The sequence below is a fragment of the Chiroxiphia lanceolata genome, chromosome 3, assembly GCF_009829145.1.
Source record: "Chiroxiphia lanceolata isolate bChiLan1 chromosome 3, bChiLan1.pri, whole genome shotgun sequence".
Taxonomy (NCBI): domain Eukaryota; kingdom Metazoa; phylum Chordata; class Aves; order Passeriformes; family Pipridae; genus Chiroxiphia; species Chiroxiphia lanceolata.
The window spans coordinates 17,796,550-18,015,217 of record NC_045639.1 but is presented as its reverse complement, the minus strand read 5'-3'; the positions used below and the strand labels follow the sequence as shown (position 1 = coordinate 18,015,217).

The 218,668-nt window shown below is 39.1% G+C and overlaps 6 protein-coding genes and 2 long non-coding RNA genes across 17 annotated transcripts; 5 read left to right on the top strand and 3 right to left on the bottom strand.

The window, feature by feature from the left end:
• The first annotated feature begins 8,637 nt into the window (after positions 1-8,637).
• Positions 8,638-22,179, top strand: FBXO28 (F-box protein 28). Of its 3 annotated transcripts, none has more exons than XM_032683130.1 (6): positions 8,660-8,977; positions 14,778-14,887; positions 15,814-15,952; positions 18,411-18,606; positions 19,878-19,985; positions 20,485-22,179. In XM_032683130.1, the coding sequence occupies exons 1-6, from the start codon at positions 8,675-8,677 to the stop codon at positions 20,877-20,879; spliced, it is 1,251 nt and encodes a 416-aa protein (XP_032539021.1). In that variant the 5' UTR covers positions 8,660-8,674; the 3' UTR covers positions 20,880-22,179. The 3 variants fall into 3 exon arrangements, with proteins under 3 accessions (XP_032539022.1, XP_032539021.1, XP_032539023.1); XM_032683132.1 differs by lacking the exon at positions 8,660-8,977 and adding an exon at positions 9,161-9,289; XM_032683131.1 differs by lacking the exon at positions 19,878-19,985 and having other exon boundaries at positions 8,638-8,977.
• On the bottom strand, positions 12,848-26,185 carry LOC116784464. Its single transcript, XR_004356081.1, has 2 exons — positions 26,045-26,185; positions 12,848-13,684 (listed from the first exon to the last, which is right to left on the bottom strand). It is a non-coding gene; the product is annotated as an uncharacterized LOC116784464 (long non-coding RNA).
• An 89-nt stretch (positions 26,186-26,274) lies between these two features.
• On the top strand, positions 26,275-32,017 carry DEGS1 (delta 4-desaturase, sphingolipid 1). Its single transcript, XM_032682118.1, has 3 exons — positions 26,275-26,455; positions 27,172-27,914; positions 30,033-32,017. The coding sequence occupies exons 1-3, from the start codon at positions 26,374-26,376 to the stop codon at positions 30,177-30,179; spliced, it is 972 nt and encodes a 323-aa protein (XP_032538009.1). The 5' UTR covers positions 26,275-26,373; the 3' UTR covers positions 30,180-32,017.
• A 4,812-nt stretch (positions 32,018-36,829) lies between these two features.
• Positions 36,830-75,473, bottom strand: NVL (nuclear VCP like). The gene is made up of 23 exons (XM_032682117.1): positions 75,367-75,473; positions 73,338-73,411; positions 72,126-72,178; positions 71,945-72,038; positions 71,011-71,065; positions 70,221-70,487; positions 68,701-68,824; positions 68,312-68,388; positions 67,892-68,026; positions 66,757-66,858; positions 64,836-64,953; positions 64,259-64,403; positions 61,335-61,605; positions 58,882-59,100; positions 58,156-58,260; positions 57,307-57,369; positions 56,000-56,119; positions 55,201-55,300; positions 47,266-47,372; positions 43,563-43,639; positions 41,969-42,057; positions 39,114-39,184; positions 36,830-37,560 (listed from the first exon to the last, which is right to left on the bottom strand). Exons 1-23 carry the CDS (start codon positions 75,445-75,447, stop codon positions 37,516-37,518), a joined length of 2,592 nt encoding a protein of 863 aa, XP_032538008.1. The 5' UTR covers positions 75,448-75,473; the 3' UTR covers positions 36,830-37,515.
• Positions 75,474-75,494: 21 nt separating this feature from the next.
• Positions 75,495-103,582, top strand: CNIH4 (cornichon family AMPA receptor auxiliary protein 4). Of its 2 annotated transcripts, none has more exons than XM_032682114.1 (5): positions 75,495-75,607; positions 76,918-76,986; positions 78,022-78,134; positions 82,665-82,805; positions 83,351-85,465. In XM_032682114.1, the coding sequence occupies exons 1-5, from the start codon at positions 75,539-75,541 to the stop codon at positions 83,376-83,378; spliced, it is 420 nt and encodes a 139-aa protein (XP_032538005.1). In that variant the 5' UTR covers positions 75,495-75,538; the 3' UTR covers positions 83,379-85,465. The 2 variants fall into 2 exon arrangements, with proteins under 2 accessions (XP_032538005.1, XP_032538006.1); XM_032682115.1 differs by lacking the exon at positions 83,351-85,465 and adding an exon at positions 102,193-103,582 and having other exon boundaries at positions 75,502-75,607.
• On the bottom strand, positions 88,290-120,532 carry WDR26 (WD repeat domain 26). The gene is made up of 14 exons (XM_032682113.1): positions 120,076-120,532; positions 118,421-118,520; positions 118,246-118,302; positions 111,528-111,664; positions 110,833-110,930; positions 109,849-110,005; positions 105,133-105,271; positions 101,022-101,162; positions 99,579-99,698; positions 98,663-98,808; positions 98,079-98,157; positions 97,371-97,500; positions 94,532-94,717; positions 88,290-93,069 (listed from the first exon to the last, which is right to left on the bottom strand). Exons 1-14 carry the CDS (start codon positions 120,435-120,437, stop codon positions 93,044-93,046), a joined length of 1,878 nt encoding a protein of 625 aa, XP_032538004.1. The 5' UTR covers positions 120,438-120,532; the 3' UTR covers positions 88,290-93,043.
• A 624-nt stretch (positions 120,533-121,156) lies between these two features.
• Positions 121,157-153,950, top strand: LOC116783986. Of its 7 annotated transcripts, none has more exons than XR_004355912.1 (9): positions 121,158-121,325; positions 122,104-122,342; positions 122,569-122,724; positions 124,401-124,571; positions 126,112-126,368; positions 138,424-138,571; positions 139,664-140,645; positions 142,225-142,450; positions 152,498-153,950. It is a non-coding gene; the product is annotated as an uncharacterized LOC116783986 (long non-coding RNA). The 7 variants fall into 7 exon arrangements; XR_004355910.1 differs by lacking the exon at positions 121,158-121,325 and adding an exon at positions 127,898-128,503 and having other exon boundaries at positions 121,390-122,342; XR_004355914.1 differs by lacking the exon at positions 122,104-122,342 and having other exon boundaries at positions 121,157-121,325.
• A 1,541-nt stretch (positions 153,951-155,491) lies between these two features.
• Positions 155,492-203,320, top strand: CNIH3 (cornichon family AMPA receptor auxiliary protein 3). The gene is made up of 6 exons (XM_032683769.1): positions 155,492-155,685; positions 176,203-176,271; positions 178,819-178,866; positions 194,694-194,806; positions 197,340-197,483; positions 199,410-203,320. Exons 1-6 carry the CDS (start codon positions 155,605-155,607, stop codon positions 199,435-199,437), a joined length of 483 nt encoding a protein of 160 aa, XP_032539660.1. The 5' UTR covers positions 155,492-155,604; the 3' UTR covers positions 199,438-203,320.
• Positions 203,321-218,668: the final 15,348 nt, after the last annotated feature.

Sequence of the window (218,668 nt, the reverse complement as noted above, 5' to 3'; positions counted from 1 at the left end):
AGGTTTGCAGGTAAAGCGGGGTCATAACCACCTGCACCCGTGCCCACCTCAGCAGCGCTGCTCACCTTCCCTACAGCACATCACATCTCTGCCTCTCACAGCAATTCAGACATGATTTCACCAGGTAAGCATGACATGAATTCCCCACGACGGGTTATTAATTACAGGAAAGGTTTTTAGGTTTATGAGCAGGGAGTCAGTGGTTCCCCCCCAGTGGGCAGAAGTACGTGAGGGTTTCTGACTGCGAGTTCAACCTCCAGCGTGCCAACTGTTGGAGATAACTGGGTCAGACACAGGAGAATTGGCAAGGGGCAGCACTTCCCAGTCCTGCATATATGGAGCTATCGCAAAAAGGAAGAGAAGAGGAGATCCACAGGGATCTGGAGCCAACGGCACAGCTGAAGCTCTGCACCTCTTCCCTGGTTCCCACTACTTTTGGCGGCCTGAGAGGAGCATGCTGCAGTTGACTAAGACCACATGCAGTTCCCTAGAAGCAGTCACAGCAAGGGTTCAGGGGAAATTAATACTCATGGAATGGCTTGAAAAGTATCCAAGAAAAGGAGAAGAAACACCACCAAACCACTAAACAAAAATGTAGCAGAATGATTCTTCTTTCCAGGAGAGATCTACTTGACCTGAAACACGGAAACATGCAGTATCAGAAACACATTACAGGCAGAACTGGTAATGATAACCAGTAGAAATCAATAGCATCATCTTTTCTTGCCATTAGTCTTGTCATACAATGGGATCAGTGGGAGGGGGCTGGGAACACACTGCTGTAGTTCATGCCCTCAGCACACTACTCAACCCAAAAACTCCAGTTAATTCCTTCAGCGCTGTATCTAAGCAATTGTAACAGTAACTTCTCATCTTCTGCTCTACCAGACTGCTTGAAACTGCCTCCAGACCAGTAAAGTCCCTTGTTACGGTCCTGATATAATTAGGGGTATTATCAGGTAACATCTCTAATATGTAAAAATTAAAAAAAAAAACCCAAACACCAAAAACCCCAAACAAACAAATCTGTACCTGCTCGTCGTTTTTAACAAACTCTTTGATTCTTTAGAAAAAACATTGTGAATATGATTTTTAGACTGTTTCTAAGTCAGTAATTTCAGAGGTTTGTCAGAAATCAACAGAACAGCATCAATGTTAGAGGAGCAGGAAGGCAGCCGGTTTAGATTTGCAGTCCACTGCCACCTACTGTTAAAACTCCACCAAGTCAGACTTCTGAGCTCTAATTCATAAGGGGATATAATTTAAGAGCTCAGAAAGAAGGGAATTGAGACTGCTGTGGAGAAAAAAAAAAAAAAAAGGAACATGCCAAGAGAATTACTCATCTAAACTCTTCGGGCTGGGCCACAGCAGCCTCACAAGTTTGGATTCTTTCCAGCCACATTGAACTTCTGGCACCTAATTTATATAGCTAGTCTCCAGCTCAAGATAAGGTTTTCCCAGATAGTGATTCAAAGCAAAGGCCTTGACTAGTCCATGCTGTTAAACTTCCTCACAAAAAGTATCTATGGAAAAGAAAACTGATGGTTTTACACCTTCAGCACCTTCATACCATTCTGCTAATCCACCAGCTGCCCTCTAGTTGTTTTTAGATTAATTTTCACTATTTAATGTCACATTTTTACTATTTAATTTGTTTTAAAAATATTAAAAAACAGACCTTACAGAAGAAACAGTTTTGGGGAAAACATGCAACAACAACTGATGTATCTCCCAGCTGGAAAAAAAAAAAAAAAGAAGTTCACTAGTTCATAGAATCATTAAGGCTGAAAAAAACCTCTGATACTGTCAAATCCAACCATTAACCCAAGTCCACCACTAAATCATGTCCCTAAGCACACTCCCAGGGATGGTGATTCCACTACTTCCCTGGGCAGCCCATTCCATGCTTGACCAACTTCCAAAGTCTGCAGGTGAGATTTATGAACTCTTTAAAGAAATCTGCTATCAACATCAGCTAGGACATCCCATGTTACCCCAGTGGCTGCTTCCAAAGCAAAAGCCTTTGGTCTGTGTCACATTAAAAGCAGTACATCAAGAAGCATTTAGCAGGTGTAAATTTTAAATTAAGAAACAGTGGCTTGCCACAACTTGCATCAGTCTAATTCTCTAAGTGTAAAGGACACTGAGGAGCGATACAGGACACACCTTCCTCCTGGTGACAAGCTACTTCTCTCTAAAACATCTGTGTCTGGCAACTGAAATGAGTCTCTTCAGCTCTAATCCCCTTTAGGGAGCTTATCACATCAGTGCATACTTAATGCACAACATCATCAGGCCCCTACTTGGATGGTTTGTGTTTTGTTGAAAAGTATGTTTTGCCGTCAAAGTCCATTTTGACTGTGACATATGCTTCCTTATTCACACAGAGATGATATTGATTCAAAATCTAAACAAATAATCATATTCTGTCACATTCCTATGCCACAGCTCAAACAAAAACTAGACTTTCACAGCAGGAGGAACAGCTGAGTTACATTTACCTCACTCAAAGGCATGAGAGCCAGTCTCTTGCCTTGTGAAAGCACTTACTACTACACAAAGTGAACATAAACTTCATGGTCACTTTATATATAATAAACTGGTAACACATCTAAGCAACTATATGAGACAAGAAGTTCAGACTCTGTAACTTTAAAGTTAGTTAAAAATTATTTCCTGCTTAACTTGCATCCTCTCTATAAACTAATCACATTATCTAAGTTGTGAGTGTCCCACATGCACCCACTGCACAAAGTACATAGTCAACCCTGTTACTCAGTAAATTAATAATTGCACAGAGCCGGCAGCACTTGGAAACCAGCAGCACTGAGAAAATACTTTAGAAATTTGCATCAATTTTGCTGCAACCTATTCAGCCCTTAAGCAGATCATTAAAAAGAGTTTCAAAGGATGATTCTATAAAAGCAGAAAGTGTCACTAATATCACTCTACACAAGCATGACTCACAGTAAACAAAAGTCTTCTCTTTGTTCCAGATCAGCCAGGAATTAATTTCAGTAAACTAAAGCTTCTCCAACTTCTCAAGTTACTTGCTCAAAGAAAATTCTAATTTCCTCACTCAAAATTCTTTTCTATGTAATTTAAATTCAGTGTGGCTTTTTTCCCTCACAGGTAATTTAACAACTAGCCAGCTAAAGCAAGTCTGCACTGTGTCTGAAAAAGAGGAGAAACAAACTTCCTCTTCCATTAGTCCCCAGCATCTTTGAACAAAATGTAGGCTGGCACAAATTAGTGTTTTGTATGCATCACACACAGCTGCCATTCTTCTCAATAACTAAATTATATTCACTAGACACACTCTGGATTCCTGTCAATTTACCTCAGCACAGATCCTGACAGGAGACCCTCTGCAACAAAACGTCTGTTTAAGGCAATTAAGCAATGTGAGAAAGCTGTATCTGCCTGCAGCCGCTCATCCAGCCCCATCAGGGAGCTGGTCAGTGAGCAAGAACAGGGAAGGAACTGAAAAATATGCTCATTAAGCACAAATATATTCAGTTGTTGCAAACAGGAATACTGTGATCAAAATCCCATTCCTTACCAGAAGCTTTAGGACACTGGTTGGCCACAGAGTGACACTGAACCTCCGTCCCAGATGGATGTTTAGAGAATGTGAACAGTTAAATTAATATTGCCATTTTACTGTTGCCTTGTCTCTATTGCTCAGCTGCCAAGAAGCCAGACAGCTTATGCTAGCAGTCCTGGAGGCAAGAGAGAATGAAACCAGAAGGATGCGAGAAAAACCAAAATTATTTCAATATCAGACCCCCCACAATTTCTTTTTCATAAAGTGACTGCGGGACTGAGCACACCACATCTTTGTAAACATGTTCTCCTGGTTAATTTATCTATTTTCTTTGTACCTTCTCACACAGAGCTGTAGTGCCGTGCCTCAGCAAATCAAACTCTGCTTTAGATAACCCTGACAGACATGGGTAAATAGTCTACAAGCAACAATGGACACTTTGGGAGCCGTCTTTGTCTTATACATCAACAATATTGGTGTAGTTTGTCACATCAGTGATGTTTCACTGAGATGAACTGATGAGGCATAGAGAAATTATTGATGTCTTCCCTGAATTATCTTCATTGTAGAGTAAATAGATGGTAATATATAAAAATCAAGGGAATTTCTTGGAACTTACATCAAAATTGAGCCCTTAGTGGTGGAAAGTGACTCTATCGTAGGGCTTGCGAACATCCTGCAAGAGAATAATACAGAGAATTTGCAAAAGTCATGTAATTAAAACCTCCTTTTTGTTTATGTAAGTTTTTTCACCAAGCTTACTTTTGAGTACAGCTGTGTGAGGATGTGTAAACATGACCAAGACAACATGCTATCCACTACCTGATTCTGCAGTCGTCTTTCAGGTATTTTTACTCCTAGAAAATAGAAAGGGGATTTGTCTGAACCCTTACACTTTTTGTCCTCCAAGTACATCAGTCTACCTCATTAATGTATTACACATCTACAAACCCTGATTTTCTTCTGGATTTGAAAATACTTTTAGCTAAATATTTTCTTGAAATTTAAGAGAAAAACATATTTAATGAAAGCTTGGCTGTGCAACGTGCCTGGCCTACAAAAGCTGCTCAAGATTAGTCTAGTCCCCACAATTTTAGTTCAGAAAAATCTACAGAGGCTGTAATTTCTTTCACCCTGTCTTCTACCTGTTTTCCTTTTGCTTCTACCTCTCATTTCTCGTGTAGCATCATATTCTTCTGCCTCTCAGCTTCAGCTTATGATCCCTATCAGAAGCGAAATGTACAGTATTACAAGTAAATTAAGAGGTAGATGTAGATTTTAGAGTCAGTTTCTCAGCCACTTTTGTATTTAACATGTAGCACTCCAGGCCCAAAACTGATTAAACTGCAAAGGATCCAGTTAAATACTGATATTGATTTAATTAAACTGGGATTACATTGATATCTGAAGCTAACGCCACACAACAATATTTATTAATTTACCTATTAATGGAATAAAAGTTTCAGCTGCAAAAGATTACTCTGTTCAAATTTACACTCCTACATTTAATAAAAATATTCTAAAGGGAACTCTAAATATGGCTTTTTTCCATTTATTTTTTAATGCCTGTCAAAAAAAGACCTTTAAGCAAGAAAGACTTTACTCTGCCTCTGTCCAGCAGGCTGAACAAAAATGTGGTTGTTCGAATAGACCAGACTTCTTTCAAAAAAATCCCAAATATCCATAAAGTGAACAAACTGCTGCCGCCACTGCCTTTTCTGTTTTTCTATTGATTACACTAACTTAATAAAACAAATCTGTTCTCCTCCCACCCAACTTCTGCTCTTCCCCTCAGTTTTTGAGCACATTACTCCTCTTTGCTCCAATATTCCTCATTAACATGACAGTTCTTGACCTAGTTACACACTTTCCCTCACCTCCAACCCCTGCTGCTAGATTTCTTCCCGCAACCCTATTTGCCCAGATATCTGCTTGCAAGCTCCTGCTTCTCACTCTCTCTTTCTCCCCTTCCCTGAGTTTCTTCTGCTCTCTCATATTTGATAGTTACAACTTTACTTGTATTTGAGCCAGGCTCCTTCCTCTTCATCACGGTTCTTGGGTTGTTGACTTCCACACAAAGCCCAGAGAAAATATTCTACGTACTTGCAATAAAATTTCACAGTCCCTGCTGACCTCAACAGACCTGACTTGAATCGGTTTGGAGCACAAAATACGTACGGTCTGGTAAGATTGTAGTAAGCTGAGAGGTTGAATCTTTCAATATAGATACATCTGAGAATTTCACTGACAAATTTTAAGCCAAATAATGAGATTTTACAAAGACTTGTGGCACAAAAAATTTTTTGCATATTACCACAAAGAATGCAAACCGGATGTCCTTGGTCCACTCGGCCTTCCTTTTAAACCTCATATATGCAGTCCAAAGTACAGAGACACTCAAATTTCATTCCCCCAAACATAAATAAAAATATTATAAGAATTTTTATGTAAAAGGAGCAAAACAATACGTTTCCCTTAACATCCATCTTGTGAGTTATTGAGACATTTAAAAAAAATTTCAGTCCAGCTATACTTGTAATTCTAACATGGTAGATTCAAAACTGAGGCTATTTGAAGATTTTTAAGGTCTTACTAGCATTGCAGAAATCTAAATGAATGGCAACCCAAATAAGGCAAATGAGGCATGTACCCTGCATGACCTCTAAAATATTGACAAAATGTTTGCATGTTACACGACATACAGTAGACCCTAAATAACTTGATTTCATCCCTTTCAGAAAGTATTATCAAGTTGTCTGGCTTCACACTATCCCAAAAATACCTGAAAAGTGCATCCACTGGAGAGTCTGTAATGGCATTTTCTGAAAGTGCATATGGACTGTGTTTTCGCAAATTAATGCAAAGTCACGCATGCTCAGAAAAATGACACAGGATACACTGGGGAAAGACATGAACCAGAATCTGGGAGGCAGCAGAATTAGCCTACTTACTAAAGTAGACTTATTAACTATTAAGTTATGTATATAGTTGTAGTTAGTATAAAATATATATTGTTTATTGTATCAATTTATTCTGCTTGGTGATATAATAAACACACAGAACATACAATTTATATTTATTAAACATAAAGCTGTATCTTAAAAACTTGCATTGTTCAAATGATATGAAAACCAAAAAAAGCATTCTTAAAACAATCTTAAATTATGCACGCTTAGGTAGGACGAAAAAACCGCTTGCTTTTAAAGCATTAATGGACTGCCAGACCAAACTTCATGTGCCAAGTCACACAAGTTCATAAAGGATTCTCCTGAGTGTGTTTTAAACCGCTGACTGTGCACGTGAAAGGAGATCAGGCCTGAAAAACATGCTCAAGAATAAAACCCTTGTTGCAAGATAGCCGGATCATCTTACAGCGGCATCGATGAGCTGAGGGGCGGGGTCGGGGAGCAAAACACTTCCAGATCCGTACAAGGCACACAGTGTTCTGCTCCCAAAAAGGAAATATTAATTTCAGTGCACATTTTTGGAGTGCCATTCGGATGACACACATAAAAGCTTACCCTTGCATGTGCCCTGCTCCCAAGCTAATTCTTTTCCCGTTGCCTTTTTTTTTTTTTTAAGAAAGAGGTTGCAGATGAGCTTCCGAGGAGAGGGGGGACTTGCAAATGAAAGAAATGGGTTAAGATAAAACTTCAAAGAGGAGCAGCATGACTGAAAGAAAAAAAAAAAAGAATAGGGATGCAGCGGGCAGATAATCCTTTAATCCTGTATTATTTTAAGCTGTACCACCTTGGTGCAGGTACTACAAGCGGCCCCATTCTCCCCAAACATTGCGTGGCATTTTCACATACGCTTTGCTACAGTCACCTCTGGCATTCCTCTACCGATTTTCTTCGGCAAGTCAGTCTTCAGCAGCACCAGTTCCCCAGTCAAGCACACGCCCAACGCTGCTGATGTGAAACAAAGCAGCAGCAGCAGCTGAAGGCAGAGAGGAGGTTGGCACTGTCCTTTTCAGTGGCTGTCACAAGTTCTGTCAGGCTAAAATGGTTGTGAAACTATGGTTTGTCTGTGCTCAGAAACACCAGTAAATGCTCTAGAAACAGCCCTTGGTCCCATCCCTTTGCTGCCCCAGTAATTCGACCAAAGAAACGTCCCTAATATGCAGGATAAAAGTCAAATAGTGGAGCAGAGTTTGCTTTATTCTGGGTGTTGCGCCTGCTCAATAATGTCTGATTTCAAGCTGAGTTTTTTCCCAGCTGGCTCTGACCCCCAAAAGCTGTCAGCAGACCTGCAACCCCCCCCTGCCCACTCCAGCTGCTGGGCTCCTCCTGAAAGGAGAGTAGGGCCAGGCTGGACTCAAAACACAAAACAGGGTGTTCACCCATCCATAGGTAAAATATAAAAGCCTGGATTACATTTGTAATAAAGATGAAGTTACACCTCGTGTAGGCACTACAAAGGTATTTTTCCACCTTGTAGCTGCCTCACATTCTGCTGGGAGGCTACTGTGTCTGTTCAGCCAGAGCTGCTTCCAGAGAGTGGAGTGAGCACTGCCAGACTCCCAGGCAGCAGCAGTGATGGAGTTTTGGGAGGCTCTTCTCACAGAGTTTCCTCAGGAGGGAGCACAGAAAGGGAGATCATCATCTCTCCATTCTCCAACCATAGGAGACGATGGGATGCTGTAAAGCCATCTCAGGGGAAGTTCAGGTTGGCTCTTAGGGAAAAGCTCCTCATGGAGAGGGTGGTCAAGGATGAAAATCACAAAATAATTAGGGTTGGAAGGGACCACTGGAGATCATCCAGTCCAACCCTCCTGCCAAGGCAGGGTCACCTAGAGCAGGTGACGCACGAAAGCATCCAGGCGTGTTTTTAATGTTTCCAGAGAGGAAGACTCCATGATCTCCCTGGGCAGCCTGTTCCAGTGCTCTGCCACCCTCAACGTAAGGAAATTCTTCCTCATGTTGAGGTGGAACCTCTTGCGTTTTAGTTTATGCCCATTGCCCTTCGTCCTGTCGCCGAGAACAACTGAAGAGAGTCTGGCACCGTCCTCTTGGCACGCGCCGGGGAACGGGCTTTCCGGGGAACGGGCTTTCCGTGGAACGAGTCGCCCGCGCCAGCCAGTTGACGCCCAACCGCCGCGGGCGCACCCCCGCATTCCCGGCTGGAATGCCGGGCGGGGCCGTTGGCGGCGGTTGCGGAAGGGACGTCACAGGAGGGCGGCCCGCGCTCCCCCGCGGAGGAAGGACGGGCTGCAAGATGGCGGCGCCGGAGGAGCGGCTCGTGTCGGAGGGCGAAGGCGGCGCCCCGGGCTCGGCGCGGCTCTCCCCGGCCCCCCTCCCGGAGTCCGCCGAGGCCCTGGCGCCCATGGAGCCGCCGCCGCAGAGCAACACGCTCATGGGGCTGCCCATCGTGGCCATCGAGAGCATCCTCAGCTTCCTGTCCTACGATGAGACGAGCCAGTTGCGCCTGGTAGGGGCGGCGGGGGGCGGGGAGCGCCCCTGCGGGACCGGGGTCGGGCCGCCGGGATCCGCCCGCCGGGACAGCGGCAGGTGCCGAGGTGTCGGCGGCACCGGCCGACCCCCGCCGGGGAAGGGGCTGGATGAAAGGGAGTGGGGTGGGGTGGGATGGGATGGGGCTTGATCCCTTCTCCAGGCTCGCTGTGTGCCTCCATACACGCATTCCTAAAGGGCTGTTACCGTCTCTTACTTGTTTCATTCCTTTCGTTCTCTGGGAGAAGACAGTGGGCTGCTGGAGGCTTATTTCTGCTCGTGGCTGCTTGGGGTGGGTAGTCTATTGTGTCTCATGGGTGTGTTTATTTTTACTTATAGAGCTTAAGCCAAGAAGTGTAGGAGATGATGAGCCTGCTGCTCCAAGAGCCAAACCTATCTAGAAATAAATGTAGGGCAAAAAAAGATGTAAAAACCCCCAGCCGTTGTCTGTTTGAAAGGCTGCCTGCTTTTTGCAGTCATTGTGGTAGATCTAATAAAATACATTACCTCTGCCTCTGATCTTGATAATGACAAAAAAAGTGCAGCTGTCGTTGATGAGATCAATGTATATCAATATTTAACTGCCCGCATAAGGAGCTTGATGTAAACTGTGTCATGTTATGATAAGCTGAATCTCCTGCGAGGTTGTAAATGGAATAATAGTGAGGGAATTAATGCACAGCTTATGTAACCCTTAGTAAGCGTGCATGTACTGTACTGTTTCTATTTTAAGAACTCGATTAGCCCAAACTGGCTAATATTTCAAGCATATTTCTGCAGAAAATTGGGCTGCTTGTGTCCTGGATCAGCAACCTCAAGTGTTGCATCCTGACTGTAACTTTAAAAAGCTCTTCAAGCAGAAAATCTGTTCTTATTCACACTGTACAGAGCACACCGGTTTCTAAATATTTCTAGAGCATGCTGTCAGTCCACTGAAGACTTCTGCTTCTTCTGTGAGAGCAGGTGGTGAGTCTGTAAAAGGGATGTAGTACTTTGAGTAGAATATCCTGAGTTGAAAGGGACCCACAAGGATCATCCAAGTCCCACTCCTGGCCCTGCACAGGACAGCCCCAAGGATTTCAGGTGGTACTTACAGTTTGAATTAAGGAAGTACATCATATACCTTTTGGGTATACTTCGTGTTTCATGGTCTGTATTGCAGTGCCAGACACAGCCCTTGGCTGCACCTTTCCCATTCATTTTGTAAATGAATGTACCTGTGGCAGCTCTCACCAGTCAGCAGAAGGCTTTCTCTTTCTCTAGCACCAAGTTAGTGTTTGTAAGCAATGCCATGTTGGCACTGAAGCTGAGAATAGGAAAGGTGATGGTGTAAGGACTAAACCAGGTGTTTAATTCTCAGTGGTACCTGGGAAATAAAATGTAACACTTTTACATTTCCTTATGTAGCACCTCCAAGCTTGCTTTTCCAGAAGATGGCTGCCCCTTTCAGAAATACACAAAATCAGACTGGATAAATGTCAACTCTGAAACATACACAGAACAATGCTGGGCGTAAAATGAAGGAAACTATTAAGTTGGTCTTTCCCTATTTTTAGTTTTTGAGTCAGTGACAGCCAAGAAAATTTATCTCCATCAAATTCCTTACTGTTCCCTTAAGCACATCAGAAGGCATTCACTATGAGCATTCTTCTGAGAAGAAAGTACCCTTTTCTTTGTCAACCAGCAGTAAAGAATCAAAGCTCTTCTGCTTTGACCCCCTAAGCTTAATCAGGTGAGTCTTTCAGGTGGCTGTTCAGAACTGAAGGTCTTCTTTTGGCAGTTCACTGAGAGGCAGACACTGAATGCTTTATGCAACTCTAGGTGTTGTTGGACAGAGAATTAAGGTAGCCTTTAAAAATAACAGTGTCTAGGCATAAACTCATAATGAAATTTCATCATTTTCTGATTTTTAAAGGCAACAAGTAGCCTTGGGAAAGACTTGTATATTCCTGCTCTAAGATGTCTTGTGCAAACAGTAAATTTTTCTTTTCTATGAGAACTGACCTGAGTTGCATATCAAAGATGAATGAGTGTATATTATAATAAGTAGTATTGTGCTAAAGATACATTGCAGGACCACATTAATTGAATGACAGGGATTAAATTGCTTAGGTCTCATGCCTAAGCATAAAAATGTGCCCGAAAGCAGCTTCATTAATCCCTTAGAATGTGGCATCCCATGGGATAAAACACCTTGAGGAAGGCAGGAAGATATGATCTAGGGCATCAAATGACCCAAACAAAATGTGGATTCCCTAAACTTGTCACTCTCATGCATTCTCTGAATCGCAGCATTGAAACAAATGGATGTCCTGATATCTTACTTTGGATCACCTTAGCTCACTGAACCATAAACAAAAATAAATTCCTTGAATTGAACTGGTGTTGGATCTAGAGTATGTACAAGATGACAGACTAAGGAGTTGCCTGGGTGAAACACCAGCACGTTTTCAGATTAAAATGGAGATAGGAACATGCATTGTTTATACAGAGCATAATCTCAGGCTTAAGATCCAGAAGTCTTTTTCTGTCGTCAAAGGATGAGGTAAAGAACATTTCCTGCTTGTGATGATTGCCATCAGGCAAGGCAGGACCCTGGGCCCCTCATTGTGCAAAGAAGCATTTGCTTTCCTGAGCATAATGCTTTTTGCTATTCCTGGTATTACTGCATTTGAAAGCATAAATGAAGCACCTACTGGTTAAGCAGTGAAGTAGATCTAAGTAACAGAGACTAAACAATAGGTATTCAGCGTGCAGTCTTGTCTGATATGTAAATCTTGAGCTCTAAAAATTTTGTTCAGATAAAGTGAATGAGAGGGAAAGCAGCAGCATTTTGCTTTCAGCCCTTTTGAATATTTACTTCATTTACTTTCTCTGATAGTCATCATGACAGAAACACAGAAAACCCAAAAGATGCTTATGTCTGAAACTGTAATGTTCTGGACAAACTGCAGCCTTGCAGCTGCATGCTGATATGGAAACTAGCTATTTTCCAGCTTTTGAAGGCTCCTTCTAAGGGGATATTTTTAATGACTTACAGAAGCTTTGAAATGTTTACCTCAGTGGGATAATAATGAAATTCTTATATTCCAGTTTCTTTTGCAGTCACATGTCTGAGCCTGGAAAGGCACTTCTGTTCAGGTTATGGCTATAGCAGTCGGGATTAAAACCAAGCAATCCACAGCCTCCTTCCACACACACTCTGAGGAGAAGGTTATCTTGGATTCTGACATGTCAGAAGTGACTTAGATTCTGCAGAAAACTTGTGTGTTTGTCTTCTGCACAGCACAAATAAGGACTGATAGCCTTTGGACAGCATGGCTTTAGTATTCCCAGTTTGAGTCCATCTGTATTTACAGGCATTTCTATTTTAAAGATTCTTGCTGAAGTCATCAATGTTTTGCCACTTACTTTACCCCAGAAAGGCATGTTATGAAGTGTGGTGTCTGTGTAATTCCTAAGAAAAAGAATGTATAGTGACTCTAAATACTTTAGGATGTTTTATATCTGTTTTGGACTTGACTGTCTGGTAGTGAAACTTGGAAGAAATAAGACATGCTTGAGGAAACAGCAGCTAGTAGATTGTATTAGTTTGTTTACAAATGAATTGGAAAATTAGTTCATAGGATCACAGAAAGTTGTTATTGCATATAAGTCAGCATGTGAAGAAGCAACCTCTCATCCTGCTTTTCACATGGACATGCAACATCTTTCTAGCCCTGAAATTTGAACATAGGGGCTGGTTGGACTGGTCATTTGAGGAAACTCGGGGTTTTCCAGCTCCCTGACTTGAATAAGAAAATATTCACCAAAATTTGCAAATACAAGTATGAGGAAATTTAACATTTTACTTTCTTACAGTCCATTGAATAGTGAGTATCAGACCATCTTGGACTAATATGGATATTTAAATGTGTAATGATGCTACTTTGCATATGACTGCTGACTGTGCAGTCTAGAAGAGACATATCGTTCCTATAAATACAGGTGCCATACAGTTTACATGGTGAACCAGCTGAGAATTGAGATGATTGGTAAAATAAGTTGCAAACAAACACTTTTTGTTTCTGGTGGTACTTGTTATCTGTTTGGCGTTTGGGTTCTAGGCGTGGTTATTGGCATAAATATGGGTAATGCTGAGAAACTGGAGCAAATAGTTCTTCATGCTGTGTAGCGTCAGCAAATGAGTAAGATTAAAAAAATCCGGCACGGTTCGTGTTACCCATTGCGAGTGCCTTGGCCGTGGGAGGGTCAGCACGCTGGAAGGTCCTTTCTGCCACCAGATGTCAGTGTGCACGTGGTTAAAATCGCTCTCTGCTTCCTCCGAATCCGTAGCCGATCGTGTCTCCGGGGTTGTTTTTCCCTTGTGCCGAGTAACTGCAGAGCTGACGCAGCCCTAGTGCAGGTACTAGCGCCTAGTTCAGGGGTTTGGTAGCATTAGAACTACAAGAAAGCTGTAAAGCCTTGTGCTCAAAAACAGTATCAGATCTGTGCGCTCCTAATACAGCCACTAGCTCAGGAAAAAACCTGCGAGTTTCCTCCTTGCTGTAGTTGAAGGACCAGCATTATTCCTTATACACAGGAGATGACTTAACTGGATCAGTGAATGTGGGGCAGAGTGTGCTGAGACTGTACCTCTGTAGTTTGCTTGTCTGATCTTTCTCCTTTGACTGTTAACAAGGAAGATCTAATAAAAAGGAACACAGACAGATCCACAGTATTTGCTTAATGGTTTGTTAATACAGATCTGTTTGAAAACAGTCAGTTCTCACAGAACTTAAACTAGCAGACTAGAGGAAGACTCAGAAAGCAGAACTTCTTTGTGTAGTGCCTTTTATATAAACAGAAAGTAATGGCAGGCTTTTCTGGGAGAAGTGAGAATCTTCTTCCTCAAGGTATAAACTTACAAAGACTTAAAAGGTATGAGATGAAGTGTATGAAGGAAAGGAGTGTTTATTTAAAAAAAAAAAAAAAGAGAAAATATTTCATTGGAATTTGGGGTCAAAGTGGAAATTGTGCACTTTAGTACTTAAAAAAACCACCCAAAACAGTTTCTAAAACAGTTAGCTCTTGTCTGCAAAACTGAATTGCAATGGCTTTAAACTTTTGTACGAGTTGGCTTTGTCCTGTAACTGGTAACTTTGTGAAGGTTTAACTTTAGCAGTTTATTACGTCTTCTGCAGCTGTTAATGTTCTTTCTCTCTAAATCTCTGGAGGAGACAGGGGAAAGAGACTATTGGTCTGTTAAATGGAGAAGAAAATACTTTTTTATATAAAAAGGAATCTTGTTTCATGTGTACTGTGTTGCATATGTTTTTACATTTAATTGTAGCTGACTTCTAAACATAAGCTTTAAACTCTGGCAGAAAACCCTCACGATTTCTTGGCTTTAAAGGCTTCTTTTTTGAAACTACAAAATTCTAACTTGATCCACTGGAATCACTCTGGTGACCAAGCTAAAAGCCAGACACAGGCATTTACAAACTTCCATTAAAACCAGAGGAAATTGCATCTGCTTATATATGGGTGGCATTCAGCCTACTGTCTCTTGTTAGGCAATATCAGGAGATTAATTTGTGAACATAGCTGCTCCTTTTTGGAGTAGCATGACCACTGTTGGAGATGGTGAGGCCTTAATCTCAGCTGCAGTTTTTGCTCATTGAAATGGAGCAAAAAACAATAACAGAGTCTTTTACTACCCAGCAAGTATGGATGAGGTAATAGTAAAAGTGACTTATAGCCTTAACTGAGCCTTAAGATTTCTTTTTACTTAAATACAGGTTTGTAAGCGAATGGACTTGGTTTGCCAGAGAATGCTAAATCAGGGATTTCTGAAAGTGGAAAGATACCACAACTTGTGTCAAAAGCAAGTTAAAGCTCAACTTCCAAGGTATGTATGAGTTAAAATTGTAATTCAGTTTAATTGTGTTAGATTCTTTTAAGCAGATTATTGAAAAGGAATTTCTTAATGGCTAATTCCATTTATATATCTTGAAAATTTGAGTCATTTGGTTTTAATTTGGTTTTTTTTTCCAAAAGCACCTTGAGCCTAAAATTGAATTGCAGAATAATGGTGTGGAAAGTGTCTCTGACATTTCAAGTAGAGTGTGTTCTGTATTACTCAGCTCTTCTGGCAAGTCAAGCAAGGACTCCTAGGAATGAATAAATGCCATTCCTTTGCATGACCAACTGCCTTCACTCATGATTTATCAAAGACTGCTTTAAAGAAAAGCAGTGACAAGGATTAAACAGGGGGAAGGCAGAGGGGTTCTCACTGAAGCAATGTGTATCTTCCTCTTTCCAGTGAATAAGTGCAGGTGCTGCTGTGTCCTGTGAGATTTCCCAGAGTGAAGAAACTAAATGCTACTTACCACAGAGATCCTTTGTCAAAAGAACTTATATCTCAACCTAAAATTTGTAGCAAGCACTACTAATATATTGCATTTATTGTGTCAATTGCATTGAAGTGCTGACCATAGGAATGGGGGGGGGGGTAAAAATATTCACACTGATTCAGTGTTTACTGCTAGTTAATACTGAAAGCTTGTTCTTAAATAGTCCGAAATTGCATAAAAACTTTATGGATCACATAAGATGCAGAAATTATTTAGAGAACAAATTTTGTCTAAGAAAGTGAAGTATGCTGTTACTAGCTGGTTCTCGGTCTGTATCTCTTACTTCCATGAAGACAAGTGTTAGTGGTTACAATTTCAAACCTCAGAGCACTTTAAGGGGGAAATTAACTTGAGCAATGTTGCAGTTGGATTTTTGTTGACTCCTTGTTAAATCAGTGTCACCTTATGGTCTGTCTTCTAGACGGGAGTCAGAAAGAAGAAATCACTCCTTAGCTCGCCACGCAGACATCCTTGCTGCTGTGGAAACAAGACTCTCTCTGTTGAATATGACTTTCATGAAGTATGTGGATTCCAATCTCTGTTGCTTCATACCTGGAAAGGTAAAATGTAGACTACATTATGTGAATGTGCATCTGTGTTTAAAAAATAAGATTGTGTAACCTAACCTGGCACAGCCGAGGCAAATTAATGTACCTTGTGTGTATATATATGTAAAAACTGTGTTTCAGATACTTGCAAACAAATGTACAAGCCAATACTCTGTTTTACCAGCCAGCCTGAAATGAATGAACCAGATTATATTTAAATATTAATTATTTTAAATTTGATCTCTATTTGCCTTTAGTTTCTCTCTTAATTCTGATGCTTGACTTATGGCATATACATCCTCTACAACCTTTTAGGAAAATCACGTGATCCAGGCTATCAGGAGATGTAGTAATTTAGACAGTGTATGACACTAAGCACTCAATCAGGAATATTTTATGCACATTTCTTAAGGGTTTGAGGACCTCAGATTGATTGAATAAAGATATCTAGTATCTGGAAAGACTGTTCTGTATTACAGTGGGTGGTGTATTTTTGAACAGTAGGTGGAATTAGTTTCAAATGTAAAGTGTGTGAAATGTGAATATTACTGAACAATTCTGATGTTCAGTACCCCAGCATTAAATATACATCATCTGGTGTACACTACCCCAGCATTAAATATGATTTATGCAAGAGAGATGTACATTGGAGATCCCACTGTTTATTAAGCTGTGAAAACAACAGTGCACGGGGCAATTGATGAAATCCTGGTCAGAGGAAGACCAGTACAGCTCAGGGATGAAACGAGATCAGTGAACATCAGCCTGGTGCTCTGCTCATTGATCTTTCCATGTAAGGTTTGGATATGTTGGTACTACATTTTCATGAGCAGATAACTGAATTGCACGGGGATGAATGGAAAAGTTATCTCTTGGATTTGGGAGCAGCATGCAGGCATTTTTGCACTCAGTGTGGTAGGATAGGCTGTGGGCATGTAATGTATTTTTGTCTTGAAGAGGTAACTTTTTCTGTACACTATTGTTGACTTGATATTTAATTCATTTTAAATTAAATAACTACAGTGTAATATATTCTTATTTGACTTTGCATTGCATTTTTATATATACCATGTATTTTTAAAAAAATGAATATAACAAAGTCAAGTGAACTTAAGTCCTTGATACTCACCTAGTAAATTAAATACTTAAAAGAAATGTTGCCATACTATTTTGAAGAGTAGATGGAAAGGCATTACTCAATCTAGACCTGGAGTGTGCAGGAGTTGGGCAAGTGAGCTTGCCAGCCATTTTCCTTATGGGCACTGACTAGTAAGGACCTTGATTGTATTTAGATATAACTGCTAAAAAGTCTGGATTTTTTTTTTTTAGCTATTTACTTAGTGTATGAATTTGCTAAAGCTGCTGCTCTCTAGGCACAGTTATCGGTTCACCAGAGAATAATATTTTCATCAATCAGATTCAAGGCTTAGTGTTCACTTACAGTCTGTGGTTTCTGTTACACCTGCATTGCTTCCCTCAAGAAGTTTTGCCACAGAACTGCCAGGAATTGAATTTGTGTTAGAATATGCAAACCCTGATTTAGGTTTGGCATTCTGTGAGTGTTCCTGGTGATAGCAGAGTCCTGCTGCAGGTTTTATATTGAGGATGTTGTTAACAGGGTATAATGTGGGTGAAATTAGGGAAGTCTTTTGTAACTTTGTTGCTTGGTGAGAAACTTTAGTCTTATCTAGCTTTTGCAACTTTTTAGCTAAGCTTCCTTTATCAAAACACAGCTCTTATGATCTGTGTTCTTCAGGAAACTCTTCAGCCATTCGTAGTCCTGTGAGAAATACCTGTGTAGTTTTGGCTGAGAGACCAGCACTCCTATCTTTACGTGGCTCAGACTATAATTCATAGATTAGTGACACACCTTTCATCTCTCTCTATCTCTCCTAACCAAAGGGCTTGTTTGCCAAACCTGTTAAGGGAGTTATGTTTTCTGTCAGTAGTGGATTGATGTTTTCTAAATTAATGTCTTTTGGACTTAATCTGAATTTGCACTATTTTGGGTGTATGCAAGTGGACTCAAGTAAATATTTACAGCTCTTCAGACTGACATAATGCTGATTTTTGCTACTTCAATTATGTGTTTCATAAGTAGCTGGGGTAGTGACTGCTCTGCATTGGGGCTTAGAGTATCTCGCTTCAGATTCTCTATAAGGAAATTATTGTGCTCTGCTGAGTATAGATTATGTAACTTAGAAGTCAAGTATGGCTATAGTAAAACAAAATTTTGCATAATAAGCATTATTTCATGAGTTTGAAGAGAGCTGTTGTGATAGACTAAGTGAATAGCTTCTCTGATATATCATGAACAGCACTTCATTTCAAAAAGCTGATCTAGAACTAAAGCACACAGTGGTATGCAACTGTTATGTGATAAAAGCCCCTGAATATGCCACAATTTTTAGAATGAACTGAAATAATCTTGCCTTTATCAGAAAATCCTAATTATTCTTAAATGTTTTAGGTAATAGATGAAATTTATCGAGTGTTAAGATATGTAAACTCTACAAGAGCTCCTCAGAGAGCTCATGAAGTTCTTCAAGAACTAAGGGACATTTCCTCCATGGCTATGGAATATTTTGATGAGAAGATTGTTCCAATACTGAAAAGAAAGATGCCTGGGTCAGATGTATCGGGACGTCTGATAGGAACTGCCCCAGGTATTAACTCCAACGTATAGTTAAGTTTTATTTAGTTTTTCTGTAAAAATTCACAGCACTGTATGTTTTTAAAGCTACCTCCCTTAAATATGAGCTTTATTACATAAATACTGATGATACTTGTTTCTTAAGAATGCTAATTGAAATTCATTTGCTTTGAAATTTAAGGAGCCTTTGTACTACCGAAAGAACAGTCACTTCAATGTATGTTAGAATTATGCATAGAGTGTGTGTTCCTTAAACAAACGCTTTTGTGCCACCAATGAATGAGACTTTATCATTGCATTTGGGTGAAATTTGGCACATGAAACGACAACTCGATGCCTTTTATTTTTAGGACAATCAGCAAATGAATTTGCCTAAGCTGTTGTAGTACATAGAGAGCTAGAACATACTTGTATGTACTTTTTTACTTTCTTGGGGCACTGTTGTGTACACTAACAAGTGAAATACTTACAGGTAGTGGTGAAAAGACAATAATTAAAGTAACAGTCTATAAGTAAGCAATTAAACTGGTCCTTCATATAATCTTTCAGACTTTCCAGAACTTTTGTGAACCAAAGTCTAAGGTAGTTGCCTGGATGGCCAAAGGCAAAAGGCTGGTACAAATGTAGCATTTTCCCTGCACAGGACATCTTCACGCTTGAGAAACTGTGAAATTAGCTCCCTAAAAGAATAACTTAATAAAAATTGAAGAAAAAAAATTACATCTTAAAAGAAAAAAAGATGGGTCTAACTGCAGGAGATGCTTGCTCTTTCTTGTATATCCTGTCCACCCTTTTAGCCATGTGTATACCAGCTGTTAATTATATCTTGTTAATTATACTTTCATTTTTTAAATTATATATGGTTTAAGGTTTTTTTTATTATATATGTTAAATATATATGTTAATATATACTGAGCCTCTTGGGTGAGGAAGTATTGCCCCAAACCATAGTTGAGGTCAATTGGCTTTTCAAGGCCAAGGCTTTAAGGTGTATAAAAAGGCCTGTCTCATGTGGAGGGAGGAGCATAACATCTCCAGTGGCAACCCCTTAGTGCCATGTAATGGTAGCTGTGCTGGCATCCTAACTGACAAAAAAGAGGAGGAGGAGGAGGATGACTGTTCTAGGCTGTTCCTGACTGTTCTGTCTGCATAGCACTTAAAAGTTGCATCTTGCTTGCACAGCATTGCTTGAAGAGTAAAATATCAGAAAAAGTGATAGATGTCTTTTATGGCAGAAGAAGTGAAAGAAATTATACAGTAGCTGTTAGTCTCCTTGATTTGCAGGAACTTTATTAGAATCAACAGTTCCAAGCTCAGATTCCAGTATGGCTTTAGTACTTAGGAAGAGTGATTCTAAAGAAGCATGGGAAGTAAATTCTTTTCTTCTAAAATGTAAGTTACACTGAAATATCTTGTTAAGCCCCAAATCAGAACATTTTAGAACTTTAGCTGCCTGCAACTAAGACAGCAGATTTTTGCTGCTGTAATGAAAGATATTTATTTACTCTAACTATTCTGTATTAAGTAGATGTGTTGTGGGTTTTTGACTTAACATCTGTGACATTAAGTCTACAGGACAGTATCTCTATGCAATTTTTGATACAGCAAAAGGAGGGGGGCTTATATACAGGAAATGAATGATGAGCTGTTTTCCGGACTATAAGTCTGGAAAAGCTGAAAAAGCTATGAGTATTTTAAATTAAATTGTGCTCTGAGATTGCCACACATTCTTCTTAGACACATAAATGACTGTAAAGCTGTTTACATGTTCATATAACTTGCAGCCGGTGTCCAGATTCATGTTTGGGGAGTAGGGACAAGCGAAATGTGAAAACTGGGACGCAGTTTTTACCATGAAGTTTTAGAGGACTAATCATACTTCTCTCTGAAGTTCCAGGGCCTTCTGCAGCACTGACAACAATGCAGCTGTTCTCCAAGCAGAGCCCTTCCAGGCAGGAAGTCACCAAACTCCAGCAGCAAGTAAAAGCGAACGGCACGGGCTTGACAGCACTAAAGCGGGAGATCTCCGAGCTCCGCATCAAAGTGCAGGAGCAACAGAAACAGCTCCAGGATCAAGATCAGAAACTGCTTGAGCAAACCCAAATCATAGGTGAACAGAACGCCCGGTTGGCTGAGCTCGAGCGCAAGCTGCGAGAGGTGATGGAGAGCACAGTAGGAAATTCCTCAGGTTCTGGCTCAAATGAACAATCTCCTAGAAAACGGAGGAAGGCGGTGGATTCCACAGACTGTCCTAGGAAATCTAAGCGCCTTCGAAACAGAAAATAACTTGGGAGTAAATGACACCTTCAGGAGGATACACTGCTCTGGTAGCCCAAGCAGGTCTGCTTGTTTGGGTGCTGCGACCAGCTTCATGGTGTCACTTAGCTGCTGGCTCTTCAAAACACCTCTTAGACTTGAACAGTTATTTTCTTTCATTGACTTTTCCCCTGCTTTCTCTATGGGTGGGCCTAATGCACAGAATCTTTAATATTTGCAATAGTTACATACTAACCAGACCTGCTCTGTTATGTTTTGAAGGGTTAACCTTTTTTTTTCCTGTGCAAACGTGTTTAAAGTAAAGTTATTTGTGTTTATGCATATGTTCACAAAAAATCTTAAATAAATTGTCTTAACTGACTAAAAAGTTAAGCGTAAAAACAGATGTCCTGTTCACTTGAAGGAAAGATCCACTTTTAAAATCTTGTTTTTGAGAACTTGACTTTTTTTGTTACAAGTGACCTTGTCTGGAATGTCTGAAAAGTAGTTAATACTTTTTGGGGTTCTCTGTAATGAGTAAAACTGACTTCTTAAGCTACAGTATTGGCTATATATTTTTGTAAACTTACAAGGAAGGGCCTTCTATCCAGTCTTCACATGCACACACCCTGGTTCTAGGTCTTGGGAGCCATATTCTACATTTGCATGGATAGATGCATGTACAGCTTAGTCAGCCTGCCAAAAGCACTTGCCTGAAATTGTTCCAGACTCTGGGAGAGAGCACAGAGACCTGTAAAGCAATTTCTTTGTTCCTCAGCCATAACTTAGCATCTGCTTTCAGCACAGCTGCTGTTTTACAGTGAGATGGTGTTAGGAGGTGAGTGGCAGCAGAGTTTGAACCCTGCCTGTAAGGCAGGTATTGTTGGCCAAAGCTGGAGAGCTGAGAAGAGGCCTTCACTTGGTTCATAGGCCAACATCTAACACGGATCAGACAAATTGTCCCTACGCTCACCAAGCCCGGGGGACAACATTTGAGTGAAATGCTGTATTGTGGGAAAACTGAAACTATTTTGTGTGTCTGTGTTGGGGTTGAGGTGGAAATTTCTCTGTAACACTGATGACAATATTCTAAGCTTTCCTTTTCCTGAAAGGTAAATAACTTCAGACAAAGCTTTAATTTCTTTTGCACTTCTGTTTTGAGCTTGTAACTGGAAAAGCATGTCTTGCACTGTTCAGTCTCTCTGGTCACTTTAACCACCTCAGAGTTGTGTACAGTGATTATTCCCCTCCCCATCTGTATATTTTTGGAAACTTATACAAATACCATTGTCCTTGGTTTTGTTTTAATGTACTAAACTATGTAGCTTTATCATTTGACTTATGTTTTCTTTTTTTAACTAGCTGCTGCTTTGGGTTTAGGTGGTTCTGAATTCAGCTTGGGGTGGCATTGAAGATGCAAATGCTGCATTTGTAGCTGTTCACAATCTCAATGCTATGGGTTGAAGTGCAAGTTTCTCTTTCATTTTGTACAGCTGTCAGCATAACACAGTGGCTGTACTTAAAGCACCAAACAAACAAATCAGAAATTGTCTGGACAAATGTTACATAATCACAGAAAATGGATGTTTTTCCTGAATTTTCAGCTACAGTTTTTACTTCTAAAACATATTGGCTCATAGCAGGAGTAGCTTTGCAAATGCCTAATGTTTTGCAGACATTTAGTATTCAAATAAACTTCTTGAATAGTTTGAGCCTTTTTTAAAAAAGGCTTTTTTTGTTAAGCATCAAGGAAATTATGAAAGGTTATCTGAGGGAAGACTTAAACTGTTAAAGGAGCATTGGCTGGTACTGGTTTTCTACAGCTCAGAATTTTTTTTACCATTAAGGATCTCTTTAAGATAGTTACCTGCTCTTCAGGTTAAAAATACTGGCATATACTTTAAAAAATAATTTTGAATCAAAGGGTCAGCATGATAGCTATAATTACTGTGTGATACAAAATCATTTAATGGTTATTCATGATGAAAAATTCCTGTAATGGACTATTTACCAGCTATTTGTGGTGAATTACTTCCAAACAAGTATAAACCTGTGAATTGCATTTACTGAAAAGGTTTATTCATACATCTCTGAATATCTTTCACCTTAGTTTCTTTATTAATTTCTAGAACATGCAAACAATTTCCCTCCACCCCCTTCACAATATACAAATAGTTTCAGGTTACTCGGGAGTAACATTTATTTATGTGTCGGGGAATCTCTAGCTCTGCGTAAACTGAGCTGGAAACAGCAACAGCTCATTGTTACATGAAATGTTCTCTGTGAATGTGCCAAGTGCCAACTTGGAACCTTCAACTCAAGGAAGTGTCACGTGCTCTGAGTTTGCAGGTGCATCCTGATTATCCACGTGCTGATGAGCACAGTAAATGGAACAAGGCCCGTGAAACGTAACAGATACGTCACAGATGGTTAAAAGGCAGCTCTGGAAATGCCATGGCAAAGGCACACCAGTGTTTTGTGTTTCACTTCCCAGGGAGGGAGGCATCATATGGCTCTCCCTCTGGAATATACACCGCTGGCACAGGCAGAATGGAGAAAACAGGATGAAGTAATAGTTTGGAGAAAATAGCTGCAGCGTTAATTTCTGACACCGTATTGTCCCTTATTAAATAGAAAGTATGCATTTGCAACATGCTGATAAATTGCCTGGAGTAAAAACTAAGTCACTTTTCATTCTAAATGTCTGTGTGCCTTTACATGAGTTGGTGCATTGGCCTGGAGAAGTGTGATGTCTGTAGTGGTTAGTGGCTGTATAATCTGTTAAAGGCAGGTGTAGTTTACAAAATGAAAAATTGTTTTATTTGCAGCCACTGTTCAGCTTTAGTACTTGTATCAAGGGCTGAAACTGAACAGCTCAGGGTTGACAGGGAAAGCAATTGTGTCTTTTATAGTTCGTTTCTTAAAATAACTTAAAACTACTAAGGCCGGTGTTCCTGCTTTTCTAAAAATAGCAGCTTGCCTTGAAAATTTTTTTTGTCACAGTAGGGTTGGAGATTTTTTTTTACAAATTTATGTATCTAGTGAACATGGCAAAAATGGGATCAGAAATGCTTTGTTGAGGGAAAAGCTGTTTGCAACCAGGTCTTGCTTCCCAAATGGAACAGCTTGTATGTGAAAGGAGTGTGCAAGCACCTTCCAAGCAAGGGCTAATGGATGTCATAGGGGGAAGGAGGAAAGACTACCTGCTTAACAAGATAAATTTCACAGAATAAAGAACAGATAGAAACAAATGGAACTTCAATTCCTGATATTTGCTCAGCATTGCACATTAATCACTGAAGTTCATTAATGTTACAAGGATGCCTGTGAATAATTTCTTAACGTAAAAGGTAAGACAGAATTGAACAGAAACTTAGTTGCTTTCACTGAGATCTAAGGGGGAGCACTAAGATTACCTAAAGAATTTTCAACATTAAGAGCTTCTTGGAAACGGGATGACGTAGGATATAGTTGAATGTGTCGTGAGACAGGAGGCAGCTACCTGATTTCTTGGTGTTCCTGATGGTATTAAGAAGGTAACTGGCAAATTACAGTGGTGGATTATTATTTCATTCATAAGTTAATTCAGTTTGGACTATTTTACAGCAACATGTCTGCTAGGTGTCAACTGTTCTGATACTCTCCAGTTGCATTCCTGTGCTGCTTTGCACCATACCTGGACCAGCTTGCTTCTCCATGTGCTCTCTGCTCTTGCAGTTGTCCTTCCTGGATCTCACCTTCCTCATTGGACAGGGATGCACTGCTGGCTTTGGTTTACATGTAACTGAACATTCTAGGATTTTTGTTCTAGCTTTGTGCCAGCTGAAGGCACACTAGATACTGGATGTCTTTGTCTTTGGAAAGGAAAATGTCAGATAGAAAAACTGTTAGCTTGCTGAAGACCTAATAAATCTGGATTTGTTACACGGACTGTTTAAGGCAGAAAGACCCAGTGAGTAAATAGGAAAGACACTACTCTCCAGTACACTTGGGCAATTAAATTTTCCAAAACTTTCCTGTTTAATACTTTTCTTAGTCTTTTAAGCCTTGTTTAGCTGTTCTGGAATGTTTAGTTTATAAACCCAGGCTCTTCTATTTAGTGGCCCTACTGAAATTTGTGACCATTTACCAACCTATATGCGTTTGCAGTGCTGTAAACCTGCCTCCCCCAATGCTCCTGTTGGCCGAGCTGCAACCTCTCTCATCAGCTGACACATTCCTCCTCTTGGCAGGATCCTTCCCAAGGGTGAGAAGGTCTTTAGTGATGGATAGCAGTGCTAATATTTGAACTACAAGAAGGGAACACTTTCAGAAATGTTACTCACAGTGTTTGGAGTGCAGCTGAGTGGAACACTGGTGACCCTGGCAATTCTGCACTCGGCTGCTGCACGGGCAGCTCAAAGGCTCTTCCTGGTTTATTGTGAAACGGTCACTGACCGAGAAGTAAACCTTGCAAGGTCACAGTGCCTGGATCAAATCTGAACATCTGGTTTGCCTCCTATGCTGCACCAGTCCTCACGGAGTCTGCAGAATTCAGATCCTGTGGCTAAGGAGGGAAAAGCTGTGCACGAACTTTTCCACGTCTCATCCACTTGCTCCGTTTTTCCCTTCTAATTCCCGTCCTAATATGCACAGGTTAAAAATGCATGCAAACAAATCTGTTCACAAAGGTGTTATGTTTCTTGGATCCTGTGCTTTGTACATTATTTAGATTGCAAATATTGTCAAGTAGGGATTGTTTTTCCCCTTCGTGAGCCCAGTTGCACATGAGGCTTTTAGCAGCCAGTACGCATTAGCCCTTTTTATTAATTATTACAAATAAATTTTAAGTGATGCAACGTAAACCTTGAGATACTAATAGTACATTAACAGATAAGGTGTAATTTAATTTGTGATAACTTTCTTTGCTGCTTTTGTCACTATTACTCATTTAGAGTACTTTGAGTGAATTTTCGATCTGCTGATTTGGATTATTTTGGGTGGACAAGTAAAATCCCAAGCAAGTAGTCATGCAACTTCTATATTAAATAATCTTTGTAACTGAACTTCCCGAAGTCAACATTAGATGAGAAATACATGCAGGGACGGATTAAATGAAGGTCAGTTCTTACAGCGGAGTTTGTCAGTGAAGTTCTTAGAATATCTTATCACAGAAAGAGACCTTGGCGCAGGCGTTTTGAGTAGTGGTTAAATACTTTTAGGCAGGGGTCTTTAAGCACGGGGTTAAACCACGACAGCAGTACGGATTTTGGACAGATGACGGCTATTCCTTACAACCTCTTTCCCTTCCCGGCGGTGCCGCTGTGAGGGGTCGCTCCCGCGGGCTGAGGGAACCCCTCAGGGCGCCAGCAGGGGGCGCCTCCCCGCCGGGAGCACGCCTGACAGCGGGCGGCGGCCAATGGGGGGCGAGGGCGGGGCGGGGGGCGTGTCCGCGAGCCACCTCCGCGGCGCTATAAAGTGCGGTGCCGGGGGCGTCGCGGAGCGGGCGTGACGGGCGGGTGTGAGGGGGTGCATCGCTGCCGCCATGGGGAACACCGTGGCCAGAGAGGATTTCGAGTGGGTCTACACGGACCAGCCCCACGCCGACCGCCGCAAGGAGATCTTGGGTGAGGAGCCGCGGTGCCGCCGCGTCTTGCCGCCGGCTACGTGGCGGAGCGGGAGGGGGGGGGTACGCACGGGCACCCCACAAAATGGCCGCCCGCGCCGGGGGGCGGCGGGGCCCGCGGGGGGCTCCCGGCGGGAAGAACGGAGCGGCCGGAGCCGGGCCGGGCCCGCGTACGTGGAGGCGGGAGCTGCCGCCTTGGCGGCGCTGGCGGGGGAGGGGAAGGGAAGGAGCGGGGGGAAGGAGGGAGGGGGAGGGCGGCGGCCGGGGTTGTCTCCCGAGGGGCCGCCCCGCGGAGCCCTGCGAGCGGTCAGGCGGTGTCACCGCGGAGGTGACACCCCGCGCTCACGAGGGGGGATAACGGCGTCCTCGAGTGCCGCGCTTAATGCGGGGCTGAGCTCATTGCAGCCCTTCTGAGTCGCGGGTGGGTTATTCGGTTCAGAGCCATTTCCTTCCCGGGTAGGCTGGAGGTGACACTGGTACTTGCCGTGTACGTGTCTAGTTGCTGAGCAACGTGAAAGTGTTAAAATTACTTGATTCCGAGTGATTCATTATAGCAGTAAATATCACAAGTGGGAAGGTCATGCGTTTTCATTACCTTTGCAGACAAATCCTAATTGGGAAGAAGGGAGGGAAAGGCTCTATCTGCTGTTGTAATCTAGTTGGGGTAGTTGGCTGTGAGGAGAGCTTCGAAGTAACTCCTTTTTCTCTCTCATCTAGCTAAACATCCAGAGATAAAAGCATTGATGAAACCAGACTACAACCTAATCTGGGTGGTTGTGCTGATGGTTCTGGCGCAGTTGACTGCATTTTATCTAGTTAAAGACTTGGATTGGAAATGGGTAGTCTTCTGGGCATACGTGTTTGGAAGCTGTATTAGCCACTCCATGACTCTGGCTATTCATGAGATCTCTCACAATAGTGCCTTTGGCAACAGCAAAGCCATGTGGAATCGATGGTTTGGAATATTTGCCAACCTCCCTCTTGGTCTCCCATACTCCATATCCTTCAAGAGATACCACATGGATCATCATCGTTACTTGGGAGGTGATGGAATTGATGTGGACATTCCTACCAACTTTGAAGGCTGGTTTTTCTGCACTCCATTTAGGAAGTTCATGTGGATTGTTCTACAGCCTTTTTTCTATGCGCTTAGACCGCTCTGCATCAATCCCAAACCCATTACTCGACTTGAAGTAATCAATTTGTTGGCTCAACTTTCCTTTGATGTTGTGATATATTATTTATGGGGAGTCAAATCCATTTTTTACATGCTTGCTGGTTCAGTACTTGGACTTGGGTTGCACCCAATTTCAGGACACTTCATAGCTGAACATTACATGTTTTTAAAAGGACATGAGACCTATTCCTACTATGGGCCACTTAATTTGCTCACTTTTAATGTTGGCTATCACAACGAACATCATGACTTCCCCAATATTCCTGGCAAGAGCCTTCCATTGGTAAGTTTACTTCCAAGGTTTTTCTTAAATTAAGCCCTAGTTTAACTTGAAAATTAGGTAGAACACTGACAGAAGAATGGAAGTTGGGAGATAAAAAAAGAAACAACAACAAACAAAACAACAAATAACCAAACAAAAAACACAACGTGAGTGATAAAGGAGGTAATTACTTAGCATTTTAGTGGTATCTTCAATAAGCTTCCAGCGTGCTGACTGCCTCTTCCATAAAAGGAGAGGGGAGGAAAAGCATGTCTTATGCTTTGCACTAACTTTAGCTTCCTGTAATTACAACCTGTCTTCTGATTTCTTTGGTTTGTAAGTATGCAGAAAGCTAGTTAAGAAGTTGCAAATAAGTTTGGATATTTGTTGTCTCTGCAGTCTTAAGGACAGTGTTGTAACGTGTGCTTATCCTTCAGTTTCTCCTATCAGTGACATTCTCTGCTGCGGGAGAGGGTTTGAGATTATGTTAATGTTTGTTGTACTGTTGACAAATGCTTAATAACTTTCCAGTCTGGAGCACCTCAGTTCCCTCTGATAAGAGCCTTTGAACCCTAAATAAGTATCAGCTGATAGAATAATAAGTATCATTGACAGAATTAAGGCTTCTGTGCCATGACTTAGACCTGTCATGTCTGCATGAGTAGCAGAGGTGAAGTTTCTTCTCACTTCAGTCTTTGTTTCTTAAAGGCAGGAGTTTTGTTCTCATTGTATATGTGTTTCCCAATTGGAGCACAAGCTTCAGGGGACATTAAATTTGCAATTGGGCAGCAGCTGTGGTGTTGGCCTTGTAGCTTTGTTATTGCACTTGGCAATAGTAAGACCTTATGAGCTTGCCCCTTTGGTGGAGTCTAAACTTTTTATTTCTGTTGTCAGTGGTGGAACTGTAGGTGAAAGAAGTATGCCAGGACTTTTAGCAGGGCAGGTAGATCATGTAATTGGTTTGAGGTTTTGTGTGTTTCCTGTTTTTAATGACAGATGATTGCTCTTATTCATAGATTTCATCTTTCAAACACAGCAAAAGTTGCTTTAAGTCACCTTTTATACTTAGGTCTGTGCTGGTGAACCAGAATTCCACTTCTTGCAGAGGTACTTCAGCTATAAATAGGCACGAATTTTTTCAAGTATTTAATTCCAGGGGTAAATACCCAGTTCTGCTGCAGGACTTGTAATCCACAGCTCTGATAAGAAAACAAAGCCACCTTTTAGAGCAGTGTAGTGAATCTGATTGGACTGGACTCTGCTATGCTGTGTGCTAAGATCCCTGAAGTCCTGAACACTTGATGAGCTGGTGAGCTGAGGAGTGTTACTGTTGAATAAAAGTATAGATACACTATTCTATAGGTGTGATGATGGATCCAAAGGATCTTTGGCTTCAAACTAGGCATGTAAATACCTTGGGCTTGTTTGTTGCTTACACAGATTAATATTATTGTTCTGACTAAAGCTGTGGAATTTTGTGGGAAATCCTTTTTTTGTTCTGTTCAGGTTTTTAAGGCTTCAGGTGCTTGGCCTTAAATATCAGTAAGGACACCTAACTGAACCTGCTGCTCTCAGTTTAAAATAGTGGTCTAGTCAGCATGTACAGCTGAGAACAGTCTTTGGAAGCAGTTAATATTCATTCTTTACAGTTTGTCTCCATAAAGGTTCCTCTGAAATAGAATGTTGGGTTTTTTTCTTCTGAATGCTGAGGTTTGAAACTATATGTAAGAATAGCTGTGTTAAACATCTCTTCCCAGAACTCATAACATCCTTTTTTACTGGTACTCATATACCTATGAATCAGCACTGAAGTGAGTCATCCCCCTTCAATAGCAACAAAACCACTTGCTTTTGAGAGCTTTATCATCCTGTGAGTAGCACAGTGAACAGACTTTGGAGTGCCAGGGGAATTTGTTCTGGATATCTTCAAAAGCTGCACATGAAGTTTACGTAACAACCAGGGAATTGCTTTTTCCTTCAAGAAACGTTCACACTGTGGCACTTGTGGCCCTTGCTGTATAATCTAACATCTGAAATGAAAGTGCTGTGCATTAGGTTACACACTGAGGTTACAATTAGCGAAGTTGTCACAATTTGTGCTAATATAACTGGTAAATAAACTTCATATCTCTTCTTCAGGTGAAGAAAATAGCGGCTGAATACTATGACAACCTGCCCCAATATAACTCTTGGATAAAAGTACTCTATGACTTCGTGATGGATGACACAATCAGCCCATATTCACGCATGAAAAGGCAATTAAAGGGTGAAGTGAAGCAAGATTAAACTTCTGGCAACCAAAAAACTTTGAAATGTCTGCTTGCTTTAAAGTGGCTGGTATAAAGGTCTCTTGCTAAAGCTGTTCACCTGTGTCCTGAATTAAGATGTACAGCAACACAGCAATGCATCCTTAAGGACTTTGTAGCAGACTCCTACCAGCTGTAACATTCCTCACAGTCCTCAGAATTGTTGGTTTAATGTGTCTCTGTTTGCCTAAGGATCAGTGTTATATGCATAATGCAAAATCACTTTGTTACAGAATTTACTTTGGTAGGTGTTAAATCGATATAAAATATGTCTGACTCATAATATTTTAAAAGTTCCCAATGTAGTATACTGCCCTCAACATGCTATTTAGATGACTGTAGTTTTAAAAGGCTGTACTTATCTGTTAATTCTGAACTAACATAATTTGTTAACTTAAACCTTCTGTTGAAAATGTTTCCAAACTTATGGTTGGAAGAGCTAAATTTGCACAGAAATGTTAAGTCTGCTTTTGTTTAAATATGTAATATGTCATTTGAAGCATTGCTTTAAAGTTTTAGCTTTTCTGCTTAAAGTACCTTAAAGGAGCAATGTATCAGAATGAAACCAGTATCCTCGAGATGGCTTCTGTGACTTCTTTGTTGAAAAAAAAAAAAAAAAGTGGGGAATTCAAGGGTATTGCCAACTCTGTGGTCCCACTTACTGCCTGAGCTGCTTATGTTGGCATATAGTGGGAGCAGGTGGCATTTAGGAAACTTAAAATAACTGATTTGGGTTTTCACACTGGAAAAATCATTACAGTTTGAGGTTTTTCTCACCTTCAAAGAAAAATGATTACCATGTTACCATGGTTTTAAATGCCATAAATATTTACACTCATTTGGAAATCTGGCTTGTATGGAAAATGGAATAGATTGAAACTGATATTGTTCTGGCAAACAAGGCTTGCTACAACCACTGACAATTTTACCTATTGAGCATATTAGTAATTTATGTACGCAGAAAGGTGTTGTTAAATAATCTTGTTTCGTTTTTTCCTCATAAACCTACAGTACCCTTCATAAATACTTGTCTTTCTTACATATTAAAATGTGGTGAGAAGTGGTGATATCAAATTTCCTGCTTAAGAAGTTTTTAATTGGGAACAGAGAATGGATAGCCTTGCTGAAAACTGAAGAATCTCTCCATACCTCAGCACAGTAGATTTGCCTTCTACCACCTAATGCACTGATGATGGCTTTAAGCAGTTAAATGTGGCTACAAATCACCCTTAAATCTCAAATGGTCATTCTGTGGTATGTTCTTCACTAACCTGAAAGGTGGAATCTGAAGAAGGTGGAATCTGTAGCCGCTGGTCTGCTGCAAGTAACTTAATTTTAGATGCCTTCAACTCTTGCATTTTGGTGTGGGTTTTTTAGGGTGCTTGTTTTTTGTCAGGATTTTGTTTGGTTGAGGTTTTTATTTGGTTGGTTGGGTTTTTGTTTGTTTTTGGTTTTTTTGTTGGAGTTTTTTGTGGTTTGGGGGTTTTTTTGTTTGTTTTGGTTTTTTGTGGTTTGTTGTTTTGTTTGCTTTTTTTTTTTTTTAAGAAGGTGAGTGCTTGAAAAGAATGTATTGGTACATCTTAATCTCTGTTCGACTGTGGTCCTGTTCTTAATGTGTGTTTTGTTTATGGGCCCTTGCCTGTGGCTAAGCAATAGAAATGGAATGAAAGTATGCCAACCACTTCCAAAGTGGCTTCATTGTGCCAGAAACACGAGAGATAGCCAGCATATTGCTCAGGGTAGAGTGTAATGTCAAAATATACGTTGTCCGGTATTTTTACATGTAATTAAAAAGCAAAGATTAAAGTAATATTGGGTGAATTTTTGATTGGTCCCCTTAGGCTGAAAGACTTAAGCTTTAGAGAAATTTGGTATTTTTAAAGCAGATTCAAGACCTGGTTTATTGAGTGGTGGTATAGATGAACTATAAAGAATTGCTGCCTTTCCTCTTTCTTCAGGAAAACTGACTTTGGTTGAAATACTTGTATAGGCTTAACAAGTTGCAAACCGGTTTCTTTTAATCTCACTCTTTAATCTCACCCTTTTCTTCTTAAATTATCTCTGTTGAGGAATTATCATAGGTGGATGAAGGATGGAAAGTGTCTCCAAAATTTTTATGGCTAAGAGCTGAAGTTAAGAAATTCAGCTATCCTACATGAATACTTAAGATAACCAGAGTTCAGAGTCAAAATTCTGTAGCTACTTAGTTACCTATGTAGTGGAATCACTGATGTTCCTTTCTGTCCCCCCAATGGGTAGTGCAAGTGTAAATTCCTGCTTTTAATCAGGACTGAAGTTGCCATGTCTCTTGTTTAAAATTGCAAATGTTGCTTTATTCTCTTCCAACTCCCATTATAAACACCCTGGTTTTCACTTCCAGAGGTGCAGAATAGTGGGGAATTCTGAGGGAGATATCTATGCTTGCCATAATCTTTCTGAAACATCTGCCAGTGGCTACCTATTGGAGAACACTTACTGGATTAGGTTAATCTGAGCCAGTAAGACTTAAATTTGGATCTAAAGGATGATCCAATTCTTGCAAGCATTGGTAAATACCATTCTTAGGCATATAATTCCTGTGTTAATATGCAAGAGACCTTGGCATCCAAGTTCAATAATAAGGATTTTGCCAAAAGCAGATCATCTGAAAGTTAACCTACCCGCAGCACAGTTTCATCCCTAAAACACAGTTAGAGGCACTTCTGAACCACTGGTGAAAGTAATTAAGAACAGCTGGGCTACTTGATTTGTGTTTGATATATTCTAAATGTACAACTAGTTTCATCCAGTCACACTTAAATGTGGGGTTTAGTCCAATGCCATGGCACAGAACTAAGAAACACTAAGATTTTCTTAAAAATATACATATATCATTAGTTATTGTTTTTTAAGGAAATAAATAGTCTTCATTAATACAATTAAAATAGATATGGCAGAAACAGGTTAGTGTAATTTTTGAAACATTTTATCTGAAAGTTGGAGGGAGCCTTGACTAACCGATGAAGAACAAATTAAACCTAAAGAGCAGTAAGAACCCTGACAGTTAACCCAATTATGATTTTTTCTAAATCTATTCAGATGGAATGAGTTAACTCTGTTTCTACTTGCCTGTTAGGGTTCGTTCCTTTCTGTGTAACTAAAGCACCTCAGTTTGGCAAACATCTCCTTTATGTGAAATCGGCCAGGAGTTCAACTGTCATCCGAGTGTTTTAGCTGCAGTTAAATTGGGCAGAGCCCTGAATCCCCTTTAGGGCTTTCAGAGTAACTTGCAGTTTTCAGAGTAAACTTCCTTGCATAGCTTTTAACACTCCCTGCCCCCAATTATTTGAAGTTGCTTAAGTGGAATAAGCTGTGCATCCTGGAGTCTAATTGTGCTAGGCATTAGTTTTCCCACAGGACAGGTGTGGGTATATCCCTCTTTCAAAACAACTCTTGCCTCTGGCATTCTTGTTTGGCTGTTGAACCTGTCTGCTCCCTATCAGTGGCCAATTAACATGTGTGAAATGGGTTTCTGGCTGAAGATCTCCGTGCTTTCAGATCCCTGGCAAGACTTCCCACATGGCACTAGAGGTCAGTTGAAAACTAGTTAAGACTTTCAGTCGTGTGTCTCACAATTCTTCTGGTGATGTCTTTAAATGTAGCTGGTGAGCACATCACACACACATGAAAGTTTACAAGTGTTGCAAAATGTAGCTGTTCTAGGTAAGTGGCCACTGTCAGACTATGAGGTCAGTGATTCACCTCTGCCTCCTTGACTTTTACTCCTTGTATCACATGAAGAGGCATGTCGCAGGAGAGCTTAAAGCTGTTCATTCCTTATTTAATGATGAAGTTCAACAACCAATAAACATCAGTGCTGTAGACTGCAGGCTGCCATACTAATCCTGCTGGACAAGCAGGAGAAAAGTCACTTCCCAACAGCAATCTTGTCTAAGTAGTCTGACACAGCTTCTGGAAAGTGTACTCCTCTGTAATTTGAAAGTCTCGAAAGACTTAGGGCAAAGCAAGCTCTGCTGTTTTAGCTCATACTGCAAGGCACAGGAGCCTGTTCTGGGTCTGCCAACATTGCTTTTGTAAGATCCTAGGAAAAATCTGATAAATAGGTGTGGCTAAATCATGTGCCTTTAGCACAGTAACCTGCAACTCAGCACACAGTTCTCTTCTGTAGCAAATCCTCCACTTCACAATGAAGCCTGAAGTGGTATACAAGACTTTAGTCAGAACAAAGATGTGGGAAAAGTTTCCTATCGAGCCAAGAATGAAGGCAGATTTTTTTTTTCTCCTGTTGACAGTTCTCTGCACTACCTCTACCCCCTATCCATGCTTAAGTTAGCACCTACTCTGCTCTGGGACAAGATCATTATTGTGGTTTAGATATGTTGCTAGCCTCAGGAAAAGGGAGGGGAGAGTGGCATGATGAACAATTCCGTGATCTTGTCACAACAGAAACAAGATGACTAGAGGCAAAACCTCTAGGCATGTCTGCTGGGAGGGGTGGTAGCTGCATATGCAGAACAAAATATCTGTCTCTTATTTTCTCAAAAGGCTCAGTTCCTTAAAGCAGCTCCCATTTTCTGTGTACAAAGGATCTCTTCTGTACAAAGGATCATTGTTTTTTAGTAATACATACTATAGCCTAAGCAGAATTTCCCACAAGAAAAAGTAGTGTGGGTGCACTGCTCCTGTGTGAATAAACAGTTCAGTTGCTGTCTCTGCTCGTTGATTTACACACAGCCCAGGCAAGGCAAGCAAACAGGATATGGACACTTGACTGATCTGGCCTTTTCTGGCTTTCAACTTGACTTCAGGTTTTCCTGTAAATTCAAACCCTCCTGTACCCCACTTCCCCTTCCATTATCACCTGTTGAGAAAGAAGAATGATCATGAGACACCTTGAATATTAAATATGTTTTGTGTTGGAACTCTTGACAAGACTAAATTGTTATTATGGTTACTTGAACAGTATTTCCTTCTTTCTTGCTCCATGTATACACAGGAATAATACCATCATGAGAGTAAAGGAAAATTTTTAAGTGAATATGCCAGGGCTTGAGGACTTCATTCCTTCCTAAACTCATCAACTGCAGCTATCCTCAAGTATGGTAGTAGGAATCTTCTCTATATATCCATAAAGGAGAAATCATTCATTCCTTTCTTTGGTCCACTCAAACACTCAAATTAATCGAGTGTATTATTGTATTATTATGAGCAAAGGCTGAGAAAACTGTATTTGTTCATCCTTGAGATAAGAAAGCTTAAGGGAGATCTTACCACTGTGTTCCAGGGGTGGCTACAAATAAGATGGAGATTCTCTTTTTACAAGGAGTCACATGGAAAAGAGGAGGGGTAATGGGTGCAAGTTACCCCTGGGGAGCCTCCAATTGGAAATGAGGAAAACTATTCCAATAGCTGATAGTTCCAGTGTGAAAAATCTCAGGAAAAGTGGCAGATTCCCCAATGTCAGACTTGTAAGATGCAGCTGGACAGGGTGCTGGGCCATCTTGTCTAGAGTGTGCTTTTGCCAAGAAAGGCTGGACCAGATGATCCTGGAGATCCCCTTCCAACCCTGTTACTGAGTGAAAACAATGATTCTCCATCTTGGGTTTCTGGGAATCACGGTAATTCCTGAAGCCCCAAGTCTGATCTACAATTAAAAGCAGACATGTCATCATCTGTTTTATAAACAGGGACTTAATTTGTTAGTCATAGGAGCCAGAATTTGAGTCACTGAGGCTCCAGCTTCCCTAGGAGAGGGAGGGAATGTCGCACCATGTTGAGCAAAAAATCACAGCGCTAAGTTCAAGCTGCCATGAGTGTCAGTATTTTAAAAATGCAAGTCTGTGGGGATGAGTTATGTGTAATAGCCTTCCACATACACCTTTGGGGAAAAATATGCAGCAAGATCTGTTGTTAGATAGCAATTCTGAGAAGAATTTAAGAGGAAAGGCACTATTCCCTCTCAAAAGTAAGGTCAGCCTTAAAGTTAGATCGGGTTGTTCAGGTTATGTGTTTAAATGAATTATGATTTGTGTAGATTAAATTATCTTCTCCCTCTAAATGTTTAAGTAAGTAGGGGGGATGCTTACAGAGCAGATGTTGCTTACAAAAACTATTTCACTGGGTTTTTTACATGTAAATTTCAGGACTTCAAATAATTTTTAAACTTTAGCATTATCAAACTTAAGACTTTCTATGAAATTTAGTAGCAAAAATCACCCATTTCCTTTTCTGATCCTTGACTGGTTGTAGTACTTTTAGGACGAATAGGGCTTATCAGAGGAACTGAGATCAATGATTTAAGAACTTTGTAGAATGATGATGGTGGTAAAAAAAAATCCATTAAGGCTTGTAAATTTCAGAAGTTGGTTGCTCAGTATCTGTCATTTTTCAGTGTTCTGTCTTAACTTGGATACTTCCCAGTTTGCTGAAAGTTAGGACCCTCCTTCCAAGACAGAATTTCTTGTATTTAAAAAATAATAATAAAAAAATTGAGGATCTTGGCCTGCTTTTTAAAACAGTAACATTTTCCTTCCTCTAGAGTATACCCAAACACTTAATAAATTCAAATCTGTAACAGAATTTTTTTGCTGTTGCAGATTTGCCTAAGAAAAATAATTAACAACCACACTGTTAAATAACTCTTAACTGTTTCAAATGTTTCTTAGGTTAAATCACAGCACTTCTCTGATTTCTAAAGTTTACTCTCTCCAAGGTAACTCTGAGACAGGTTGCCATCTGTGGATAGTTTCTTTTGATAAGGCAGAGGGAAGCTGTTAGGAGCTCTGAGAACCTGTGCTGGCACAATCATAACATATCACTGCCGTTGGAAAAGGCAGGATTAATGGTATGACAGCATGCACTGCAGCACTTTCCCACTCTACTTTCACAGCTCTGTCCTCCCAGTGATTATTTCAGAGTCCTTGTTCTGGAAAACAGAGTCCTTGTTCTGGAAAACACAGCAATTTTCACTGATGGTGGGAAACAGCTATTGGAGCAGTGTAAACACTTGGAAGAATTAGCCTCTGCCTCAGAGATTCCAGGGCACTAAATATATCAGAATGGCATTAGCTTTTTAGCACTAAAAGCATTCATTTTAAAAATGTAAATGGTTATAAGCAGGAGATGGGTATTATAACCTTTATTCCGGACGGTTAAATTAAGGATGGTTTAGAGCAGTAGGTTATGATGATCTTCAGGTGCAGTATAAAAGCTGAGACAGTACAGCTTCTTTCCAACTTGTCTCTTGAAACCAGGCGTGGGTATTACAAAACTCTCCGCCAGTGCAGAATAAGTCTCTTGGGAATTGTCCAAATGTATCACCTGCACAGTGACTGATGCAGTTCTTCATACATTATTTGATCCTAACAGTGCCAAGATAAGAGGAAAAAGTACTTCAGACAATGGTAAAAAATTATGCAATATTAAAGTGATTTTATTCTTTAACTAACTGAGGTATTATTTAACTAAGTGAAACAAGCCAGCTCTGAGCCACTAGCTGTATTTTAAAACACTTACAAACGAATACAACAAGGCAAACCCCCACTATCCTGCCTCATAAATTAGGTTTTTCAGTGATAGTCACCAATGATGTGTAATCCACAGAAGCCTCTGGCAGAGTTCTTACACTCCACATTGCCACAGTAGGTGAGATGGCAGCTTCACTGAGAAGGTACTGCCCTCTTTACCATGGGAGCTGCTGAACTGACACTTTGCTCCCCCATCTAGTTCTGCCAAATTGAACAGACAAGATCATCTTTTGCTAGTCTAACTTAAAACTGTAATTGCTCCTTAAACCTTCTTACTAGTCCCTGAAAATGACAGTTTTGAGGAACAGAATACTTCCACTGAAATAACTGGCTTCAGAAGGTGATGTCTGTCCATGGAAGGGACTTACTTTGGTTTGAGAACAACTTTGTCTTCAGTCAGCCAATTAAACCAAGCAAGTTAACCAAACATAGAAATGTGTATGGGATGGAAGAGATAAATACACTAAATCAATGAGAAGTAGCTTTTTTAGCTTTTTTTTTTTTTTAAATTTTTTCAGTGTTCATAGGAAGGTGTGTAGAGTTTTTGTCAGACTGAATTTGTCTAGCAGATAGGAAGTAGCATCTGGAAATGGGAGATAAGTAACTTGTACTGCAAAAGATATTTCAAAATACCCAACTGACAAGTCTTCAGATGGATTTAACCTCTCTGCCTAGTGTTAAAAGTGAATATATTAACGTATTTTGGCTGTAGCACACTCCTGGCAACATACAGAGGCCTATAGACAAGCTCTGCAGCAATAACAATTCCTATATATATTAACTTCTCAGTTATAATAATTAAGATGATTGAACAGCTTTTCTTTCAGTCATTAAAAAGAACAGGTCATGAGGACACATTTATAACAAACTTCCTTGACAAATGCAAACAATTAAAAGACTGATACAAAATGTGATAAAGTGTATTTTATGTCCTATGTCCAAATTATGTCTTTTGCACATCAACAGAAAAGGTTGAGCATCTTCGGGGGTCACATCCATCTAAGGGAAGAAAAGGTGGTGGCAGGGTGTGGTGCAGTCTGAAGGCCTTGACTTCTAACTGAAAATTCAGCAGATGTAAGAGTTTAGGGCCAGGTCAATCACCAGTGTGGGAAGATCAGTGATAAGCCCAAGGCTCCATACTAAAAGATAACCTTGATATCTTGGTAATGCATCTACATGCAATGCATCACCTGCAGCTGCAAAGGGAGGCTTTAATTTCTGACCTTAACACAGATACCAGGTTTGTTTAGTGCAGAAACAGGTAGTGTCAGTTTGAAATACATCTAAGTATGCTGCAACCAAGTAGGCTGGAGGCCTCCAGTCTCCAGCATAAGAACAGTATCCTTTCCAGGGAGAAACAAGTCTTACATACTTGACTCTTATCTTACCTTTTTGGATACTGAAGATTTCACTTTCCTAAAAGCCTCTTCGAAGTGTTTATGGGAAATCTTGATTTCTCCTTAAAGAACAAAGCATAATAAATTATTAAAATTGCAGGCAAGTGACAATCAAGTGACTGTTGCGTGTATTTTAAGGCAGCAATCATGAAATCTAACTGCATGTGCTACTCAACTGGATGAGATCTAATTCTATAGTGTTATGAACACCTGAACTCTTGTATTTTATGTAGACTCCTGTCTCTGATTTTAGGCAAGATCTAAATCCCTCTATCCCTTGCAACTTAAGCCAAAGAATAACTACTTGTTTCAGAAAGTTATTTTAGGTATTGGTGTTTCTACGTGCAGACTGAGAATTTCATTCTCAAAAATGCTGAGTTAAACTGCAGCGTACATCAAATCCAGGTAGAATTCAAGTCTTCTAACCTTTCTGGAATTGAATGTCTCAAATCCTGCTGCTTCCAGTTCTGGACTTTATTTTCTACATATACTTAATAAGCTTCCCTGTTATTTAGAAAGTACCTAGAAAACGTTTTGTTACCGCTCTACTTCTACTAATTTCTAAATAACTGACTTCATATCATTGCCTTCTCTGGCATTACTCAGAAGTGATTAAAAATTTCACTTCTACAACTCCCCGTGTTTAAGTTTATGCAAATTGCTGTTTTGACCTTAATGCAGCTATCCACAGTAATTATTCATAATAATAACCTTTTGAACAGGTTTTTTCAGTATGTAAAAACATAAGCATACATCAAATAGGTCATGGATTCCTCTGCTTTCACAAGCAATCAATCACCTTGTTTAATCTAGAACTAAGCATCCCAAGATACCAATGCTATAAAGATTCATTACAATGCTAACACTATGCACAGGTATCAGATATGATAGAAACACAAATTATACAATTTAGAATCAGTTTGGTGCATTTTTTTCATTATTTCATCAAGATGCTCTTGGCTTTCACTGCCACTACTTTTGCAATGTGAAATGGGATGTGCCAACATGAAAAAACTGTAAAGATTAATATTTTGAGTCCAAGTTTAATGAAAATCTTCTGCTAATATACTAAAAGACTACTTAGCAAATGGAAGGTACTACATTAAAAATGAGAACTTGTCTAAGGCATTGGTGCTGAAATCAGTTTTATGCACCATCTTCAGTGGTTTGGAAAAGGGAGGCAGAAGTGAAACTCCAAGTTTGCATAGGATAGTGAACTCCTCTGGCAGTTGTTAGGAATTTCCCTGAGACAAACTGCAGTTATCTGGCAGCTCATGACATAATCAGCTCACCTAGGCCTGTTCAAGTTGGAAGTAGAATTCATGAATTCTTCTAAGAATTATCACAAAAAGGATACCTTTCCATTTCACTTTTACAAGTACCTTCAAGCAAACCACTGCTGCGTGTTAAAAAAACCACACCCCTGAATTTATTACAGAGGGAAAATATCAGGTATAACGAGAAGTTGCAACAGAGTTTCTCCAGAACAGAAAGGAACAGCTATAATTGCAAAGGCTGAGGACACACAGCACCCATCCACAGTCAAGCACAGGCTGTGGGAGGGGAGTCAGTTGTGTGTGTCCTGTCCTAACAGTGAAGGAAGAAATTCTCCACTCCACACCTTACACACTTTCATACCAGTCAGGGCTGACACCTTGGAAATCCAAGGACATTCCAAACAAGCAGCTGCTACAAACATGCAGATCAAACTGTGCATATCTTATGGACTTGCTGGCTGCCTACACATCCATACCATGAATGCTCAGGCTGCAATCACTGAATTCAAGTGATGAACATCTTTGAATGAAGCCTGTTGTATTCTGTATAATTATCAAAATGAACAGGATAAATTCTCATCTCAAATCAAGAGCTTTGTCCATCTACAGAAAGCAAAATAGGTAACCAAGTCATACAATGGGGAAGATTTTTATAGTTTTTTTTCCTCCCTCTAAATGAACATGGGTTGCCTGAGAACATGGAACACAAACATTCTCCTCTGTTATCCTACTGTTAAAAACCAGACGAGACTGGATATGAACTAGATCAAAAAGAATGATTCAAAGACATTAAAATTCCAGCATGGTTCTTAGAAATCAGGGGCATAATGGAAGCCTAATATATTTTCCAAGGACATAATCTGAAAAGTCACAATTCCATCTTAGCTTTGCATTTTGACTTATAGGTAAAATAACAAAGTTACTGAAACCTAGACAGGCATTTTATATAAAAGTTTCAACCTATAATTTTTAAAAAACCCAAGAAAATAGAACTTAAAAAACAGAAAGTGCAGAGAGATAATGAAAGGGCACACACTGTACTTGAAACAATTTATAACTCCCTGTTAATGTCCTGGCAGGAGCCACTGATGAGCTAAACACCAAAGATCAAAAGTGGCACTCAGATTTTCCAACTAATTTCATCCAGTTACACAGTGCAACTGTGTTCCAAAGGTAGGGAATGAGTATATGGGCAGTTTCCAACTGCCCTCAAATCTGCAAATACATCAGTCTTTGTAGTGATGTGGAAATTTTCAAAGAGGTATTCAGTCTAGTAAATAAATTGTCAGTTTATAACAGAAACATTTCTTTAAGGCTACAAGGTTCACTTCTTTTAGAAAAAAGTTTCTGCTGAACCTCCGGCATAACCACCTTTCCTGTACTCTTCCCTGCCTTTACTTCCAAGATGCTTATGTGTTCTTGTAACAACTCTGACTTAATTTTCATTTGGCTCAGAAGCCATCAATTAGTTACATACATAAATGTCTTTATGCTTGTCTTGAACTACTTTAAATCCTTTACATTCCATTTATCTTGTCACTGTTAAGATTTTTTTTAAAGCTTTCTTACCTTTCTTGCTTTGATTATTCTGCAGGGCCATTTCCTCTCTCAAGGCACAAATTGAAGCCTCGCGCACAAGAGCAGAAAGGTCTGCCCCTCTACAGATACAAACAGAACAGGTGATTTTAGGATAAATTGCTCTTGTCTTTTGCTGATGGCATATAGAAAGGCAAAACACTAAAAATGACAGTAAAAAACCTGGTTGTGCTGTCAAAAAACTTCATCCTAAGAACATTGGAAAGAAGCCTGATGACTACCCGGTCTGCAACCTTCATTATGGAGTGACGTCCTCCAGATATTAGTCACAGATTAAGATCAAACAAATGGGAAGCAAGGGAAGAGGCAAAATCCTACTCAGCATCTTTAAAAATGCCAAGAGATTGATTAATACTGTGCCACTTGGTGGGAACATGACTTTTTTTCTTTAATAAACCTTATGAAAGATTCAAATGAAATCACTCACTATTACAAAAGGGAGTTGTGTTGCTCAAAGCTGCATCAACAATTAACATGTTCCTAAAGTAACAGTATCCACAAAACATGGTCAGATCAGTGTTTTTAAGTATTTACTTCCAGTCTCCTGTAACTGGAACAGCTGGAAAGCTGTTGAACTTCTCACAAGCCTTTAAACTGGTAAAGTCATTGAACCAAAAAAAATTTTCACAATTAACTCCCTATACTTCATTTGGGGGTGATAGGAATACAGCTGTATTTAAAAAAACAAAACCCAACCAGACAAAAAAAAATTCCACAAAAATCCAAACCAAAGAAATTAAATCCCACAACAAACTCCCTCTCAAAAAAAACCCAAAGCCATACCTCAAAATACAAATAAACCTAAACATTAAAAATGACAAACACAAAATCTCCCAAAACCCCACAATAAAAATCCAACCCAAAACCCACACACACTGGACCAAAAAAAGTCCACTGAGTGAAAAAGAAAGAAAGAAAAAGTACTCATCTTTCCCAAGTAATATTGCGACAAGCAGCACGTCATAAACTTTATAGTTTATGAACTACAGAAAATTATTAAGTATTAATAAATTAGTGAATAGCTTAAAGCTTTTTGAAGTTTTACAGACTGTAACTGCAAATTGTTCTGACAGGTATGGCCATCAAGCTTTCCCTGAAACCAAACCTTGCTATTCCAAACCTTGCTATTCCAAAGCACAAGTTGAAATGGGCCCTCATTGCTCTGTCAAACAGATTGCTTTCAGCTGTGTGACAGAACAAGCTGGATATGGCTGTTTGACCAATTGTATATAGGTCCACAACCTAAAGAGAGCTCTTTTATCCTCAGATTATGCAAGAATTATAAAACAAAACCAAGCAAAATCAGGAGGCCTCCACTGATCTGTATTTACAACGTGACGAGGACTATTCCAGATGAGAAAGACTTTAGCATCCATATATTCCTACCAACTCCTTGGAAAAAAAGCACAAGTGAAAAGCAAGAAAAACAGCATCAAGGGCAAAAGTTTATAAAACCTGAAAATTAGGAGATCCACTTAATAATAACAACATAACACACTTTCAAATGCATCAGAAGACCGTTGGCACTGCATATTAAATATTAAAGTGAAAACCAGAAGGAACTCACGTGTAACAATCACAATGCTGACTGTAAGCAATTTCTTCAAGGCTTACATCACTACCTAGTGGAGGCCGGGTGCCATCCTAAAGGAGTGGAGGTAAGAAAAAGAAGACAGGAACACATTTTTATACCTGCCATCCCTAAATTGATTAAATTTCATTAATCAGGAATCATATTGGGGTCTAACAAATTTCCTGAACTATCCACAAATACTAATAAATTTAATCTAAACACTACTAAATTTAATCTCAAACTGACACAAAGGGTAAGCAGGCTTAAAACCATGTAATTATGAAATAATAAGCAATGCTAAATTTTATCTTCCCACCAACAGATTAGATTTTCTCTAAGGAAATGTTGACCAGTCTGTCACAGGGCTTTGGAACATTGACACTGTTCCATAGGGGGATGTGCCTTTAATAACAGCTGGTTGCATCAGTAGTGTTGTTTAGTTGAACTTCCTCCAGTTTTACTATGTGTTGAAATCAAATAGCTAAGCAAGAGGCATGTAAAATTAGTCATCACTTTTAAGACTGAATGAACTGTATATCTTTTATATTCCAGATACAAATTTTCAAACTTTGAAGTTTTGCATTCTAGATGTCGTAGCAATTTACATATACTGTTCTTACTGCTTCCTCCAGAAAGATCCCAGAAGTGGATTTTGTTATTATTTTTGCATCTCCAACAGTAGAAAGTATTGACCAACATTATAAACTGTATTTGAAACTAGCCAACAAAATTCCACACTATAAGCTTGGAGATCTCCCTCTTACCCTTAGACAACAGTAAAGTAGTATCATGAGAGTGCAGGGATTCAAGATGTCTCTCTTATTGAACAATATTTGAGTTTTGACAGTTGAGAACACCTTTTTATACAATTGATAAGTTCGTGTATTTCTGTCAAATAAGTTTCTGGCACAAATTCATATACTTATTTTCTGACTTCTTCAGAGGAACTAATCTATCACAACACCTTCAAGAGGAAAAAACACAGTTTGTAGTAACTGGCAAGTTAAACCCCTTGAATACTTAACAGACACTAGAATAGTCAAGGACTAGGCATAGTAATAAGTCTTCGGTAGAATAACAGTTACAAAGGGAAAAAAAAACAAAACAAACAACAAACCAAAACCCAAACATCCTAAAAGGAGAGACTTTAACCTGGAAACAAGGAAGCCTCATACCATTTCATATGGGACAGTCTAGTAATTGTTGTATGAAACTGCAGGCCAGAGGCACCTTCTCTGCTAAAAAGAAGTGTTTTACCCAGGGCTTTGAGGAGCAACATGCATTGGGCACTTCTTGCTCTGCCTACTCTGTGACAAGCTCAGCAGTCTGTGCACCAGACAAGCTTGATGCAGCTTGCAGGAATGTTACACTGGTAACCCAAACATGTGAAGACAGGCTTCTCTTGCATAACTAACATGCGATTTGAAATGACTGATTTGTACAGGTTAACTGAAACAAAACTCTTTCACAACGAAGCTCCAACCTACATTTAGGCTGTCTTCCTGACGACCTATTCCTCCTCCCAACTCCCTTTTCTGCTCCTCACGCTGCCTTCATAAGCATCCATGTTTTCATTCAGCAACAATTCTCAGTTTCCATATGCTGTGCATGTATTCCTTGGAGATTTCTGGGAATGCATACTGTCATCCAGAAGCCACTCAAACATTTTTTCTCTAGCCTTGCGCAAGCGTGTACTCAACCTTTTCAAATTTCCTTGCCTATAATGCATGAATGAAATCTGACAAAAGTTGAGGTATTTTAACACATTTTCTCCTCTCCCTATTCCACGTTCATCTTTCAGATAACTCCTATACATTTTTAAAGATTTAACACCTCATTCACTACAAAGACTTGTGACCAAAACGTTCAGACTAGCATGAATTCAGTAGGCATGAAAGCATCTTGCATTCCAAAAATAACAAGCCTTGATAACCAGTGACAAGATCCACAGAAACCAAGCTGGTAAACAGTATGCAATTTGTTGCTTATATCACAAGAAGACCCATAAACAGATAAGGCCACATCAAAGATTACTTGTCAGCAGAAGACAAAAATACTCTGGCAATGGGTTAATAACAAGGTTACAACATTCCATGTGCCACTCCTCGTGGTGTTATCCAACAGGAAGATAAGGCTGTAGCCACAAAGATTCCCAGGAGGAGCAAAAGATGTTTTTCAGCAACCTTGCCCAAGATTTATGGCAGCTGAAGTAAGCAGAATTCTGAACTGTTTGACTCTAAAAGGGAAATTGAAAACAGTTCTCTCAAGCCACCAGTTTGTCATCACCGGTCAGGAGGAAGCCAAAAGATCCAGTGAGGACTCAACACAGAGTTCCTTATCCTCCATGTTTCCCACAGGTGATCCTAGCCCTACCAGGTGGATGTGTGCATCCTCTATATGTGGCTGTAAGAGTGAGAGCAGGTGAAATCTGTGAGAGAGAGAAATCAGTTCTGTTTAATACCACCTTTCCCTCCCGTGAAGTCTCACACCAAGCTTTCCTGCCCTATTTCCCCACACACCTAATTATCTTTAAAAATAAATTTTGTAAAATAAAAAATAAAATAAAAATAATAATTCCTTACAGAAAAATGATTCATGGATGTTACACTCAATTTCTCTCAACATCTTGTAAAGGTCAATCATCTTTATGAACACAGTTGTAGAAAGTATTAACTGAAATATTTTTATAAAACTTAGAAACAAACTGATCTACTGCAACTAGCAAATGGGGGAATACTTACTGTTTTTTCATCCCTGAAGCAATGCATGGAACAAATGAAGGGAAGTCTAACATCCTGAATTAGTAATGAGAGTTCATCTTTTGAACAACCATTTTGTCATGAAAGAACATGTTTGAACGAGTTCTCACTCTCTGAATTCTGAATCAACCACTGCCTGCACCACAACTTTAGCTTACACGAGTCCGAATTAACTTTTATTACTAATTTATTAAATAATTTTTGCCACACTTTTCATAATGCAGTGTTATCTTTCCCCTGTAGTGAAAACTCTGTCTCCTTTGCAGCTCAAAAAGATATCTGATAGAACACCTGCTCTTAACAATCAATGTTGAGCTACTGGAAAAGTAGGAAATATCCAAGTAATTCATAATGCTTTGTATGTTCTTTTTTAAGGCCTTGATTACTGCTGTGCCATACGTGGAGAAATACATAGAATTCCATAATCCAAAATGCTGAAGTGGCAGATTGTGCTGTTACCCACAGGGAGGATCCACGAAGGCACGTATTGTACATTTTCACATTTACTTTAACCTACAACCTCTATCACCACAAGCTCCCTTTAATCTCGAATGCAAATAATTGTCACAACTACTGTTGAGCAAATACAGCTGGAGCTTGTGAATCATTCTGCTGAATGCCTGGAACCCTCCAAAAAAAGCTTAAAAACACTTCTAGGCCCATTACTCGCACAGATAGGAATCTTTTAATTAAATCTATTCAAACTGTGACCATAAAGGCAACAGCTTCCATGTTTGACAGGTTTGTTTTACTCAAGATTTACCAACTCCTTGCAGTTTCACAGCAAATTTGGCAGCAAATGGGCTCATGGTTTATTTTTATGACCTCATGTAATACTTGAAAGTGTTTCACGAGACAGGATCCTGCAATTCTTTGTAAAATTTACTTTGTCTTAAATCATTCCACTTCAAGATAAGGATTTATTTCCAAATACTCACTTTGGTGATGGTCTTTAAAATAGCCAGTCGATCTTCAGGTGGTGGCAAACCCACATAGAGTGTTTTATCCAGTCTACCAGGACGCAGGATTGCTGGGTCAATTATATCTTAGGGAGGGGAAAAAAGGAAAAAAATCATCTAGAATTGAGACACACCCTTAGGAAAGTCTACGCATGAGAAGGAGCACATTCATAAGTGTACCAGGATTCAAAGAAGCATTTGTGATATGATGTGAAGCTCTGAGCAGTAAAGTAGCTGACTGAAGTAGTTTCATCTTTGTCAAGTAGAAATCTCTACTACTCAGTACAGTTAAGCTGCATCTGCTCAACGATGGCTCATAAATACCAGTTTCATCTCTTCACAAATGAATACAACTCTATATTTGGCAATACAGAACTAGAACATTTTTTCTGAGGAATTCCACATTAATTCATAACAGTTTGTTCTGTTGGAAGGAACTCTATCTGTATTGCAAATCTGCTTGAAAGGGACAGTGATAAATCAAGAATAACAAGTACACAGGGCCAATCATAACCATCCATATGTAAACTTAATTTTACTGGTCATTTGCATTTCTACTGCACACTAGTTTTCTGAATGCTAAAATAGGAGATCCGTGAAAACACAAAATACAGCTGCCAAGTACAGGATTTGTTTCCCAGGAAGAACTGCAGACTCCAAATTTATTATGTGTGGAGAAGTAAGAAACACTACTGTTTTAATTTATTTTGTGATAAAATTACCACAAATGTTTCTAGACAACCATTCAAAGCTTAAATATATCAGAAATGTGTAGCAGCCTTTTAGCACCACAGGCTGTGGACTGAATATCCATAAATAGTAAGTCAGGATATATATTGACAAGAGATACAAACAGGGCATATAACCTGTGAAGGGCCTCAATTCCTGTCTGTACTTCAGCACAAACTGCCTGCATTATGTTTCTAAAGGCTTCTTGATGCCTTATTTTCCCATTTACCAAAAACCAATAATGATATTAATTGCTCTGTTTCACTAAGGAATTCTATTGAGTCACCATCCCTGGAGGTACTTAAGAGATGTGTAGATGTGGTGCTTAGGGACACGGTTTAGTGGTGGACTTGGCAGTGCCAGGTTAATGGTTGGACTTGATGACCTTAGAGATCTTGTCCAACCTAATGATTCTATGACTCTATACCCTACATGCTACAGTAATGTGAACAGCAAAGCTACAAAAGCACCCACAGAAGATATAAATAAAACTGTACTTTTACTATAACAGACTGCTTTTAAGTACGTGAATTATAAGGATGTGTGAGGTACCTGTTGCCTGAACCTTTCCCAGAATTAACAGCTGATAGTTACATCTAAGTCTTAAACTGGAAGCTATCAAGGCCTCCAAATAAAGCTGCCAACACCCTCACATTCGTTACACCCTCTTGACAAAATGTAGCTGACAGACAAAACTATATGCATTTGTGTTTATCAACAGTGAAGAACTGGGAAAAGTGAAGTTGTTAATCCTTACTGCACAGATGTTTTAAAGAAAAGAAAACACCACCCAAGCCCTAAAATAGTAGGATGGAAGCACAGTTATCACTTTTTTGCAAATGAAAAAAGCTTGTTTAACACTGTCGAGACTTGAACTACTTGATCCTACTACAATACAGTCTTGATTCACTTTTTAGAGATGCTCACAGTCTTGTTCAAGTTACTCTCTCACTTATGCTTAAAGGACAACTGCATTATTTTTCTCTTGGACAAAAACATATTTTTTTTCCCCATGATACAGAAGCATCTATGGAGGCAAAAATCAGCTATTGCAAATGCATCAACAATGGTGAAAAAAAAAGGAATGCCTTGATGTATTAATTTAATCCAGACCAGATAAAACAAGAGTTAAACAGAATCCCTGCCACAGCAGGCCAGACAAAAACATTTTACTTATATGTTTGTGCATAGTTCTATGTGACACTTCATCTTGCTTTTGGCATAAGTGCACTGTCCTGTTTTTGTGTTTCTGTGGATGGAAGTCTTGTCATATTATTAATATAAGATAACAAAATTCACTCAACATATCAATTACAAACCTCAAAAAAAATACTCTCAATAAGGATTGCATTACAACACCATGCACTTGCCAATTTTCCCATTCTGAAGTTCCAAAAGCTCTTTAAAAATATTAAGCTTGATAGAGAAAATACTGTTTCCATTCTGCATGCTGAGAACATGGTACTTGCCATGCTATTAGTCCAACAACATGAGGTCAGTGATACAGACTAAAGATGCATTCATCATTTTGTATGGAAATGGTAACATTGCCTGCATTTAAAGAGGTACCACAACTCACACTAACTAGATAAGCTGCAGTAATGGTGGTTTACAACAACAAGGCCACACCAAAGTTGAAAACACAGATCTACACTCCCCATCTCTTTAGGAATCCATTCACTTCACTCTTCTGGTTGAGACCTGAGCCTGAAGTTCTTGAAAATTCATGTCACGTAACCCAGAAAATTAGTATTTACTTATTGGACGAATTTATTCGTTAGATCCACTTCATATCCATTTAAAAAAACTGAATAATGTTCTCCTTTTAGGAATTTCAAAGCATTCCACCCGGATAAATCATAACGCTCTCTCCAAATCTATTATCTCCAAACTTATCTAAACAGAAGAGAGTCAACTCATTTTAGATACATTTAACATTTTAAAGAAGTTAAGGTAGTTATCACAGATACCTCTTTCAAAGCCTATTATTATCTCTCAAGTTGGAAGGAAAGTGAAGCATGGAAATGTGATAAAACACAACACTCCTTTTTCCAAGCGGTTGTCTCACAGAAGGACTATACTTCTACTAAGAGAAATGTCCAACTAATAATTTTCTGTCTTTCTGATGTGGTTGATGGCATTGACTGTGTCATTAGAAGACACTGTATCATTTTCCAAATAACTTGACAAAATTACATAAGAAGACATTTGGAGTATATCTATCCCTTGCTTTATTTTTAAAGGTTAAAACAGGCACTAATCTTTAGAGAATTATGCAATATTTCACTTTTCTACACTGTTCTTCAAACTACTGCAAAATTGTACAGAATCATTGAATTCTATTGAAAGTATCTGCACAAATTCCTATATTTTGACATTCTATTGTTGTACAATAGAACTTCCAGTTGAAAATTCATGTCTTAACTCTACAGGAGTCCACGTTTACAGAAGTTCAGTGCATACCAGCAACAATGACTACCGTGCTGAGCCCATCAAACTTTTCCTATACTTACTAGAGCTTTTAAAAAATCACATTTGAAATATATGAGATCTAGGCCCTCACATTTGTGATGTTCTGAAACACAGGATCAGAAGCCCTAGAAGGTTTTCTGAGACTCCAGATGAACACTGTAGTTAACAACTGAAGTTACTGTGAAAGATATGTAACATTCAAGAGCTGCTGAAAGGCAGAAATATAATTTATGCGAATTGGAACTATTCTGAAAGAAATTGTTCCATGCCTCACGTATTAAGTGCTATTCTTAGATCTTATCTTGCTTTTAATTCAGCAACATGTATAAACAGGTAAAAAAACCCCCAAACAATCCCCCAAACAAAACCGTAACTTGTCAAAGACTGAAGATTTTTTTTATTGTGTTTCAAAACACGTGGTTCAGGTGAACAGCTCTAGAAAACTAACAAACTTGCTAGAAGAAAAACAGAACTCACCGAAACTAGGACCGTTCTCAAAGACAAGAGTAGGTGGGGAATTTTACAAGAATTAATTAAAAAAAAGCTGGAGGAAGAGGCCATGAGGAAAAGCAAAGACATCATCACACTTTACACCAAGCTTAAAAGCACTGTCAGTTTGTAGTGTTTCACTTCTTTCTCGTCCGTTTCCTCATGTTACATCAGTTCCTTAGATCCCAGGTAAATGCTGCTGACGCCTCGGTCAGCATTCTCTAAGAGTTTATAAACGTTCAAAGCCTGGGGAAGTAAGAGAAGAGCAGAAAGCAGCAGTATCTGCTGAAACTCACATTGATAACTAGAAATTTGTGGGATATTATAGGTATTATTTAACAGTAGTACATGATGGTTTTGTAGTATTTAATCTCAGATCTGGGGAAGGAAGTAGACTGAAAAAGAATATAATAATTGTGACCCATAAAGGTTCTAACAGGACAAGATATTTCTGCCTCCTTTTTTTTCCCCTCTCTCTCCAATGACATTGAGTGCCTTAAAAGTTTAATCCTGTTCAGACAGTTTGACATTGGTTCTGCATTTAGGTGGAAAGAGATCGTGTTGGGAATACTGCATCCCTGCTAATTTAGAAGTAGTCAAGAAATATCTACAGAGGACTTTCAAAGTCACTGAGTAAATGCAAAAAACACCCAAATATCCTGCTTTTTAGGGCACATCAAAGGCTTATTTCAGCACTGCCAGAATAAGAATCATTGCTTGCAGATTGTATGTGATAAACAAAGGAACCAATCTACTGTGCCTACCCTTTTGCTAAAACAGGAATTAGAGCCTTCCAAGTCCTTAAAAGCTCTTATAAAAAAAAAGTTGTCAGTCTTCAGCCATGGGGTATATAAAACATCACTAATTCACAATAACACCTTGTCACAGATGCCAGCACTGGAACTGCTGTGCCAGGAACATACCTTGGTGCCAAAGGTGGTTGAGCCACTGCTATCCTACTGCTATTATTATTATCATCGTTATTATTGTTGTTCTTACTGTTATTATTTAATATTAGTCTCTGAGATGACAGTGCTAACAACACACACTCACATGAACAGTACCAGCAAACTCTCAAAGCTAGCATGCCTGCAACCACTCTAAAAGAGAAGTGTCTTGAAAAGCCATTTTCTCTCCCAATAAATTATACTAACATCGATTAAAAAACATGAGATCTCACACTTCACAGTAATAGTATATTATTCAGATTTATGTAACACAATCCCCCCACCAGCACCTCTATTCACCATAACTATGACAGAAAAATCTGTCATACAAATGTCAGACTTAAAGACCTTTTCAGGCACTGCAACTTTCATTGTTTGTGGGAATCATTTAAATATAGTAGCCAGTATAAGCTGTGCTTCTCCTACAGGTCTCTGCTTAGAGATTTAATTCCTAAGGCAGTAAGAGTGCTCTGCTAGAAGAGACACTACCTGCAGTGTGCTCCTATTAACTAACCAGACCATACTAGAAAAATTTAATTTGGTGAACAATGCCTCTTCCCTAGGCCCAATAAAAAGTGCATAAACTGAGAAAAATCATTTCCCCAATTTAACCACAACTTCAGTAGTTGTTCTGATAAAAGCTGCATAAATTGGAAACTATTTTCTCACACCGACAAATGAAGATATCACAGGAAAAATTTATGGTCTAAACCTACCCAAAATGTTATTCATACACACAGCTGATGTCCTTCTGAAGCAAGAGATCCATCCCATCCAAACTGCATGAATAACTCTCTCCTCTAGCAGAAGCTGGGTGTGCCAAGCTTGCTCATTCAGAAAAAATTGTTTTATTATGTTGGCAAAACAACTCTTTGTAGCTTTATCAAGATGCAACTGATTTCCTTTTACAGAATTTGCAGATACAATCATCCAATTAAAGGGTATAAATGTATTTGTTATCCCTGCTTTTGCATTTTCTTTACATTTGGCGTTTTTACCTCAAATTCACTTTTTCTCATTGATGTCACTGACTAGTAATACACCACTGATTTCAAGTCTCACAGATTTTCCAGCTGCCCTCAAATATTAGTCCAAACCTCATTACTCAGGGAAGTTTTGTAGTTTTAACTATTTCTGTATGGTAAAACAGTACATCTGCTACTGCAGCTGAACAAGGCAATAGAGACTTCTTAAAACTGAAAAAAAAGAAAAAAGAAAAAAGAAAAAGAGGTCCTCAAACCATTCCAGAGGTACTTTATAACAACTTAATGGTAAAAATGCATCCAGTATAAGGCTTAAAGGGAGGGGTTAACAACACTACAGATTTCACACATGCATGAAAATGAGACCCATAAGTATTGAATCAGTGTAAATCTAATTTGGGGAATTGGGACAAACCTGCCTCACACAAGCATTCACACCTCGAAATTAACATCTGAGCAACATTTTTTCTAAACTAGCCCTTGTAAAGCTACTGAAGTGTTGCATTCAGCTGCCTCCACAAAAGGAATCCTGAGCTCAGAACATTGCCACATACACAGACCAGCCCTAAAAGCACTGGCCTCGTGCATACCCTGCTGAGGTGGCACTGCAGGAAGTAAAGCTGGATGCTTCCTCAACTTCAGAAGTGTTGGAATTCCCAGCCCAAGCTACCAGTCAGAGATAATGACAACTCAGTAATTAGATATGAAACCCTTGAGAAACATGAATAAATAAGCCTGCTTGACATAAATGCCTGCACTAGCATAACTAATTTAGGGAGAGATCTCTTTCCTAAGGTAACTTGATGACACTGGTAAGAACACCCTTGGTACATCCAACTGCATCTATATATAGATGGGCTACATTGTATAACCTTACTCTCTATTCTACATTGGATTAGATAGGTCAGGATCATCAAATTCATGCCAGGAAAATTTACCACTTTAAATCAAAGAACTGGTACAAGCAGATACAGATTTAAGCACCTACTGCTCATCCTTCACCATGTAGAAGGCTTGAGAGTCTGTTGTGGTACAAAGAATTCAAGAGATAGGAAAATTTTCCTCAAAATCTCTGAAGCATTTGATCGTTGAAAAAAAAAACACCAACCAACCAAAAATGCCTCATAGTTGCTCATTTAAGGTGATTTCAGATCAAATTTCCTTAATTTACAGGACCCAAGTAATCTGACAAGCATTTTAATTTTCTCATCTCCCAATTTATATCCAAAATAGCTATGCTACTGTTCTCCTCTTAAGCCATTTCTCAGCAAAATTCTGCATCTTGTCCTTAGTTAATACATGTAGGTATGAAACAACTGTGTCTCAGTATTACTAGTAATTTGCCAAATACCTGTTCTAGGTGCAAAGGTTCTTTCCAAAATTCTGGTACCCAAACCAGCATGTTTTTAACACAACATACTAGTAACCCTGTATTTAATTTCAGCTGCAATATTCACAAAAATGCTCATAAACCAAGGAAGTGCAACATCTTCATGCATGTTTCTTTCTAAATTGCTAACAAATTCCTTTACTTATGACTTTTGGAATCCAAATTCAGGAAGAGACAAGTTTCTTGCTATGTATAAAACACAAGACTTCTCCATAATACAAAGAGGCAGAAAGTTGCTTGTAAAACACATGATATTTGTAAAGCAGATGTCAGTGTTTAGCTTATTAACAAAGAAGATGGTGCTGGAATTGCAAAAGCTACCAAAAATTGAAGAGCCAGCAAGGGAGCACAGACAGCTGTTAATAGCAAAGCTTGACAGAACACAAGGAAACAGGAGAAGAACTTCTGCCTAAGGGAGCCTAGTTTGGAATATGGAGCCCAGGAAGCAAAATATAAGAAAATGGAAAAATGATTTAACATGAGACAAATATCCCAAGGCAAAAAAAAAAAAAAAAAAAAAAAAAATCAAACTAAGGTTGCTTTAGATAGAAAATCAGTTGAAGAATTAAAAAAATACATAAATTACATTTTAGTTCTCTGTTCTTCTTTTATGTTCCAAGGAGATAATGCAAAGTTCAAAGCAGTCAAAGGTCTTTCAAAGCACTTTACATCAGTGGTACCATGTGCTAATTAAGACACATTTTAAAGAGGCTGCTTCATTTCACACTGCCACATGAACATGACACAGATTAACAGAGCAGAAAAGGTTTGGATTTGAGCAGACACCGTAATTTTAAGTACAGAACAAGGTTAGTTATAGAATTCAAATATTTAAGAACATGTGATTCCATTAGAAGAGAACCAAGGATGTCTGATTTCTCATTTATGATTTTTGGGTCCTTACCTGGCCTGTTTGTGGCAGCCATAATGAAAACCTGCTGACGATTCTCCAGACCATCCATCTCGGTGAGCAGCTGGTTAACTACTCGGACACTGGCTCCTGACTTTAAAAGGAGAAATTTGTCAACAAAATTGAGGAAGTGGTGGGAATGTGAATATTTCAAAGTAAAAGAAACAAAGGATCTACTAGCTCCCTGCACTGAAATACTACTCAAAGAAAAAGTTTCTTTTTCACACTTTCACTGTAGCTGCATTCTGGATTCCTTCTATCATCCTCTTAGCATGTTTCTACCCCAAATTCATGCTATCTATACACCTGACACACACTTTTAACATGTGGCAAACCTCTTCTTTCCAATTAAAACTAAAGTGCTCACTTAAAGAAGTACTTATAAGTATTTATACTAATTGTTCTGACATCTACCTCAAAAAGACAACACAAAATTTCTCAGTATTCATTTTTTTGAGGGGAAAAAAAGTTCTCAAATATTTAAAGCTCTGAAACGAGAGTATCAGATGAGCTACTGAGAGTTAAATGTTAACTCCATAGCAGTGACATCTTATAACCAAATTCAACAGCTTAACCTGAATCTCTCTGGATATTTTTTCTATATAGGTGTACTAAAAAAAGTATTAAGTTTTATAAAACTTGACCAAAATATTTTTCCTCAAACGACAGAAAGCCTAAGAGATTGCTTTTCTTGTGACATACTGATACCTTCTGGGTACTTCTGTGGCTAAAAAAAAAAAAAAAGCTGCAACTGAGATTCTTTATTTATGGAGATATTTTAAGACAGACTCACTTCACGGTCAGACCTCCGAGGGCACAAAGCATCGACTTCATCAAAAAATATAACACAAGGGGCTGAATTCCTGGCACGCTGGAATACCTGACGTACAGCACGTTCACTTTCACCAACATACTAAAAAAAAAAGAAAGACGAATTACATTGGAACAACGTAAGACATGAAGATTTTGCTTGGGTAAAAAAAAAAAAAAAAAAAAATCATAGTTTTAAACAGTATATGAGGTACTTTGCAAGGGAGAAATGCAACCTACTAACCAGTTTGCTTCTGATAACAGCCTGTTATCTCTGTTTCCCTACTGATCAAGATTTACACAGGAACTAATTATCACTAGTTCATTTTTTACACTTTGCAGTACATTCAGAGTTTAACAGAATTCCTCCTTTCAGGGGAATAAATATAACTTGCCATCATTCTGGTGAGGAGAACTAACAAATACAGTCTTAATTAAGGACCTTGTTGTTCCACTGTTCACAAACAAATCCAGTGAGCAATGTGAACACAATGAACATCTGAAGTTCATAGAGAAGTTGCCTGAAGACACGGGCTTGGCAGTAGGGAACTGAAGAGTCAGCCAGCATTTCACTTTGAATGGTGAACTGCAGGGGCAGGGGCTGCAAAACTATAAATGCAAACACTTAATTTTTTCCACACAAACATGTTTTGATTCAATTTATGTGTTAACAGTCTCTGAATCACAGCCAACCATTTTCGCTGCATTCCACCAGGAAGTAGGGCTCCTAATTAACATAGGTGCTGTATTTCCTGCCTGTATCAGTACTTGAAATACACATAAATGAGTGTTTGAGAAGAGATTAATCAAATCCAGTATACTGATTTTGGCTTCCACATTACTGATAAACAGATAACTGCCATGGTCTTTCGAGATGTGGGCTGCAGACATCCTGCTCAGTTAAACACACTCTCTTGACTCCAAAAGAAACTGAAGTTATATCACAACACTTCTAAGCCCAGTGCTGCAAAAATTTGTACCAGAGCACTTTTATCTCTTGACATTTAAAATTTACATAAGCAGTGATGCATTTAATTGGTTACTTAGATATCCTACTTGAGTCAAGAAGGCTCCATCTGCCTGGTAATTTAAACCAATAAATATATTTAAACTAGACAGATGGCTTTTTCCTTTTCACATGAACACCTTCACTGCTAAAAACTTAAAGCTGAGGTTAAATAAGGCAACTTTAGTTGTACCAGTATCAGTTGTGTGATTACCAGGAATTTTCCTTGCCCCACTTTGGACAAGAATTCCATAAATAACAAAAACACAATGATTAGCACATACCATATTTAGCAGCTCAGGACCTTTCACAGATATGAAGTTCAGTCCAGACTCATTGGCCACAGCCTATCAAAAAGGCAAAGAGAGATGCATATATGTAAAACACACATTTATCATGGCTTCTTTGGTTCTGTCCATGCAGTAATAAACAAATATAAGGGAAGGAACATAATTATCAACCGTTTGTAAAATACAGAACAGTACAAAGTATAATTACATGCAATTAAGAGTGGGAGGGGAGCAGGGAATTTAGCAAGGTGTTCTTTCTTTGATGAGGCAATGTTCCAGATTCACACTCCATCCCCCCTCATATCAGTTGAAGAATTCTCAATAATTAGTGGGAGTTAAGGAGATATGAAACTACATAAGAGCATCTGAAGACAAAGATGAGTGACAATCTGAAACTTGAACAATTATCTACATTTACATGGAGAGCATGTAAGAACTGAAATGCTCATGAAGGAAAACAAAAGTATTTTCAGTAAGGTAAATACAACAATTACATAAATATAGTAGAGTGTAGAGTACTTTCAAATATATAATTTAGTTACAATGAAATATTCCATAGAAGTGGTTATTCAATAGAGTTTCTTCTCATCCTTGCTTCCCTCTTCTCAACCAATTTATTCCTTCAAGTTTTGCAGTAATTTCCTCTCAATTCAAGCAAAATTGTAACTTAACGACAAGAAAATCAAATAACTTCAGCACAGAGGCCTAAATTTAATTTTCTGATGAGAATTCGTGCAAAAGCCCAACTTCTGGCACCACCATCCAGACTCAGTCACTCCTACAAAACCATCCACTTCAAGAAGATTCTCCAGTATTTTTAACTTTGTCTAGAAAATGTCTCACCTTAGCTAACAGTGTTTTGCCACATCCTGGAGGCCCTGCCAGCAGGACACCAGCTGGAGTAGTCAGGCCCAGAGCTTTAAACTGCTCTGGGTTTCGCACAGGCGCCTAAAAAGAAATTATCATAGTTACCTGTGACATAAAGCTAACACGAAACTTTTAATTTCAGGCACAGTTGAACGAAAAATCATTCATAAGCAAGTTCTTTATTCCAATTCTTTATAGGCTAAAAGAATAAAGAGTTGATTGGCATCTTATTATCTTGCACTGTAAGTACCCTAAAATGGGAGAAGTATCTTTACTGAGAGGGCAAGATTTTATTTACCCAAGTTCTAATCTTAAGGTACTAGTGTTAAGAAACCCTCTGACCGGCAGCAAAACTGCTAAGCTTCCAGCTAAGCAGTCTCCAATTCTTTGTTTGGCAGTTGCACAACCAAGGTTGGTGGTACAACACTTTTAGACTACTTAAAGATTGAGCAACACAAACACACTGTAAGCATGAATACAGAAAGCAGAATGTTTAAATACATGCCCTTGTAACAAATTTTAAAGCAAATTACAGAAGCCTAACTCTTTTAAATAAAGATGTTGCAAAATTTCTAGTTTGTAGCACGTTAGAACTCATGAGCAGAACATTATGCCTGAAATAAGTATTGAAAACAAACACAGTTTTATTTCCTACATAAGGGGAAGTGCAAAAAAATCTTTGAAAGTAAGGTTAAGACATACCAATATTGCCATAGTCAGCTCCTCCCGAACATCCTCCAGGGCTCCAATATCTGCCCATGTCACATCAGGGACTGTGACAAAGCCTTCTCTCTTGGCAGAGGGCTGCACTGATGACAGTGCAACAATAAAATCATTCATCTCAATGCACAGCTTCTGCAGCTGCTCCTCAGGCAAGGGGTCTTGCTTCTTCAGCAAATCCAAAAGTCTCTGCAATTCATCCTTAGGGTACATGGAAAGGAAAACAAAAAGATTATGCACTAGACTGGACTTCGAGAACCATTTTAAGGGCTTTTTCAAAGCAATACTTCAACTATCAACCACAGTAATAGCGATTTACATATTTTATGTGTACTCTACATAATAATGATAAAAACGTTCCAGGAAAGCTCTGTGTACATTTAGCACATGTGAAAGCACTGAGCTGAGGCTAAAATCTTGATTTAGATATACAGAAACTGAGCTAGCATGTGTATTTTGTCTTCCAATTCTTCCTACTGCTCCTCCCACACCGATTAGGAGAAAATTATTTCCATGCTGAAATTTCCAAACTATGTATTATTTATATGTATTAATTCTGTTTTTAACAAGAAACTGCTTTCAAGAGAAAGCGAAAAACTGCTGAACAGCACAATTTCAACAATTTGCAGAATATTCAGTTACAAGTAAACCTTTAAAACTCTTAACACACTTCTAGAATATACACTTTTATTTAACACAGACTGATTTCAAGTCATCAACTCATTTCCTCAGCCTGATTAGACCCGGTTTTGTAATGAAACCCTGATAAAGTTTGGGCAAACAGAATAGAGACGCAGGGTAATGCTTTTCTACACTGTTCCACGTTGCAGACCACAGTGCCCCAAGGAGGTAAGTTCCAGTTTCCCCAGTCAGTTCCTTACTGGGGAAACTACCCTAGAAAATACTTAATCCAAGAACTTTATACCTTCACAACATAACTACATAAATACTGTTCTAATAGAGAGAGGCAGTATCAAAGCAAACTGGTACTGCATCACGAGTAAAACTATATCAGGATTTTCATTATAAGATAGAGGGAGAAAAAAGAAAAGTAAAAATTCTGTTAAGTTTCAACATTTTTCCTAAAGCTGTATACAGGAAAAGTATCACTTCCTATCAGTTTCAACCAGGATAGCTCTACAACTGACCAAAAAAACCAGAAGTCTTTATAGTGCCTGATATCCCTATTAAGCCCTCCCTCCTCTTCTTAACAGAGCCATTAAGAGAAACTCTGAAATAGCCAAGACCACTGGGTTTGTTTACTTGAATTGTGTGAATGATTTTTAAAGGTTTTGTATGTTTATTTTTCCATTATAAACATAATAAAGGGGTTTTAATGACAATACCCTGTATTAGACTATGTCAACCTCCTGCCAGCTATCAAAATATGGCTTTGTTAGGATTAGACTTCCTCATTCTCAATGACCCCTTTGATGATGGTGATGTTGATAAAAGCTGCTACTACCTGCCCTTCCCCACTTTCTTTTGGCTGCATCAGGCCCCAGGAAACACTGGGAGGTTTGCAGTATGGTTATGTTACAGTAATACAAAGGCTTACTACAGCTTTTTACACTGGTTTTTGCAATTACAGTAACAGTTTTCTTTGTCAGTCCCTCTAAAAACAGAATCTAAGTACAATGTGGATTTAGGCCTACTTTTTTTTACTTCTCCAGGCAAATCTTTAGGAAACCTGCACATCATAAAGGCACATACAGACTCCACGTTTTGAGAAATAGGCCCAATGATTTCTATATAAAGTTGTTGTGCTTCACTAACCACATCATGTTACTTGGGCCATAGAATAATTCTGGCACTAGAAATGCTATTTTCTGCAAGAGTTCCAGGTGTCCTGCACTTTAACAGCTCATCTCTTCCTCAAACTTGCTACGGGTACAAGATACAAATTTGATTTACCTCAAGTAATCACATAGCTGGAGGGAAAACACGGACTGCTTAAATATTTACTCTAACTCGACCAAGTCAGGGCAGAACCCCAGGCATCATAACAGAGATTTCACTGAGGGCACAGCAAGTAGCTTGTGCAGAAAACTCAGTGCAAGTCTAATATTTTTAAAGTTCTGTTAATAGTTGACATACTTTTGAAGAGAGATACTGCTGCCCTTTTAGCCTCTGCTCTGCTAGAAAACAAAACAACACAGCACAAACAACAACAAAAAAATCCAGTGGAAAAACCACACCTTGTATAAAACATGAATGTGACTTTTAGGAGGACTGGGTTTTGAGAGCCACTTATTCAGACCCATTACATGGGTCATTAGGAGCTAAGCTCCTGTCTTAGTAGCTGACATCTCTAAAACTAAATTTAATATTACGTTGGCCATAGATGTTTGAGAATGCATGAGCAATGACTTTTATAACCATAAAATGGCTCAACCCGTCAGACATTAGAAATACATGCTTTAAGGAATAAATACCTCAGGAGGAAGTTCTAGTTGTTTGGTGCCCTCTTCCACCAGGATGTCTGTTCCTATTCCCATGCTTTCTTCAGCTGTGTTTCCTCCAGCCTGTGTGTGTTTCCCTCTCTGTTCCTCAGGTCTGATCAGGACCCTGTTCACTGTGCACATCGCTGCCTCTCGGCACAGCGCCATCAGATCGGCTCCCACGTAACCCGGAGTCAGCCGTGCCAAATGACGGAATTTGAAGGACTCTGGGAGCTTAAGTTTTCGACACAAAGTCTGAAGAATTCTAATTGAGTAGAGGGAATAAAAAAAGAAAAGATGAAGCTTTGTTTTATTAGTATGTATGAAAACAAACAGCATGGATTTAAGGGCTCTTTCAGTCCACCCGAACTGAAAAAGTAGAGCGGGAAGTTTTCACTCAACTGTGAAGTAACGAACACTGAAATCCACAAAAATGTGCTATATATTTCCTTTTACTTCTTAAAAACTAACAGCATCAACCAGGCAATGCCAACTGGTGGGTAAAAGCCAGTTTTGGTGAATCTAAGTATTATAGATTCTTTAAACTTTAGTTTATGATTCCAAATTGACAGACTAGGTCTCAGAGTGTACCACAGAGATGCAAACAAGTTATCCATTAAGATATTTAATTTTGTGTTCCTAACTACATTAGTCTGCATAGTCTGTTCCATCCCACTTTTAGTTATGTATTGAAGAACACTCACAACAAACTATTCTGCAAGGAGCAAATGAAATCAGACTGTGTGGTGCCCCATCTTCTAACCTTCGGTATCTTTCCCTGACCATTGTCAGTGGAATCTGTCAGCAGAGATTTCCTGCACCCCCAGTAAAACTTCCAATAGTTTTACTGTGCACACAGCTTATGTGTGCAACTCATGTGTTACCTCATCTTCACTCAAAAGCTAAAGTTACACCTACTTATGTAGCTCCCTCACTAATACAAAACAGCTTCATGTAACTGACAGTGAAGTGATAAGCTTTGCACTTTTTTTTTTTTAATGGGAGGTTTTTCACTCTGTATCAAAGCTGAAGCTTTAAAAGTCTTCTTTAAGGTCCATCAAGACTTCTGGCTGCTCTTCCAAGGCAAGGACGACTGAAAACTAAATGGCTGGTCAAAAAAATAAAAAAATGCAAAAGCCAATGTCACTGCACAGAAACTGGCAGAAGAACTCTGAGGAAAGGGATCAAATCAACTTGTTTAAAATGGGAAAACATCACTTCATTGGGAAAATATTTTAAAGAGGCAGCACAAACCAAAGAAGTGAAGATCAGTAATATACTTTCTAGTTCCAATGAAACTAGTTTAAATTATTTCCAGATCAAGTAATGAAACTACAGAAAAGTTATGAAAGAAACACGTGATTAAGCTATTCAAAACTCTGAAATTATAGTGTTTCATCTGTTTGCCTCCCCCACTGATAAGAGTAATCCTCTCTCCTTTAAAGCTTTTTTAGTGATATTAGTGTGGTTCTCAAGAATTTTTCAACCTGTTTGACAGCAGCTGTAGCTAATCAACTGAGTCAAAGTGCAAAAAGTTAAGAACTATAAATGGCTCATTCTGAACTTGAGTCCTAAAGATATTATTTTCCTTCATGGGCTTCATACATGTAAAAGAAAACACTGCAAGTAAAGCAAGATCTCCAGATCCTCATCCTACTCCATCCTGCTAAGGCTGTGGAACTAAGCAGTTCAAAGTCTGCCTTCAGCAAGAGTCATTTATCCTAAGTCAGCACATTATAAGGATTTCTGTTTCTTTACAACTCTTTCATTTTAAAATAAAGGAACAGCACCATCCCCATGCTCCCTGTCAAAACAAAACAAAACAAAACAGAAAAGCAGGGTGGGAGGGAATAATTTAAAAAGAAAACAAAATCAACAGTAAGCCTACACCTCCAGGAACACAAATACAATCAATTGTACAAAACAATAGTATGAACAAATATGACTACTCTCCAGCCTGTGAACAATCTCTACACACTACAATGACTTTGCCATTCACAACTCCTGTCCTTCAAAACAGTGCTATTTCTGGGAATATCAATTTTAACACGATCCTAAGAACTACCACAGAATCAGAACTCTCATCAGTTAACTCTTTAGTTCTGCCTCTAACTATCTGTGCGTTTTCCCACAACAAAGAGGAACATAATTCCTACAGGGCTGTAGATCTGGAGGAAGGGAGGAAAAAAAATCCAAACAAAAGCCAACTTAGAAATATGATTAGTTGAGGTTGAAGGAACTTATCCTTTAACCTTCCTTTCCTTTCTATAACAAGATAACCCACAGCTGTTTTTAAACTTCCCTTCCTGTGTTTTCTGCTGTTGTGGAAATGAGTAGCAGTTCCTTTTTAATTAAGAAAGCAAACCCAGATTTATTACTTTTAACCTAGTCTGACAGTCACAGCTCTTTGGAGAAAAAAGGGCCAGTTACACAACAGAGGATGCAGCTCAGCTTAATGCCTGGACTGGTGTATTTCCATGAGGACTGGAATGAAGATTCTAGGCTTACTGTTTAAGGTATGTGCTTGAGAAGACTAACAGATGGGCTATACTTATGTTCCTAATTTAATGGTTACCCAGGGAACACCAAAGACAGAATGTTAACTTCCTCAAAAAGAGAAAATATACATTTGACTCCATCATCTATACTGTTAAGGCACTTGAAAACCCATTAATGTAATGCTAAAAGCAGATTTGCACACAAGAAAGGAAACCACTCCAAATATAGACATAGCTAACAAGACAAAGAGTAGATGCACACAATGTCTTCTGCACTTTTTCGTGTGTGCTGATCCACAGGTGTGTACAGGCACGAATAGGACGAAACACAATAAAGTACTTTAATTTGTATGTTAACTTACACATTACTTCCTTAATTACTAACTAATCATAAATAAGCTTAGAGTTCGTAACACATACTTTTCTCTTGCCCCTTCATCTGGGATCCCTAAACAAATTTCTCGATCAAATCTCCCAGCTCTCCTCAGTGCAGGGTCCAGTGAGTCAGGTCTGTTTGTTGCTCCGATAACAAGGACCTGGGTAGTGGCAGCCACATTATTCAAGTCTAAAGGAAGGAAGGAAGGAAGGAAGGAAGTTAATACTCATACTCACTGTCCCAACTTTGTTCCAGTATCTGTGGGACTCTGTTTCTGCAGCACATGATAACACTCAGCACAGACAAACTAACCCACAGTCACTGCTGTTTATCTTTATTTCTACTACCTAAAACTTGCATTTTGAACAATCGAGCAAAAATAAGCATTTCAAAATAAATTCAACAGATATTTCCATTATTTCTGCATATGCAACAGACAGACCACTGTGAAAATAATATCCAATCTCTAAGAATCTTCCCACCGCTCCCCACAGTGCCAAAACATGAAAAATTATTACCACTAGCTCCTCTAAAGTAACAACACGTCACTACTGAAGTAAAGCAGACAGTGAGCCTGATAATCAGAAATTTGAGCTTAGCACAGATGTTCCTGAGACTGACCGTCCATACAAGTCAGGAACTGAGCAACAATCCTGCGCTCCATGTCCTTGGATGCAACTTCTCTTTTTGGGGTGATTGCATCAATCTCGTCAATGAAAAGGACACACGGTGCACTGGACTAGGAACAAAGAAATATTAATAATTACAAAATGACACTGGCAGGGTGTATCACAAGAAAGAAATTTTTCCTATTTTCTGATCTATAATTATTATTGTCAATCTGCTGCCCAATCAACTGCTCCTGGAACAATTCTATTGTTCTTTCTGACTATCTGACTGTGAAACTGTGCTGAGCTGACCCTATGGAATAATTAAGGTGTGAGATTCAAAATGTCTCTACACACTGTTTAAAATTTAAATATACCTCTGTGCTGCTTTATGTTCCCAACAAATATTCCATTGTGACTGCCTGCTTAAGCCCATAAATGAAAACCACACAAGAAAGGTCTGGTTTGGGTTTTTGTTTGTTTTGTTAATGACCTTAGAGCTGTGGAATTCCAAGAGCTAATGTTACTGATACACATAATGAAACAAAAGGAGCAGTAGGTGGTCATGTAACTTCAAGACTACTACAGAGCCTGACCGTGTTCAAAAAGTAAAAATGAGCAGTGAGAGACTCCTACAAGTGTTCTAAAATCCCACATACTTCATAAAAAGCCAACACTAATTTGGAATAATAATTTCTGTAACTAATAGAATGGTGTTTAACTGAAAAAATATTATTAATATGCACAAAAAGCACTAGCAGTACAAAGGAACACTTAAGGAAAATACTGGAATCATCTTCCAAAGGAGTCCCTTATAAAAAAACCGGGTTGCACACCCCACGCACTGGGTGTTATCAGGCACCAGCTGCGCCATCTACTGGTCACTCCCTTTCCCGCTGTCTGACAGAGGGGAAAAAGACACTAAGATTCCACAGGACTCGCATAATGTGGAATCGTGTCTTTATCCCTGCACAAAAATTGGTACCAAAACTGAGTCAAAAAGCTAGATTTTTTTTTAAGCTTATTTTATGCAATAGATGTAAATTCTGCAACAGTAACCTCCCCTCGATCACTTGACATATAAAAGATATGTAATTTCTAAAAACTCTTTCCCACAAACTATTTATTCTAAACAAAATCTTAACAAGGCTCTCTAAAAATGAAAGTGCTGTATGAACTGGAAACATAACAAATGAACAGCTTCACAAGCAATCTTTTTGCCCTATTTAGCATTCTTTTTTACAGGAAAATACTTTAAATACTTACATGTAGTCATGAGGGAAAGTAGAAAAATGGAATAAAGTTGAAAAACCAGAACATTCTCAGAGGTCAGGAACAGAAAACTGTCTTCATGAAGTAAAACACTAGCCACATAGTAAAAAAATAATCTGCATTTGTTTAAATTAAAGTTATCTCCACCTGTCTCATTTTCATTGCTTCTTAGTATGTCCAGAAGTCACACCAAAGCAAGACTTCAACTGTAACTTGTCTCCTGCTCTTATCATATTTGTTCCAAATTTTCTACTTTATACTTAGACCCCCAAAGCCTAAAGCATCTCACATTCACTCAAACTCCACGCCACACAAAACTAGCAAAAAACCCTGTAAGAAAAAAGCACAATCAACTGCTCTTATTTTGGTTTTTTATATATCAAACCAAGCAGCTCCAAATATGTAAATAATCTCTGTTGCTCTCTTTACATTGCTATGATGAACTATCTTTTGTCAAGGCTTCAGAATAGTAAGCTTTGTGCCCTATGACATCACGACAGCACAATGGAATTCTAGTCACAGGAGGGGAGACAAGTCGTGTGCAGCAGTATAAGGATTCACTCACTAATATTCACCCAAAGTCAAACCACAGCAACAAAGTACAAATCTTTACAAAGAAGAAGATAAACAATTCACAGTGTAATTTCCAAGGGGTGTCTCACCACAGCCTGCTCAAACAATTCCCTCAGTTTCTGCTCAGATTCCCCCGACACTCCAGACACAATCTCTGTCGCAGCCACTTTCAACATTGGGAGCTCGAGTTCCTGGAAGAAACAAGGAATATTGTATGATACATCCAGAGGTTAGAAATGTTGGCTGTCCTTGGAGACAAATATTTTCAATACATCTTTTACACCTACAAACTATGCAATCAAGACTGAAACCTAAAGAGTTTTTAAAAAAAGATAAGTAGCATCGTCCAACTTAAAATGGGTCTGAGCCATTTGTCCAAGTGAATGGAAATGGATATTAAAAAACCCCACTTTCCCTAACTCAGAGAATGACTGCACTGTTAAATAGCTTCTCACCTTGGTTCCCAAGCCAGTCCTTTACACTGCATATATTTCAGTCCGTGCTTGAGCTCCTTTGTTGAAAAAAATCTGTTTATTTCTATGCATAACAGTGCAAGATAAGCCCCACCAGGTTTGGTTTCCTTAATCCTGCTCCAGAAACATGTGAGCAGGATTGTACAATAAGGGACTTGTAAAACACACACTCAGTGTTTTCTGCTATTAAAAATAAATAAATACAATGGTGACTTTGATAGACTGTAGCACAGTGGTGCTACAGGTAGTGCAGCCTCACCACACACCAAACTATCCACACCAGTGGTGTCATATGCTCTGAAAATGTCAGTTTGACACAGGCAAGGCAACATCCAGTTTGGAAATTCAGGATGGTTGGTTAACAGATGCCAGCCAATAAAAATCAATGTAATGCCTCATAAAAAATGGTAAGGTCGAGTCTAGACTTAAAATGAAACACTATGGTAAATTTAACCAAAAGTACCTTCCATTTATACCCTTCTCAACACCTGTGCCTATGCTGTTGTCCTGGGAATGCCTCAGAACAATTTAAAACGTAAAACCCTGTCACTATGTCTCCTCTTTATGTATGAGGTTCTATCAAGTACAGATTCAGATGGAATTCAAACAAAGTGAGGATTAATATTTTTCAGACTATCACAGGAAGGATAAAGAAGTGGAACAATCCAGTCTATCACGAAGGAGGACTATTTTCTCTCTCTCTAAATATAATTCAGGAAAAGAAGAAACTGTAAATTTAAAGCTATCTCACCCCAGCAATTGCCTGGGCAAGTAACGTTTTTCCACATCCTGGTGGCCCATGTAAAAGAAAACCGCGAGGTGGGACCACGCCTAAGTGGTTATAGACTTCGGGATGACGGATGTGAATGAGCATCTTGCATATTTCCTGTTAAGAACAAGAAAAACCTTCATTTAAATTACAGAAATTAGTATTACAGATTGCTGCTATGATAGACAGGGCAAAGTAAAGCAAGCTCTGTTTATTAATCTGATTTCAGTGACTGCTTAGAGAAAGATTAATCCAAGGAAAATAAACAACCTTCTTGCTGTTGGTATAAGCAGCTCTTCTCAGTGCCACGCAGATGAATTCTGCAAGACTCCCTCTGTGTCATTTTTCACGTGACATTTCTTTCAGTGCATCCTGTAGCCCACCAATAAAATTTTAACTAACCTTTAAAGTTTCATCGTTGCCTCCTACATCCTCAAATGTCACTGAAGGGCGATAAAGCTCTGGTCCCTTACTTCTCACTGTTAAGGAGGAAAAGTCACATAAATTTAGATATGGTATAACAGTAGTTGCTAACACCAGACAGAAAGGTACTAAGCCTTAGCTAAGGTAGCTATGTTAGCCTTAGCTAATTGTTAATTAGCTAAGCACATGGAGTTGTATTATTTTTTAGTAGTAGACACAGGACTGAAATATTTTTTTTTAGTATAACATTAAGGCTAAATTTTTTTTTAAAAATGCTGGAGATCACTTCTCTGCACCTCAAAAAACACTGCTCCGGTAACAGATTTCATGGTCGAATACCATCTCTGTTTTGAGTAACAACTTCTCACCTTTCTTAAGTAACATGGATTCAATTTCTCCATCTACATCTGGAAATTCTTCCTTTTTTCTTTTTGCTCTCTTGCCCTTTGTCTTCTTTCTTTCACTCTCCAAGAGAGAATATTCTGCTGATTTCTAGGCCATAAAACCAGAATTACACACATAACCTTTTAAATCAATGAACTTCTGCAAATACTTAAAGGAAGAAAATGTGTGTCTATGATGCTTAACTTACACATATCATATAAATAAAGACAAGCAAGGCAGGAATTTAACCCATTTTGTAGAAAATCGTTTTTGTACTTAGGATTTTTCTCCTTTTTAAAATGGGATGAATAAAACTATACAAATGTTTTTACTCCATTGGAAACAATTTTTATTACTAGTAAGTCACAAATGGTTATACGAAAATATTATTCAGTGCTCACATAAGTTAACTGCATGAAAGAAAAGGACTATTACAGGATAAAAGAAATAAAAAGTTCAATGTTGAAAGCTGGGGAGTTTTTGCTGGGCTTTTTTTTTTAAGAATACAGTATTGCAAATATTTTACAATTTGAAGATCTCTCTTCTATTCATTTTCTCTAGATGAGAGGATGCAGTACTACTAGGATAAAGGGATGATTTATCAAATCTGCCTATTCAGTAAGCATTTTGTGTAATTAGAAAGGCAGATGTAAATGTAGGTCTTCCTTCACAAAACAGGCTGCTGAAACATCTGGTCAGCCAAGCAATACAGATGTTAACTCGCATACACAAATGGAAAGCTTTCAGCAGCTAAACAAAACTGATTTTTTTAAAATAAAAAAATAACTGGGGTGAAGGAGGGGATCACAAACTGGGCAGTATGTCTAGATGGGGAGTAGAATCTATTTTTAACTGCTTTATAAATCAATGCAATTTCCTTTCATCTTCTATAACTTTGTCCACTCAGATAAATTCCACTTTCCCCAGGCTCACAAAGACTTTAACACATGCTGTAGCTACAGCAAGCCTCATGCCAGATAGGCTGGTCAATGGCAAATGGAATAAGTAACAGCTACTTATTCCTTTCTACTTATCTTTATCTCAGTATAGGTACTAAACTGGGCCTCCCTAATATTGAGCACTGCATTTTCCTCAAAAAATGTGGAGGAAATTCATAATTTGGTGTCTTTTTTACCTCCCATCCAAACATGCTTGAAATGGGTCAGAAGGTTAGAAAAATCACTTCTGACATGGCAGAACAATGGGCTAAGACACTCCTTCTTCAGAACCCAAGCTAAAAACAAGTACTCTACTAGGCTTAAGCCAATCTTTCCTTTCAGTTTAACATGTTCACTATCTTTAAACACAGCATGCCTATTTGTAAAAAAAATAATATATTTTAAAAATCCAAAGAGAAAGACTGTCTTTTTGGTCTTAGAATCACCCTTCAGAAGCCTGTCAAGTTACACAGGAAACACAGAACGGTTTGAGTTGGAAGGGACCTTACAGATCAATTATGTTCATGCTTCTAGTTTAATCATCTTGGGTTTGTAAAACACAATACCTCAGAAATCAGTTTCTTTTCATCGCCTTCTCCATCCTCAGAAAGGTCAATGAAAAAGTCTTTTCCACATGGAGTTTTATCAATGAACCAGCCACCATCAGAGATCCGTGTTTCACTTCTTGCTCCCGGTGACACGGTGCTTGTTTGAGGTGCAGTTCGCGCAGGAGGAGGGGTTTCCACTGGGTCAGTTTTTGGAGTGGTTGGAACAGAATCGGGATTTCCTTTCTTATATAAGCTCAGCAGGGAACTGTTCATGTGATTTGTAGACTGCAGATTCACACATTTGAAAAGAAAATATATGAGACAGATTATAACTTGGGTTATTTATAGTAAGAGGCCAACGAAAACTATTTCATAAATACAATTTAGCATTATCCCCACTGGAAGAAGAGGTATGCATCTCCCAACCCACACCTCTGCAAATCAAATGACTGCATATAAAAGTCTGTTCTCCTGGAAGAGGCAGCAGCCTTTGCAATTCACCCTGAAATGACCCTGTTAATTGGCAGGCACCTCTTTTTGTAGTAGTTGGGTATGTCAGTTCCTTTAATCCATTCATTTGATAAGTCTTTCAGGCCTCCACTGTGCCTTCCTCAAAAGTGATTCCCCACCACAGGTTCTTCCTATTCCTTCAGAATTCAGTCTCCTTTCAGCTCTATAGATTCTCAGTGGGAATTGTCAACTCTGACTATACCTCCTCTCTTATCTCCACTTTTAAATTCTCCAAGTGCACTTTTACAACATAGAATCATATATTATGCAAATACAAACGTAATAAAATACAACTTACTAGATCTTCTGGATAATCATCATAATCAGAGTCATCTGTGGTACTTCCAGTAGTCCTTTACATGGAAGGAAGACAAAAACTCCATGATTATCAGAGCAGAACTGTGAGGCATCCATAAAATAAAACAAATGCAATTTCAGCAATATGGCTCCCCACAACTATGACAGGCAGCCTAAAGCTGGAGAGAAATTCCTGACTTGCATGTTTCAAATTTTCTACTATTAAGAGTTAAAAAATGCATCCTTTCCAAGTCTGTGATGAGTTGGATCAACTTGTCAGCCTGGCTGAAAGACAGTCCTAAAAAAAGGTGATGTAGGATCACTCTGACTCAGTTTACCAAGAGATCACAGAATCACCAGTGCTGGCACAAGGGAAGCAGTAGCAAATCACTGCTGAACTAGACTAGTCCTTCTGACAACATTGTTCTAATTTCCCACAAGATCCATAATATCTATCACAAGTTAGAGAAACCAGAACAGTCCATGAGACCATGCACAGGTTTGGAGACAGGAAATCTCAATTACCACTGGTGATTTACTCAGAACAGCCTGTCTTGTAGTCTTGTCTCTGAGATGTAGACAATATCTCTCACTCTCAAGAAAGATTAAGGACAAAACAGAACAAAGGAACTGAATCACAGGAGAACTGAGGCCTTGTGTGGAAAACTATCAAAGATGCCCCAAGGTATCCACTAATTCAGGGCTGTATGTTCCCCATAACAGAGAAATCATGATTAGCTCTAGTATCTGCTTGTCTCTAGGGACAAGTGATTCCAATAAATACAGGTAACTTCTGAAGAAGACAGGCCTATGGGATATCAAGGATCTACCTGTAACCTTGAAACTACCAAAATTTAATAATATGAAGACAGAGAGCTTTAAAGAAATGATAACACTAAAGGCATTATTAATCTACTGGTAAAAATTCATCTTACTCATTTTTCTCTTGTCTTGCTCTTTTTGCCACATGTTCAGCTTCTAAAGCTGCTAAATCCTCACGTTGTTTTTCATTACTGATTATTCCAAACACTGAAAGAAAAAGTTCAAACATTTAAGAAAACAGCCAAAGCATAATCAAAGAATTTGGCATCTTGGACATAACACTAACAGAACTACCTTTTGCAACCTGTATTCTAAAGGCATTTCTTTTTCTTCGTCCATATTCTGCACTGAAAAAGAAAATCAAAATAAACAGGTTACACCAACTAATTTTCCCCCCTAACATATTATCATTCTCAGTGGAAAAAATACATGGTAAGTTGATACCCAAGCTTCCACACAAGTTCTTATTAAAAACCAACTATGTGAAAATGTGATTATTTTTTCTTAAGACTGGAATAGCTCAGCCACTGGGATGAAACCAAACCACTAAACTATGCTGGTCTCGAAGGGGATATTTAGTAAAAATTATCAAGGTCCTCTTTAACTGTAGATACAGAGAAGCAGCAAGGTACAAATGAGCACACTGGATTCTATTTCACAACATTAACAATATTTTAATTTTAATGCAAACATGAACATATGGACACAGGACTATATTCTAGAAAGGACAGTCCAGTAAGGAATAACTGTGTTAATTAATAATGATCACTATGAGAAATTCTGATTCAAGAGTATTCTTAAATGCAAACAAAAATCATCAGCCTTTTACCTTCACTTACTGAAGGTGTGTTTTACTTACTTGCTTTAATACAACACCCAACAGAGGCAAAACAAAACCCCAAAACCCATAAGCATCCTAAGCAAGGGAGTTTGGCTCATTTTCTCTAACAAGGCACAAATAAACAGAGCACACAAACATGAGTGAATACACTTCTCCATCTTCATTAATCCCCACCAATGATGTGCTGAAACACACCTTGCTCCCCACTCAGAAAAGTGTAACAGCCTAAAAATAATTAGATAAGTTTGACTGTCCTGCTGAGCCACTGAGCACGATATAATGTCTTGTTGGGTCCTGTATCTCTCCCCCATGCCTGCACTGAAGAGTTATTTTTCCCCTCATATTTTAAGCTCACTGGGGTAAAGACCAACATGCTGCCATGCATCTTTAGCTGTTTATTTAAAACAAATAAAACAAAAAAAATCAACCCACGACCAGATCGTGTAATCCCAGCGCGTTAATAAGATCTGTGTTACTGGATATATCAGCAAAGGGAAACACTGGAGGGGAAATGATCTTACTGTTTCAATCAACCTCAACAACTGGCAAGGATGTGAACATAACAACAATTAATTTTTTAAATTAAAAATACATGAATGTAAAATAACAAAATAATACATTCAATATTTTAGATACAGAACCTAAGAATACAAATCTTGGCTCACCTGTAGGTTTTCTGCAAATCAGATGCTAGAACTCCAATGTCAACATACTGCCCACATTTACTGCTTGCAAGATACTGAAATGAAGAATTTTAAGCAGGGAACAAAATTCTTGTCAATCACTTCACCAGAACAGCTAGACCACATATGCCTATTTCAAACTCTATTCTTCTTAGGAAGTCAAAATGAAAATAAGAAACAGCTTTTCACTGCCTTGAGAGTATTTCACACCAGAGAGTATTTCCCAAGGAAATGGGAAATGCTTATTAAATCACAGATAACTAGGTAGCTTTGTTTCCCCAGGAAAGGCAGTATCCTTCATTTTGGGGCTTTTGGGGCTGGATCAACTCCAATGTTTTTATTTAGTAAGAAAGATGACTCTGGAGCCCACACAGCATCCTATTGTCAATCCCAAAGTTCTTGCTTCCTCTCAGCTAGTCTCCTTTTGGTTTAGATCTCCTACCCTAAAAATGAAACCATCTATATCACTCAGCATGAATACTGTCATAACAAGAACTTGAATCTTTACAAGATGTTTCAAGGAATACTATAGAAAAGTGCATTAACAAAAGTGAATTCTGTCAAGCCTTTTGTTATGACAGCAGTTAATCCAACCCATTTTCAAACCACAATTATGAGAGTGTGAGAAAATGTACAAAATTCCATGTAAAACTGTACTCCATTTGCTCTCTTTCCCCACTTTCCAAATCAGGAGTGAGATGGAGTTTTTACACTGTAAAGATCTTAAAAAGGAGAAAGAAAACAGAGAATCTCCCTAAAAAATATGGTATCACAGATGTCACAGTGAGGAGAATTTCAAAACCTCATTTAAATTAATAACTCTATTTAAAACATTCAAATTGAATACAGAGTTATCTTTTAAAATTATGTTAAACTTCACATCACCCAAGGGCAGCTACTGTCCTGCAAGAAACATCAAGCCTATCATAAACCCTACCATAAAAAGGCTTTACCACTTCAGAATAGTCAAGACACAGTCAGTGTTATCTTGTAAATTAAACCAAGCAAGTTCCCTCAAGCAGCCACTTGCATTTTAAGGAATTAGAAGTGGAGTATCCTAATACAGAAGCTCAAAAAATGGTGTTTAATTTGCAAAGTCACCAGAGATTATCATAAGACATAACACAGCACTGTGCCACTTGAAGGAATCACAGTTTTCCCTGCTCTTCACACATATACTAGGGAATTTTATTTTCCCCTTTTTATTCAGCTATTTAATATAATCACTTTTTACGTTTCCAAATGTAAACACTTAAAATTTGCCAATATCATGGAATGACAGAATCAAATAGGTGGGAAAACACCCCTGAGATCATAAAGTCCAACCTATGACTGAACATCATCATGTAAAACGGGCCATGGCACCAAGTGTTACATCCAGTCTTTCCTTATACACCTCCAGGGACAGTGACTCCATCGCCTCCCTGGGCAGCCCATTCTAATGCCTAATCACCCTTTCTGTGAAGAAAGTCCTACTAATACCCAAATATATATATATATATATATATATATATATATATACACACACACATATATATACACCCCACGTACATACATATACGTGTACATCATATATAAGCACGTATACCTACATATGTACATATATACACACATACATATAAGTGTACATCATATATAAGCACATATACCTACATATATATACACACACGGTATATTTATACACTACTCATTGCACTCTTGAAGCAGCAGCCATCCTCAGGCTCAGAACTACCGAAGCGGACGGAAAGATGTGCGAAAACAGAGCGAAATAACAGAAAAATTAAAAAAAAAAATAACCCCCCCAAACAAACAAACAAATAGACCTTTCTAAAGCCTATTTAAAGGCTCTGGGAGGTAAGGCCGGACTCTGGTCCCCTCCAGCCCCTGAGCGGGCGGGATGCTCAAGGCCCCTCAGCGGGCGTGGGGCACACGAGCCCCCCCCGCCGCCAGTACCGTGGCCGTGGCCGGGGCCGGTGCCGGTGCCGGGGGTGCCCGTGCGGGCGAGCGGTACCTGCTTGACGCGCTGCTTGAGCCGCGGGTCGATGGCGCGGCCGGGCCGGCTCCTCATGGCCCTCCGAGGCGGGGACTCCATTTCCCAGCGGGGCCCGCGGCCGGGCCCGCCCGGGCGGGGCGGGTCCTACGGCGGCCGGGAGGGTCCCGGGGGCGGCGGGCGCGGCGGCGGGATGGAGTCGGTGGTTTTCATCTTCTCGCTGATCGACTGCTGCGCCCTCATCTTCCTCTCCGTCTACTTCGTATCCTGCTCCTCTGGGGGCGGGCAGGGATGGGGCACGAGGGCGGGCCGGGACCCGACGGGCTGGGGGCGGCGGGGCGGGGGGAGCTGCGCCGGGTCACGGCCGCGGTTCGGGGGCCCGGGGTGCAGCCCCCTGGACCGGGGGATCCGGGGAGCCCGGAGCGCCTGGCTGCGGGGAAGCGCCGCGGGATTCGGTGCCCAAAGCATGTTGGGCTCTTGGAGCGCGGGGCGGGGGGGGGGGGGGGGCTGTGGGAGCACAGGGAGCTGCGGGAGCACAGGGAGCGGTGCCGGCGCCGGCCCTCGGGAACCGCACGGGCCTAAAAAGCGCGGCCGCGCAACAGGGTTCGAATTGCGAGGGTGCCTTGCCCTGTCTTAGGCGTGTGCTCCGGGCTGTGGGGCTCCGAGTTCCTCGACGAACAGGATTTCCATCTTCTTTGTTAGAGACCCGCCCGCAGCCTTCGCTGCCTGGCGGTGTTGCAATGTAGAGGCACAGATTTGACTTCATTTTCTTTACGTTTCTCAATAAAAGCCAACTAGCTTTTACACCTCTTTCAATCCTAGTGCTATTTCAGAGTCTACCTGCTGCTAACAGAAACAAGTACAGAAGCACTTGGGAAAAAAATTCGGCCTAGAAGGATAGATTATTTGTTGAAAAATGAAAAGCCTTCACCTGTTTTTTTAGGAACAGGAATAATTGTGTTCATTTCCTTGGAGAAAGGGACAATGTCTTTACAGGACATAGCAGGATGATGTGCACACGTGCATCTTAAGCCTTTTTTGAGAGGACTTTTCTGTCTGAAATATTTCAGTTGCTGAAAGTTCATTCAATAATGATGTTACTCTCTTATTGCCTAATGAATAATCTAGTGTTGCTGTAAGTGTTAAAAAAAAAGTAGATTCACTTCTTGAATCTGAACTATTTAGCTTTATTGTGAGGAGAGTTTAAAAAGTGCATTAACTTTTCGTTACTTTTAAGTTCTGGCTTCAAGGGTTGTATTAATAAATCTGATACTAAAATGACTGAGTTTGCCTCCCTGGCTTGTTGTAAGGGTTGAACTGAACTTTAGCATTTGTGCAACAGTTGCCCTTGGGAAAATACCATAAAATCACTTGGCCTGGTAATAAAATGTAGCCAAGCTTTCTACCTGACATAGGAGTGAGTTGTAACTGATCGAAATATGTCTTAGGCAGATCAACATGGAACAAGATGTCTGCAATGAGAGCAAGAGGGTTCTCCCCAGTTTATTGGCTAAAAATAAAGCTTTGTGTATTCCCAGTCACCATACAATGTTTCCTTATCTTGGATTCCAGATAATCACACTATCAGATTTGGAATGTGACTACATCAACGCTAGATCGTGCTGCTCCAAACTCAATAAAGTAAATTGTTCCTCATTGCATTTAATGTGGTTTGAGAAAACCACATCCTTCATCTCAGCATCACAAATAACTGGGGTGTAAATGTATACCTCGAGAGCCTCGACTGGCAGTATTTTGCATACATCCTTTATTTCAGCCTGCCTGTCTCTTTTGGGTGCCCATCTTTCAGCAAATTCAGTCACAGAAGGCTGTTGTTCTGACCCCTGGTGCTCCAGGATGGGCTGCTGCCTAAACTGGTGGGACTGAGACAATGCTTCACAGAGCTCTTGAGTTCTGTGCTTTGGTTCTTGTAGGTGGACCACACCAAGGGTGTCTACTCATGACTGAACTCTGAGGTCTTCACAGCAACTTTCTCTGATCTGTGTAATTTCTAACCTCTCTTGAACAGTAGAGTTTTACTGTGATAAGGAAAAGTACCACTTTAAACAAATCTGCTCGAAACTGTTTGCATTAAATCAGTGTGGCCTTCCCATGTATGTGTGTTCACTTGGATTTAAAGGTATTTTTTTGTTAATGAAAGAGAGAAAGGTACAGGATACTATCAAGCCAAAAATGTGTAATTGCAAGGGGCTGACCCAATTTAACTGCAGTTTTCATATTGATCAACATTTTTATGTGTTCCAAGCCTGAGGCTGTTTGTACATTTTGTGTCTGTGCAGATTTTAATTATCTATGTTCCTAAATCCACTGTTCTCTGCAGTGATTTCAAATGAGCACTGTATACTTTTTAACTCGCTTTTTTAAATGCCTGTGTAATACAGTTGTGTTCAAACAGCTGCTGTGCTGCTCTCCAGACATGCTTGGATAAAGCACCTCTGTTATAATATCATAGGGCTTGATTTCTGGCTTACTTGCCTGGAATCTGCCTGAAAGTATTAATATCTCCACACTGTGATGGAATCACATGCCTCTGCCATGAATGTTTCTCTTTTGAGTTTTGCATTATTAGAATGAGATGATAACTCCATATAGATCTCTGTTTCAGAAAGGAATTTACATTTGTGTGTGTAACCCTTTTCTTTTCCCTTTTTACAGTGGGTGGTCCCTGAGGTGATTGGCCATGCTGTTGTAACAGTATTAATGCTTATTTCATTGCACTGGTTCATCTTTCTCCTTAATTTGCCAGTAGCAACATGGAATATATATAGGTAAGTGCACAGGGGTTTATGTGCTTTTTTTTCCCCACTGTTACTAGTTTAGCTTTAAGTGTAGTACAAGGATAAATAATATGTTGAGATGTTTCAGTTGTGTTCTTGAGCTGCTACTAGTCTTCATTGATCAAACTAACATAAAACCTCTTCTTGCCATTAAAATTATAAGAAAAACCCAACAGTGTAAAGGATATGAAACTTTTGGCCTTTCATTATCCCCGGTGCCCAGGAATCTTGATTTGTGGGTCATTCCCAAGTCCATAGGAAATAATAGCATATTAATTGGGATTATGAAGTACTGCAGACAGAGTTGTTAATGTTTTTCATGCTGTGCCTACGTGTGTGATATCAGCATAAAAGTGCTGAGGTCAGCTTGCCTGATGGTTGTAAAACCACTGGGCTGGGGTGTTGTCCCCCTCACAATGTCCTCCTTCATTCACTGACTTGTCTCTCCCTCTCATCTGCACTGGTTTTGTTCCCCCATCCTGCCTCTTTGTATTTGGAAAGGTTTGCAGACTTTTCATCCTAGGAAAGCTGTCAGTGTTACTGGTCTTTGTGCCCTGGGCTGCCACCCCTTGGAAATGGTTTAGTTATCAGTAAGGGTTTCCATGTGGCAACGCTGGGACTGTGATTTCAAAAAATGTTCTTCTGTCTTGTATCATTTGATGTTTGGAGAACTGACCCTTACAGTTGTTAAACTAATGAAAACTGGGTGTGAATTTGTCAGAAATTATCTCTAAACACTATACTATGGGAATAAAAAAGTTTAAGGTACAGGTAGGAAAAGTTTGCTGTGATTCTTGTTTGCCTGAACGTGTTAGGGTTAACTAGTTGCAGGGGTGGGTTGAGTCACTGGTAAAATTAAACAAGAAGTTTCATAGCTCTCGTCAAAACAAAGCTGAGTATCTCTGTACTGATAACCTGGCTGTTCTTGGGCAAAATAGCCATGCATTCATCACCCTTGTTTTCTGTGGAATGCCAGCAAAGCCTTCAAATGTTTCTAAGCTGGTTATAAGACAGTATAATTTTGTGCTTAATAAACAAATGTTGCCTAAATGCACACACGTGGGGCATGTTTTTGCCTATTTTTGTTTGGCCACCCACATGTACAACTGTTACACAAAGTGACCAGTATTCTGTTTGGTATCTGCTGGCAACTTTGGAGTTTGATGTTTCATTTAGGCAAGGCTGTTTCTGCAGAGACACTGGAGAGAGAATGGATTTTCTTTGAAGCTTTCCTTTACTGGTTACCCTGTTGGTGCTTCATTTGGTGTATTTGTGTTAATTTTTAAAGTAGCACCTTGCTTTCCCTTCTAAACCCTGTTAAATTTTCGAAGATAAATGATTTCTGTTTCTACACTTCATGCAATAAGCTTTGACTGCTGTTTTGTACTGACAGCTCTCATTTTATATTTGTCATACATGGCATAAATATTCTGAATATCCTAAAATCCGGGATTGTTTCCTCAATTTTAGATATGCAGTGTAGGCAATAAATGAATCTGACAATATGATACTTTGCCTGTCCTGCCACAAGAAATCAAAATGTTAAGCCTATATCACTAATCCTGCCTTCCTTCTGTGGATTGAGGAGTTTCACTCACACTAATAGCCTGGATTATCCCATCTATAATGAAGGAATTAGAGATTTGCAGGTGTGGTGTTTAGCATTATCAGTTCATCAGGAACTGTAGTGATAGGACAAGGAGTAATAGATTCAAACTAAAAGAGGGGAAATTTAGGTTAGATATATGGAAGAAATTCTTTTCTGTGAGGGTGGTCAGGCACTGGCACAGGTTGCCCAGAGAAGTTGTGGATGCCTCATCCCTGAAGTGCTCAGTGCCAGCTTGGATGGGGCTTTGAGCAACCTGGTCTAGTGGAAGGTGTCCCTGCTGGTGGCAGCAGGGTTGGAACAAGATGATCATTAAGATCCCTTGAACCAAAACCATTCTATGATTATAAAGGAAATCTGCAGATTTGGGATAGAAAATACATTTGACCCAGTGTACAATGGACAAGAGGCATGGTAGTGAGAAAATGGTGGACTCTAAAGTAGTTGGAATACCCTGAAGAGAGAAGGTGTCAGTTAAAGTCGGCTCAAGTGGGAACAGATGAAATGTGAACCCATTAGTGTGAGCTGCAAACATCTGGCATCAGCTAAATGTTTTTGCATCTTCTCCATATGTTACAGTATTTCTGCACACAAATTCAGATGAGTTTAAGTTTATTGTCTATTCCAAAATGATTACAGAAATAATTGTGTTGAGATTGAAGCAGTCTGTGCTTTGTAGTAAAAATGATAAAGGTAGGATAATCTCTTCCTGTCATTCACTTTTCTTCAAAATCTGCCTAATCTCAATGAGTGAATGGCAGTAGTAGCCTAATTTACTAAATGTCTCAAGGATTTCAGTTGGAGGAGAGAGGTTTTGTGCAAAAGGGGCATCAGAAATAAATGCTGGGAAGGATAAATTGGTAAAAAACAGCATCAAGGGAGACTTTCAAACGTTTATTGTAACATCCTGCTGGCCCTTTTTGTTCAGCATGCTCAGATGATCATTTAATTTGTTTTTTTTTTTTATGAATTTTGTAGTGCCTCAAGTGAGACAGTTTTGTCTTACATTCTCCTTGTTTGAAAACTCTTAGGGAAGTGCTCAATTTTTTTCTTTCTGCTTTGTTATATAAATCTTGAGAGGATAGGTCCAAATAATATGGTTCTTGCTGTGTCTTTAAGTAGATAATACTCACGTTAAAACTGAAAAAGTAAAAAAAAAAAAAAAAAATTCTTAAAAATGCAGGCAAAATTCTGACCAGAACTTCTACATCCCTTTAAAAATTGTGTAATCTAGAGGGAAGTGTCCTGTTGCTGTGGCAGCAGCTTCCACTGAATGGAAATACTGAAGGCAGTAGTGTGTGTATCCATTAAAGCTGACAGTTGTCATGTTTGCTGTAGAAGTTTTTTGGCTGTTTAGAGTATGACAACTGCCTTGAGTTGAGTTTGTCAGCATTAGCATTGTTGTATCCATGACTGGTTTCCTTAGATATGTAATATAAGCTGTCCCAACTTGTGGGCCTCTAGGAAATAATACCTCACAGGTTCTACAATTAAGTTGCAAAATTTAAGTGTTATCATTCTTCCTAAAAAGCAAAATTAATATGTGCTGCCTTTGTGGCACTTTTATCCTAGACATATAAGAAAATTATGCACCCTATTTCTAGGATAAATTGGTACAGGAAACTTGTGGTCTTCCTTTTATTCCAATTAAATGCCTTCCATTCCCAGTAAACGGACAATAATGTCTGTTATACTACTAAAAATAGAACAATCCTTTAAAACTTCAAATTTAGAAGATAATTTCAAACTGGAATTTGTTCACAGGAACTATTTTGCATGGGACACAACTGTCAAATATTCTGCAATGCTTTTTAATACCTCTGTGTGAAGGACACATACTGTGGTCTTACTGGGGTTTTTTTCCAGTCTTGTACTGCCACTAGAAAACATCTTTGTTTCTTGTTCCCTTTCTTCTCCTCCTATTATTGAAATGAATGTTGTAAGAGGTGGGGAAGTGCCTTTTGGAGTACAAGTGTTGCCACTTGAGTACAGAAAGAAAATCAAAGTCTTCTGTTCTGAAACCATTTTTTTTGCTCCACAAGGAGTTAAATTCCCATATAGAAAGATTATTAATCCAGGAAGGTAAAGACTGTGTGACATCTCAATGATTTAATAGTACTGCTCTAGCTTGAGCTCAGCAGGAGTGAGAGCTTCATGTGCTCCTCTTTTCTCCCATGAGAAATGCTTGTGACAAAAAAACATGGTGCTTGCTGAATTTTCACAGGACGTAAGCATTGTGTTTTCCAGCTTCATTCTTCCTTTCCTTACGTTTCACTTGGTTTCACTCAACTTTTGTTCTTATGTGGGTTTGGACAGCAGAACTTCTTCAGTTCTGCCCAGCCTCTCATCCTCTCAGCCTCAGTGTCAGTGCTGAGATATGACAGGGTGGCTGTGACAAAGACAGGAATAATACACAGATCCTTTGTCTTGTCATACACCATCTTATTTTGACAAACCAGAGTTTGTGATTATCTATGTGAGCTTTTTTTGCTAAATAAATCACTAATTCTTAGCTAAATGTAGTCTTTTCCAGTCCTTTTCATCTAATGCATCTTTCCAGTGTGGGTGGATGTTTTCTCCATGACAGCAAGTAACTGTGAACAGCAATTAACTGGAATTGGCTGTTACCTGGAATCTCTCCCATTTATACGTGGGAAGCCAGGCTGATGCTTTTAGTACTTCTTGTCCTCCTGTTTTTTGTTTGTGGGTTGGCAGAGATACATGCAATATCCTAAAACTAAAATAGAATTAAAAAAGAACTCCCTTAGCTTGAATCATGAAACAACTCTTTAGATGAAATTCTCTTCTGGAAAAGCTCTCGCCCTCTCCTTCTCCTGACACTCCCTAGTGATTCAATGACTACATTTTTGGGTTTTGTTGTGTGGTGGTTTTTTTCTTTATTCTTAAACTTTCAGGTACATTATGGTGCCAAGTGGAAACATGGGAGTGTTTGATCCCACAGAGATCCATAACCGAGGACAACTGAAATCACACATGAAAGAAGCCATGATTAAACTGGGCTTTCATCTGCTCTGTTTCTTCATGTACCTTTACAGGTTAGTTTCAAAAATTGCTCCCAATGAACAAAGGAATTGTCTGCCAGCTATTTTTATCTCTTCTATTCTTCTACTGTAATTGCTGGTATTCTAGTCTTATCTTTTTGCATCCTGCTAAGCCTCAGTAATATATTTTGACAGCTATCTGTGGGCTCATTATATACCTTTATTCTTTCTGATCAGACATTATTTGGAAACTCAGGCTACTTCTTAATCTCTAAACCACTACAATATAAAGAATTACATGCTTTCAGTGCCTACAGTAAGTGGCCTATTTAGAATGGAAATAATCTTAAGGACCAAGTTGATCTAAGTTACAAATGGATGAGTTCTGTGATGGGGCCACTTACTACAAGATGGCAGAGCTGCTGTTATTCTGCAGCAATATTACTTCTGCAGCTCGTGTCCTCATAAGCAAAGCACACAGCAGTTGCCTTAACTTTCTATTTCAGGCTCAAGTGCAGCTCTCTCATGACAGCAATAGCTGTTCCTGCTTGCACATGCTTCAGTAATCCACTGGTATCATGTTTTCTGTTTTGTCACAGTATGATTCTGGCTTTGATAAATGATTGAGAAGTTGAAAAAGAACCATTAGCTGCCAAACTGGGTCATCACTCCAGTGACTGGTTGTGGAGCCTCAGACACCTTCCGAACACACCTAGATCAGTGTCGTCATGCAGTATATTTTTCCTCTTTGAACAAGAAATATTTTTCTGTATTTTTAACATAAAATATTTTCAAAAGACATTGGATTTGTGTAGCAGTTGTTTTTGTTCCTTTACAACCCAAACTGCTGGAGTTGCTGTTTCTGTAAGATGCAATCCTTGCTTACAGAACTGACCTTTGTAGGAATTAAATGGTGAGAAGGGAAACTCATTTCAGCAGCATGGGCTGGTAATGATGGTAGTTCCAGAACAAATTTAAGTGCAGCTCTGGTGTCTGCTTCTTACTGAAAGGTGTCAGGATATGCCTCTGGCTGTCAAGCTGTCCTACTCAAGCCTAGTTTGAAACAGTGCCTGGAACACAGATTTCAAAGTGGAATAGTAGCACAGCTTGCATCTTTGTGTCAGTGTTTTTTCCAGGTAAAAAATAGTGGAATAAAAGTTATGCTTTTCTCCCTTTTCACCCCTCCCTTCAACAACCTATGTGAAGTCGTTTTTGGATGGATTAAGATCCCTTTGGTGGAAGTGACACCTGTGTGTAAGAGTGAAAAACATAAATAAGAAACATGATTAATACTTACTTTTTCCCTTCAACTCCTGTTTTGTCATTGAAGTACATCACAGACCTTCACATAAAGTAATCATCATCTTGCTGGTTGGAGCTGGTTACAGAGCAAAAGAATATTTGCAGTTGCTACTCCACGAACCTGCTGTTTCCATATCCAGTGAGGTGAACCAAGAGAATGTCTAGCTCAGGGAAATGGTCTGGTAAACCATAACCCCATTTATCCCAATTCTGATGTGACTCTGCTTTGATGATACCAGCAAACTCAGTTCTTTTTGTGCAGCTCTTGCCTCAGTGATAAGTGTATAAACCTGAGTTTGTACCCTCACTGTCCAATAACTGTCTTTAAACTTTTTTATATGTGCTTGGAAATAGGTCTCTTGAAACAAACACATCAATTAAAACACTTTAAAAATACACTTCTGTAATTATGTCCTAAAATTTATGGGCTTTTTCTTCCTTAAGTACTTGTTTTTTTAGTGCACAGCTGTAATTATCAGATTGTTTTCATGGCCAGCAATGAAAAAGACAACTCTGAGGCTTGATTGCAGTAGATACCTTGTGTTCAGTGTTTGTTCTAGGAAAAGTTTGGCTTTAAATTTGTGATGGATGGAGTCCAAGTTCAGCTGTTGTAAAGATGAAAAACTGCTGAAAATCATGCTCCTTAAAAAATAATTAAGGAAACAGCTACCCCAGCTGTATGCCACTGACTACTTTACACCACAAAAAAATCAAGCTAGAGAAAGTACTGCCCTGTAAAGCTGAAACCCAGACAGGATGTCAGTCTGGGAAAAGGAGAGCAAGTAAAACTTACAGAGTAGAAAGTAACTTTTGTAGCAGTTTATGTGGCAGGCAATTAAATCATTTTATTCATGTGTGAGAAAAACATACTACACATTTTGGGTGCTATCTGTTAGAAGAGAGGGCAATGTGGATAAGCTGCTTAAGTCAGGTCCTTGCTGTAGTGCTGACAGTAGATATATTTCATTAATGTTTCACACTGAGAAACATGAGCATTAATCTGCAAGTTCATAACTTAAACTAGCAGCTGTATATCTTATTCTAAAGACATGATTTTGAGGTAAGAGCTTTATCATTAATGAAAATATTTGTATGATACATTGTCTCTGATGATTTCTAACTACTAGCACCTCAGAATTGCAGGGATGATGTTTAGACAGAGTAGACTCATTCCCCAAGGAAATTGGTAAAATTTATCACTCACTATGAAAAGCTTCTATTCCCTACCCAGACAACTGTTTCTTCAGAGATGGGAGCAGGACAGAGAAGGATAAGGGAAAACAACATATCTGAGGTAAAAAAAAAATGGGGATAGCATGTGTATTTCCTGACCTAGAGGGATGTTATTGTGGATTCCTCCCCACTTCCTCAAGAGTGAATTATTAACCATGATAGACCAACAAAAAAAAAAATAGAGATATGTTTTCTAAGTGGTGGTTGTCAAATATTAAACAATCTATACTTTTATATGAATGCAAACTTCCCACCTCAATTTTTTAATATAAATAAATTATCTCTTCATTTATATCTACCAACTGATTATAATAGTTGCAAAACCCTTGGTAGCAGGTTTCAGAGACTACAATTCTGCTGAGTAATTCCACTGGTAATTTCAAAGCCTTCCTATTGTACAGGGTCCTTTCCTGCCTCAGGAGAAATCTTCAGTGTCAGCAACAGGAAAAATATATTTGTAATTGCTAAAACTGTGGTTCATTAGCTAGAAATAGGGATCCTACAGTCATCTCCCTCATAGGAGATCCACAAAGCACAGAAATTTTATGGTAGTAAAAGTAAAATAAAAAAAAAAAAATCCCTATTTTCTGGGTCTCCTGCAGGGAAGAACAGGGTAATTTAAACCCCAGCTTATTATACAGAATTCAAGACAATTAGAAATTTTGGAGCCATTTTTAGTAAAAATTCATCTATCACCATAAATGCTTGTGAGACCAAACACAGATCCCTTCCTGTTCACTCACCAGACTATATTTCCCTTTGGAACTGAGGCATCCAAGTATAACTTCACAGGGGAACCATTAGCTTATCCTTCAAATGATTAGCTATGATTTAGAGAAAGCTCTTAATCCATGAAAACACTAAAGTTGCCCTGCAGGGATTCCAACTTTTAACAGATTATTGAGCTTTTTTCTCACCCCCAGTCTTCAGCCTGGTCAGCTTGTGAAGATGACAGTCACTCCAGTTTTCTGAGAGATTAGACAGCTATTAAGAGTTCTGCATTTGAGGAGGAGTTAGTTACAATAGGTACAATTGCATGTTTCCTCCTAATTATTCATTTCAGTTACAGACTGCTGGTTATTTAGCCTGGTTTCTTAAAGAATATACTTGCCTCCTCATCCTAGTATCTGGGGTTTTTTTCCCCTGAAGTAGTTCTGTTTCATGGAACATAGAACATCAGTGGTATAAGCAGTAGCCCTAAGAACAGTTCTACGTGCAGGTTAACAATCAACCTGAAACACTGATAAGCCCATAAAAGCAAATCTTCATCTGTTCAGGATTGTCAAAGCTTTATTCTAATTCTTTTCTCTCACAAGAAGCTCTCTAGAATTTTGTACAAGTGGTAGAAGTCCATTTTGGCCTCCAAGTATATAGTATGATGGCCATTGGAAGTAGTGATAGGAAAGGGCTATATATATATGAACCACCATGCAGTTATCAGTACATTAACCATCTTATCTTTGGCAGAAACATTAGAGCCATACAAACCTCAGTGGTTCTTCTTCAGAGCATTATAAGTCTTTTAAAGCGAGGACACAACTGGGATTGCCATCTCTGATGAGTTGACAGCCTAAGCACGTGCAAGACATGCATAGAGGCACATCAGGCAGCACAGAAAGCATAAGCCAAGGTGTAAAGAAGTACCCTGCCTCAGGCAGAGTTTGGATTTAAGGTAATTATGAAAGGCACATCTACTCTCAGGTTCTTTATGTAATTTCTTTTTAATAATCTGAAGGATTGAAAAAAACAAAACCAAACAAGAACCCAGACCACAGCAGTTAATTTTTAATCTTACAAATACTGAAATGTCACAGGTCTGTAGAATTCATATCCCTGTTTCTCTTGCACTCTTCTGACCCATTAAAGACAGACAGGACAGCAGATGAAGCACAGTTTTTGGCTGGCTTTGTTAGTAACTTCCTTCATCTGCTGCATTTATGGCTTAAGTGGGTCTGCAATCCAACAACCTTCCTGCAAATACCAGTACCCAAGAGAAGTGGCACAAAGCAGGACATGGAAAGGAGTAAGGCATGCCCCTTCTGTTGGCAGCTGCATTTAAGCCATAATTATCTATACATTGCCTAAACTGTACGGGAGAGAATAAAGTTAATAAAAGCTGCTACTAGAGGGAGTAAAGATCTTTTCTAATCAATACATAAGCTCAAAGAATTAAAGAACGCACTTCAGCAAAAGGTTTGAGTTTGGAAAAGCTACAGGGAGTGGAAATTGAGGTACAACTTTTTATTTAACAGAAATAAGCTGTAGCTGAATGGAAGTGCAGGATAAAGATGAGGTTCTGTTTTAAGGCACAGGGAGGAGGGACAAGAACACCGAGTTAGTTGGAGGAAACAAAGGCAGGAGATTCAAGTGCTTTAAAGAGCACCTTCTTAATATGAAGTATCAAAAAACCCAGTAAAACCCACCGATGACCTAAAGCAACCTGCAGCCGGTATTTAGGCAAGCTCCAGCATTAAGGAATCATGGATTTCACGGAGCCTCAAAGGAGCAGGTGTTCAACAAGGGAGATAAGCACAGACTGGGACATGAGCAAGAGGTGGGTTAGAGCCAGACATCAAACACTGCAAAGCCTGCACACAACACCGGGTGACTCATCTGCTCAATGGCCACAAGTTAATTTTCCTAGAGAGGAAGTGAAATACTACAAATATGGAGGAAATCTATAATTAATGATCAAGAAATTAACATCCAAGTCAGTCATATAAGTGAAGTTAGGGAAACTAAGAACTATTCATTCCAGTTATTTATTGTTTATTGAATTGAAAGAAAGGGAATACAAACATTTCTGTTAAGTGCTGTGCACCAACATGGAAAAAGTGTTGTTTTTGTGTTTTTTTTTTAAAAAATCCTAATAAAAACAAATCAGAAGTTAATGTAGTTCCAATTGAACAATTTTTAAAGATATGTTTAAAATACTACACATTTATAAAATAAAAAAGTTAAAACGGTGTTCTGTAAATAATTAGTAAAACAAGTGAAAATAAATACGAGACCCAAAGTTCTTATGTTTTTAATGTAATATAGCAAAGAAATTTTAACTACTTAATAATATCCGAGGAGAGTAACAAAAATCCAGAAAGTTTAAGAACGCAATCCTTTGAAACATTTAATATCAGTCCATAGCAAATAGTCATTACATACCAAAAGCTCTAAGTGTTAACTAGTTCCACCACAACTCCATATAAATCTTGACAATTTAGAAATCTTGAGATCAACAATAAAGTTCTTTTCTTGATCTCTACAGCTTGGTTTGTAAGTACATACATGCTTTGAGGATCCATTTTGTCCCATATGTTTTCAAGGAGCCAATAACTTTTTCCATCTGTGCCTAAAAATGTTAAGTTTCAAATCTAGCACATATACCCTAAGAATGAAAAATGTTTAAGAAAAAAGATGGGGCACAATGAATTTCAAATTTATAAAAATATACTGATATTAACCAAAACCTTCTGGTCAAAGGACACTTCACATACACACGACTTAAAGTATGCAATAAAACATGACAAGTACCTAGAACATTTGGTTCTCTGTCTGTTCATGGAACACATGCACACACACATTCATACCAGATGGGAGGAACACTCTCACAGATGTTTTACTGAATCCAGATTATCTGGATTAATTGACAGAAAACTTGTCTACAGTTTATTTCAACAACTAGAGGCAGCTACTGCAGCAGTAGTTCAACACTGCACACTTCAATTAAGTCCACCCTGTTTAAAAAAAGTGTCATAGTTAATGATTTTTCTTTCTAAACATTGTTAAAAGTAGCAGTTTTCAAAATTAAGTATGGCAGCTGAAAATGGACTCAAGCCAATGTGGAAAAGACAGGAGGAGGTCAAAAGGAGGATTAGCCATTTATGAGATGGGTGTTCCTCTTAAGAGTCATCTCAAAAAAAAAAAAATCAGATACAAGTGTACTTTGTAGCTAAAAATATGGACAAACTATTGAAAGTGCATTTTTCCTCCTCCCCCTTGAGTTACAGTAGTTTGTCTGTTGCTCAGTAAATTCTGCTTTTTATGTCCATTCTTCTCTCTCTACCTCCCTCCCCATTTGGGTCTACAACATATCCCCCTCAAGCTACAGCTATAATTGTTCGAGTCCCCGTTTCCTGCTAAGGAAGCCTTTAAAACTGACTTTGGGCAGGAGTATCACTTAGCAGTGTAGAAGTTACACAACTGGACACAAACTCCCAACAGCATACGGAGTTTTATTAAACATTACCTGTTTGAAGCCAAGTTGAGAAGTAACTGGCAAGATCTGGGTAGATTTCTAGCTTGCATCTTTGCTCCAATCATAAAGAGAAGTTAACTTTAAAGTTGGAGAACTTTAGAAAAGACAGAGGGAATTTAGAAACAAAGGTGTCATTTCCCCCACTACCCTCCCCTCCAAAACAAGAACACAGCTACCATTTTCCCTTTTGTGCTCCATTGTGCCCTTGAAAATTACTTACCTGAACAGCTAAAGAACATTCAGATAATAAAATGCTTCAGCACTTCTTTTTTTTTTTTCCCAAGATCTGCCTTGATAGTAACCTGGGGCTACTGTGAATATTTTAAGCCAACAGGTGATCAGAGAAAGTTACAAAATGAGTGCATGTTTACAGTATTTTCCTCTCTAAAACCATCGGTCTGTTGACTAGAAATACAGTAATTTATTGTGGGTGTGTACCTGTTCCAGCCTTAGACTCCAGCCTATGAACATTTTTAAGCACATGGAAATCAACACGCTGCAAACGAGCAAATTTATTTGGGTTTTTTCCCCCCACCCCACCCCAGTCTCATTTTACAGTCTGTGCACAAAAAGTATTGGTACTTTTCAATTCACATATTGTGAATATGTGATGTGTTTGAAATGGTTTAGGTTCCTCTTTCATCTCCAGGTTGGAATGGTAGTCATTGCTGCTACACCTATAACGGCAGTTTGCTGTGGGACCAAGTAGTGTGGCAAAATGCAGACGAGTCTCACCTTTCTCTGCTCTCTGCTCATCACCCGTGAGGCGCTGACAGCGATGCAACACCTGTGACTGAGACACTCTGGAAGCAGTGCCATCTGCTTGGAGCTTTCCTTTACATGGCATGGCTGCACCACGACACTAAAGGAGAGAGTTCGGAACACGTGCCTCACCCTAACTCTGCTTCGTAACACCTGAAGTGTCCTTTATGGATACAAAGCAAGTACTGAAGAGACAGGCAGTATTTGGGCAGAAGCACTAGGTTTAAATTTCTAACTGCATTGCAGTGGAAACCAGGCACCAGCACACACAAACCCCCACACACAGCTTGTGCCAAGTAAGGAGTCTCGCTCTGATTAGTTATGGCCACCACATTAAAAATGCCTGTTGAAGTGCATACGAGAATTTAAATCTCCATTTGAGATTTGATCCAGCCTTCACCACCTCCCTAGAGTTCCCACTTCATTCCCATGAGGTAAGCAAGTAGTGCCAGACCATTGTATGAGACATTATTAAAAGACATCAAAACCATTGCTCTCCTTAATCTCCCTAAACAATGTTTGGTATGAAAACACAAGTTCCAGAGTAAGACAATACTAGAATAACTTCCAAAGCTTCACATACTGGCATTGCTTGTGAATTACACCGTGTTTTGAGCATGTAAAACACCGTTTACAATTTAGGTAGTTAATTTTTCTTTAAAACCCAAAGGTTTAGCTTACTCAAATTTGATCTTCGGAACTTGTCTGTTTCCCTGCAACATCAACACCATAGGAACAAGCCTGACTAATCCTACACTGTCTGAACTAGGAAGAGAAACAAAGAGCTTCCTCCAGAACTAATTCATGGAAGGAGGAAATGATTTATAGTGTCAAGTTCACATATGTATTCCCAGTACTGTGGAACAGTAATTGCTATCAAAGCATTCACCTTAACTTTAAGGCTGATGTACTGTAAACTGCAGGTAAGAACATTAAGTTCCTACCTGGTTTTGGAGGTACTGAAAGACTAAGGTCAGATTCGGGGCTGGTCTCAACCATAGTATCAGAATCTTAACTCACACTTAAGTTTGCACACAAGGCAAGAAAAACACCAACCACCTGGCTGGAATCTAAAAAGAAAAAAAAAAAATAAATCTAACCTTCACTTTGGTTTTCTGGGAAATACCACATTCCCATTCATCAAAGTAGCTACACTTTTCCCAGGAATTCCGGCAAACCTTCCCCCATCCTTCTTCCACACATGACTAATAAGAACACTAGATTATTATCTCATTAAGGGATGAAGTCCACACCTCTGTTCACACGACTGCATGGCATGCCCTTCCCTGCTCCCTCTTTACTTTGCAGCAGTACCAACACTACCTTTCCACCCACGGTGGCAAAAGGGAATCCAGTGCCATCCCATAATGAATTTGTGTGTAGTACAGAAGCACAGAGATGTCAGGCCATCTGTTTACACCAAAAAGAATAAATATTTAAATTATAAATGTCTCTGTTTTTTCCTTAACGTGGGATATTAGTGGAACTATTCCTAGATGTGTCAAGTTGTTTACAGCACCAGCTTGCAACAAGGTCTGGGAGAGGCATTTAAATCCATAAACTTAAAAGTATATTCTCAACACAGAAATCTATACACCTTTGTTTATCAAATAAAGAAAAATTTTCATTGTAATACAAGTGTTTAATTATGATTTGTATGTTAATTACTTATACAAAATGTTGACTTTGTGAAGAAAGGACCTTTCAACACACTCCTCCCTTGAAGTGTAGTCTACCTTTTACAACAGCATTGTTGCATATATTTATGTAATTTAAAAAAAAAACCAAAAAGACCTTTCCTTGTTTAAACTTAGTCTGGTGGTGCAGTCTGAACATCCTTTTTTTTTCCTAAATAATACAATTTATCTGTTAAGATGGACAGCGAGTTCCTCCTTCTAAAACAAGCTTCACTGCCTACACAAAGCTCCTTCCAGCCACTGCTTCTGATTGGGTCTCAAGACACTCCAGAAAAGCATCAGTGATACCGTGTTTCATGACACTTCTTGCATTGTTTTAATTCCAAATGTATACAAATGAAGTCATTTTAATCCTATAAATAATTTATTTTTAAAAAATTGTGCTGTTAACCCCTTTACAGGGCAACGAGCTATGTGAAAAGTACAAAACTTTTTGTCAAATGTGATACTGAGAGTGCTTTTGACATTGTTCATTGGTTTATCATCTCAATTTATATATATATACTGCGCAACGGGCAAGGCTAGAATCCATGAACCAAGCTGCAAAGATCTCAAGCTAAGTAAGGCGGAGAGAGACTTGAGAAACAAGAGAAGGAAATACTTTCCTATCCAATGTATACTCTTCAGACTAAAGCACTCTTTCTATCAAGCCTTCTAAACTGTTAAATAAAGTGTTCCAAACAAGCATTTAAACTTCATTACACAGAAGAGCAACAAGAACAGTAGCCTGCCAGACAAAAAGGCAGGAGGGAAAAATATATATACTGAGTTCAATGGTTAGCCTGAATGTAGCACAGTTCTTCACAACCGATGGGGGGGTAATTTCAACACGGTGTCCAACAAAGTTCTAAGGACGTGCTTCATCTCGACTGGTTACTATGAAGCAAGGTGGTAAATGTTTGGCCCCAACCGGGCTTCAGAAATGGTTCTTTTTCATGACGAGCATGTCTGTCCAGCTATCAATCATGTTTGTTTGCACCAAATCCCAAGCCATTTAAAATACGACTAATTAAGTTAAACTGAAGTCGTCTGCTCCAAATTCGCCATCAACTATCCATGCTACTGCATTCCTCTGAGCAAAAACAAAAACATAAAGAGAAAGAAATCACAGCTGGAAGATCTTAGCAATGGTTAATATTTCTATTATAAGGTAATTACAGGTACAGTGTATTTACATAGATTTTACTGAACATGCATTAGGTTAATGGATCTCATAATGTAGCTAAATCCCATGCTAAAAATTATTTATTTTAAATAAAATTATTAATATCAATCTAGAAATTAATTTAGCATGTTAGGTGTGGGTACTCAAAAAGCCTCTGTTCCAAAGAGAAGTAACACATTTGCATTTGAGTTCTAGGGGAGTGTTCTAATTACAAAGCTGTCTTGCTACCCATTTAAGATTCCTAAGTTGTTAGGTATTGCTCTGTGCACCTACACCTCTTGCAAAAGCATTGCTGTGAGAAATGTATTTTCTGTTGTTTTGGTATTTATGGCACTTACTAGTTCGTTTTCTGTAGGAACTAAGAAAGAGTGAGCAAGCTGCTAACTAGAGAAAACCAAACAACAAAACCATGAGTAAAATCAACTGGAGAACAGGCTCTGAAGGTACATTCAAGGTGTTACAAACAGATTAGCCAAACTGGTCCACATAGCTCAGGACTGGAAGCAGATGTGTCAGAAAGCACAAGTGTGTAGGGAGAGGAGGTAATTTTTCCTCCTAATATCCTTCCAATTTTCAGCAATTTTTACCTAGGGGGCATTCTGCACTAGAGGTGTTTACTTCTCTAGTAGCACTAAATTGATTTCTTTTTGATTACTCTGCCCAGGTTCCTCTTGAACTTGTATCCACACCCAGTATTCATTAGGTCCTGTGGCAATAGGACATACTGTACTTCTTTTTAATATCCACTGTAAATACATATTCAACCTTGCAATAAGAAATGAGAGATGCATATAAACTGCAGAACAACTCCCCAGCAGTCATCTCATTAACAGTCCTGGGGGAGGCAAGAAGGGCTGGGAACACATGAACATTTTGGCAGCACAAAAACGAGCATTGTCTCTCTCCGCTGGACACATGTAATGCTGATGGTTTAGTAAAGGTTCAGTTTTCTAGAGATATTCCTGGGGAAAACTTCATACTCTCTCCAGACTTTGGAGATTCCTTTTGTAAGCATTGTAATACCATTATTCAACTTGCAGTGTGATTAGAACGCATTATTTAAATTTTAATAACATTTTACGTTATTAAACCTTAAGCACTGGAGGCAAGATTTTTAAGATGTCTACATAAATAAGTTAATATAATGACACCACAGTTTTCTATAGGGCCATGTCAGAATAATTTTAAAAATACCAGTTCTTTCCTTTTTATTCCACAGCATAAATAATTTAGATAAAAATCAACAGTCATACACTTAAAAAAAAAAAAAAAACAAAAACAACAAACCAAAAAAAAAACAAACTCCCAAAAAACCACACTGAACAAAAACCCCAGTAACTTCTTTTTTAGTAAACACACAGGTTTTTACCTTCAATATCCTGGTTGTCTACGAAAGGCGCTGGTCCCCATATTCTAACAGTGCCATCGTCGGAGGCGCTGGCCATCATGGATGGAATCTGCGGGTTCCAGCTCACACAATTGACTGTACGTGTGTGCCCTGTCAGCTCCGCAATCGGCAGCTCACTGCGCTTGTGCCAGATATATACTTTGTGATCTACACAAAACACACATTTAAAGAAGGCTGAGAAACACTGTCCTGCACAGGCTGATTTGTTGTATCAAAGAGCAGTTCCACACAAGCTCTCAGCAACTCGGCTCTCGTTAGCGTTGCAAAACCTGTGTCTAAAACCCATGTCCCAAGCGTGCAATAGCACTAACAAAATTTTTATTCTAAAAGCGATCAAAAGAATACAGGTCAAGCTCTTCCATTAACACCTGCAAGTCTACTATGCTAGGTATTGGAAGAAAAACTTCTGACTACAATGTTTTACAATGCAAATAAGAGAATACACGGCTAAAGAGAGAAACCAAGCTAATCTTGGAGTCGTAATCTTATTCAAAAGGAAGATTTGTAGATTTTTTTCTCCCCTCAAATAATTCTATTTACAGATTAGTAAAGGTATTATAAAGTCATGAGTACTAAGACCTCCTTATAACCACCTCCTGTTGATGACTGCTAGATAAGATCACGGCTCTATAGTTTATGAAAAACATCTTAATACTAAAGACCTGCAACACTCCAGTGAAAGTGCAAACAGAGCAAATGAGGGAGGGCAAAACTTAACGGCTCAAACTGTGAGCTATTACTGTCTTTAACAATTATTGTGTGGTATTTAGAGATATCAATTTGCACATATTAAAGCAGGTGCAATAAACAGCCCTACAGATCTTATTTTGTGATGGGAAGTTTTAAATTACTTCTAGCAACATCCCTGAAATAGAATAGCGAACTGGTTGGACACTCTACTGCAATTTCTAGAGAAGTGTTATTTGGCTTTATAGCCAGCCACAGTTCAGAATAAATTGAGGGTGGGAGTGTCTCCCAGATGTAGACTAGCATCCTGTAACAAGGCTGTGGGTTTACCTGTCTAGTAATGTCTGTGGAATATTCCAAGCAGAGCTGCACAAACTGAACAAGTATGTATTGCAAGTATTACACAAAAGCCTGGTATTCACATCTAGCATATCAAATGGAAGTATTTTAATCTATTTGAAAGGCTTTAATGTAGATGTCACTCTGAAGGCTGTTCGCAAACAAACCTATCTTCCTCTGTTCCTCCTCCCAACCCCTTATAAAATAAACTTGCTCTCTGACCTACCTGCTAGAAAAGCATCATGGAACCATGTGGTAACAACTGTCTTCTGCTGAGCCAGCTCACTTCAGTGTACCACCTACATGTACTCATATCAACACAAATGTTCTGGTTGTGTTTACACTCCACTTAACCATTGCAAGAGACTACATATCCATGCAACCACATACCAAAAACACAAGTCACACTCTGCTTACACAGACAAGTGTAAGGACACACAAGCCTCTGCTGCCTGGGAGACTCAAAGCCTAAACACATACCATATTTTGGTTTGGAAAAAACAAGTTAGCTACATTAAGGCAGCAGTTAATCGTCCTCTTAGAGACCTCTATTTTCTTCTTATTGATGCAATGGTGAGAAAAACCCCTACCTAGCCGACAATATGCTTTAAGATGTATTACAATGTAATCAATTACTTTAAAAGAGACTATGACAATGTGATCTGTTATTTTTTGTTTGTTTGCTTATTTTTTAAAACAGGACTTTCTCAGTAGCCCCATTTACAACTTCAGCACAAAGAGGCAAGAGCTTGAAAGAGTTCAAGTCTAAGTAGATGAAGTACCATCAGTTTCAACTACTGCTCAGTAGTTTTTAGACAAAGAAGGTAATAAAGAGTAAATAAATGGGAAAAAAAAGGACTGGTGCACTACAGTATCTATACCTACACATAGTTATGGCTAAACAAATCCTGAACTTTTGGATACTTGAGTCTCAAACCAAGAAGCTTGTTCACCCATCAGAAGAGGTTCACACCAGACTAGAAGACTGGAGGTGCTGTCCTTCAGTCATAGTCCACAGGATGTGGTCAGAGGGTGAAACCTGGTTTTATTTTAGACATATTTTCCAAAAAGAATAGTAGTGTTTCCTAACATCCTAAAGTTACATAGCACTCAGTGACTGTTGACATATTCCAAGAGTAATTCTTAGTCCTGCATAAGCTTGAATTTTAAGTGACCTACATGGCAGGTGATTGCACTATAGTGACAGAACTGAACCAATTCAAGATATAAACCTTTAACAAATTTCTGCTCTTGCCACAGATAGTTGAATAAAAACACACCACAAAGCCTTTGATCACCAAGAAACCCTACCAGACTACGTCAACAACTGCTTATTTTGAGACTACTGTCTGCAATTAGAATGACTACTGAAATTAAAATAACCTCACCACACCTGTATCTTCGACAGGCAAATGAAGCTGTTATTCCCCAGGAGTACTTTTTGTTCAAACCATAAGTCTAAATATCACACCACAAAAAGAAAAATCCTCAAGAACACCTCACCCACTTTTAATTAAAATTGTGCAGATGCTTTTGCTTTAGAGGAGCAACACAAGAGTCATTAATGCTTTCTACTAGTACCATCCTCTCAGAAGATTCTTTCTGCTAGCCCACAATTACTTCTTGAAGTACGCCTCAATCTCAGCACACCTCAAATTTATTTCATGAACCAGTTTGCTTACTTTTATAATGTTGTTAGCAACTATTACCAACAAAATTAAGGTATAGGAAGGATACAGTGTTCAGTTTTCTGCACAAGGGAGAATGGTGTTACCTTCACTACCACTCGCGATGAAATCTTCATTATGACCTCCGAAACACGAGTGAATTGTGTAGAATCCTTGTGTAACACCTTGATACTTTCTCACTAAAACTCTGTCTTGTAAGTCCCACAAGTGAACTCCCTGGAAATAATAAATATAAGGAGTTTCATCATAAACATTATTAATGGCATTTTTTTGAACTATGAGAAAAAAATTAAACATGAAAGTACACTACACTTCAGAGCCAACCTCAGTACTGTTGCTAGATAAAGAGAGTAAAGATGTACCAAAATACTAAACTAAACTTTCAGCCTTTCGTCCCTTCCATTCTGAAAGCTCCTATTCTTAGCCAAGGTTCCAAAAGCAGAATCAGATAAATAAAATCTAATTCTCATGCCCCTAGACTTTTTCACCTGCCACATTTCTTGCTGTACCTGGCCTTCTGATGCAAAAGCCAGTTAAATAACATTTAGCAGTACATATTTCACAATAGGAAACTCTTGAGTATAAATCAGTCAAAAAAAAAAAAAAATTCAGTCTCAAGAATAAGATTGGCTTATTTTTAGAAAATTCCATGCTCTACCTATGAATATTAAGGCCTTCATATTACATGATATACAACTGATTAATACCAAATATCCCAACTCACATCAAAATATTTAAGAACACGAAGCATTTGCAAGATTTATTTGCATTTCTATTTAACATCACCAACTCACCTGAGTTGCTACATTTAACAAAGCTAAACGGCCATTTTTTGAAATAGTAAACGACATAATAGGGTGATCTTCTTGTACTCTGAAATGATAGGACACAAGTGTCAAGATAACCAGATCATGATGCAACACCAAGGTAAAAGGCATGTCCTGTATCTGCAATATTATCAGGAAAAAATAATTCTGAATTCAAAATTAGGTATATCTTTACACATCAGTACAAGCCAGGTCTGCAATAGCTTGCTTATATTTATGGTAAATCCCAAGACCAAGAGACTTCAGACTTCAACTCCTAAATTCAAGGCAAGGTCCTCTAAAATATGCCAGGAATTGAGAGGCCTACAACTCTTGATGACAGAAATGTCAACACATCCACTCAAGTGCTTAGGAAGTTATTTCTCATACTTGATCTAATGCTGCCTGCTGGAACTTACTCACTAGTTCTTGTCCCGTGCTATTCTTGTTTTCTTTTAATACTGAGAGCATTTTAATAATTTGTTTCCCATCCTGCCCCCCAAATCCTTCCTCAACCTTCTTCTGACACTAAGAAGCAGGAATTCAAAACCAAAGAAAGAAGTAGTAGTTACATGTTCCTGTCTGTGAGATCCTCAAAGTTATAACCCCGAATTCGCTGGTGTGTGTCCGATGCTAGAACAGTTTTCCCATCACTCAAGCACCAAAGGCATTGTACTCTCACCCCTTCCCAGGAGTCAAGGAGATTACCATCTAAATCCTGATCAAAAGAAGAAAAAAAAAAAAAAAAAGACACAAACATGGAAAAAAATGAACCATTAGTCTCAGATCTCTGAGGAGTTGTGACACATCTTTTTCACCTTCTGTTCAGAAAATTGCTACAAAAAGCAATCTTACCCTTTAAAAGGGAGGACTTGGTTGTCATAACTGAGGGCTTTTGTAGGAATCTGCCCTGGAGAGCTGAGAATCCCTTTTGTCACTTATTTTCTCGTGCATGACATGTGCCATCTACACCACATCACTGAGCTGACCTTTGCAGTGAGTGAGGTTTACATACTGCACTATTATTCCAGGCACCAAGTCAGATGGCAAATAATCAAGAACAGGGTGACTGTGGACCACCATCCAAAATCAACACTACTCAGATAATGAGAATTTCAAACGTCTGTTTACACGAGCAAAGACAGCATGCAAAAACTAAGAAAGATGTAGTCAAAATTCTATGGAATAAATAACATTTGTGGACAAAGGCACTACTTTTTATTAGTGTATTTTCTGGAGAAGCTAAGAAAAAATTCCCACACCACAAATCCTCCTTCAGGCAGACCAAAGATGCTCAAACCCTTCGAACTGCTACACACAGAAGTGCTGCTGAAATACTTGCATTAACGTATTGCTTCTTTCAATTACAAAGGATCGGAAGCTTTAGTGTACACACACATGAAAAACCTGAAAAAAACACGAACCTCAGATTTGGCCAAAATTTAATTTCTTGCTTTGTTTTCAATGGGACAGAGGCAGAGAACTTACACACTGATAGAACTGTCCACGCTGACCTCCCGTTACAAAACGCTTCCCATCAGGATTCCAGGCCACGCTTGTTAAACTGTCTTCATGAGACTGGCTCATCTTTGTCTTCAGCTCCCCAGTCTGTAAAATAAAGGCAGCAAGGCCTTATACCAGAACCCTTTCCCAAAATGGCACTGATAATTTTATCTGACATGTGTAGCGTTTGGTAGTGCATGTACTTCAACATGTTTATTAAAAAGCAGTACTAACCCATCAATAATGCAGTAAGAAGGCAGTACTACTTTAGCATCTCCAGTGATTTTGGACTTCATTTGGGACAGTTTCTTTTGTCCCTCAAATCAATAGAGATGGTGTATCAGACAACTGAAATATTATGAGGGTGGAATGAAAAGAAATTACAAGAACAAGTCAAGAGCAAGAGAAGCACTATCAAATGAAAAAAACAAACAAACACTGAAAAGAGAGAAGGAGACTATAGGAGGAAAAGACAGATGACAAAATACATTTCGGTAAGAAGCCAGGAGTATCAGTATTTAGAATGTTTTCCTCCCCGAGCTGAAGCTCTCCAGGCCAAAATTCAGCTTTCATCCCTAGTGTATAATGCTACCGTTTCACAAGACAGAACACCAATGAGTGGCCTACCATTGTCAGAACAGTAAGGGCTTCTCTCTATTCCCTTGTGCCAGCTCTAGTGCTTTTCACTGAGCCAATTTAGTCAATTAAACAGAAGAAAAGTGTTCCAAGGGTGAAAAAAGGGAACATTTTTGTTTTAGGAAACTGAATTAGTTCAGAGTCCAAGACAGCACAAGAAAGACTATACAGCTCACAACTGAGTTAAGGGAAGCTTTTATATCAACTCAAGTGCCCATAAAATTCAACAGCAAAAAGTGATTTGCAAATTCATGAAGGAAATGGCAAAATGCCCTAGTGCCTGACTGAAAGACAAAGTTCTGAAATCATAAATTTAAGCCTCTGTGGATCTTTTACTAACATCACCAACATCAGCTTCTATCTTACTTTTGCTGCTTGTTAAAATCATCAATGAGCAATTACTTCCTTTCAATGATATTTCTGCCCTCTGCTTCTCTTGATTAATTTGCTGTCCCTCTCTTCAAAACCTCATTAAGGTTCTATGCATTTACACCATCCCTTCTCAGAAAAGATCCACAACTAGATACACCAGAATTGCTGCACAATCCCAGGCACTTAGACTTGAACTCTAATTTCAGCTCTGTACAAACTGAGTACAGAATTTGTAGGCTGCCATAATTATTTTTTCAAATTAAAAAGGGGGGCAGGGAGATCAGCATCTCTTCTTCACACTCAACACTGTCGCACAAGTTTGTAGCAGTTACTTCTTTCACACCTGAAGCATTCAGATATTGAAACAAAAGCAGCAGGCTGACACAATGGTTTTATTTTTCACTCTTAGTCACCACTTACTTCTACATTCCAGAGCCAAAGCTCAGAACAATCATCTGGGCCACAGGCAACAAGGTAGTTGTCATCTGGACTCCAAGCAATGTAAGAGACCCCATACGCGTGACCTTCTAATGTCTTAGGTAGTTTTAGCTGGTGAGTATCCTGGAACAAGAGAGAGACTATTGAGACAATGCAAATGAACTCCTACTAGATTTCACATATCCAATGTGTCCAAGTACAGCACAGCAAGTTTACTTTAAGCAACTTGTCGCCTCTGAGACATGAATAGGTTCCTACTGGAAGAGCAACTGCCAGTTTACAGAGTAGGGCCAGGAAATGAAAGCTTCTAAGTGCAAAACAAGAACACTTGTAGATATTTTTGTTCTAATCTTCTGTGATTCTAAATGCAAACCTCACAAAATACCACTGGGTACAAAGTTTTTCATTACATTACACTTGCTTTAGTACTTAACATTTCTGTAGTGTCAAGTCTTTCTGCATCTACTGGAATATGAAAGTAATATTATCTATATCTTACAGAATTAAGTTACTTGCTTAAAAGGCATGTTGGAAGCCTGGTACAGTTAAACAGAACCAAAACCTTCACGTAGGCTGACAAGGGAAAACCTTGAAGTGCCAGTATTTTTAGAAACCTGAGCGTATCTTGTGTGTGCTGCTCAAGGAAGAAGTTTTACAGAAAGATATTTTTATAAACTTCCTTGAGAGGTGTTCTTAAAGTGTTGCCCACAGCAAGCTGTTTTCTGCCAGATTTAGTGAATGAAGCATACTTGGCACGTGCATCATCTTGTATCATCTTTATATTACAACTGTTTTACTGCTGCCTTGTCAGAGGAACTTGACTTTCAAGAAGCTTATAAAGATAAATAGTACAGTGAGATACGGTGAAACAACCCCACATTGGCTTCCTAAATACAGAAACATGCTTCAATACAGTATTAGCACTGACTCCTGACAACAACATGCATATACAGAAAGTAGAACAGAGCTTGTTAAACTGCTGACAATTTTTGTGAAGCCTCTTGGAAAAGGGAAATCAAAATTGTTCTCCCTCTCCCATGGTTTTTCTCTGCATGGCAGATGCTTATATCTCCAAATTTTTTTCAAAAAGAGTGACTCATTTGAAAATCTAACTTGATTTCTCTAATTGTTCCTTCTCTTTCTTTTGTTTCAGTATTAATCAACAGAGCACCCCTTGATTCTAAAGAGAAAGAATAGAAGAAGAGTGACCTGAAGGACTTTTTTTGTGGGATCAGCTGCAAGGGATTTGGTGATTCTCAGCCAGCCTGCAGCTTTGAGGGTTCTGCTGATGAGAAAAAGCAAATTCCTCAAAAGAAAGTGAGATAAGAATAATCTTCAGAGTACAGAGAAAGAGGGGCAAATGAGTGGACCTCCTCAAGACCCCTTTTCCATTCTAATCATTACTCCTGGACTGCATTAGACACAGCTGTGTCTGTAGCCAAAATGATCTGCAAGGAAACTGAATCATATGTGACATCATCTCACATCCTGGAGCTTGTCTGCAACTAATGCATTTCTTCTTAGAACAGAATTAAAGTAGCCAGTCCCTTCAGCATACTTGAAACTCATTAGGAGCAAGACATATAAGATATTCCTCTTCTAATGACAGAACTCTGTGGCTGTTACTATCTTCCATACTGCTCTCATACTTCTCTCCAAATACAGCAAAACTGCTATACCATGTTTTGCTCTAAAACAACAGTCAGTGGAATTTCAGGCAAACTTTCCCAAACGTAGTCAATCCACTTCCCACCCACCACCTAAAGAAATCTCAGGAGTTCTATCCCCTACATTATCCAAATTTTTTGTTATGTAGAAACAACTATTCAAGCATCAGCTTAAGTCTGCAGTTGAGCTCCTTGGCTGAAAAGCCAAAAGCCTGTCAACAGTTTTCAGAAAGTGCCGGAGATTTTTGTAAGGAGTAAGTTAAAGGAGAACTCTAAGAAAGAAAGATGCAAGCTAGGAAAGGTGATATACCAAGTGTAGTTACCCTGTGTGCTCTAAAGGTTCTGCCACACTGCGCAACAGTCAAATAATGCATCGACACACAAACCAAGTTCACTCAAGACATTATTTAATGCTGTTGAGTCTGAGTAAGAACTTTGAAATTAACAAATGAAAATGAAAACAGAGACATGGGTTAAGATAGTTTGGACATGTAGGTGCATCTTAGAAAAGAAATAAGAACTTCATGGTATGAAATGAACACATTGAAGCAGTGTCATTACACTTCAAGAAGGGTGATGAAAAAAAGAAAGGGAGAAGTGAAGGATTCTTACACACATGACGTGTGTGGAAAAACAAATACTGTTCATTTAAAACAGTCTTCTCCCATCACTCACCCAGACAGTGTTGAATAGATGTTTCCACGTAGTTTATATATGCAGGTTAGAATAAATCTAAATACCTAAAGCCTTGAAAACCTGATTAAACTTACAGTTCAAAAGACATTCTCAACTGCTACAGGAAATGTGAGAAGAGTGCTCTGGCAAATATGGAAATGAATCCTTTAAGTTATATGGCCTAGTGTTATTTAGACATCCACCTACTTGAAAGGGTTTCATTAAGAGATTTGTTTCTTTAGCAACCCTTGTTCAAACAGGTTAGCCTAAAACACTCACAAAGTATTTGTTTGCTTTTATTAACCAGATATCAGCTAACAATTAACTGTAAGATGTGCTAAGCAAGATGTTTGGTATTAAAACCCATCAATATAAAAGGAAGATGAGTGTCTACAACCAACTGATAAGTTAACAGCAAAAACCACTTGATCATTTATTTCCTTAGAATTACTGTTCGTTAAAAAAACAAAACCAAACAAAGTACTGATATTTCCAAACTAAATAACAGAAGTCAGCTTTGCTGATATGCAGCTCTTGGCCCAGCACACGCTGGCCCCAGTAACACACAAATCACAGCAGTTCTTATGCCTGAAAAAACCATGGCGCTGCTGCTAGTCCACAGGCTACACATCAACTCTGCACATGACAGAGGGTTTTAAGTCCTTCCATCATTTTAGTACCAAAAAGGACTCAGGCTACATGGCTTCCTAACCTGAAACGGAAGAAAATAATTAAGTTCAGCTCTCAAATCTTACTGAAAATCAGCATGGATCTGGAAAACCTTTCATCTTCCATTTCACATACCAGGTACAGTTGTGTTGTTAAAAAACTGTAAGAACCTCATTTCTGATAGTGTTTTACAAAAATTAGCAACTTCGAATGTTGTGTGCATATGTTCAAGTTCATTCAGTTTTCAACTGTTATGAAATATATGGACATACTTTCATAATCATTTCTATGAGTCAACTAAAACAGTGTTAGATTAAATTCATCAATCTTTTTATTTATGTAAGAATAGAAATGAGTAGGAAAAATATATGAAATATCCTACAGCTACGAGATTTAAGAGAAATAGTGCCCCATACTATCAAAACCTAAAACTGCAGTCTGTAAGAAAATGGATGAGCATACTTCTACGTGCCAGTGTGTTTAGATCTTTGTCTCAAGACAAGGCAAATCTACAACAGCGACTAGCATGAAGTGCTATACTGATACAACTTTTAGTTTAGCACATACCATTTTATTACTCAGGGATAAAGTAATAAATGGTGAAGTCAAGAGAGTATTTAAATCCAAGTGTACTAGTAGCAGCAAGATAACAGAAAGGAGTTAGTTACATAAAAAACTCAGAAGTACTCTCAGTAAGGGTGATTTAGAAGAAAGGTTCCTCACTGCCATGCTCCTTCCATTCTCACCCAGTGCTTCGAGGCCTTCAAGCTGAGAATCTTCCCTGGAGGGCAATAGCAGGCTCTGCCTTGTGGTACCAATTAGGAGTACACAAAGTTCCTGCCCCAAAGCTGCCAACAGTTCAAGCCTAACACTCACCATCAGCTTTACAAGTGTCCCCCTTCACTAATTTACACCGATCAGGACCTTCAGACTTTTACATCCCAGAGAAATACCCTACTCAAAGGGGTTACAAGTACCTGTTAGCCTGTCCTACCAATGTCCTATGGTTTCATCCTAGAGAGAGAAAGCTGAGAGGGAGGGGAAAGACAAGTCACAAACATTTTAACACTTGGCACACTTACTGGATCAACCTGCCATATAATAACAGTTGTGTCCTTAGATCCTGTTGCTAATTTAGTGCCATCGTTGGAGAATTTACAGAACCACACTTCATTACAGTGCTCCGTTAGTATCTGCTGTGTATAGCATGGGAACTGTTTCCTGCAAAAGAAAGGCATGAATTTGCAGATTAGTAAGAAAGCAGCAAGACATTTTTTTGAAAGTCAAGCTAGTAAAAAAAAAAAAAAAAAAAGAACCAACCAACCAACCAACCAAAAACCTTATTTAAATGTAAGGCCACACAACTCAGAAAATTCCTCTATTAACAGCTGCTTCAAATAAGTACAGAATGAAGTGTCTTATCTGGTAGCCATCAGGTGATTGTAACCAAGTCTAAGAAATGTAGAACTATTCTTATCTCACTCACATAAACTGTTATGCTTTCATATAGCTTGGAATAAAACTGACTTCATTAGGAGGGTACCAGTATAGAAAATACTGGAGTCCAAGTCTCTTTAAACCCTAGGTGCAGTGTTTTATTTACACATGAGGTCTTTGTAGGTATCTAACTCACTTAGCTCTATCTTGCCCACTCTTTAGAAGTGATTCTTCCGTAAGAGTTTTCTTCTTCTTGAATGTGACCTCGCAATAAGTTAGATGTTTCTTTGCCTTCACTTTGTGCTATTATTCACTGTCTTTGCAGAGTACCATATACGGTATCTAAGCATAACTAACAAGACACTATAGAGCTTGAAAAGTTTAACTCACAGAAATCTACATTATTTCATAAAATGTTGTGTTTATCAAACAAAATATTACATGATAAACTACTGAAGAGGAGTCAGAACATTCCTCTAGAGCTAATATTTAATATTCTAGTTACACACTGAGAAAAAGCTAACAGTCAAAATATTAAGTTAGGCAAAAACTGGAGACATATTTCATTTACATGAAGAGCCTATAAGCTCTCTATTAAGAATTTCAGAGCTAAGATAAAATAAATACAGGTTTTTACAGCAGATGTAAGTAATACTGCAACAACTGCAAGTTCATTGTGCAGAGGCACTAAATAATAGTCTCACAGACATTTTTTCTTGAACTCCAGGAATTCTGAAGTGGTTCAGTCTTAGGCTGAGTTTTTACAGCACCCAGTAGAACAGGGCAACACAACTCTAATGGGACAGGATGCTACTAATGTAATGTCAGCCTCCTTGAATGTGCAGTTGTAATTATAACTGGAGATAAACTGGCTTAAAAACCCCCTCAACAAAAACACAACATGTTCCCCCACACCAAAGGAAATGAAACAAACATCCCCCCCCCCAATCATTTGAACAGAAAACTTCCTTCACATTTGTGTTTAAAAATACAGTTTGGTGGTAGCCAGGCTGACAGACACCTGAAAAATTACTTCTTACCTGAAGCTAGAAAAAGTTCTGCTTAATATAAGGTCTATACCTTCTTGGTAATTTTCTTTTACTAGAAGAGGTTTCCTAGTCCATGATTAAAGACTATCGAGCAGCACTGAACAACCACAGTCTCATTTCCTGTCTTATGGTAGAGGGGGATAAACAAAATGTACATATATATATATATATATCTGCAGTTTGCTCCTTGGGTATGTCTACTTACTTGTTTATAGAGAAACACAAGTGTGTTCTGCTCCTGCTTTAAGCTGACCAGGAACTGTCTAGATGCCACTGGAAGAACACTGAACCCAAGGTAAAAAGCCCCACCCATGAAAGAAGACTTTGTTTTCCTTGAAGTATATATGGAAGTAGGCAAGCCCTTACACAGACATGTGCACCTACAGGAAGAGTGTTTCATTATTATTTAGCCATATTATAATAAGTTAATGTTTTTACTCAGGGCAACAACTTGCTCTAGAAGGCGAGTCTTTAACTGCAACTCAAACAAAGTACAAGGGCCACAGTGTCCCAGGAAAGCATTTTCAGCATATTTCATTTTAAAAAAGTACTCTATGGAACAACAGCTCTTGCATTTTAAAGCTTAAGAAAAGCAGCCAAAGTTTTGCAGACATGAAAAGCAAGCAGTTATAATATTGGAGTACACAGTTTTTGTCTTCAGATGGCTTTTAGGTTCCTAAAAAGGGCAACAGTTGGTATAGATGCTGGAGACACATCCCAATACTGCATTATTACTGCTCACAACCCAGTTGGATCAGAGCACCCTCACAAAAAGTTCTCTTAACTAGTAGAACATACAACTCAGCAAGCCTGACTTCAAAGACAGTACAGCTACATTAAATAACTCTTCTGCAGAAGGAAATAACAGCAATCTTGAAATAAGAAACCAGAACCAGTTGTCTAACAGTTTCTGGGTTTGGTAATTAGATATTATTGTAGCTCAAAGGTTTTTCTTTATCTTTTTTGAAGTGTTTCATTACAAAATGTTCTGTGAACAACATCATTCAGGTGTTTTGTGCTGAACATACTGAAATAAAGCATCTAATAAAGTTATCTGTTGTTGTATTACACAAGTTCAAAATTACAAGTAAAGCACCAAACAGCTACCTTTTTATACATCAACAAAAAACCAACCAAACAAGAAAAGTCCAGAATAACCAACAAGGCTGAAGGCTCTCAAAACCAAAAATTACCATCCCCAAGAACATCAGTTTTCTATTACCAAAATCTCAGGCACAATAAGATGAAATCCTTCACCTTCACTCCCAGCAGTTTCTCACATTCATCTCCCACTCTTACAAAGTAAGTTTTAGTTAAACATTCTACCTATTAGTGCAATTCAAGCATGCTTAATCAAAATACTGCATAAGTCCAAACCAGATTAGTTCCAACTACAAAAGGGAAAGCTGTCAACATTCTATCATTTAAGAAGTACAGGACTTAAATTGTCTAAGCTATTAGACTACAGTTACTTCTGTCAGCTTCATCAGAATTTGGCTTCCACTGTCTAACTCACCTCAATATGCCCAAGCATGGTAGCACGTACAGCACACCACACACTGAACTGAGACCCTGTAACAGGTAGGTAACAATAGGTTGAGATGAGGACAGAATGGAAGCCTTTATTTTTAAGTGGACTTTTGGGGTTATTTTTTTTGTTGGGGTTTTTGTTATTGGGGTTTGGTTTTTTTTTTTTAATTACAGTAATTGTGAGTATCTAGGTATGTATATATACCAAACATGCCAGTTAGGAAGTACTACTTCAGGTTTAAAAAAAAAAAAAAAAAAAACCAACAAAAAACACCACAAACAAAATCTCAAACTATGGCCAAACTTTCATGTCAGCAAATAGATTCAGATAGGTAAAATTTAAGCCCAGATTTGTTGCATGCAGTAGCTTTTATATCCGGTTCTACTTAGTCTGAGTTCAGTAAACCACACTCTTCACAGTCTGCTTGAATGCTCTTTGGGGTTTGATTAATCACATCAAATCCACTACAGAACACCCAATACTATTTATGGACTTGTTTAAGGACTAAAATTAAATTGCTGTTTGTTAGTCTGATTTTAATACTCACTTCTGAAGCCACAATATCAGTATATGATCATTTCCTATGGCTCTTAAAATGGGCAACAGTCAAATGTCTGCACACACATACACACACAACTGCTGAAACAATGCAGTGTAGCAAAACTGCAAGCTAAAAAAGTGACTTGAATACACAAAGTGCCAAAGATAATAATTTTAAAACCTACAGTGAAGTACTATGGAAGTCTGCATCTTTAAAAAGAGATTCCAAGAAACACAAGAATGTAAGTCAAAGCAGCTGAGTTCACCAGTTCTTACTAGCTTCCTCAGATGAGCCAACCTTAACATGAAAACCATTTCCCTGTAAGCCCACATGTTAGCCTGTTACATGAACAAACATAAAAGAGTATCCTATACAACCTCATTTTCTAGGTGTTCTGGCCTTCATCCCCTTATTGCAGCATGCACAGCAGTTTTCCATAAAAGCTACACTGAGTTTTTAGGTCCTTAGCAGAATTTTGCTGGATGAAGAAAAACTGCTCAGGTCAGCCATTTGTTAAAAACAAATATCTTCCTGCTTCATGTCTACTACAGTGTGGCATTTTGAAGGTTCAGAAGCAGCATCCATTTTGTTAAAAAAAACCCATTATCTACATAGTCTAAAGAACCAATAAAAAGGTGTAAGAGACATTCAATTCTTACTGCTTCACAATTCTGAGAAAACAGTTCCTTATATTATGTAAATCAGACACATCTATTGCACATTTCTCCTCTGCTTTAGCCTTTGTGTCTAAAATCACCTATGTCCGCTACTAAAAGTTACAGCTGAAAGCTGAGTTTATAAAAGTATGCTTCTATAGGCTTTCTGCATTCCAGTAATCTTGAAGACAGAGTCTGGATAAATAACATAGTGATTCTCCAGTAAAAAAACACAGCAATCGTATGCTGATGCATAAATAGACTGGCTGTCCAAAATTACAAGGAACAAGTGGCTAAGGATTAGCCTAGTACTATCTTCTATTCATACTCATCTGATTAAACTTTTAAAGCTTTAGTCTGACCCCACTATTCCATATCCAGGTACCAAACTGTCTCACACACACCTTCCCTACTCCCCACCTCCACCACTCCTTTAATGAGAACTGTCTCTTCCCAGTAAAATCCTGTTAAACCAGCTCAGAACAGTTTTCGTGTTCCTGCTAACAGTAGGTACAAATCAGACTACTTTAGAAGACAAAGGAAACATACTGCTGCCCATCTTAAAAGTCGCGAGGGTTTCTTACCTACTACAAACGTGATCTATTAGCAGCGAGACAGAATCTAGATTACTATCTAGTTTCGTATTATGATATAGGCACCGGTCCCGTTGTAGTTCCACAGCCTGACGGAGCAGGTTCTGTAAACGCCTTGGAGGAAGCATCACTGATGGGGGTAGGTAGGCTTTAGAGGAGTTATGAAGAAAAAACAAACACATTAAAAAAAAAAAAAAAAAAAGACTTATCAAAAGCAAGTTACAAGTAAGAGCATACTTTGATTTGAGTGGTTTTGGAAAAGACCTTAGTAAATAAAGTACGCAGCTTGTCAAGTTTACAGCTATACATCTGGAATTAGAAGCATGAACTCCTGGAAAGCAGAGCTGTATGCAAGGTATTTGTAGTTACAGAGTATGTTGTTGTGGTTGACAAGCACCATTTACACAAGCTAACTCAGTATTTAAAAAAAAAATCAGTAAAATTACAAACCAACAGTATCAGCATAAGGAATTACCTATTAACACTATCAAAACAAAGAATACCATGGGGTTTACAACTCTGATATACAGTATTTACAACAGCCACAAGAAAGAGAGAGGAGAAACTGTAATTCATAGTGAAGTATGAGACCACTGTCAACCAATACTAGTATCACTAGTAGTTTTAGGCCACACTTAAGTTTTCACCTCTCACTACAGCGAGCATTTGTAACATCCCCCCCCACACACACACACACCCTTCCCTGAACCACACATTTAATCACCAAGTTATACCATCACTGCATGCAGCAGAGGTAAGAAATAAGAGTTTCTATTGCAAATAGTTTATCAGAGACAGCAAAAGGTTAGGTACAGAAGACCAAAGGGTAAAGGCACCTAAAGGCATCCCCATTAACCAAGAAATACCAGAAAAGCAAACAACCAGCAAACACAGGTAAAGTCAATTCCCTGAGATATATAAGATATATGGGATTTACAGAGGTGAGAAGAAATACTAAACACTAGAACATCTTACTCTGGAGTTTGTCCAAAAGTTTAGATCTGGAAGCTGTTCCTTTCCCTTCCCACTCTGCTTTTGCACGCAAGTCATCTGCATGGCTACACATCAGGTACCTGTTTAAAAAAAGCGCACACACACCAACAGACCAAGTCTTTCTGGAATCATTCGTTTCACTTTTGAGCATGATATAGATTATAACATTCTTATTGATCTGGAAACAGGTGACTTAAGCTGGAGATCGATAGGAAAAAGGGCAGGAAACTATTTCAGAGGAAAACACATCATCTTTAGAACAAACATCTACAAACTGGCCATAGAAAAGGAAAACAAAACACAAGCGATTTTAGGGAAGGTAGAAATAACTTATTTTCATCTCAGAACAAACCAGATTATATTTACCTACTTAATTCAATTATAAGGTAGCTGGCTAACAATTCTCAAGATCGGATGACCACACATATGTACGTATTAATTTGGGTTCTAGTAGTATAAAAGTAAATAATCATCAGGTTGTTTTCAAGCATCTGAAACAGAACACTGTCTACTGAATAGCATTCTTTACTCAGCATTTTATCACATCTCACTACAGCTTATTAATCAACAGGATAATAGCTTTAACACAGCTTGAGCCTTCACAACATCAGCTATCAAAAGCCTCAGAACTCCTTAGAAAACTTCAGTGCAAAGGCTCTCAAAGTCCAAACACTTACCCACTGAGGACATGAATGCGTTCTGTATTATATTTCAGAGGCGTCAGTTCACAGCGTAGAACCTGAAGTGCCTCCAGGACCTTGCCATCCTCCAGGTATTCCAGGTACTTCTGCTGCAGCAGCAAAAACTTCATCCTCTGACATGACAGAAAGCAGCAGTCAGGGGAAAAAGGTTGACTGAAGTTTCAGAAAACGTTTGAGCCTAAACAGAACAGTAGAAACCATTCTACTATGCCCTTCAGAAATACAGCTCTATGTAATGTTTCATTACTCAATTTCTTTTGCTGGGTTTTCAACAACATTGCAGCAATTAAGTTACCCATGAATTTCCTCCCTGACTGATGGGGTTCTAAGTATATTTTCATCTCATTCCTCAGATCCCCCCTACAACTTGTCTCATTTTTACTTGCTCTTTTTAGCCATCATTCTTCAAACCTTAAATTAGATAGGCTCTCCAATGTAAGATCCACTCAAGAAAGTGCTCAAAATCAGCTATTCACATATTTAAGACTGTATGACAGCACAGAACACAACAGGCCAACTCAACAAGTTCTCACACTGCTTACATAGGAGCAGACAAGGATTGTTTGCATAGCTGCATAACATATAGCAATAACAAATTGACACTGCCTGAGGTTTTGTTTTGCAGTTCTACCTTAAGTTGTTTTCCTTGGGTGGTGTTTTCAGGATTACAGAAAAAAAAAAAATATACAGTTTCCTATATTTAGGAATCACTTCACCTCTCTGAATTTAATCACTGTTATTTCACAGTGTTCCTTTCACTTTGCACAGTTTTTGGTTGTTTTCTTTTTTTAAGAAAAGAATCAAACATGCTACTCTAACAACAAATATCTGTGGATTAAAAAAAGGAAAATCAGGTATTAATTTACTATATTAAAAAGAAAAAAAAGAAGTCCGAGAAGCTTGTAATAGTAATTTAGTAGAAACAGAGTTTGTTTTTTTCTAGATGAAACCAACTATCCTGTGTTTGCACATGTTCTTTACTGCTAGCCATTATCAGACAGAAACGACATTTCTGGTCCACAAAACTCACCACATTAAAGAGGTAAATGTATGTGCTTAGACATATTGGTGACAAACAGCTTGGAGATTATGTGTAGTAAATTACATTCACTTTTCTAATGAACACACCACCAGTTCAATCACCAGTTTCCTTTGCTTTCATCAGACCTCAGGCACCTCACTATTTTCATGCTCATATTTGGTCAATGTTTACTTCGTTTCAAACACACTGCCTGCCTCCTTAAGCAGAGGGATAATTGGGAAGTTTAAGATGTTCCTGTCCTGTTAAAGCTCACATGAAAGTTTAAGGCTTACTAGATGTAAAATCCAAAATGAAAACGTAAAGCATTTTTGTTTCCACAGCTCTTCAGAAGTAGGAAGTTTCAACATACAGTGCTATTAACTTACCACACAGCTTTGTGAAGAATAAAACATGTCACAGTAAAGATGATTTATGTTCAAACATGTCTGTGGTGCTCTGCTGTCCTGCACGTGACAGGCAAACCCATATTACGCTCCCTATTCAGCTCTGTAGTTCATTTGAATTTGGAATTGTTAGACCATCACTGCACAGTTTTTCCAGGTGAGACAACACTTTTTGATGTTCTGACACGTGAAAAACCAAAAGAAAAATATCCCAATTATTTACAACCTCAGTGGTTGGCTCCATGCAGTAGGCCAGCAGACCTCACGCTGTTTGCTTATCTACCAGCAGCAGGAGGGATAAGAGTTTCCTCTACCAGTTGTGCACATGCTCACTAGGATGCCTGGAGATGCTCAGGTAGCAGTCTCATACTGTATTTCACTCCTCTTGGTCACCTCACGCTGATGATCAACACCAGATAAAAAACAGCCTGACATTTCCAGTTTGTAATAAAAACTATAATCCCTCCACCTCTTCCTTCTCCATTCACTGCATATAATAGTTATTAAATTTATATAATATTGCCATTAAATGTGATAGCCTACCTTATCTGCATCTAATTATTCTTTCTCCCTCTCTGCTTTTAGGACTTGGCACATTAATTTCACTTTGTGAGAGGAAAAAGTATAAAGAACAGAAAACACCAAAACACAGGTTTTATAATACCAGTCCCAACAACTCCATGGAATACTACCACACAGAATACCGTAGTCAAGTTATCCAAAGAAGTGTCATTTCAGTTTTGGGTTAGAAAGTATAGTTTAAAAAAAAAAAAAAAAGTCAGTGCCGCATGTGACTTCGGCATATCAGGAATATAAAGGCCTCCAGAACAACACAGTGCTACACACTTCATGCAGGAATCTATTGTTACCATAATGGTAAATTAGAATAAAAGATAAGCAGTTTGAAATTGTAATTTATTTATAGTAAAAGGTAGGGAATAAAGTGTAGATAGGGAAGTTAAATTGGTCTGCTAAGCTATTTTGATAACTGCTCCGAAACTTGCCCTATAGCATACTCAAACAATGGCATGAATTTCCTTAAGGCAGAAGTCACACTCCAGTGACACCAAATTTCCAGTCATTTTTTAAATCAGGACACTCACTGCCTCCTACTTCTTATTTCTGTGCAACTAGTGACTTTACTGACAAAGAGAGTTCACCGAACATCTCATTTTTATCCTCATTTTCTCTCAACTACTTTATGTCCTACTAATAGTATTGCTAATTTCTTCCCAACACCACCTTCTCAAAATATCCGAGACCATTTTGAGTAAATCACCTCTTCCAGAGCCCAAACAACCTCTTCTAGAAGAAAAGAGAACTGTTTATAATATTTGCAACTGTAAAAAGCACAAACTCCGCTATTTAAGTGGAATAGAGCGAGTATAAAACTCATCTGCTGCAATGCATTCACAAGAGCAGCTTATTCTTTCTCCATATTCTCTAGCTGCCTTACAAAGAAGGGGAATCAAGATTATCATAATCAAAATCATACCATTATCATCTCAGTGTTTGCAATGGAAATTCAACACCATTACATTACTCTTTACTATTCAGACACCACCATTGCTTAGCTTATAGAAAAGACTCTTCACCTTGAAGGATCCATGGAAGAGTCCATACAACAGTTTCAGCACTGCAGTCTGGCTGGTTTTGCTCAGTTATTACTACGTCATCCTGCATTTCAAATCTAAGAGAGGATGAGGATAAAGTGCATTACTCTGTTGTTTTGACAAGATAGTATTTAAGTGTAGGTTGAACTCTGATTACCCTGGGGCAAAACTAAGACAGAGTTAACAGATTTACAGGGGAGGCGGTGTTTGTTTGTTTTAATCTATGTACTATTAGCATCTTGCTTTCTTCAAAATGTAGCCTTTGATTACTAATAGGAATACGTAGTACTGCACTCCATTTTCCTAACTGTTAGTAGGAAAACCCCTCCCAGAATCTTAAATTCTAGGAAGTCTGGCATGCACCACAATTCACCAGCACTAGGTAACCAAAGGTGAAAACCTCAGCAAACACAACTGGAAGATAACAGGACAAACACACTATCACAGTCAAGAAATCGGGCCATTTTGATCACTGGTTACAGTAGCGAGTCTTCAGAAGTTTAATGATCAAAATGCGTGACAGCCTAAATTTAGGATTAGATTTTGGTGCCATTTCTGACCTGCATATTTTAACAAGCTCCACCACAGTTTTATTACCGTACTAAGAGTCCAAAGTAAGTAAGTAAACGTTGCTGAAACAACTGTTCTTTGAAGTTAAACAGGTAACTAAAAGAAATGCTGAAATGATTAGCTGATGTTTCAAAACAAACATAGTAGCTATCTACTTACAGCCTGCAGAACTAAGACTTCAATTTTCATTATCCTGTAGTCTATTACATTTAATAGTCTTCTAAAACACTGATGAAAGCACTTAAAGCCAGCCCAAAACTTATATGTAAGATTTGATACGTAAAGGGCAGAAAATATTCTGATCTACAGAATATAGAAAGGAATTTAATGAGGCTTCAACCATACCAAGTCCTGCCACATGAAGAGTAATTAATTCCAACAGGGAACTGCCCTTAATGCTTGTAGCAAGAGGGACACCATACAGGTAGGTGGAGCACTTTGCTCAATATTTATATATATTGATATAAATTGCCTCCTGCAGACTGTATACCTCCAGAACAAGTAAAGAGGACAATTTGAAAGTATATTCTAGATGACTGCAAAGGAATAATCTCCAGGTTTCTTCCTAGGTTCAGTAAGTTACCCGAGACAGATGCCCTAATATGCTTGAGTAGCCCTAAAATAAGCAAAACCTCAGGCTAGCTTGAAGTTGACATTTTCTAAGCATTACTCAAGGAAAAACATCATGCTTGATCCAACTAAAGTTTTCCTACAGATTGTCTCAAGACATCTGTATCTTATATACTGGAAAAGTACACATGACTAATCACATACTAAATAACACACAGTTGTGTTGACACAAATACAAACAGAAAACTATCCTGTGTGCTACCACACATCCCCCATGTCAACACACTGCATCAAAGGTTTAAAAATTGAGATCAGCCATTTCATGTTTAGTGTTTTCACCTGTAGAACTTAGAGCACTTTGCAGAAATAATAAAATAGAACACGGGTAGAATTTTTAAAATACACACATATCCCCTTCACTGACCAGACATTTCAAAAGCAGCTATTTATCCTGGTCATTTTGTCCAGGTCACATTAACCATAAGGGGAAAAAAAAGCCAACCAAACCACAAACCAAAACCAAACCACAAAACACACACCCTACTTTGTTAAATACTCTGTGTCATCTAAACTTTTAGGCACCCATTCTTCTTGTATGCACACATTTTGAAACATCTAGTCATACAGTGTGAGTCACAAGTCAGGAGTCAGGAAGCACAAAATCTAATTTTCTATTTTAGAGTTACCTGCAGCAGCATCTTGCTTGGACTTTCCCTGATCAACACATTTATCACCTTCATTAGGTCTGACTTGACTGCACCCGGATTACCTACACAGCACAAAGCATCCCTCCTTACCTTAACCTGAGGGTCTTTCATCAGTCTTCCAGCTGCTGATTACACTAATCCCTACCCCAACCTCAACCATGCACAAAAAAGCTGGACAGGGAGGGAGGCAGAGTGCACACAATGGAATGCCCACGAGTTCAACTTAACCTTGCAAGTCATGTTGTCTTACTAACACACACACATGTAAGATATTTAACACTGTTATCTGTTTTAAATTATATGAAGTTTATATAAAGGAGAACAACTTTAAAAAAAAACCCCAACAGTTAATATTTAGTTCAGGTAAAGTTCAGTTTAAACCAAGTATTTTTATTGCATCAAGTTTTCTGGAAGCAGTTAGACATCAACATTAAAGAAGAGCACACTTTCAGAGCCCTCCAAAACAACAGAAGGAAAACATATCCTTTTTCCTCAAATTCAGTTATCCAAAAAGTACAGTGCTGATACTCAGTTAAATCTCAACTCACAGACATGCAAAACACTAATACTACAGATAAACTTCATAGCTTCACATGTCAGAAACATGAGAAAATCTGTTCCAAATGACCATTCATATTCACATACAGCAGCTTCATCACTTCAGTCGCACAAACAATTGAAAGCTGCATAAAATATTCTAAACTACTTCAAGTCTGAGAAGAGAGAAAGTACTGGTCTAATTAGGAGGTGCTAAGCTTTGACCGAATTAATAGAAAAGAGGGTAAACTTCTGTCAAGTACCTTCTGATGTTTTGTTAAACATCTGTTTTCCTACTTCACTTCCTGTTCTCTCTTTCTCTCCCTCCCCCACCAGACAGGAAATTGTCTTGACAACAAATGAATCAGCTAGAAGTGGAACTAAGCAGCCATCAGCTGATTCCTCATTGTTTACAGTCACAGACACTTCAAAAAGACTTGCTACTGTTTTCTTCCTAAGTGACCTTAGCTGTTCTAACTTCATTTCATTAAAATAAACGTTTAAACACAACAGAACAAGCTGTTTGAAGAGCCAAGTAATGATTTTCATCTTGAGATACAAAAATCAAAACAAGAAACACTTCACTCAAAGCAACTGAGACCATAACAACACATATCGTAATTGTTAAGTCACAGGATCTACCAACCTTCTATTTCTAGATTTATCTTTTTTAAAAAAAGAAAAAAAAAAAGCCAGCCAAAGAGAAAAAGCTGTAAATAAAATCCCAAACAGCAATACAAATGCATTTGCTCTTTAAAAGCCATCTGGAAAAGCAACAGTATTGTTCATGGTCTATAGCAGCCTCTATATTCTTGTAATGTGCTATTACAAAGCCAACTCCACATTAGTATTACTGCATTTTATTTCTAAACTTCTCTTCCCTCAAGAAAACTTAACCCCTATAAACACAGAGATTGTGAGAAGTATTTCAAGTATTCAAATTAGTATTCAACATAGGCAGTTTCTACAGAAACGGACCTATTTTAGGACCGTGACAGGATTTATATTTTATCAGTTAGGTATGTTTAACAGAGTTTAAACATTTAGTACACTAGATCTTAGCCCCAATAGTTTTGGGCTGCCTATCTCACATTCTAAAACAGAATAAAAAAAAGTTCAGATTAGTATGACGTTTGAGATAGCATGCAAGTAGCTTAAAGTAAACAAAAAAAGAAAACAAGAACTATGGACAACCAACTCCATAGTGAGAGATTACACCACTACAATTAGTTCAACTACACAGCTCTGAAAGAGTTCAAGTGTGCCTCTTACCACAATTGCATGCGGAGAATGCACTAAGGCCTTAAGTTCATTCAGGTCGTTCTCAGCCTGCAGAAATCGGCATAAGAAAAAAAGAAAAGTATATAAGGAGGGTGGATTTTGAATTCTCTCACAGATACTATAAATTTAAACAGTGGTTAATACAGTCCTATAAGCCCTACGTTACCTTATCCCATTCTCCTTCCATGACATGATTGCGGAATTTGGTAGCAGAAGGATGTTCTAAACGACATCCTGACTCTTGCATGAGGAGATCAACAGTCTGGCTGCAGGAGAGATACAGTGTAAAAAAACCCGACCAGTTTTACCCTCACAAATACACCGCCTGCTATGATAACAGTTTACTATATTTTAAAGTCAATTTAAGAAAACAAGAATACTATGACCAGATTCAGATGCTTGTTCAGAAAGAGGATCTCAGTTGTCTGAGACAGGTAAACAGCTACCTCTACCTAAAGCAAGTTGTCAATGAGCTTGAAAGCTTCGCTGAAGTACCATGAAGTCTGTGACTTACCAGCCACCACAGCCATCCCTGCACAGAAGATAAACTTCATGAAGGAAGATACAGACTAGAAAGCTGTTAGCTATTGGCTGCTATCCCTGGCCCCCTCCCTGCCTCCCCCCATAAAAGAACACAGAGAGCTACGACATCTGTCACAGGCCTGATTTTTTCTTCTTCCCTACATCTTAAAAGACTGGCTCCTTAAAAAAAAATAAACAAACTCATGAACCTGCAGCCCTCCCCCTTTTATACTAAAAATAGCTTATTTACTGTGGTGTCGTCTATGAATAGTCACGAGTTGTCTGCTGCTGTAAACTTGCCTCTTGTGTCAGAGGCAATTTATTTTACGTGATAAGTTCTTTATAGCAGACCCATTCCACAGTGTTTTGAAGACTTCTTTTGTGGTAGCTACATAAACACTTTACAGGACTTTTCTAGCCTCCTTCCAAAATTATGATATGCTAGCTTTAGTTTTACTCACAAAGTGAGTGTTGTGATTAAATACTTAAGACTTCCCTTACTCCACTGGGAAATTATTTTCCCTATTCTGATTTTAAGAAAGGGCCAACATATTCGTTTGTTGTTTACAAGTGAGATTATTACCAAGAACACGTGTCCAGCACAAATCTACAGAGGCCTTCACCATTTACAGGGCCAAAGGTTTTGAGAGACCAAACAGCCTCTTTAAGTGGCAGTTTACTTTGTGCTCGCTTCCTGCGAGCTGACAAGCCAAATCTTGGAGCTCATCTGCGAAAAGCCGCCCCCCCACGCCCAGCTGCGGGCTCCATTATGTTTACCAGATAACTTCTCCCCCACTGACACATTTGTATTGATCTACCCTTATCGGTGTGCAACTCGACTTCCATATTGCCATTCCTGGCGGGGAAAGCTCCCGTCCTGCCCCTTCGCAAAGACACCGGCCCAGGCTTGGAAAACACATCTCCGGCTCCATTTTTTCCAGGAGCGGGCCTGCCCCACGGCTCTGCCTCAAACCCGGGCACTGCTCTCCCCTCTTTGGGGACTACCAAGCTGCGACAGGGCAGCTCTGGCCACCAATCCCCGCTCCGGAGGTCCCTTTTCCTTCCCTTCCCTTCGCCTCTGCTCCCGGCTCTGGGCAGCCCATCCTTCGCGGGGACCCCGCGCCGGACCCTCCCCGCGAACACGGGGGGGGACGGGGGGCGTGTGTGCGGGACTCTCCCGGCCCCGGGGGGACCCTTCGGTCGGTCGGGGCGCCCCGGCCAAGGAAGGAAGGAAGGACAGAAGGAGCCTTCCCCCCGCCGCTCCGGCCGCGCTGTCCCTCGCCCACCGCGGCCACTTACTTGAGCCCCAGCCCGTGCAGGTGCTGCCCGATCAGCCGGATCACGTCCTCGTCGGACTGCGAGAGCCGCTTCTTCTTCTTCAGGGCGCTGCCGCCGCCGCCGCTCCCCCCCAGCTCGGCGGCGGCCGGGCCGGGCCCCCCGGCGGCGGGCACCCCGTTGTTGACGCCGAGCCCGCCGGGGCTGCCGCCGCCGGGGCCGCCGCTGTTGGCCGAGGGCAGCAGCCCGTTGGCGTGGGCCAGCTGGTCGCCGGCGGCCGTGCCCGCCGAGGCCTCGCCGTTCTGGGCGCCCAGGCAGCCCAGCTCCGGGCCCTGCGGCGGCGGCTGCTGCTGCTGCTGGCCCCCTCCCGCCCCGTTGGCCTGCATGGCGCTGCTGGCGATGCCGCCGCTGCTGCTGCTGCCTCTGAGCGGGGCGGCGGTGGGGGCGAGCCCGGCGGGCAGCGAGGGGGACTGGGACGAGGTGAGGCCTGCTCTGCCCGCGGACGCCCCGGGCTCTCCTGCTCCCTCCACCGCCGCCGCCGGGGAGGCCCGGGCTTTCTTCCGCGGGGGCGGGGAGGCTCCGCCGGTGTCCGAGTCGGAGGAGGAGGAAGCGGAGGCCAGAGTTTCCTCGCCGAGAGCGGCCGTGGTGGGAAGCCGGGGGGGCGAGGAGGGGGAGGCGGCGGGGGCGAGGGGAGGCGGAGCGGGGCCCTGCGCCCGCCGGGGGTCCCGGAGGCAGCGCCGCCGCCCGCTCGGGGCTCCCTCTGGCGATGGCGGCCGCCGCTGCCCTGAGCCCCCGCCCGGCAGCCCCAGGCGCCCGGCCCGCTCCGCTCGCTGCCCGCCGGGTTTGTCTCCTCTCAGCCCAGCTGCACCTAATGGAGTCCGGGCCGGGACGTCACAGGAAATTCCTGCACTGCCCCCTACACACACTTCCGCCGCCCGGGGCCGCGGTGGGCACGGCCCCACGGCTGCCGGGGGGCGGTGGCGGGGCGGCTCCCGAGGGGCACGGGGACGCCCCGCCGGCAGCGCCCGGGTGGCCGCCCGCCCGCCCGGGGTTCCCCGGCGCCTGTGGGGGCCGTGGGCGTCGTGCCCGAGGGGGTTCCGAGGGTCCCGGGCGTGTGCCCGGCGTGTCCCCGCGCCCGGCGGCCCTGGGGCGGGAGAGGTGCGAAGGTGGGCGGGCAGGAGGCGCGGGGGGCGCCCACCGCCCCGACGTGTCCCGGTGGGACCGGCCGTCCCTGTCACAGCCGGGGCAGGTGACCGGGCACTTTCTGGCAGCGGGTGATTTCCTGGTGCAATTTGGACGAGGAGAAATGGGTGCAAATTGAAAGAGGGGACATTTAGGTTAAGTGTTCCTAAGGGTGAGGGTGGTGAGACACTGGCACAGGTTGCCCAGGGAGGTTGTGGATGTCCCAGCCCTGGAAGTGTTCAAAGACAGGTTGGGTAAGGCCTTGAGCAGCCTGATCAAGTGAGAGGTGCCCCAGCCCATGGCAGAGAGGGTTGGGACTAGATGATTTTTAGGGTCCCTTCCATCTCATGATTCTGTGTTTGCATTTTTTAAAAGAAAGGGAAATGCTCAATGAAGTCACATCCTGGTGTTGCCCAGGTTGGTTACTGGAGGATTTCAGAGCTGCTGCTGGTCTTGTCTGTCCCAGTCATTGTGTGCACGGGCATGGAAAGAGGGGGGAAATGGCAGTTTTACTGTAGATCTTTCGGGAATGTTGAGAGTTGGGGCACATTTGTCAGGACAGGCTGTTGGAAGACACTGGGAATTTGGGGTCCTTGACTCTGCTCTGAGGTCTCCCTGCTGTCCTTCCTGTGTGATGGAAGGCAAACTCAAAACCTGAGCCAAGTCTCTGGTCAAAAGTCATGAGACGAGTGAAGTCTTCGTCTTTAAAAATAGCATCTTGAAATAATACATTGTATGTTACTTGATTTGGAGCCTGTAATTTTTATCTTTGGTATGCTCAAGCTTTTCTCCAAAACCCAAAGGGAAATAACAACACTTTTTTTTTCTCAATGAAAACTGAGATTAGCATCTAATCATCTTCCCCTTTAGAAGCTGAGGTTTTAGGAGCACCAACTTAGGTTAAACTAGAAAGTTTGGACAATAGCTCTTTCTTTTGAGTGGAACTTTGAAGAACTCTAACTGAGGGAGACCACAGGCCCAAGACCAGTGGAGAAGTCTGTGAAGGGACAAAATCCATGAAAGAATTGAAACCAGAGGAGAAGATGAGACCATGTGGAGGCCTGGCCAGTTGAAGTAGGTACCTTGGCCCTCTTTAGAGGCCTTAGAAGGTATTTGGCTGATAACAGCCAAAGCACTCTTACACTGGAGGGAGAGGTTGCAAAGAGCTTTGTTGTTGACCTCTGCCCAGGTGTGGCTGTAGGGGTCTTCTGGAGAGGAAAATGTTGATTTTGTGTTCTTTAGTTCACCCACTGTTGTTGGAGAAAACAATGCTTGTGTTTTAGCCACTTCACCACTGCTGTTTATCCTCTCATCTCCACTGCTTTATCTTTTCAGCATTCCTGAGTTCTTCATTGGTCCTCCCAGATGTCATCACTGAATCTGTAATTCAAAAGTTTGGCTAAAGATGACAGGAACACTACAGAGAGCAGCACAGACCCTGTGAAGGCACCTGAAAGTGAACTCTGAAGATCAAGACTAGGTTTCAGGAAGGTAAAGTTGCTCATCATCCTTTCCTGCCCTGTGCCACAGTGTTCAGGGCAGAATGGGGAGGTAGAAACCCCTTCCTGCTGTACCAGTTGGTGCCACTGTCCCTCCAGCTGCTGGCCCTGCCACACTGCTCTCACACTGCCTGCAGAGCCTGGCCTTCCCTAGTCAGTCACTGCTTTTGCTACCTGCATGTGCCCTGCTGCTCCCACACACTAGTGTCTGTCTTGATGAATCTGTGTAGAGTATGTCTGTGATATAAGAAATGCAGAATCCCTTTCCTGTAGCTGGGCAATGTCATATGAGCAAGTGGCTCTGTTTACCCAGCTGTGGTAGAAAAGGGTCTCACAGGGTCGCAGTTTCCCTCTCGCATTTCAATTAAATACTCTCAAGGAGTAAGAGTAGTGTTCGGGGCTGAAAAGAACCTAAAAGATAACCTTTAAGAGGTACATATTAATTTTATTGAAAGTTCTCCCCCCCACACCCCTCACACACATATTCTCCTTCCTTCTGGGAGGAGATATCCCAGCACAAATGCAAAGAGCTGGAGGAAGAAACTCAGTATTGTTGGGACGGTACAGACCCTGGCTCCTGTGCCAGGGGGAGCTGGGATGAGACATCTGAAAGTTTCTTGGGATCCCAGGTGACAGAAGGGTGTAGAAGGGGAATGATTCAGAATCCCACGTGTGAAGAACATGCCTCAGCCAGATCTTAGCCCATGTGTGTGTAAAGTTCCTGGAGCAGTTTCTGCTACTGTCCTCCTTTGTCACCTGTGGCTTTCCTAGTCATAGGGAAGAGCTTTTCCTTCTCCTAGGCTTTTCCTAGTCACCAGGATTGGATCTTGAGAGATAGGTCTGTGGGTAGCAGACTTTCCTCCCTGTGCTGCAGTAAGGAAAGAGAGACTCAGGAAAGGGGTAATGGCACCATAATCAGTCTTCCATCAGCTAAGCCCTGATTTGGATCCTGATTCTATTCCACACTGGTATGAGAGAAGGCAGATTTAATAATCCAAATAAGTGTGCAGCTTTTTGAGCAATTAGACAAATGAACTGGTAAATACACTTCTGACAGATGACTCTATTATAATAACATAAGTATGCATTCATCATATTCAGGCATCTTCAAAGTTTCCCAAAAGTAGAGAATAAATGCAACAATTCAGCTGTAATAGGTGACACACTTAAAAACACTCAGAAGAGGAATTTTAAAGACAAATTTTGGCAAACTTACATACAGTTGTAATATCAGCCAAGTTACTGAAGTAGAGGCATAATACATAACTATTCAGAACGTATACAATTCTGACATTATTGTAATTCAGACAACTTCCTATTATAGACAGCCACATCTTTAATTGAAAAGTGTTGCAGAAACACTTCTTAATTATTTTGGCAGTTTAGAAAACTGAAGAGATCCATCACTCCCTATCAAAACCAACCAGTGAAGTGACCAATGTAGAATATGTTGAACAAGTGATATCTTTAAGTGTAAGAAAAGTGTCTTGGAACATTCTAGACTAAATACAAATGCTTGAACAGCAAGAAACACTTCCATTTTCCAGGTTTGGAATGTTAAAAAAGAAGAAAACCCTTCAATTTATCATTTATGGCCTGACTATAACTAATAAAACTTTGGCTAATTTCTCTCTCTCTTTTTTTTTTTTCCTCTCCATTTTGCCTTAGAGGAGGATGGGTCAGAAAGTCCAGATTCTGAATAATAAGAAGGAACTCTCATTAAGGGCTTGGGTTATTTGATAATAACCACGTGAGGTTGCTTCAGCAGAGCTGAAATATTACAAAATATTAGAGAAACTCCTGGAGAGATGGTTTAGCAGTCAAAGCTGCATGATGAAGGTAATTAATCATTTGATTCCCTCCTATCAGGTGTGGATGTGTGTATATTTTTCCTTTTCCTGTGCTTCTGCACCAAATTTGAGGTTACTGGAAACAAACCAACTAACAACAAAGAACAAAGGAAGAAAGAATAATTTAGAACAATGGCATTTTCCACAGTACCAGCTAAATAAATGTTTGAACAAGCACCTGGATATGCTTGCAACTTCCAAAAGATGAGATATGGATGAAAGACAACCACCTTCCTTAAACAGAATTTCTAGAAAGCATTCAACAGATAATAAGCAAATTATACTGGTCTGAGATTCCATCACTTCATGCAGAGGATGGTCAATACTTAAGTAGAGGAGTAGAATATGAAAAGCCAAAAGTTGGCTGGAATTGCAACAGGTGAATCAGCAGCAAAAGGAAGAGAAGGGAAAATGTGGGCCTGCTGCAGAATTGGGTCATTGAACTGCCCATAAACGTCAAGGAAAAGGCTGAAGGACTCCACCTTGGGTTTTACTGGGCTTGAGCTTTCTACATCTCCCAAGCTTCTGTGGCTTATTCAGGGTTTAGGGTGGGAAGGAGACTACTCACAGAAAGTCCACTCTATCAAGCTGGGCATATACAAGTCCACTGGACCAGATGGCCTGCATATGAGTGTTGAGGGAGCTGGCCAATGTTACTGTGTGCTCACCCCCTGTGTCATTTGAAAGGCCATGGTGTTTAGAAGACTGTAGATGAATGAAGAAAAGGAAAATGTTACACCTTTAAGTTCAATTGTGTCTGGCTCTGTGTCACTGATTTTGGGCTTAGTGATCAAGGGGAAAGCAGAGTATACCATTTAAGCTTGTCTTTATTAAGGCTTTTGGTAGGCTTCCTCAATAACTTTGGTAGGCTTCCTCAATAACTTTATAAGTGGGGACATGTGGATGAGGTGGGCAGACTATGTGTGTGAAAAACTGGCTGTACCACCAGGCTTGAAGGGTAGTGTCTCATTGGTTTGAAGTCTGACTGATGCCCAGTTGGGAGGAATTAGGGATCAATACTGGAGCAAATCCTGTTTGATATATTCACCACTCAGTGGGTGGGACAGAACGCACCCTCAGCAAGTTTTCAGCTCATCTCCATGGCAAGCTGGGGGGATCAGTTGATGTACTGGAGGCCACAGATGCCATTCAGAGTAGCCTTGGCAAGCTGCAGGAGTGGGCCAGTGAGAACCTTGTGTTGGTCAACAGAGCCAAGTCCAAAGTCCTGAATGTGGGACAGATTATCCTTGTAGAACCTTACAGACTGAGAACCAAGTGGCTTGGGAGTAGCCCAGCAGAAAGGGACCTGGCCATCACACCTAGAGGGCTGCATTATGGATATATCCAGCAGGTATGTACCCTCTGTGCAGCACTGTGAGGCCACATTGGATACCCACTGTCCAGCCTGGGCTCCTCCAGCAGCAGCCAGGTCAGTGGAGGCTGCTAAGGTGGTTGGGCCTGGAGCACGTCCTGTGTGAGGAAGTGGGTTTGGCTACACCAGGATCTAATTACAGTGTTCATCTTCCCAGGGGGAATTATAGGGAAGACGCCACAAGGCTTCTCTCTGAGATGAGCACCAACAGGACGACAGACAAAAGCGAGAAGTTGCACCCAGAGGTATTTCAGTTGTGTATAAGAAAACAAAAGTTCAAAGTGAGAGTGGTCAAGTAGTGGAACACTTTCCCAGAATGGCTGTGGACTTTCCATCCATGCAGATAAAACTAGGCTGGATAAGTTTTTAAGCAACCTAGTTTAGCTTTGAAGATAGCCCTGTTTGGAGCAGAAGGTAAATCAGTGACCTGCAACTTTAATTTTGGTGTGATTATAAACACAATTCCTAGAAGAATCCTTGTGGTATGGGGGGAACAGTATTGTCATGTCTCAGGGGTTACTGATACTACGTCCCAAAGCTTCAGTAGTGTCATCATGTTGCCTTGTAGACGAGCTCACATGGCAAGCATAAGGGCAGTAGTGCTATTGTTGCAACCTAATTAAATATTAGGTAATCACACTGTGTCTTCTGTCCACCAAATTCATGTACATACACTAATGTCGACCTTTGCACTCTCCTGGGCAATCACAGCATGGTGTGGTCACAGATAAATGTCCAAAAGTGCTGAGAATCCCGTGTGGTACAGAACGTCCTGTTTAATACATGTCATTATGTGGACAATGCAATTTCTCATAGAAGAGCATACCTGGCATGGTTTTGCCTATATTTCTGTTGCCATAGGTGTCTTTCTGGATGTGCAGGACACCATACACCGGGAGAACTCAGACTTCCCTGTATGGGCAGATAAAACATGCATGTGCAAGAAGTGTGATACCAGACTGGCACTTACTGTGCAACTTCTCTGAGTATATACAGCACGACAATATTGCATATGCTGTGAATCTGACATGTCAGACTTGCTTTGCATGCACGCTTTATCTGTCTGCGACTATCCTAGATATCAGTTTGTAAAATCTGTCTGTCTATACTGTGATATATCAGTCATTTTTAGGTCTATTAGGAAGTTATGTGTAGGCAGGATTTGGAAAGGCAGTAGGCCACGATGTCAGTGCTTCAAAGGACTTACACTGGACAGAATAACAGCATGCTTGGACTTTTCTTTTTTTCCTCCACATCTTGATAGACATAAATGTTCACTCTTTATGGAGTCTTCTTCTGACCACTGTGTGCAGCAGGAGCTGGCACGTATTCCACAGAAAAGCCTATCACTGATTTTCTTCCATGAAGCTTTCCAAACTCGTTGTTTAGAGTGTCTCCTGTGGCCTGTGTTCCTCAATATTAGTGCATCGATTTCATGTCCAGGTCTCAGATGGGTTATCGGTGGTTTTAGGTGAGATTGGATTTATCCTTCTATTGTTGCAGTTATTTTACTTTTCCTACTTGAGGGCCCCTCCCCTGCTTTTTCCTTCTTGCTGGCTCTCAAGGCAATTGTTATTTCAGGCTTGTTAATTGTGTCTGCCAACTCCCACACAGATCCTAGAACCTAACCCTGAGTGGGGTAACACAACACCGTCTGTTGCCTATCCTTTGAATTAGGACCTGTCTCTCCCAGAATATGTACATTAGTCCTTTCTCGATATGACTTCTGTTTTCTCTGGAATGTTATATTGCAATGAGCTCTCACACCTGGAACTAAACATTCAAGACCAGGCATGTAGACTGTAGTATCTCATATCCACTCTGGAATGGGCAGAGAGGGGAAATTATTACGTAATCACCAGATTACATCTTAACATTAAGTTTGTGAATAGCTCCTTGGAGCCCTGGGATTACTTAGTAATTTTTTTTCCCTTCTTAATCAGGAATATATGGTTTTCCATGTCCATGTTTAAAAAAGCAAGTGAAGCTCTTTATTTGCTTTGGGCAAGAGATTGAAGGTTAGTGTCACAAGAATGTCACTGCACTACTATTTCAGTGCCCTTTAGTTTAAAGGGAAATCACTAGGGTTTTTTTGCTACTGTACCTTTCCTTAAAATACAACTTTATGTACCAGCCTCTCCATCTTTGTTGGTGCATAGTATTAACATCAGAAATAAAGAGCCACAAAATTAGAGAAAAGATTCCTTCGTGTGGCTCTGTACATTTATACAGTAAAAGGTCTTCACCACTTCATCTAATTTGTAACAGTTTGTTGGTACATCAGCTCTGGCACTTGCTCTCCGGCTTAAGACCTCATAAAGTTTCAAATAGCTACTGTAATAAAGAACCTAAGACATCACCAATAATCCAGCCCAAAAATACTTTTTCTGCATGCTGGAAAAAGAGTTTTGTTCCAGAACTAGGCTGGCTTGAGATGCAGGAGTGGGAAACAGAGTCATGACAGCATTGCACTGTATTGAAGGCTGATCACTCAAGCTTTCAGGACAGTCATGCAAGACACAAGTTTCTTCTGAGGCTAACAGCAGGCAGTAAGATGTTAAACCCATGTGATCCAATGACCTTTATACATTATGATTTCCAGAAGAGTTTCTTCAGATCCTTTGCCAAAGGCTCCTGGCACCTTAGAGTTTCTTTTTTTTTTTTTTTTTTGTCTTTGACTAATATATTTGGGCCTTTGGTACTAAACCAACCTGATTTCTCAGACTGAAAGTGTAAGATTCACCAAATTTTCTATAATACTTGGGGAGGTTGATTTTGGTTTTGTTTGTTTGTTTTTTTTCTAAGAAGGTACAATCTGCAGAATATAGGCAGAGAGAGTTTTTACTGAGACATGTTTGGAGCAACTAATACACCTTATTTGAATCTTTGCCTCACAAATAATATAGTAATTTCAAATACATGCAGATTAAACCTTTATGCTTTTGTGGCTTCTCTCTTAAAAAGAGGGCCAAGAGAATTTCTGAATCATGATGTGGTAGGTAGGCTTTACTGACACTCATTTGGCTGTGTTAGTCATCACCATAGTTTGACTAATGGGATGGACACCCTAGATATTGTCATTCCTATTTTTATCTATCAGGGCAAGATGATAAAATAGATACAATTACATCTCTAGAATTTTTTAGGTAGTTCCTAGTTTTCTATAAATACTAACACCTTCTTTGTAAGCAATTTCTGTTTAACAGCACTTCTTGAGAATGCCACGTGAGAGAGGAGCGTGTCCTGCTGGATACTGTCAGAGCTGGGAGGCATGGTGGGAAGTAGTTCCAGCTGGAAGGAGGAAAGGGGAGTTTTGTAAAATTAGGATCAAAGGCTTGATCTTTTAAATATTTCAGTGCACATGTAGACATACTTCTCTGGGTAGTACTGTTTACTGCATTGTCACAGCTGGAACCAGTTTTACAAATTATAACAAATCTGTCACCTCAAAGTAACTAATTATATTGCACACTGTGGCCACTTCAAAACCTCACAATGCTTCCTGAAATGAGCTCGAGTTTTCTGTCCTAAAAAACAAAGACTCCTCTCCCTGAAGCTAAAAGAATCCCCATGTGTTGTTAGGAGCCCCCTGCCAAAGATGTGCAGTGCCAAAGACACAGCTGAACAGAACTAATTTCATTTTGCCAGGAGCATTGACACAAATGCAAAGTAGGTAGCTTGATAAATCTGCTTTGCTGTTGTTGTTGCAACAATGGTATTAGCAGGAAAACCTTGACAGAACTTTGTTTTTAAAAGACATAGTTCATGATGTTAATCTAGCCTGACTTTATACATCTCTGAGTTAAGCACTTGGCCCAAGCTATTTTTCTAGGCTTCCTCTGGAGAGGTGGAAGTACCCACAAAGGTGCCACAAAGTCCCAGATACTTATCGTAGAATGGGATTTATCACTTTCTGGTGTCTTGCAGTGGCACTGGGGGAGCTTAGCCCACCTACATTATAGTACATCACTAATTCGGAGGTGAATTGAGTTAAAAGAGGTAACTTCTGCCCTAAATTCTACCACTGTAATTGTAGATTTGAAAATGCAAACTGACATATTGGGTGAAAGATGCCGATGTGCCACTGACAGCCACAGTGAGTTACGGCAGTGGAACACCTACTCCTGTGTTACTGGGAGGCCAACCCATGGCTCATGAGTTGCTTGCAGCTCAGAAGCCAAGCTGAAGCTGTACTTTCACATCCCTTCTTGGTGATCTGTCATCGTGAGCTTCAAGGTCATGATGGTTCCTAATACTCAGCTGTGGGAGGAAACTATTCAGGAAAGGATGCTGAGGGCAATATTGACAGAGCGCTTGAAGAGCAGCAGGTCACCAGGAAGGACCCTAGGATGTCCTTCAGGGATCTCTGAGGGTCTAGACCTCTTATCCCAAAGCTGCTCCCAGGGCTCACCATCCCCTTGATTCTTCAGGATTTGTGTCTTGTGACTCTTAGGCCTAGCTAGTGTCTAATATATTCAGTTCATTAAATAGCAAAGGGTAGTCACTGCTGCTCAATTAGTTTTGTTGCTTTAGAAATATGCAGACTATTAAAATTATTATAAAAATGTTATGATACATGCACAGGAACAAAAAGCAAGATGAAAGCTTAATAACCTTTACTGATTAAATGCAGTAAGCATTCTGAATATACAAAACTGCCAGCAGTTTCTCATTATTCTCACAATCTCTTTTCCTTTTTCTGTTTTCAACAAAACTCTGAAATATGCCTTTTGTTCGCTAAACTCATTCATTTTTCATATTAATTTTTATATTTTGTAACAGATACTTGCATGCCTTCTTCAGCAATATTTTGATAGCATTATTTCAACACTGAGAAGAGACTTAGGAGTATCTACTTCATTGTTATAAAAGCTTGACCATATAGATACCTTAAAATATCTGGTATCAACATATTATGGCTTCACTGAAATCTGAGGAGATATTTGATGCTAAAACATCCTTAATTTGTCTTCTACTCAGAACTAATATATTACTATGTATCCTACTTTTATAATTTATTAAATGTTAGTATTTTTAGCAATATTGTTAGCAAAATATTAATAGTGTTAATATATGGCAAATATGTGCAAAATAAGAGTGTGCTACTTTACATATGTTCTGAAGTTTTTCATAGGAATAACAATTTTAGCTATGCCGTTCAACACCTTTAATAGTTTTTATCATTTTACCTGTATAACATGTATAACTGTAAACATTAATTTAAATGGTAAATAATGCCTGTAACAAACCCTATGGATAGTTGATCTGATTTTTTTCAGCTACAGATAATCTGAATACAGTAAGTTTAGGCAGATTCAGATTGTCAACAACTGCTTCCATGACCTCACTTTTGAAACAAGTCTTTATGAATAACATTGCATAGTTATTGCACTGTCGGGCATTTTTGGAACATAATTAAAATATTGAATTTTTTTTTAATGAAACCCTCTAGAATGCTCAACCTGCTGAATTTTACATTGTGCCTTTGTAATCCTCACAGAACAGCACTAGCCATGTTTCAAAAGGGAGCATTTTCAGAGGCAAGGCAATATAAAGCCTCAGAGATGGGGAATTTTTGCTGCTTGGATAAATATAATCAAAAATAGATGTAGAAATTATGTCTGCAGTGGTATTCAACCTGTGCTGATTTATGCTTTTGTTTTCTTGATCAGTGGACGTATATTAGTTCTTCTCATTTTTAAAGATGTTTTCATTAAGGAGTTTCAAGTTCAACTGTCATTTTTGTTTGTCATTACATTGGATTTCTCTTTGTACAGATCAGGCTGCGAATTTTTCTTTCATTTTTTTAAAAGGTTTTCATAGGGAGGAAAGAGGATCATATTGTTCTGAGTGGCACTGGCATGCAAATAAATAACACTGAAACTTGGAAGAGTGTTAATTAAAAATTATTATAACCTGACTGACCTGACTTGGCACCATGGTATCTTGCCAAACTGGCTCTTTATTCTTACGCGTGTCTGATTCGTGTTTGTGGCGGGAAGCTAATGAGTTCATGGAATTGTTTGGCTTAATCCTGCTTTCTTTGCACTGCAGAAGTTTTATGTGTGGAAGAATAAGGAATATCAGAATGAGGTTCACTGGGTATGACTCATGGTGATTAACCTGAATAATATTTGGTATAGATTTCTATTTTAATAAGTTCAGGTAGATGACAGATTGGGCCTGTTGTTTGTTTACTTAAATGAGATATACATTTGTTTAAGGCTGGCTTACACCTGTGTAAATGTACTGACTTTAGTGCAGTCTTTTTGTAAGTCTTGCTGGTGTGGGGCCACAGCAGGGTCCACTGAAACAAATTAGGATGTATTGAGTGATGTAATTAATCAACAACAACATAACACCCGACTTGTAACTTCTGATCACGTTGCCATCCTTTAACTCTGCAGAAGAAAAGCAATTTGGGCGGCTGTGAACAAGAAGGACCGGAATCTGACTTAGAGAGGTCCCTCCGTCAAAAGAGAAGCAGATCTTATCTTTATATTCATATGTGCTGCATAGACATCAAAAGGCTGTTTCTTAAATTCTTTGAAGCAAGATGGTTCGAATGTTTGGCCTATTCCTCATTCCAGTTCCCCCAGGGATGCTGGACTGTGGGCTGGGGCTATAGAAGACAAAGGTCTCCCGCCTTAGCCCGCCTTCCCAGCTGGTTCCTGTGCTCATTAGCTGGGGTGGAGTGCCCTGGTGACACACCTATACAGCATCTTGTTTTGGAGCTAGTTGGTAGGAGTGCTGCGCTGAGCTGTGCAGCCGTATCCTACATTTAACTATAGGTTTATATGAGTAATAAGTCAGGTAGTTAAACCAAAGTTATTCACAATATGTAGCACAGGTGACACAATTACCAAACACACACTGTGGGCCCCCGCTCCGTGGCCACTACTGTATCCAGGAATTGTTGGCGTGGTTTGACACATGGGGGTGTGAACAGCACAGGAGCATTCTCAGTAGGATGTATCATACTGTCCTTTTTTTGCATCTCCTGTTTTTCATAATTTTTTGTAATATTTCAGGAAGAATTCCTGGAGGTTATTTTTTCTGTTTCCTTAGGAAGGTATGGGTTAGTAGCTGCAGTCCGACATTGCATTACATTGCATTATTTACAGTGCATACACACTATATCTTTAACATCCATGTACCAGTAATCTCAACAGGCCCAGGCAAAGTGAACCCTACTTTTGTAGATATTTAATTTGAGCATAAAATGAATGAATGTCTGTGCATGTCCCAGTAAGCTTGCAGTTTAGAAAGAGGAGACGAAATGGAAAGGCATTATAAACAGAACAGTTTGAAAAGGGGGGATTCCACTGTATGTTTTTTCTTAACGTTGGCATCAGTCTTTCAAACTCTTGGAAAAGAAGTTATTGAGAAGCGATGGGAAGGGGAAGACAAATAGTGGCACAGTAGCGGGAAGGGAAATTTGACTCAGAGAAGCTTTTGGTAACTGACTTCATAGAAATAATACAATAGCAACTGGAGGAAAAAATCCACGGTCAGATCACATGAGGAGTCAGTCCAAAATTTCCAAATAGGTTTACTGATGTTTGTTGGCAGCTTTTAACTTCAGCTGGAAGAAAAGAGCCTCTTTTCTCCACAAACCAGAATTAATCTGTAACGCTTTTCTCCTCCAACTCAAGTGACTTGTGTTAAGAGAGCAGCTTTCAGACAAGGACCTTGGACCAAGTCCTGTTTGGGTACAGTGGAAGATTTCCAGCTGCATTTTAAAGCACCATTCACCTCTTGTGTCTGAACTGTTAATTTGCAGTGGGGTCACTCCCAACTTACACTACTGCTAGGACTTTAATGGTCTAAATAACTGCACCTGCTATGTTAATGAAAGTGTGCATAAAAGCTCAAGTAATTTAGAAAATTGGATATTGTGTTGGGGTGAGGAGAAAGAGAGAAAGGTATAAGGGGCAAGAACTTGGTCAAAAGAAACAAAGATTTCAGATCACTTGCTGTATTATTGCTACAGTGTTATCAATGCTGCTAATGCTTTCAGTACTTTACCAACTGTATTCAGCTTTGTAGTTGAATGTGTTGCAGAGTGGGAGGGTTGTCTGAGTAAGAAAAGAGAGAATTAGAATAATGTTTATTTAAAAACAACCCTTCCTATTATTTTGCTGGCATTTTTTTGAGACTGTGAGGTTTGTTTAAGACCAATCCCTAACAAAAAATAGGCCATTTGATGTCCTTGAATCATAAAATCACAGGGAAACAGGACTGGAAGGGACTTTGAGCAATCCATTCCTTGCTCCAGTCTGCAAACATGTATACCAATGTGATTCCAGATAAATGTTTGTCTAACCTGTTTTTGAAATCCTTTGCAGCCTCCTCCAGCAATCTATCCAAGTCCTTATTATGCCTACTGTAAAAAAAGCCATTTCTGATATCTAATCTAAAACTCCCACCTGCAGTTTACACCCATTACTTCTTATCATGCCATGCTGGGCATGAAGAACAGCTTAATTCTCTTCTTCTCTGAATCCATCTTTTATGTATTAGATAATGCTTGCATTCTCCTGTGTGTGCCTTTTTGTGTACATCTGGACTTGGATGAAAATAGGTTAAAGGAAAAAATGAGAAAAAATTACATTTCTGCCTGAGACAGTCATTTTAGCTGATCAGGCAGCAAGTGGCTGAAATGGAGGAGTTGGAAAATGCTGGGCAGGGCAGGGTGATTTGCTTAAGGCAATCTGAGGCCCTAAACATAGTGCATGAGAGAGAGGCTGGTGCCTGCCATGTGTTACACATCTCTTATGACAGTGCCTGTTTGGCATTTTTGTCTCACCTGCCCATGTCTCAGCCTGTATCTCTCACTCGTCACCTGAACTGTGGCCAGGAACTGTAGGTGCTTCTGTCAAGCCTGATTTTCAGAGATTAAGTTGGTTCTCTGTTTCCATTTTAGTTCTCTCCATTTCAGAAGTTAGAGATGGGTAAGAAACAGTAGGGACTGAGAAATGTGGCAGCTGGTAACTGACCCACTGTCCTTAATTCAGTCCTCAAATGTCAAACTCCAGATACAGGAAATATCCAGGAAATACCTTCTTCCTTCCCTCTTCACGTCTTACAGGTCCTGGCAAAGGTCCTCAAAACTCTGTTGTCCAGAATTACCCCAAACATGAGTCCCTGGCTACTCTACTCCAGACCAGTATCCCTTAGCATGCATACTACAGAGGCTTCCCAAGCATCCTGCAGACGTTCCAAGGCTCTTAGGAGCACCAACCTGCTTTCATGGCACCCTTTGACTATCTACTGTGTCCTCTCCCAAATGTCCACAGCCATGCCAGCCTCGTGGTATTTGTTCAGACTGTTTGGCATCTAAAAACTGGAGCTTTATGGTTATATAGATTACGTATATGGTAGTCTGTATAATTGCAGGTAGTTTACTTGGTGCTGCCTATGCTTTGGATGCATGGAGCAGCTCTCCAGTATTCCAGGTGTAAGGCATACACGTGGGTGGGTGAAACCAGCCAACCAGATACACTCCTCATCTCGTGGGGTCGTTTGTGAGGCGACCTTTGGAGCTGGTTTGTGCCTTTGGAGCTGACGTCTGAACAAAGACACGAAGCATTTCACACGATTTAAAGCTGTTGTCTGCAAACCTGAATAGCCACTGATTATACTGGAATCGCATTTTCTTTTCTGTGATGAAGACCACAAACTTACTTTTAAATTTAAAACTATGAAAACTCATGTACTTCTGCTAGTTGTGTAATTCTGAGAGCTGGGACCTGTAGCATAAGGTTATAGTGCTGTTTATACTGCTGAAATGTTTAGACTTTCTTTGAGTGAATGGGTATTTTACAAAGGGGAGAGGAAATAATTGTTTCTCATGTCACTTAATTTTTGAAAGAGAAAGCCTATGGAAATTATTCCTCAAGTCCCTGGAGTCTAGAATTCCTCATTCCACTCTAGCAGTGAACATACTTCACAAATGTGCAGTATGACAGAATCTTACCTGTAGGCTAAATTTCAAAGACAAATCTCCATTTTGCTAGTTTCTAAAAGAACAGTGTGTATTACTCTGACTGAATTTTATTTTTATTAAGGAAACCATTTTGTGGTCTTGGAATGGGAGTGACTATTGATATTATGGGTATAGGAATTGGTATTATCTCTGATTGTACATGTCTGTTTTGAAACGGACCTGGAGAAGTCCCCCAAGTGTTTTCTGTTGGTAACTGTGACACCCAGTGGTTATTTAAAGAATTATATAAATGTAGAACAGACAACTGCAGTGAACCTAAAGGCTACATAAAATGCTGAGGTTTACACAATAAGTGTGGGCTTTTAAAAGTAGTATTCTTTTCCTTGGTAATGTGTACATATAGTAAAAATAAGCTATTTTAAGAGTTGTAAGGCTTTCATCCGTTTAATTTATGTTTTGCCATATTTAAAACCCACACATACATACATATCTTTGTATTTACTTGTACAAAGCTTTTCCATATGTTGTGAGACTGAGGTTGCAATTCTGGTGAAACACTGACAAAAAGTAGCTTCATCGCTATGAAGTATGAAATGGCTTTTAATTCTTGTTGGCAAAAAGCTGGCTCAGAAGAAGTATGGGAGATAAAAGAACCTTGTTTCCTCTCCTTTGTTTGCCACTGACTCATTGTGTGGCTTAGAACAAATTGCTTGTGTGCATGGCTGATAAATACTTCATAAAGGTGCAAGGTGTAATTAGTATTAATCTAGGTGGCATTCACCTCCAACCATTTATGCCACAGTCAAGAATGATTAAATTATGTGCTGTGTATAATGCATCATACTTATATTCCAAAGCATAATATTACTTTATGAGCTGTGTTTTATTACAGAGCTCTGAATACATATACCTGGTAAATGAGAAATTAAATTGTATTCCTTAGAGATCACTGACCATAAAATATTTTCTCCTGGGGGCATGTTTTAAATAAAGGAATAGCATCAAAATTCAGAATATCTAATTGCAGTAGACCAAGCAGCATGTGCCCATTGTATATATATATTAATCTATCTACTGTTTGGAAATGTCTCAGGGAACTACGCAGGCAAGAAGAGTTACCCAGCAAAAGGAGCAATGTCACAGGGCATCCTCTTATAAACCTAGAGATTAGACAGAGCTGCAAAGTCAGTTACTGCCTAAGGCCCTTTTTTTGGCTGCATTAGCTGTAGCTATACTGTGTGCCTCAAGAGTGCACTTCAGCTCCCTGAGTATGTGCACCCTGTCTACATCCAGGATTGGGATGACATCTGTATTCCCACCATTGAGTCGTCTCTATCCAGTTTTTATGCAGAGAAACTGTGGCTAGAAAGGGAGCAATGAAACATGCTGGCGAGTCCACTTGTATCAGGGTGAGGAGAGAACCAAGACAGACAGACTGACAGACATACACACGCACAAGCTGAAAGGCTGCGTTACACCATCATTTTGTAAGAACATCAATATTAATTTTTTCACACTTTTTTTAATAGTTTCACATTTAAGAGTATCATATGAAATATTTGTCACTAAATCCTTAAATGCTGAATTCAAGATAAAAATACCTTTCGAAACTGCACACGTTGGAACTAAATTTGTTTATCATGAAAAATACAGAGTTTTTTTATGTCATTATTTGCAATTCTGTAACATTTACTAGTCCTGGTTTCATACCCTGCTGCCCCAATATTTACAAGGACACAGAAAGATAGAAACAGGTAGAAAAGTGTGCCCAAAGAAAATAAAATAATATTCGATAAAGTGCACTGTTTACTGTGTTGCTAACAGATTGTCACCCGGTGCTGTTAACTGCAGGATGAAGAGTGTTTTTGTCTTCCAGCTTCTGATAAGAACAAGTGTGTGTGATACAAGGTTGTTCTAACATAAGAATATATACTGGTGCTTACTGATATACTAACACATGTATACACTTGGCACGATTCTAGTCTAGTCTCTGGAAGGAGCTCATGAGCAGATCTTTCGCTCTTTAAACTAACCCTGAAATATGGATATTTGCTACAGAAATTTGGTTTTGCTTAGTTTCTCTCCACTGTTTATTCTGAGTTTGAATGACTTGGATTCTGGCTCTAGGTCGTTGATGCCTGCTCTTGTTTTGTTTTGGTTTTCATATTACATGTAGCTCATTTCAATCCTTCCACTAGCTTGTTTGTTTGTTTTGGTTTTTAGCCTTAAGAAGCTGGATTTTATTCCTCAAAGACTGGACAAGTCAGGTTAGAAACTAGTTTGTCTTCTACTTTGTTTATAGCATATTTTGCTAGCCAGCATAAACAAAGCCTTGGGCAATTTGCCATCCTATTCTAGACAGGATGTCTAACAAGTGGAGTAAGTGCAAGGTCTTTTGTTTACGTTGTGAACTGAGTTTGGAGTTTTTGCTTCCCAGTTCAGTATTCTTTATTCTAAGAGTGTTTTCTTATCCTCTGAGGAGAAAGTTACCACTCACAATGTGCAAATCTACATTTTTAGGTAAAAGAACATCCAGATATGTACTAGATTAAATGTGTTCCAATACTCGAATCACAGGAAAAAGAGTATCCTGAGAGAAGAAAGAAGTGTGACTTGTATGTTGGTATTCACCTTAGTTTATGTGTTTGGAAGAGCATACTTGAAAGACGTGAGTAGTGATGTATTTTATCCCTTCCTACACACTGGGGCCTGGCATGCCCTGGAAGAGAATCTCCTAGTAATTGTTATTAATTGCTATGATGTAGCACTCCAGTGGCTCATGAAGTGTCTCTGGTGTCTTACTGAAACTGAATGTTTCAGATACAGACATAAATATCACAAAATACAGTTTTCTTAATAAAGCTACACCCCTACTGATTAGCCAGTGCCCTGAGCTCTAGCGATAATAAGACCTTCTGACTTAAACCTCCATGCTCATCCCTCTGCACACTCCCTTCTGTGACAAACCAGCTCTTCCAGCACTCAACTTTATTTCAATAGTTAAAAATTAGCTCCTTGTTCTCAAGAGCATCAAGGTCTGGCTGTCTGCAAGTGGTGGCTGCTAGATATGCACATGAATTTATTGATTTCAGGGAGAAAAACAAGAAAAGGGGAAAGATGAGAGCTTAGGGTGGAAAAAGAGTAATAAAGTGGCTGCAGGAGCCTGGTAGTAGAGTGAGCTACAGTGCTCTGTTGGGAGATCAAAACAAGTGGATCCACCCTCATAATCTTCTTCTTGCACAACCCCTGACATGGCTATGTGTGGCTGTGTTTCACCCTGAAAAGAGGTGAATAGAGGACAGACTGCTGACTTACACAACGTTTAGAGGAGATAGAAATGAATTTTTAGACAGCTCCTGCAGCCAGTTCACTGAGTAAAATAACAAGTATAAAGGATGTAGTAAGCAAGTTGATTTTGCATCAGAGTGCAACTAATTTAATAGTTATCAGGCCAGACTCCTGCCTTCTGGTGTTTTGAATGCTGAGATATAAAAATAAAATGTGTGAAATACAAGACAGGATTTCTAGATGGTGGGAGTGAGCAAGATTTTGTTAAGGATATTTGTTTAAATACTGCTACAGAAGATGTAATACAGATCATACCATCTCACTAAGTCACAGGAGTTCAAGAGTTGAAAATGGCCATTTAGAACTTGGATGTATAAATAAGTGTCAGAGAAACTGAATAAGTTCTTTTCTCTTGAAGTTGAAAAACCTTCTCAGACACTACAAATGACAGAAATTTCATCTTGTTCACCAGAAAGCCTTTCCAGAAGTGTCAGTGACTCATAGATTCAATGTCAGTCCTAAAAGCCTTCCAGCATGAGGAGAATATGAAATGATGAAGCATCCTCTGCGACACATCTGCTTGAAGTACAGCACAGCGCTCTTTTAGCACCCATGGTTTCAGGAATACAGGCACTGAACGCCCTTTTTCACAGCAAGACAGGATTGTCTCTTCTCTGTGGAATTTTTTGTTTGATTTTTTTCGTCTTCAAGTGCAGATAGCCAAGGGAGGAAGTAATCAACTGATTGGTTACTTGTGACTACTGAACAAAGGCCCCTTTAAAGAAATGTCTTTGAGTGTAAGCAAAGTTATCAGTTGTTAACCTACTGTTGATTTGCATTAGAAAATCACTTAGACATTCTTCCTCCAAAAGTCCTGTCTACTGCTTTGCAGAGGCTCAGATGGGGCACTGTAGCTTTGCTTCATCATCACTTACATTGTGTAGTATTCCGGGAGGAGTACAAGGAAGGGATGAGAGATCAACAGAGAAATTAAAATAAATTAGGGATATAATATATGAACCATTGATTATAGCAGAATTTCAACCCAGCAGTGCTAGAAATGTGCTCTGTTAGTTTGGACAAGCCATTGCACCAACTGACACCTCACACCCTTATTTGATTTAGGACAGAAGTTTCATGATTAGCTTAAGCCAATCTGAGACTGTACTGCTGCCAAAGGGACATTCCTCCTCCTTCTTACATCAGACCAGGCACCCACATGACCATACAATAAACGGATCCAGCTGAAGACCAGCCCGGGGAAAAAGAAAAAAAAAAGAAGCAGACATTAGTTTTTAATTGAGTCTGGAAGATAAGCAAGCTCACTGTTCCACCTGAAGGTCGCTGGGGCTAACAAAGTGGATGGACTGGGAACAAGCAGCTAGAGGGCCAGAGGGGTTAGAGAGGGGCAGAGAGGTTAGAGAATCTCCCTCAGTGGCAGTGAGATTCAGCTGGTGAGTCTTATTAAGTGGGTACCTTTCCTTTAGCATGCAGCGTGGCCCAGGAAGGTTTGCTCAGTAGAGAGAAGCAGGTTGTGCTGCCACCCCAAGAGCTGTGCTGTATATGCATTGCAGGGGTTGTGCTTTGGGTTAGCTCTGGGCTCGTCCCCTGCAGGAGCCTGCTGTATTGGGTATGGTCCTGGAGCGTGTCTTCCAATTTAGGTGATAACAAAAACTTATGTAGATGCACCCACTATGTACCTGGGGGTACCACTGGTACTAATATTTTTGGAGACCTCTAGCTGCTACAGGCATCATAGGAAAGAAGAGCCTGTTTAAACTCTCTTTTTGGGGTAGAGAGGCAGGAATGTAGCAGACCCAGCGCTGAGCAAGAAAAAAGAGACCACAAAGATGTCATGTGGTTTTATCCCCACAAGAGACTGAGTCTTTTCTGTGGTGCTGCTTTCAAGCAATGGAGGAGTGCCAAGATCTCTGTGGTTCCCATTGGTGATGGTGCACTCATTGCTTTTCCCATTTGTAATTATTACCAACAAAAAGTTCTGCTTTTCTCAGCTCCTGGATGCTTCACCAAAGTAGTCTGTGGACTCACATTCTAGTTTAAATGTGCCTTTTTGAGCAGCATCCTTAATTTGCCCTTTGGGGGTGTTTTGTGCTGTTCAGTGTATTTAAGCACTTATATTTTTCATGGGCCACTCTGGTAGTTAAAGACAGCAGGGGGCACCAAATCTGCATAAGTCTGTTAAAATTACAACATCCAGATCCATGCTCATAAAACTGAAGTTATTATGCATACTCTCAGTTTAACATCCAGAATTTTGTTCAAGTACTGATGTTTTCTAAGATACCTGCTTGATTCTCAGGAGCTACAGTGGTGAAAATGGAGGTTGAATTTCCACAAATGTATACATCTGGGCCAGCAGCAGACCTTTCTCCTGCCAGTTGACATCCTACTCCCTTCCCTACTTAGTGTTGTAGGCTCCAGAGCTCATGCCCATGATGATGCTCTCTCTAATACTTAATTCAGGAAGCTGTTTGTATTTACGGAACTGAAGGCTTTGCTTTTCAGTTCCAAAGTATCCTAATATTGGTGTTGTGAAAAGATTTTATGCTCAAATCACAAATTTTGGACTTTCTAACGAACTGATCTTCCCAATGGTCATGTAAAATGTTCTCAAATCTAGAGTAAGTGATATAGCTTAACTCTGCCTCTGTTCTTTTGCAGAAGCTGGAACTCATTTCTTTCAAAATTTTAAGAAAAAATCCTCTGCAAAATGAAAATGAAACACAAAATATATTATCTCGTGGTTCTTTGAATATTGGTTTAAATGTAATTTGTGAGGATGGATCTGATTCAAAAGCCTTCTTAATGTGAGTGGTTCACACTCATGAAACACCTGTGGGTACACTCAGAAAAGTAAAACCTATTATTTGTATATATAATATGTATGTATTATTTGTATTTTAGACACACTTCAGGATTGGATCCTCATTTGATAACATACAAAGAAAAGTAACATTGCAGTTTGATAGACACTTTAAGAAATCTATTAATTAGGCTGTATTTCTGTTACAGCCAAGGACCAGTAAGATGAAAAAATGTGTTCAAACCTTGCTGAGATAGTCACCGCATAATTGTTTTCCTGCCCTGCATGCCTGACCTTGGATTTCTATTCCTCTAAATTTAAAATCCTTCTTTGAAAAATCAGACCACAGAGAGAGACAATGAAGCAGAATAGATAGTCATGCAACCAAGAAGACAACCTGGGTCTGAGACATGACTGCTCATTCTGTGGCTTTTGGTAAGTCATTTTAGTGTCAGATTCATAAAATAATTTAGTTATTTGAATTTTAAGTTTGGCTTGTTAGGTGCACGCCTAACTAAGGGCTTATTTATGTACTTTAAATGCAATTACTCTTTGGATAAAATAGGTAAACAACATACCTGCTAAGCCTTCCAGAACAACACATTCTGCCATTTTTTCAGACAGCAGGAAAAGGACATTGTTGTCGGGTGACCAATACTCAGTGAGAGTAGCTGCACATTAATGTGCATGTTAACAGCTTGGGTAAGTATCTATCAGCACCTGTCTTGGTCTGTGCTGAACTAGTGGCACATGCTCAGCTGATCTGTACATGTCTAGTCTGTCCAGTGTATCTGGATTCAGTAATATTGGCAGATCTGAAAAAAACAGAGAAATCAAGTGTGGTTTCCCCCAAGGGGATGGATGCCTCATTACTGGATTACTCTTCATGATTGCTTTACTGAGCATTTCCTCTAGTGATTCACAAAGTTTGTATTTTTGTGCAGTTTCACGGATTCACTGACCTTACAGCATTATTGTGAAGAGAAGTACATTAAATATTGGAAAGAGTCCTGATACTGCCATAATGGGAATTGCATAAATATCTAGTGTAAATAGTCTCCACATTACCATTGATTTCTTCATAGAAGGTTTACACCCTTGAACTTTTGGCTTCATTTGTCCTACTCACAACAGCAGGTTAAAATAATTATTTCAAACCCATATTTTACAGTCACCTGTCAAAAACTGTGTAGGACTCTAAATAACAGATCTGGATGGTTCCTTAATCATCTGCAGGTAATCATCTGTATTTCTTCTGTCTCCATAGCTCTTAAACCTTGTCAGCTTGGACGTCCCTGGAAGTGTTCAGGGTCAGGTTGGATGGGGCTTTGAGCAACATGATGGATTGGAAGATGTCCTTGCCCATGGCAAGGGAGTTGGACCAGGTGATCTTTAAAGGACCCTTCCAACCTAAACCTTTCTATTTGTTTTGTGTCTTAGAGTGTGCTAGGTAAGGTAATGAGTCTCTGGTTTGTAGTTTATAACCAAAATCTAGCTAAACATCCAATCTTAGACCTTGGATGCAGTGTGCATGGCATTTTCAAAGGTAGGTTGTGGAAGCAGGATTTGCTTGACATTTTTACATGACTTTTAGTATGATGTTGGGAACATGCAAATTTAGCAACATATTCTCAATTTCACGTCTTTATCAATAGAAAAATCTTTCAAATTCCTAATGTAAATCACTTTTTATATTTTAAGACCATTACATTTTACCCAGTCTGTAGTGGGCAAAGAATATTATATTATATTTCCACACTTACTACCACTTTACATATCTGAAGACTGTTTTCATGTGTATCTTCAGAGTTTTCTTTAGGTAGAATGAGCTCAGTTCTTTCTGCCTTATCTCCAAGGCTGATATCTCTAATATCTCCTGAATTATCTTAAACATGTGAACATAGTTTTCACAAGTGTAATGTTCCAAAATGTCACTACGTCACATCTTCAGTGCTGCATTCTGTCTTATATATCCCAGTACAATATTTTCTGCTTTCATTCCAGATTTATTCCATTTGTGATAAAACATGCAACTATTTTTCTGAGTACTGCTGCATCATGTTGGGAAAATGCAGCTGGTTTTGCTATTATTTTTTACTATTCATGATTCACTGTCTAAATGAAAGGATTTTGTGCATAACATTCCACCTTAGGTCTAGCTCTAGTCAAAACTCCCATTAATATTTTGGATAACACAGTAGAGAGGATTATCAAATAGCATTCAGCCATCAGCTGCAGAGGATCCCTTAACTGCCTGTGAAAGGGTAGGATATAAACTGAGAATCATCATGACAAGTTAAGAAATCAGTATGAAGAGTATATGCAACTCAACAAAGAAAAGCAAGAGCTACTTCATTTAGATAGGAATAATTAAATACACAATATTAAGAGTGGCAAAAATCAGACAGCACTGGGAAACAGATCACAGAGTTAGGATATATGACTTTATTGCTCATTCCTTTTCCCAAGACTTGCTACTTTGTTATAGAAAGAATTTAGTTTCATTTCATACAATTTTACCTAGATTAATCATTGGTCCTCACTATTTCTTTCTTGCTCTCTTCTTGTTACTTGTTTAATTTAAATTAACAGAAAAATAATGGAATAAATAATTAAACATGCAAAAATGTTGATCTTTCCAAGGCTATTTCTTTTTCTTAAGATGGTTTTTATCTTTTCCAGTCTTCTATCTTTCAGGATTTCTCAAATATCTAGTCAGTCTGAGATTACAGCCACTTTTAAAATATAAGCAAAATGGAAATATATACCAGGCTCCTTGAATAAACTGGCTTTCCTGTAGGGACATTTCATGCATATCTCAGACTGTCTCACAATGTTCTGTAGTATTTAAGAAACATTTTTCTTGGTATCAAAGATAGTAAAATATTAGTTATTATTGTGAAAAAGCACATTTTCATATCAATACCATAAAACTTGCGTATTGAAGCAGAATCTCATTCAGGAAGTTGTACAGACAGAAGGATGAATGTCTGCTGTTAGCCCCTGTGAATCTGAGAGATATTCAGATATGAAGTCGTGTGGTGATTTACTTTCACAATATAACATGACACTGAATTCAGATGCCTCAGATTTGAGGCCCAAAATTGCAGGGTTTGGAATTCACATATGATGTTCAGAGACAGAAGACATTAATTAAGTTAATAAAAAAGACTGTGCATAAAATGAGTTTATATGACTATGGTCCGTGCAGCCTTGGACCAGAATGATGTCAGAAAATTGCTCGTAGTTTGTCTGGAGATTCCCCCCACTTCTGTTTCACACCTCACCTAGGAATTCAAACAGGCTGAATATATCTTTGCCTTGCAGCACTGTTATATTAATGTTCCTACAACTGGAGTTTCTAAACTCAAAGTTATCTTTTTAAAGAAGACCCTGGCTGCGTAGTGGGGGAAAATGGAAGATTTCATGCAATTTTGTAGTTAAAAGCATATTTTTATTTACTTAAAATGAAGTCCTAAACCTGATAACAAAGAATATTGACAAATACAATCAAAGAATTGCAAACAGCATAATGTGTTTGGTTTAAATTCAGGCCTGGCAGCCCTGCAGGATGAAATAATCCACATAGGATAATTTTGGAATGGGTAAAGGCATAGACGCAACCCAATGCAGTTTCTGGATTTTAGTGAGGAGGTACCATTTGTTGGAGCAGAAGGGTAATTAAGTTTTTGTTCCTCTTCGCTTGCACCAAGATGATTAGCAGGGGAATCTCATTCTTCTGAGTTTTGCAAGGCAGACACTTTTCGAATAAGAAGTGAATTTGCTTATTTCAGACAGTCTGGTAAACAACCATCAGAGGACAACTTCTCTCAGCTGCTGTGTCAGGCTCACTGCAGTGTGGGCACACCATGCCATGTTCAGCTATCTTAGTTGCTCAGGTGAGTAGTTAGTTGGCAGGCAGATTAAACTGTTTACTCAGCTACTTAAGCTCATTTGCAGTAATTCTACCTACTTTCTTGGGATACACTAGTCCCTCCTCTTCAAGGCGAAAAAGAGCTCAGTAACACTGTTTGTGTATATAGGTCATCTTAATTAATTTTCCTAGTGAGTTTTGTTAAATTTGTGATATAATTTGTGTGAGAATTTACATGTCACTAACTCACACTATCCTTGCTGGAGACGCTTCAGTTTAAAAGGAAAACAACTTACTGTACTTTCAAAGCAAGATTACTTTCTCCTAGCAAGACAAAGTGGCCTTAGTGGGAACTAGGGCAGCTAAGCTGCAGTGCTTGGAAATTTGCGCCTTAATTATCATGAATTAGCTTCTCCATCTGGGCCAGAACAAATATGTGAAGAATACTCAGAAGATTGTCCAGTGCATTACCTTTTTCTGCTGTATGATCTTCATTGAATGCATGTGTGTTTTCTGGTCATACTGTAATCATTGCAGTGGAAAACCCTTTTGCAGTTTAAATTAGCAAAAGTGCTTTTTGATTTTCAGTTATTTTAATGTTCAAAGTATCCCTCAAAAGGTAATATACATATATATGTAAGTTACAATAGTAACTGATAGATCATTAACATGAATTGGAAATACCAGCACTGCTAAAATATCATCTTTGCTTCCATTTCCAGACAGAGTCTCCTAGCTTGGCTACCTTCAGCTTTGCTTGTGTTAATTGTTTCAATGGATACTGATATTTATGACTCAAATGAATGCTTCAGAAGCCAAAATAACCCCTCACCTGAATACTTGCTGAAAAAAATTTTTATTTTAGAAAACTATGTCCTCAAAGCAAACCTGCCTGGAGTTAGTTTGATTTTGAGAGCTGCTTTACTTGCAATCCAAAGCAAACAAAATCTGTTAGAAAAAAAAAAAAGACTTCATTTCTATTATATGTTTTTTCACAGCAGTTTATAGGTCAACAATTTATGTAACCCAGTCAGCAAGAAATGCATATATAGCATCTATGTCTTTGAATCAATTAGCTGTCTAATGTCAAGGTAATTACATTAATATAAGGCTGTTGCAGGTTCAAGGAGGAGAGAGCTTGGTTTCTCTAGAGAAGAGCTAAGTGCCTTGAACAGAGAATAAGATTGTGTGTGTATGTGTGTGCGTGCAGTACTTGTGAGTCATGACAGTTTCTAAAAGGCTGTTTAACTTTCTGAAATTGATGTGAGTCATTGTTCTCTTCCCAGGTAATGACTAGTTAAGATCATATTTAGCTCTTCCATTTCTCTAGTAATCTCTGAAACTAGTATTTCATTGATCTTCCAGTGAACAGCTGCCTCAGAGTCCTCAGTGACAAGTAAAGGGTTTATGAAAGAACACAAGATAGTTCCATCTGGAGAGCATAGATGACTGGAGCTGTCACCTGTTACTGCTCAGCCAATTCTATCACGTTAAAGTGACAACTGGTTTAACAAAAGAAAACCTTGTACTGAGTGTTTAATGTAGGTACAAAACATTCAGGACTTGGAAAAAGGCAACTCAGAATGACATAGAATAAAAATAAGTGCAACAAGGGCAGACTTTTTACTTATGACATCATAAACACTGTTTCTCCTAGAGCTACACTGAGTATTTCACTTGGCATCCTGAGTAAACTAAAGATCTAGACCGCAACTTATCTGACCCTTATGGTTTAGGCAAGTCTAGTTAGACATTTCAAGGTAACAAAAAGAAAAAGAATGAGAGAATCACGGAATAGGTCAGGTTGGAAGGGACCACAGTGGGTCATCTGCTCCAACCTCCCTGCTCAAGTAGGGTCATCCTAGAGCAGGTTACTCAGGATTGCGTCCAGATGGGTTTTGAATATCTCAAGGGAAAGAGACTGCACAAGGTCTCTGAGCAACCTGTTCCAGTGCGTGGTCACTCACACAATAAAGGTGTTCTTCCTCACATGCAGAACACAAATTAGGAGACTTGTGGTACAAAATCCACTAGAACTTCCAATCAGAATTGCAAACCTTCTGTTCTTTGTAAGAGATGGGCAGATTGCAGAGAATGATCTTGTCTTGCTGGTTTTGCTTCAGACTGGAAATATTTTATATGATGTTAAAGCCAAGATGGCTAATGTATTACAGGTTTATATTTAGAATGGGAATGATCTTCCAGAACAGCGTTCTCGTGAGATTTCTTGCTAAACATGTTCCTACTCCTCCATTGCCACCCCCAACCTTTTCTTCTGGTATTTTTCCAATTTACAATATGAATTCTTCAGTACTTGTTGTCAAATGCTAAAATAGTTTTTATAAGGGACTTTAGCTGAAGTGACTAGAAATTCTAAGTGATACAGAGTGTTATAATCATTAGTTAAAAATTAGTTAATCATAGTTAAAAATATCCCTATTTATAGGCGTTTTATTTTCTCTGCTTCAATATGGGGAATATGTTTCAAAGTTACAAAAGCTTAGGGGATCAGTTCGAACAGTCTTTGCTTAAATTCAGTGTTTGATAAAGAGTTCTGTTATTGATGTGCTAATAATACAAGTCATATTTTTTGGGCAACTGATTTATTTTTTCCCTTTAAACAGAGGTAAGTCAAACCTGATACTAATTTATCAAGTTTGAAGACAAGGAGGCAGTGTAATAAGGGTACTGAGCTGACAGCAACCACTCCATTCCTACTGTTGCTGCAGCACATGCTGCTGTATGTCTGCATGGCCTCTCCTTCCTTTTACATCATAGGTGTGCCCACCTCTCATAAAACTGCATCAAAACCAACTTTACTGAATAAATACAGCCATAAAATTATGTTTATGTATTCATTAGTCAACATTGTTATTTATGCAGACCATATTGTAACTATTCATTTATGTGTGCAAGTTAAAAATGACTAATACCATTAATTCAGTTAGAACACATATGTCAATTTGGTGAAATACTGATTTTTTTCTAAACTATAGCAAAGACACCAAGTCTAGATTTACTGCACCAGATTGTTGTTTTTGGGACAGCAGGGATGAGCATTCAGTATCAGTCTCAGTACAAAGAGACAAACAGGAAGAGCATTTAGTTTCGTATGAGAGAATTTAATCATCCTCTGAGAAGGAGAACTGTTGAAGGGCATCACATATTTGTCTTTGTTCTGGCATATGTATTCAGAATGATGGAGCCATAAGGCATGGAGAGCATCAGCAGGGCTTGTAGATTAGCAGAGTGTTACAGGCTCTGGGGTAGGAAAAAATGAAACATCTTTAAAATTAGAGGAATTTGGCTCAGAATGTTATTTCAGTGTTTGGACAAATGCATATTTTATGCAATTTTCCCTATTAGCATAACTAGCTCTGCAGGATCTTCAGTGACTGATGAAGGATTTCTCATAAGTTACTTATTCAGAAAATTTGATATTCCTCTTTCACTCCTTTGATGGAATTCAGTTATTCAGAATTGATAAAGTTGTAACCCACTCCCTCCCCAGCAGAGACACAAATTAAATTCCTTCTTGGCAGGATTAAGTAATGTTAGCAAGCATTCCTTGTGTATAGTTTCCATGTATTGATTTGAAGGATATTAGGTAATGTCAAAGGCAATTAAGACTGGTTCAGATCTAAGTTCTACTCCCTGCATGGGCTCTCATTTTTATGTTATGCTCTCTCCAGACTAAGGGTCTTGAACAGTTCACAAAAATGTTCTTTGGAAAAAAAAAGTAGATGTGTTATTCCAACAATGCTGAAAATCTTACTACTAGTTTATGGAAGGCTCCTGCCTTTCATGTATTTATTGGAAGGACTTCACATCTGGAAGGAGGTAACTTTTGAAAGATGAACATGAATTCTGCTGCTGCCATGAATACTTAGGGTCTTTGGCTAATTCTAATCCTTCTGAAAATGTCACACATAGTTATTAGAGAACTGTTGAAATTAAGCAAATCCCTTCCCCATTCCATTTCACTTTAAAGCAGGACCTCCCCTGCAATTGCTTTGTCAACTCGCTTTTTGCTACTCTGTCCTGGAACTAAGAGCAGAGATCCTGTCTTTCTGGAGTGCTTAGTATCCTGTCAGACATTTCAGCACTGGTGAGGAAGCAGTCTTGATGAACAACCAGAAGATAAAAGTTGAATTTGGAGGAGTTAAGGGAGTGGGAGGCAGTAGATGGACAAAGCTGAGAGTATAAACTAGCAAGAAGATAAGGGAAAGACAGGCTAATAGGAAAGAACTGTGTGGTAGAGGGGCGGAGGAAGCTGGAGCAATAGAGCAGAAAAGCACAGCTTAGGAATCGAGAGGTGCAGTGATATCTGTGCTCACAGAATCGGTCCACTAACCCTGCAGATAATGCAAAAACTCACAGATACCCTGATGACAAACATTCTTCTATTTGCTAGCAAGTTAGTAACATGCAGAGTCAAAATGTGTGTCGTGCCTCTGTGGTAATCAAACCATGGGACAGAACAGTTACTGAGATCACTCAGTTCAGGTGAGTGATCTGAGCTGCAAATCTTAAGCCTCAGTTTTGCCAGTGGCCATGACGGACATGAGTGTGATACTGTGTTATTCTGATATTGGCTGGCAAGTGAATAGTAGAAGCAAAGCACTACAAAGTGTCAAGCTCTGAAGAGTCTTATTTTGCTATTTAGGAACATTTCTGTATTGCATATTAATCTATGCTTTTGTAATTAAACATGGAGATTATAGCCTGACAGGAACCTTAAAAACTTCAACAGGAATGAATGTAAAGTTGTGTACTAAAGAAGGAATAAGCCCTGGAAATTATATAGGTTGGGACCTATTCAGCTGAAGATGAACTGAGACAGGCAGTGGAATAGGTTGCCCAGGGAGGCTGGGCCATCTCTGTCCTTGGAGGTTTTCAAGACTTGACCAGATGAAGCCCTGGGCAACAAGTCTGACCTTGACTTGGCACTGCTTTGAGCAGGAGGTCAGACTAGAGACCTCCTGAGGTCCCTTTCGACATAAACTTTTCTATGATCCTGTGATAATGTAGTTAAAATTTATTCATCCAGGTCCTACAAAAGAAGGTGGGAACTGCTGGCAGTAAAATGAGATTATTTTCAGTGGGTTTGTGAACTATCACATTCCTGGTATCTGAAAATAAGACTTCATTAACAAAATGTCACTTGCCTTTATTATTGCAAAGGTAACCTTTTGAAAGTGAACTGACCATGCAGTAATAGAGTAATTTCATTTGGAATCTGCAGATAATCTGAAATAATAATGCATAAGACTATGAAATGCTTCTATTAATCTCTGTGGGATATTAACAGTAAAGCCCAGTGATAGCAATTTGTATATAAGCATTGTTAATAATTCAGTAGGACTTAAGCTTCACAAAAGAGAGAGTCAGATGTATTATTAAAAATACTTAATCTATGAATGACAGTTCTCTCCTATAATTAATGTAACGGCTTTTACTCTAGCAGGCACTCAGTAATATGTTACACTCAAAACTATACATTGTAACAATAATATATGAATCCTAAAACTATGAACCACCTTGGCTGAGAGTGCATCATCACCTTGTTGGTGGATTTATGGTGATTTTAGCCTCTTACTTTGGGGACTACTGGTCTTTTAAAGACTCGTTCTTTAGGTTTATACAGTTGAGGTAATTATTTGGGAGTTGAAAGGACTCATTAGCAATCCCCTCTCATCTCTTATGCCATTCTATAAATTAGCCACTGGAAATTTCTTTCAGTGCCTTCAAATTCTTTCATTATCTAGCACAAAAGGTCATTTCCCATAAAACCAAGTGCTCCAAGACCTGCTAATGTAAGGACATCCTGAACTTGTGAATCTATTAAATCTGTTTTCACAATCTATTTTCACGATTGGATGTTGTTTGGTTTTGAGTGCCGTCTGTTGCTCACCAGATGAACTCCGTTATTACTTGTCTAGTGACTGAATTTTTCTGGTCCCTTCATAGAGGTCCTCACAAAGTAAAAAGCCATCTTAAGTGAAGAAATCCCAAATCATGTTTGTGCTTTGACCTATGATCATAGTTGAATAGTGATAGCTTTGAAAATCAGCATCTCAGTATCTCTTGTACAAAAGCAGCACCACCATCTATCCTCTTGTGATGGCTCTGTGTGAAATTGGGATCAGACTCTATTACAGTCATATTTTCCAACAAATATGCATGGTAAAGACAAATTCTTTACTGTTCAAAAGTACCAAATCTGAACAGTGACAGCTGTAGCATTCTGAAACTTAATCTGTGAAAGAAAGCGAGGCCCTTACAGTCTTTTGTAAAACATCTTTCTCCACGGGTTTTACAAACACACTACCATGATCTGCTTGTGGGTGCTGTGGGATACAGCCCACAAAACCAGTTCATGTAAAAACTTCTTCTAGGAAGTGTTATTAAGCTTGAAGTACCTTACGTGACCCATCAACAAATACATTTAAAAGGAATAGCCCCTGGATGAAGATGAGAGGAGAGGCTACAAACCAATTTTTAATCAACCTGTACATAATATGTTTTCCATTTCTTACTGACTTTCTACTTTGTCTGCAGTTTATCTCATGGTCCTTTCTGACTAATTTTTGCTGTTGCATTCCCAGGTTACAGGTCTGTGCCACGGAGTAAGAACAGCAGTCCCTTCTGGAAATGGCTGGGGAATACCTCCTTGTATGGAGGAAGCAGGAACATTTGTGAGATTTTGAAGACAGAAGAGTGAAAGATGAGGTTCTAAATCTGAAACTGTGGCTGTTAAAATGAGCTGCTGAACACCAGAGAGCAAAGATTACTGGATTGCCTAACAGGCTGCTGCAGAACTTCTGAGCTTTTTATTTTCAGTAATAAAAAAAGAAATCCTTGTGCGTCTCAACATGTGGATGTAATTCTGTTTATTTGTGGAAAAGAAGTGTTAAAATAACAATTTTTGAAAGCAACAGTTTTTCCTAAAGGAAAAAAAATACTTTTTATACATAAAATCTACTTCCTATACTCTGTATTTTTCTACTTTCTTATTCCAGATCCCTTCAGAGGATAATGCTGCATCCTCAGCTCCCACACCCTCCATCCTGGTCTCTGTGATATACATTATTTCAAAGGAGCACAGCTGGGTGCTGGACTGTAATTTCTCATGCAGCCAGGATCAGATCCATTAGTTTATGTGAAGGTTAGGACCAAGACCATGGAAGTATATAGGGAGCTAATAGATAGACTGGTGTTCCTGCTGTGTTCACAGGGGCTTAAACCAGGGAGAAAATGGTCAGGCACATCCATATTATTTTCACCTTTTGCTTCATGATTTGCTGTAGTCTCATTCATAAATGACAAAGGAACCTCACCCTGCTGTGAGGTTCTCATACCACAGAGAGCTGTAATGAGTTTGTAACAAGATGGAGATAAGGAAGACTTTTTAGTGATTACTCAGACAAATCTCTGAGTACAAATCAGAGATGTACTGAGTGAAGGGTATATCTTTCCATCACTCTCCATCACTTAAACGTCTGAGGATACTTAAGGTATTCTCATGGTGTTATGTAAGAAGAACTCAGTAAGACAAGAGTGTCCTAAATGCATCTTTATAGATTTTTCCCTTTCGCTGTATGTCAGAAACTTTTGTAATTTGACAGCCACTGGCAATGATTAATGGCTGGCAATATGGCCAGGGGCAACGCATGTTTCAAAATCAGTACCAGGAAAGATTCTGTGATCTTGGAAGTCTTTGGCTGTCGAACTGTCTTGCAAAATGAAAAATAAGTGTTTTGCCTGTGTGTTCGATGAAGAGCTCCAAATACATAGCTGGAATGTAGGTGAGAGACAGTGAAAAACAGCAGAATATTTACCTTGGAGTGTGACGCTAAACAGACATTTAATGGTTGTTTCCACTTCTGTCTTTCATGATAGCTAGAGTATATTTATATTTTTCATAGATGTGCATATATGTGCAGGTGTATACATATAAGTGCACCAGAATCAAATGTTTTATTTTCATTTTCTTAGAAGCATCAGTTTTTCTGTACTGAATCTTAACATATGCAATATATATCCAGATACCGAGGTAACTGTGACAAAATAAATAAATATTTCCAAGCACGACTCCTGTACCTCATTTACTACTCTTTTCAAAATGTATGGTTATGAATAAACCATTTACTTCCACAAACATATGCTCTGCAGGGTTTCAGATGCAAAAAAATTAAAAGGTCAGAGAATTACAATGGATTTACTGCACCCCTTTATGACGAAAAGCTCATTACTACTTGCTGGGTTCTGTCCTTAATTAAAGCATCAGTTCACACGTACAGTCTGGAGCAGCTCAATTATGAAAGGTTAGATCCATCAGTTTATTCCTGATTGGTTTATTAATTACCGGTCATGATTCTTGATTCAAATCAGCACTCTTTCCTCAGGATAAAAGTGCATATTATGTTAAAAATAATATACCATACTTTTAAACAAGAATATATTGAAAACATTTCAAAAGAAAGCTTCCACTGGACTTGGCTTTGATCGAATTACAATCTCCTGTACCATGAAGTCTGACTTTAACAGGTAACCACTGGCAAATTTCTTCATAGTTTTGTTACTGAACCACCTTCAATCCATACAAGGGTAGAACAAATGCTGTGAGCTAAAACTCTTTTTCAGTTTTGTAAGAAAGTTTCAAATATATAGCTTTCATCTCTGGTTTTCAAAATATTTTTAAATGGGACTTCTGATGGTTCTGTGGCATTTTCTCCTGAAAACTTTTTGCTTGCAAACCTCCTGTATTGCGTCAGCTGATGCGCTCCAAAGAAGTGGAAAAACTTTTGATAGTAAACCTAAAACAGATCTCTTGTAGAAATGGCTAAATTGTGTCTGGAGACACTGTGGATACTGTTAAAGACAAGGTGCAAAGGCAGGAACTTATCCTTCCTTCCTTGTTTTAAATGTGTGCTTCAGCAATTTGGGTACTGCATACACCTGAAAGCCAGCAAGAGCGCTCTCCCAGTTGATGGCATTTGAGAAAAGCTTGTCTTTATTTACTCCAACAGTAAATGTCTTTTTCACCTAATGGGAAAGGGTGGACTGATTTTACTTTGCTGAGCTACTCTGCGGCGGTTCATGAGATCTTGGGCTGGGTCCCTGTCCCCTCTCCATCAGAGGATGGATGCTCCAGGGCTGGCCTCTCCACGGACCTGGTGCGCTTTTCATCGGAGTTACCTGACCCTGAAAGGAAAAACAATAATTAAACCCCGTCCACCAAAGCACTTCAAGTTTAGGCGTACAATTATCTCCTCAGGATTTGGCCTGAACTGATCCCAGCCCACGCAGCTTCCTCTCACGCTGTCGTGACAGGATTTCAGTCAGAAACACGCGGCACTGGCAGCAGCCGCTACCCGAGCGGCAGCAGCAGCCCCTCGCCAGCCCCGTGCTGCCGAGCCCCGACCCCCCGCCGCACCTCCACGGAGGGAACCCGCCCCTCGGGGCCGCCCACCGCGGCTCTTCGGCGGGGCGGGGGCGCGGCGGAGGGGCCGGGCGGGGCGTCCCGGCCGCGGGGCGTTGCGGGGGTCTGGGCGGGCTCGGCGGAGCGGCAGCGGCTGCGGGGGCGCGGTGGCCGCCCGGCCCGGCGGCGTGTGCGGCGCTGCCCGGGCACTGCGCCGCGCCGGCATCTCGGGGGGTCGCCGCTCTCCCGGTGAAGTGAAGGTGAAGGGGGGCGCGGAGGGCTCTCCTCGCCATGGCCTTCACCTTCGCCGCCTTCTGCTACATGCTGTCGCTGGTGCTCTGCGCCGCCCTCATCTTCTTCGCCATCTGGCATGTGAGTACCCCAGCCCCGCATTCCCCCGCCCTCCGGTTAAAGCGGGCTCCAGCCCTGGGTGTGGAGGGTCGTGCCACGAGGGCAGCGGGGTGGCGGGACAGGCTGGGGCTGGGGCTGGGGCTGGGGCGAGCAGCCCCTTGCCCGGGGACCCGGGGAGATGCGTCCCGCGGTGGGAGCGGGCGCGTCCCGCGCTTCCCCCGCCTGTGGCCCCGGTGCCAGGACGGACAGACCGCGCCGTGACACCTGTGCGTGGGTGCCGGTGTTTAGTACATTTTTATAAGCATAAAGACCGGTGGCCACGCGTCTGTGAGAGCTTGGTCCCCACTACCGGGAAGCGCTCGAAGGCTGAGCGCTGCCCCAGCCCTGCGCTGAGGGCTGAGTTTAGAGATGCTCGTGGCTCCAGCACCGGCTGTGCTCAGACGTGAGGTCTTCCAGGTAAGAACATCTGTTTTCCTTGCCTGCGAATAGAGCATGTTGAGGGAGAAGCCGCCCCATACCTGATGGAGCAGTAAGGTTGCTTTTCTTTCGGTAATTACTACATGAATAACTTCTTGAAAGGTCGGGGTTGAATGTAAAACTCTCTCATCCTTCTAATGCGTGAGCTGAATATTGAAGTCCACCTTCATTAATTTCACTGAAAAGTGTTGGTGCTGACTCCGTGCTGTACACTGGGTGGCCGTGGTAGGCATAAGCATGTAACTTGGTGTTTATTTCCTCAGTAGTGAAATCATTATTATGCATAATTTTGAAATTCTCTTAAACTGCTACGTATGTTGGAATTATTTACACTGCATGTGTGCTACACAAATAACTCCATGTCATAGACATTCAGGATGGAACAGGATAAGATAAAAAAATCCTCCTTTACTAACAAGCAAGGGAGATGCAGAATATATTTTTATTGAAATGAGAGTAAAGCTGCTAGCTTAGTTGTATTAACACTATGAAACAGATTCTTCTGTTGTGAGCATGCCTTGACATTTAATTATTTTGTACTCTTAATGGGGCAGTTACAACTTTTTTTCCTTATTAATGAAACCACAAAAGTGTGGTGGTAATGCCAAGTGCTGTAGGGATGTCAAGTACTGCAAGGCTGAAAAGGATTTCTAGCAGTCAGCTACTGCATTACTCTGAAACAAAGGAGTGGTAAGATTTGGATGATTACTCATGTTTTCTTTCCTCCTTTTCCACAAATCCTTAGATCCCCAAAAGTGAGAATTCTACAGCTTCTTCAAAGGTTTTAGGGTTAATAGTGTATTCTGCTCTGAATCTCTAGCTAAAATTAAAATGTTTTCATTATTGTAACAATTTTTGTTTTATATATTTGAAGCCTATTATTGTGTTCTCTTTTTCCTGGACTGAAGTTGTTGTTGTCTGAAGATATACAGTACTTAAAGAAAATCTGGCAAATTATTCTTCCATAAGTGAGTGTAATTACTGCAAATTTACTCCTAGTGAAACGATTTTTCAACTTTCAGTCTATAAAATCATGAAGAACAGTCTCTTAGTACTGGAGCTCCATAAGACAACTGGGAAATAAAACCTTTTGTCAATACACTTAAGTTTATGCAGCGTGTTTCTTACATCTGTTGTGAAATTGTTGAGGAATTGAAATTGAAAATGGCTGTAAATGCTGTTCTATTGTCATAGTGCAAGAATTCGTACCATCTTTTCTTATAAGTAGATAATAATTCTATTAAAATACTTGGTTTGAGAAGGAAGGTCATAGAGTAATAGATTCAACACCCTGCCAGAATAAACTTTTAGGCATACGCGTTATCCACATATACAAAACACAAGGAGTTTTATTATCCTTTCTGTATGAATTGTTATAGTGTGGTTTCTTGTGTACATTATGTATTGAGTCATCGGAGTTTTTTTTACCTTAAATATCTCAATTGTAAAAATCCTCCCAAGAAACAAAACTCCTACTCCTTCCTTGTGGCTTGATTATTTTTTTTTGCTGTAATATACTTGTAAGGGACAGTAAATTTATTGTAAATAGGTCCTCCTAAGGGCAGTGGAGGATTTCAGTCATTAAATTTTCCTGTTAAAATGCTTTTTGGTCTTTTGGTTGTTAAGAATAAGCTGCTGATTAATCTGAGCATCCCATCACTTTCAAAGATTTCTGAGGTTCTAAGACTGAGTAAGAACTTATATTTTGTAAATTATTTTAAACGATAAGAAAAAAACCTGTAGCATTTGGACTCGATATTGTTCTAACCTGAAGCTGACTGAGGTTTGGGCAGTTATCTGGAATGAATTAACAGTGGATCAAATAAAATTTCATTTTATTTCTGCTGACAAGCCAGATGAATTATAATTTTCATTAATATTGATCTAATAGGTTCAATAGTAACTGTAAAACCAAAACAAGAGAGTAAAATGAGGATTTTTTTTTTGGACACCGTGCTTTTCTGATGCCTTTCTTCTAAGAAGTTAAAGACTCTATACATTCCTGTGCTCCCTGCTCTTTGGGAACAGACAAAATGAAGCTGGTCAGAACATTTTAAAAGAATTGTAAATAAAATACACAAAATCCTTTAGACATCTGGAACATGTAATAATTTTTTTCCTGCCTCTGAGTGATCTTCTTGTATAGATAGCCAGTGGTGTCTGTCATAATAAAAAAAAAAAACAAAAAACAAAAAACCCCCAAACCAACTTAGATACTATCAGAAACATTTGTTTAAACTCTGCACAAGAATTATCTTAATGTATTCTTGCTGAAACTTTACTCATACATATAAAATGAAAGAAAAGGGATGAAGACTATATCTCCATGTACTACATAGTACCAGCATGATTCCCTGTGCTACAGGAGTTGCTTTAGCAGGGAGGTTGTTCAATGACCACAATACCTCAAGCTGTAATGTCATAATGTTAGAAACATCATGTAGAAGGGGATGTTTTCATAACACTTTTGTGGAAAAGTACTGGAGAATTTAGTAGAGGATGGTGACCTTTCTGCTTGGTTTCTTGATTTGAGTGTAAGTACATGGCTCTTGCTGTAGAAACACAGTTACAGTAGTGCTTTGTTTTACTAGCTGCGGTGTCATTGAAATGTGTTTTGGCCAAGGTTTCCTCTCAAATGGACTAATGCAGCTGAGCATGTTTTGGTGTGTTTATTGATACAACTAACAGAATTTGGTTTATTAACTATGTCATTTGATATCCTCATCTGATCTTGTTGTAAACTCAGGAACAGAGTGTATGGACTTCTTACCAACCATCACAGACACTTAGTTTTGCTGTCCCCAGCTCTTTTTCTTGTTTATATACAGCTTTTTACTAATCAGTTTTATTCCATTCCTAAACTGTCTTGAACTAAGATTTATTCTCTTGTTAACATCTAACCGAGCTATGTCAAGTCTGTTTGAAGTCCCAACAAGACTTGACATACCGCAATCATTTCTAGTGTAGCTCCACTAATTTGTGTCTGAAGTTAACTAAAGCTGACCAAATTGTGGCTTATTTTTCCTCACTTAAAACATGGCATGCTTGTGTGAAGTCCCACAGCACTATTATTTGCTTAAAACATATTGGTTTGGGGTCATCTGAGTCCTTCCATTTTTGTGATATTTTAAGATGAAAATACTTGCTTTGAAATGTGTTACTTAAAGGACAGCCTTGAGAAAAGAGCTTTTCAAAGTACTCCATTTTATAATACCACAGTAAAACAAGTCATAAATCCCAAGAACATTACTGTTTTAAAAAAGAAGAATTTCTGTGGTGGGCTATCTCTTTTTCAAGTCATACAAGCATATCTTTGCATGTGTGCGACTGCTTCATAACCAACGCTCCTTAAGGGTTGCCAGAAAGTAGGAGTGTCATGCCAGTGAAAAAACTGATGGTGCCAGCCTGAGAAGCTGTACCATATTGAATGCTTTTTGGAGTATTTTGATGTGATTGTGAACTCAGATGAATCCAGGAACAGCTCTTTGGCACAACCAGAGTTGTGTGCGCTGAAGTTGATGGCAGTTACTTGAGCCAAATGTAAAAAGAATAAAGCAGCAGAGCATGGAGATTTGTTGTTTTATGCCCCCCCCCCATTTCTCTTTTGAAGTGTGAGGATAGTATTAATCCTGATAAACTACCCTAATATGACTTTGACTTCACTTAACAGGTACCAGTTCACAGGTATACTTAAAAACAGTGGGAGGCAGTGACTGAACAGAGTAATATAGGCTAGAATTGGTTTGTAGTTTTAAGTCAAAGCATCCTTTTTTTTTTTTTGCAAACACCAGGGAAAGAAGCCCTTGGAATCTATATTCAGTGTTGTTTCTGATAATGGCTTTCTGTATTATGTTTCTCAGACAGCTTGAATTATCCATGCCCTTTTTTCTCATTTACTAACTGTGAGTAATGGAATTAAACTCTCACTTTATTTAACATCTATTCCTAAAATGTCTTTGCCTTTTGACAGGAGGTGCTATTTACATATAACATGTTGCCACTTCTGTTATTTTTCACTGTACTGTCCTGGTGATGTGGACTGTATTTTATTAGTACTTAAGATTCAACAGCTTAGGTAAAAAATTCTGAAGCTCTCCAAGTTACATGTGGAATTTGGTGAATATTTGGTATCTGATTTACTTAGGCATCCTTATGAAATTCCTAGCCTAATTTTGAAGATGCATAAAAAGTACGCAAGAGGATCCTTTAAATCTTGAATTGATAACAAATTCAGTTGAGCAAAATGCTTTGGTCACAAACTGTGTGCTGGTCTATCAATGTTCTCTGTTTCTGACTGTTTCTGTAACTTAGATTTGGAGGATAGATCCCTGCCTTACCTGAAACCAGTAAAGAGATCTATGAGCTCACTTGAACCTGTACTTCTCTCCACAAAAGGCTCCCAGTCTCAATTTAACTTCTTTGCAATGCTTTGGAGCGTGTCATGAAAAGGAAGTAATTTCTTTACAGGCTTGTGGTCAAGCTTGAATTTTCTTTCAGATATGGAAGTTCAGTACTGTTCTTTAATGAGTCATTAATGCAGTTATCTGAGAATGTTGGATAATTATGAGCTTAAAAATAAAATTAGATGAAGCTTTGATGAATGGGATCGCAAATGCTTTTAGTGTATGTTATACGTGTTTCTTGAAGATGTCTTTTCTTCTCTAAGCAGCTAAGCACATTGTCCCTGAAGGTTTTACAGTCATGACAGTTTAAGAAATGAGTCTGATATTTCCACTCTTTTTAAAAACAGAGCACAGCCAGATTGGTCTGACTATAACATAGCTTGACAGTTCCCTTACAACTTTTCTTTCAGAAGTTTGTCTCATTAATGCTGACAGACAGATATTAGGCCAGGCAGCAGAGACTGTGGAGCAAACTGTATCTTATATATTAGAAAAGAAGTATATTTCAGTTTAGTTACCTTGTCATGCTTAAATAATAATTAGAAAGATCATAGAAGTCTTTGGGCTCTAACACAGACTTAAATGCTGTGGAAAGGTTAAGTTGAATCTCTGTATTTGCTTGAACTGTCATGATGAGATTTATTTGGAGAAAGGTTTTAAATTATGTGTGTTTGCCACTGGCTGTAATTCCAGATGCTTCACAAGTCACAATGACTCCATTATCTGTGTAAAATAAATTATTCTGTGGAGTCTTGTGCCTCCCACAATATGTGCAGAGAGCTATTTAAATGTTATTTGGTTGTCACACATCTGTTGGGGTTTTTTTTCATCTTAGGATTAGTTTGAAAATCTACTTACTAAAGGGATTTTATATCCAAATTGGTAAATAATGTATTTCTAGTGCTTTTTAAAAACTGCTATGCTTGTTAATAAGCAAGGCAATATAGCTGTCATATTTTATTAGACCATGAGTACGACTCTTAGACTGAGTCTGAGGCATGAATTTATAGCTCATTACACATATTTGTTTGTTCAGCCACCACGTACTACATTAAATGACACTTAAAACATTGAATTCAACCCTCAGCCCTCTGGCTTAGTGGATTTCCCCCACTCCAACATAAATACCCTTTTAGCAAAATATTTTTCAGAAAGAGTAAGAAGCTCAGCAGATAGTAAGAATGTTTTCCATACAGATAACAGACATCTCTTTGACCTGTTCCTCATCCTCAGTGCCTGTGACATGCTGGTCATTTATAACCACTGTTGCTGCTGACAGCTGAAGGTGACTCTACCAGGCAGTGGAACTAGATCTCATTTAAGTTGTAAGCTGAGGATACTGAGAGACTTACTCTTCTGAAAGTGGTAGTTTGGAAAACACTCCCACTTTCTGTGGAAACAAAGTATCTCTCCTATGTAAAACAGCTAAGAATTATTATTATTTCCACTCTGAAAAGAGTCACTAAGTCACAGGGCAGAGTCAGCTGATGAGGTAAAGGCAGAAAAATGTCAAATGCTGTTTGATTTACTGGGTCAACTTCCAGTGTTTCACAGTTGGAAGTTCCCATTTAAAAAATTCAATTTGTGACCGTGATGCTGTGCAGAGAGCAAGATGCAGAATCCTGCACCTGGGGAGGAATAACCCCAGGCTCCAGCACAAGCTGGAGGCTGACCTTCTGGAAAGCAGCTCCATGGAGAAGGACCTGGGGTTTCTGGTGGACAAGCTGTCCATGAGCCAGCAGTGTGCCCTTGTGGACAAGAAGCCCAATGATATCCTAGGCTGCATTTGGAAGGGCATTGCCAGCAGGTTGAGGGAGGGGATCCTACCCCTCTACTCAGCCCTGGTGAGGAACATCTGGAGTTCTGTGTCCAGTTCTGGGCTCCTCAGTACAAGAGAGACATGGAACTCCTGGAGCAGGTCCAGTGCAAGGCAACAAAGATGATTAAGGGACTGAAGCAACTCCGTCATGGGGAAAGGCTGAGGGAGCTGGGCCTGTTCGTCCTTGAAAAGCCATGACTGAGAGTGGACCTCATCAATGTCTATAAGTATCTAAAGGGAGGGTGTCAAGAGGATGGATCCAGGCTCTGCTCAGTGCTGCCAAACAAGAGGCAAAAGGCAGAATCTGATGCATAGGAAGTTCCATCTGAATACGAGGAAGAACTTCTTTATTGTGCAGGTGACAGGTTGCCTAGAGAAGTTGTGGAGTCTCCCTCACTGGAGATATTCCAGAACTGTCTGGACACAATCCTGTGCCGTGTGCTCTGGGATGGTCCTGCTTCAGCAGGGAAGTTGGACCAGATGACCCACTGTGGTCCCTTCCAGCCTGACCCATTCTGTGATTCTCTGAGTCAACTACCTGTCTGGGAACTTGTTCCAGTACTTTACTCCTTTCACTGTGAACATTGTTTTCTTATACACAAATGGAATTCCTGTGGTACAATTTCTGACTTTTACGTCTTGTCCTCTTGGTGCATTTGCCTGAGAAAAGCTTTGTTCTAACTTCTGTGGAACACACCCCAGGAAACCGAATGCAAGATCACGGAGGAGATCCTCCTTAAGCTATGCTCAGGCACATGGAAAATAAAGAAGTGATTGGTGACAGGCAACATGGCTTTACTAAAACCAAATCATGCCTGAGAGATTTGGTGACCTCCTATGACGGGGTTACAGAATTCGTGGATGAGGGAACAGCAACAGACATCATCTACCTGGACTTGTGCAAAGCATTTGACACTGTCCCACAGCACATCCTTGTCTCAGAACTGGAGAGACATGGATTTGATGGATGGACCATTCAGTGGGTAAGGAATCGGCTGGATGGTTGCACTCCAGGAGTTGTGATCAACAGCTTGATGTTCAGGTGGAGACCAGTGACAAGTGGTGTTCCTCAGGGGTTGGTATTGGGACTGACACTGTTTAACATCTCTGTCAGTGACAGGGACAGTGGGATTGAGGGCATCCTCAGCAGGTTTAATGACACCAAGCTGTGTGGTGTGGTGGACATGCCAGAGAGAAGGGATACCATCCAGAGGGATCTTGACAGCTTGAAACGTGGGCCTGTGTGAACCTCATGAAGTTCAACAAGGCCAAGTGCAAGGTCCTGCACCTGGGTCGGGGTAATCTCAAGCACAGATACAGGCTGGGCAGAGAATGGATTGAGAGCAGGTCTGAGGGGAAGGACTTGGGGGTGTTGGTTGACGAGAAGCTCAGCATAACCCAGCAATGTGCACTTGCAACCCAGAAAGCCAAATGTACCCTGAGCTGCATCGAAAGAACTGTGACCAGCAGGTCAAGGCAGGTGATTCTCCCCCTCTGCTCTGCTCTGGTGAGACCCCACCTGGAGTGCTGAAGCCAGCCTTGCTATCCCTGACATAAGAAGAACACAGACCTCTTGGAGTGGGTCCAGAGGAGTTCCATGAAGATGCTCAGAGGGCAGGAGCACCCCTCCTATGAAGACAGGCTGAGAGAATTGGAATTGTTCTGCCTGGAGAAGAGAAGGCTCCAGTGAGACCTTATAGCACCTGAAGGCAGCGTACAAGAAAGATGGAGAGAGACTATTGCAAGGGCATGTAGTGATAGGACAAGGGACAATGGCTTTAAACTGGCAGAGGGTAGGTTTAAATTTAGAGGAACATCAATGCACTTTGTGAAAGCAGGACAAAACATTTTTTTCTACTTCCCATTGAAAAGGTAATACTATAAAGCAGGGATTTATTTTAGGAATGTCATTGTGGAAAGTTACGTTAAAATCACAAAACGTTTACAATGGAAGTAGGTATTCTCAGCAAGATACTTCAGGAGTGCTGAACTTGCAGCTCCAGATTTGATAATGTGAAGCAGAACATAAGGGAGATGAAGAAATAATGCCATCATTGAATTGTCCCATAGTACACTGCTGGCAACTCTCACCAATGTAGCAGGTCATGAAAAATCTATAGATTGGTTTTGGATCCTTTTGTATTTTTATGCTTTTGCGGGTCATGTCGTATTTTAGCTGTCAAAGATAGGTTGGGGTTTTTTTCGATACATCTGGAAGTCTAACTACCTTGCTGGAGGAATTGAAGCTTAAAATATTTAGGAGACCTACAGTAAAATGATGAGAATGAATAGCTTATAGTCCTTGCAATTATCTCATAACAGGCAGCGTGCAAGCACCAGGCATTGTTGATATGAGCACCATTTTTTTAATAGAATGACATTTGGTTTTTTAATGTATTTAAATGCCAACCATTTTCATGCTGTCTGTGAGTCATGATTTCAAGTGTTTAATTGTTTAGTCAATCTTCTGTTGCCTTATTATTTTATAGCATTATGAGTTTGGGCTAAATAGTTCACATTGTATCACCATCTAAGTGGAAATTGCTTTATACATTCACAGAATGGGCATGTATAAGCAAACATAATGAAGGCTCTACTGAAATCAATTTGATTGAATGTGCTTCAGAGTTTTTCTTCCCTTAGTGTTATATAAACACCATTAGCAGATCCTTTAGAAAATTGATTTGCTGATCATCTAAGTGGCAGGCTTGTTTGGAGCTATGCTGAAATGTATCCTTAGCCTTAATCAAGCTCCTGTAATTAAACTAAGGGGTTTCATAAGAACGTAGAGAAGCAGATGAGGATGCTTTTTGGGCTGCTGTTATTTTATTCTCAATTTTTGGTTATTTTTGCAGGCTCCTGTGTCCCTTCCCCTTGCCCTCATTTTGCAACCACAGCCGCATTGCTGCTGTATTGCTTCACCTTGCCTTAGCTTTGCAAACACAGCTGTTTCATGTATTGTGTGTGTGTGTGTCTTGGCCTTGGAGTTATTTCCTCCAAGTTCTACCTGGCCTCTTTTTAGGGAAAGAAAACTTGGGAATATCTTGAATCTGGTCATCCCTGCCTGATGCCTCCTGTATTAGAAGAGTCCCTGTTCCCTTGTCCTGCCTCTTGCTGGTCCATCTGGGCTTCTGCTGTGCCCCTGGGAGGCAGGAAGCACAGATTCAACAGAATTTCTGTCTGCTTTGGGCTTCTTTCTGAGACAGCATTGGTAGGAGTCTACTGTTGCAAGAGTAATGAGGAATAAAAATGGTGTGGGAAGCGGGGAAATGGGACTGTGGGAGGGAGGACTTCAGGGAGAAAGATGTGAAGGAAAGAGGAAATGAGTGGAAAAAAAATCTATGTACAAGTAGGGGACTAACAAGAGAAAAGATTGAGAATGCAGCATTCTCATTTGGGAGGCAATTATTTGAGCAGAAAAGACTGCCTGAATCCAGGAGGTATGATTAAGTCAGGTGATGGACGTTTTTGGACAGCCTGAGTAATGAGTCTTCTGTGTGGGTATGGTGTAATATGTGACATGCTTGAACAGATTTTTTAGTGACAGAACCTGGATTCCCTTACATGTTCCTGGATTTTGGTGAATGTGCATAAATCACTGCCGGTAGGAATGGAGAACATAAGAAAGGGGGAAAAAAGTAGCAGCAGCAATGTGAAACCTGTGGGGAAATGTAAGGAGTGTGTGTGGAAAAGGAGTGTAATGCTTCTTCCGAGCATATATCAGCATAACAGAAATTAAAAATGTCAAAATAACTTGTAGCAATATGTAGGAATCTTTGAAAGCTCAAGAAAAGAACAAATTGTGGTGTGGTGCTAAGTTTGGATACTTGCTTACAGACAGCACTAGACAGCTGGCCAGGCTCTCACCCATGACTTTTATCTTACTGATACTGAAAAAAATCTTCTCTTTTCATCTCATTCTCTTACCTTCTTCTTCGGAGCAAATATTTTTTTCTAGTTGTACATATTCTGGTACATTTTCCCCTTTGTTTACTACCCTTTCCCTGAATTTATTCTACAGGAACATTCTATTTGTTCCAAGATTTGGGATTATCATCTTGGTGCTGTTAAGTAATAGAAGAAGTGCTTCAGTTCGTTTTGAGAATAATTTATGAAGATGGAGCTTTGTGGCTTTAATGCATCTGTATCTTTCTCCTTGCATATTCCCCAAACTGTAATTTCGATGAGAATAAAAAGACAAGTAGAAACATTGTAGGGGAGCACATTGATTTATGTTGGGATAAATTAGAAATAATATGTAATTCTGAGGAAAAACAAGGAGAAAAGAATAAACCCTCTCACATCTATAGGTATCCAGTTATATGTTGCTTCCATCGAGAATTAACCTGCTATTGGTCCAACGTGACCAGACTACCACTCTTCCTCCTGCCTTCCGCACCTGGCCTGCCTCTTGTACTAGGTCTTTCACCAACTCATGTCTAGCCTGTCCCTGATTTGGTGTGGAAAGTGCTGGATAGTGAAGAACTTGGCCTATATAAGTAGATGTACAAATGTGTAATGATGCATCTGAGATATAGAGGTAGTGAGACATACTTCTTAGTTGTTTCATTTCTTGTTGCATTTTCTTAGTTGATATGGAGTTTAATATAAAGAGAAGCAAGGACACAGCAGTGCTCTCTCTCGTGCTGAAAGCAGAGTTCCCCAGCCTCTCCTAGGCATGGATGGGGAATAGTGCTGCTTTCATCTGCCCCTTCTTGGTTGAGAGATCTGCAAACCAGTTCATTTGCACTAGATATTCCCTGAATCAGAGCCACAAATCTGAGTTTGACACCTCAGCTGTAAGGCTTGGATACAAACTCCCATAATTTCCTTTTGGTCCATCAAAGAGATCAAGTCTCGGGGTGAAGTTCTGGCCTAACTTGTTCATTATCTTGAAATGCTTGTTCAGTTTATCTGCAGATGTGGTCTTTGTTTGCATCCTTTCCAGAAGAAAAAGCTAGTGCAAGAATCTGCATGACCTTTGCTAGGGGGACCTTTGCTTAACCTTTGCTTTGATCAAGGGACTGGAACATCTTTCTTATCAGGAAAGGCTGGGCCTGCTCAGCCTCAAAAAGAGATGACTGAGAGGGGAATCCTACCAATATCTGTCGGTATCTAAAGGGAGTGTGCCACAAAGATGGAGCCAGGCTCTACTTGGTGGTGCCAAGCAATAGGACAAGAAGCAAAAGGCAGAAACTGATGCACAGGAAAGTCCACCTGATTATGAGGAAGAACTTCTTTACTCTGCGCACACTGGAACAGATTGACCGGAGGGGTTGTGGAGTATTCCTCACTGGGGATATTCAAGAACTGTCTGGACACAGTCCTATGCCATGTGCTCTGGGATGCCCCTGCTTGAGCAGGGAGGTTGGACTGGATGACCCAGTGCAATCCCTTCCAACCTGACCCATTCTGTGATTCTGTGATGCCCTTTCTTAGCTTGCTGAATGTGTGGCTGTGACCGGGAATCCTCACCATAGCAGATTGTTTGCTTTTCAAGTCCTGACTGTCAGACCAAGTTAGTACCTAACTAACAAGTGACAGCATTCTTGATAATGGCATGTCAATTTGTTATCACTGGTGCTTCCTGAGTATCTGGTCCTGGGGTTTTGGTGCTGAACTGAAGAAATCAGAAGTGATTAGATACTGAAATGTTTCATAAGTTTTGGTCTAAATGGAAAAACCTGTTTGTTTCATAAAGAATCCACATAAAATACTCAATTGCATGTAGGAGGAGGAGGCCATATGCAGGAAGAGAATATTGGCGGAAAGCTTGTATCAAAAGTACAGGGAGTGTGGGAGATTTACAGTCAGTTCCCTACTGAGGCAGAGATGCAACCTGTATTTCTCCCAGCCTACAAAGGCACATAGATTTTGTGCCTTTGGGGCTGGTGAGAAATGCTGTCAAATGCTCTGTAAGATTTTATTGTTAGAAGGAGAAGGGTATCCATACAAGCACTTGGGAGTGCCAACTTCATACCTGGTGCCTTTGATTCAGACCCTGACATTAGCTTCATCGCTGACCCGTAGAGTCTCCAGACACAGATATCCTGCTAAGTGGAATGGTCTCACATTGTATGAAGTTTTAATACAGAAAAATTAGAGTTGGTCTCTTGCCTCTGAAATGCCATCAGCGAAATGTATATTTATGCACAGTAGCATGGTACCAGCAGTGGAACTGACACTGTTATCCATGTTTCAAAAAAATTAGTAACCGAATGGTTCAGGTTCTCTTCTGAGAGAAAGAAGACATGGTTTTTTAAGTTAGCTGATGTAGAAGAATTGTTGCTACCACACTCAGTGTAATTTAACTTAAGTAATGCATCTCTATGTACATGTGAGCTTTTTTCTATTCAGAACAACGTGACATATTCACCAGTTTTGGTGCTAATTGAAAATGTGGTTGTTTTTCTTAGTGTTGGTAGCAACTCTTTGTGTTCCATGGAGGGTGACTTGTGGGGCATGCTTGATTCACAGAATAGCACTACTTCCTGAACAGTTCCCCTCTACTGAATGCAGTAATGTAAGGTTTAAAAAAAAAAAAAATGAAAAAGAATCATGACAACAAAATGATGAAATCCTTTGGGGAGGGAAGGAAGCACGGCAGTCTGGACTTACCTTAAAAATTCCTCCTCCACTTGAGGTCTGTTTTGAAATGTGCTTTAGCTGCAGAAAGCAAAACTATTAGCCTGTTTAGAAACAGGCTTTGTGCAGCTATATTAGCATCATCCCTCCTGCACAGCTTGCTACTTGTCGTTCTTCTTGTAACAAAATGCAGTTTATATGTCTACAGATGATTTTTGTCTGGCTGGATTTCAGCTGGTCTAGACTGGAAGACAGTGAGTGGGTATAAAGTTGTGATATAAGCACAGGTAATCTTTGAACTCTCTATTTGGGGAATCAGTGGGACATTTGTCTCTCTCCTGAAGGAGAGGGTTGACATCTCTCTATTGAAGGAGAGGGTTGATATCTCAGTTTTAGGATGACTGGGGAACATATTTCAGTGTCTGTGGTGAACAAGTGAAATCTGTGACCAGAATCCTGTTGTTAGCCAGTTAAACTGTTTCACCTTGAACTTGGATGAAATTATTTTTAAAAGCCTGTTTCATAGCAGTTGTAGAAATCTGTCAATAGATGCTTGTCAAATCATCCTTCTGGAAACATTGTGTTCACAACAGAACTTTGCAACTGCTGAGGTTTTTTAGCGGTTTTGTCAAAATTAATAAACTTAATTCTTTACATTCAGAAAACAGGTTGCTTTTTCAAATTGTAATCTGCGGTGTTGCAATAATAGTAACTGGTAACTCATGGAAATAGTAACTCAGAACTGTGTACAAAATGATTGTATTCCTGAAGATCAATTTCTGTCTCTTTAATGGTGTGGATGGAGTTTTTCGTTCTTGTACTAAAAGGTGGACTTTTCAGGTGACTGCCAAAAAGTTATTCTTAGTGGTTTCTCTTGCACATCTCTGCAGGGTTGGAAATCTGATTTGGTGTAGCTGATGCAGTAATACTGCTTTTGTCCATCTGTATAGGATTGGGTTTTTTTGTTTGTTTTGTTTAATTTTCACTTTATATATATATAAAGTGAAAGTATAGTTTTTATTTATGTAGGAGAATACAGTGTTGTAACTATACCAGTGCAGACTGGTATAATTGTACCTCTGCATTGCTATAGGTAGATAGGAAATCCTTTTGAATCGTGTTTGCAGAATGGAGATGATGCAATTTTGAATTTGCATATTGGAGTTTCTATTGGAAAAGTCTTCAGATCATGCTTAAATACTTAAGAAATTGCAATATGATTTTCCTGATTAAGTTAGCCTAAGCTTCCAGTTAGAGCCTAAAAATTTCAAGTCATGTTGGGCTAAATATAACATCCTTTTACAGTCAAAAGAACTTCAGTAAAAAGATGAAGACTGTGAGCTCCTGGTTGGAACCACAGGAACTTTGTTTGCATTAGCAATGTGTTTGGGTTTCTGTGTGGAGTGTTGTTTGATGGTGGCAGCATGTGAAATTCAAGCTAAGTAGAGCAAGGAAATGCCATACAATTGTTAGTGCGAAATCTGACAAATAGAAAAATTTTCTGCCCTTGAGTGACTTAAAACCATTTGCAATCTTAATCCAAAAAGGCTCTGCTTAAAGCAGTGCTCTACTCTAGAGATGGACAACAGTACAATGATCAGTGTACTGACAGTATTTGTTTCCCCTTACATTTTATATGGTGCAGTAATCCAGAGGCTTTGGTTCTTCTGCCACTGATTCTGTAAATAATTTAATTTCTTTGAGCTTCATTTTTTTCCCTTGTATAAAAAAATTTGAAATTATATTTCCCTTGCGTTTGTTAAGACCTTCATTGCCTTGAAGGGAGATTTATAACTGCAAAGCATTATTAGTTATTACTGTTTATTTTTATTAATATGTGGTGAATTAATAAGTGTAATATTCAGAACATTAAATACATTGGTAAGAGATAGGAGAATAAAGAAATACCATTAATCTCATTTTCTTCTCTGCTCTTTATTTGCTGTAGTGTTAAGGTTCTCAAAAACCAGCATTTCAGATACACCAGTCTGGGAAGATTTAGACTTTTTTCCTTTTTTTAGTAGGAGATGCTTAACAAGAGGATATAGGTAAGGAATAAAATATGACAAAAAGGATAAAATTTTCTGGCTTTTGGGGCAGGTTGCCCATCCATCTGTACAATTTTGAATGATCTTTCATGCTTGGTAGCATGAACCAGATGAGTTCAATCAGAAAAGAAAGAGGAAAGAGGAACAACCATCTTGAATTAATGTTCACCAACCAAATTTTCTGTTCAGATTCATTTTGTATCATGATAAGAATTGGGTAGCAAAGATTGTTCTCTCAGTCTGTCACTTTGTTAATGTCACTTTTCTCTGCATCTCTCTGTGGTCTCCCCTTACTCCATCGTGTCAAGGCAGTGACTTATCTTCCATTTCAGACCCTTTTTCATTCTTACCTGATTGAATCTCCCACATGTTTTGTCAGTTGTTGCTTCTGCTCAACAAAATCCAGCAAAATAACTCACCCAGACTGCATCAACATGGTTCAACTCATGGTTCAGACATGATTTCTCCAACACAGTAAATATGTCTATGGAGCAGTTGATGGCTGGCATGAAGTTTAGGAGGACAGCCTGCTCCTAAACCTGTCCACCTTCTGTCCATGTGCTGACTTGCAGACAGCCTATGAACTGCCAGTATGGGCACTGTGAAAGCTGCATCTGAGAGTAGAGGGGGAGACAAGTTGTTTAAATGAACCATTAAAGACAGTTCCTTCAAGATGGGATTGTGGTGCATTGACAGGGTGGTGGCAAGGAAACATATGTTAAGTGTTACTGCTCTGGTCTGTGGTTAGTGTGGTTGTCATCAAGTTCTGTTTTATCTTAAGTTTTTCTGAGATGCCAAGAAGCAATAATATCCAACTTCTTTGCTGTCACTGGTTTCACACCCACACCAACTTCACTGCCACCCTAAAACATCAGAGTCTCAATTAAAATATGTTTCTGTAAGAGCTCAGTGATTAAAAAAAAGTATCTTCCCTAAAAATGAGATGTCATAGCTTGTTTCTAGCATTAAGTAAGTTTTCAATTTGATTGGTACATAAACATAGGAAGAAAACAAAATTCAGGTTCAATCTTATGTGAATACTTCATTATTCAAAGCTGTTGCAGTCTGGAAAGATAAGCACAGAGAGTGCAGGTAATGAAAACAAATTTTATAAATATCATTGCAGTTGAAAGATATTGTCATCGCAATCTCGTTGATTCAGTATGTGTTCAAACTGGGACAAACTCCTTGCTGACTTACACTTGGAGTTTTGAGGTTTGCAGATGGTGTGAATCAGAGACTGCAACCGGTATTTTTACAGACCTTTAGTTTTATTAGGTGGAAAACAACCACAAGTACACTCCTAGTACACTTCTGTGAACAGGAAAAAGCATAGCTAGGGCAGTGGCAGAACAAACTTCCTGCAATGATTTGCAATGTGGATTCACAGGGAAAATTCCTCAAGGCAGAAGATAGTGCAATATCCATTGTCCATTCAACCCCAGCCTGTTTCTGCAGTAATTGTAAAAATTCTTGCTAAACATGATGCCCTTTTTTTTCCCCTGATATAACTTTGCAAGTAAACAGATAACTTGGTGGTTTAGGTTTTTTTCCTTTGAGTTTCTAAATAAATATCAGATGGTCCTTATTCTCTGTCTATGAAGCGAATGTATTACAACATTAATGTTTACTAATAGAAATAAATTTCTCCTCTGTGTAAGATCAGTCCCTGGCACATGTTCCCAAAATGCTGAGTACTTAGCTCTTTGTTCAGCTTCATGACTAGAGGTTGGTTGTTTTTCTTTGGAACAGTCTGCTTATAGAGTGGCCTTTCGAGAGATGGGGTTGCTGATGTCCCTGTGTGTGTATATTTTGTAGTCTTAATTGTCACCCTGGATCAAATTAGATTGGATAACTGAAAAGATATTGAACACTTTATGAAATACATTCATTTACAAAGGTGAAATCATGACAATTCATGTGGTGAAGTGCCCTGACTGGGATCTATTACGCTGTTTGCCTGGAAATGAACTGCTCTGTCAAGATGCTGGGAAGTGTGGTGGTTTCTGAGGTGAAACAGCCCCTGAGCATATCCAGATGCTGTCCCAGAGCATTCAGCAGCTCTGGACAGTTGATGTGTGGGAAGCAGTAGCTGTACTGTATCCAGCTAAAATGTCAACAGGCAGCAGCTCATGTCTCTAGTCTGTGGTCAGAACAGTGCACCTCTCGTGAAAGCATTGTGAAACACTTAATGGAGGCAAGTAGTTTGTTATTTTTGGATGGAAAAATGGCACCTCCAGCCACACAATGTGGCATTGAACTGCTACAGAAGATGAGTTACAATTGAAAGAGGAAGACATTTCCTAATTAATTATGTAAACCCCACAGCAGTACAGCCCAGCCCAGCCATATTTTCAGTAATACGATATAATTTGTTGCACAGTTACCAAGTGTGTTGTGAGCAACCAAAAATCATAAGAAGCTACAGCTCTGTTTCCGTTGTTTCTCAGTTGTGGTTTTAGAATTAGGACACCCAACATCGTGAGATTTAAACCAAACCAAAACAACACAAAACCAAAAACCCAACCAACCAACCAAAAAACCGGGAGAAAACACTTTGGGAGCTTATATTCCCTCTAATAGTGAGCCTGCCTAATGTTACACTTTCAAGCTTTTCACTCTAACTGAGAAATAAGAAATAGGAATGTGTTTGTTCATAATTTAAAATAATGTCATCACTAAATTTCCATTTCTGGAGATTTAACAACTTAAGACCTATTATGGAACTTCTTTGAAGTAAAATGATAAGAACTGAGGAGAATCTATTTTTGTCAGCTACTTTCCAGAGACACACCAAAACTTTTATTGAAGAAACTTTCCTTAAATCATATGTGCTTGATACCAGACCTCAGCCTCTCTTGAGTGTAGCAGGACTGTCTCTTAACATTGTCATAATTTGCAGACATCTCAAAAGGTTATGGGATTATTGTATTTACACTTACTGGTTCCATGAAAACAGTGTGCTTAATACCTATCAGATCTGTGTCAAGGCACTTAGATATAATGCAAGCATAACATAAATTGAGTGCCAGCAAATAAAGAGTAGGATTTGGGCTAGAGAGTTGGGAATGTTGGTAAATAAATAAATAAATAAAATAAACAGAGAAAGAAAAAAATAGGAAATCTAAATGTGTAGTATATTTGGGGCTAACCTCTTTTCCAAACTGTCATTTAGGATTTCTTCAAGACTTGCCTGCATTAGTTAAAGCTAGCTCAGCAGAGCCCTGCCTTAACAGCTTTGTCTTTCAGAGCAGCCGAGTGAGGCTTTCCTGAACTTCTTGGAAGGGGTCTATCTTATGATTTCAGTATTCAAGTTTCCCATAATGCTGTCTCAGACAGTCTTTCCTCACAGCATGAGTTGGATCTTGTACTGGCTGACATTTCATGATAAACTCCTGGCTGCTCTTACTGAAGAAAGCTCTTACTGTTTTTACCAGAAAGAAGACTCATCGCTACATTTACAATGGAAAAAAAACCTGTAACCACTGTACATTAATAAAAATAGCTGTCACTCAAAGCTCATAACAGTTTTCTTTCTTAAAGTTACATCTGTAAGTACCAGTACAGTGAGGTAAAGAGAATTTAAGGGCATCCTAAAGTAAATCAGTGGTATAGCTATGAGAGACAGCTGTCTTACCTGTTACAGGGCCATCCTTCCCCCTTTCTGTCAGTGTTGTCAGTGCTGATGTTGATATCCAGTTACAAAGAGGTACCCAATTACCTGTGTGTCCAACTGGCATGGTTCTAACCCTCTTAGCAGTTGGTCCAGCTTAAGAATGTGAAGACCTGTTCAAGGAGTATTAAATATAGAGGTGTCGTGAGCCTTATCCTTCACAAATGCACTTCAAGCCTCCAACAGTTATTTGCTCTTTTACCGTTGCAGATCTAATTCCTAACTTGTAGAGCTACTGCATCCATGGGGAGAAATGTTTCACTTATAATCATGTTTTATAGTTCCCTTTGTGGTTTATTCTGCCACTTTGACTTGTCATAGTTGAATAAATTGAATTCTGTAGAGTGCGCTTGTAAATGCCACACTTCTGATTTTTAAATGTGCTTCAGTGTGATGAATGCAGCATTAGAGTGGGATGTGGAGTAGTGCTTAAATTTGTGGATTGTAGCTTCTAGGTTTTATTCTCAAGCCTCTAGCCAGATTGTTATATAATTCATGGATAGGCCATTTTTAGGATTTCTGCTCCTTCATTCCACATCTGAAAAATGAATGTGTTTTACCTATGCAGCAGTTCTGTGTTGACACCCAGTTGGTTCTTTTTTGAATAGTTAGGCCCAGGCTGCTATAGCATGTCATAGAATGGCTGTTGCCACATCTGATTATGTGGTGCCTGTCATAGTGAGCTTTCCTTTCTTGGGTGAAGCAAGAAAGAAGCAGAAGAAAAGGTATCACTAGAATACAAACATAAAGTTAAGTATGTGATTTGAGATCCGTGAATGGAATATGATGAGGATTACTATAGCTGTTTTCTTTCCAAGAAAACACTTTCAAATATTGTTAATTTTATAGGCACTTTTATCTGCCCTGCTTTAAAAGGACCAGTAATTGCAAGTGTGTCTTAATCCATCTGTTAATGGAGGAAACTGAAGGACTTGAGCAAAATACATCTCTCCGTTAGTGAGGTCTGAAGTAAAATTCTAAAACCTACCAGAATTTAGGAAGCACGTGTTTGCTCTAGAATGGTTTACCATTTGAGGAATTTGTTTGTTAATGTATAGCAGCTTCATAACAGTAAAGCTGATACTAATTCAGACTTAATATCTGAAGTAGGTTTAATAACTAATAAAAATGGACTGTTTATGTATTAAACCTGGAGCAGCATAGCTGATCCACCTCTGTATTTGGGGTAGCTAATGACTTTCTCCTTCAAATTTGTTTGTGAAATAGTTTTATGCCATGTGAAAATTTGAGAAAAGAATTCTGGCTGATATGAGGGAAGAAATATGAAAAGTAACAATGCTGAAAAGGCTGTAGATATGATTCTACAGAGTGACAGTTTAATGAGCTCTAGGTTTCATATGTAGGAGTATCCCATGTTTTGTTTGAGCTACTTAGTTCTGGAGGGAGTGTGTTGGAGAAGCTATTTTCTCCGGAAAGCGAGGAAGGGAGGCAATGCATCTACCTAGTCTCTAAAGGAAAATAAGTGTTTGAGTGAGCATTCATTACAGTATTTGAAAAAAAAATGTTTTTCAGATAATTGCCTTTGATGAACTTCGGACAGACTTCAAGAGCCCAGTCGATCAGTGCAACCCAGCCCACGCAGTGAGTACAACCGGTGGTTTGCTAAACAGTACCTGCTCAAGAAAGGGGGATGTACTGAGCTGTCAGTGAAGTCTGAGTGAAATTAATATAGAGTCTCTTGTGAAGTCAAGTGTGGTTTGGAAAATTGATTTACTGGGCCAGTCTTGGGGAGCCAGATGGTTACTTTTTATGCTAATAGCCTTCCTTTTTGCTGAAGGAGGCAGGAAAATAATTTGGAAATTCAAAAGCTGATGTGATGCTAATGCTTTCTTTTTTACCTTATCATGCTGTGGCACAAGTTTTCCTTTTTGAAATAATTTGCCTTCTTTGTGTTCAGGCATGGGATGACCACATTTTCCCATACTGCCTGTATCAATGATCCAAAAGCTTGAGTGGATTTGGTAAGAGGCACGTTCGTGGACCTCTCTCTCTAATGGCAGGGCTCTAAATGCTCCCATGCTTTAAGAGTAAATATCATATTCTGCTGCTTCTACTATGGAAAAGTTTAAATATCACCCTGGGACTGTAAACTCACTTTTAACTTATGAATCAAAAATGCAACCTAGATTTAAATATTTCAAAATTCCTCTGCTAATTAAAGCTGTAATCTAGGGTGATTTAGCTGACTACAGCTAAACATGTATCAGTCTGTACTACCAGAACTAAGAGCAGAACTTGGCTCCCCATCATCTCACTGGGAATTACAATGACTACAACAGGTGCTGTATTTGATCTCTACAGAGTATCAAGTTATTGAATTGCCTGCAAATGATAACCAGATTCAGTACTTCGCCATTTAACCCTGTTTCATAACTCAGCAGAGGATTTGTGGTACTGCTTAGACCACTGATGATTTTAAGCATAAACTTTACGTGAATCTTAGAATAAGAAGGCTTTTTTTACAGTTCACTAACAAATAATCAAAGCATGAAAATAGAAGAAAGAAATTATATGAAGAAATCCTATAGAGGACTTCAGTGGATATAAACTGTTTTGGAATTTACTGGATGTAATCTGATTTTGAATTCACTTTATCTGTTTTTACTTCCCATCTTGGGAACTGCACACAAGAAATGTGTATTTATTTGTACCAGGTATTTCTTATACATTTGTTCAAGTGTATTTTCCTTTTTCCCTCTGCATAGTTGTGCCCATATCCCTTTTATTTAGTGGGGTAGTTTTCTTTATTGCACTATAAGAGTGTCTGATGTTTACCCACGTATCTTCCACAATGTTTTCATGACAGAGGGTAGAGCCTTTTTGACAAGAGGAGGCTGAATTAAAGAGAGATCAGAGATGAAAACAAGGGCAGTACTGAGAATTTAATTCAAATGTCCTGGTTTGCCCTCTATTACTTATAGTTCAGAGACAGACTTCCTACTTCTTCACGGCCAGCTGTAGTTAGGAATCTATTTAAAGGGAATTGAGAGGTCTATCTTTCTCTCTCCACTTACCTCCTTCTAAAGGCAAGCTTCTTTCTGCAGCTTCACAGGCACGTCCACACACATCCTTTCTTGTGTTTGCAACTGTGAGTCTAACATTTCTGAATGTCTTTTAACTTAGAGACATCAAAAAGAGGCACGGTATTTTTCTGGTGCCTATCAAGGTGCCACTGCCTCACTGTCTTTCCAAAATGATACTTTTTAAAAAAATGGCTTAAACTTGGGGACAGAAAAGCAAAAGAGACATTTCTTTGGAGAATAGAAATAAAACTCAAGCTTGTGGCAAATTTAAAACATTTGAAAAGCAGAAAGCTTAGGGAGAGTTGGCTTCTCACATTGGTATAGTACAAAAAAGTTAATTGTTTGGAATATTTTTCCCATGTCTAAGTGAAAATATTATCAGATAGTCTTCTGAGGACAACAAAACCACTCTGCCTTTTGCAGTGTAACCAACAGTAGAATGTTCCACAATAACTCCAATGATAGGGTTATGCAGTGAAATTTGATTGTACTGGTTACTTTCTCATTATGAGCCATTTAAAAAAACCCCTGTCTTTGATTTGCTTTCTTTCTGTGAGTTGAGCTTAAAGCATCTTTTGAGTCACAGTGCTTAACTGCAGTGATTTTCAGTATTTATGAATGCATCTGTCGATTAAAGTGGCATTTCTAGGACAGTTCAAATATTTTTCGCTAATGGGTTACATACTAATATCATATGTTGAGGCACCATCTTGGTGATAGAGGAAGAGCTACCATACAAATGTCATAGTTGTTTTTCCCATTCAGAATTATACTGAAGCCAGATGTGGGGGACCTTAAGATGCAAGACCAAGTCTTGCACAAAGGCTGACTTAAAAACATTTGCAGCCTCTGGCTCTAGGCTAACAGACTGGAATCCCCAGTTGATACTGTTACACCCAGTAACAGATGAAAAAATAACTTTGAAATGGGTAAATCACTTAGCTTGCTAGCAGTAGGTAGGAAGTGAATGCTGTCATTTCAGATTAACAACATATATTGTTTCCCTGCGACCATTAATTAAAACATTCACCCTTGTAATTGTAATATATTGTTTTAATTTGTAACACCAGCTAATCTCCTGCCTTTCCCCCCTTTTTCCTGACAGAGAGAGCGGCTGAGAAATATTGAGCGGATTTGCTTCCTCCTGCGAAAGGTGAGCATAAACTAACCTAGGATTTGTGAAGTTCCTGAGAATTAAGTCCATCCAGTGGTGACGTGCGTTTATTCTCTCTTTGATCCTCACACTCAGTTGATGAAAGGCTGGATTCTACAGAGAAGTGAAAGTCATGATGACTTTGTAAGGACAGAGTAAGACAAATTATAAAAGGTTGACATAATAGAGGATGTCTGGATAAGAACTGAACTTCAGAACATGAGCCCATTCATTCCAGAACAAGCCTTTTGAAGGTGGTGAATAGTTTTGCAGTTGCAGCTTGAGGTTCTTTTTTATAGTCCTATAAAGCTGCTGATACTGTTGTAGTACAGGCTCTAAAAATACCCTTTTTCTGAAAAGTGGCTTACTATTTGATAAACTAAACATTTTTATTAGTTACATGTTTGATGTTTAAGGTTTCTAGTTGATAGAACAGAAAAGTTGATGTAGTATGTATTTTAACTTGACACAAGTGAGGTGCCGAGTGCCTCATTTCTGAGGGATTTCAAGGAGCTGATAATTTGTGGATTACTTATCTGTGGCTTCAAAAAACATTTTAATAAACAATCTTTGTTCTCCTGACTCTGTCCTATTAAAGTAAAAATAATCATAGTTCTAAACTATTTTATTCTGTATGTTCAAGTTTCTGTACATTGTGTTCTGCAGAGTAGTAATAGAGCCACCTAAATTATTCTACATTTTTGCTTAAAAAGGTCATCACTGAAGTGTGGACTGCTGCCTGCATCCTAATCAAGCTAAGAACTGAATTGGTTTTAAGGTACTTAGAGGTTTTAGGAAATGCAGTGCTAGGGATTGGGGTGATCCAAAGGCACAACTGTGACTCTAAGCAGAATCTATGAGCTGTTTTTCTCTGATCAGTCAGAACCTGAGTCATATCTGTTTGGCACCATTATGAGTTTGTGACTGTTAGGAACCACATTTAAATACTTACTGAGCCTGTTTATGGCCCTTGGGATATGAAAATAAGAGAAAATACTTATCACCAATAGCTTTCCATTTTATCAAACAGGCAGCCAGCCAGTTTCAAGCTGTGTCCCAGTTTCTTGGACATAAAGCAACTGTTGAGTGGTAATGTATTAATATATGTGAGCCCCATGGGAATGCCTTGCCTGCATCAGTGTTTAATTTTTATTGAGCCTCAGCCTCATTGTGAACAGCAAAATGGAGCATTTTGGCTAATTGCAGACTCTGTATTCATAAGGGATTGCCTTGCTTCTGGTTCACTTAAATAGTTTGTTAATTCAACCTCTTCTTCAAAGTTCTTCGGGGACAGATTTGTTTTAATTGAGAGATTATATGCAAGAAGAGGAAGGTGCAGTAACTACAGAGATTTATAGTCCTCAAATCTGACAATCACTAAAAATAGCTGTAGTTTATGTCATATAAAGGAGTCATTGTTGAGGAAAACTCTGGAAAAACAATAAAGAGTTGAGTGTCAGCTATATTGATACATGAAAATAGCAGTTAGGATGCTTCCAGCAAACACTAAATATATCCCTCAATATAACACTGTGTGGCTTTAGGGTCTGTTTCTCTTTCTATGAAACAACAGCATACCTGTTTTACCATGTCTTGAAGACAAGTAATTCTTTTAAAGGGCTTTAGCATTAGAACTTAATTCTTAAGATCTGATGTAAATTTGTTCTTTAAAAGGTTATAGGTGGGCTATAAAAGTATATTCATATATTTCATATATTTCATATATTTCATTATATGCTGGTTTTACAAGGGGTTCTTGGAAATTATTGAATGAGCATACAATATGTCATATAAATCTGATCTCAGTGGGTAAAGATTTTCTTAAGGATGGATTTTTGGTTTTATCTCCAAAATACTTGAAAAAGTTTATTGACAAATTGTGACTAGGTATGTGATATTTCACCAGATATTATATAACTTATTTCCACTTTTCAAAGTAGAACGGAGGATGTAATTATTCTACAGCCAGGCATTTTCTGATGTTTAGTTTGGGGAAAATGTTTCTATATCATTAAAACAAGTAGTGATTGTGTGAAGCAGATATATATGAGGCTGTGTACATGCATGCACACAGGGGTCCTTGTTTTTATGGTGCTATAGAATTAGATAAGCCTAAGTTTTCTGGTTACTGAAGAATGATTATGTATGAAGAAGCTATGAACTTTGTATAGCCATGGTCAAATCTCTTCTATTTTGAAATAAATGAGAAGAAGGCTTATTTTCTGAAGCCAGCACAAAGTGAAGTTCTCTCAGGATACAGGTATCTCATTTTATTCAGTGGTGTGTGTTGGAGGCTTAATAGCATAGATTTGTGTTCTTGTGCTGTAAACTGTTGAATATTCCATTATGTGGATGTTGGTTATCTTACAAGTGTTAGATGGTTCACACAGGACACACACTAGTATTAGCAGATGCTGTGCAGCCTCTGTGCTATTCTTTTTTTTCCTAAATTGCCTTTATTTCTCTAAGAATGTGATTACAATGCTGTACAGAGGTACACAAACTAGCTGTGATGAGCTGCATTGGGCTAGTGCAGTGCAGTGTAACAGAGTCACAGGCTTCTTGGGCTCATCAGCCTTGCTGAGGACTGTGATAGGTTTGGTGTGCCTATGAGGTCTACCATGATTTTTATGATTAAATATTTTGGTGGGGCTGTTAAAATATATTCAGTTAATGATGACAGCAATATTATATAATTGTAATTGCAGTTGTATTTCAAGAAATCTGTTTACGAGATTGATTCCTGATGGAGATACTTATTTTAGCACTAAAGACAATTAGGAATTTCCTAGATTAAAGCACAGTATATTTCATCAATCAACCACTATAATATTATTACTTTACCTCTGAGGAAATTTAAATTAAATTTTGATTAGGTTATGCATCATAATTTTTGAATTAATTTGATAAATCTTTACTGAGGAGGAGAGTTGATTGAGCTTCTTGCTCAGCAAAGACATTTGAGATTTCAGTTTGCTCGTGCCAGACACTGCTGAACAATATAAGTGACCCTTCTCCAATTATCAGCAAATATTTGTTTTTAAGCTTCATTAAGCTAAAGTAAGAGTGATTTTTGAGCATCAGATCTGGAACTAGAACTTAAGTGGGAGGAAGTTGACATAAATAAAAGACAGACTTTTACCTATTTTCCTACTGTAGTGGAGCATTGAATTAAGTTATGCCTAAAATTCCTAAAACTGCAAGTTTAAGAAAATATTGTCCTAGAGCTCAATTATTTTTCTTGATTTTATTTGGGGATTTTGGCAGGTTTTTTTGTAAGTCCTGAAGGGATGATTGGAAGAGAACGGATTCAGCAAGAAATGTAGCCACAGGCAAGGTGACATTAATCTCGAAGATGTTCCAGATGAACTTGAACTGTCTTGAAAAATACAAACAAATACACAGACAAAAAACCCTGCAGGGACAACATTTGAATAACCAAACTTGGCCAGTTTAGCACTCAGGTAGTAGCAGTAGCATAGTAGATAGTGAATCAGAAGCTGGGGTGTTTAAAACATAACAAAACAAGCCAAACCGAAACAACTCTTCACCTAATCTTTTTTGAAGCAAGTTTTAATGTTTTAGTTAGGAAGCTGGGGGTGCCAGTGCTTGGTCTGGTCCAGTACCTCTGTCACTGTGGTTTCCAGTGGAGCTGGATCTGCAGTAGTAGTGGTGGAAATTTATTTTTTACTCATTAGTTCTGGTGTGTACCAGATTCAATTCTGTTTTTTACTCCTCTGAAAAAATAAAATGAATGTTTATTTTGAATTTATACTCCATTGTGTATACTCTAATACATGTGACAGTTATGTTTTACTGTATTTACAGGTTTTGGTGAATAAGCAAAACCAATGTTACCTGAAAGAGCAATTATAGAAGATATTCTATTCAGACTGAGATAATGTAAATAAAATGTAAAACCTAGTGAGCATTATATATAATCCCTGACACTTGAGTGTCTGTACAGTTTTGTTTTGGTATGTTTCAATATGAAAATATTCTGTAAAAGAAAAGTGAAAATTACTTATATGTGTGCAAGTAACAGTAATTCAGAGACACAAGTAATCAGAAGCTTGAAGGGTTATGAGTTAACACCACAGGTTCAGCTGCAGACAGAGCATTCTAAGGATGAAGATTAGGCTTGATCCTGTGTCTATATCATGCATGTTTGTCAGCATAGAATGCACTCACTCAAAGCTTGGAAAAACCCCACAGTATGTTCAGTGAAACACTACTGAGCTCATTGGATCAGCCAACAGGGAACAAGTTGGCTTTTAGACTTTTCCTTAATAGCAGAAGAAAAGGGTGTTATCTGAGTATAGAGGTTTTTTTTCTTTACATGTAGCTAAATATTACGTGAAATCAGCATTGTTAGAAAGTAGCCCTGTCTTTCCTTCTTTATTCTTAGCTGACATTTTTTCCCTGCCTGTTTTGGATGAAGGAGACTGACCAATGTGCACTAGAGAAATTGCCATGTGAAATAATTTTTTTTACTTGGACCTTGATACGTTCCAAACCTTCACCAACCAGTAGCCCCTACCATTCTCTGCATGCAGCAGGTGCAGTGGACGTACTCCTTTGTGGAGTGTCGGGTGTCACAGCAGCTGATTTCAATTGACTGATCATCTTCTTTTCATCTTGATAAATTTGCTGGTTATTATGATGATCACTCTCTTTGTTGTTCTGCCTCATAGTCACTGGCAAGCCTGAGATAACGTGATGGATTTTAAGTGTCTGGTTTTGAATGCGTCTATTGATTGCTTCGTTATGGACTTAGGGATTTATAAACGTGTGACATTCTTTTACCCAATCTGCAGGCTGGTAGTCATTAGCAGAGTACTTCTGTAAGCCTATAGCATGGTTCATTAAAACATTTAACATGAGGTTATATAAGCAAATATAGCAAATGTGATGCATAATCACAAGGAATTTTTAAAGTGGTGTACATCCATCCATATTGTAAGAAGGAATCATGCTTTCTCCGTGGGGCTAAGAAATCCCATAGGTGAAAACTACAGCAATAAGACAATTAGTTTGTTGTGAAACTGGGAATAGCAGCAATAGTTTTACCTTTGTAGTGCTACACATTTTTTTTTGCAACAGCAGTAAAGATGTTTTAATTCCTCATTTAGTTGCACTTAAAAGAAGAAGAAAATGTCGCAACATAGCCACACTTAGAGGGATAAGTCTGCAGGGTTAATACATCCCTTGTTTCCTCCTAACTGATAGTGAACATTTAGTCTTTGAAGCTTAGGTGCTTATGGAAAACAGCACCTAAGAGGAAAACAGAATTTTTAGTCTACTCATAAGGTATTTTTGAACTGTGGAAATAGCAGTGGTATTCTGCCTCGCAGGAGAAAGAGGCTGATGTTTCCAGAGTTCTGATAAACTGCTGCTGTAACAAAGATCACAAAGGGAAGGAAAAATGGCACTGTGTGACATTTTTCCCGTTAATAGTGATTGTTACAATGATGGAGCACATGAACTTTGTCCACTCTCATTAGAGACCAAAGAGTTCATCATTGTTACTGGTTTCTCAGTACATGTATTTCTGATGTATCTAATGCTCTGTGTCTTTTCATACCTCATGAGTATGATGAAACTGCTGAGTTTTGACTAAGCTTCTGGGCAGCAGGAAAACTGTCAGGGGACCATTCCTACAGCGTGTCTGGGAGCATAAGCCCTAATCAAGAGGCAGTGTGGATTACTTGTGAAGAGTGAATATAAAATTATGTGTATAGAAAACCTACTGCAGGTACCCACGTAGTTATTCAGTGTCTCCCTGTGACTCAGTGCAATAGAGAAAGTTGTACCCAAGCAGGCACTGCTTTGTATAAAAGGACTAAAATAAATACTATGTATTTAAAAAATTATTTTTATTATCTCAAATGCCTTTTCCCCCCCCCTGCAATTTAGTGGTCCAAAACAGAGTTGGTTTATAACAAAAAGCTTTCTGAATGTCCCTGGATTTAGGAAGGTTCAAATTCTAGTTTGACATTCATGCTTAGCATTCATCTCTAACATCAAACGACAACAAATGTGGCTGTGATAGCCCTCTGTGGGCACTCTCAGTCTCTCCTTGACACTGAAAGCTTGAAGCAATCTCTGTTTACTGCTCTAAGATGAGAAATGTGTTGATATTCGAGGATATACCCATATGAAATAGGCCTGGATTTGAAGTTCTTATAATTTAGACACCATTGAGATAGAAACTAGTGCATCATTAGTGGCTAAGACCAAATCTGACTGAATTTGTGTAGAAATTCCCAGTGAAAAGCACAGAATAAAGCACAAAGGTCAAACTGAGTAGAATGAGGGAAGAAATACAAGGTTTTTTATTAGACAGCTCGGCACATGTTTTCATAGCACTCCACTTGAGTTAATAATAGCTTACTCATTGGAAAATCATAATTTTCTTCCCTTTGGATTTAGACCTTACCAGGAGGTGTCGTGAAGGAAGGTGTCTGGTACACATTTCCAAAAAGGCTTTTGATTCCAAAAGTGCCTTTTGATTGGATCACATTAGATAGTTTCTTTCTATTAACTGGCCTGATAAACAATATGCATCTGAAACAGGTGTTCAGTAATCCTTTTTTTAGAGGCTTAAACATGTGATCTGTTATTTGGACTACTGAATTAATATTATCAGATGAAAACTTCTCATTTTAGAAGTGCCTTAAGTAAAGTCAAAAGCGTGGTTTCAGGCTGTTCCATTTGTCCTCTTTCTTGGAAGAAAATGTAATACAGGAGCAGCTCTGCCTTTGTTGTCTTTAGGTGGATGTTCTGTTGTCTTATGTTTTGCCACTTTTTGAATTTAACATTTTTTTTTGTTCTCTTAGTTGGATACTTTCGTCTTTTAAAGGTCATGTTGTGTTTCAGCCAGAGATTACTTTCAGCAAGACTTGGCTTTCCTTTTCTATAATGTTTGCATTAGTGTTTGCTGTTACATCAGTGCTTTCTGTCTCATGCAAGGAATAAAACCTTTTGTGCCAGATGCTACAAAACCCACATGGTAATAAATACGAAGAACATTTGTTTGCATTCACAAGACACGTACACAACAGGAAAGGAAAGGTTGCACAGCTGATCTGATGAATCTTGTTTTTGGAGACCTCCTTAGTTTTCTTATTAGCAGGCATAGCTTGAATCTTTTATTTGTGATTGAAGCTAAGAATTTTTTTGCTGTTTTTGAGGGGTCTGATGTTTCATTGAGTTGGTAATTGCATGTAGTCTTGAATCTCTACAGCAACTGTTCAGAGCCAGCCCAGTTTGGAGTCAAAGTACTGTGGTCCAATTGATGACTGTTGGGGGTAAAATCATCTGGTGTCGTCTGCTTAGAGACTGGTGGTGCTTGCTCTACAGACATGCTAATAAACATAGGCAATATGATGAGATAGATCTCTGTCAGCATCACAGTGAGTACGAGCTACACCCCTCTGCTATACATATGCGCACGTAATTAGCTGCCAAGCTGCCTTAGAAGAAATTCTAAAGTTTGCATGCAGGCACTGGTATAAAGGATATTGCTGTTTCTAAGGCATTAATTAGATCTGCAGATTTTGTAGGATGCAAGCTTACCCTGCTGTGTGCGTTCTGTCAAGTTAGAACTTGGACTGTGATTACAACATTTTTCATAAAACTAAATTCATTTAAATTCTGCTTTGTTTGAAGTGCTCTAGAAGGCTCTGAGCGTGTGTGAGACACCCAGAACTGGTGTGTATTTCAGTCCTCCATACTTATTTGACAGGTACTGCTAAACTTCTATTACATGATAAAGCCACTTTTCCTGGCCTTCACAGTGGCTCTGACATGGCGTTTCTACATTAGGAACGAGTAACTTTGCACTTTAGGGATAAAATTTGAAGTTAGCTTAAAATTTATTAATGTACAATTTTTAGTTTATGGAAATCATGACTTATGGTTGAGTTCTTTTTAGACAGTTTTCATACAGCATCTCCTGTTAGTCAAAAGAGGCAAGAGATAAATTCTAAATCTTCTGTTCATGTAAATGGTGGGGCTGTCCCGAGATTGTACAAGGGAAAGAAAAAAGAATGTAACTAGACAGGGGAAATGGAGATACAGGAAAAGCAAGTAAAATATTTTTGACTGAAGCATTACACACTTTCACTAGCTCTGTGGGGGTTTAATTGTTTTCTGCAGCTTGCCTAAATGAGGATGGAGTTAATATATTCATAATGACTCACATTTCGTAGAGATTTTGTTTGCATCCAGAAAATGAAAGGCATAATAATTTTCCCTAATCTTGCAATAGATTTCCAGTATAGACAAAACTTAGGTACTTTCAGTACCTGTTACTGAGCTACCTTTTCCTCTTTTGCACTCTGACTGGAAATTCAGTACTGATCATCTAACAGCTTCTCTCCTTCCCCCTCTTAGGTCTTTTCTGCCTACTCTTTTGTTACATTTGCTATCTGCGAAGCGTGGAATGAGATAAAATGGGTGTGTGCCCTATTCAGTTAGCCTTTTGGGAACCCACATAGTTTTAATTTCATCAGAAAGAGTGTAACTTGGCACAGTAGCTATTTTGCAGAACTGACAGTAGAATTGGGATCAAAGAGCTGGCAGTATTTGTACTTTCTGCACAAATAATCCCATAAATGTTACTTGACTAGATACAGCGCATCTCTTCTTCACATTTTTTGTTTCATTTTAAATAGATTGCATTCATATTTACTAGAAAAATATTACTATTGCAATAAAATACTGAATATAATCCCTTTTGTCCTTTTTTTTGGATTCAGGATCATATCTGGAAAGAAAGTCCTTAAAATAGGACTAAAGAACTTAGAGGAAGTGTAGTATTTCTGGCAGGCAATTCATTCACTACTGACACTCATGTATTAAGTGCATTGTGCCAACACTATTTTTAGTCAATTTTACAAGTTCCTGAATTCAGCACTTTTGAAAAGTTAGAACATAACAATTGTTATTTTTAGCAACCATTGCCTGCGGATGTCTGTGTGCTTACCTAGGGATAATGAGAAGATATATCCTGCTGTGTCTGCCAGGTGTTCATAGCTCATAAGGGGAAAAGTTGCAAAAACTATTGCAAGAGTGAAAAGCTCAAACTTGTAGCTCAGACACAGTTTGGTCCTTATGCCTCTTTTACACAGGGAGGGAAGTGAGATTCACCAGAGTGATGGCTGATGAAAACTGAAATATCCTTTCAAGGGAGACACATATGGTTATTTGTAATATTATTACTCATGAAAATATTTACGTATAAAACTATTTCAGGTTAACCAACTGTATTTTGCTGTTAATCTCATCTTTAAGTGTTTATTCAATAATTGGCAAACGAAGTATCACCCTGTAATAGAGGATCTCTTGCTTTACAATTCAGCTTCTTCCAGTACTTGTCTGGAGGATATACCAACATATGTCCTTACAGGATCAGAACATCACAAGTAATAGCAGAATAAGGGTGAAGATGCAGCAGAAATGTAGATGAGTAACTGTTGCCTGTACTGTACTCCTGAGAGCAGTGTACTTCTCAGCCACTTTGGGTAATGCATTTTATGCATCTGTTCCTCAGACCTATGTTGAACATATTGGCAAAATTTGACTTGCTAATGGACCATTTTTGCTCTGATTTGGTATGCAATAAAGAAATATTTGCATTTTCATCAAACTAAAGAAATTAGGGTTAAATCAAATGTCACTGTTATGTTTAGCAGAATGTTCAGTGTGGGTTTAAGACAGGATTAAACCCTATAAAGCTACTATGCAATTACAAAAAGCAATATAATACCTAAATGTGCAGTACAATGGGTTTACATCATGCCTGGTATATGGATGCAGTTTTTCTCTGCTGTGAGTTTAATGTCCTACCTTACATCTAATTGCTGATGTTTTCTATGAAGCTGTTAAAATGCCAGGGCAGGAATTGTCTTCACCATGTCTGCATTGCTGCACCAAATCTGCTTCCTCAGACTGATAGTGTCTACAAACCTGATATGGAAAGAGCCCTTTAGTGAACACTTAGTTTTCAGCATTTATGGAAGTGCCAGTCTTAGGCAGACCCCCAGGAGAAGTCCTGAGTGCCCTTCCTGAGCCATGCAGGTGGCTGAACTTCATTTTAATCATCACCGAGATTTCTTCATTCTTAGACCTGCCTGTGAACTGAGGGCCTGGTTTTATAGATCCTAATGAACAGCTGCAGTACTGATGGCCATTCTCACCAGTTTTGGGTGAGCAAAGACAGCATGAGCTCTTGGAATAACCCACCTGCGGAGTGTCCTGGCTGGTTGTGTCTGAAATACAAAAGTGAGGTAGGGTAAGAAGGCGTTTATTACCCTATTTTCTGTCAGCATTGTGGAAATTAGAGAAGTTTGCACTCCGGGGTTGCTAACCCAGCTTCTGCTACTGGTTCTGAATTACCATTAAAAAAAGAAAGGTCATAAAGATGTCTCCTGATTCCTGCTGAGTGGAAAAGAACAGTTTGCAGAGGAGATAAACTTGTAAGATCACAGCACATCTATCTTAATGACGTGCCTTCCAAAGATGGGGCACTTCTTGAATTGTGCCGGTGCCCTGCAGACCTTACAGTGCAGAAGTCTTTTTTTAAAATCCATTTCATAACCTTTTTACCTGTTGGCTATTATGACCTCCCATAAGATTGGCAATACCAAAATATTTATAGATATTCCTGATGAATGTCCCATAAAGACCTGATCTTCATCTGTCCCTCTTTTTAAAGTGATTATTGGTCTTAAGACAAAGCTTAAATATTCTAGTTATAAACTAGCTCCAGTAGAATCTGTAGATTTTTAATATAATTATCCCCATGTTGCAGAAGACAAAAATGAGACAATGAGAAGTGAAATGATAGGCCTAAATATAGGTATGTTTAGTAGCTGAGATGGAAAAAGCATCCAGAAATCCTGTATTTTAATATTAGATCTGGTACTGTGTTACAGACGGATATGGCATGGGAATAGTAATTAGGTTCTTTGTGTTATTCATTTCATTGTCTGGCATTCGTGCTGTGGAGTGACTTATGTTCACATCCAATTAAAAGAAATGTTTAAAGAAATTCCAGTAGTGCTTTAGAATAATGAAATTGCCTTTACAAAGCATTGGCTTTTTGCTGCTTTGTTTCCTTGTGATCCAGAACAGTAGGTGAAGGGGCGAAAACACAGATGTTACATCCTTTTTTTTTTACTTGTGCTCTGCAGTTGGTCTGTAACATTGAGTCTTGCATGTGTGAACCATTGCTGTCCCCCAAGTAAAATGTAAAGCTGTATATATAAACTTAATAGGTTCAACTGCACCTTGTTCTTTTGATGATCTGGAATCCATTTTCCAAGCATTTTCTTTTCAGGTAGTTGCATACATCTGCCTGGCAAACTGCTAAATACTTGTGGAGGTTTGCACAACATGGTTTGAATTACTTAAAATGCTTTCCTTATAGGTTTCTGTTATAACCATTTTAACTATGCTACTGAATTTCTAAATGATCGCTATAAGCGACTAGAGAAGAGTTTGTAGAGACACAAGCAAATGTAGATTTTAGCAGGAGAATTGAAATAAATTGAACCTGAAAATATGGACTGAAAAGCTTAGTATATTTACTGTGACAGCATTGTATTGGGCTCTAGGGCAGCCCTTCAGAGGAGGTTTTGGAAGTCAAGTACATAATTTAAAGTAGATTAGAAAGATACACTACAAAATGTGAGCAGAAAGTCTTCCTGTATTTCAACAGTAAATTCAACGTTGCATGTGTTTGATCAGTGCAAGCAGAATATTTAAAACTGTTACTTAAAACCACTATGTGTGGTCTGTGTGTTTAAGTTACACACAGTTGACCCTACTTCTTTGGTTTGTGCAACAGCAGGAGGAAACAGATGATTTGTTTCAGTCTATGTACATTCCACGTACACGCACAGTCTGGGCTAATGCACATGCTACTGCTATTTTTCTGTGTGGTGTTGCTTTCTTTTTTTCTCTTGCCTGCACTACCCTTCTGATTTTTGTGGTCCGTGTTGTTCAATTAGGAGATTTTCAGAGTCAGTAAATAGTCTTCCTTTGATCTCACAGTGTCTTTAATTTGGCTGACACCCCCCCCCCCCCCGGTAACCCAGCTCAGCTCTGACAGGCTCTGTTGGGATAAGCTTTAAAGTGTAATTGAATAACTCTTATGTTCTGAAAACCTTGGGTGCATCTCCCTCCACTCTTTCCCTGCTACTGATGAGGACCAATTCTACATGTCAGCTTTTTTAAGGGATATGGTGTAAAAAAAGCAGCAAAGTGAGCACCATAATGACAAGCTACAGTCATCCTCTAGTAGAAGTAGGTACAGTAGCAATAACCTGCAATAAAGCAGCATGCACTTAGATTTGTCCAAATCTGGGGCCTTGGAGAGATTCCACACATGCGCAGTGTTTTCTGTTTCTTGTTGCTTTTAGGTGGATGGATAAGAGTTTATGTGTTTTTAAGGTGAACAATTTGTTTCCACTCGGGTAGTCACCAGAGCTCTTACATTACTTGAAGGATATTCAATCACGAGTTCTGTTCAGGTTTCTTCCTTCCATCTGTGGGAGGAGAAGGCAGGCATAAAGAAGGGAAGTTGTCTCAGCCTCTAACAGCGTATGAAGGTTCTCAGAAACCCTGGTATTGTGGAGTGTCTGATGGCTGGAAATTTCTGGGTAGAGTGTAAAATCCATAGTTGCAGTATAGAGGTTGGCATGCACAGCTGAAGACTGATGTAGACTCAGAGTCCACACTGATGAAGGGAGATTACTATCCTTCCTATAATATCTTCCCAGTTTGGGTTTCTGTGAGGCATTTTATGTGCCCTGTTCCCCAGTGAGACAAACTGTAAGTCATTCCATGTAAAAATGATAAAATGTCCTGTGAAAGCAAAATTACATTTGAGAAGAAGGAATCCACATGTAATAGAATAAGTAGGAAAGATACTGACAGAAAAAGACAGGTTTATATTTTGTGTAAGAACAGCAGATTGTATTTAGGAAATAGAAAATGGAATAAAATTATTTAGGACTGAGCTTCCCGAGAGATGCTCTTCTTCAGCTGCATGTATGTGTGTACTACTTTGTATGAGTATGAATTCTTATGATGTGATGATGATCCTACCTAAGATTTTACATTTTAAATGTGAAAGATTGTGAATAAGGGTTTTCATATTTATGATGTAGATATTTACTTAACTATACATATTAGAGCAAAACTTAGAAAGGTATGGTAGTCTCTTTTTCTCTTGCTTATGTTATAGCTAAAGATATTTCTGATTAGCAGTATTTTTTTGCCTAGAAGAGTGACTTCCTTTACAGGCTTTCCTGTCGTTTTCCTCAGGTAAATACCAGCCAACTGAATTTCTGGTGATAAATTTGTAATGCCATTTGAGCTTGGGACTCACAGGGACTAAGTTGTAGTCCTTCAGAGCTGTGCTGCTTTGTGACTTTCTTCATCTCTGTGTTTCATAACCATCTCAAACTTCAGCTTGAACTGTGTCAGAAAGCAGAGGTCGTTATCTGAATCAGGGTGTTCCTAGTTCAAAATAGAAGTGTACTGTTTATATCCTAACATGTTTACCGTCTGACAGCTTCCTGTGCTCTCCAAGGAATGATTTAAAGATGTTGGTTTAATTCCTATTGCACAGTTATCTGTATCACAGAAGTTACTGTTGCATTTGAGTATCTTAGCAGAAACAAGAAGGATTGACTGCTGCTTATTTCTCAGCCATCTCTCTTCTCTCAAGGACCTGAATCCCATGTTTGGTAAAGTTGATTTAAAGTTTCCATTGTTTTCAGAGGATATCATGTCAAATTCCAGGATGACTGTTATAACCAAGAACTGAGGCAGTGTTATTTTTTAGTTATTTAGTTTACTTCACAAACCTTACTGTAAGTGCCTTTCTCTACTTTCTCTGCTTTCAATTCACTTACTTCCTGTTAGATTTGGTCTCTTAGGTACATCACCTGAATGTAAATGGCAATTGGCTTTGCAGTTAGGCTTTGTTTGCTTCTATGCATGAATTCTCTCCAGAAATGGTGTTCAGCACTGATCCTTTCTTTCTTTATGTCTACTGGAAAATATCACTCCAAGAAGAGAGTGAAGAGACATAAAAGACCCACTTGCTGTTCTATCAAAAGCACAAGTAGATTTAATTTACACCAGAAACTCTGACTGGAAAATGAGGCTATTTCTGAGAGCCCTCTACTTCCTTTGTTTCCTTTCTAACTTCACTTCAGATTTTTGTTTCACTTTTTAAGCTCCGCATAAATTTTCACCATGGGTTTCCTTCCCTGTTATTGCCAGCCAGCCCACTGATCAGGCACCAGGATTTCAGTCTTGCTAAGTTTGTGTATTGTGTTGCAATCAGAAGTCAAACGTGTGATAATGAGTGTAATATGCTTCTGAGTGTTGCGATGTTTAGTGGGTAGACATACATTATGAAGACTTTTCTTGTCTGCAGTTTGTGATGAAGATGAATCATTCTTTGAGGAAAGGTTATATTCATGTTGTAAATCTCATTCTAACAGTGAAAAATAAAAAAAAAAAATCCAGCAGTGATAAATAACGACCATCTGGAACCTGAACGATATAATTGTATTATGATTTGTCATCCACATAAGATAAGCTTTTGAGAATGTTTAAGTTGAAGGCGTAGACACAGAGATACCAAATGTGTTAACTGCTTCAAGTACTAAAGTTAAATGAATTTGAACAATATGTTCCATGTGAGGTGGAAAGACTCCGAGAACCAAGACAATGGAATTCCTTGCAGCACAGCTGTATGAGAGTACGTAGGCATTGGGAGAAGCTGTATAGTAGGGTTTACATTGCTTTAAAAAAAATAAGGCTCACTTTAATTATTTAACAGATGAAAATTAATTTACATCAAAAGAAGCCTTGAAATGCCTTTTGTGGTTTAACTCTAGTTGATGTATCTCCAAGATTAGCAATGGGTGCAGATGAACTGTGTATGGGTTTTTCTAGCTTTAAGAAATATGTACTGCTGGAAATGAATCTCTTCTATGACTTGAAGAAAAGAAACAGAGATTGCTGAAAAAAGACATGGGAAGAAAACAAGAGAATAAAGACAGCTAAGAAATGGGAAAGCAGTGAAAAAAGCAAAATGCCTTGTGAAATAACTACTCTGAATCAACATCACATAAATTTCTGCTTCTGCCAGCTGCCCACTCACTTTCTCTTTTAATAGAAGGAGTCATCATGGTTCTGAAGCAAGTAGTGTAGGGAGCCGTGCATCTTCTAAGGAAATGAGTTTCCTGTCTTAGTGGGATTTAGCTTGCAAGACTGACTTAGTAATGGATTTGATCTCTTTAGAGTGTATATAACGTATCAAAATGGTAGAAGCAGTGTTTTATTTTTCCAAGGACACTCCTCCAATACAGAAGTGAAGCTCCAGAAATAGCTTTATTATTTCCTTTTTGAATGCAACGGTAAAAAAATTTAGTTCTTTAAAAACCCTTTTACTGACATTCATTTAGTCTCACAATGCTTCTGTGAGGGAGGCATTAATATAACATATGTTTTGTAAATATGAATCTGGAACACCAGATAAGACAGTGGGTGATTTGTCCCACGCCTGTCAGCAAGGCCTCGGAGTACAGACATGGTTAGAACCCGGACAAACCTGGCACTGAGTCTTGTGCTCATTGCTCGTAGCCAAGCTGTCTCTCAACTGAGATGTGTCTAGGGACAGGCACACAGGAGTCTTGCCAGACTTGCAGAGCTGATTTGTTTTCTGAAAAACTACTTAGGTGACTAAAATCAAAGACGTGTTTTACTGACATCTGTTATTTCTCTTCCTTTCTTTTTAGCTGGTCTTGCCAGAGTACTCTATCCACAGTCTTTTCTGCATAATGTTTTTATGTGCTCAGGAGTGGCTCACGCTGGGGTTAAATGTTCCTTTGCTTTTTTATCACTTGTGGAGGTAAGCCCTTCTTTTATATGCTGACTGCTTGTTAGCCTCACTTGCCAATTCAGCACACATGCAGATTGTATGAACAATGAAGGACAGTGATAGGAGTATGGATGAATATCTTTTGCCCAGAGGCTTATGCCTATAAGCAGCTGAAACTTACATTTCCAGCAAAAAAGGAAATTTTTTCATGAAAATTTAGTGGAGAGAGAGATATATATATCTATGTATCTTTATATGTCTCCCCTATCTCTCTTTATATATATGTATTTATATTATATTTATATATTATCTCCCCTATCTCTCTCTCTCTCCCATATAAATGTTGCTTTCAGTTACTAACTTAGGTAAATATTCCAAAAAGTGTCAGGATGCACACACTGCAACTGAATGAAAACATGGAATTTAAATAGGCTGGAATCTGAATGTGGAACTCGGTGAAGCTCTAAATACTTCACAGATGGGGAGTTGTAAGACAGTTGGTATTTGAAAGAGCTTGGACCTATTCATTCAGCCCTGACAAGGAAACCTTTCCATTGGAGTTGTGAAATAAAGACTGGGCAGATTGACAGATTTTTGCATCTCATCTTCTTTGGCAGCTTTATGATTTTTTTTCAGTATAAAATAAGTTGTTTATTTCTGTACAATAGGGAATTGATGTTCTGCAAGAGAATTCTTTCTTAGAGACTCTTGGAGTAGGGATTGCAGTAGGTGAAGAACTATTGTCTTCACACTGCACATGTGAAGAAGTGGGGAGTATTTCCACTCTGGATCTCTGATATGTGTTTTTATTCACCAAGGGGCTTTCAAATTGATCACGTAAGACCTGCTGCTGTTTTCCAGTTGGGCAGTACAGCTGCTGCTGCATCTTCCTCTGCATTCTAGTGGAGGATCGGCCTTCTGTTGCCTCTGAAAATGACCAAGAGACATCAGTTTTTGCATTTGTCAGTCTGGAGTCTTCCCTAGTTTTGAATTTTCACAATGTTTGTAAAAGCACAGATGATTTTTGTCTGTCGGGGTCTCTTTGTGTTACAGAGGTACATATGGTAGCAGAAGAATAATTCTGTAAAGAAGTCAAAACCATCATCTCAAACAGAAACTAAAAAGTAGTAGCTTTTTTACACATTTTTTTTCTGCAAAACCTTGGTAGTAATGCAGTCATGTGATAAATTCAGAAGTTAGAGTGCCAGTATAGTTCTCAGAAAGCTAAATGAAGTGAAGCTTCAAGTGCTTTTCTCTCTATTGTTTGGCTGCAATAAGAATAACAATGTTTTATGGTGCTGTTTTACTAAGGGTTAACAACCAAAATGTGACAATAATAGTAATTTTAAAAGTTTCTAGAAACAGATATGTCCAAAAGGAAAATGGTCAGACTCTAAATAATTATATAAATCTTTGGAGAAATTTTTGATTCTCTATTTTTTCTGTGATTCTCCGTATGCTTTGCTATAAGTACTCCATAATTTCTGCTGCTTTAACCACAGACAGGTTTGGGTTCATTGTGTAAAGTTCTGCACAAAACCATGGGAAGACACTGTGTAATATCTTCATCCCAGTGAAAGGTTTCACCTGTGGTCTCCATAAAAGAATTTGCAACCTTATTAGAGACTGTAAGTGGATGTGACTAACATTGTAAGCGAGGAAGGCAAAGTTATTTTTAGAACACCTGCTTTCAAAGTTTGCCGCTGGTCACTTGTTTGGGGGTTTTATATCTATCTATCTATTTGTCTATCTATAAGCAGTCAGCAGCCCTCAGTGTTTAGCATGTCAAAGCAATAGAAATAACAATATTTTATCTGATTCATGCTGATCTTAAAGCAGTTCATTAATTTTGTTGAGGACTACTTTTTTTTTTGTTTGCTTTTGCTTTTTACTGCAAAGTAACTGAGACAAAAGCTCCTTTGCCAGCGATTTGTTTTGTCATGATTTTCTCAAACATTCAGTCGTTGCTGAGAATATTTAGAAATTTCTCTTAGGTAAGAAGAAAAATATTTTCCAAATAAAATTATTTGGATGATAAATTTTTGAGCAGTGCCACATGTAGAAAACCTTAGTCAGCTGGCTCTTACTTTACTCCATATTGTTTTCTCTTTCCTTTTCAGAGTTGGAGGAACTTAGCTATCATCTGGTTGAGACTGTCACCTTTCAACATATCTGAAAAAAGTTGTGTAGCTGCAGTTAAAGCCCAGTAATCCTTCCTGTATACTATGATCACAAGCCACCATGTATTATCACTCACAATATGTGAGTTATTAGTAAGCCAGAACTAACTGTATAGGAAGTGGGAATGTTTCAATCTAAAGAATTAACAGAACACAGAAAGTCCACATTCATTAAGTGCTTGGTTCTATAAGAAAGGAGTACTTAGACTGGCATCCTGATTTTAATAATGTCTGGAAATAGAGACTTGGAAAAAAAGAGAAATTCCTCCTGTATCATGGAAGATGGTAGTCTTCTGAGCTGGTGATCAGAAGGGTGAATATCTGCACATATTTAATAGAGCATAGTATAGAGTCATTCCAGATGTCTTCTCCTGCTCTTTCAGGTATTTTCGTTGCCCAGCAGATAGTTCAGAGCTAGCCTATGATCCACCTGCAGTCATGAATGCAGATACCTTGAGTTACTGCCAAAAAGAGGCCTGGTGTAAGCTGGCTTTCTATCTCCTTTCCTTCTTCTACTATCTCTACTGGTAAGTCTGGTCATTTCACTAAGAAAATAACAGCTGCTTTTCATTTCACTTGTGAAACTGTATTTAGAAATAACTGGAACCAATTGACCAGTTTCCTTAATCTCATAAAACTTGCTTCTGATGTTGATTCAGGGAAGCACACCCACTTATTCCTGACACCTCAGTACAGAATATTGTTTATCTAAGACCTGAGCCAGGCCCCAGGGCCACCCCAAGGAAATAACTTTTGTTCCTCTGTATAGTGTCTTAGGATGGATGAAATAGGAAATTTTATATTAATGGTATTATGTCAAATAAAATTATAATGTCCTTATGATTCAAGAGAATCATGAGAAAAATACTGCGCCTGCTGGTGTAGTGATACTCAAGATGGTAAATCAATGGATAAATAGATGCTGGCTGGGAACTTGGGATGTACCATGCCTGTAGTCATTCCTACAGGCTCCCTTTCATGACAAGGTAAGCCTGTACATGGTCCAAACCCCAAATTAGAGTACATTCATGAAGATACGCACCCTAGTTGTGTGTTGTCCCTCCTGCTCCTTTCAGCTGTCAAATATCAGTGCACAGTCACAAATGCCCAGGCCAAAAATATGTGAGGATCGTATTTAAGGTAAGGCCTTGGCATAATCCCTGTGCTTTTAGTCACCCCCCTAATCACACCATAAAAACTACTTGACAACAAACTTTAGGACACTTTAAATGGAGGTGATGTTCTATGATGCCTTTCTTCTACTCCTTCTAAAATGTATTTGCATACAGTTGCCTCTGCCAGTCTTGCATGTAGTCATCCCTCTGCAAGGCAGGTTTGTGTGCTGGTGGAAGAAAAGTGTTATTTCTCCTGACTAGTGGTCTTTTATCTGCTCCCCATATCTTGTCATTGCTGCAGGTTGTTGTTTCTCGATATGCCTTTTAAATACTATTGAGAACAAAGTTTTCTCTTCACCCGTGAGTGTGTATGTGCCTGTGTCTGCATATGAGAGCAAGAAGCTGGCAGGGGCCTAACTCACATGAAGATGGATGTGTCATGACAATCTGAGTAGTACCTTAGCATCCAGTAGCTTTTTGGGTTTAGGCTGAGCACCTTTGCCTGTCCTCTTCATGGGGCTGAGAGTGAAAAGCATGGCAGTTATGCTAGAGGAGCTCTGTTGGTAGTGTAAGGAGAGATGACAAGGAATGGCTGGAGAGAAAAGCATTTTTAACTCCACGTTTTTGGGTTGGGGATCAAAGTCAGCTGTGTAGTGTGGTCTAGCATTTCTGCTGGGACTTCAGTGTTGCGCAGCTTCCTGTGAGCCCTGCTTCCTTCACTCTAAAATGTGGCCATAATCCAAAATCCACTGCCTGGTGCTAAATAAAGTGGTATAAATTACATACAGTTTTACAGTGCTTTCCTGGGTATTGGCAGAACTAGAGTTGCAGAAAAATGGAGCTGTGGCAATATACTGTGTTTTCTTCGCTCTCAGAGTTGTATTTAATATGTATGGACTCAATCCAGCTGGTGCATTTTATGTTTCTTCTACTGCACAGAGTTTGTTTCCAAAAGAATCAAAACAATGCAGTTTCGTGGAAAACCTTACCTGCCCTGCTGAGAGTTGCTGAAGTTTTAAAGATCAAACGTGCTAAAGCAAAATGGTTTTGTTTCTTCACTGTTCAAATTGAGACATCAGACTGAGCTTTAAAAAGCTCAAACACAGCTTGTGGTGCAGTAGAATGTCGATAATGAATTTGTTATTTCTTGAGTGCCTTTTGATACCCATCTTAAATGCACCATAATTAAGATGCTTTAGAAAGATAGAAAGAATGCAAAGGAAGGCAAAGGCCATTACAGTCAGACCTGAGGAACAGACAGCAAAGGGTTGTAAAAATCAAAGTACTCTGTATGCTTCAAAAGGCTGCTTTCATAGTGTGTCTTTCTTTTACATTCAGCATGATCTACACTCTGGTGAGCTCTTAACTGAAAGATCATCGTTAAAGACTGAAAACAACAAAGACTGGAAGTGCAAGGACAAGTGAACCAAGTGATGCATGATTAAAAAAGCAACGAGGAAAAATTTGAACCCAAGCAGTTAATAGAGTACATGAAAGAGAGACCCAGCAAGAAGAAGCAGATGACCATGGGAGAATGGCTGAGTTAATTGTTTTTGTCTCCTGTTTCTCAGTGTATTGCAGTAAATGACTTTAAAAATCCAAGCAAACAAAAAAATGCAACAAGGGCCAAGTTACACAGCTATTCACCTGTCCAGGGATAATGCTGCTTGCTTTAGTGGATTCATTATAAACTATAGTCCCTACTGTCTTCCAGGGAGCAAAGTTTCTTTTCTTAAGGACTCTTCTGGACTGAGGAAGCAGAGGACAAGATAACCTTACACAGAAAGAAGACCTATACAACACATTCTGAAAATGAGCACTGAGTGGACTTCAGATAAGATATATGACTGTCCTGAAGGGATATTCACATGATACTAAGCAAACAGGGATGTCAAATCTCATGGAACTGTTTCAGTGGTTTTGTTAGGGTTTTTTCCCCACCAAAATGACGATGACAAAAGAATTTGCAGTTGCAATATTCTGTTTTCTGATTATGTGCTATTCTTGCAGGTGAACACCCAGTATGTTTCTGTACTTCATTTGTGATACTCCGGTAACATACAGTGACATGTATAAATACATTGGGTTTGACCTAATTGTGCCAAGCACTTATGAAAATAGTGTTCCTTTGACTGGAAAAAAAAATCCAAGGTAAAAGCTGCATATATTGAGGAGAGTTGTAACATAGGTATTATATTCATCACAATGCTGGAGAACAAATACTGGACTAGCTAATCGTGGCCTGTAATTCTGTTTTGCAGCTTATTTCTGCTGTAAAATTTAAGCCAAAACAAATACACAAAATGTTTTTGTCTTTTATGACATTCGTATTTAAAGTTGTTCATGTTTTTATAATTTAAAAGTTTTGAAATTTTATCATACAAGTCTGATTTAAATTTTTAAATTCACATACATGAGCTGTATGTCTTTTTATATATATATATATATATATATATATATACAAATACACATCTACATAAATACTCACAATCTATTTACATTTTAGGTTAATCCATCAAGATCAAAGGCATTGAGTGTCCAGAACTGCTGCTAAATATATTTCAGCACTGAACCTAGTGAACCTGGGCTCATTCCCTCAAAGTCACTGGTGCTCTGGGTAGTAGGCAAGCCTGTAAGTTCAAGACTAACACCAGTGCATGCACAGACAGTACTTGGATCTTACATTGGGAATGAGCTAACAGTTGGGTATGTTGCTAACAGAGATGTGGCAGAGAACAGTGCAGAGAGGCCCATCTGTACCCCAGCTTGTTTACAGCTGATCTCGTTAGCACTAGCTCACTGTTGACGCAGCCAAATTTTGTCTGGCTACTGAGAGCCAGTAAACTGTTCCTGTATCCAAACTCTGAGATCTTTTTCATCTGGGTACAGGACTTCAGCAGGAGAGATGGAGTCTCACGTTCAGCACTGCCTCTGTGCTAACATACCCTGTTTCAGAGCATGGTGCAGAAGTCATGGCTGTGTGAGTCATCCCATGTCTGGCAGGTTCCAGACTGAGCTGGAGTTACTGTATGTATGCAGTGTCAAGACTCTTCCTGCTTTGATCTGGCTACGTTAACAAAATTAAATCCTGTTAGCCTGCAGAGCACAGTGTCTGCATGCAAACTGTCTGCTCCTGGGCCACACCAACTCTGGAATCACACCTGGACGTTGCTTGGAAGAGTGCTAGCTGGTCTGAGCAAACAGTATACCGAATTCATTCTAACAGTATTTAGATGGTGAAGTTGTCCCAAGGGCTGACATTCTTTAATTCACAAGTACAGACATAGCCAGTAGGTCTTTCTGGATGTAGTTTAGCTTCATACAAGTATGTTCCCAGTTCTGTAAACATACAACAAGGCTGACAAATCAGATTACTTGGAAAGCTAGTTTGGGCTCTTATAGTTCATAAGTTTGGATTGCACACACTACAGAGGTGACTAAACTGCTCTTGAAATCACACTGACCCTGCAAGCAATGCAGATGTGTTTGCTTGGAGTGAGCTTGAGCTAAGAAACTTCACTGGATCATTACGTAGCTAACTCATAAAGCTCTGCTGCTGTGGTATAATTAATGCACAACTCGTAAAAAATTGATGATTGTAACTGAATTTCTTCTCTACAACCTAACTAATGCATCTAGTTCTACAGAAGTATAGGAACTAGATTCACAAGAACAAATTACAGTGAATAACTTCTAGATATCTTGCTACCTCATAAAACTCTCAACTCTGAGCAGGTGACTGAATCTTTCCATGCATCTTCTAGGATGTATAGGAGATGGAAAGAAATTAATTCAGGTTTCCTATATTTCAGATACATGTTTTAAAGTCAGTTTCATTAAAAGGCTTGGAATTTTTTTGTGTGTTTGGATGGGTGAAAGATTGATCACATCTTGCCTGAAAACACACAGTTTTCAAATCTTGAGATTTAGGCATGAGCTGGACTACTAGCAGGTCAGTTGTTTGCCTACAGGGCTGGATAGAAGCTCTGTGAGTTTTTGTAACTGGCATTGTCATGTAATTCTTGACTTTGCACAAGAAGCATTTGCATATGTGCATTTTCTGAATGAACCTTCAGGTGACTTCAAGGACCTAATGCTTGAATGGACTTGCTGGGTCATTTCAAACAGGTTCTCTATTTCAGGCAACTTCATCAATATACTTATCAAACTCCACTTGAAAGCAGAACACTTCGTATTATCCTGCTACTGCTTTAAGCAAGTGTTTCCAGGATCTCACTGCTCTGGTACTAGAAAGTTTTTCTGTATTTCCAGAGTAAATTTATTCTTAGATAATTTATTCCACTTGCTTTGGAGCCAACATTAGCCTAAATACACCTTCTCTCATGCTGCTTAAGACTTCAATATACAGAGAAAGGAGTCCTTTTCAGCCTCCATTCTGTAAGAGTGAGCTGTCTCACGTCCTCCTGTAGAAAAGCTCTCCATTCCCCATATCTTTAGAGGATTTCTCTGTTGTCTTTCCAGTCAAATTAATCTTTCTTAAGAGTGGATGATCACAGCTGGTCAGAGTATTCTGGAGAATATCTTACTTTGACTAATCCTCACTATGAATGGACAATGAAAGCTAACGTTCCTAGTTCTTTCTAATAATTCTTATTAAAAAAAGTAATCACACTACTCTCAACAGCATTTTGTTTCTCTTCAAGATAAATCTTGGTTTAAAGTCGATGGAAAAATTGTTTAATATTAGGATATTTTCCCTTTCATTGTATTTAGTGAAACTTCTCCTGAGCAGAAATAATTTATGAAACTGGCCAAAGCATTAATTGAAGGAAGTTTCAATGCAAGTCAAGACCTTCAAAGGTGTCTGCCAGTATCTAGAAGCTGCTAGTCCTCTGGACCTCACAGACAGCAGGGTAATATATAGCCCTCAGCATGTTCCTTGCTCTGTGTTGTTACCCAGGGGTTGCAGTATCTTGCTGGGAACTCGTATACAGTGAATGTTCTTAAGATCGGATTTGTCATTTTCTCTGTTAGACTTGTCAGCCATGTTATAAGAGAAGAAGCACAAATAGAGGAAAGAAGAATGAAGGATAAAAGAAGCACAAACAGAGGAAGGAAGAATGAAGGATAAAAGACAACTGTTGCTCTCTTAGTCCCTCACCATGTATGTGACTGATTACAAGCTAAGTCTACTTCACCCAGAGGATGGTTGGGCAGTAGAACAGGCTCCCCAGGGAAGTGGTCACAGCACCAAGCCTGACAGAGCTCAAGAAGCACTTGGACAACACTGTCAGGCACACGGTGTGATTGTTGGGGCTGTCCTGTGCAGGGCCAGGAGCTGGACTCCATAAGTCCTTGTGAGTTCCTTCCAACTCAGGATATTCTATGATTCTACTTTAACCAAAGCAAGGGAAGTAAACTGCATAGTTGTTGCTGAAGAACAGAAAAAAATGAAGTGATCTTTCGTCACAAGGAAGTCTCTTCCCCTTGTCACACTTCTTAGGGAGAAATAATGCATGCTACCCCTTTTTGTCTCCAGTTCCATCTTTTGGTTGGTGAAGGCTACAGATTTTCTCCCCAAGCCTGCTTCCTTCCTGTCTCTTTTCTTGAAAGGGTTAATGTCATTACTTAGGCACAGCAGTCCTCTTCTCTTCTCTTACATGCTCTGGTGATACAGATAGATCCCAGAAAAGACATAAGAAAACACGTCATCTCCCTTTGCTCCTTCAAGCAAGTGTGCAGTGAGCACATGCTTAAGTAAGTATTTATTTTCCTCATTTGTACCATCTGTGAAGTGAGAAAGGTGAACCTAGCTTGTGAAATCTTTCCATATATGTAGTACTCTTTTTTTCCCCCCTGTAACTGTGGGATCTGCTTAAAGGAAAAAGGTAGAACATGAAAAAGTGGAAGAGGATAAGACCTGAATGAGCTGCTTACCCAAGGGGTAGCTACACAATGTGCTGGCCTGTAGCTGCCTGTTCCTGGAAGGGATGAAAAGGCAGCCCTGTTGGCAAGGTGTTGCTCTGAGGTTCTGCCTGTCCTATTTTTAGTCAGGTAATTGCAGTGATGCTGAATAAAATTGTTGCTGCTATGACTGTTTCAGTTTCAAATACAGCAAATCAGTGCTGATAGCAGAATGCTTCGCCTACAAATAATTAGCTATACTTAAGCTGTCAGAAATGTTTTTCCATCTGCTTCCTTGAGCCATACTTTTCCTTTTGCACTAAACCAGTGAAAGTGGAAGAAAAAGTTCTGTAACCTACACCTTCTTACAGAAACTGTTCTGGGGTTGTTATGATCTGGCACTGCTGCTGGGTCATGATTACTCATACATTATTAATAGGGGTATTAGCAATCTGTTGCTTTTCCTTTCTTCATTCCATCTCCACACAGATATTTTTGCTAAAAAACCAAATGTACAGGGCATGATCCAAAATCCTTGAATGTAATGAGTATTTTCTTTTGTTTCTGATACACTTAATCTACAATGTCCATTACTCTAGAGCTACATGGGAAACACAGTCACACTGGAAAGTCTCTAGAGTTTTGCTAGTAGAAATCTCATCCTTTAAATCTTGTTATCACATCCATTTAACTGAATTATGCTAATGGAAGAGGAACCTCCATTTTTGAGGGATAAGGGTAACATTTCAATGCTCATGCCAAACTGTCACAGGAAGTTATATCAACTGGGTAAAAATCTGGCTTCATGGAAGTTTATGGAAATCATACCTCTTCTTTTAATGTGAACCCCACTTACCGTTGTACAACTTCTACCAAGAGGTCAGTTGAAATTAAAAAAAGGAAAAACCCCAAACACAATAAGTTTAGTTAATCAAAAATGTTATTGGATGTTAGATAAAGCTTGGGGTGCTACAAATAGAACAGGAGATGAAAAAGTCAAAGCGAGAAGTGTTTTTTTTATTATTTGGGAAGCAACAAATATTAGACTGCCATCCATGCTGCACTGAATTTTACATTGCTGATCTCAGTCCATATTCCTGCTCTGGTGAATTTTTTGATCATTTATTGCTCATGAACACATTGTTCTGATTTATTTTTGTTCTGCTCAGTAATGCAGTTGTAAGTGGGAAGGAGGGAAAATTCTCCTCTGAAATACAATATTCCCCTTCTTTTCTCCCAGATAACCTGTGAATATGCTGTAACAAAATTCTGATGATGTGTTTCAAAGGTACACCTCAACTGAAGAATGAAACTGTTTGCTGCAGATGATATTATGATGCAATTTAACAAATCACAGTTTTAGAAATATTTTTAGGTGCTTACACACTTAAAGTAGTTATTTTATTGCCTCTAATTGGTGGCCAACTTCTCATGTAAGAGAAAATATACTTCTGTGACCTGATTCCATGACTTTCTTTGTAGTCAAACTCTCGGTAAAACTGAGGAACACAAAATGCATTTTAATTATTTTTTTCCTAAGAGTGGCATCCTATATTTGTGTAATATGTTATGGAAGTGGAATGAAGCATTAAAAAGCTAAAATATCTTACTTAGTCTAAATTTTGAAGAGATGTTCCTCCTTTTCTTCCATGAATTTTTCCTAATATCAGTGGTCTCTTGACAGATCTGAAGAAATCTGCCTGTCCCACTGTTCTGACAGTTTCAGTCTCTTTAAACAGATTTACCACCACTGAAACACTGACTGGACAGCGTAGCTCCTACAGGCCACCCCAAGATTTATGCAAATGTCTTAAATAACACAGAAGTAATCCAGTCTTATGGAATAGCTCGCACCTGTGCATAGTAATATAAAGTAACAATCAAATAATATAAGTAATACATAGCACAAGTCTAATAGTACAAGCAAAGCAGGATTTCTTTCTGTATTTCTGTGCTCTATGTAATACATTTTTTTTTTGGTAATACAGTATTTTGCTTGTTGTAAAAAGCAATATAACATACAAAACCAAAGATAATCAGGCTGCTGCAGTTAACAGGAATGCAGAGTTTGAGCATAGTTATTTCTAAACATTTCAAATTATTACTGTTTCTGACAGTTATTGACAGCTTGCAGTTACTGGAGGTGCAAATTCTGGTGTTAATAGTAGCATTAGCAATACATACATTTGCTTCTTTTGGAATAAGAATCCATATTCCTTTCTAAAACATATTTAACATATTTACAGACCTTACATGACTCTCAGTATATAGAAACTTTAAATGTATTACAAAAAATCCAAATAAAATGCAAATACAAAATACAGCAAACATGGGAGGTTATTTAGCAAATTTCTAGACAACCCTCTTATTCAAAGAAAATTTCTTGGTTTGATGTCATTTATTGTGGGTCTCTGGACTGTCAAAGTCCACCTGAATGCTGCCATTGCCAACACCAACAGTTCAGCACGAATATGAGGAGCTGCACACTGGGTTATATCTTCCCGGCTGCCCAGAAACATCTCATCATGTAGCCACCTTTCCTGCAGAGCAGATGACATCCACTTTGTCACTTTGAATCCCTTGACCTTTTAGAAGGGAAGAACATCACAGTGCAAAACTGTTCTTAGCCATTTGCGGCCAATGACGTTGACCTACCTTGCCCTTACAGGCACGTACTGGTCTCCAGATTGAAAAATACCATCAAGCAAGAGCAGTTTTCACTGACCTGTTTTTGAGCTTCAACTTCTACTATTTTGGAGTGGGTTTTTTTGTTTGGTTTGATTTTTTATTTTGTCTCAAAGGAAAAATATGTTTTCTATGCATAATGACCAGCATTGCTACATTGGTTTTGGAAGCATTCTTCAAGCTCCCTTTTGTTTGGTACATTTTAGTACATATGAAAGCATACTAAATCCATGTCTTTGAAATGTGTTTCTCCACAGGTCTAATTTTCAGTATTCCTGATCTTCCAGTGCTCAGTAGTTGCCCAGTCATAAAGAGCTATATAAATGAATTATAAAGTTGTATGAAATAACTCAGGGAGGAGGGCTCTTACGTATCCTTTCTTATAACATAAAAACAATGGGAGCACTGAAAGAAAATGTGAGGCACAGATGCAAAATATGAAAAGAAAGATAAAGATTTTAATCAATGAACACATTACCACAACTGATACAAGTATCAGGACACCCAATATTCAGTATTGTTCCATTTGAACCTATACCCTTATGCAGATAACAAACACTTCCATAGCTACATTTGAAAGAATAAAACTACAGAAGATTTAGAAACCCACAGCTTTCAGGAGCCATCCAACTGCCAGTGGTTTGAGTTCAGCAGATTATTTACCCTATCACCTGCTTTTCTAGTACGAAGTATTTTCCACTTTGTTCTGAAACATCTAGAGATGGCAGCTGAAGCCAGATAGACCATTGCTGTGTTCATTCAAGGACTCAGATTCTGTTCTTGAATGACCGTAGAACATCTACAGAATTGGAAACTGTGTGTCAAATTATTAACTTCTCTACACTGATAAAAATTTCAAAATCTCCTGAATGACATTGGAGTGTAAGTGTAATTTTCACAAATACTTATTTACTTAGAATTCTAAAAACCTCATGAAAGACTTGCCGATATAGCAAGAGTTCAGTACTCAGGAGAGAGCAGTAAGAATTTGGCCCATGGTAGCAATTCCTCACCAGGTCCTTGTGTTTACTCTCAATACACTACAACCTTGTAAAGCAAAGTCTGCAGTTTCACAGGTGGTTTGCACTGGAAGTGCCCACAGAGGAAGCTGATGCAGTATAGCTAATGTATTCTTTGGTCCTCTGTTGCTCTTTTAGATCCACTTTCCCAACAGATGAACCCTTAGACTTCTGAATTCTTTAGGCACTTTAAAGTGTTATTTGGGTACAGTCTACTCACTTCTGTTAACTGCAGGGTACATGCTCTAACCAACTAACCAAAATGGATATAAAAATAAGGCAAAGCCAGATAATCCTTTTTTAAGAAATTAAGTTCTCATCATTGAATTATCAGAACTGAGAAATGAGAGTTCAGATCTTGCCTGTTACACACCCTTCCTTTGTCACTTTGGGCAGGCACTTAATCTCTCAGCTCACAGTCTCCTAACTGGAGGTGATGGCGCTTTCTTCTCCCTCATTTTGTCTGTCTTGTCAGTTTAGATTATGAGCTCTTGTGAGATGGAGCCATTTCTTTCTCTGAGTAATGCCTGGCACTGCGTAGCTGAAATTGGGAATTACATGTCTAGATGGTATTATAATCCTAAATAATTAATGCTTTTTATCATGGGAGGAAACAACAGAATTCAATGGAATTAGTCAAAATGTATTTTTTCCTGTGTCACCAAGATTGGTACCTGACCTGGTCTGTTGCTGTGCCTTAGGGCCTACTGACAAACTGAAGTGTGCTTTAGCTCTGAATGCATGTAATGCTGTAATTTGATGCTGCCAAAAAGCACTAAAATGTAAAGAATAAAATGATCCAAACAGTTCCCCATTTCAGTATTTTGCACCCTCCTAATTCCTATTTGCTTTACCCTTTTATCCTGTTCTTTTATGATACAGTGGCATCCTGGCACCTTTTGGTGTTGCACTGAAAACAAATCCAGTGCAAGCTCAGACTAAAACAATGACACTGATTTTAATCCAAATTATTCATATGTGTGTACATTTATTGGAGAATAAAATTATCCTGTTTTGGTTTTAACCAGGTACAAATGGAAATCAGCTGTTTTGACAGAAATCCTTTCCATCCTGGTATATGAATAAAGCCACATTTGTACAGGAGTTTGGTGTTTAAATGTGCATTAACACAAATTTGTTATTGGGCCAGATCAACAGCACAGAAGTTGCCTCAATTTGGCAAAAGATGATATATTTTTATAGATATAACCTAGTTGCAGAACAGCGGAGCCGTGTTCACAGGCAGGAGCGTGTCCAAGTTCCAAGCAGTGGTGTCACCTTTCATGGTGTGGAGCCATGCAGGTCACTGGGGGGCATTTGGCAATGGCCTTGAATTTGCACTGCAGGCTCTGAGGAGTGTTCACAGGTCAACCCCACTGTGGGACTGGTGTTTGTAATCACCAGGGAAGCAGAACCACCTGGGAAGTCAGTATATTAAACAGTGCCAAACTTCTGCAAAGCAGAAACGTGTTTTTACCCTTGTTTCTTCCACCACAGTTTATATCACCCTTGAATTTGGCCACCTGATATTTTGGTTCTAGATCCTCAAGTTCAACCCTAAAGCAGACTTTTTTCCTATACTTATGTATATATTGTCTAAGAGATTGCATAAGATGAACTCTAAAGGGATCTAAAGGTTTTTTATATCCCTTTTGTCATCCATTTATAGGCCTTTAAATACTTTGTTATTTAACTACATGCTCCTTGATACACACACACAAGCCATCTAGAAGCTAAATAAATTCTTGCCTGTTAATATAATAAACAAAGGGAAGTGTTCTTCTGTTATCTTTGTGTATCTGCCACTTACAGCAGGTCCAAACAGTAATATTACTTATGGGGTTATACTGAGCAAGAAAAGAAAGCTGTATTTCTGGACCACATAGGCTTTTCTAAGATGTTATTTTAAAATACATTTTTGACAAGCGCTGCTGGCAGGTTCAGAGGAGCTGCTGTGGGGTCATTGTAAGCAGCACCACCTCAGGTCATTTGAGAGCCTTTTTTCAAGGGGTGTTGAAGACACTCTCTGAATGTGTTCATTCTTTGGCCTCGAAAACCTAAATGCAGTTAGCAAGGTCTGCAGGAGAAAGGCAAAGCTGATCAGTCCTGCCTGTCATCCAGAGAACTGCCATATTTCCAGCAGCAGCCAGTGCTTTGGCTTTGAATATGTGTGAAGGAATCTGTTATATTTTCTAGCATGGTTTTGCCTTATGAGAGCAGACAACGTCCCTTTAAGTTAATTATTAAATAAGATTGTTAGGTTGTATTGGAAAATGTGACTCATTGCCTTTAAGTAGTAGTATTTATCCTCCAAAAGCTTCCTGAAGTGGTAGTGGCAGCAACAGAATTTTAATGTAACTTCTCTCATTCATCATTTGAAGTCTACAACAACAAGCGATGAATCTTTGATGAATGTTGTCAAGCTTTCTTCAGATTGTAATAGCAGTTTTATAAGCTTCAAAAAAGTTCAGAGGCAATTTGCTGTGACTGTATCTACTTTTTTTTCTCTGTGAGCACTCAGCCTAGTGCTGAGCACTGATACATTACTGGATTAAAAAGTCTTGTTCCTGTGCTTCTGGTGTAAATGAAAAACTATGTACCAGATATTATAAGTATATTTTTTGGAGAAATACCAATAAAAGCTGCCAGACTACAGAGATCCTTTTAAAAATTTTTGTGTATATCTATAGATACAGATATGGATGATATAGATATAGATCTTGTTGCTGTAAGTATAATGAATCCATTGACAGTGTCTAGAGGCAGTCTCTTATCCTGGAGCACTGGGAGTAATTATGAATTGATGATGCTTTTTTCATTCAATTATAGGGCTCTGTTTTCTCTCTGCAGCATGTTCTGACACCTATGAAACGCAGTTTTATCTCCAGCATATATCTTGTTCCCAGAGCATGGTACAGATTTTATCAGAGATAAATAGTGTGTTCTCAAATGAGGACATTACTTTTGTCATTTCTTATTTTGTCATTTTGTTTTTGTGCCTCGTTCTGCTAGAGGCTAGAGTCAGAACTACTGAGAACTCAAAGACCTGGAAATTTGTTTACTGTTAACACAACCTTTGCAGTCACCAGTATTGTTGGCTACAAAAATAACTTGTCCTTTTAAAAGTTTGCCTGCTAACTTTATGACTTGCAGAAATCCTGGACATAGTTTTTCACCTGGATTGGGGCACATCTGCATGGTCAAGTCTCTCATGAAGACAAAGCAACTGATCTACCAGAGATTTTTGGCACTCTACAAAGCCAAAACAGAGCAGAGCTGCTTTGCCATGTCCTTGCCAATGCCTGGGGGCAACGGGCTCTTGTGAGTACTCCATCCTGCCTCACTGATTCTGACTGCTGGAGCAGTTCCCAAGGGGAGCTGTAAGTATCTGGACCAGGCTGAGATCAGCTTTCTTATTATGTTAAGTGATGGGCTACTCTGCCAGTTCTAGCTTTGTTTCTCCAGTGTTTCTGTTCAGCAATATATCAAAGTGATAGAGTAACACTGAGGAGGTGCAGCAAAAATATACAAGTTGTTTAATCCTCTCAGGACAGACAGACGTTTATCAATTCTACCCAACTATGCATATTTCAGTTTCAGTCACTGATGACTTAACAGGCTGTATGTGCAGAGCTGAATTTGTCAGGAAAACTGCTTCATCAGTAGTGGGTGAAAAAGGAGACCAAATGATATTCAAAGTGATATGTACTCTTTTAAGCCTGCCTTTTGATTCTATAATTTCTCCAGAATGTTCAGGAAACTCTCATAGTGTCAGTCTTTGTGATTCATTTGTCTGTGACTAGTGATCCCTCTTCGCTTGAAGATTTCACTTACTGGTTGGATTCCTGATCGATCTTACTTCCTTGATCAGTCATGGTGGCTGAACTTCCAGCTCTTTCTCCTTGTTCCTTCCTGGAAAGCTTCCTGTCTTCTCAATTTCTGCCAGGTGATGTCTAGAGCTACGACTTTTCACAAAAAATTGGAAGTTTGAGTATTTACATGAGATGTCCATGCATGGCTCAGACAGCAGAATCCCAGAACACCAGAGTGTGGGTTATATTCCGAGTCTTCACTGCAGGCAAAGTAGACTGATCTCATCCTGTGATAGATGCCAATCTTTGGTAACCCTAAGCCCTGTGAAGTGCCTGGGATGCTTGTATCATGGATGTTCATACCTAATTGCTTATTCCGACTGCCCGGACCAGTAACCTGCTTCCTACAGTGGCCAGAGTCTTAGAGGAACATCCAACAGTGCATTAACAGATGTGGTACGATCTGTCCTTTGTCTTAAATATCATTCTGACCTCTTACAGCTGGAACAGGTACAGGCTCCTGCAGCCTGGAGTGAACATCCCTGAAACATTAATTAAAACTACATTTTTAATATTTGCAAATATCTAAATCCTTTTATTCTAACTAGATTTTTTTGGTTTATGTTGCTATGGGCTCTAGAATTTTATTAGATGTTGTTTGGGGACAAAAAATTATTTTGCTGCTTTGGAATATAATCCTAGTTTTATTGAAAGTCCTGATTCCCTTTGTTAATGAGATTGGCAAAACAGAAGTTCCCGATGTACCATCTCTACAGTATTCGTTATCAAATTCTATGATGAACCACATAATCTTCTTTTTTTTACTCAGCAATACTAGAATTCTAAGGGTTTCCTCACCTATTTTTCTAGCCTCATCTCAGACTTTCTCCCTTTCTGTGATAACATAATTTCATGGTTTTTTAGTTCAGGTGATTTGAACAACATTTTTGTATTCTCTGTGTTATTCATCATTCTACTTCACATGCAACTGTGAATTTATTTTTTTTTTAATGTTTAAATTACAGCTGTCATGACAGAAGTCTTCTCTGGGCTCTTCAACTGTGATGCCAGTTGGGCACATAGCCAGTTGGGCACATAGCCAGTTGGGCAGATTGAACTGAGATGTCCAGTTGGACCAATTCCTCATTTGGATTTGGAATCCGAAACAGCTGCTTTTGAAACTGAAATAAAGCTGTGTGTTAGCCCTTGCAACATACAATCTGTTGACCAAGCAGGGCCGTGGGGCACCATCTTTGCTCTGCAGCTGAAGCGTTATTTCTGACAAGCCAACTGAAAGACATACACCCTCCAACAGAAGTGTTAGTCATCCCAATTTCTCAAGCCAAGAGGTGCAGCTTTGTAAGATTGAGAGGAGAGAAGGAACACAAAAGTGGATGAAGAAAATTACCTTTAGAGGGAAGCAGGACAGTACGAAAAAAGTATAAGTTCTGAATCCATCTCATACTCATAGCAGAGAAACTGGAGTATTTAGTGGCCCATCAACTTACCCAAGCAAAGGTCTCTGCCCGTGACTGGAGTTGCTTTTCCAGGTCTCATTGCAGAGACTTAGCAGTGATTCTCCAAGCCACTTACCAAGCTGCTTAGCACCATTTCTCTTCTTGAAGATACTGCTCCTGCCTGTCTGCTGACAAGATGGGTTTGTATGTGTGTTTCCTAATCCACATCAGTGGAGAAAATTAGCTTACATTTGAACTCATATTGTCTGGGGACCTGCACACATCTGCTACCTCTGCTACTTCTGGCTTGATGCAGGCTGGGCAACCACAAACAGAAACATCTGAATTCATGGCAGTTAAGTTCCTGGAGCAGATTCAGCTGCTGGAACTCCCACTGGAGTCATTAAACACCCTACATGGAAAATAATTGATTGTTTTTCTGGTGTTCAAGGTGTCTCAGGGAATGAGAAAAGGCATTCAGATAAAACCAAAACTGCCCTGGCCTTAAAATCTGGACTGAATCTTTTTGGAGTCAGAGAATTTGGATCATCTTATCATTCTCTTATTTCTGGGTCTGGAAGGGAAAACTCAGAAAAAAGCAAAAGCTCTGTTCTTCCTAAACAGCCAGTTCTGCTCCTCCAATCTGAGGAGGCTGGTTTGTTTTAGTGATCAGTCTTATGGGTAGGTGGTCGTTTGAACAGATCTGAATCTACCTTTTTTGAGGTAGATTTTCCGTGTCATTGCTGCAAACTTGAGGAGCAGATGAACTATTGTACTCTGACACAGGTTCAGTATGTAATCATGGTCAGATGGCCTAACATTTCTACACTGCTGTTATTTCATCCTTATAATAGAGATCAAGATATTGTGTCCTGACACTGCATTGTAAGGTTTATCCTTGTAAAGGAATTCAAATACATTGAATGTGACACATTTCACTTACAAAAGAAATCCTTTTCTAATGAAGAGAGGTAGCATATTTTAATATTTTAAATACTTGACAGGAAAGCCTGGGTTTATTTCTGATTATTCTAATGACTTATTGTCAATGAGGTGTCACTTCATTTTTAAGAACGTTGATTTTTGCCTCTCTCCAAAATTGGGTGAATGTTGAAATATCCTATTTTGTAATGAATAAGGAAATTTCCATATGGAAAATATCAGAGAGGATATTGTCAATATCACAGCTCACAAATGCTGTGTCCCTTGAGATCAAAGGATTTTGAATGGTTAACAAATCAGATTTCTTCTTATGAAAGCTGTCTGGGCAGCAGAAGCCTTAAAAATGGCACTGTTAAATGAATGACATTGTTCTTAAGAAATTGTAAGTCCTTATTTTCATAACAGCCCAACAAGTTCGTCAGTTCAGATCCTGTTTGCAAGAAACCTGATGCATTTTGTTAGCATACTGAGCTGTCCATAGACCTGTGGGTTGTGACACATGGCATAGAAGTTTTCCAGGTCTGACTGCTTGATAGCTCCAGTGATTACACTAGCTGGCTGACTGTTATCAGAATTACCTAGTTTTATTCACATTAATCAAGTGAAGGGAGAAATAATTGTTGAGGCACTCTCTGAAATAGTGCTCCTGTAATCCTGTGGCTCAGGCTGGTGAAGTTAATTCCCTAGAGAATCTGTTCGAGAACGAAAATTCATGTGACTAATATTGGTACCTGACACGTGATAACTCATTTCAATTACCAAAGTGCAATTTTTGCTCTCAGCAGCCCAGCAAGTTGAGATCTGACTTACAGAAACAATTTCTAATAGTGGAGCAAAAATGCATTCATTTTCATTTGGAGTATTTAACTTATTAGACACATTGGGCTTGCACAGTGATATAGCAATTCCATTATACTTCTAGCTTAAAAAAAAAAAAAAAAAGGCGGTTAAAACCAAAACCCCCATGACACGCTAGGTATTTATTATGCTATGAGGAAGTCTGGCTGAAATCTTGGCAAGTCCTTAAGGAGATGTTATGGTTCTGTTCTCCAAATTTTGAACCGTGATTCCCATGGTGGGACTGGGTCATTTACACCAGTGATGTGAAAAAGCCAGAAATTCCAAGGGTCTTTAAAATACTGATGTAAAGAACATAGTTGATTTAGAGTTGACTTGGTTTGTATTTGGTTGTAAAAGCACTTCATTTATTGCAGGAATAGCAAGTCCCTTCCTATCTCCATACCAGAAAACGTATTAAAAGCAACATCTATAAACTTTTACTACAACTTGTGCTCTGACACTATGATAAGGCTAGAATTGCTGTTAATTTTATACATTAAATTTACTGTCTGAGCTCAAGCTGTGATAGATACCAAAGAATTCAATTTTATATCTTTGTTCTCAGAAAACAATTTTCGTTTCACAATGAGACCAAACTGTTCACTGGGTTATTTGTAATTTGAGAATATTCTGCCTAGACCCTAATGTGGCTTCCTCATTTCCAAGTGGGAAAGATTTATAAATACTCCCTAGAGCCAGGAGGTGAAAAATAAGAAAAAAATGTTAATTTCCATTTATAAATTTTAAAAATATGCTGTTCTTGAAAATGTTTTCTCTACTTTTCTCTGTTGCTTTGGTAGTATCTTGAGAAAAATATGCTGGCTTATCTTCACATATGAGTTAATTGATGGTTAGCCTGATATAGCCTGCAGACAGATTCACTTCCCTGCTGTTTTTATTGCTGCTAAGAAGCTTGGAAAAAGGCAAAAAGAATATGTTCTACTGCTAAAATCACTAAAAAATGTTAAAAAAATTTAAAAAGCGCATATACACAAAAAACACCCAAACAAAAAAAAAGCTGTAGATGCTCTGATAAAACATGTTAAAACACACTAAAATATCAGAAATTGCTTAAAACATCAGAACACACAAAGCTGCTCCAAGCATGCAAAACACAAAACCCAAAACCCTATTATAAACCCAAAAAACCCACATGCATGCAAAAAATGCAGAAAATAGTATAACATGAAGGAACTCTGCTACATCACATAAAACATAACAAGCACACAAAATCCACCAAATAAGCAAAAAATCTTAAGAAACACACAAATGCTAAAGCTAGAAAAAAACCCCACAAAACGGTAAAACTGCAAAATTGCTAAAATATAAAAAAAATGCTACAAATGCAAATAAGCTGATGTAGTTTTTAACCCAAGCAGATAACTTAAGGGCCATTCAGCTGCTCACTCACTCCCCTTCCCTCCCCAGTGAAAAAAGGTAAAATCTGTGGGTTGAGACAAGAAGAGTTTAATAATTTAAATAAAATAAAATATATTACTATTATTTCTACTAGTAATAATAATAGTAGTAATAAAAGTAACAAAAAGGGAGATAACAAAAAGAGAGGAATAAACCCTAGGAGAAACAAGTGATGCACAACACAGTTGCTCACCACCCTCTGACCAATCCCCAGACTGTTTCCCCAGCAGTGATCGGTGGCTCCTGACCAACTTCCCCCAGTTTATGTACTGGACATGAGGCTCCATGGTATGGAATATCCCTTTGGACAGCTCAGGCTGTGCTCCCTCACGGCTTCTTGTGCAGTTCCTCGCTGGCAGACCATGGGAAGCTGAAAAGTCCTTGATTTAGAGTAAGCACTACTCAGCAACAACCAAAATATCAGTGTGTTGTCGACACTGTTCTCATACTGGACCCAAAACACAGCACTGTAAACAGCTACTAAGAGGAAAAGAAACTCTATCCAAGAGAAAAGCAGGAAAGCTAAAGGTGCAAGAATTCAATTTGAAGGGACAATTCAGTCCCTGCTCTGAAGCATCTGAATCATCCATCACTCTGGAAGACTGTATTTCATGAGTAATATACCCATTTCTCTATCCTGCAGCCACTTTATTATTTTTATGGCACAGAACAATTATTCCTGTAACATAAACAACATTTTGCTCACGGCCCATACATGATTTCATAGAATCTAGGAGGCTTCCAACTTCTATTAGTGTTAAAACAAAGATGTGATACACAGGAGTAGTGCTGGACTCTGCCACACGGGAGGAATTTGCCCAGCAAATGGCTGTATCCCTGTACCTTACTCCAGCATCTGCATTGCCTCAGCTCTTACCCCTGTTTCAAGCTGAAGATTCAAGAAGACAGAGATGAAGGATAAACAGTCTGAACTTGAAAATAGGTCTGCACAGCTACTTCAAGAATTCCATCTTACTGAATAGATATTTGCTATCTGCTTGAGGACTATGGGTACTCATGATCCAAGTCCTTCATCCCATGAAGTGATGACATTTGACACACCGTGGATTACACAGCAGGTGATGGAGGAACTAAAAAAAGTCATCAGCTATCCCCTAAGATATCACTATCACTATATCACTATCAGCTATCTACTAATTAAACATTCTCTGGAAGTTTTAAAGAATAATGACACTGCTTGCCTAATTACTTATTGCATAATTAACTGGTTTTACAGTAAAATCATTTTAATGAAGATGTGTGATCACACAGGACATGACTTTTTCTTTACCTCTTTTAATTCATCACCTATTGCCCTGCCACTATTACATTCTATGTTCCCATGGAGTTTAATCCTCGTGTCTCTAAAATATTAAAACCGCTTGAGGTACAAGGTCAGTGTTGCCGTGCACAGAGTGAATACTAATGCAGGTGCTGTGCTTCATATTCCAGACTGAGGCTTCCAGGAGGAGGAAGGATCAGAAGACCTTTTAAGTGCTGCACTAACATTGACAGCTTTATTACAGTGTAAATCAAACAGTGGGAAACATGTTTAACAAAACATCAGAGTTTGTCAGGGTTTTTTTTATTAATTAGGAAATGCCACATAAGAAATGTAATTTTAGTTTATGGCCTATATTAACTGTATGTCTAAATACAAGTGTACAATTTCTGTAAATGTGATGTATAGAGAGAGTTAACTGTTGCATAAAGAGGGACTAGATAGAACGCTTGTGTGAATGGCAAAATCTGTGCACAAACTAACATGTGCAACAGACTGTGACTTATTTCTTGGCATGTAAAATTGCCTAAGTGGAATTTAGAGTTGCCTGGCAAGGGTCAGCAGTTGCTGCTTCCAAGAGCTGCTGCTGTACTTATGTGTTACCACAATATCTGAGCATAACTCATAAATATTTGGTGGGTCTTCATATTGTCTCACTGAACTAGAAGGACTTGGTGATAAAGTTATAAATTGAGCATCTGTGCTCTGGAATCAGGAGGAAAGAAAAAAGATGGCAAGAGAAGCAGACAGGTAATAAGGCAAAATTAATTAATGGAATAGAGGCAAAAATCCACCTAACAAGGGAGAAGGACAGATGAGCATCAAGGAGAATTTAAAATGATACATTTGTCCTGTCTGTACATAAATGTTTCTTGCTGTTCATCTGAGTTCCAAGAAAACACAATTCCAAGTGTGGAGACTGGGAAGCTTGCAATTATTCAGAGCACAGGAGTGAAATAATCGTGACGAGTACAATTCTGAACTGCAGCTTGCTCATTTCAATTTCTAATCAGACCTGTCTCATGGCACAGAATAAATGATAATTATAAGCACTGCAGGAGCTTGTTGCTGTCATGACTGAAGTCTGATCATTCTGTATCTGTTATTTAATTAAATTTGCTTATAAATTCCACATTACGTGACAGTAAAGATAAGACCCAAAGTTGCTCTTCATTTGGCTTCTTTCTACCTTTTAGTCCATCAAAACTTCTAAGCCCAAACTACTCTGTTATGTTTTCTTCCATGAAAAAAACCCACAAGCTAGTAGTTAAATCTG

What these genes read in the sequence shown, in the direction of transcription:
- FBXO28 (XM_032683130.1), top strand. Translation starts at nt 8,675, where the DNA reads ATGCCGGGCGGGGCCGTTGGCGGCGGTTGCGGAAGGGACGTCACAGGA. An exon ending in AGACGAGCCAGTTGCGCCTG is followed by an intron (nt 8,978 to 14,777) that starts GTAGGGGCGGCG and finishes ACTTAAATACAG; the next exon opens with GTTTGTAAGCGAATGGACTT. An exon ending in GTTGCTTCATACCTGGAAAG is followed by an intron (nt 15,953 to 18,410) that starts GTAAAATGTAGA and finishes TAAATGTTTTAG; the next exon opens with GTAATAGATGAAATTTATCG.
- DEGS1 (XM_032682118.1), top strand. Translation starts at nt 26,374, where the DNA reads ATGGGGAACACCGTGGCCAGAGAGGATTTCGAGTGGGTCTACACGGAC. An exon ending in CCGCCGCAAGGAGATCTTGG is followed by an intron (nt 26,456 to 27,171) that starts GTGAGGAGCCGC and finishes TCTCTCATCTAG; the next exon opens with CTAAACATCCAGAGATAAAA. An exon ending in CTGGCAAGAGCCTTCCATTG is followed by an intron (nt 27,915 to 30,032) that starts GTAAGTTTACTT and finishes TCTCTTCTTCAG; the next exon opens with GTGAAGAAAATAGCGGCTGA.
- NVL (XM_032682117.1), bottom strand. Translation starts at nt 75,447, where the DNA reads ATGGAGTCCCCGCCTCGGAGGGCCATGAGGAGCCGGCCCGGCCGCGCC. An exon ending in ATGATTATCCAGAAGATCTA is followed by an intron (nt 70,488 to 71,010) that starts GTAAGTTGTATT and finishes GTGAATCTGCAG; the next exon opens with TCTACAAATCACATGAACAG. An exon ending in AATCTTCAGTATCCAAAAAG is followed by an intron (nt 37,561 to 39,113) that starts GTAAGATAAGAG and finishes TGGCACTGTTAG; the next exon opens with GATCAAATAATGTATGAAGA.
- CNIH4 (XM_032682114.1), top strand. Translation starts at nt 75,539, where the DNA reads ATGGAGTCGGTGGTTTTCATCTTCTCGCTGATCGACTGCTGCGCCCTC. An exon ending in GCTGCTCCAAACTCAATAAA is followed by an intron (nt 76,987 to 78,021) that starts GTAAATTGTTCC and finishes CCCTTTTTACAG; the next exon opens with TGGGTGGTCCCTGAGGTGAT. An exon ending in TTCTTCATGTACCTTTACAG is followed by an intron (nt 82,806 to 83,350) that starts GTTAGTTTCAAA and finishes GTTTTGTCACAG; the next exon opens with TATGATTCTGGCTTTGATAA.
- WDR26 (XM_032682113.1), bottom strand. Translation starts at nt 120,437, where the DNA reads ATGCAGGCCAACGGGGCGGGAGGGGGCCAGCAGCAGCAGCAGCCGCCG. An exon ending in GATCTCACAGACAGGAACAT is followed by an intron (nt 98,158 to 98,662) that starts GTAACTACTACT and finishes CTATCATTTCAG; the next exon opens with AGTACAAGAAGATCACCCTA. An exon ending in CATCGCGAGTGGTAGTGAAG is followed by an intron (nt 94,718 to 97,370) that starts GTAACACCATTC and finishes TGTTTTGTGTAG; the next exon opens with ATCACAAAGTATATATCTGG.
- CNIH3 (XM_032683769.1), top strand. Translation starts at nt 155,605, where the DNA reads ATGGCCTTCACCTTCGCCGCCTTCTGCTACATGCTGTCGCTGGTGCTC. An exon ending in TCTTCTTCGCCATCTGGCAT is followed by an intron (nt 155,686 to 176,202) that starts GTGAGTACCCCA and finishes AATGTTTTTCAG; the next exon opens with ATAATTGCCTTTGATGAACT. An exon ending in CTTTTTTATCACTTGTGGAG is followed by an intron (nt 194,807 to 197,339) that starts GTAAGCCCTTCT and finishes CTGCTCTTTCAG; the next exon opens with GTATTTTCGTTGCCCAGCAG.